Source organism: Bos mutus, chromosome 9, assembly GCF_027580195.1.
Source record: "Bos mutus isolate GX-2022 chromosome 9, NWIPB_WYAK_1.1, whole genome shotgun sequence".
NCBI classification, from domain to species: domain Eukaryota; kingdom Metazoa; phylum Chordata; class Mammalia; order Artiodactyla; family Bovidae; genus Bos; species Bos mutus.
In genome coordinates, this window is record NC_091625.1 from 24,124,221 (window position 1) to 24,412,578 (window position 288,358).

Sequence of the window (288,358 nt, forward strand, 5' to 3'; positions counted from 1 at the left end):
GCATCCACCAGTACACTAATTTAGTACCTTCACTAAGTTATTAATTTTGTTGCTCACATCTTTAAAAAATGTTTTAAAATTAACTATCAGTAGTAGTAGTGTTAAGTCGCTCAGTATTGTCTGACTCTGTGATCTTTTGGACTGTAGCCTGCCAGGCTCCTCTGTCCATGCAATTCTCCAGCAAGAATACTGGAGTGGGTTGCCATGCCCTTTTCCAGGGAATCTTCCTGACTCAGGAACTGAATCCAGGAGTCCTGCATTGAAGACAGATTCTTTATTGTCCGAGCTACCAGTGAAGCCCTAACCATCAGTAACTATGCGTAACTGTCAGTTTCTTGGAGACAGGTATGAAAATACTTGTTTCCATTGTGCAGATACCTTGTCACACTTCAATTTTCCTTTCTGCCTGTGAATTCCAGCCCCTACGGATATATCTGGTTGAATACTCCATGAGCTGAAACCTAGCTTCACCTTTGTTCTCTACTATTGCTTTGTGTCTATGTTTATGGCTCCTGGAGTTTTCCTGTCTTCTTTTCAAGCTGAAAGTTGTACTAAGCCATTGAAAAAATATTTCATTCAGAATTTTCTTTATTGTCAGAGGGAAACCATCTATATTAGCTAGGTTTGCTGTGTTTGTTCCTGCTTTACATCTGCTTTCCAATTCTGCCTTGAATTTCAACTAAGATAAATATTCCAACGTTTGTGTTTATTAATTCCTCTCACTGTGTCTCCCTTATTTTCACTTACTGCATTCTTTTTTCTAATTTCTTGGATTGGACTCCTTGTTTTCTTGTCATTATTTTGTACTAATTTTGTAAAAGCACTCAAGAATTTTGTAAAAGCACTCAAAAAAAACTACAATTTCCTAAAATTTTATTTGAGCTTTTTCACATAATCCCAATTGACATCCTATGCTATAGTTAGACAAATGTTGTACTGTGTAATTTAACCAAAGAGGGTATTCTGGCTGGACTTTAAAAGAATATCCATTTCTATAAAATTCAAACCTTGATATACTTGCATTTGCAATGAAAAAATACTTTCTATATAATAAAAGCCTAACGTGTAACTGATTTCTCTTCAAGATCAGCACCAGTCTTTTCAGAGATTGTATTTGTTTGTTTGCTTGGCCTTACTAAAGTGATACAGAGACCAAAGAAATTTTAGGAGCACTGTCTCACATAGTATCAGATACTTTACAGATAATGGTATCAAAAACATAAGTTTTCAAATGAGAGGGTCAGAGTAAGGGAAACCACCTGACTTCTGCTATTTTGGAGGAAAGAATTTGGAGGATGAATAGATAGCTGTCGTTTAAAAGCTGCTTTTGAGGCTTAAGGCATAGAGCAGAGTCACAGAATACTGGTCTGCGTTATTAGCCTAAGGAAAAAAAAAAAAAAGAATTTTGATTTCTCCATGAAGAATGTTTTAAGGAGAGGCATATGCCTTGAATATCATTTTCTTAGTTTTCATTTGTAGCATTGGTTTTTGTTCCTCTGCATTATAAACCTATCTTTCAGTTTTGAACAGGATACTATGGTGAAGATAGTGGTAGAGAGCAATCTATTTGGCGCTGTTGAACAAGAGGTCTGAGTTTATTTTAATCTAGAGATATATGATGACAAGAATGCTGCAAGGCAAAATTGAGAAAAAATAGGAAACACTGCCAAGAAATATCACATACATCTATTTAAAAAAAAAAAACCTTTTGGGGAGTATAGTTGATTTACAATGTTGTTAGTTTCAGATGTACAGCAGATTTAACCTGCTGTACATATACATATATCCACTCTTTCTTAGCTTCTTTTCCCACGTAGGCTCTTGCACAGTGTTGAGAAGAGCTCCTTGTGCTATTCAGCAGGCCATTATTAGTTACCTATCCTACATATAGTAGTGTGTATATATCAATCCCAGTGTTCTAAATTATCCTTACTTCCTGTTACTCCTGGTAACCATAAGTTTATTTTCTATATCTGTAATTCTGTGTCTGTTTTGCATTTGTAGACTTTTTTTCTTAAAGATACCATGTGTAAGTGATATCATATGATATTTGTCTTTCTCTGTCTGACTTCCTTCACTCGGTAAGACGATCTATTATTTTGTTCTTTCTTATGGCTGAGGAAATTTTCTATTGTATATACATACCACATCTTCTGTATCTATTCCTCCATGTTGATGGACATAGAGGAGTGGATAAATGTTGATGGACATTTAGGTTGCTTCTATGTCTTGGTTATTGCAAATAATGTTGCAAATTGAGATGCATGTATCTTTTCAAATTATGGGTTTCTTTGGATATATGCCAAGGAGTGGGATTGGTGGATCATATGGTAGCTCTATCTTTAGTTTTTAAAGGAACCTCCATACTTTTCTCCCTAGTGATTGTACCAGTTTACATTCCTACCAACAGTGTAGGAGGGTTCCCTTTTCTTCAAACCCTCTCCAGCACTATTGTCTGTAGATTTTTTTGATGATGGCCATTCTGACGTGTGAGGTGATACATCACTGTAGTTTTGATTTGCATTTCTCCAATGATTAGTGATGTTGAGCATCTTTTCATGTGTTTTTTGGCCATCTGTATGTCTTCTTTGGAGAAATGTTTATTTAGCTCTTCCTCCAATTTTTTGATTGATTTTTTTTTTTTTTTTTTTTTGGATATTGAGCTGTATGAGCTGTTTGCATGTTTTGGAGCTTAATCCCTTGTCAGTTGCCTCATTTATAAATGAAATATCACATAAATCTTGATGAAAATCAAGTTTCCAGAGTTTCAAAGTAAATCTTTAAGATTTGTACTTCATACATCTATAAATTCTCAGACTTTAAAAGGGAAAATTAGCTTTTATTTATATTTAAAAAACTTTGTGAGCACATAATTTTTTTAAAATACAATTTAAAATTTTTAACTAGAACTTTCTCTTCCAGTCACAATGAACGAATAGAGAGCAGATTGCCTTCAAGACCAGAAACCCACCCCTTGCCTTAAACAACTAGAAAAAGTGACACATGAGAAATACATGGTTTTGGACACTGGACAGCAAATAGCACAGGACTATGACTCCTGAGAGAAGGGAAATAAACAGTGCAAGACTTACGTTTTTACCAGTTTATTCTCACAGATAGTTTTCATGCTGCAATATAGTTCGAGGAAACTGAATTACCAAGGCCTTACTAAATTGAAGAGAAAAAAAAAATAAGAGTTTGGGAGCCTGAATTGACTAGAATTTGCTGCTAAAATTTCTGAAGAGATAAAAAGCTGCACAAAAAGAGTTCCAGAGATTTTTCAGAGGGATCTCTTGAGTTTTTAGCTGAAAAGCAACCTACACATAAATAAGAAAAACTATCAGAGGATCATAGAAAGAACTGTCATGAAGAAGTAAGCAGAATAATTCCTAGAGATCACTCACAGTTTGGAATTGTTCATGTTCTTACCACCAAATGTGTGAATACCATACAATACAAAGTTCATCAGATGACATCTTCCGAAGAGCATCACGTTAGTGGGACTACTTTAGTTCTAGACTGAAGGGTACTTTGGACATTGTTCTGATGACCTCCTATTTAGCCTGTTGATGAAGGAAGATGACTTCACCTTAAATAGTATTAAGTGGCCAAACACATGACACTCAACAATGGACAGAGGAGACTGGCCGAGGTTTACTGTCCACATACTCTCCCAGCTTGGGAGTGGACACGTGTGCATGCCAAGTTGCTTCAGTTGTGTCTGACTCTTTGCAATGCTATGGATGTGTAGCCCACCAGGCTCCTCTGTCCATGGGTTTCTCTAGACAAGAATACTGGAATGGATTCCTCTCCTCCAGGGGATCTTCCCAACCCAGGGACTGAACCCAAGTCTCTGTATACCATATAGGAATACATGGAAGGGGGGAGCATGTGGGGGCAAAGTAATCCCAAAGGGCCAGGGGAAGCAGTTTCCAGGCTGTGGAGAGGGAGGAAGTTGTTAAATTGAAAGACGTCAATCACCAAAGCTCACTCAAGCAGGAACAGATAATTTGAATGCTCCTACATCTGTTAAAGAGATAACAATTATATAACTTATATAATTATATAACAATTATATAACTTCCCACAAAGATAGTAAAGCTACCACTAAAGTGATACCAAAACCAAGCAAAGTTGTGCAAAGAAACAAAAGAAAACAAATAAGAAAACTATGGATCAACATGCCTCATAAGCATCTATAAAAAACTCCGAACAAAAGTTTAGCAAATTGAGCCCCTAAATATATTGAATGGATAATATATCATAATGAAATGGGTTTTAGCCTAGGAATAGAAAGCTTGTTTTACAGAAAATAAAACAATGCATTCACTGAATTACAAGTTAAAAAAGAAAAATCATATCGAAAACATCTCAACAAATGGAAAGAATGCTTGACAAAATTACATCTATTCCTCGTAAAAATACTAGCAAAGAAATAATAGAAGCATACTCCCACAACCTGAAAAAGGAAATCTGTAAAAACAAAAGCAAAAACAAAAACCTACAGCTGATGTAATACTTAATGGTAAAAGAAAGAACAAATGTTTTTCCTCTAAGGGCAGGAACAAGACATAAATGTTGGCTCTTCCTAAATTCATCATTGGGAGGAAGGGCTACATCATGACAGAGTTGCATATCTGAAGTGAAATTTCCCTTGTTTATATCTGTAAGAATACATGCAAGTGCCTAACTGTTTATTTCTCAGTGATAGAATGAATAGGGAGGTCACGAATAGGGAGGTCACGAATAGGGATGTCACGAATAGGGAGGTCACATATAGGAGGATTCCTTCCCAGAAGCCAAAAGAATACAACCTTTCCATGCTTTTTAAGAATTTTTGGTTAACCTGACAATTTTTAACAAATGATGATTTTATTTTCAGTCCCAAATTCTACCTCACATTGATTCAATTTGAATTCAATTCAATCCAAATTCTACATAGTATTAGCCCAAAGTTTTTTTGGTTTGCTTAAGAGGAGATTTTTTTTTTAGGGAGGTTACGCTGAAAAAAAAAAAAAAAAAAAAAAAAAACAACAAAACACTGGTCTGGAAACAAAAGTTCTGATTGTGATCTTGGTTCTGCCATTTAGGCAATTACCTCATCCCTTCTTAGCCTCCATTTCTCATCCAATAAATAAGTAAAAGACTAGACTCAAAAGATTCTCTAACTCTCTTCCAGCATAGAGTTTTTCTTTTCTTTTTTTTTTAAAAAGAAGTATTTAGCAGTGTCTTTCATACTTAAACAAGCAACGAAATCACCCAGTGAATTTGTTAAAACATAGATTCCTGATTTCTGCATTGAGAATTTCTGATTCAGTGGATCTGTGGTAAAGCCAGATACTTTGCATTTTTCACAAATTCTGAGGTCAAGATGCTATTGTGGTCTTCAGACTATACTTGGAGTAACACTGGTCTAAACTCTAGAAATTATAGTTGCAATTCTGTTTCAAGACACTAGATGATAAATTTTTGGATTAAAACTAGTCAGAAATACTCCAGTAAGGACAGTGTTTTGAAGAGTTCATCATAAAAATATTTCTGTTGCTATAGAAAGCCAATATTTATTGTTTTATATTATCATCTGGTTCTGGTTGGTTAATGAAGTACATGCCTAGCTTATGTGTATGCTTTAGCAAATTTAATCCCTTTTATTGAATAACTTTTATGTACAAAGATTCTTGACTTGTATTTTGGGCTGTATTTTGAGCATAGGTTAATGTCTTTAATCTTTCATGAACTCATTAGTAAGTGAGGGAGGCAGGCAGAAAACAAACAACTTTATATAAAGCATCAAATAAAAATGTTAAAATAAGTTCTTTAAAAAACACAACATATCCCCTTTAAAAACAGAGGAGGATGAAGAAGAGATTAATTCTAACTGAAGTGTACAGAGAACAGCTAACAAATAATATGTTACAACCTGGTGACCAGATCCCGGTCATAGAGGAAGTAGAAAATTCTAGTGTAAGGGAACCTATAAAATAGATATGGGGAGGCCTGTTTTATTTTTTAATATTTGCTTGACTTTATCGGGTCCTAGTTGCGGCACATGGGGTCTGTGTTAGGGCACACAGCATCTTTCATTGCAGAGCAGGGGCTCAGTAGTTGCTCTGTCGCACGTTCCCCAACCAGGCATTGAACCTTCATCTCCTGCATTGCAAGGCAGATTTTTAACCACTAGCCCACCAAAGAAGTCCCTATAGGGACCTATTTTAAATTCTCTTCCATATTAGAAGACTCACTTTTTGGAGTCTTTCTTTTGTAGTGCTACACACATTTTTCAAGAGTATTCCTTTTAAATATACTGGGGATGATTCAGAAATAATCCATCAAGCAGTCATTATGATTTTAAAAAGTCATTTTTAAATCTATTGCTTCTCATTAACAGTAATATCTTCTACATTTTCATGTTAATGAAGAATGGATAATCAAATAGATAATCAGTGAAATCATACACTAGTCAAATCAAATTTGCAATAGAATGAACAATATTTCTAAAAATAAATTTTGGTAAAAAACTTCAATGTAATGTGTTTTCTGATTTAAGGAGAGTACATAATCATATGAGTTATACGTATAAACTATCTGCATGATATTCATGTAATTATATGAGTTGAACTATAAAATAAGTAAAATATTAGAAATTAAAGTTCCAGAGGCGAAGAGGTTTAACTGGATCCAAGGGCTACACCTGTAGGTTTTATTCTTTTATTCTAGTTCCCTACTTGCATTGTGATATTGAGCTGTTATGGTATTCATAATGATTGGTACAATATGTTGAATGACTATTATGTGCTATCCACATAACATGCATTTTCTTGAATAATCCCAACAATCTTAGAAAATAAATATTACTAACTTCACATTAAATACAAAATTAGAAAGTTACCTTTCAAATGGCATGGTAGATTTATACTTGACTCCAGGGTGAGTACTTTGCCCATACCACTTACTTTGTTTTGAATTATTCTATTTTCACCTTGGAAGTAGAAAATCCTGCTGATTTAATTACTAATTGGCCAGTACTATCAGCTTCCCTGGTGGCTCAGTGGTAAAGACTCCACCTGCCAATGCAGGAGACACAAGAGATGCAGGTTTGATCCCTGAGTCATTAAGATCCCCTGAGCAAAAAATGACAACCTACTCCAGAACTATTGCCTGGAAAATTCCATCGACAGAGGAGCCTGGCAGGTTACAACTACAGTTCATGGGGTTGCAAAAAGTTGGACATGACTGAACAACAATGCTGTTATCAGGCATGTATCCACTTTGTGTGTGACTTAAAAAAAAATATATTATCTTTATTTGTTTGGCTGCACCAGGTCTTAGTTGAGGCATGCAGGATCTAGTCCTCAAGCCAGGGCCCGAACTCCAGCCCCTGCACTGGGGGCAAGGAGTCTCAGCCCCAACCACTGGACCAACCACCAAGAAGTCCTTGTCTGTGTCTTCCGATTAACAAATCAAGTAGGGACAGGGGGAATAAGGGGGTGGAGGAATCGGTGGATGTGGAGTACATCCCTCTCCTTGGATACATCAGGACCAAATCAAGCAGAAGAGTTATCCTGATGGTGCTATATGTGGGTGGGTGCATGCATGCTAAGTCTCTTCAGTCGTGTCTGACTCTCTGCGACGCTATGGACTGTAGCCAGCCAGGTTCCTCTGTCCATGGGGTTCTCCAAGCAAGAATACTGGGGTGGGTAGCCATGCCCTTCTCCAGGGGATCTTCCTGACTCAGGGACCGAATCTGGGTCTCCTGCATTGCAGGCAAATTCTTTACTGTCTGAGCCACCAGGGAAGCCCCAATGGTTCCTTTCAAATCACATCAACAAAGCCAGTCCTGCCTAGATAAAGGTTTCTTTGCCTGAATTCCAGTTCCCAGTCTCCTTTAGTGGCCCATCATCCCATTCTTCCTGAGTTCTGCTTGTTTATGTGTATGTATGCTCTTTCCTGTTTCTGTTTGTGTATTGATCTGTCTTTATAAAATGTACTTTATAAAGTACATGCCTCTTTCATATGTGTGGATCTCTCTTTGTGATTGTGTTACCGTATGAATTTTTTAATATCAATTTCCCGTTGCCTCTCTGGGATGTGTTTGTGCTTCTCTCTGTTCATACCTTCTTGCCCAATCCTTTATCTTTATGTACGGGTCAGTTTTTACATGTTTAATTCACTTTCTCTTTTTTTCCTTTTCTGTCTCTGCCACTTTCTACTTACTTCTCTCACTGTCTCCCAGGGCAGGTAGTACAGCAGAGTGGGTTAGAGCACACGCATTGGTCAGATTGCCTGGGACCAGACCTCAGCTCTGCCACAGACTGTGAGATGACTTTGGACAAATATCTTCACATCTCAGAGTTGCAGTTTTCCCATTTGAAGTATGCTGATGATAATAGAGCCCAATAAACACACAGACACAGACAAACTTCGAGATGGTCTGTCAAAAACTGTTTAGGACTCCAAGTTCACCCACAGAACCATCCTTCCTGGAATGCCATCTTGTCAGAGGTGTCACTCCAAAAGAAAGCTTGTAATCCCTCCACAATTAAGCCTAGATGGAGAATCTTTTTAACATATTCAGTCTTTCTGCCTTGGAAGAGAGAAAAATGTTTATCAGTTTCTCTTCTATTCGAGATAACATATAGTCTTAGGCCAAGTTTCTGAGAAGCACGGGAGCCCGCAGGTTCATGATTCGTAAAGGAAGTGCTCAGAGACCACAGGAAGGGAGCCATGTTAGCAGGACAGGGAAGCGAAAGAAACCAGGGAGGAGCCTCAGCCTGATTTGAGGGAATGTCACATTCTCCAGAATGTGAATTTCACCTCACCATTTGTCCTGACTGGAGAGGGAAAGAACTGGGCTTTCATATTTCTATGTCAGTAGTTATAAGAGCTGGGACCATGGCAGGTACATAAGCTCTCAGGTGCCTTTGCTTCTTTGCTCCAAGTCTACAGGCAAACAGCTTCAGGTGGCCTTAGGCAGTTTTCTGAGGAGACTCAGGGACAGGCTAGAAATGGGCAGAGGGCCATTCAGAGAAGGTAATGGGGCCCCAAGGAGCTCTAGGCAGAACACTGAGAACATCCCCAGCCCTACACATATCAAAATGCAGGATGAATTGACAACATTTTAGGAATAAAATTTGAATAGGTTCAAATTTACTTTAAAATTTTAGTCCTTCATAAGCATTGGTGCTTTAACACAGGTGGTATTTTCCACATCTGGTGTTCTTCTTCTTGAGTCATGACAACACTTACCTAGATTAGACACTAGTTCCATTTTTTTTTTTTTAAGAATAGTAACTATAGTCTGTCTGAAACTTAATTCAGACTCACTTTTCTTATAATTATACTTACAAGTTGGCACAAGTGATAATGATGTAGAAAGAGAAGAGATTTTCCAAGGTTAACACATATCACAGGCTCATTAACATTTTCAGGTGAAGAAGTCTTCTAAATGAGGGTGTGGTGGTGGTTTATTCACTAAGTTGTGTCCGACTCTTGTGACTCCATGGACTGTAGCCTGCCAGGCTCCTCTGTCCATGGAATTCTCCAGGTAAGAATACTGGAGTGGGTTGTCATTTCCTTCTCCAGGGGATCATCCCGACCCAGGGATCAAACCCAGGTCTCCCACATTGCAGGAAGATTGTTTACCCACTGAGCTACGAGGGAAGCCCAAATGAGGGGGCAAGAGGTAACTTCTAATGACTGTGCTGGGCTCTCTGACAGGAGCCAGGCCACCACAAAACAATGGAAGTTAAGGCAGATGCCATCTCTTACTGATTCTTTGATTTCAAATGTACCAAATGGATCATTCAGTTCACTCCTAGGCCCTGCAAAGCCTTTCCCCACCTCATTCCAAAGGCCCAGAAAAGGCCAAGCAATGAGGCAGTAAAGTTTATACTTGGCAGCCTCAGTCTCTCTTTTCTGAGCCTTTTTTTTTTTTTTCCTTAGCTGGGGCTCCTGAGAATTTATCCTCAACCAATACAGAAGCAAACTGAGTTTTAACTATGTTTAACCTCTTTGGTGTTGTGTGCGAAGCTGTTAAATAGACACATCTTCAACTGCTATGGTCTGTGTTGACATAGGGCATATCATATATGATACTCATGTTTTAATCAACATCTAAGTTTTTATCAACCCATTTGGAGATAACCCATCTTACCAATGTCTACAGAACATTTCTCTCTGAGAACTTTCTTTTTTTCTTCCTTTCTTTCTTTCTGTTTTCTTCCCTCCCTCCTTCTCTCCCTTCTTTCCTATCCATCCACTATCCATCCATCCATCCATCTATCCATCCAGGGAAGAAACAGATAGGAGAAAAGAGAGAGAGAGAGAGGGAGGGAGGGAAGGAGAGGGGAAAGGAGAGAGAGAAGGTGCATTTCAAGGTTAAGAAGTAAAGCAGGCTGAAAGCATTTTATAGAACAAATTAGAGGAATCAACTCTCCATAGGAATCAACTGGTAGTGGAATCTAAGCATGTAGATAGAAAAAATGAAGATACTCTGAAAATAGTAACGAGGGCTTTCAAATAAGAAATACACAAATCCCAATGTAGGTGGCCTGATAAAACTATCACAGCCATAGAAGAGAATATAAGATAATTACAGATTGAAGCAGTATATGTACTATGTATTCTCATCTACACTGACTAAAATGCTCTCATAAGCTCCCCAGTAAAAAAGAACTAAACATGTAGTTTAGAAGTATATCAGTCATGTCTGACTCTTGTGACCCCATGTGCTGTAGCCCACCAGGCTCCACTGTGCAGGGGATTTCCCAGGCAAGGATACTGCAGTGGGTAGCCATTTCCTTCTCCAGGGTCTCATCCTGACCCAGGGATGGAACCTGCATCTCATATGTCTCCTGCGTTGTAAATGATCTCCTACATTGCAGGCAGATGCTTTACTGCTGAGCCACCAAGCACAGCTGTAGAAAAGTATATGAGTGTGTGAGTGTGCATATATACATATGTGTGAACTGCAACTGACTTTTATAGAAAGAGACATGGTTAGCCAAGATAGAACACTTTAGTTCTACTCTTAACAGGTGAAAGTGAAAGTGACTCAGTCGTGTACAACTCTTTGTGACCCCATGGACTGTAGCCTGCCAGGCTCCTCTGTCCATGGAATTCTCCAGCCAGAATACTGGCATGGGTAGCCGTTTCCTTCTTCAGGGGATCTTCCCAACCCAGGTCTCCCACATTGCAGGTGGATTCTTTACTATCTGAATCACCAGGGAAGCCCAAGAATACTAGAGTGGATAGCTTATCCCTTCTCCAGTGGATCTTCCCTACCCAGGAATCGAACCAGAGTCTCCTGCATTGCAGGCGGATTCTTTCCAAGCTGAGTACCCTACCCATAAAACAAAAACAAAAACCCCCAAGCCATGCACAGAAAAAACAAACAGAGGAACACTTTCATTATCTGGTGTTGGTTCCAAAGTCCCATGGGGATCTTCAGTGGCTGGGCTAGCCTAGACCATACACTAATTCTTTTGACTTGGCCGATTGGTCATAAGTGGCGTAGGACCGAGTCCAGAGGAAGACTTTCTTGTTTTCTTTGCTTCTAGTTTAAGGTTTAAATCTGAATTCTGAATATCAGTACTCAAGGAAAGCACATCATCTAGCAACAAACAGGAAGAAAGCACAAAAATCAAGAAAGTATTTGGCTCAAGGCATAGGGCAAAGCTGGTTGGATTCCCTCCTTCTCCATTTTTTTTTGGGTTGTCTGGAAGATGAACTCAGTGAAGATCCCTTGGCTTTTCTTATGCAGCTGGGTGGAAGAATTATCCAGGGCTATGCAACATAGATCAGACGAAAGCCCCGTTCAGTTATATGAGGCCAGAAATATGAAGTGTCTGAAAATAGTTTGCTTTCTATAAAACTAAGCAAAATGAACCTGTTCTCTTAATCAAGAATACTCTTTGTTATCACAAGAGAATGACTCTTTGTGACCCCAGGAACTATACAGTCCAAGGAATTCTCCAAGCCAGAATACTAGAGTGGGTAGCGTTTCCCGTCTCCAGGAGATCTTCCCAACCCAGGGATCGAACCCAGGTCTCCCACATTGCAGGCAGATTCTGTACCAGCTGAGCCACAAGGGAAGCCCAAAGGGGTCTTACTCTTCAAATTATTCCTGAAGAAATATTAAAATTCTAAAATATGTACAGAACAGTCTATACTCTTTCAGCCTCTCACTCTGCTGTTAAAACCAATGCATAGGACTTTCAACACTGTAGTATATCAGCTCCAAGTCTAGCAAGTTTTGTTGAGTTTATTTGCTCAGCTGTTTTCTTGCTTCTTCATGTACAGCTCCCATTTACTCCTGTTTTCATTTGTTTGGTTCACTTGGGGGCTGACAGTGATTGGTCCATTGATGGTAATATTTCCCAGAATGGGCAAATCAGTCTCTTTCTAGGAATTTAATCTCTTTCTATCTTCTGTCTGGTCAGAAACTATAGGATGTAAGTAAATAGTCAGGAAGCATTCTACATATTGACCAGAACGAGAAATCCAGGAAAATAAAGCTAATTCCCACCCCTCAAAACAGAGATGAGAAGTAGAGAGAAAGTCTTGAGAATATTACCATATACAGAAGAGTCCTTCAGTATTGATTTATTCTTGAGGATAGTTCAACACCCATTCTTCCAAAGTCTTGATTGTTTTCTAAGTTCTGAACATTAGACAAATATCCTTCCAATAAAATTTCCCCTTTCGCTTAAGCTAGTTCAAGGTGGGTTTCTGTCACTTATATGTGATAGAATCTTGACTAATACATCAAGACTTTCAATTGTTCTATTTTTTCTAACATAAAAGTGGCTGAATTTCCTTGGTGGTCCAGTGGTTAAGAATCCACCTGCCAATGCAGAGGACATGGGTTTGATCCCTGGTCCGGGAAAATTCCACATGCTTCAGGGCTGCTAAGCCCATGCACCATAAGTACTGAAGCTGGCATGCCCTAAAGTCTGAATGAAAAGCCCATGCATGCACCGCAGTTAGAGGAAGCCTGCATGCAGTAACTGACCCAGTGCAGTTCCCCCCAAATTGCCATATGAGTCCTCACTGGCTTCAACCTTTAGATTCTGTACTGAGAATGCTAGTTGACGGTGCTGGCCCAGGTAGAGCACCCCTATTGTCTAGACCAAGTTAGCCTGAGTGACCAAAACAAAACTGGCCAAAAGGGGAGGACTTTGCCTCCCAAAGTCCAATAGTCCTTTGGACTATTCCACCCAAACTCATGCCTTGGCTTAGACCTCATGGCAGAGACTGCTAGTTGCCACTCCACTTTTCATTCCCAGTTTCTTCCTTGTGATGAAAACTGTGGATTTTAGATGGAAACATGATTGCCTGAGGAAGAAAAAAGCTCTACTTTCTAATCTTCCCGGCAGGTAGGTATGGCATGCGATTGAAATGAATGATATGTAAGCAGAAGGTTTTTTTTTTTTTTTTTGCTTTTGTTTTTACAGTTTCTCAAATACCTTCTTTACTGATCAGCTGGTATGTGTTCTTTGCCCCCTTTCTTCTTCAAGCCTCCCTCTTTTCAACTGGCTTTTCTCTCTTACCAGTTCCCAGGGAACTTGACTGGTTCCCTTGCACAGACAAGTTCCCTTGCACCATGAGGTGGAAGGCATGAGCTGAAGTTGATGAAACCTGGGTCTATGATATCATGAAGCTCCGTATCACCCCTGGCATACATATCTTCAGGCATTTTTTTTAAACATGAGAGAGAAATAAACTTATTTTTTGTTTAAGTCAATATTATTTTGTTATATGCAGCCAAGCTAGTCCTAAATGATGAGCCATTCCAGTTGGAGAAAATTCTAATTAAGATCACATGCAAAAATATCCAGAAATTAAAGAAGAGACTTGAGTGACTAGACTGGAGCAGACACCTAGGACTGTGGCACAAGCTCAGGGCTCTGAGGCTTGAATTAGACTTGAATTAGAAAAAAAAAATCAGTTATTTTGCATTGTGAGTAGAGTTTAAGGTAGGCTTATTAGAGACGCTTGAGTCCTCCCAAAGGCAATGCATTTATGTTTATATGTGGCAAAAAGTCCCAAATTCACATTTCATGAATAAGTCGAATCAATCTCAACAAACAATAATCTCTTCATAATGTTCAGTGTTATTTTCAGAAATGCCATCTGAGTAATAACACCATTCTACTAAAAGCCCGTTAATGACTGAAATCTCTTAGCATGATTAGCAAAGATTGTACCTATTTGTTTGGGGTTTTTGTTTGTTTTATTCTCTCAGGACTAAGTATAAGCTCAGTGAAGGCGGAGCTATGCCTATGTTATTATGTCACCAATGCCTAGCATTGTGCCTCGTATATAGTAAATAGTCAACAAATATTTGCTAAATGAATGACAGATAAATGAAGAAAGCAAAAATTCATGAATATGAGAAATCCTTTAGGTAACAGTATTCTATCATTATGCAGAGTGAACCAGTCAAGATCTAGTGTGCTAAAAGATTAAACCAAGTTGTACTTTTTATAAAACTTTGCTCTAATTGTTTATATGTGAGGAGTGGGTGTAATGATATGCTGCATAAATAGGCAGGATTCTAGACTAATACCCAAGGATCCATGACCTTGTATGGCCCCTACCCTTTGAGTGTGGGTAAAACTGTGAATATGGTGGGGTATCTCTCTTATGACTAGGTTACTAACTAGTTGACTGACCAATCTCAAGATGGAGATTATCTTTGTGAAATGAAAATATCGCCTACCATATCAATAAATAAGAATTATCACAGCCATCAGTGATTTCTGGCCTCCAAATGTAAATGAGGGCTCCCCAAACTGTGATCCAGCAGATGCTGCCACCCCCACGGTGATCGCTGAGGAGCCAGGGAAATGCAAGAAGCAGCCACCTGCCACTCCTCAAGGTGCAAAGGGAAACAGGATTTGGCCCCAGAGAGCTGAGGTGCCTGGCGCTTCCCAGGTGGTGCTAGTGGTAAAGAACCTGCCTGCCAATGCAGGAGACAGAAGAGAAGCGGGTTCCTTTCCTGGGTCCAGAAGATCCTCTTGATGAAGAAATGGCAACCCTTTCAGTATTCTTGCTTGGAAAACCCGTGGATAGAGGAGCCTGGCAGGCTACAATCCATAAGGTCCCACAGAGTTGGACACGACTAAAGCAACTTAGCACAGCACAGCACACAGCTGAGATACATATGGAAGGAAGGAATTCAGTGAACCCAGAGGCTTGCAACTTCTCATACGTAGAATGCTAAATTGTTTAACTTGATATCTGAGTTTTCTTACCTCAAAATAATTTTTGATGTTCAGACTCTGCTCCCTTTGTTGCAAACTTGTATATAGACTGATTCCCCCTCCTGCCTCCTTGGAGCAGTTTTCTCGGGGCTACTGAGATGCTATCTCCTTGCCTCAGGGTCCTTAACATTCCCACCAAATAAAATAACTCTCTACTTTCAGGTTGTGACTATATTTTTTAGTTGACATCCTCAGTGAGCTTGACCTAATCGAGTGAGCTCTTAAAAGATATAAGAAACATCAGAAGATATGCTAGAAGAAAGCAAACTTTGGTATTGTGGACTTATTATGGGAGACACATGACAAGGAACTTTGAATGGCTTTTGATCACCAGTCAATAGCTAGAAAGAAAATGGGTACCTCAGTCCTACAACTGCAAGGAACTGAGTTCTCCCATAAATGACTAAGTGTGGAAGAGAAGCCTGAGCTCCAAAGGAGAACAGCATCAAGACCAGCACCTTGATTGCAGTTTTATGAGACCCTGAGCAGTGGATCCAGTTAAGCTATGCCCAGACAATTCATCCTGGGGAATTTCAAATAATACATTTGTGTCATTTTAAGCCTCTAGGTATATGACAATATTGTATATAGTAATAGAGAACTACGACAAACACTTTTACATATATTACTTCATTCTCAGGGAAATGAACAGATTTATGTTTTTACTTTAGTGTTTACAGATAATGAAACTGACTTCAGAGAGGTTAAACAACTGGTCAGTGTTTGCCAACCTAGTAAGTGTATGGAAGGATGGGGAGAGTTTAATAGAAAGATCATATTAGAGGTGGAAATACCCCCATCATGTATGCATATATGCAAATGATGGAGTAGACTGAGAACTGAGGCTGCAAACACCTCCATAAAGTAGTATAATTGCTTCTATGCAGATGACAGTGTTGATTGAATATCTTTATTCTAATTATAGCATAGTAAACTAAGCCAAATCTTTTCAACTTTGATTGGGAAGACTGATGCTGAAACTCTAATACTTTGATTACCTGATACAAAGAGCCAACTCATTGAAAAAGACCCTGATGCTGGGAAAGATTGAGGGCAGGAGGAGAAGGGGATGACAGAGGATGAGATGGTTGGATGGCATCACTGATTCAGTGGATATGAGTTTGAGCAAACTCCAAGAACTAATGAAGGACAGGGAAGCCTGGCGTGCTGCAGTCCGTGGGGTCGCAAACTAGTACAGCTCTGTCAGTGCTTTTTAGGTTACTTATTTGTACTCCTGCCTTCTTACTCCTATTTTCATTTTTCTATTTTTTACTCAGTATGTTTGTTTTGAAATCTGCCTTAAATTCTATATGGCATGAAGTATAATAGGAAGAAGGAGGAGAGGAAGAAAGAAGGTAAGAAGGAAGGGAAAGAGATAGAGAAGAAGAGGTAGAAAGAGGAAGTGGAAGAAAGTAAAGATGAAAGGGAGGAGAAAACTAAGAAAAACAGGAAGAAAAGAAAGGCAAAAACTACAGAATGATGCCTTATAACTCATACGACTCAGATTAAATGACTTGCCTGAATTCAGTTTACAAGCTATAATGTGTAGTTCCCAAGTCTTCTGGCTTTAAAATGTATGCTTTCTTGTTTTTTTTTCAGGCTGACATAAATATTTGATTATCCTTATCCTGGGACTTCCTATTTTTAAAAGAGCGTGTGTCCTTTGCTTGAGCAAATAAGGCAAATACCTATTTCACCTACTCTCAATGAAAAGAATTATCAGTCCGTCTCTGTTACCAGTTAGGTTTTGTAGTAGATTTGGGTCTTTTGTGTCACTAATAGAAACAGGCTGATGAAAATAAGACGTGATGAATTTGGATGAGTTTCATCCACACACGCTTCAAAATCACATTTTAACTTAAGGGTAAAACCGATGTCTTGAAAATTTAACAGATTGAAGAGAAACCAAGAAAAAAAAAATGCAATTTTAGAAAGGAGAAAAGAATAGCAAAGTAAATAGAAGGTAATAGAAGAGAGGAAGAGAGGATGAAGAGGGAAAACGTTATAAAACAGAGCTAAAGAAAAATCAGTTTTTCAAAATAAATCTTAAAATCCACTCTGGTATTTATATTGTATTTTTTCCAAGTCTTAAATGGTTCCTGTTTGTGACTCATTTATTATGGGTGCAGTTTGGATTGTAGTGTGCTTTAGACCATATGGAATATCAGAGTATATAGAACACGCTGATCCACGCAACTTGTCATTATCTCACTGTACAATTTGAGATGGGATTGCTTTGTTGGGATTATTTTTTTGTTCAGGGAAGAAGGTATGTTTTCAAAGCTTTTGTATACAGTAACAATTACTGTTCATTGAGAAGAAAGATTAAACTTGAAAAGAAAGAATAAATGCTAAGACCCTACCTGCAGTATTTCCTATCAGAGTTAGCAACCACTCCATTTTTCTACATACTGAGACCAAAACATATTGGGGTCATTCGAACTGCTCTGTTTCTTTCACATCCCACTTATAACCTATGACCAAATCTCTTAGCTCTGTTTTCAAAACACTATCACCAGCTCCACAGCTATCACCCTATTCTAAGACACTGCTGTTTATCAGCTGCTTCCCTTGCTTTTTGCCCAAATCTATTCTCAACCTAGAAGTTAGAGTGATTCCATTGAAATATTGGTCAGATCAAGGCACTTCTCTCCTCAATCCCTCCAGTGGCTCCCCATTCATCCCAGAGTAAAATCTCAAACTCACCAAGGATCACTTCCCTGAAATCTTCTCTGAAACCTATTTAAAATCACCAACTGCCATCATAACCCCTCTGGAATGAAGTTTCACAGGTACAGGTGTGCATGTCCACTTTATTCACTGATCTACCCAGAGTACCTAGAATAATGCCAAACACACTGTATGTATGTGCTAACCATTTGTTGAAGAAATAAAATGAATGCTCATTGACTTGAACCTCTGAGGAATACTGCATAAATAGGTACTGTTAGTAGCTCAGTCGGATCTGACTCCTTGCGACCCCATAGACTATAGTCCACCAGGCTTCTCTGTCCATGGGATTCTCCAGGCAAGAATACTGGGGTGGGTTGCCATTTCCTGCCTTTTAGCTAAGATCAAGTGTATTAACAGTTAACTAACCTGTTATTAACCTTGGTTGATTTAAGTTTTTCTACTCATATTTGAGTATTATTTTATTACCCCAATAAAGAAGCTATCATAGGACCAACATGAGACAGAATATGGCCAATTGAAGAAATGCAGTTAGTAAATTACCATTGGATTGTAGCAGGTACTAAGAAAAAAATCTACAAGAAGTGAGGCTGGAGAAACAAACCAGATGATGAATTCTCTCATGCTCTGATAAAAAGATTGGGTTTTATCCAAAAAAAGTATAGTATAGGCACTGCCCAGGTTAGATGATCTGGGGCTCATCAAGGAAAAAATATGCCCAGGAGAGACAGCGACACAGAACAAGCTTCATTGGGCCCTGCGTGGACAGAGTTGCATAACAGGGAAGTCTCTCTAGACTGTACAGAGGCAAAGGGACCCGTAAGTACTTACATATGAAAGTAAGAAAGAATGAATAGCAACATCAACCACATACTGGCTCTTGCCAAGGGCATTTGCCATCTGCCTTGTGAAGACTGAATCCTGTGCTGACCTTTGACACGCCCTGAAGGGAGTTCAGTGTGGAGAGTGGGGCACTTTGTGCTCCAAAGAAACCGGTGGGACAGGTCTTTAGACAGTTGGATATTCTCAGGAACTGATTTCATGATCCCAATCCTTGCAACTCCTGTATCTAGAAAAGCACTTAATCCCTTCCTGGTGACATCAGCTCTTCATGACTAGCAGAAAATCTTTTGTAAGAGAAGTGCTTGATTGCATTGAACTCCCTCTTCACCAAAAATCATATATATTGACCTCCCGCCACTGTCTTTTTGGTGCAGTTTCTCTGAGCTCTCTGAGGTGCTGTCTCCCAGGCTGCAGTCCTCACTGTGCCCCAAATCCAACTTAACTTGTACTCTCACGTTGTGTATCTTTTTCAGATGACAGCAATATTTATTTTAATATGGCTCCAGTGACTTTTGGCAGGCACAATGAGGAACATCTTGCAGAAAACCACACAGAAGGCCAAGTGTTTGATATGATCATGGAATAATAATAATAACAAAGTTATAGATTTAAGGAATATTAAGGGAAAAAATTGAGAGGATTTAATCATCAGATAAATGTGAAGGTTGAATGCAGTTTCTGACTTAAGAAAATGGATGGGCAGCTTGCCAAAATAGGAAAAAAAGAAATGTGAGGAAATTTAAAGGAGGGAGCAAGAAAGTGAGTTCAATCTGGGACATAATAAATTTGAGGTGCTATAGGACATCCAAGTCAAGGCATTTGGTTTGCTTGCCTGTTTGTTTGTTTTTCTTAAAAAACACATTAGCTACATGGATCTGGATGGAATCAGGGTTGGAGATTTAGATGTTGGAGTAGCAGTGTTAAATGGTAGTAAAAATCCTGTAAATAAATGAGATTTTCTCTAAGGGAGTGTCAAGTACAAATTGGCACTTGCCGATAGCATTGTCAACTACTGAACAACAAAGGCATTTGCCATCTGCCTCTACTGAGATTCCTGGTGGACTTCCCTGGTGTCTCAGATGGTAAAGTGTCTGCCTACAATGTGGGAGATCCGGGTTCAATCCCTGGGTCGGGAAGATCCCCTTGAGAAGGAAATGGCAACCCACTCCAGTATTCTTGCCTGGAAAATCCCATGGATGGAAGAGCCTGGTAGGCTATAGTCCTTGGGGTCGCAAAGAGTCGGACACGACTGAGCGACTTTCTTTCTTTTCTTTTCTACTGAGACTGAACCCAGAGCTGCTATAGCTGTTGACCTTCAACAACCCCTGAGCGAGTTCAGGGTGGAGTGATGCACTCTGTGCTCCAGGGAATCTGGTGGGACAGGTCTTTAGTTAGTTGGATGTTTTTAGGAACAAATTTTATGATCTCAATCCTTGCACCTCCTCATATCTAGAGAAGCAGTAAATCCCTTTATGATAACATCAGCTCCTCATGACTAGCAAAAAATCTTTTGTAAAATGAGTGCTTATTGGTATTGAATTCCTCCTTTACCGAAACCTTATATGTTGACCTGCTCCCACTGAGGCTTTGGAGCAATCTCTCAGAGCTGTCTGAGGTGTTGCCTCCTGGGCTTCAATTCTCATTTTTCCTCAAAAAAAACTTAACTCACAACTCTCAAGTTGTGCATTTTTTTTTAGTCAACAGGAGATAAAGGAGGAAAATCAAGAGTCAGTGATGTCGTAACAATCATATGAGGAAAGAATTTGGAGGAGAAAGATGCTAAATAGCATCAAGAGTAGTATAGAAGTCCTATAAATTAAGGATTGAAACGTCTTTTGTTTTTAGCAAGGTATTTGTAAGACTTCCTTTAGTGAAAATGAATAAGCATCTATATAGTGATTTAGACAGTCCTAGGAAGTGGGAACGGAGAAGGCGATGGCACACCACTCCAGTACTCTTGCCTGGAAAATCCCATGGATGGAGGAGCCTGGTGGGCTGCCGTCTATGGGGTCACACAGAATCGGACACGACTGAAGTGACTTAGCAGCAGCAGGAAGTGGGAAAGTATATATATCACTCTTTGGAGAAACTTGGTTCTAAGAGAAAAAGTGAAAGTCACTCAGTCATGTCCAACTCTTTGAGACCCCATGGACTATACAGTCTGTGGAATTCTCCAGGCCAGAATATTGGAGTGGATAGCCTTTCTTTTCTCCAGGGGATCTTCCCAACCCAGGGATTGAACCCAGGTCTCCTGCATTGCAGGTGGATTCTTTACCAGTTGAGCCACAAAAAGTAAAGTGATCATTGCTGCTGCTGCTGCTGCTGCTAAGTTGCTTCAGTCATGATCACTAGAAGGAGATAAAGAGATAGGACATGTTGGAAGAAAAAGAGAAGTCAAAAGTACAGAAGAAAGGAAGAACACTTGATTTAAGTAAGGTTCCCAAAGAAATGGAAAGATGTGATTCAAAGAACAGATGGAAGGATTTGAAAGGCAGAAGGGCAACCACTTAGCTAAAATATAAAGAAAAAGGTAAGGGTTGGGTTAACTATATTTACCTATATTTACATTTGGTTGTGTTGTGGGTAGACACAGGGAGTGGAGAATGGTCTTACGTGGTTGTCTCTATTTTTCTCTCTAAAGGAGGGTTCATTTACTTAGAGTGATGGGAAAGATCAGAGCGGTGAAGGTTTGAAAATAGTGTTGTGGAGAATGAGAGAGGAAGTGGACTAGAGGTAGAGATTTTACTGTGTAGTGTTAATAGCTAGACTGATATGAGAGACCATGAATTTGTAATGGCATCAATCCATGTGGTTGTGGCATTTGTTTTTAGCAGTGCTCAGCAGCCAGAGACAAGAAAAGAGTGACTGGTTGATCCTGGGCTAGAGTTTAGCTAATTAGGTGCAGAAGAAGGATAAGGGGCAAAGGCACCAATCGTTTTCGCAAGAGAGCTTTTAAGTAATAAATTATGAAGTTTAGATATGTTAGGTAGTTAAAATAGGAAAAAGGAGTTCAGAATGATGGTAGCTAGAAGACAAAGAAGGGGAAAGCCCATGAAAATAGAACAAAGGAAGGTCGGAAGAGTGGAGTGAGGACCTCAGGTAAAACAAACAGCCCTGATGGCTAGCCCAACTTACATAGGGCAGGATCAGGGAGGGGACAAAAAACATATAAAAAGAGGAGCCAAAAGTGAGCCAGGGGCCTCTCTTTTCTCCATCTTTTGGGTCGGCCCACTCTCATTCCTCAAGGGTGTACTATCCTTTTTCCTAATAAAACTGGGCTGTAACATCGATTCATCTGTTGCTTCAAATTTTTCCTGCAGTGAGACAGAACCAAGGAAATTACAAACTCCCCCTGACAGATAGATTGAAGTTGATAATGATTATTTAATGCCTACACTTAGCAAGGAGTAATGTTATGCATTTTACATAATTTATTGCTAATCTTCCCATCAAATACATGATATAGGTATTACTACTCTCATTTACAAATGAGGAAAATAAAGCTCAGTTGAATAATTTAATGAAACCAGGAGGATTAAAGATTAAGATAACTTAATGGGCCAAGGATTAGAGTTCTTATTGAGATCTAAGAATAGTTTTTGTGGACCAACAAGCTGAGGGAGCAGAAACTATAGATCACCATAGAGTGTAAAGAATTCTAGATGGCATATGGTCCAGGATGTCCATACAGAGCTATATAGACAGTGGGTTTGGAGTGTTAGGTATACTGTCTATACAGAATTGGCAGTCATCCAAGATGCAGTAGAAATGGGGGCAAAAATCTAACATTGTAATTGATAAACTCAAGCCTTTGGTAAGCATGTGGAGAGTAAGTTGGAATCAGAAAATGGCAACTTCTTGTGTGAAGCATAATTATGCTCAAGGTCCTGAGTTTTAAGAAGTTATGTTGCAGGGAGGAAGCCAGTTCTGACTCCATGTTGGAAACTGTTTCTTTGACTTACTTTTTCTTGCTTTTGTATCAGTTCAGTCGCTCAGTCGTGTCTGTTTCTTTAGGACCCCATGGACTGCAGTACGCTAGGTTTCCCTGTCTATCACCAACTCCCAGAGCTTGCTCAAACTCATGTCCATCGAGTTGGTGATGCTATCACCGACTTTTGTATAGTCATATTTACTATGATTATGCTTTTGTATAATCGTACATAATAGCCTGCCTCAGAGGACCCAGGCCATCTGCTTGACTGTAAAGTGTCTTTGTTCAACTCACAGAAGCATAATTTGTCCCTACCCACCTGTGAATAGAAGAGATTAATACACCCCTTCCAGAGGCTGGCCATTCCCTTGGAGATGTTTTGCAAGACTGAAGACTTTTAGTACTTTACCTCCCCACTGCCTCTCCCTCTCTTTTCTGCCTTTTGAATTTAGTTCCTCATTGCTTTTCCTCTGAATCTATAAAAGAACCTGGCATCCAGACCCCCTATAAGATGGTTATTTTGAGGTGGTAGCCTACCACCCTCTCGGTCAGCTGCTTTCTGAATAAAGTCCTTTTCCTTGCCCTTACACGTTGTCTTTCAGATTCACTGGCCTGTCATGCAGTGAGCAGGGTGAGCTTGGACTGATAACAGTTAAAGCTTAAAAACAGGAACAAGAGGGACTTCCCAGGCAGTCCAGTGGTTAAGACTTTGCCTCCCAATGGAGAGGGTACAGATTTGATCCCTTATGAGAAAATCCCACCTGTGTTCTGGGGTTCACTGGCTTCCCATTTCCCCATTGAGGTTAGGAGTGAACTTGAGCAGGCAGTGGCTTGAGAGCACAAGTGATCTGTCACTTTTCAAGATTCCTAACTAACTGATAATGGGACTTAACCACAGGTCTCTGAAGACATCCTAGCCCAGGTATGCAGACACTAAGGTTAGCTAATTCCCAGGACCTGCCCTTTAGGTAAAAATAGCAGCAGCCCCGAGGGTGGCTGGTCCACAGCACCGTCCTTCATTAGCTCCCTTCTGTACCATATCAGATTCTTAATCCCTTTGAAGCTTGTGGTCAACTAAAACCTCTATGAGTTGACTTTTTTCCATGCCAGTGGCTATTAATTCCCTTGCCTCTTTGTAGTTTGCTTTACTTTAATGTAGGTCTAGGCTTTCTTTTCGTCTCGATTTTATCTTTTTGGTCCCAGCCTGTCATTCCAGTTTGACTGTTTTACAGTGTTTATTTTCTTATCCAAATCATCATTTATATCTCTCAGCATTCTCTCTCTCTTTTAGATTTAGAGAAGCATGCTTTCTTTAGCTTCATCCAAGCTACTGAGATGAAATAACAGTAAAGGGTGAAGGACATAGACTTCAGTGCTCTGTCGTAGAACCTGCAGGCTGACACAAAATTTTATCAATATTCCTTCCATGAAGCTGCTCAGCTAGATAGAGATCCATCTCATTGTAGCCACTTCTGTAAATGTATGGGCTTCCCAGGTGGCACAGTGGTAGAGAATTCACCTACCAATGCCAGAGACCGAAGATACCCAGGTTCGGTCCCTGGGTTGGGGAGATCCCCTGAAGTAGAAAATGGCTACCCACCCCAGTATTCTTGCTTGCAAAATTCCATGGACAGAGGGGCCTGGAGGGCCACAGTCCAAGGGGTCACAAAAGGTTGGACTTGACTGAGCACAGCACACAGCACAGCTGTAAATTTATTCATGAAAATATTCAGAGAAACTCTGTTGAAATTCAAGATATAGTGTATGAAATTTCCCCAATTTATTACTTTAAAGACTCTAAAAGACAAAGCAAACAGCAAACAAACAAAAAGCAAAAACCCTCCTAAATCATGAAACAGCACAGGAAAGGGAAAGAGTGTTTTGTAAGGCAGAGCCTGAGGTCTGAGAGCTGTGGTGACTCCATGGTGGCCTGTACAGTCTCTCCTGAGTGTGATGTCTGGTCTTCTTGCTTCTGTGTCAGTAGCTTAATATTAGTTTTAGAATTCATTTAGATATAAATGCATGACTTCAGTGTAGTCTTCAGATTCTACATTTGTTCCTTGTGGCAGAAAATATGTTTTGAAAATAACATGTTTAAAAATGAGTGGTTTTGAAGATGTGATAAAACATAATTGATGTTGTTTTTCAAAAGAATATACAACATTTAAGAAAAAAATTTAAATCAGACTTGAAAGCAAGTTTTTCTCTTTTTTTATTTAGGAGGAACTGTGAGGATACGTGATTTTTACTGGCTATCTGAGTTTCTATCTGGCAGAAAACTAGAATTCTATATTTATCATTGGATCTATACAATAAACATTACATTATGTTTCTGTTTTTAGACATCAAATAAGTTAATGGAGACAATTTAGCCTGATTTTTTGCTGAATATACTGAACACAAGATGCTTCCTATCAGCAAATAAACACATTAATAAAACATCTAATTTTTAATTGTATAGATGAAACTGTGCCAATATGTGAAAGAGTTACAAACTGCAACAAAATAAAACTGGTTTCATTAAACAGGGCTGTATACATTGTACTGCTGCTGACTATATCTGAAAATAGGAAAACAGTTGTGAAACCAAAAATTTATGCTTCATAAAAAGTATACTTACTAAATATTTCCTTGTAAAGATTTCCTCCTAGGTACTGATAAGTTGACTTGAACAGTTTATTTTTTCTTGCCAACCGCTTGTATTCATGATTCAAACACTGACTTATGATTAAAGAGGAGATAAGTCAAACTTAAAGTGATGTTAATAACATACTTTATATTTTTATACTTTACTATTAAACTTCATATTTTGCAGTCTTTAATATCTTTAAAAGGACTCACATCTAGGTTTGATTTTACTTGTAATTCATTTATAAAATAACATACAAAAAAGTAGAAGTTAATATAGTATATGCAAGTTTTGGGTAAAATGTTGAGTAGACAATATTGCCTAAAAGTTGAGAAGCTTGACCTAAGTGTTAAGGAGGGCAGTAATACAGATTGATTTTTGGATAGCAAAATCAGTTAAGATGAAATAGTATTACCAAATGCATTCTTTTAAGGGAAAAGAGACAAAGGAAAAAAAAAAAAAAAAAAAAAACACCTTGCTTAGAATTATGAAGTGATATGGGAATTTGAGAGAGAGTTGGAAGAAGTGTTGGGAGAAGAATGTTAAATTGGAAATGCTGTTTACATTCCCATTTGTCTACCGTGTTTATTACAACATTTAAAATTGCACTTTTATTACGGGTTAGTTAATAATTCTACTTTTTGTCTGTTAAGCCAGGAAATGCCTTTTTCTCCTTTGCTTTAGCAGGTGAACATGCTCTGCTGCTGCTGCTGCTAAATCGCTTCAGTCGTGTCCAACTCCGTGCGACCCCATAGACGACAGCCCACCAGGCTCCCCCATCCCTGGGATTCTCCAGGCAAGAACACTGGAGTGGGTTGCCATTTCTTTCTCCAATGCATGAAAGTGAAAAGTGAAAGTGAAGTCACTCAGTCGTGTCTGACTCTTCGCGACCCCATGGACTGCAGCCTACCAGGCTCCTCCGCCCAAGGGATTTTCCAGGCGAGAGTACTGGAGTGGGTTGCCATTGCCTTCTCCAGAACATGCTCTAGTCTAATTTCTTTCTTGGAAAGCGGGTCCAAGGAAAGGATGACTTGACTTTGTGTGGGTCCTGGTCTGAGTTCCCTTTCTCATCTACTAGAGGAGAGCTTTTCTACTGCTTTGCCTCTGTCCCTTTTCCATCTGCAATTCCCTACCTCCCGTTCTGTTCTCAACACACTGAGATCTGGGGCTTTCCTGGTGGTCCTGTGGTTAAGACTCCTGGCTTCTACTATAGGGGCAAGGGTTCTATCCTTGGTTGAGGAGCTAAGCTCCCCCATACCATGCCCTGTGGCAAAAAAAAAAAAAAATTAAAATTAAAAAAACACACTGAGGTTTGACTTCTGTTTGTATAATTTTGAGGAAACAAGTTCTGGCAAGTCATGGCAACACAGGGTCTTTAGATTAATTGATTTTGTTGTAGTTTTTGATAGCATCACACCTTTTGATTTCCACCTGTAACTGTTCTGTGCTGTCACTTTTTTTGTTCTTTATTTACCTCTCAGTCTGACTTTGTTTTTCTCTGTGCATGCATGCTAAGTCCCTTCAGTCTTGTCCAACTCTTTGTGACCCTATGGACCACAGCCTGTTAGGCTCCTCTGTCCATGGGATTCTCCAGGCAAGAATACTGGAGTGGGTTGCCATTTCCTCCTCTAGGGGATCTCTTAAATATTGCTAAGTGTGTTCAATCTTGTTCCTTTACTTTTAGTGTATTCTGCTCAGATCCACTCACCTCTGCCCTCTGGTTTATTAATTAGATGATTACTTCTAATTTGATGTTTCATTTTACACACTCTGAAAGGGACTGACTTGTATCTCAGACTCCCTTGAGTTCATCCCCATTGAATGCTTCACACATTTCAACATCAACAAGGCAAGCAGGCAATCTACTTGTGCCTATTGTCAGTTCTCTGTGTAGTGATACCACTAACCTCAGACACACCAAGAGACACATGGATTCACCTCACTTGCCAGCTTCCTCTTGTGGCTCCTACTTTCAAATTATGTCTCATACCTATTCTCTCCTCTCCTTCACCTTCTCTGTGCATTCATTCAGGCTCTGGGTATTTTTTAGTTCAGTAATACAATTTTATTGCAAGTTATCAGTCACTCAGTAATATGTGACTATGTGACTTCAAGGACCATAGTCCACCAGGCTCCTCTGTCCATGGAATTTTCTAGGCAAGAATACTGGAGTGGCTTGCCATTTCTACTCCAGGGGATCTTCCTGACTCAGAGATTGAACTGCTCATCTGAGGTTTCTTTTGTTCCTTCTTTTTAAAAATTCTGTCCTTTCTTTGTCACCAAACTCATCTTTGTAAGCCAAATAGAATGATTCCGTTGCCTTTCTCAAAACCTTTCCCAGACTCGTCACTTTTCAAGATAAAGTTCCAAGTCTTTCACATAGCATATAAGGCCATTTGTCATCTGTTCCCTGCCCACACACCCACCAAATCTCTTGCCAGAGAACACAACAGCTACTTGGAGTTCGCAAACAGCATATATATGCTCTTTTATGCCAGAGTCTTCTCATGGCCTATGACTCTATAACTTCCTTCCTATCTTGTTTCACTGTCAAAGAACTACAGTGAAACGTGAACCTGAAGTCGCTCAGTCATGTCCAACTCTTTGCGTCCCCGTGGACTGTAGCCTACCAGGCTCCTCTGTCCATGGGATTTTCCAGGCAATAGTACTGGAGTGGATTGCCATTTCCTTCTCCAAGGGATCTTCCCAACCCAGGGATCGAACCTGGGTCTCCCCTTATTCATAGAGGGTGCATCTCAAGACCTCCAGTGGTTGCCTGAAACCGCTGCTGCTGCTGCTGCCAAGTCATTTCATTCGTGTCCGACTCTGTGCTACCGCATAGATGGTAGCCTGCCAGGCTCCCCCGTCCCTGGGATTCTCCAGGCAAGAACACTGGAGTGGGTTGCCATTTCCTTCTCCAATGCATGAAAGTGAAAAGTGAAAATGAAGTCGCTCAGTCGTGTCCGACTCTTCCAGACCCCATGGATTGCAGCCTACCAGGTTCCTCCATCCATGGGATTTTCCAGGCAAGAGTACGCCTGTAACCATAGATAGTATCAAATCCTATATATACTATGTTTTTTTTTTCCTACACATACATATCTATGATAAAATTTAATTTATACATTAGGCACAGTAAGAGATTAACCATGATAACTTATAATAAAATCAAATAATTATAACAATATACTGTAATAAAAATTAAATGCATATGATCTTTGTCTCTCTCTCTGAATGTTTTATTGTACAAACTTAATGCCTTTTAAAATCTTATCTAAGTACTAATCACTCACTGTGCCTGTAACTTTTGCAGTTTGAGGTGTGACAGCAAAAGTAGCATGAATTTCTTTTTCTTCTTCACAATTTCACGGATAGAAAACTTGTTCTTACCATAGAATTTAGCAACCTCAGCACACAATTTTTTTTTTCTTTCCTTATTGAAAACTTTCACTTTTTCACTTAAAGGAAGCATCTTTCAGCTTCTCTTTGGCCTATCTGAATGGCCAGCATCACTACTCTTGTGTTGTGGGGCTGTTATTAAGTAAAATGAGGGTGACTTGAATACAAGCACAAATATCATGATATCACTTACGTGTGGAATCTTAAAAAAGAAAATGAGACAAATGAACTTACATACAAAACAGAAGTAGACCTCAGACACAGAAAACAAACATGGTTGCCAAAGAGGAAAGTGGGGGAGGGATTAATTGTTTGGGATGAATATATACATACCACTATATATGAAACAGATGACCAACAAGTACCTACTGTATAGCAGAGCGAAACATATCCGGTATTTAGTAATAATCCATAAGGGAAAAGAATCTAAAAAAGAATATATATATATGTATAACTGAGTCACTTTCTTGTACATCTGAAAATACATTGTAAATCAACTATCCTTCAATAAAAAATTAAAGTTAAAAAAGAATATTTATAAACACATTGCTGAATTCTACAAAGCAAAACAAAAAATCTTATTGCTAAAAAATGCTAACCATCACCTGACAAAGCAACGTGGTCACAAATCTTGCCTGTCAAAACCACATTATCTGTGAAATGCCATGAAGTAAAGTGCAAGAAAATATGCTTGTATATAAGAACTTACATTTCAGAGTGATTTGGAAATTCTAAGTGTTTTAAACAAAGCATATAAAAGATCTGATGATGACAGGAACAACTTACAGAGTACCCACCATGTGCCTGGCAAGTCATACACTTTTTTTAAATTTTATTTTAATTAATTTATTCTGCAATCCATATACTATGTTTCCTTTAATCCTGACAACAATTCTGCATAGTCTGGAATAATATACTCATTTTATACAAGAAGATACTGAGAATCAAAGAACTTCAATTATTTTTCCAAGATTGCACAGTCTGCCAAAAAGGGATTTAATTGAAGCTCTTTGAGTCTCCAAAGACTGTGCCCTTTCCACAAAACTTCACTCCATCAGGTAACCTCAGGCTTATTTCCCAGTGTCCTCCAATGATTCCATCGAACTAGTCATCTTGGCTTTTTCTTCTGTAGCACATTTGGATTTTGTGTTTCATGATGCTGCCAAATGGGGGTCTACTGACTGGGAGAGAAACAGGAATCTGGAGTCACTGAGCTGGTCAGTCAAGGGAACTGGAGGAAGAGAGGTGGAAAAATGGCGAACACCGTGGCGCACCGCCCCACCCCTGCAGCCATGTTTGTATGTCCTCTTCCTTTCTGTTGAGCTACGGGATATTTGTTTTTGCTTAAATATGCTTGCCTTTGTGACATTCAAAATCTTGTAGAATGGAAAGCAAATGCTCTTTTTGGAACTTGCAATATGAATGCATCTTTATTTTGTTTGCTGTATTTTTGTTTGTTGAAAGAGAGGGAATGGTTAATCATCAAAACTGAGTAAGAGTCTCTTAAATGTATTACAACTTGTAGCCTCGGTACATTTGACCTACTGTCCACATTTAACAGTTTCTGATAGAAGAGACTGGAATGTAAAATATCCTTCACGCAGCCTGGCTAAAACTGGCATTTTGGTTAATCAGAAAAAGAAAGAAAGAAAAAAAAAGCAATGAAATGTCTGATGACTTATTTCCCAGTGTTCTCCAGCAATTCCATGTAACTATCCATCTTGGCTGTTTCTTCTGAAGTACATTTGGATTGTTTCATGATGCAGCCAAATGGTATCTTTTTTTAAAATAGGAAAACTGAGTTCCCCATTTTGCTGGTATAGTTTCAGCCACATGTGAAAAATGGAATAAATATGTGTCATCAGGAGCAGACTGTTAGCAGATGAGATGATGCCTCAAACCGTATCTCAGCAACATCCTTTGCCAAACTCTACTCCCTAAGGAAAGAGAAGCAAATCTACTTTTGAAAAACACTTACATGAGATTAAACATCCTTATTTGAGAAATATTTATCATCCTATTAGTATGAACAGGTTTGTTTCATTATTTAAAAGAAAAATCAAGATTTGTGAACTAGGAAGAAAAAATAATTGAGGGTATATAAGCTTGGAATAATTGAACTGATTATTGTTATTTACTATAAAATGGGCATGATAATTTTTTGATATAAAATTTTACTTACAAATTACATATTTCTAGTGCTTTTCTTTCTTTGGCATTGGATGTACCATGCTTACTATATCACCTACAAAATTTTATGAGAGCATTACACAAAATAAGCAAGGTGACTCTGGGGCAAGCATGCACACAGCAATCCTTAAATTCACTAGGAGAGACTCAAGCATTCTTTGTAATGATTTTGCATAGGAAGAGTGTCTGACTAGTTACTGTCTCTATAAATATTAACCGAATTGAATCACTACCCACAAGTTGGATGCAGATGAGAAGCAGATGGAACATGGTCTTTTTGCTTGTCATTGCAAGGAGAAATAATTTAATGTAATAACACGTTAGGATGAAAATGTTGCATTTTCCTAGTATAGTACATTGCAGATTTTAGTTGCCTAAGGCAAAAGGGGATACTTTTCTTGTCTAACAGTACCAATAATAATTAGAGCTAAATACCAACCATTTTCATATCTAAATGAAATGGCTTAATAAGTGAACACTGTTTCAAATAGTAGAAAACAAGAGAGTTAAAATGTCAGTAAGATTAGCTCAAAGACACAATTACAGACAGTATTCCCTTATCTGAGGTTTTAAAGTAAAATCAGTACATCTTTGGTTTGTGTTTGGTTAATAATGGAAAACTTGTCCTAAATTTTAAAAATGAGGTACATACTTTAGTAATAGAACTAAGGAAAGTTAGCACTCTCTCTCACCCCATTCCCTCCAAAGCTTTTCCTCCAGATGTTATTTGGTATTTATTTTGCAGTGTTTATTATGACAGTTCAAGCCGTTTATGTTTTAAAGATACATTGGTCAGTTTATTTATAGAGAGACAGCTTCTTGAAGTCAAGACAATCGACGTGGGTGTGGGTTAAAGCTACCCAGTGCTAGAAAGAATGGAGACGGCTGGTTTCCTCCAGTATGTTCTGTCATTTCTTTCATTATGGGGGTTCTGGAGTTTTCTTTTCTTTTTTAGTCCCATAGGTTCTACGTGATTTACCCTGGGAGGAAAAGCTGAGTTCCTGGAGCTGTTATCCTGCACAGGAAATGAGAGAAACACAAGGCAGAAGGGGTGACTGGGCCTTCATACATTTGCTTACAATCTGGCTCCAGTCCAGGGTGAAACTGGAAGAGCTGGAGATTTTCCCAAGGCACCCAGGTTGGAGTGCAGTTCGTCTGTTTGGACAGCATTGCTGGTGCTTCTCGAACCAGGCTCAGGACTGGGGGGTGGGCAGTAGGTGGTTATCAGTGTGCAGCAGGGCTGGATCAAGGTTGTGGAGGTTTCCTGTGCTGAACTATGCTGTAATCCTTTCCCTTTATGTGTTGCAAAATAAAACGATATTAAATTGCAAAACGGGGTGAGAAAGTTCAACTAAGTTCTCAGTTTTCTCATTGTGATTACTTCACTGACACTTTGATAATATTGAATGACATTAAAAAATTTTTTTTTGAAATGTAAAATAGCAATTTTTTCCCCAAAGATTGCTTTTCCTTACATTTGCTTTCCTGAGTTCCTTAGACTTTCCACCGGGAAGTCTAGATAGGAAATACATCTACTGACTGAGTTTGTGGGAGTGCAAGCTGAGCGCAGTGCCAAGTGGAAGCTGGGAGCGTGGCACCCAGTGAAGTCTGGGGAAGCGCTGAGGACAGTTATGGATTAGGGCTGGTGTGGTGTCTATAGAACCATAATGCAGCACTTTGTAGTAAGACTGAAGCTTTGTCTTGCAAATTAGAATGTATAGGGAATTTCACTTTTAATTATTTTCCTCTACTTTAGCAATATGTGTCTTTCCAAGCTTTAACAAACAACTTAGCAATGAATTTGTTATCTCAATTCACTTTTAACTTAATATGTGAGTGTTGTAAGTGTTTCAAGTGACACAGGGAAAAGCAAGACAATATGCTACTTTTCTTTGAGGGGCTAAAATAATCTTACACAGGGTTACCTCTCTACTTGAAATGCTACTCAAAGGTATATTTTATTTTTTTAAACCCTTTGAAGCACTGCTTAAATAGTATTTAGTTACATTAGTTAGTTCAGTAGTGATTTTTATAGATGAAGAATTTTCCTTCAGAACTTAAATCACTCTGATTCTTTGCAAAGTTAGACTTCTGTATTTTCAAATTTTCTTGTTTTTTTGGTATCAAAACTTATAAAGTTATATAACTACAAAGGCAATAATGTTTTCTTATCATTTTACAGGCTGGAAAACATTAATATTTACAACAGACACCAGGGATGGTAGAGCAATTATTGTAAAATAATATAAAGCTTTAACTTCTTTCTATCTGGAGATGATAAATTTTAAGAGAATATATAACTTATACACATGGAAATACTAAATCTAATTGGGTAGCCCTATTTGTCCCTCAAAGCACTGTTGCTGTTAGCTTTATAATAGGGATGGCAGAATCTATCTTTTGATTATTTATTCATTTAAATGATGACTCATAAGTGGATGGTGCTATGGCCTGAGTGTGTCCCCTTCCAAATTCATATCTTGAAATCCTAATGCCTGTTGTAATGGTATTAGGAGATAGGGTTATTACGTCATGTGGATGTAGCCCTCATGATTGGAATTAGTGCCCTTGTAAAAGAGGCTCCAGAGAGAGCCTTAGCCTGTTTTACCACAAGAGATCCCAACAAGAAGGTGCCATCTATTAACCAGAGAGTGGGTGCTCAAAGGTGAGGTGAAAGTCACTCAGTCATGTCCGGCTCTTTGCGACCCCATGGACTATACATACAGTCCCTGGAATTCTCCAGGCCAGAATACTGGAATGGGTAGCTGTTCCCTTCTCCAAGTGATCTTCCCAATCCAGGGATTGAACACAGGTCTTCTGCATTGTGGTAGATTCTTTACTAGCTGAGCCACCAGGGAAGCCTAAGAATACTGGAGTGGGTAGCCTGTCCCTTCTCCAGTGGATCTTTCTGACCCAGGAATCTAACTGGGGTTTCCTGCATTGCAGGCAGATTCTTCACCAGCTGAGCTACTAGGGAAGCCTTAAGTGGGCCCTAACTAGGTACCAAATCTTCTGGTGCCTTCATCTTGAGTTTTTAAACTCCAGAACTGTAATTTATAAGCTACCAGACTTAGTGAACTCTGGGAGTTGGTGATGGACAGGGAGGCCTGGCGTGCTGCGATTCATGGGGTCGCAAAGAGTCGGACACGACTGAGCAACTGAACTGAGACTTGGTTATTTTGTTATGGCAGTCCAAATGGACTAAGACAGATAGGAAATACACCTACTGATTAGTTTTATAGAACTATCCCACAGGTGACTATATCAAACCTGAAACAACTGATGCTTTTCTACAGTCATTTCTTTTTAAACCTACTAATTTTTAATTATTCTGTTAATTTAATTGCTTATAAATTATCTAATTGGCTGGTTGTTTTGAGGGGTGGAAAGGGTTGAGGCAATAAAATTGATATTGGCCCTGAATTTCATATTGCTTCAGCCTGGAACAATGGCTATGACCAATCTATTTTGATGATGTGGAAAGGATAATTTTCATAATAAATTTGAAAAATCTGGAGACATGGAATAGCACATTCTAATGATCTCTTCCTTTCTATTAATAGTAGCATTTTGGATTTGATTGGATCATATGGATTCCAATTAAGCTGTATTCTCTTGACCCTTTTCTTTCACATGTTGCATATTAAGCTATGCTTTAAATATTCCACAGTCAACAAGTGGAAATATTGGTTTACCACAATAATTTATTTCCCCCCTCCCACCCTAAAAACGTCAACATTTAAATGAGACTAGGATGGCAATCAAGAAAGTTAGGATTCATTTGCATGAAAATGATTCACTTTTCTAAACTGATTCTGCTTGTCTATGTCTTTTCTGGAATCATAAATTATTCTCACTGCTGGTTTGGATAAAACTATAATCTATTTTCCTGTAGTGTATGGTGTGTTCTTGTTATGAGTCATAACCATTTTTTTTCTATGGGAAAAAGATGAGTAGGGGCAAACTTCGTGATAAATAGGATCTGCTTCTAAACAGTTATCACATAAAGACAATCCCTAGGATGTTAAATACCAAGTGTTTTTATTTTTGTTTTTTTCTAGTTTTTATTTTTATTTTTGTACTGTGTCTTTTTGACTCATGGCAAGCAGGATCTTCCCCAACTGGGAATCCAATCCGAGCCCCTTGCAGTGGAAGCACGAAGTCATAACCCCACTGGGCTGCCAGGGAAGTCCTAGTTTCTTTTTGTTTTGATTTTATTAAACTACTGCTTTAAGAAGTACAAAATAATGTCTTTCCTTAGTTTTACATTGAGTAGAGGAACTTATTAAACTATTTCTTCTCCAACTTATTCCAAGATTAATTTTTAAATCATTAGGTCATTTTTTTTTTTTTTCCTTCTCAAACTAGCCAACCAAAAAAAAAAAAACCAACAATCAAGCAAAGTATAGGACCAAAGCAAGGGGAGAGGCCACAGTCCAGGATGACTGACATTGCCATCAGGAAGAGCCCAGTGCCCCATGCCCTAAGGCTAGGAATGTGGCTTTTTTTTTTTTTTTTGGATATCATTCTTGGGGAGAAGCAGGGCTTCCCTGATAGCTCAGTTGGTAAAGAATCTACCTGCAATGCAAGAGACCCCGGTTTGACTCCTAGGTCGGGAAGATCTGCTGGGGAAGGGATATTCTGGCCTGGAGAATTCCATGGACTGTATAGTCCATGGGATCGCAAAGAGTCAGACACGACTGAGTGACTTTAACTAGGGGAGAAGCAATGAGATAGTACATAGCTGTCCGTGAGTAAAGCTAAGGGCCCCCATTCTTCTGGAATTGTAAGTTTTCTTCTATTTTCTTTTTTTCAAACCTTGAGACTGTCATGGTTGACTGAGCTGTTAAAGAACTTTCTGCCTCTTGGGAGGTTGGAACTCGGCAAGAGTGTGGATGATCCAGGGACAGAGAGCACACAGGGTAGCATCAATGCACTCAAAGACGTCTCCCATATAAAATTAAGATTCAGTGGGGACTTATGTTACTGTTCGAAGGACTTGAGTTTGAGTGAACTCCGGGAGTTGGTGATGGACAGGGAGGCCTGGCGTGCTGTGATTCATGGGGTCGCAAAGAGTCGGACACGACTGAGCGACTGAACTGAACTGAACTATGTTACTGTGTTTAGACACCACAAATTTTACAAAATGGAGTGGTGTCCCCTTCCCCATTTTTGATGTAGCTCCAATGACAGCAGCTATAAAAATAGAGTGAAAGTTGCTCAGTAGTGTCTGACTCTGCGACCCCATGGACCGCAGCCCACCAGGCTTCTCTTTTCATTGGATATTTCTGGGCAAGGATACTGGAGTGGTTTGCCATTTCCTTCTTCAGGGGATCTTCCTGACCCAGGGATCCAACCGGGGTCTCCTGCATGGCAGGCATTTTTTACCGACTGAGCTACCAGGGAAGTCCCAACAGAAAAACAAGCCAGAAGGAAAGACTGCGTGCTGCATTCTCAAATATGGGGTCTGTCAACTCAGGAATGAGTGCTTTTATTAATCCCTCCTTGGGAGGGATATGGATAATTTCCTCTAAAAATAGTCTCCAGTGTCTCAACAGTGTAAGGAATGGAGAAAGGCAATCTGTTGCTTTAGCTAGTGACTGGCTAGCAACAATAGTAGCTTGTAATAGTAGCTTGTAATTTACTATGCTTTGTAATTTCAAAGCACTTATTTTATTATAAAAGTAGGCGTCTCTGCAAACATTTTAATGGGTTGTTAAGTGGGTTGAAAAACTCTATCTCTTGCTTAAAATCTACTTGTGATATGGAAATTTGATAGGGATAACTAAAATAGTAACTGATGTTAATGGTACAAAAACTTTTCCAATAAGGATTTGCTAATTTTCTATTTTAAAAGTAAAACTTAGTCTTTAGTAGGTTATTCAATATTTTTGATTGTCTCAACATCATTTTGAACAATTTTTTTCATTGCACAGACTGTAGATATACAAGTGTAAGGTATTTTTCAAACTATTTATGGTCATGAAATTCGGTCTTCTGAAATTATCATGCTGCCAGTTTCCCAGCTAATAAAATATTCTTACTGGTTGAGTTTCTCTTACAGGTGTATTTTCACGACTATGGGGAATTCCCTGGTGGTCCAGTGTCTAAGACTCTGTGCTGTCAGTGCAGAGGACCTGGGTTTGATCCCTGGGCAGGTGACCAGATCCTACATGCAGCAGACTTGGTGCAGCCAAATAAATAAATAATGACTATGAATAAAGCTATGGTTACTCTTTTTACCTCCGTCTTTACTTCCCTCCATTTATTTCTTCTTTCTTTTCTTCATTTCTTAAAACCTGCTTATGTGATGGATATGCTGCTCTTTGAATTACTGGAGAGACAGGATGGGCAAGAAAAGATGTGTGACAACTGAAACACTGATATTGAATGTCAGAAGTAGCTAGGAGAAAGTGAGGAATTATCTGAAGGAAGTTGTTTTGGCAGTTCCAGTAGTGAAAAAGATCTGCTGATGCTTCTTCCCGTGTCATTTTAACCCTTGACAAGGACTCAAGGAAAAGATAATAGAATTGGCCAATATCCTGCTTACACTGAAAGAGAACCGAATTGAGAGTCATTACACAGTAATAAAGAGAAGGAGATGGCACCCCACTCCAGTACTCTTGCCAGGAAAATCCCATGGGCAGAGGAGCCTGGTGGGCTGCAGTCCATGGGGTTGCTAAGAGTCGGACATGACTGAACGACTTCACTTTCACTTTTCACATTCAGGCATTGGAGAAGGAAATGGCAACCCCTCCAGTGTTCTTGCCTGGAGAATCCCAGGGATGGCGGAGCCTGGTGGGCTGCCATCTATGGGGTTGCACAGAGTCGGACACGATTGAGGCGACATAGCAGCACACAGTAATAAAGAACAGCTATAGCAATCCAGGACTTTCCCAAGGAGCCATACTTGCCATTCCTTTTGTATATGAATGCTGGTCTTTTTCTGAGGGCACATAATTCTCATTTTTCCATTTCCCTCTGAGCACACTTGAATCCTCCCAACAAATCTCCTACTAGCCAGCCCAAGACTCTTTGGAGCCCCCATCCTACCCCTGCCCCCAACACACATTCATACAAATAGTCACATTTGTATTTGTATAGATTCAGAGTTGAGTCTTATCCTGGGCTAAGGCTTCTGTGATTTGACTTTTCTGCTTCTTCTTTATGAGCTACTAGTTCAGATCACAAGAAAATATTCCTATAATACATTTATGAACTTCTTTGGAACTAAGAATAGACATGATTTTTTTTTTGTTTTTTGGTCACATTATACAGAATGTACAACCTCCCTGATTAGGGATCGAACACATGCCCTCAGCGGTGGAAACATGGAGTCTTAACCACTGTCAACCAGGGAATTCCAAAGAGTTATGAGGTAGGGGAAGGAGCAAGGGCAGAGCTGAAGTGACTTCCAGGCTTATTGATTACTGCTTCTGTGACTTTGGGTGCTTCTCTGCGCTCTAGTTTCCTCATTTTAACAAAAAATATATCAATAACCTGCTCACTGTGCTTTGGAGATAATTACATAATATAATTTAGTCAAAGGATAACTGGTTAGCATGAAGGAGGTACAGACAATTTTGGGGTTTTGTTTCTTTTTCTAATAAATCCAGAAGAATATAATAAAAATGATAACACATCTACTAAGTTAGAGGCTTGGGAACAACCTGGAGTGGTTGGGAACTAGGTTGGTAACAACTTAGTTGGGGAGGGAGGTGAGAAGGATGTTCAAGTGGGACGGGACATGGGGAAACCTATGGCTGATTCATGTTGATGTTTGGTAGAAATCAACACAATACTGTTAAGCAATTATGCTTCAATTAAAAATAAATAGGTTAAAAAAGCAGGTGAAATGTTATTGTTTGCAACAGAAAAAGTCTCAGTTGATCCAACCACCATCTTTAGGTAATCTTATTCTTTAGTGGAGGATGAATTTATATTGGCTTCCAGACTAACTCTGTGTTACAAGAAGTAACATATCAGCTTTAGAAAGAGGCCTTGTCTCCCACTAATTTGCCCAGAAATAGTTGCAGTTGGACTGAGATAGAGTCTAGTCAGTTCCTCAGTGTCTTTATGCTCATTTATTTAAAAAAATACATACTTTTAAGAATATGTGATTTTTTAATTTTAACAAGATCCAAGACAAAACCTGTGTTTACATTTTGGTTACTAATAGTCATTTCATTTCCACTGAATCGCACAGATATACTTATTCCTTGAAATTATTACATCAAGGAATTACTTATTCCTTGAAATTAATGTAATAATTTCAAGGAATTACTTATTCCTGGAAGTTAATGTAACAATTTCAAGGAATTACTTATTCCTTGAAATCAAGGAATAAGAAGTTAATGTAATAATTTCAAGGACTAAGCACACTTATATGGATAATATCACATATTAATCAAGACAAAAATTGATTTATATGTGTGGCTTGTGGGATTAGTTCTTTTTCTTGATATTTATTATGTATAGAATAATTATTATATTGAGTGGTGAAACTTCTAATTCTCATCTAAGAGCCTGTACATTTCCATTTTTTGGAAAAGCAAAGTTGGGGAACCCAGAAGGACACTGTCGCTAGTGAGGGGTTATTAGGGACATCACCTTGAACTATCACAAAGGATGCAGGCTTCCCTGCCAATGGGCATCTCCAGATCACCTCTTTCATGCTGCACACAAGAAATGAGGACTCAGAGCAGTTAAGTAGTTTGCCAGTTGTTAAGTAGTGCCAGCTATCTATGACTGGATAGAAAAAAGACCTCCTTTCTCTTATAAAGTAGAATTTGGAGACCAGAACAGGCGTGTGGATCAAACACAGATTTACATTGCTCCATTCCCTTGATTTTCTTTGTATCTAGACTTTACCAGCCATCTGCCACCATTAATAGTTAACCAGATCTTAGAGACAGAATCATAGCAGAAAGTTAATGCCTTCAGTGACTAAGACAAGAATTTTATCAGAAGTCAAACAGGAGATTTTCCCAAAGTTGAGTAGGCTGCTAGTTTGAAGATGATAATGATTTCACGTGCTTAAAGATCTAATTACAGGTGGATTAAGAACTGCAGTTAAAGTTGATGTTTTCTTTGTCTTCACTTATATTTCACCCAGTACGTGACTATAATGCTGGTTTTCATTTCTTTTTCCTTTGTAATAATTCTACTTGTAATTAGGAGCTGCATCAGGGATTTAGATTATCTGCCATTGTCTGGGGGACCACAGAGTATAAAAGTCTGGAGTCAAAACACCTGGGAAGACATGATAATCATTGACCACAGTTGTTATGTCCTGGTTTATTTAACCTTTTTTCAGCATTGTATATGCAGGTGTAGACCTTCTCAGTCACTGCTTGTTGGAAGGATGAAGACAATGATAAACATAGAAAGTGCACAAAAATTATTTGGCCACATAGGCTTGACTAGGTAAGATTGAGGACAAAGACAGTGATAGAAACCACCTCTAAGGTCTAGAAGATGGGACTATATTTCCACCTAACACAACTCTGTAAGGCAAATGTTTGTTTCTCCTTGGTGACATAAATTTGTAGTTGAAGATTGGATTATTTTTATACATAACATATTTCACATGGACAAGAAAAGAAAATACAGAGTAAGAAGCAGGAACACATCACTCAGAAATGTTATATCTTGGAAGAGGAAAAGAGAATTAAGGCAAACAGCCCACATGAAGAGTACAGTTTGTGGAGAAAGAATGACCAGAAATTGGCAGCTAGAAACCAGACTCATTGCCAGCTCTTCAGAAAGCCATGCTCTTTAGAGGGCTGGGAAGATGGGTGAACGGGTAGCTGTGTGTCCTTCCATTGCAACAGGAAGGTTATGGTGGGTCATGAGGTTCTGTGGCCCCTGTCTCCTCTTGCCGCAGATTGGCTGTGGCCTCTCTGAAATACTGGTGAAGCCTCCAGATAGGGTGATTCAGTTCCCCGAAGAGATCCAGAGACTGAAAAAACATGCAGAAGAAAAGGCCAAATGTTCAAGATGCCGGAGGAACCGATATACAAGAAAAGATACAAATTTCGAAGCAGAGAAGGGGGAGTAATGAAATCATTTAGGGAGGCCCCTGTAGCTATAACTAGAATTTTTTAATCACAATAAGGAAAATGGGATAAATATCTTCTAATACGTTATAAGTAAATTTCCATCAGCTCAGATAAGGCTGGACTCCAAAAGCAAACACTGAGAAATGTAATATGTTCTGAATTCCATCCACAATCCACTTTCCTATTTCAGGAATATCTAAGAGTAACAACTTTTAAATAAAACAAACAATAAAATGAACAAAACTTTAAAAACTATCAACAAATATATTTATTGTGGTGGCTTTCCCCCCTATTAGATACACTTTGTTAGAAAGTAGTATCCCTTTTAGTTTCATGTGGACAATTAAGCAGGTAATAAGATTGTTTTTCCCCCTCCCAGTTGAGAGAGAAAGAAAACACACGACTTTGCAAACATGTTATATTTTCCTTGCTCTAGTTTTTGTTTTCTATGAAATCAGAATTTACTTCTAATAAGTATGATTTTGTTTTTGGAAGTAAGTTACAGGTACACGTTTACAGACATATAACCCAAGGGGTAGCAGAGGCTGAACCACACAGTGCGGACATAGACTGGAGACCTGTTCCAGGTAATCGCAACCCTTCCCAGTTTTGTAAAGAACAAAAATCATCTCCAGCTCTATGGTTTCTTCCACATTTTGCCTTCCTCCAATCCCATACAGTATATTAATTCTGAAAATATGTGCACTCTCATGCTTCTTGCAGAAGGACAAATGAGGGCAAGAGAACTAAGCTTCAAACAATTGTTTCCGTGGTGATAATTCCTATGATTCCAAACGCCAGGCCCTAATATCTGAGCACTCCCTAGATTTCCTGGACAAAACAACACTGTCCTTTGAAAGGTGTTTCTCTCCTCTGATCTCTGGTTTCTTCTGAAGGGACACAGCATCTTTGAGTTCGCAGAACTATCATTTGCTTCTTTAAACAATAGCTTGAAAACATGATTTTAGAGGGAGAAGATGTTGCTTCTCCAGCTGTCATCATTATGTTGTTACAGCTTCTAGCCTATTGATGATTATGTACAAAATTTCTTGTCTCTTAAAAATGCACAGAAGCACGTAAGATAACCATTCAAAAGCATCCCTTCTTTGGACTTTTGGCTCTTTGTTGTTAACTATGCTTGTATGAAGAATATAGCAACTATCTGGAATGTTGTTTAGACTGAGCAGTAACTGACATGTTGTCCATTTGTGGTCCTAATGGCTAGAGCACCTGTCCTGGGCATCTGGTGGAGATAGCAGCATCACGAGTTTACGACAATCTCATGGGACCTTCTAGTGCACAGTGCTGACGGATACCGATTTCTGTTGTTTATCTTGGACCTTTCGTTTCTTCTGCTGCTGTTTGTTTTCTCGTTGCTCTGGAGTTTCCCTGCTGGGCTCCAGACCTTTGTTATCAGGTATTGCATCTTTACTTTCTTCTTTATTAGGTTTTTTTCTTTTTCTCTCCCTTCCTTTTCTTCCTGAAATGAAAGGAGACACCTTTTAAAAAGCATTCAGTCCTGTTCAGTTTCATTTTTCAAAGTTTTTAAAGGCAAGTTGAATTTCTCTTAGGTTGCATACCATGCCCATAGATATGAAATTATCTACTATTTAAATCATTCATTCAATTAGTTTTATGAAGGCTGTTGTGCTATATTTTAAGCAATGCAAACATGAAACACATGCAACATATGATGAAGTAATTAATATTTGATAGTTCTGAATTCCAGAAGGTTCTATTGCTGTAAATTTGGTATGAGTATAATTTTACATGATAGCTATTGATGGATAATTAATATAAATTTTCGAATAGATTTCTGGTGGCTCAGATGTGAAAGAATCTGCACGCAATGCAGAAGACCCAGGTTCGATCCCTAGGTAAGGAAGATCCCCTGGAGAAGGGAATGACAACCCATTCCAGTATTCTTGCCTGGAGAATTCCATGCATAGAAGAGCATGGCGGGGTTGCAAAGAGTCAGACAAGACTAAGAAATTAATACTTTCTTTCAAGAAACTTACTAATGTGTATATGTTATCTGGCTCCTACAAAAGGTTCTATTTTGTTTTCAAAATTTTCCAAGTAGCAGTTACCTATTTGCATTCTGTCCCAAAGAAAGGCAATGTCAAAGAAGGTTAAAACTACTGCACAGTTGCACTCATCTCACACGCTAGCAAAGTAATGCTCAAAATTCTCCAAGCCACGCTTCAACAGTACGTGAACCATGAACTTCCAGATGTTCAAGCTGGATTTAGAAAGGGCAGAGATCAAATTGCCAGCATCCGTTGGATCATTGAAAAAGCAAGAAAGTTCCAGGAAAAACATCTACTTTTGCTTTATTGACTATGCCAAAGCCTTTGACTGTGTGGATCACAACAAACCATGGAAAATTCTTCAAGAGATGGGAACACCAGACCACCTGACCTGCCTCCTGAGAAATCTGTATGCAGGTCAAGAAGCAACAGTTAAAACCAGACATGGAACAACAGACTGGTTCCAAATCAGGAAAGGAGTGCGTCAAAGCTGTATATTGTCATCCTGTTTATTTATATGTAGAGTATATCATGAGAAATGCTGGGCTGGATGAAGCACAAGCTGGAGTCAAGATTGCTGGGAGAAATATCAATAACCTCAGATATGCAGATGACACCACCCTTATGGGCAGAAACTGAAGGACTAAAGAGCCTCTTGGTGAAAGTTAAAGAGGAGAGTGAAAAAGATGGCTTAAAACTCAAAATTCAAAAAACTAAGATGATGACATCTAGTCCCATCACTTCATGGCAGATAGATGGGGAAACAATGGAAACAGAGAGAGACTTTATTTTTGGGGGCTCCAAAATGACTGCAGATGATGAGTGCAGCCACGAAATTAAAAGACACTTGCTCCTTGGAAGAAAAGTTATGACCAACCTAGGCAGCATATTAAAAAGCAGAGACATTACTTTGCTGACAAAGGTCCATCTAGTCAAAGCTATGGTTTTTCTAGTAGTCATGTATGGTTGTGAGAGTTGGACTATAAAGAAAGCTGAGCACTAAAGAATTGATGCTTTTGAACTGTGGTGTTGGACAAGACTCTTGAGAGTTCCTTGGACTGCAAGGAGATCCAACCAGTCCATTAAAAGGAAATCAGTCCTGAATATTCACTGGAAGGACTGATGCTGAAGCTGAAGCTCCAATACTTTGGCCACCTGATGGGAAGAAGTGACTCATTGGAAAAGATCCTGACGCTGGGAGAGATTGAAGGCGGGAGGAGAAGGGGATGACAGAGGGTGAGATGGTTGGATGGCATCACCGACTCGATGGACATGAGTTTGAGCAAGCTCTGTGAGTTGGTGAACAGGGAAGCCTGGTGTGCTGCAGTGCATAGGGTGGCAAAGAGTCGGACACGACTGAGTGACTGAACTGAACTGAACTGATACATCTGCATGCCATCTACTAGAAGAGAATTAATCTGCATAACAAATATGCAAATAAGGTTGAGGATAATTATATTTTAATACAAATATTTATATGTTGAAGATAATTTTTATTGAAAATTCTCTATATGCAGGGGTACCTGTGACTATGACTTATCAATAACCCTATGGTATTAGCCACGAGGGCAGGAACTTTATCTCTCTCAACCAAATGAGAAGTTGTTTATTGAAATATACTGGATTCCATGAGAATCTTGACCTTGAACAGGGTTTGAAGCACAGATTTATTCAGATATGCAGTGTGAAACATTTTAAAAAGTGGAATCAATACAACTTTAAAGGTCTTGATGTAGGAAGCATAGTGAGAGAAGACTGGGACCAGGACGAAGAAATGAATTTCATTCTATTGGCCTTGGGTAACTGTTGGCAGTTTTAGGAGAGAGTAATTTGATCAATGGGCTTCCTAGGTGGTGCCAGTGGTAAAGAACCCACCTGCCAATGCAGGAGACGTAAGAGAAGCAGGTTTGATCCCTGGGTCAGAAAGATCCCCTGAGGATGGCCTGGCAACCCACTCCAGTATTCTTGCCTGGAGAATCCCATGGACAGAGAAGCCTGTCAGGCTACAGTCCACAGGGTCACAAAGAGTCAGACACGACTGAAATGACTTAGCACACAATTTGATCAAAGTAGCGAGTCTGGCACCAAATTAGATGAATTGTTTTAAAATTTCAAATTAGTATATCAGCTATATTTTATTATTATGTTAACATTTTACACATACAACCTACATTGTAAAGTAATTTTGAGGGCATGGTTTAGCAATCTCCATTAACACACATATCCCAGTGAGAAATTACTGATTCAAATCAATACAGTAAGTGAAAACTAAGAACCAAGTATACCTGGGTGTGGAAGAAATTCTGATTGGGTGTATCCCCACATACTGAGTCATGTAGAATCTGAAATTAGTTTCAGTCTACAAAAAGTCATTTTGAACAAAAGTATTTTCGAGAAATTATTTGCATGGGAGAACCAAAATATTTTCACGTCCTGAAATAGCCTGCAAATATTGAATTCAGTGGTTTGGCTTTCCTTTTCTTGAGCTCTGGTTATGGAATTCTAGGAACCAACATTATTAATACTGCATATGTATGCTCAGCCAACACTGTCTCCTTCGATTTTATGCCACAACTAGCTTTGTCTGAGACTATATTTATAAAGTCTTCCAGTTACGTTGTGAAAACTTACCTTGTTGGGCTCAACATAAAAATCTCCAAATTTTGGACTTTAAAAGAAGAGTAAACAAAAATAAGAATTCAGACCACGTAAATCAAATATCAGGCAAATTATTTGGGATATGTAGAGAACAAAAAATATTAGAGTTGAGTATTACATCTAGGGCTGACTAGTCGTATACAGATTCATGAATTCCACTACTCTTTTCACTTAAAAGACTATTGCTGGATTGATAAGATTTCTATAGAAGAAATTCAGGGTGTTTTTTTCTTATTTTTCATGCTGCTTTACACATTTTCAGTGCTGATATGAACTTAGTAACTAAGAGAAAACTGAAAAGCTAATTTATTGTCTTGCATGTGTACTATAATTTAATTTTCATAAATCTGTACAAACTGAAAGAGAGAGATGCTGGTTTTTGTGGTATGTGGTTGATTTTCCAAAGAACATGGCTGAAAAGGTTAGATTACATAATATTTCCATTTGAAGAGCGTTTTGGAGGTGTTTAAGTTCATCTCTAAAAATATTGTCAGTGAAAATCATTCCAAAGTTCCATAAAAACTACTGACCCTAAACAAAATGTTATTTTTATGGAAATCATCCAAAAGTTCAGTGTTTGACATTGTTCTCTTGATGATGGTCCAACATTTTACAGCTGTGATCCCAACCATAAAAAATATATTGTTTCTTTCTTGGTCATGGATTGATTTATATGCTTGCTAGCTACATGTGACAACATATTCAACTTACAGTGCATTTCTGCTTATTAGCAAACTGATATGATTCTTTCTTAATACAGGCAGAAACATTCTTGGAAGTAGCTTGAAACTCAGTATTAGAGTTTTATTATCCAAGGAATAACTATTTAGTCTGGGCGGTGAGTGAAAGGGGAGGCTCTACTAAAGGAACAGGAAACTAGCACGTTGTACGTTGCTGTTGCCTAACAGGGGGCTATTGCACAATAGAAAAATGAGATTATTATTTTTTACAGGCCATGTGTTAGTGGTTGGAAATGCTAACTATCCTTTTTCATAAGTAATATATTTTCCTCTTGTCCAAGAAATAAAAATGCAGAAGAGTGTCTCTAGTCCATTAAAAATCACATGCAATTTGGGAACCTCTGTCGTTTTCATTAAAGGGAATTTCTTTTTCTATTCTGCTGACTTTTCATTGATGTGGGCAGGAGTTATTTTATACATTTTTTGGTGATTTTGCAAACTATGCATTCCAGTTATCACAGTCTTACATATACACTTGTGCTTTGTCACTCACTGATTATGTGTGTGCATGCACACACGAGCACCGGAATTGGGTTGTAGAGTGCTCCAATGATTAAAAGAATGTTCATCATGCTTCTATGTCCCAGCTATGAGGGCAGTGTTTGGATAAAAACCATCAAAAAGAAATTAGTCCTTGCATAGAAGTGTAACGTTTAAGAACATTAAATATTACATTACTCAGAAAAACATGGTGTTCAAATTCTAGACGCAACCAGCTAGTTGTGTGACTTTTGACAAGTTGGTATCTCTTGGGATTAATTGTCTGATATTTAAAATGGGGATAATCATTACCACTTGCTAAACTTTTTAAGGATGCTGGTAAAGCACTTAGCATAGTCCATGGTACATATTAATCATGGGAGAGATGAAGGCTAATGTTATTAACTCATTACACAAACAGGAATTAAGCCTCTATCCCTGCTAAGGAATGTGTTAAAACCTGGAGATACAAGTGAGATATGGAGACAGATACAATAAATAAAGTCGCACACTAATGCAAAAATAGTAGCATGCACGAGATCTATTGGTTGCAGAGCAAGGAAAGCATTGAACTCTGCCAATGGAGATCAAAAAAGACTCCCTGGATGGGGTGATGTTTAAGCTGAGCTTTAAAGAATTAATGAGAGTCTGCCAGGCTGATGAGGGAAAAAGGGCACAGCAGGCAGTGAACAATATGTCAATGGCATGAAGGCATGCAAGGCCATGGTGAATCTGGGGAACTGAAGTAGACTTCCTTGGTTTGATCAGAGTCTATATATAGTATATTACCCAGAGAAGCTGGAATGACAGACAGGACTTGATTGCCATTTTGGGAATTTGTTCTGAGGACCAGTGGTACTGAAAACTGGAAAAGGGCAAGTGTCAGAATCTGAGAGCAAAGCAGAAATCTCTAGTTTAGAAAAGGCTATTTTCTATTTCAGAAACACTTCTAAAAGTAATAAGAACCCATAAAGTGAGTATGGTGATGACTGGTATTTATTTTTGAGCCTTGACTTTTAAAAGAGCAGCTAAAATTTAGCCTAAATCTCTGTGAAGATCATATAGCCACATATTATTCAATATTTGTTGCAAATCATAATTGAGTAGGCGATTGACATTTTTGAGATTCTGAAGTTATTTTCTATGAATACAATACTGGAGTGGGTTTCCAAGCCCTCCTCCAGGAGATCTACCCAACCCAGGGATCAAACCCCAAGTCTCCCTCATTGCAGGCAGATTCTTTTTTTTTTTTTTTTTAAGTATTTATTATTGGTGTATTTAGTTTAATTATCAGGTTGGCCACAAAGTTCATTCGGCTTTTTCTGTACGATGTCGTAGAAAAACCCAAATGAACTTTTTGGCCAACCCAATAATTGCATGTAATTTTTATTTTATTAAAAAAATTTTTTTTTTTACTTTACAATATTCTATTGGCTTTGCCGTACATCAACATGACTCTACCACAGGTGTACATGTGTTCCCAATCCTGAACCCCCCTCCTACCTCCCTCCCCGTACCATCCCTCTGGGTCATCCCAGTGCACCAGCCCCAAGCATCCTGTATCCTGCATCGAACCTGGACTGGCGATTCATTTCTTATATGATATTATACATGTTTCAATGCCATTCTCCCAAATCATCCCACCCTCTCCCTCTCCCACAGAGTCCAAAAGACTGTTCTATACATTTGTGTCTCTTTTGCTGTCTCGCATACAGGGTTATAGTTACCATCTTTCTAAATTCCATATATATGCATTAGTATACTGTATTGGTGTTTTTCTTTCTGCCTTACTTCACTCTGTATAATCGGCTCCAGTTTCATCCACCTCATTAGAACTGATTCAAATGTATTCTTTTTAATGGCTGAGTAATACTCCATTGTGTATATGTACCACAGCTTTCTTATCCATTCATCTGCTGATGGACATGCAGGCAGATTCTTTACCATCTGAGACTCCAGGGAAGCCCATGAATAAAATACCATATTGTCACTTATGTAAAGATCTCCTAGGGCCGTCTGCAAACTGGGTTTCCAAGCACAGATGACTTTGAAAAATAGATTCCTAGTGCCACTCCTGGAGATTATGAGTCAGCAGTTTTACGATGTGCCCAGGAGTTAACAACATGTTCATTCCCAGTTTATTCTTCTGTGCAGCTACATTTAAGAACCATAACTAGAGATCAATAGAAGTCCAATTGTCTCAAACATGTGCTTTCAAAAAGTTTATTTCATATCACAGCACTGATCATTTAATTTCTTATACTTTCCCATGGATATCTGGTATATATTTTTTTTACTTACTGTACTATTAATTTTTAAGTCAAGTTTTCTAATTAGGTACATTTGGAACAGGCACCTATATACAAAATAAAAAATTACTTGCAGATTGTCTTTTTAAAATATGTTCAAACAGAAGTATGAACTGAAAAACAAATATATTAAAAAAGAACAAAATAAATGCTCTTGAATAATATTTCCTAAATTGTGTATTACATATTTTAAGTTCCAAGTAAAAATAAAAACCACAAAAAATGCTCAATTATCTTTTTAAATGTAATAGGGTTATGAATAAAAGAATCATTCTCGTTAGAATCACAAATAGAATTTGTTTATTGAGAATTACTCAAATTAGGAATATCAGTTCACAATTTTCAGGGTATTTAGATATATCTGTGTATAGATCTTTATAAAAGCGGCTTCTTGGTGAATTTCTTGCAAGGCACCACTAAGGGGAGCTATTGAGCTTTAAGTAGCTCAACTTCCAAGACTAAGTTTTCTCAGAACGCTAAAAGTGTATCACACACTCTATGAACTGAGGACTAAATATCACAGAATCTACGATCAAGCCAGTTAAATGAGTATCACATCAAAAGTACAAAATTCATTGCTAGGTAGTTCTCTTTATTGGGTACGGCAGGAAATTCATTTGAGAAGCCAAGACTTAATACTTTCAAAAGAGCACAAATGACGTGAAAAAGGAGTTAATCTGATGATTTTTGGATCTAGAATTGGACCTGAATTTTATGTTTAGAGGATGAAAATTCCAATTTTTTTCCTTTTTTGTGAAGACATCACTGAAGAAATTTCGCAAAGGAGGGCAAATTGCTACAGTATGACTTCAGCAAATATGATCTATTGTGTAAATACATATTTAAAGGTCTTTGAATTATGGGCTATATAAACACAGGACAGCTTGACCTAGTGGTGTAGAACAGAGCTGAAAGTCAGCAAGGCTAAATTCCTTCTCAGCTATATTTTTACCAAGTAGAATTGACTTGAGAAATGCATTAAAACCTTTTGGGTTTTTGTTGTTTAACAGAACAGAAATACTTATTTCCTTTCTATTATTTTAACCTAGGAATTTATTTCAAATACAGTGCAAATATGGTATAATGGATACTTAAAATAGGCAGACAACGTCTCCAAATGGAAATTTAAGCTACCTGTTTTATCTACTCTGTATAGTTGATCCTTGAACAACACAGGTTTGAACTGCGCAGATTGACTTATACATGGATATTTTTCAACAATAATACTACAGTACTACAGCTTCTGGTTGGTTAAATCCCCAGATGTAGGGGAACCACAGATATGGAGGGTGACTATAAATTATACATGGATTAACCCTCTGAAGTTGTATAAGGGTCAACCATTGTTTAATACATGAATTAGTTCAACTGTATTTCCGTTTAACTTCCAAGATGCTTCTGAGTAATTATTTGCAGGAAAATAATTTGATGTATCATTACATGCTCTGCTAAATGCTGTAATTTGAGAAATTATCTTGAGCCCACTTTTGCAAAGATATTAAGACTAAAACAGCATTTTGGCTACCAATTGAAAAGGGTTAATATAAGAAGTGTTCATCCATTGTTAATGGAAGAAAATGAAGAGAAACTAAAGAGACTCTTGATGAGAGTGAAAGAGGAGAGTGAAAAAAATGGCTTGGAACTCAACATTAAAAAAACTAAGATGATGGCATCCATCATTTTGTGGTAAATAGAAGGGAAAAAGTGGAAGCAGTGACATATTTTTTTCCTGGGCTCCAAAAGTCACTGCAGACAGTGACTGCAGTCATGAAATTGAAAGACATTTGCTCCTTGGAAGGGAATCTAAGCCGAACCTAGATAGCATCTTAAAAAGCAGAGACATCACTTTGCCAACAAAGGTCTGTCTGCCAAAGCTATGGTTTTTGCAGTAGTCATGTACAGATGTGAGACTTGGACCATAAAGCTGAGTGCCAAAAACTGATGCTTTTGAACTGTGGTGCTAAAGAAGATTTGAGAGTCCTTTGGACTGCAAGGAGATCAAACCAGTCTATCCTAAAGGAGGTCAGTCCTGAAAATTCATTGGAAGGACTGATGATGAAGCTGAAGTTCCAATCCTTTGGCTACCTGATGTGAAGAGCTGACTCACTGGAAAAGATCCTGATGCTGGGAAAGATTGAAGGCAAAAGGAGAAGGGGGTGGCAGAGGATGAGATAGACAGCATCAGTAACTCAATGGACATGAATTTGAGCAAACTCTGAGATAGAGGAGGGCAGAAGAGCCTGGTGTACTGCAGTTCATGGGTTCAGAAAGAGTTAGACATGACTTACAGACTAAACAACAATAACAAATCTATTTATGCCCCATTCTTTTGGGGATTCTGAAATAAGTCTGTCCTGACTATAATGTACTCAGTATAAATTTTCAGAGGTTAAAGAAGATAAATCCAAGCTTCCTACCATGGCACCCAGGGCGCTTATCCTTGGTGACCTGGCCCCTGCTTAAGTAGTCATCAACTTTGAAGTCCTCATCCTGCTCTTCCTAGTCACCCCTGCACATCACTCACCATAACCCACAATGGTTACAAATCCCACTGATGCCTTTCCCTAGAATGCATTCTCTAGTGTCCCTGGATCTAACTCAGACTTATGTGCTTACGTGTCACACCTTCAGAAAAATCTTCCCTATTCTTGTAATCTTTTCCTCTGCTGGATTAATTATGTCTCTCCTCTCTTTGCTCCTTAAACTCCCAATTAGTAATCCTGTTTTAATAATCAAGATGAAGATGACTTATGCTGTCTATTTTTAGAAATACAATCTGCCACTCTTTCTACTTTTTGCCTATCTATTTGCCATGAAGTGATGGGACAGGTGCCATGATCTTAGTTTTTTGAATGCTGAGTTTTAAGCCACCTTTTTCACTCTCCTTTTTCACCTTCATCAAGGGGCTCTTTAGTTCCTCTTCACTTCCTGCATTAGAGTGGTATCATCTACATGTCTGAGGTTGTTGATATTTCTCCTGGCAATCTTGGTTCCAGCTTGTGATTCATCCAGTCAGCATTTCACATAATACACTCTGCATATAAGTTAAATAAGCAGAGTGACGATATACAGCCTTGATGTACTCCTTTCCCAATTTTGAACCAGTCTGTTGTTCCATCCCTGGTTTTAACTGTTGCTTCTTGACCTGCATATAGGTTTCACAGGAGGTAGGTAAGGTGGTTTGGTATTCCCATGTCTTGAAGAATTTTCCACTGTTTGTTGTGATCAACACAGTCAAAGATTTTAGCGTAGTCAATGAAACAGATGTTTTTCTGCAAATCCCTTGCTTTTTCTAAAAGACCCTGATCCTGGGAAAGACTGAGGGCAGGAGGAGAAGGGGGCAACAGAGGATGAGATGGTTGGATGGCATCAGTGACTCAATGGACATGAAAACTGCAAACTCTGGGAGATAGTGAAGGACAGGGAAGCCTGGCATTCTGCAGTCCATAGTGTCTCAAAGAGTTGAACACCACTTAATGACTAAACAAAAACAATAACAATTTTTAGAAATAGTAAGAGTAAGGATAGATGACTAAAATTTAATGAACACGTCCAAGTGCCAGCCATACTTCTAAGAGTAAGTACTGTGTCTATAAGTTCTGTTATCACCTCCATGGAGAGATGAGGAAAACACCTTTTCAGATGAGGAAAACTACTGCGCTTCTCTGCCTTCACATTCTATTTTGACAGAGCACAATGTGACATGACATCCTTGTATTTTTGTTTTATTTACACTGAAACTGATGAGGACAAAAAAACAAAAAAGAAAATACAGTGTCCAGGTGTGAACTAACACAAGAAGACATAGAGGTTTTGCAAAGATGAGAACATACCTCCTTTGACCTCTTGAAATTCCAGTTTCCTGATCACCCAGCTGCTCTTCAGAACCTAAGAGTACTTTGCAGTAGATATTTCGTGTCAGCACCGTTCATTTACACCATGAGTTACGGGCTTCTGTTTGATTGCTACAAGTAATTTTCATTATTTCCACACCTCTGCAATGGCACCCCACTCCAGTACTCTTGCCTGGAAAATCCCATGGACAGAGGAGCCTGGAAGGCTGCAGTCCATGGGGTCTCTAAGAGTCAGACACGACTGAGCGACTTCACTTTCACTTTTCACTTTCATGCATTGGAGAAGGCAATGGCAACCTACTCCAGTGTTCTTGTCTGGAGAATCCCAGAGACGGGGGAGCCTGGTGGGCTGCCGTCTATGGGGTCGCACAGAGTCGGACACGACTGAAGCGACTTAGCAGCAGCAGCAGCAGCAGCAGAATCATATAGAGGTGACGTATTGTATACATGTAATTTGGAAATCATTTATATATTTCATCATTCATAGGTAACTTATAAACTTCATTTGACCTTTAAAACTACTACTATTATACTTTTAACATTCTAATAGAATTTATCAGAGATTTTTATAGTTAGCTAACATTTAATATCAAATAAAGGGGAAGAAAAACTGTATGAATTCAAATTTCAAAATCCCACTGAGGTTTGAAGGCAGTTCTATTATCAATAACTTCATTTTATGGCAGACATCATAAACAGTAATATTAACAACTTTTTAGAATCTATGTTTTCATAATATCTTAGCATAATGAACTTGCTTTTGCCAAAGCAAATATGTTTCTTACTGATTGTTGTCAACAGGTCTTTATGGATTTTTTTCTCTCCTTCAGTTGTTTAAGTAGTTTCATTACTCACTGAAGATTTGGATCTGAAATTTTGAATTCTGGCTCCATGTCCCAACTGAACTTTTCATAAGCCTTTCTCCCAAGGTAACTCCAGTCTATCACAGTGCTTCTGTTGCCCAGAACACTACCCTGTAGACTTTTTCCACTCAAAAGGGGCATTAACTTAGAGTCCAAAAGGGACAGTTAAAGATGTTGAATAATGCGTACTACGATGCCTTCTTGTTATAAGTCATCAGTATTAAACCCCAGTGTTCATTGAAGCACTGTTTATAATGGCCAGGACATGGAAGCAACCTAGATGTCCATCAGCAGATGAATGGATAAGAAAGCTGTGGTACATATACACAATGGAGTATTACTCAGCCATTAAAAAGAATACATTTGAAGCAGTTCTAATGAGGTGGATGAAACTGGAGCCAGTTATACAGAGTGAAATAAGGCAGAAAGAAAAACACCAATACAGTATACTAACACATATATATGGAATTTAGAAAGATGGTAGTGATAACCCTGTATGTGAGACAGCAAAAGAGACACAGATGTATAGAACAGTCTTTTGGACTCTGTGGGAGAGAGGAGGGAGATGATTTGGGAGAATGGCATTGAAACATGTATAATATCATATAAGAAATGAATCGCCAGTCCAGGTTCAATGCAGGATACAGGATGCTTGGGGCTGGTGCACTGGGATGACCCAGAGGGATGGTATGGGGAGGGAAGTGGGAGGGGGATTCAGGATTGGGAACACATGTACACCCGTGGCAGATTCATGTTGATATATGGCAAAACCAATACAATATTGTAAAGTAATTAGCCTCTAATTAAAATAAATAAATTTAAATTAAAAAAATAAAAATAGTTAAAAAGTACAAGGAGAAAAAAGAACCTTTAAATGTGTTACTATTTGCAATATGCACAATTTACCCATTATAAAAGTAAAGTGTTTCCTGTATTTTATTTTACAATATTTAAAAAATATAACAGGGCATTACAATTTATATTATATAGCTATTTTAAATTTAATATTCTTTTATGTGGGCTGATTTCTTTTGAATCAACTACTTTTGTTTGGAAGTTCATTTGAAATTAGTAATTTCAGTGTACTTTTTTTTTTTTTAGTGCAAAATTTCTTAACTTGACTTTGAAATTCTACCCAGCACATCATGTTAGATTACAAAATTCTTGGAAACTAATTCATGTACAATTTATGTGTCGAAAGTTTCTTGATCTAAGCATGTTTGCATAGTGTGTTTAGAACTAAATCTTGGGTCTTATACAATTTTATCTATTGGATAAGCACATAAACATTCTGATTTTCATTTGCTGCCAAAGAATGTGTTGGTAAATTTCAGCTTTAAATCAATTAAATTTGGTTCATTACTTCTACCATGAAATTCACGACTAGTTTGTAAAATTACTATTATGGCTCTCCTTAGAAAAAATTGACTCTGGATATGATTTTTGGATTGTTTAACATACTGTTTGTGAATTTATGAGGATATGTGTATATTGCTTATCTTCAGAAATTTAGATAGTGATGTCACTCCAGTACTCTTGCCTGGAAAATCCCATGGACGGAGGAGCCTGGTAGGCTGCAGTCCATGGGGTCGCTAAGAGTCAGACACGACTGAGCGACTTCACTTTCACTTTTCACTTTCATGCATTGGAGAAGGCAATGGCAACCCACTCCAGTGTTCTTGCCTGGAGAATCCCAGGGACGGGGGAGCCTGGTGAGCTGCCGTCTATGGGGTTGCACAGAGTTGGACACGACTGAAGCGACTTAGCAGCAGCAGCAGTGGCTAGTATCACTATTTCAAAAACTGTTGAAGCTTGCCTTGTAGCATTGTCAAGCGTCCTCTCTGAAATTTTCAGTTGAGATCCGTCTTCTCAAAGTATTAATGACTATATCAGGGATGAAGTGATGTGTTTCTCTTGGTTGCAGCGCTCATTCTCTACGTTGCTTCCTTCCTCAGGGCCCACCCTCAACTCATGGTGGCTGCTAAACAGGCTACCACCTCATATAGCAAGGTAGAGAATATATGTGAGTCTATGGAATGTTTTCATCAGTTTTTTTTCATATCATCCTTAAAAAAATCAATTGCAGCCATTTAAATATGAAAAAAATGCCCAGTAGAATAGCCTCTTAGAAAACTCCTACCATATGCATATTGCCAAACTTAAAGTATGTAAGATAGTATTACAGATAGGATTTCTTGCAAAATTATTTTAGAGCAGAACACATAGTTATCATTCAGACCATATTTTGAGTGATTCCTTTAAGAAATATAAACAATTAATTCTTTAATATTTCATTATACTTAATTAAATTTTTTTCACTTTTGTGATAAATTAGTTTTCCTAATTTGTGTCCATTGAAATTTTAAATGTAACAATTTTAATGTTACTAGTCAACAATAAGTTGAAAATATGCTCAAAGTGTAGAGCGCTTTGAAAATCTGAGCCTTAAAAATGTTTTTTCCTAGTGAATATTCATTTTCTTGCTTTAAATCTTTCTGAGTTGACAATCATGTTACCCCAGTCCCCATAAAACATGTTAAAATAACAATTAAAAATGCTTCAATATGTTGACTTACCCAATTCATTTACCTTAGAAGATCAGAAACCTCAGTTATATCAACATTTGATTCTGAAAATTAACACTTGATATTTTAAACTGTTTTACATCCTTGCATATTCCTCTCGAGAGAGAACAGAGCGATAGTGCATTTTTGTGTAGAGCTTAGGATAACACTGGTATTTGAATTTTCTTCTTTTTCTCCAGCTAGGTGTGTAGGCTCACAGTTCAGTTTTTCATACTTGAAATACAGGTTCTGAAATCTTTTTATGGTAAATATCCACCAAATGCTTTTTTTTAAAGAGAATCTCTAAGCCAAGAGCACTGTCTTCATCTTTGATGAAATATAACTTTCCAATTAACAGGAAAGTCCTCCATTTCAAAAGGCTGAACAGAATGCTACTTGAAAATTCATTCCAGCTGGTTAAATTAAAGAACTGAAATAAATCCAAAGAAAGAATATTCTCTTGGCATTTATCGTTTGATTTTCATTTGGATAAATTTCCATTTGCTCCAAGAACTTGTCTCGTCTCAGAATTTTGTTCTTCGGAGACAAAAAAAGAAGTGTTGATAGGCGTGTTTGACTATGCTGTACTTCCTCCCTTACCCGGATTATCTACACGGTCGTATTGACAGTTGGAGATGGCCTCATACTTGGTGACACATTTGCAGTGATTGATTATACAAGATGTTGATATTATTCTAGTCTCTTTCATCATTTTATGTACCAGCTGACTGTGCTGTCTAATTCTCATTCTACCACATCCCACTCTTTCCTTCCTTTGAAGCTTTTTACTGCTCTATGGGGGAAAAAATGTAACTCTAATCTGGAATTACATCACAGGGGGAAAAACAACTACCAAGTGTCTCATTTAGCATGTGCTACTCCACATTTTTAGTAAAGATGTCACACTCTTTTGTAGTCATAATTTACTGTTTTCAGAAATTTATTGATTACTTACGTAAGGCTAATTTTTTAATGTACCTTCACTACATCCTCAAATATTTTCACTTTTCTTTTTTGTTATAGACTTGATGCTAAACTCTTGACTTCTTAACTAGCTTGGAAAACATAGAAAATCCCATGTAGCCTTTACTATATTAATATGTGTAAGAAATAAATTTTCTTCATTCATGCAAATAAGATCATATGGGGCATATTTCACCTTTAGTAGATAATGCAAGCTGTTTTAGTTCTTCTCCTCTCACTGTTGGTGCAAAGATCTGTTTTTGATTAGAGATACTTTTCACATTCATTTTCATAACCAACAAGATAGCACCTTGTAATTATTTCATCAACAGTGGTTACATATACTTGAATGGAATACACACAATTTAATTTCTTTAAGTTTTTAGCAGTTGAGTGTTTACTCATCTAGAAATATCAGTCTGATAATTAAGCAAGATTTGAGACCTGAGTTTGGTCAGTGCATTGGGAAGATCCCCTGGAGAAGGAAATGGCAACCCACTCCAGTATTCTTGCCTAGAGAATCTCATGGACAGGGGAGCCTGATGGGCTACAGTCTGGGGGGTTGCAAAGAGTTGGACATGACTGGACGACTAACACTCACTCACTCACAGTAATATTTTACCATATCTCACTTTACAGTTTTTCGTTGTGCTTCCTTTTTCACTGTACATGTTAGGGTGGGGAAAGAGTCAGGAGGGTAGACACATGTGCAACAAATGTGTGTGTGTGTTTGTGTATATATATAAATATATATGCACATATTTATTTATAGGTCCTCTCCCACCACAGATGGAAAAGTTCTATTTTTCTGGTGGATTTAAAAATACCAATTCAAGACAGAAAGCCTGTTTTCCAATTTAATTTTCAGTAAGCCTAAAAGGGGATTTAGCCAATTAAAAGAGTCCTTCAGAAACTCAAACCTTTAAAATTAAGAGACTCTGCTAGATTATACGTGACTTTTTTTCTTATCAAACATTTTCCATATGTTAAATTAAACTTAAGTTAACTTGTACCCTTTCTTTTTTTCTTTTCAAACTTTCAAAATGTTTTAGGAAAAATAGAATATGGTGCCCTAATATGCATCTGATTAATGCAGGAAAATTTAAAGAATTATATTCATTCTTCAAATACTCTTTTACACGTGGACTTTCTCTCCTAACGTTAACATTATCATGGGAAGCCCAATTTCTCTCTTCTTTCTTCAGGACTAACTAGTTCATTTCCTTCCATTGTTTTGATCGGGTTTCTAAGTGTACATTATATGTATTATATATATATATATATAATCTAATGAATTCTGACCTATATATTTCTAGGCCCTTTTGTAATACAACATGATGATATTGAATTATATTTCTATTTTTTGTAAAAGTAGTTATATTTTGTGTATATATATATATAATTATATTTCTATTTTTTTTGTAGTAGTAATAACTGAAAATATGATGGACTTACCTTGTAGAAACTCAACCTTAATTCTGCTTCCCTATAAAAATATTTGGAAAGGAAATGCAAGTCACAGAATGGGTTATTTCGGGTGGGGTGGGGTGGGTAATGTTGGGGTTTCCAGTAGTGGGTTCCTGATTCATTTGCATAATTCTATGCACAGAGAACCTGGAGCCATAGGGAGGCCTCCATGCCTGGGTACACAGGTAAGCGCTGCTACCATTGCTCTGAAGAATGTGCTAGTTTCGCCTTGCTCTGTGTCACAAGCCTCCGGTACACAGCAGTGACTCAATACATATTTGTTGAAAAACTAAGAGAAAATATGAATGACGCTCTTTTTTTCTTGATTTAATGCCTGTCATTCTATTGAAGGAGAGATGGGGAAGGGCAGGCACGCACAGAGATACTTTTGGTGTTATTCTCACACACGCAAGCATGCTGTGAGTGAGTGAGTGAAGTCACTCAGTCGTGTCCGACTCTGTGACCCCATGGACTGTAAGCCTGCCAGGTTCCTCGGTCCATGGGATTTTCCAGGCAAGAATACTGGAGTGGGTTGCCATTTCCTTCTCCAAAGCATGCTGTGATTACCCAATATTTTGAACAACTTGTCTTAATGAATGACATTTTGGAGTCCTCTGCCAGTTAGGGGCTTCCCTGGTAGCTTAGTCAGTAAAGAATCCGCTTGCAGTACAGGAGACTTGGGTTTGATCCCTGGGTTGGGAAGATCCCCTGGAGAAGCAAATGGCAAATCACCCTAGATTCTTGCCTGGAAAATTCCACGGACAGAGGAGCCTGGCAGGCTGCGGTTCATGAGGTCCCAAAGAGTCAGGCATGACTGAGTGACTAACGCAGTCACTTTTCTGCCAGCTAGCCACTTCCATTTCAGTATTGGTTTCAAGTGAGTACAACCCACTCCAGAGAGCTACATCATGGTTTCAAGGAACTAATTTTGATTTGTCAGGCTCTAGAAGATCATCTTTGGGACCAAACCAATGATTAATAACTGCAGTATCCACAAGGCTGCTTCAGAAGAGACCTTAGAAGTCCAGGATACACAGAGAGATTACAGAGGATCCGACTGTCTTCTACTGTGAGGAGGAACTTGAATTCCAGAACAGTTTTAGGGATTTGAAAGCTCTAAGGTTTCACTGAAACTCAGAATGTGGACCAACTCTCAGCCCCAAACTGGGAAACAGGGCCTAACAAAAATTTTTTTGAGGCTGGAGAATAAGAGGGGTTAGGGAGAGAGACAGAGAGGGGAAACAGAGGAGGAAGGGAAGGGAACTGACTGTGAAAAGTTGAAAGATGGCAAAATAAGTTTTTCTTCAAATTATCTTCTATAGCAGGCATAAATGAAGTGCTATTTGGTGGAGCTGGGAATGTAGTCTTCTTCTAAAATAATGAAAAATGACCCTGGCTTATCTTGGCCCAGTCTTGGGCCCAATCTTTTGAACTGGTACTACACAGTCTCAGAAGCTTGATTTCCTCTTGAGTTTTGAATGACTGTGGCTCTCGTTGTAATCCACCAAATTCTGCATTCAGTAGAATTCCACTATAATGAGGGGCCATTTGATAATATGATGATACTGTCAGTTGAAGAGGGTGTAGCAAGGGCAGCAAATGGGACGTGCAATGCAATTAACCAGAGAAAGTCCTGGAAAGCCTTAAGTCAAATGACCTGAAAATGAAAGAAACTGTGACAGTTTCTGAAGGAATGAATGCCCTCTTACTCAATCTCCATGAAAATGAATATTTATTGTTTAATTGAGTATTTAAGAATCAAATAAGAAGGTCCTGGAAATAAAAATGCTGAATGAAATAGCAAAAAATGTTTTAAAGGAATAAACAGTTTTTAATATCTCATGTTTTGGGTTTTTATTTTCTGAGAAAAATACAGAATCTTCTTGTATCCCTGAAGACCACTTGAAAGTAGAAAGGGGAATATGTGACTAATGATTGATATAAAACTTTGCCTTATCTCCAGGGGATTTTTAGGAAAAAGGGTAGTAGTCAGGAGGTGATTGAAAATGCTGAGGAATATGGACTTCCCTGGTGGTCCGGTGATAAGGAGTTTGCCTGCTGATGCAGGGGACACGGGTTCAATCCTTGCTCTGGGAAGTTTCCATGTGCTGCGGGGCAACTAAGCCCATGCATCGCAACAGCTGAAGCCTGAGTGCCTAAAGCCTGTGTGCCACAACAAGAGAAGCCACTGCAGTGAGAAATCTGAGCCCTGCAGCTAGGGAGTAGCCCCTGCTCACTGCAGCTAGAGAGAGCCTGCATACAGCAAAGACCCAGCGCAGCCAAAATATTATTAATAATAAATATTAATAATGATATTAATAAGTATTAATGATGTTAATAAAATATTAAAAATAATTTTTAAAATGCTGAGGAGTACAAATATTTAAGGAAGGCAGGAGTAAGACTGGCAGATTTGTCTCTGCTGGGCTAGGGCCTAGAGGGACAGGAAGGAGAATCCTTCCTTTTCATCACACCCTGGCCATCCTTTTGCTGTTGTTTAGTCACTAAGGTGTGTCTGACTCTTTTGTGACCCCATGGACTGTAGCCCACCAGGTTCCTTAGTCCATGGGATTCTCCAGGCAAGAATACTGAGTTGGTTGCTGTTTCCTTCTCCAGGGGATCTTCCCAGTCCAGGGACTGAATCCGTGTCTTCTGCATGGGCAGGCTGACTCTTTACCGCTGAGCCACCAGGGAAGCCCTAGGCGTTCTTAATCAAGTACATTTTGGGATCCTGCAGACTCCATTGGCCCTTTTAGCTCCAGAAGCCTTGAGGAGTGAAGCACAAAAGGCTGTCTTGTGGGCAGCCTTCCCTGAGTATGAACAGGTCTGGGTGTGAGTGATGATTCTGTCCTAATAGAAAACAATACCAGTGATTTCTAAAAATCAGCAAATATTTCAGAGCTCACCAAATGCTCTAATAGATGATTTTCCCTATTGCTTACAACACATAACAACTACTTGTGTTCTTTAGGTATGCTAATATATTTAACATTTTTGATTCACACATGGATTAATCACATATTTTACTGTACTAGTTGTTAAATGTTTTGAAAATCACTCCTTGCCTATAGACATCCTTCAAGACACATTTCAAAGGCTGCTTTGTCCATGAAGTCTTCTCTAGTTATTCTCCAGAAGGTGAGTAGGGATGCAGTGAAGTCTAGCTTGTATGACCTTGGACTTTGAAGTTAGACAGATCCTAGTCTGATTCCCTGCCAAACCATTTAGTCATTGTCTATCCTTCGGGGATGTTACTTAAACTCTCAAGACCTCATTTAAAAATATGTATGAGCTTAAAAATATGTGTGGTATTAAATTAAATGTCAAACATGTGAAATGGGTATCAGAAAATGTGCATTTTACATTTGGCTATGTTCCTTAGCAGCTATGTGACCTTAAGTGAAGCACTTTCTGCAATTTAGTTGCCTCATTTATAAACATGAACAGATAATTCCTCTTCTTCTCACTAGTTGGGGTAGGTGTGAGGAACAAATACTTAGAAAATTGAAAAAATTATAATTATATATGTTATTTATAAAGTTATAACTCCTAAAATATGATGATGATGGTGGTGGTGCTCTCTATGAAAATACAAAAGAGTGGAGTAAACCAAGTCATCTTTGAAAATAGAAAAGCTCTAATATGACTAACATAAAACTTCAGGGGCACTGAATTTTTTAAGACTTTTGGTGGAAGTCCTTAACCCACTCAAGTCCATGGTGTTCAGTCGTTCAGTTGTGTCTGACTCTGCAACCCCACGCACGGCAGTACATCAGGCTTCCCTGTCCTTCACTATCTCCTGGAGTTTGCTCAAATTCATGTCCATTGGGTCGGTGATGCCATCCAACCACCTCATTCTCTGTCACCCCCTTCTCCTGCCTTCAATCTTTCTGAGCATCAGGGTCTTTTCCAATGAGTCAGCTCTTTGCATCAGATAGCCACAGTATTGGAGTTTCAGCTTCAGCATCAGTCCTTCCAATGAATATTCAGGACTGATTTCCTTAGGATTGACTGGTTGGATCTCCTTGCTGTCCAGGGAACTCTCAAGAGTCTTCTCCATCATCACAGTTCGAAAGCATCAATTCTTTGGTACTCATCTTTATGGTCCAGTTCTCACATCTGTGCATGACTACTGGAAAAACCATAGCTTTGATTATATCGACCTTGTCAGCAAAGTGATGTCTCTGCTTTTTAATACGCTGTCTAGGACTATGACTCAAGTCCATGTGCTTTAGTAAAATTTAAAATAAAATCTTACTTCTTATATGTCTCTCAAACTTGTTACAGTCTCTTCATTCTCATTTAGTTCAAGCCTATTACCATCTCTAGAGTATAATTTTGTACAACTAGGGACATTGCATTTTTTTTTTTTTTTGCTTCCAGATGTTTCCTACCTTGCTGTCAGGTTACCTTCTTATTGCACAGAGGGCTGCTCTGCTCTTCCTGTTGATCTCTTGTTTTTTTAATCTCCCTGGTTCCTGTACTTCCAAAGTTGGGAGTGTGTGGCTTAGAAGGTCCTTCAGAATCTGACTCCAGTCTGTTTTATAGAGTGTCATTTCTTTCCCCAATTTGATTTAGCTAAAACCACATGTGTCATGATTATCTGATCACATCATATTCTTTCTTGCTTTTCTGCCTTAGATGCTGGTCCTTAATAGAAAGCTTCTTTAGCTAGAAAAATTCTACTTGTTCTTCAAGAGCCAATTATACTTGATCTCCTCTGTTTCCAGAACACCCAACCCATCTGTCTATTTTACCACTATTTGTTTACAACCAACTCTCACACGAAATTGTAAACTCTCAAGTGAGTCTCATACAGATTTAGGTATCCTCCTTGCCATTTTCGCTTCTTGCGTCTAGGGTGGTTTCTGGAATACAGCAGTTACTCAACTCATAAAGTCAAATGAAAAGATGAATAGACAGAGTGTTCAATGCCAGAATCATGCAAAGCTGAGCAAGCAGTAATACCACAAAACTTAATCAATGGAAGGGTTTGACAATTCTATTCATGAAAACAGATTTTCTTATAGGACATCAGGTTTATTTTTTAGACTTACTTTGCCTTTGTCACAATGATATTGCTTTGTCAGTTTCTTTACATTCTTTTTAGTAAAGGAATCTTTGTTTTTGGTGATGGTGTGATCCTGTAAATAAAACTGTTCTATATGAGGAATGGCATCATCACGTCACTCCAGCTGGAAGCAAGGCTTAATTATGGTACCGTTACATCCAGTTTTCAATTTTCTAGGCTTCAGTTTGTCCTCTAATTAATATGCACAACACATGCATGATGAGTTAGAGATGATGGATTTAGTCATATTTTCTACAGTCTGTTTATGAGAAGGATTAATTTCTTTTTAAATCAATGAGGATAGTCAGAGGGGATACATAGAGTAATGAAAGAACCGGGCAGACAGCTGAATCTGTCAACAATTTCTTATGGAGGAAATCATCACTGTGAGTCTTTACTTCATAAAAAGGAGCAATGCCAGTTAATGTTTGGTCCTTGGCTTGGTAATCATTTATCCAGGGCCCCTTCAGAGAACATTATGTAAATTGGGGGGGGGGCTTCAAATTTACAAGTAGTGTGGCTTGTTTTGCTGGAACAGCTCAGTGGCAGGCAGAATAAGAGCTTCCCAAAGCTGTCCATGTCCTAATGCTAGAGCCTATGAATATGCTGCTTTACAAGGTAGATGGAATTAAGGTTGCTATTCAGGTGACTTTGAGATGGATAGAATATCTGGGCTTATCTAGGTAAGCGTAGTCTAATCTCACAAGTCTTTGTGTATGCACGTTGGGTCGCTTCAGTCGTGTCCGACTCTTCATGACCCCGAGGATTGTAGCCTGCCAGTCTTCACTGTCCATGGGATTCTCCAGGCAAGAATACTAGAGTGGGTTACCATGCGCTTCTCCAGGGGATCTTCCCAACCCAGGGATTGAACCTGGATCTCCTGCTTTGCAGGTGGATCCTTTACTGCTGAGCCACTGGGGAAGGCCTCATGAGTCCTTAAAAGAACTTAAAAGGCAGAGGCAGAAGAGAGAGTCAGAGATATGGTATGGTTAAAGACTCAACCTGCCATTTGTGGCTTTGTAGATGGAGTAAGAGGCCATGAGTCAAGAAATGTGGGCAATCTATACAAGCTGGGAAAGGCAAGAAAATGAATTCTCCCTTAGCACTTCTAGAAAGAGATACTGCCCCTTGGACACCCTGATTTTAAACTGATTAGGCATGTATTGGTCTTCTGACATAAGAGAATTATAAGATGATAAATTTGTGTTGTTTAAGACACTAAATTTTGGCAGTGATAGAAAACTATTATGAGCCCAAACTTTGTAACGGTTTTCTTATATTTAAGCTCATAAATATATGCCAAAATGGTTTTGAAGGCCATTGTTTTGCTATTTAAATGCTCTAGGAAACTTGAATGGATCGTCTTGGTTTTGAATAACATCTCGCTTGTCTACACAGACTTTTAGAACATGAGCACCATAGTTTCTTTCTGGCAACCTTTTTCCTGGACATTTGGAGAAACTGAATTCACCGATGATCAAGTGAAAAATAGTAGATCAAAAGCAGCCAAATGTCAGAAATACTAATTTCTTAAAAAGTTCATAACCTCTAATATTTATCTAGCTCTTGTGAGAACCAAAAATTTGCTTCTCCTGAAAATTATCTGATTAATTTTAAGACAAAGTTGTGAAACAAGATGGGTCCTTTCCATCTTATTTTTACATGTATGGTGAATACATTTTCTGCATCAATTTGTGAACAAGGATTCCTATTAAGCAGAAATTCATCTGGAGTATATCATCTGCAAGATCAGCTTGAAGAGAAACGAAAGAATGTAAAAACAGGGAGATTCTTTAAGAATGAAATTATGCCTTCCTCCAAGTGCCCTCACCAGTGTGGTTATAGAGCTTCAGGGAATTTATTCCAATGTTTTCTGAACTCACAGTGTTCGTTGCTTTACTTCTTCCTATCAGAACCTCCTGAGGTCAGAAAGTTTTGCCCTTTTCAGAGACTTTTTTCAGCCAAATGAAGGCTTCTGAGCTAACCAGAAATCAAAATGGGATGCTGCATTATGTCAGAACTGCATGTTTAGTCTGCTTTCTTAGAAATAATCAAGAAAAGTTAGATGTGAAAAGTCACAGATGTTCCTTTCCCAGCAATATTTTCATACTTTTGAAGCATACTATGAAAAAATCTAGTTACAATCTAGAACAATATCTATTTTGTATATCCACATATTTTATTGATTTATATAAGTTAACTAAAGATAAATATCTTTTGGAAATGTCTAAGATTATATAATAATATGATTCTATCATATTTAATATGTAATACAAGGCAATAAATGTTGTTTCATGTTGATGTTGACCCTTAACCCAGCATGTCTTTCTTTGAAAATTCATAGGAAAGAGATATTCTACTATTTATTCTGACTTCTGTGAAGTGTTAGTCACTCAGTCATGTCCGACTCTTTGTGACCCCATGGACTCTAGCCCACCAGGCTCGTCTGTCTATGAAGTTTTCTCGGCAAGAATACTGGAGTGGGTAGTCATTCTCTTCTCCAGGGGATCTTCCTGATCCAGGGATTGAACCTGGGTCTCCTGTATTGTAGACAGATTCTTTACTGTTTGAGCCACTAGGGAAGCCTATTCTGACTTACAGTTGAGCATATTTATAGCATGGAGAATATTTTTAATTTATTAGACTTCCAATCATTTTAGGAAAATCTTTGAAGAGGTACCTAAAAACTAAGTTGCCCAAAATTTAATCATGTTACTTGTCTTTTGTTTTTATTATTATGTGAGAAAACAGGGCTCAATTTTAAGCTGCCTTAAGATATATATTCTGAGTTTAGTAACTAAGCATGTGTATATATCTTAGAGAATCTCAAGGAGTTTTTGTAACATTTAAAGTTGTTGTTCAACCCAAATTCTACAAAAGTCACTACTTGTCGACTTAATGTATAAACTACCGTTTAAAAATATATACAGTGAAATAAAATTAGTTAACATTTCAATATTTGAATTAAAGATAACTATAGACTCTTTCACAGAATGTAAAGTCCTAGAGAAACAGTTAGGTAAATACCTATTAATATTCTATGAATGCCAGATTCATTAAACACTTCATTCTATTTCAGAAATGAGTCAAAGGACTGTAACCCACAGTGTGAGACTAATACTAGTGAAATAAAACTTATTCTATTCAGTCATTGAAAAAAACTCAGCAAACCCCAAGAAACAAAAACAAAACTTTAAGACCACTATTTGGCTGTCTCTCCCTCCTTTCCCTGGACAGCCATTAAATAATTGACTTTTGAGGAAAAACAAACACATTTGTAAAAAGTTTGGCTTCCTGTGAGTCCTTTCTCCCTTTGTCTTTCATCTGTCTTACTCGTTATTAGAAAAAAGAGAGAGAAAGTAGATGCAAATCTTCTTAATTTACATTTTAAAAACTTCTTTTCAGTTCCTGTTTAACCAATTTAGTTGTTCACCCAACTCTGATTATTCATCTTTATAGTTCCTGACTTACTCCTCACACCTTATCAGAAATTCTAATTAATATAGAGTTCAGTACTTGTGATCAGAACTTATTACTGGCGTGGAATATTTGGTGCCAACCATAAACTAATTTCAGATTATGTCTGTATCCACGTCCTCTTTTTGACAGGGGACTATCTTCTGCTCGGAGCAAATATACAGGTCCTGCCTGCTGGATGGCCAGCTGGGTTTAAGAAGGAGGCAGGACCTCATGGTTGATAGATACCAGATGAATGTGCCTCTTCTGTACAGCTGAGATATGGAATTGTTGTTGGTGACCATTTGGTACAATCTGGTAGCTTGAAAGGCTGGGAATTCACATTCGTGATAATTTAAGCAGATTTTAGTCTCACTGGCTTATTCCCAAGAATTGGGTAACATGTTATAGCTTTTGATGATTTGTTGGTTATTTGTTATTCTTCTAAATTCCCAAAGAATGAGCAAAATATCCAGTGGGAACACTGACGTGAGCAGCAGACTTAACAGTCAACTTTTGTGAGCCATCAGCCGTGGCATATCACAATAAAAACCCCCAAGGCAGGCCAATTTTTGGGTCAGAACTCTCTCCAGTTAGAGCAAGGCTCTACCATTAAGAAAAGAACAAGTTCAAAAGAAGTCTTGGTTTAAAATGTAAGGTTTGAGAATCTTAGTAGGGTGGAGGGGGGTGGAAGCAGGTAGTGTTTATTAGAAGTAAAAATTTGCTGTCATGGAGAATCATAGGGATTATCAAGAGTATTGTAATTCAGCAACAAGGAATTCATATCTTGTAACGAGTGCCACCTGAGTTAAATGAAGATAAACTTGAACACTTTTTTGCGTGCTGCATTCCATGGGGTCGCAAAGAGTCAGACAATACTGAGCTACAGAACTGAACTGAAACTTTGACTTTTATTTGAAATTAAATAAATATATAAACCCTAGAGTAGAATATTTCTTCTTTTATAACGTATCTTGAGGTTTTTCACTGTCCAAACCCTGGATTATTATAAATTCATCCTAAATTACTTTCTGGTGATTCCTAAGATAAAGTGCTCCCCCCACCACCCCACTTCCTAGATATTAAAACACATTATGTTCTTTTAAAGGCTTATTCCCTCCATGTGTTTGGCCATATTAAGAATAGTCATGAAAAATAGCTGATCTAAAATAAAACAAGTGGGACTTTAGGACTCAAAGAAGCTGATAGTTAGGAGTGAGCATTTAGGTCTATTCACACACAGAAAAAGGAAATAACAAGTTCCCTGACACTGGAGCGTCAATTTCTTTTGTTACAGGCTTGCACTTCAGCTTCTTTTTCTGCTTAGTCATTGCTTTAACTCCCACTCTGAGATTAATTGCATGACCCTTGGAGATGAATGGTCTTCTACTTAATCTTAGCCAATGCAATCTGGACAACCTCAGGGTTGGTGAGGCTCCTCTTGGGTGGTTTTTCATTTGTTTTAAGAACATTAAAGTATCTCATAAATCTATATTTATTATATTGGTGAGTAATCTATTATAATTAAATATGAAATGCTGAAGACAATGTTAAGGTAACATTGGGGTCACAAACACTCTTTTTATGGTGGTTTCATGGCTGCAAAAATACTCTGGAGTTTGCCTTTGTCTTTATGTCTGCATCTGTTTAACATTACGAAGCATCCAACAGCATATCATTTTCAAATGGGCACTTTGTGTTTTAAAATAATAGTGATCTTTTTGATTATAAATACACACTGCTTAACACAAAAAATTTAAGATGAATCTTGGAGGGAATACGGCTAATAATACCCTCATTCAAAATGAAGTGTCTTCACTCACCAGTATTAGAAAATTTGGTAAGCCAGTCTTAATAATACCATATTTACGAATATTCGGGGTTTAATACTAGATCTGTTCCTATTAGTTTTCAGATTGAGACCAGTATGGAGATAAAAGAAATTAAGTAATAAAAAAAAAATTCAGCTTAAGTATGTGAATTTGGAATCTATGTTCAGAACAAACTATGATAAATATGCTGAAATTGACCTTTGCAATATCATCAGGGAGAAAGAGGATTTGTTATGCAAATTAATACTGAAACAAATGGTTGTTTTAGAAGTGTTTAAATTATCAAAAAATATAAACTTTTCCAGTCTTTTATATCATTTACAAAAAAAAAAAAATTTCATCTTACAAGGAAGTATTATTTGATAACTGAACCAGCTCTCCTAACCAATTTTCCACTTGACTACAATAGGTCAATCATATGCATTTGAGGAAAGTGTCACAACTGCATTATCGTTCAAACATGTTCTGTAATTCACACCAGGAAAGCTATTTCTTTGGATTTTCTGAGTTTTCAGTATTTAGCAGATGCAACCTCTGCCCCACCCTCCACTAACCCCAACAAAACTAAATACCGTGCTTTGGGACTTTCTCTTCAGTAAAAGGACTCAATTTTCTAAGTCAGACAGATGAACAAACCAAAACAAATGGGCATACCCAAAGATAAGAGACACTGTCAATTATAAGGGTAAAACCATGAATCAACAAATAAGTCATACTAGGAAAATAAATGCTAGAGAAAAAATGAATTATAGAACATAATGAGAGTGAGGCCATTTCGGTAACCTGGGAAAATTATTACTTTTCGTATTTAAATGTGCTACAAAATCTATTCACTAAAGAGTTTTAAAATTGAATAAAGTTTCATGCAATTGTACCTAAAGTCAGGGATACAAACAAGTTACTCATAATGATTCCCCGGCTAGTTTAATGCGTTAAGATAAAGTTGCCCTGAGCAAGCTTCTTTGTAAATCTAAACACTATTTCTATCAGACATTCTTCCAAATTGGTCTAGGAAAATTTTACTGAGTACTTCAAATGGAACTTTATTGTATGGCTGATAATATATACAAATAGATCATACAATGGACTTGGTTTAAAAAAAATGTAGTTGGTGACTACGTTTCCAGTTCTCTTGACTCCACATGTATTATTTTAATAACTTTTTAGCACATGCATACTTAACTTTTGAGGAGAATGAAGTAAGACTGCTGCTGCTGCTGCTAAGTCGCTTCAGTCGTGTCCGACTCTGTGCGACCCCATAGATGGCAGCCTACCAGGCTCCCCTGTCCTTGGGATTCTCCAGGCAAGAACACTGGAGTGGGTTGCCATTTCCTTCTCCAATGCATGAAAGTGAAAAGTGAAAGTGAAGTCGCTCAGTCTAGTTACATTCTAATGGTGCCAGAGAATATGGGTGTGTGTGTGTGTGTGTGTGTGTGTGTGTGCTAAGTTGCATCCAACTCTTTGTGACCCTATGGACTGTAGCCTGCCAGACTCCTCAGTCCATGGGATTCTCCAGGCAAGAGTACTGGAGTGGGTTGCCATTTCCTTCTCCAGGGCATCTTCTCCACTCAGGGATCAAACTTGCATCTCCTGCATTGACGGGCAGGCTCTTTACCACTAGCATTACCTGGGAAGCCCTATGGTGGGAGTGAGGTCAACTTGTAAAGCCATGGTCTTCATGTTCCCACAGGACAGTAGCAACAAAATAAAATCCAGCAAAGAAGCAATTTCATAATGTATCTATTACCCTGCTTTTTTAACATCCCATGTTTCTTTTGCTCTCTTCACACCTCTTGTTCTTTTCCTGATGGGAGCATATCCACCATTCAAAAATGATATTAAATGAAGTATTTGTAAAAACACATGTGCGAGGCCAAAATGGCAAGCACCAATTTATTCTTATTTCCATGAGGCCATCCTTGAATTTGAAGATGTCTAATTATGTTTCATGTGCTCTAGAAGGCTTAATAGATCACTAGTAGGTTTTACCACATCTTAATTCTGAAAATCTGTATATAATTGAAAGGAAACATATCCATGTGTTTCTGACTAACTTGCCATTAGGCTTATTTTGTGAGCTCAATTTCATGTCTAAAAAATATTTAAAAGCCTCTTTAAATTGTTAAGCTTTTGCCAAGAGCAAGGTATCACAAACATGCACACCATTAGAAGTGGGCTGGTCTTTGACAGCCCAAACTAAAGTCTGTAAATAGATACCTAATAAAACTACTAGAGGAATTATATGCTCCCATCTTTTTGCAAACAAACAGCTTCCTGCTCTCTCTTTCCCTACCTGGAGGAACATGCTATATATATATATTTATAATGTTAGAAATAAACTCTTCTTCTGTGACAGTCAGTTTCAAAGTTAAGCTACTATATTCTAGGAGGAATTTTACACCATTGCCCTACCCTCAATCTCACGTGCCTTCAGCAGATGTCTAGAGCAATTGAGAGCAGCATGTGATTTTTCCATACAGTCGTGAGTTCCCAAGAACAAACCAAAAGTCATGCCGCATCTGCTTTATTCCTACATGCACATTGTGTTCTCTCTTGGAACTCTATCCTCTTACAGCTTGCTTCAGGCTTGGAAGCCTCCTGGGCTGGGAACTTTGCTCCACGTCTGGTGTATTCACTGATTCACACGACACTTAGGAGACATATATATTTTGTAAACCGAGTTGCAAATCTGAACCTCTGAAATACATTTTTGTTTTTGTGAATTTCATTTTGTCTTGTTATTTTATAGTACTTGGATGAGGTATTATTTTTAATAACCTTTTAAAAACCCCAATGAGGATCTTTATTAGGTTCCATGTTTAAACATAACCCCATGAAAACTGCATGTAAGGCACTTAGAGCCTGAAGGTCACAGACTATTGACAGACAGTGTCTTTGTTTAGACAGTGTGATGCTGCGAACATAACCATTTACTCCATTTGAATACGATGTTAGCAATTTGTGAAAAACGTTTGACTTTAAAACAGCAGTGTGATTTGAGGCAAAAGGCCAATTTGCTCATTAAGTTCAAGTTTGTTCTTTGAACAACAGAATGGTTGTAAAACAGGAAAGATTTAGCAGATTTCGTGGTAGAAATAGAAGGTTCTCAATTTTACCAGCAATAAAATGACAATAAGAAATAATAGCTAATGCCAACCACATGTCTGGTGTGTATAATTTTCAAAGGTCGGAAAAATATAAATAAATGGTCATCTTGAACATGTGGCAAAAATGTTGAAAGACATAGCATAGAAAGAAGATTGGATTAACAGACAAAATATCCACATTCTAGTCCTGAATCATCTATTTATTAGCTAACACTCTTAAGGTTGTTATAAACTTTTTTCAGCCTCAGTTACTTGAAATCTCACTGATCTTGGAGTCAGGTCTGAGTTTGAGTTCTATGTCTATAGCTTACTATGCGTGATTTATAGTCACCTACTCACATGCATCTGGTCCCATCACTTCATGGGAAATAGATGGGGAAACAGTGGAAACAGTGTCAGACTTTATTTTTTGGGGCTCCAAAATCACTGCAGATGGTGACTGCAGCCATGACATTAAAAGACACTTACTCCTTGGAAGGAAAGTTATGACCAACCTAGATAGCATATTCAAAAGCAGAGACATTACTTTGCCAACAAAGGTCCGTCTAGTCAAGGCTATGGTTTTTCCAGTAGTCATGTATGGATATGAGAGTTGGACTGTGAAGAAAGCTGAGCACTGAAGAATTGATGCTTTTGAACTGTGGTGTTGGAGAAGACTCTTGAAAGTCCCTTGGCCTGCAAGGAGATTCAACCAGTCCATTCTAAAGGAGATCAGTCCTGGGTGTTCTTTGGCAGGACTGATGCTAAACCTGAAACTCCAATACTTTGCTACCTCATGCGAAGTGTTGACTCATTGGAAAAGACTCTGATGCTAGGAGGGATTGGGGGCAGGAGGAGAAGGGGAAGACAGAGGATGAGATGGCTGGATGGCATCACTGACTCGATGGACGTGAGTCTGAGTGAACTCCGGGAGTTGGTGATGGACAGGGAGGCCTGGCGTGCTGCGATTCATGGGGTTGCAAAGAGTTGGACATGACTGAGCGACTGAACTGAATTGACTCACTTGCACCCAGGTGGCTCAGTGGGTAAAGAATCTGCCTGCAATGCAGGAGGTTCAGGAGACTCAGTTTCAGTCCCTGGATTGGGAAGATCCCCTGGAGAAGGAAATGCAACCCACTCCACTATTCTTGCCTGAAAAATCCCATGGACAGAGGAGCCTGGTGGGCTACAGTTCAAAGGGTCAGAAAGAGTCAGACACGACTGAGCGACTAAGCACTCAAATGCAAAGTCTCAATTTCCTCATTTTTAAAATGGAGTTGATAGTAGAAATGCAGAGATACCTGAAATAGTTAAAAGAACTACATGAGATAATTATGCAAACTGCCAAGATTTAGACAAATCATATTGTTAGATCACAACCCCATCAGAAAGAATATATGTCAATGGATATGGTTATTGGGTTTGAGTAAAGGATATACAGCAAGGATATACAACCTAACCAAATTATTTTCTAGCTTTCTTGCCTGGAGAATCCATGGACAGAGGAATAGTCCTTAGGATCTCAAAGAGTTGGACACGACTGAAGTGATTTAGCATGCATGCAGGCAAGGATACAACCCAAGCAAATTATTTTCTTTGGCTTTTTGAAAATGGTAATTTGTGGCCCACTATAATTACCCTGCCGCTAAGTACTTCAGTCATGTCCAACTCTGTGTGACCCCATAGACGGCAGCCCACCGGGCTCCCCTGTCCCTTGGATTCTCCAGGCAAGAACACTGGAGTGGGTTGCCATTGCCTTCTTCAATGCGTGAAAGTGAAGTCACTCAGTCGTGTCCTACTCTTAGTGACCCCATGGACTGCAGGCTAACAGGCTCCTCCATCCATGGGATTTTCCAAGCAAGAGTACTGGAGTGGGGTGCCATTGCCTTCTCCGATGCCTTACTCTGGAAAACCATTATTACTTCTTCATTAATAACTAGAAGTCTCATCTCCATTTTAATCATTTTATCAAGTTCCGAGGCATAATGAAACTAGGAAACTGAACTACCCCACCCTTTAGTGTCCAGCAGTGAGAAAATTCTTCCAGTTGTTGTGCAATTTAGTGGGGCTCCATGGAATATTAAGATTTAAACCAACTCAGAATTTGAATTTTTTAAATAAAAAATCGACTATAAAAGCTAAATATGTTAAACAATCTGGTTTTAGACTGTAATATCAATAATTAAGGATTTACTAATGATTCATAAGCCTCCTTTCCAGAGAAATGTAGGTTTGTGAAAAGGCCTTTTAGTTTAAAGGAACAGAGTTTCATGGCAAATCCAATATCTAATATCATGAATTAAAGACAGTTTTATGTTTCCTATGGAACTTTGGGTTTTTGCAGTTAGAAGATTCTGGATCATGTGTTGGTAGTTTTACTCTTTTCAATATTCCAAATACATATATTCAAGTCCTTTGGGTCTTAAACTAACTTATTTTTTTAAATTTAGTATTGCACACACATTTTTAGTTAAGCAATAAACATCTGTCATCTGCCATTTATTAATATTAATTATAAATGGTCAGTGGCTCATGGGATCCAAGTACAGCAGCTGAGATTTTTCTACATCTGACCTCCTTAGAGTTTATATAAAAAGTGTTCAGAGTAGTTCTCCTAAGCTCCTAGCCAATTTAAAGCTGGTTTGTAACCTAGTGCTTTCAATTCTGCATCTAGCAATTAAAAAAAGGAGAATAAACGACAAAAATCCTGAAAAAAAGCATTGTGCTAGGGGATTAGGTGGAACAAATAACAAGAATATGTCCCGGGACATATAACAAGGGACAAATAACTGGTCATAGGAAACACCCTCTTCCAGCAACACAAGAGAAGACTACACATGGACATCATCAGATGGTCAATACCGAAATCAGACTGATTATATTCTTTGCAGCCGAAGATGGAGAAGCTCTATACAGTCAGCAAAAACAAGACCAGGAGCTGACTGTGGCTCAGATCATGAACTCCTTATTGCCAAATTCAGACTTAAATTGAAGAAAGTAGGCAAAACAACTAGACCATCCAGGTGTGACCTAAATCAATCCCTTATGATTGTTCAGGGAACTGGCAAATAGATTCAAGGGATTAGATCTGATAGACAGAGTGCCTGAAGAACTATGGACAGAGGTTTGTGACATTGTACAGAAGGCAGGGATAATGACCATCCCCGAGAAACAGAAATGCAAAAAGGCAAAATGGTTGTCTGAGGAGGCCTTACAAATAGCTGTGAAAAGAAGAGAAGTGAAAAGCAGAGGAGAAAAGGAAAAATATACCCATTTGAATGCAGAGTTCCAAAGAATAGCTAGGAGAGATAAGAAAGCCTTCCTCAGTGATCAATGCAAAGAAATAGAGGAAAACAATAGAATGGGAAAGACTAGAAATCTCTTCAAGAAAATTAGAGATACCAAGGGAACATTTCATGCAAAGATGGGCACAATAAAGGACAGAAATGGTATGGACCTAACAGAAGAGAAGCTATTAAGAAGAGATGGCAAGAATACACAGAAGAACTGTACAAAAAAGGTCTTCATGACCCAGATAACCACGACGGTGTGATCACTCACCTAGAGCCAGACATCCTGAAATGTGGTCAAGTGGGCCTTAGGAAGCATAACTACGAACAAAGCTAGTGGAGGTGATGGAATTCCAGTTGAGCTATTTCAAATCCTAAAAGATGATGCTGTGAAAGTCTTGCACTCAATATGCCAGGAAATCTGGAAAACTCGGCAGTGGCCACAGGACTTGAAAAGGTCAGTTTTCATTCCAATCCCAAAGAAAGGCAATGCCAAAGAGTGTTCAAACTGCTGCACAATTGCACTCATCTCACATGCTAGCAAAGTAATGCTCAAAATTCTCCAAGCCAAACTTCAACAGTACATGAACTGTGAATTTTCAGATGTTCAAGCTGGATTTAGAAAAAGCATAGGAACCAGAGATCAAATTGCCAACATCCGCTGGATCATCGAAAAAGCAAGAGAGTTCCAGAAAAACATCTACCTCTGCTTTATTGACTATGCCAAAGCCTTTGACTGTGTGGATCACAACAAACAGGAAAATTCTTCAAGAGATGGGAATACAAGACCAGCTGACCTGCCTCCTGAGAAATATGAATGCAGGTCAAGAAGCAACAGTTAGAACTGTACATGGAACAACAAACAGACTGGCTCCAAATCAGAAAAGGAGTACGTCAAGGCTGTATATTGTTGCTCTGCTTATTTAACTTATATGCAGTGTACATCATGCGAAATGCTAGGCTGGAAGAAGCACAAGCTGGGACCAAGATTGTCCGGAGAAATATCAATAACCTCAGATATGCAGATGACACCACCCTTATGGCAGAAAGTGAACAAGAACTAAAGAGCTTCTTGATGAAAGTGAAAGAGGAGAGTGAAAAAGTTGGTTTAAAACTCTACATTCATAAAACTAAGATTATGGCATCTGGTCCCATCATTTGATAGCAAATAGATAGGGAAACAGTAGAAACAGTGAGAGACTTTCTTTTTGGGCTCCAAAATCACTGCAGATGGTGGCTGCAGCCATGAAATTAAAAGAAACTTGCTCCTTAGAAGAAAATCTATGACCAACCTAGACAGCCCATTAAAAACCAGAGACATTACTTTGTCAACAAAGGTCTGTCTAGTCAAAGCTATGATTTTTCCAGTAGTCATGTATGGATCTAAGAGTTGGACTATAAAGAAAGCTGAGTGCTGAAGAATTGATGCTTTTGCACTGTGGTGTTGGAAAAGACTCTTAAGAGTCCCTTGACTGAAGGAGATCTAACCAGTCCATCCTAAAGGCAATCAGTCCTGAATATTCATTGGAAGGACTGAGGCTGAAGCTGAAGCTCCAATACTTTGGCCACCTGATGGGAAGAACTGACTCATTTGAAAAGACCCTGATGCTGGGAAAGATTGAAGGTGGGAGGAGAAGGGGGTGACAGAGGATGAGATGGTTGGATGGCATCATTGACTTGATGGACATGTGTTTGAGTAAGCTCCAGGAGTTGGTGATGGACAGGGAGCCCTGATGTGCTGCAGTCCATGTGGTCGCAAAGAGTCGGACAAGACTGAGCGACTGCACTGATCACCTCTTTAACCTCTGGTAGAAAATAAATGCATCAGTTCATTAACACTATAGAGATTTTTGTTGTAGTACTAAGAGCAAAGAAGAGGAAAACATTTTGCTATCTAGGTGTACTATTATGGTATATTGGTAGTATGCCATTCTGGTATCTATACATGCCATATCATGTATACACTTACTGACATTAAAAATAATCCTTTTGTGAAAATTCACCAAAGACAATAAAGAAACAGCAAATCCAGAGTTGAACTGAGATGTTTTGGTTGTCAAACTAGTTCAGCACTCTTTACTTAAGTCGGTTGACACTGCGTGTATTAAACTACTTTGACAACTGTGAACGCAAGAAGAAATGATGATTCTATGAGCAGATAATCCTTTGAAAATGGAGGAAACTCTCACAAATGGAAGGAAAGGGTGATAAGGCAGGACACAAAGCAAGTGGAGGGACACCAAGGGCATGAAAGATGGGAGGAAGCCAAAGGTCCTAGGGAGAGGAATTAAATAGGAAAACTCCCTTTTCCTACACATTTCAAAGAAAAATTAGAAAAACTGGACAAGTGTGCATCCACCACCAGTTTGTCCAAGAAATACTTTACTCAAGTGCATCTTAACTATTGAAACAAACCAATCTGAAACAAAACAAAATTCGTTTATGAGCTTAGAGTTGGTTGGAAACCAGAGGAGCATAATATCAGAGATTAACAGTTTGTACTTATTACTTTGAGGAATATTTCACTATTTCATATGTCTACAGTCCATAAAAAAATAATTAGCTATCTAATTAGCATTCTCCTATAAATTAGGATAATACTTTTTGTTCACAGGTTGTAATTAATTAGATATATATACATTTCTATGACTCATTTTCAGAATTATCAATTACTCATGTTTTCCAAGTGTGAATTCAGTATACTGATATTTTCTTGCCCAAAATGTGATATTATTTAAAAGAAAAAATTCAGTGAGGTATTTCCTGGTGGTCCAGTTGTTAAGTAGCTGCCTGCCAAGGCAGGGGACATGGGTTCAATCCCTGGTCTGGGAAGATTCCACTTGTTGCTGGGCAACTAAGTCTGTACACCACAATTACTGAGCCTGAACTTTAGAGCCCATGAACTGCAGCTACTGAAGCCCGTGCACTGAGAGCCTGTGCTCTTTAACAAGAAAAGCCACTGCAATGAAAAGCCCACGCATCAAAACTAGGGAGTAACCCCTAGCCTCTGAAACTAGAGAAAGCCTGCCTGCAGCAATGAAGACCCAGGGTAGCCAAAAATAAATAAAAAATTAATTACTTTTAAAAAAGCAATGAAAAATGAGTGCCACCATGTTTCCAGACATTAGTTGTCACATAAGACAAGAGTAAAAGGGATATCTCATTTAAAAATGTACATTTTGCATTGAGATAGAAAACATAATTGGACTCTGTTCACAAACCATTTCCTAAATTTGATCTCTTGCAAAAATTACAAAAGTTGGCTTTTCCAGCAGAAACAACAAATAAACAAAACAAGCTTTTACAAAACATATTTTTCAATTATGGCAGCTTGGGCTCACAAAGGATAGAGTTATGACCGGGTGGTGTATACACAGTATAAACACAACAGTTCAGTAATTAGGTTTGAGTTAATCTTAAAGTTCCAGTGGCCTGGTGCATAATCAAGCAAAAGGTCATTACCCATACTGGTGGTAAATTTCACACAGAACACTCAGCTGCTAGAAATGGAAATGGACATGTCTTTACTTTAGCCTGCACAAATCAATCCCAGAAACCATTCATATGAATAGTGGATTCTATTTCTATTCATTTGAGAGACCATTTACTTATAAAGAAAGGTTTATAGCAAACCAGAAAAATCAAAAAAAAAAATCAGTTAAAATATTTGCATTATGCTGGACACGCTTGTCCAGTCTAAAATAGATGAAGTAAAACTTTGATTACACTTTTTTACTTAAACATTTTTTTTTCCATAAATAATATTGGATAGGGATTACCCTATAGAAGAGTACAAACTTTTTAATTTTGGGCTTCCCTGGTTGCTCAGATGGTTAAGAATTTGCTTGCAGTGTAAGAGATCTGGGTTCGATCCCTGGGTCAGGAAGATCCCTTGGAGAAGGGAATGGCTACCCACTCCAGTATTCTTGCCTGGAGAATTCCATGGGCAGAGGAGCCTGGAGGGCTACAACACGCTGAGCGACTAATATTTTTGTTTCTTCAGCCTAGCACTCTTATTTCTACATGGAACTGCCACTCAAATGGCCCATGTGTCCCTTGGCTTCAACAGTGGGCGGTGACTGAGGCAGACCAATCACAGCACTCCATTTCCTCTGCCACAGTGATGGGTTCAAGGGTAGACACATGAGTCAAGCAGGGTCAATTTGCATCTCCCATGTGATTGGATGAATGGATGCTGAAAGAGAGAGCTTACTATCCTTTTGGACTGAGAGCAACCTGGATGTAGACTTAGGGCTTCTCCAGCCAAGCTTTCCCTGTGAGTAGAGACAGACTCCCTGTAGCAGGGGAGAACAATGCCAATAAACAAACACAAACAGAGGCAGGATGAATTGAAATGCCAAGAAGGAGGAAAGAAGATGTATCCAATGATACCGTTTGAGCACTTAGAGCAAGCTGTGTTTTCAGCCAATAGGTTCCTTTTTGCTTAAAATTTGAAATCTGTCATTTTTAAACATCCTAGTGAGTACACAGAGGGTAACAGTGAGCTTGGTGAAAAAGGACTATCACTGAAGGATAAATACTCTGACATACACTGTTTTACTCTTAATAATGACAACATTTGCAAATAATTTTTTAAAGAAACTTAAAAACAGTAAGAAAAGTGATAGAAAACATTTCCGATTTAGGACATGAAGAATGAGGTGCTTTAAGCCAAAGGAAAAACGAATCGAATAGAAAATAAAATGGAAAGTGAAGTACATGTGAAGGAGAGCAGAAACCTAGTAGAATAATGGGTTCTGAAGAATTTATACTCATTTTGCACATGTTACCGATAATAGCCCACAGGTGCCAGCCACTGCGCTAGAATTTTATGCTTGGGTTTGTCCATTAGTACAAAAGTACACCATAATCTATGTGGGGTCTGCTTTGATAGTAATGTACGAGAATGAAACCATTCAAGTGATCTTTCCATTTCATGATGCTAAAAATGATAGGGTTTTAACGTAAACAAGTTTGAGAATGTTTCTGTTTCAGTGAGGTCAGGGAATTTCATTGTAACCTGGTTGTATTGGCTTGGCATTGTAACCTTGGTTGTATTGGCCTCTTGGGAGGCGGGTGGATAGAGGTAACTAGTCTTTTCTGTCAGGCCGTTAACAATCTACAAAGTTAGTCTGTAACACTTCTATGAAGTTACCGGAGTAGATAAAAAAAGAGAACAAGATAATAATCTATGGAAAGAATAATTCTTTTGTGCCTTCAAATGTGAGGTGATTTCTTTGCCAAAGAGGTTTCAGCAACACCAGCAGTTTCAAGGAGTGACTGTGTTTGGGAGGTGGGAAGGAGGACAGGAGCATGAAAGGAGGAAGTGTCTTTTTTGCCGGAGAAATGTTTACTTTGTAATTAGCAAAGGACAAGAAGGCCCTTTTGGAAACTATACTTGGGGGTCCAGAATTTAAATTTATGCTGATGCTCCCTGAGGCTCTCTCTAGGGAACCCTCCTCATTGGCAGGGATCTCAGCTGGCTGGAACAGGCTGCACACGAAGCCAAGGTCTCAGGGTCATTTCTCCGAAGAGCCCGTTAACGCAGCTCTGTTCCACAACTACAAGCTGTACCTTTAACCCTACTCAGTCATCTCACAAGCACACATTAGCACATGGACATGGTGGTCAGAGAGAAAAAGATTTGCCTGCAGACCAAATAGAAAAGCAGGCAGAGATCGTTTGTTCTTGCCAGCATAAACAAATGTTTTTATAAATGCAAACGAATGAAACTGCAGCTACTGACAGAACAAATCCCGATGAAAACTGTCCACACAAGTGGATGCTACACGCGAGCTGAGCATTGATGGTCTTTGCTCTGTGGCCCAATATAAACCATGATGGGCTCCCCCAGTGGTTCAGTGGTAAAGAACCCCCTACCTTCCTGTGGAGGAAATGTTAAGAGACATGGGTTCGATCCCTGGGTGGGAAGATCCCCTGGAGGAGGAAATGGCAACCTACTCCAGTATTCTTGCCTGGGGAATCCCATGGGCAGAGGAGCCTGGCGGGCTACAGTCCATGGGGTCGCAAAGAGTAGGACACGACTGAAGTGATTTAGCACACACACATAAACACACTTAATAGAATAAGAGATTCACGATAGCCGAGACTTCTGTCTTTCCTATCCACTGCTATTGGGTTGGCCAAAACGTTCATTCGGGTTTTTCTTAAGAGTGTGTGGAAAAACCTGAATGAACTTTTTGGCCAACCCCATAAGTGCTGAAAGTGCCAAGCATAAGCTGGTGCTTTAATAGATATGTGTTGAGTGTATGAGGTTTCTTGACTGGCCTTTTAAAAAATTATTATTAATATTCCTACTCTTCCCTTTACAAACTAGAAAGTATAATAGAAATAATCTATACACTATCTCCTGTATCAACTGTTGAGTGTGTTTTTACAAAGGAAGAGACATTACCTTAGACAGGAAGACAATGCTGAATAAAAGAGCAGTCACACTCATCTAACTACAAACAAGAGAACGACCTCTGTGGTAGATGGAAAAAAACGGTTACAGTTCTCTACTCATCCCTGTATACAGATACCAAATCGCAAAGTAACTCTGGGGACTTCTCCCTGTAAGAGGGGATATCTATTTCTTTAACTCTTGAATCAGGACTGGCCTTGTAACTTGCATAGACTAACAAAACATGGTGGAAATAAAATTGTGCCAGTTCTCAGCACATACTCAACAGGACTGCTTCTCTTCCTCTTAGAACATTATAGAATTCCTGGCCACCTTGAGGATGATAGAAATAGCAGTTTCCTCTGTGCTCAACCAGTCTACCACATTAGGGAACCAGCCAGAATTGCACAGTGGATCCCAGCCCACACTGTCCATCCACATTTATTGTTTTAAGCCTGTATGTTTGGGGGTTATTTCTTATGGAGCAAAAATGAACTGAAACAGTTTCATCCCAACACACAAGATGTAAACAATGGCACGATCACTGCCTGGTTAGAGGCTGAAGAAGGCTTTGTATACTACAGCTACTACTCGAGTCAACATCCTGACCAATGTGCACTATGTCACACATACCAATGGGTTGAAAGCATTAGATATTTATAAAAATCACAAAAAAAGAAATCTCAGAAAATATAGGCATTTGCAAAAATAATTTATTATAAAGAGTTAGTATCAAAACGATTTTAGAATAGAGATGCTGCAGTGTATGTTCCAACACACTGGTGAAGCCTAAAAATGATTCTTCTACCAGCAGAGACTGCACAGATAATAGTGATACTTAAGTATTTCACACTGTGAATCATGTCCATTGTGAATTTTGACCACTATGAATAGCCCTCAAATCTCAGAGAACCTACAAAAATGGAATGGTACAAACTTGGTATTAATTTTAATGAGATAACAACTTGGCTAAATTATAAAAAATAGTATAGTACCTGGGATTGCAAAACATGAAATGAAAGGCATCTTACCTTCTGCAGAACTTCTGCATTAACAGAAGTCTAAGAATATACAATGCAATTGTATTCAACTTTTTCATTAACAGAGATTAAGAATATACAATGCAATTGTGTTCAAAGCAAGAAACCTAATAACTGTCATTTCACTTTTTTTCAAAATCTGTCTAGGTGCTGGATGTGACCCTTCAGTTCCATTATTACAGAGGGGAGTAAACTGTACATATATAAACGAGCTTAGCATTGTCTTCACCCCACAAACCTGGGCAACAGATAATGCCTGCAAAGATCCTGCCATTGTAATGTCAACGTCAGAGGAATCAATGAGAGAAACTGGGGCCTATCACAGAGGCAAACTCTTTTAACCATATGGATAATACATTTGGACACATGGCTGTGGAATTGGCAAGTTGATTTGATGCTTCAAAGATTAGGCTGGAATTGGCAGGAAAGAAACAAAGTGGAGTAACCGTTGCGTAACATAGTGAAGGAAAAAATACATAATAAATAAATCAGTGCATAGGCCATGTGTGAACGTGACTGAGATGGATTGGAAGATGAGCCACGTTTTTATGGGGTCTTTAGGGATCAGTAACAGTAGCATACTTGTATTAATATTAAAAGCCCCAAATTTGTATTTGGTGATAGCATATACAAACTGTAATCTTTTGGTCAGTAACAATGGTACTCTAAGTCTAGTTTGAGTATTTATAGAATTTAGAGATAAAATTTTGAAGTATTAGGTTAAACTCTAGTGAAAGTGAAAGTCGCACAGTCATGTCTGACTCTTTGCAATCCCATGGACTGCAGCCTGTCTGGTTCCTCTGTCCATGGAATTCTCCAGGCAAGAGTACTGGAGTGCGTTGCCATTTCCTTCTCCAGGGGATTTTCCCCACTGGGAATTGAACCCAGGTCTCCTGCATTGCAGGCAGATTCTTTACCAACTGAGCCACTAGGGAAGCCCATGAAATTGTTAATATTTGACTACTGACAAGCAAAGTAAGAGCTAGTCCCTGGTGGCTTAGACGGTAAAGAATGCAGGAGACCCGGGTTTGATCCCTGGGTCTGGAAGATCCCCTGGAAAAGGGAATGGCAACCCACTCCAGTATTCTTGCCTGAAGAAGCCCAGGGACAGAGAAGCCTGGTAGGCTGTAGTTCATGGGGTTGCAAAGAGTCAGACATGACTAACACACACACATTTATGTGCAAGAAAATGGCAGTTTCATGTGGTTTAACCGAATAGACAGGAAAGCATTACAAAACAAAGATGACTACAGTCACATAATTAGTCTTGGTGAAGAGAGAGCTATGGGGCTTTACTGGTGGTCCAGTGGTTGGGAATCCTTCTGCCAGTGCAGAGGACACGAGTTTGATCCTTGGGTTGGGAGGATCCCACATACCGTGGGGCACCTGAGCTCGTGCACCACAGTGACTGAGCTGGAGCTCTAGAGCCCACGTGCTACAACCACTGAAGCCTGTGCTCCTAGAGCCTGTTCTCCGCAAGAAGGGAAGCCATCATAACAGGAAGCCAGTGCACTGCAACTAGATGGCAGCCCCCACTCGCCGCAACTAGAGAAAGCCGTGTATAGCAACAAAGACCCAGTGCAGCCAAAAAAATGAGCTAAACATTTACTAAACAAATGACAGCCCTCTCCACTGGGGACATTAGATGAAAAGCTGGGTTTAGCCTTTAAGAGAAAGGCCACACATTTATATGAAGGACCATATCTCAGAGTGAAAGGCATTATATATTTGCAATAGATTACTTTTCTTAGAGGCTTTAAACATAGCTAAATATTTTTGTATGGTACTGGAATATTTTAAATTCAAAGTGAAAGTCGCTCAGTTGTGTTGGACTCTGGACTTGTAGCCCACCAGGCTCCTCTGTCCATGGAATTCTCCAGGCAAGAATACTGGAGTGGGTTGCCATTCCCTTTTCCAGAGGCTCTTCGAAATCCAGGGATTGAACCTGGCTCTTCTGCATTGCAGGCAGATTCTTTATTGTCTGAGCCACCAGGGAAATTGGGTGGCAAAAACTTCCCCTCTGTTCCACCAAATTGTTCTTGTCACCAAAGGTTTGCACCATGCACAGGTTTCCATTGGTGGCAATGAAACCTTGCCTTGGTTGAATGAAACCTTACATTGGTTCTTCACAGAATCTCAACAAAAAACCATTTAGGTAAGGGGCTGACTAGACCCTAAAGAAGGATCACAAAGAGAAACTGTTGAGTTTACACCAGGGTTTCTCCTCTTTGGCATAGTTCAGTTCAGTTCAGTTCAGTTCAGTTGCTCAGTCGTGTCCAACTTGTGACCTCATGAACCGCAGCACACCAGGCCTCCCTGCCCATCATCAACTCCCGGAGTCCACCCAAACCCATGTCCATTGAGTCGGTGATGCCATCCAACCATCTTATCCTCTGTCATCCCCTTCTCCTCCTGCCCTCAATCTTTCCCAGCATCAGGCTCTTTTCACATGAGTCAGCTCTTTGCATCAGGTGGCCAAAGTATTAGAGTTTCAGCTTCAACATCAGTCCTTCCAATGAACACCCAGGACTGATCTCCTTTAGGATGGACTAAACTGGCAGATAATTTTTGATGTGGGGGGCTGTCTTGTGCATTGTAAACTATTTAGCAGCCTTGCCCCACTAGATGCCTCTAACTGTGACAAGAAGATGTATACGCTGGGGAGCAGACTCACGACTGGCTGTAAACCAGTCTTTAATGCCATCCTTATCTCAGCTCTCTATTTTGTGGAATTTTCTCTGACATGTCAAAGGGCCAGTGTACTGACTGTGTGCAGGGAAAGAGCAGAGAGCGCCCTCCCTCCAATGCTTAAACAGGATGAGTGTCTGCAGGCCAGCTGGTCTTCCTCCATGAGGTGAAGGTGGTGAGAGGACATCACCGAAATTCTCTAAGCCAGTTGGCATCCTACAATTTTGAGCTAATGAAGCCTTCTATTTGGATTTTGAAAACGGTTCCAAAAATTTTGGCTAAATGTCTTGTTTTGAATTTGAATGAATTTTTAATATGAATCCTTCCTGTAGAAAACTCAACTCTTCATCACTGGGGTGGTTGTTACAAATATTTTAAGAAGTAAACCAGAGGACAGGGGCACAAACCTGGGAACAAAGTAGATTCACTTTTTATTTCCTTCCTTTTTAAAAAACTAAATTTGCTGTAATTTTAAATATAGTGCTCATGATAAATATAATGCATGTGTATAATACTGATATTTAAAAACATGATTAATAATTTGTAAGTTAACTTACAACACTTTTCTTCTATGTAAAACCTAGTAGAATTTTACAACTGGACTTAATTTTGGGAAGGCACATAAGGTGACCTACAGTACGTTCAAATAATGCAATAATTCCCATGCTTGTTTCTTCCCTGGAAATGTCTGGATATTTTCATTTGTTTATATTTTAATGGATTCCTTTTTTCCTCCTCTGCCAAGAAGGATGCTATTTCTTTCTTTACACCAAGAAAGTAGACCCTGTCCCCATTTTTTCCATGACTCTGTTCTCTCTCCTTTCTATCCCAAGATCGTGTACTACATGTAATTAATTAGGATCTTGTTCATGCAATTCACCAAAGGACAAAATTTCTTTCATTCTTTGTAAATTTGTTCAAAACCCAGTATCTATCGGAAATTCTCTTCAGTTAATTAAAGGAATCTACATATGAATGGTTTTGTGAGGACTTCCCTGGTGGCTCAGACAGTAAAGCGTCTGTCTATGATGCGGGAGACCCAGGTTCGATCCCTGGGTTGGGAAGATCCCTTGGAGAAGGAAATGGCAATCCACTCCAGTACTATTGCCTGGAAAATCCCATGGACAGAGGAGCCTGGTAGGCTACAATCCATGGGGTCGCAAAGAGTCGAACACGACTGAGTGACTTCGTTCACGTTCACATATGAATGGGAAACATTTTGGTGATCTTCCCTTCTTTGCATCTACCTTCCACTCCAAACAAAAAAATCACTCTTTTGCATCAAATGCAAAGATATATATACTTCCCTGCTCTGTTTCACTTCCCCTTATCTAAGACGGTTAACCCAATATATCAAAAGAGTTAAAAAGTATAATTTGGAAACCATTAAAAGTGCATTTTCTCCTTGCTTATTTCTATTTCAAATACATTGTTTTAAGGCATATGTGATACTAGTATATGTTATGTTAGCCCTCATAATCTCTTAAAATACATGTTACTTACCTGTGACATTTCAGATATATATAATTCAATTGAGATATACTCAACTAGAAACTACTGCAATAGTAATAACTTCTTATAAAAGTTTATAATTGATGGAGAAGTTAAGAGTGATTAAAATGCTGCATGTCAGGTAAAAGGGAATAATCCTAAACGTGCAAGCAAGTAGTGTATCAGAGAAAAGTTTAGATTTGGGGCTACAGAAAACACATTCATCGTCTTGGATTAATTTATGATAATTATTCTAAGCATGAGAAGAATATCAGTAAGAAAAATGTGTAAATGTGTAAGATTTTGCAACCAACTTTTCATATATATATATGTGAAAATTTCATGTGTATAAATATCCATTTTACAACAAGAGTAATCCACTCTGTTACTAAAATCTAGTTCTTATTATTCAGCTTCTTCTTTGTGTACATTTTGAAAAGTCATTTCTGGATCTTATCATTCTTCCCTGGAGACCTTGCCTTTGGCAATTACAACACAGCAGAAAAAATCCTGAACACATGCTCCATACCTTTTCCAAATAAGAATTATCTACCTCTGTCTATTGTTAACCTCTTAGGCAGGGATGATAGATATAAATTTAAATTCAAGATTTTCAGGCTAAATTTTGTTTTATAAAGCCTTATCTTTTAGCTTACTCATATGGAAATGCTCAGCCATGAACCTAGAAGATGTTATTTTGTAAATCGACAAGGATTTAGGTGCAACTCAAGTAACAGCTCTTCTAGTGGTAGGATAAATCGTATCTTCATCACTTTATTGTGTTTATATTTATCATTTTATTGTATAGCTCTGAGATATACAATATAAATGAGAAGGCTCTGGGTAGTAGTATGATTTTGACGTGATTTTTGCTAGAGTGGCAAGTTCAGAAGTCATAATTACTTTTCTATTTGGTTTCTTCATATTCAAATAGATATTTATTTGACATTTGAGTTATTATTAGGAGAAGTTAAGAAAATCAATAGATTAGAGAAGTTAAGGAAAGAAGAGAAAAGTGGTTTCCTTCCTATCTTAACTTTCTAGATAGGCTACTTGAGAAAATACTTTTGACAGACGTATAAACACATGTATACCTGTGGTGGATTCATTTTGATATTTGGCAAAACTAATACAATTATGTAAAGTTTAAAAATAAAATAAAATTAAAAAAAAAGGAGTGAAAATTAAATAAAAATGGAACTGAATCTTGAATTTAATTATACATGTAATCCACACTTCCTACTCGGTAGTTTATTGATTATCAAATTTGGAAAAGAATAAAGCACCTAAAATTTTCTAGTTGTATAAAGTTCTCATTGTAAACATAAAATGTCATTGTATCCTACTTAGAAGGGAAAAAAAAGACCAGAAAGAAACTTTAAGTCAAGCTTATGTTACAGGTTATTATTTTAAACTTCTTATGGCATTTATTTTACTTGCTGCTAGTCTAAAACCTAACATTTTTCAATGTTTAAGTCAGTGCTAGCAAAATATATTAGAAGACTACTTTCTCAAATAAAAGAAATAAAATGTAATTAGTATCATAATTTATCTATTGGATGAGATTTTCTTCACTTATATTTTAAAAGCAAAGTACACTAAATACTGATTAGTAATGTAGAATCTTTGTGGAAAAAATAATATGAACAAAGACCACCTGTGAATCATTAAATTTCAAGAAAATTTAGTAAACATAAGTAAATGTAAGGCTATGGGAGCTTACCAGCAAGTAAGAGTGATGAAATATTTGATTTCCAAATCCAACTTTTAAAATCTAAGATGTTTTAAATTAATTGGTAACAAATGTCAGAAAGACCTTTTTCACTAGCCAACTTTCATTCCTTAAGCCTAATTTTTAATCAAAACCTCCTATAAATTTACAAAAGTTTGAAATTTCCTTTAAAATAATCCACATACTCAAGAAGTTTGTCACATTAACTACTTGATTACTAATGGCAACGGCAGGCTGTACCCATCCTGATGATGATCAACTTGGTCTTTTGGTACAGTGAAGACAGTGCAAAGGATGGGTGACCCAAGTTCTTTCTTGTATGAGCAAAGTTAAAGTTTCACAGCACTCTCTTCTGTGTTTCCATTGAGTGTTTTCACACACCAAGTCTCCCTTCATATGTGATACTATGATTATCTGCTTAAACTTATCTCAACCCTCCACTGGACTCTGAGTGTAACTTCAGAATAGAGATGGTACCCTATTTAGTTGAGAATCCCAAGTGCTTAGCTCTATGTGTGGTTATAAAGTAAAAATTCAATAAAATGATGAATGAATGAAATAAGCAAAGGAAGTTCAACTATAGAGTCAGCCAAGCTATAGCTTGGCTGCATTAATTTTTTCAATTAATTAATTGAAAGGATCATTTATAGACTCAGATTACTACTAATAGGTACATAGCATATTTGTAGGCAGTGGTACTGGGGATAAGCAAGAAAGATGGAAAAATTATATTTTAAAAGTCAACAGCTGCAAATCTAGATAGATGTTTAATCACCAGAAACCATCATATTAAATGATACATGAGTTTTCTTTAGCCCTAACAAGACTTCAGAACAAGCCCTTACACAGAGTTATTTAATATTGATTTGGTAGGTTCTATAATCTGATATATAAAGTTAGTGTAATATGAAAAAATCTGGGGATAAATTGTCATTAATGCTTGTATTATGCTAATAAAATATACAACTTTTAAAACATGTTTTGCTATAAAAGCTTAACACCTAATTGCACTACTTTGATTTGTAGGAAATGAAAAAAGGAGTAAGTTGGTGGCTGGTATTCACCATTCTCATATGTGTACCAAATGCTGTTAGACTTTGCATTTCTGAGGCTTCCCATGAGTTTGCCAGGTACTAGGAAGATGCGTGATAGGAAAGATAATGGCCCCAAAGGAAGATATAGACATAGATGCATTATAATGCAGCTCCTTCTCCAGGATTCATTTAGCACACTTGTGTGAAAAGTTCTGATACCAAGCTCCATTTTTAAGAATCACCATCTCAAGATTCTGTACTTTACAGCCAACATATTCTTTGGTACACATTTTAGATTTTTTTAGACATGAGTGATCATACTAAATGTTTCCTAAGAAATAGTGAAATTTGCATCAAATCATGTGGATCCAACTGAGCACATATTGTTGGTATGACTGTACCTCGTTCTCCCTTTGGACATTTCTTCCTTTGCACTGTACACTTCCTTGCCTCACTGGTGGGGGGACACAGGTTACCCTTTGCTGATGGATGCTGTATTATTTCTCGGACCCGTGTTTCAGTTCCTCTTTTGAAGCCGCATGTTTTTCCTTTCTTTGTGCATGGACTCCAAGGGCTCCATTCACTGGCCTCACAGTGCACTGAAACAGAACACCAGAAACAGCCTCAGTTCACTCACACACAGTTTCACAATTGTTAAATAAACAAAAAGACTTGCTTCCATCAGTACTTGCCCAAATTCTGAGCAGAAATCCTGCAGGACGAAACTGGGCAAGATGACTTAAGAAATAGGGAAAGGCAGGAATAGAATGTTTTCCCCTTTTTAATCCTTATATTATCAGGTAAACTCACTCTTGCATTGGGCTTACTTTTCACTGTAGATTTTAACTCAGGCATTAATGTAATTACTCATGAGTAACCAATGCTTTATAATTTCTAGAGCACTGCTATAATTTATGTATTTGTTTATGGCTATGCTGGGAAGAATTGATGCTTTTGAACTGTGGTGTTGGAGAAGACTCTTGAAATTCCCTTGGACTGCAAGGAGATCCAACCAGTCCATTCTGAAGGAGATCAGCCCTGGGATTTCTTTGGAAGGAATGATGCTAAAGCTGAAACTCCAGTACTTTGGCTACCTCACGTGAAGAGTTGACTCATTGGAAAAGACTCTGATGCTGGGAGGGATTGGGGGCAGGAGGAGAAGGGGACGACAGAGGATGAGATGGCTGGATGGCATCACTGACAAGAAGGATGTGAGTCTGGGTGAACTCTGGGAGTTGGTGATGGACAGGGAGGCCTGGCGTGCTGCGATTCATGGGGTCGCAAAGAGTCGGACACAACTGAGCGACTGAACTGAACTGAACTGATGCTGGGTCTTCGTTGATGCTTGGGGGCTTTCTCTTTTGTCTCGGCAAGCTGGAGCTACTGTAGTTGTGGAGCATGGGCTCTAAGGGCACACAGGCTTCAGTAGTTGTGGCATGAGGACTCAGTAATTGCAGCTCCCGGCTCTAGGATACAGGCTCAATAGTTGTGACACGTGGGTTTAGTTGTTCCATGGTACGTGGGATCTTCCTGGATCAGGGATCAAACCTGCATCTCCTGCATTGGCAGGAAGATTCTTTACCACTGAGCAACCAGGGAAGCCCTGCTACAACTATTGATTGATCCTGACCAGATGATTACTGCAGCCAAGAAATTAAAAGATGCTTGCTCCTTGAAAGAAAAGCCATGATCAACCTAGAAAGCATATTAAAAAGCAGGGACATTACTTTGCCAACAAAGGTCTGTCTAGTCAAAGCTATGGTTTTTTTTAGTAGTCATGTATGGATGTGAGAGTTGGACTATAAAGAAAGCTGAGCACCAAAGAATTGATGTTTTTGAACTGTGGTGTTGGAGAAAACTCTTGAGAGTCCCTTGGACTGCAAGGAGATCAAACCAGTCAATCCTAAAGGAAATCAACCCTGAATATTCATTGGAAGGACTGATGCTGAAGCTGAAACTCCAATACTTTGGCCACCTGATGAGAAGAACTGACCTCTTGGAAAAGACCCTGATGCTGGGAAAGATTGAAGGCAGGAGGAGAAGGGGATGACAGAGGATTAGATGGTTGGATGGCATCACCGACTTGATGAACATGAGTTAGAGCAAGCTCCTGGAGTTGGTGATGGACAGGGAAGCCTGGCGTGCTGCAGTCCATAGGGTTGCAGAGTCAGACACGACTGAGCAACTGAACTGAACTGACTGACCATAGCTTGCTAGGTTAGTCATTCTCAAGAATTGATTCTCAAAGTTCATTGTGCAACAGGATCACCTTCAGTGAGGGCTTGCTAAAACAATGTTGGACCTGTCCCAACCCTGAGTTTCTGATTCAGTTGTCTTGTGTGGGGCCTGAGAATTTGCATTTTTATGATACAGGTGATACAGATTTGCAGGTACTGAGAACACACTTTGAGAACTTCTGTACGAGACAATGGTTAAGCAAAAGATGAATCCAGGTCTTTGGCCTACAACTCACTGCCTTTGCTACAGTGCTACAATACTGTAATATTGCCAATTATTAATTAGTATAGATCAGGCATAGCAGTGTCTATTTTAAGTGAATTCCAGGTCAATTTCAGCTGATAAACTGCTTCTAGAATTCACTTGACTGGCTTGTTTCTCGGATGAATTGATATCCTTTTTCTAAAGCTTCTTTGGTAGAATTTTTTCCCTTTTTCTGTATGTTTCAATCTTTTCAGTCTTGGCTTTCCAAGGTCTTTCCTATAACAGATTTTTGCACTTATAAAAATATGTACCTGCAAGGTGATATTCTTATATTTATGTTCATAAAACTTCCTGACTTACAACAACTGAAATGACTTGCAACAGTAACCCTTTCAGATGATAGAAGACTCTCTTTCTACAAAAACAAGTTCCCAGTAACCTTTTTTGCTAGCTTCTGATGTAAAGAATCCTTATTTCAGAGCAGAATACTATTTTTCGTACAATCTCAAGAAAGATAACTTAAATGTTTTAGACATTTAAAACCATTCATAATACATTTTTTTTCACATGCTTTTTTCAGTTACTTTCAGATATCTGAGTGCAACACAGAGTTGAGTGGAAATGGATGTGAGTTTAAGTTTCTATGAACTTAAATGAACTTTATTGAGCCACTTTCAAAACAGTCTTCATGCTCAGCTATACTGTTATAATATTGGCTAAAGAATAGAGCAACCAAATCACCTAATGATGTCATAATCTCTTGCCAGTTAAGGTCATATCTCTGATCCCAATATTAGTCATTAAAACATAGGGGAGCTTTAGTACGCACCAATAAAAATACCTTCAAGAAAGTAAATGGAAAAAATAAATCCAGTTTGTGAGCTGTAACTTTGTCCAGTATTCATTTAATGCCAGAACTATGAGTACTAAATTAGAAAAAAAATTATATGATGTGGAAATGACCCAAACTTTAGTGCTTTTTTATAAGAGCAAAGATGCTCTAGGAAAAAGCATATCCAGACTTCAGAGAAACAGATTTTAAAAATTACAACATAGGTAGCTTCAGTCAGATGATGAATGGTTCTACAAATGAAATTTTACTGACAGCCTTATATTATTCCATTGAAGAAGGAGGAGGAAAAATATTCAAAACTAATGAGTTCAGACAATAAAGGGCTCTAATACAATAAGATAGTTAAAAAATATTGAGAGAATAAGAAATGAGCCTTTAATGTTTGTGTGCAAAAAGATTTTTGGAAAAAATGGCAACTTTGTTGAACATGTAAAGACAACAAAAAGGGTGATTTAAGTAATACTCAGATCATTAAATGAACAGTGTAGGTCTGGGGCACTATTTGGTTAAGAGGTAATTAAGGAAAAAAGCAGGACTGCTCAACTCTGCCTTTCTTCTATATTCTGCATTAAGAATAATCTTAACATTGGAAACGTTTAACTGTTCACTAATGAAACAAGTGTCTCAAAAACGTAATGAGCTCCTTGTCTCCGGAAGTGGTCATGGTGTGGTTGATCATCAGCCTGGAATGCTGTAAAAGGGATTCTTGAAATGGAGAAAAGTTCAACTCGAATGTTTCACTAGTAGTGGTCTTACAACATTATTCACTTCTCATTCTTGTTGTCTGACTGCATAGCTCCAGAAGGAATGTAGCAAGGCCATTTACTTCACTACTCACTGTTTGAAGCTAGGTACTTTCCTTCTATGACTACTTGAACACCAGCTCTCTAAGAAGAGCAATGACAATGGCAGAATGACAGTGCAGAAAAGAGGCAAATATTTGGAGCACAAAGTGTAAGTAATAGGTCTACTAAAAGATTGGGTACATCTGACATTTTTGCTTAATTCGACCTGCAAACCATGAGAAGTGGATATGTTATGACGTAAGTCTTTCCCCCTAGCTCTGTATGAGGGTAGTGTTTTCTCAGTTTATGACAGGCTCTCTCAATTGAAAATCTGGGTAAGATACAAGTCATACGGTCTAGATTTTAGCAAAGGGAGAGACATAGCCTTCAACCTCTGTCCTAGAGAGCTAGAGTCGAGGTACTAATTATAGCACTGACAGTAACTCACATTGTGTCCTTGGGATCACTGTTTCAGCTCACTGGGTTCTAGTCTTCAGATTTGTTAAAGGAACAGCTTTAACAGTTCTTTGTGATCATCAAGCAGGTTATCATTTTTCATGAAATTCTGAGGTAAACTCACGGGCATGGCCAACACACTGCTTGTAGGCCAGATACCATGCAATGGGAGGCATCCCTTAGAGAGCAAGCAACAAAAGCCAGCTGAGAACTAAAGCAGTTGATTTGCCTATTCCTATGTCAGAGGTCAATTCCAGCAGTCCCCAACCTTTTTGGCACCAGGGATCTATTTCACGAAAGACAATTTTCCCATGGACCAGGGGTTAGGGGATGGTTTTGGGATGATTCAAGGGCATTACATTTTTTTTTTTTTGCACTTTATTCCTATTACTATTACATCAGCGCCACCTCAGATCATCAGGCATTAGATCCCAGAAATTGGGGACCCCTGATTTACACCCATCTATTCAAGGAGCCAGATTCACTAAATGGCTTTTAGATTGCTAACCCCTATTCTAAAATATATACATTTCTTAAATTTAATTGTGTTACCAATCTTTATGTAAATTACTTTGCATAAATTACCAGGAAGCTTTAACAGCTAATCCCACAGTTTCAGATGTTAAATGCTCTCTCTGATAGGAAAGCATTAACACATTTAAGATGAATGGCCTCTGAAGGACTGATGCTATACCTTCTACAACTGATAAGTCTAAACATTCACCCCTTTCCTAGGTAGAGCAACACCACTAACTTTCTACAACTCATTCTGAACTTCTGTCCTTGAATATTCCACAGAACTGTTTCCTATTTTCTCCACAGTTTGGAAGTTATTACCTCTAATCATCAGCCCTCAGGACCTACAGAGAGATGAATGTGAAGTGCTTTCTCATGTACCTTTTACTCTATTTCTAAGTTATTTTTCTGTTTTTATTGCCTAGAGGGAAAAAAATAAAGACTCAACCAAATTGAGCCATGAACTGTTTCAGGAAAGTTGTTTCCCAGATGCTTCTGAAATTATCTTTAAAATTTCATCTATTTGTTTCATTCTTATACAAACTTTGTTTAGAAATAAAAGTCTCATATGGATCTGAAATGGTTAAAGCGCCACTTTAGAGCTATTACTCCAGTATTTTCGATTCTAATGGATCTGTCTGTGGGGACCCCAGGGGTGTCCTGGAGACGATCTTGTACTGAATCAAGGGGACATTTGTGTGCATATGCCAGCATCACTGCAGCATCAAAGGTTCTTGCAGCCCTTGCCCAGGGGATTTTGAGATTTAGTATGCTGTTTCCCCATTTGGTTGAGCATCTGCTCCCCAACTGTTCATCAAACTCGTAGCTGTAGTAGCTGCCCACCATTTAAAAGAGGGAAAATATAGCCTGACAGTGATCCGTTATTTAGACAAACAACTTGTCTGAGGAACCTCCCCTCCAGGAAACTCAGCCTGCAATTAATCAGACCCTGGGACTGTGTCCGTCTGTCAGTTTGAGTAAGTCCAAAATCCTCTTCTTGTCTCTGAATACCTGTGCAAGCAGAGAATTTCAGCAAAGTAGTGTGAGAGAAAAAAGTGTGATTTTTAAAAATATGATTTATCATATCCAGTTCTTTAAATCTTTGATCCATTTACTGAGTATTAATGGGCTGGATCCAGAGAATATGTTTCCTCCTTTTGGAAAATAACTTTGGTCACTGGTTGACATTAGACCTAGATGGAAACTCTTGAGCTAAGGTGGAAATGTAGTTCAAGATTAAATTTGTAACACACACACACACATATATATGGAAGTATGTGTGTGTATACCTATAAATTGCTATAAGTAAAACTTCATTAAATAATGATACAAAATAAGTCTATATCACAATAGTTGAAAGAGTTATTGACAGTTCCTAAGAAATAATGGGGCGCCCACAAGGTGTTAAATTTACTGTAATACATGCTGAGTAAGGCCCATTAAGATGTTATCTTTGTAAAGGAGGGAGTGAGCCTCTAAGAGGAACCCCTCAGGTTCTTGCGAGGCAGGACTCTGAGCGGAGACTGATGTTATCAGCTCTGATGTTTCTCAAATCTCCTAAGTCCTCACCAATACTGACGCACTCCATGGTGTGGTTATTGGCTTCCAACCCTTCTGGGCAATTGTCAAGGCACTTTCCAAGGTGTAAGTAAAATCCACTTTTACACTTTGTGCAGAAATTTTTGTTGAAACAGGTATCACAGTCAGCTTTGCATTCTGAAAACAAAAAAAAAGAAAAGAGAAATAGACTTCCATTACTGTGAGTTAACTATTGTTTGTGGGTCCAGTTCTGTATGCTTACAACACTGGCACCTGCAACTTGTGTGTTAAACACACAGCCTCAAACTATTTTGCCAAACAGAATTCAAGAGTCCTCCATAATCATTTAGTTGATGCACATCAGTCATTGATTTCAAAATTGTTGTTCTTCTGGCCTTGTGAAAAAATTTTGACAAGAATGTTTATAAGACTGCACGTCCACTTCTACTAAATGATAGTAAAAATGTTTTATTAGAACTTTCATGAAATGTGCTACGATATTGCCTTCGCGCTGCTCTTGAGATTTCTTCGTTCATTCACCAAATATTTGATTGCCCACTGTGTGCCAAGCACCATTCTAGATATACGTTGACAGCAGCAAACAAAAGAGAGATAAGGTCTGTTCTTCATGATGCTTATATTCTAAGACGGGAGATGTGATCAACAATGATAGTTGACCCTTACATGGTGATTACCATGGGTCACACACTGCTACAAGTATTTTACAATATTAAGTCATTTAAACCTTACAACAACCCAGCGAGGAAGCCCCTATTATCTCTTATTTTACAGATAAGGGAACTATAGCTCAAAAAGATTGTGTCATTAACTCAAGACCATGGAACACAGTGGTCTTTGAAACTAGGCAGTCTGTTTCAGACTTATTCCAGAGTGACAAGTGATGTAGAAAAAAATTAAGACAAACCTAAAAGGTAGGAAAAAGATATGAAAAATGACAGGTAAGGGGAAAGTGAAGTGAAGTGAAGTCGCTCAGTCGTGCCCAACTCTTTGTGACCCCATGGATAGTAGCCTGCACCAAGCTCCTCCGTCCATGGGATTTTCAAGGCAAGAGTACTGGAGTGGGTTGCCATTTCCTTCTCCAGGGAATCTTCCCCACCCAGGGATCGAACCCAGGTTTCTCACATTGTAGACAGATGCTTTACCATCTGAGCCACCAGGTAAGGGGAAGAGGTTGATTGTTTTGGATAAGATAGCCATGGAATGCCTCTCTCAGAAGATGACATCTGAGCAGCATCTTAAATGAAGGGAGAGAGCCAGCCAACAAGTGAAGGTGTGGGCAAAGAGCTTTCCAAACTACCAGGCAGGGAGTGTAGAACAGTGATTTCAAAAGCCTTGAGGTGAGGGGATCCTGTAAGCAGGCCGGTGGAGTTTGTGCAAAGTGATCGAGGGGCAGTCACAGGAGGGAATTTGGAGAGAAAAGCAGGGCCACATGCGGTGTATGCTGGAGAAGTGCTGTGTGCTAATTCGTGTTTTGAAAAGTTCCTCAGTCTACAGTGTGGAGAGAAGACTTTCAGGGTCTACATGAGAGGTGATCTGAGAGTTTCCAACATTTAATTCCAACTGATAAGTCAATATTTCAGTTGTTGTAATGGAATCCTTGAAGCAAGAAGAGCTGAATTACTTCTTTCAGTCATTAAATACTTGGATTCCGTGATAGCAGTGGGAACCCAGATGGCATTGGTGCTTGCCATATTCTTATACAGGTTCAATGAATAATCACCACATTCTCAGTTTTGTTTTTTACAATGAAACAAAACAAAACAAAACAAAAAACACCTCTCAAAACTGGAATATTTTTCAGAGTGGTGAGAATTTTCCTGCCCTGAGGGCTAAGTTCAAGTATGGTTTAGTCTAACTGTCAGGTAAAGACTATCATTTACTTAACATTGAATATTAAAAAAATTCTAGAGGCCATTTCATATCTGGAAAGTACCCCCAGTCAGTTCAGTTCAGTCACTCAGTCCTGTCTGACTCTTTGCAACCCTGTGGACTGCAGCACGCCAGGCTTCCCTGTCCATCACCAACTCCCAGAGGTTGCTCAAACTCATGTCCATCGAGTCACTGATGCCATCCCCCAAGGATGAGATAAAAACATAATTTTGTTTAGGCACTTACTTGTACACTTATTTATATCTGGATATCGGGTTCCATAATATCCACTTGGACATGAAGAGAGACACACTCCAATCTGCTTCATGCCAATTCTTTCCAGAACAAAAAATAGTTTGGGCTTACATGACAAACATCCATTGTAATCTGAACATGTTGCACAGCCTCCTTGGCAGCCTTGACTGACGTTAGGATGCACTGGGGGGACAAATGTAGAAAGACAAAAATAACAGTTAAATCATAAATATAGAAGTTCAGTGACGTTCTCTGGGCAGGATACACATGTTCTTTTATTAGCTTGCAATTTGGTGGTAATGGGTGACTGAGTTCAGAATTTTTCCCTCTCTTTTCTGTGATCTGGTGTTTCCCTTGAATAGATACATACATTATTTTTTAGTTTCAAAGTTTTAAAAATGTGAGCATTTGAAAAATAAGAATATACTGCCTCAAAATATTTATAGATAAAATAAATTGAATGGAAGTATCCTTACTGAACTAGTGTCCCAGTAGATTGGAGATGAGAATTGTGTGCTCTTTCCTTGAAATCAGTACATATTAGTTTTGCTTTTCATGTATGTGGTGGATGTATCTAATGTCTTCAAATAAGGATGACAACATAGACTGGGACTTAATTGGAGAAGGAACATTACTTTCTAGGATATCTTTTTCAAACTCTGGTGTATTAGAAAACACAATTTTACTCTTTGATTCAAACCAAATTGACTCTGAAGCTCTGTAGCTATTTAGCACCTCACTCCTTGCCAATGCTTTCCTGAATCATTTCTGCTCACATGATATTTGCCAGTTGAAATTTATATAATGGTGAAAATGTGATTTACCTTACCAGTAGTTCCACATGGATCATATGAAGTATTTATAATATTAAATAATATTTATTATAAGTTGTGTTCAATATTTGATCTGTTAGGAGAGAAGTCATAGTTTTTGTGCCCTCATCTTTCATTTACGTAAGTGAAATCTACATTTGGTGAGGACATGACCAGTCCATCCTAAGGGTTGCTACTACACATGTTCCTGAGAATTCCAAGATTTCTGAGAATCACCAACATACGTGGTGAGACTATTCATTAGCAAGTCTGAACAAATATAAGCAAACATTTGGAAGATTCATGTTTACTTGAGATCTTCATAACTTTAAACATTTTTTAAATGACTATTAACTAGTTATAGACACTGTCTGTGAGCAGAGGGAATTTGCTGACTGAGGGGCATCTTTCATGTAGCTAGTGTTTGGGATGATTTTTTCTACTAATGTATTCTCTATTCAAATACAATATTAACATCTTTATTGTCCCTTTAGGAGTGCAGAAGGGAATCATCCTGACCCTAAGAGAAGTAGGGCTGATGCACAAGAGTGCAAAGGCATCCTTGTGTCTCTCTCTCTTCTGTTGGTGGTGGGAGGGACCTCCAATTATTAAGTCTGTCTTCACAGTGATGTTTGATTACTGCAAAGTCCTTTACTGCAAAAACAAGTCCCATCAGGCTTAGTTAGAAGGAGTACACATAAACCCAATCAGCCTTACCACGGAGGCGCACGGGTTAGCTGCTGAGAGGTCATTCAGTTGACCAGCATCCTCTGCCTGGAGGAAACCATCCCTGAATCAGCCACAGGAACCACAAGCAGCTCATTCTCATTCCAAGACATTTTGTAAATAAACTGAGGAAATGTGTGGGGGAAGGGAAGTCTGCTTTTCCTGTACATGCTCCTCCATGGGGTGGGGCGGACATATAAAGTGGCACAGGAGGTTTAGACATTACAGGACCTGGGGGACTTGTAAGCGAATACTGCCTTCCAAGGAACAGAGTCATTTTTCATGCCAGTAACTCCAGTATTGGAGACTTACAGAAAATGTGTACATATTTTAATCAGGGAAAGACCCTAAAAAAGAAAGGGGGTGAAAACTCCATGCATTTGGAATCAAACTGATCCATTTCAAAAAGTGATAGTTGTAGGTCAAAACCTGTAAAACTTTTCGTAAAAATCATCCATGGGAAAATAGACCTCAGTTTGAAAGAAAGTCATTCTGAGCTCAGGGAAGCAAGAGACTGAATTTAAATGAAGATGGACTGGATTGGTCCACATCAATGTGTCTCTGTCTCTGAGACACAGTTGCTCGAAGGAACAGAAGTGTAAGTTTAAGCCCCTTGAAACTTTTGTCAATTATAAGGTTAAATATATTAGTTAAAAAAATAAACATGATTTACATGTTCTGAGCCTCAAAAATGGATATACCTTGAAATAAATTTTATTTAAAAATTTGGGTTTGAATGTCTGGTAACTTCTGCAAGAGAGACCTCTGTATGCATCCCAGGATTAACAATTTTGCCCCAAATGATGAAATGTGCTAAAGTGATCTCTCTCAACCTCCTCTTTAAAACCTTTACTGATGAAATGTAGCACACTCAACTCACACATGGTACTACAATTACTCTTTTTTTCCCCATATTTTGCTTTTTGAGACAAAAGCTTTTAACAAAATAGCATTCTTTCCCCCAATTTTCTTCCTTCCACTATCACACTGTGTTAATTACTTTGGTGTACCATTTAGGATATTTTCTAATTATGAGGTTTAATACCTACAACTTTGATCTGTTTTTTCAAGGTTCTGACAACATAATTTTGAAAAATTAAAGATGTAATTGTTCTAACTGGCAAAGAAAATACCTATTTGTTTTTAATCAGAGAATTTTGAACATGGGCAGCTACAAATAATGGCAAACTTTATTTATTCAGGAGGGGTTAAGTATTATGCTGTGGGAAGTAAGAAAAAAATCGAGACTACAAAATTTAGATTCTATGATTCTAGATTCTTTTATAGTTAAGAATCATGACATTTTGCTTTCTTGAACCTTGTATAAGGATCACTCAAGTTATGCAGTTGGTATTACACAACTAGATACAAATTTCCCAAACTTCATCTTAAGGGAAGAGTTTTTACTTTTTATATGGAAACCACAGAAAACTTTGGTCTGGATTGACTGTAACAACCCTTCCAGCCTTAAAGTCTTATAATACTAAGAGAGAAAATAGAACTCTACTTGTTGTGCTGTTCATTTCCCCCCACTCTAGTAATACCTTCATTTTCTATTTCTGAATCATTCCTTTTCAAACAATGTTTTGTATTATTATTTTATACGAGCACTGGAGGGATTGGTGGTGGTGACGTTTCATAGAACATCTCACGTTTGAACTTAATCTTAGAAAATGTATCAAAGTTAGCAGTATGTAAGAGGCCATGGTGGGGCCGGAGGTGGGAACACCATGTTAATTCCCATCAAGGAGACTGGCACAAGTTCCACGCAACTGATGCTGAACTAGTAGTGAATGGAAGTAGAAGGCATATCAAGACAATTTTGAAGCACAGGATAGATCTAGATTACAAAACCCCTTGTGGGCTCTCCCAAGGAAATTATTCTGTAGACTTGGAGGACTTATACCTGGTGAGTGATATAACCACATCTGTATTATTATAGAGGGGAAATTTCCTTGACAGCATGCAGGCATGGACACTAGAAGACTAAAGCAATGATCAAGGTAAAAAGACAGATGAAAGCTTCAAATACAGCAGAAGTAGTGTAATGTGGTGAGGGAGGGATTCATATTCCAAGGATACTTGGGAGGCGGCATCAATCAAATATGTTGACCAAGAGAATGTGGACTGAGTACGTAAAATAACTTGTGTTTTGCATTTTGGCCAGTAAATAGAATGGAAAGGGACTGCTAAATAAAAGCCTGAAGTTGGAGGGAAGGGCAAGGTACATAGAATAAGAAGGTCTACAAATATAAACATGGTTGGGGTCCTTGATTTTGCAGATTTTGTGAAATATCCAAAAAGCGATGCATAGTAGATGGAGCTTAATGTTGCAATGGTTCCTAGAGATGAATGTGGGAGTCATTTAATTAGAGAAGACATTTTGAAAGGGGGAGATGGCCAAAGAGGCCAAAAGAAGGAATAGTAGTCCAAATAAGGAAGAGAAAAAGATGTATAATCAGTTAATTTTAGTAATAGGGATTCCCTGGTGGCTCAGTGGAAAAGAATCTGCCTGTCAATACAGGAGATGTGGGTTCAATCCCTGGGTCAGGAAGATCCCCTGGAGGAAGAAATGGAAACCCACTCCATTATTCTTGCCTGGGAAATCCCATGGACAGATGAGCCTGGTGGGCTACAGTCCATGGGATTGCAAAGAGTTGGACACAACTTAGCTACTAAACAACAATTTCAGTAATACTTTGTATTTCTATATCACTTTTGCTTTCAAAGCATGCATCTCAGAAGGCTAAATTAGCCATGGAGGGACCCCCTAGCTGGTCCAGTGGTTAAGAATCTGCCTTCCAAAGCAAGGGACTTGAGTTTGATCACTGGTAGAGGAACTAAGATCCCACACTGCAACTACTGAGCCCATACACCACAACCAGAGAAGCCTGGACACTGCAACAAAGACTCAGTGCAATCAGTAAATAAACAAATAATATAAGCATGGACATTACTGTCAGTAAGGACAGAAGTTATCACAATTACTTCTTTTGGAACCCCAGACTAGGACTCAATGAAACGCTACTTGACAAATAGTGAGTTTAGATCCAAGAGTAGAACTTAGACCTTTGATACTTGAAACCAATCTATTTAGGACTTCCCAGGTGGCACAGTGCTGAAGAATCCACTTGCTAATGCAGGAGACAAGAGACGTGGGTTCGATCCCTAGGTTGGGAAGATCCCCTGGAGATGTGAAATGGTAACCCACTCTAGTATTTTTGCCTGGGAAATCCCATGCACAGAGGAGCCTGTGGGCTACAATCCATGTGGTTGCAAAAGAGTTGGACATGACTTAGAGACTAAACAACAGCAAACCAACCTATTTACATATAAGTAAACTTTAGATGTGTAATGTGGATAAATATAAAGTGAAAAACGGGCAGAATTCATGGAAACTCTAAATTGGGACCTTCTGGTTATGATGCACCAAATACATGGAGAAATTTGTATGACTTTTCCTAAAACTGGGAAAAAGAAAGTATCTTTTCTTAACTTGTATATGAAAGTTAAGTATGAAGAATATATCTTAATGCATAATAGACCAATTTTCAGTGTCTGAACTGTCGACACTATCTGTGTAAGTGACTTCAATTTCTCTAGCTATTAAACAAACCTTCCTACTGTTTCTCTGTTTGATAAACTTACGATGCATAACCGATGCAACCATTCCTAAATGCTCTTGTCATGAGAGCCAATTCAACTTTTTAAATAAAATATCTAGAACTTGGAGTTTTAAATGGTACTGTGCATTTGAAAAATACACAATCTTTATATTAGTGTTTATGATATACAAAACCAACTACAGCATTGGAATCTAAGTTTGTTTCTTTAACCATTTAAGTGTAAGTCAACGATTTTCCCAACTTTGTGTGTTCATGCTAAGTAGCGTTAGTTGTGCCCAACTTTTCGTGACCCTATGGACTGTAGCCCACCAGCCTCCTCTGTCCACGGGCTTCTCCAGGCAAGAATACTGGAATGAGTTGCCATGCCTTCCTCCAGGGGATCTTCCCAACCCAGGGATTCAAACCTGTGTCTCCTGCAACTCCTGCATTGCAGGTGGATTATTTACTGCTGAGCCACCATGGAAACCGTTGCCTTACTTTAATTCCCTTCTAAAGCCCAAATGCAATACTAATCTGACTGTTATGCAGAAGGAATCTACTGTAATTGTTATGCAGAAGGAATCCATTATTGTTGTTGCTCATGTTCAGTTACTCAGTCCTGTCTGACTTTGCAAGTCCATGGACTGCAGCATGCCAGGTTTTCCTGTCCTTCACCATCTCCCAGAGCTTGCTCAAACTCATGTTCATTGAGTTGGTCATGTCATCCAATCATCTGGTCCTCTGTCATCCCCTTCTCCTCCTCCCTTCAATCTTTTGCAGCATCAGGGTCTTTTCCAATGAGTAGGCTTTTTGTATAAGGTGGCCAAAGTATTAGAGCTTCAGCATTAGTCCTTCCAATGAATATTCAGAGTTGATTTCCTTTAGGATGGACTAGTTGGATCTCCTTTCAGTCCAAGGGACTCTCAAGAGTCTTCTCCAACACCACAGTTCAAAAGCATCAATTCTTCAGTGCTCAGCCTTCTTTATGGTCCAACTCTCACATCCATACATGATTACTGGAAAAACCATACCTTTGACTAGACAGACTGTTGCTGGTAAAGTAATGTCTCTGTTTTTTAATATGCTGTCAAGGTTTGTCATAGCTTTTCCTCCAAGGAGCAAGCATCTGAATTTCATGGTTGCAGTCACCATCCATAGTGATTTTGGAGCCCAAGAAAATAGTCTTTCACTGTTTTCATTTTTTGCCCTCTATATGCCATGGCACTGCAGATGATGACTACAGCCATGAAATTAAAAGATGTTTACTCCTTGGAGGAAAAGTTATGACCAACCTAGACAGCATATTGAAAAGCAGAGACATTACTTTGTCAACAAAGGTCCATCTAGTCAAGGCTATGGTTTTTCCAGTAGTCATGTGTGGATGTGAGAGTTGGACTATAAAGAAAGCTGAGCACCGAACAATTGATGTTTTTGAACTGTGGTGTTGGAGAAGACTCTTGGGAGTCCCTTGGACTACAAGGAGATCCAACCAGTCCATCCTAAAGGAAATCAGTCCTGAATATTCATTGGAAGGACTGATGTTGAAGTTGAAACTCCAAAACTTTGGCCACCTGATGAGAAGAGCTGACTCATTTGAAAACACCCTGATGCTGGGAATGATTGAAGGTGGGAAGAGAAGGGGACAACAGAGGATGAGATGGTTGGATGGCATCACCGACTCAATGGACATGAGTTTGCGTAAACTCCGGGAGTTGGTGATGGACAGGGAGGCCTGGTGTGCTGCAGTCCATGTGGTCGCAAAGAGTCAGACCTGACTGAGCTACTGAACTGAACTAAACTGATATGCCATGAAATAATGGAACCAGAGGCCATGATCTTCATTTTTTGAATGCTGAGTTTTAAGCCAGCTTTTTCCCTCTCCTTTTTTAACTTCATCAAAAGGCTCTCTAGTTCCTCTTAACTTTCTGCCATAAGGGTGGTGTCTTCTGCATATCTGAGGCTATTGATATTTCTCCCAGCAATCTTGATTCCAGCTTGTGAGTCATCCAGCCCGGCATTTCATATGATGTACTCTGCATATAAGTTAAATAAGCAGAGTGACAATATACAGCCTTGACACACACCTTTCCCAATTTTGAACCAGTCTGTTTTCCATGTTTGGTTCTAACTGTTTTTTCTTGATCTGCATACAGGTTTCTCACGTGGTAGGTAAGTTGGTGTGGTATTTACATCTCTTTAAGAATTTTCTATAGTTTGTTGTGATCCACATAGTCAAATACTTTGGCATAGTCAATGAAGCCAATATTTTTCTGGAATTCTCTTGCTTTTTTATGATCCAACAGATGTTGGCAATTTGATCTCTGGTTTCTCTGCCATTTCTAAATCCAGCTTGTACATCTGGAAGTTCTCAGTTCACATGCTGCTGAAGCTTGGAGAGGGTTGCCTTGCCCTTCTCCGGGGGATCTTCCCAACCCAGGGATTGAACCCACGTGTCCTGCATTGCAGGCAGATTCTTTACCATCTGAGCCACTAAGGAAGCCCAATAATTGATTTTAAATGAACTGCAGCTATGAACATATAGTAAAGAAATCAGATTTTATATCACATACATTTTGAGGATGCTTCATTAATTATGAAATAAATCATTCAAAATAATATAATAAAAGCTTCCCTAGGGGACTTCCCTGGTGGTCTGCTGCTTCAGACTTGGCATTCCCAATGCAGTGGGCATGGGTTTGATCCCCAGTTGGGAAACTAGGATCTGGCATGCTACAGGCTCAGTCTCTCTCTCTCTCTCACACACACACACACACAAAGTTCTCTAGGTGCCATTTACTTGAGTTATCAATTCACTTAGAGAAAATGTAGACTTGTTTCCTGCCTAAGTAAGAACAGCACATTTCTATCATATCTTGAGACTTGATTGTTATAGAATCATTTTTAAGTTTAATGCAATGTTTTGGTCATAGAAAAAGATGTTCTGTGGTTCCTCTGGAATGTCTGGCAATATTCACTTTAAGAAAAATCTAATACTAAAAATTTGAATAACTTGGCAGTCTCTTTCAAATTTTATTGATTCAACCCCAGAAAATATTGAGAGTCAATGTTTCTTATTTATTCCTAAGTTAAATCTTTTAGGGCAGAAGTGACTATAGCTAAGATCTCTAGAACCATTTGGGTAACTTGGGACTATTAGGTGTAACATCAAAATATCAAAAGTTGCTTGAATAAATATGATTACTTATTGTACATATAGTAACAATACTGGTATACATAAACATTTGTATATATACAATGTATACAATTGTATACATACAATATTTGCATACATACTTGTATACATTCTTGAATAATGATATCTGGATGAACAGAGGTCTAGCATAGTCATCCATTATTATTTTTGACTAATAATTTGTTGAAAGAGTGACATGTTTATATATACACACATATACTCTATTGTTGAAATACTGTGTATCATCTGATGATTTTAATGTTTTTGTATACCAATGTTTTAATCATTAAATGAATTAAAATTTGCCTATGCTATGTAAATATACAAATGTACACGTTTTTGTGTTAAACACATGACACTCACACATCCTATTTGGTCTGTTATTAAATCAATATTACAGACATTAACCGACATGAAGCAGTTAAAACAATCGAGTCTGCCACATCTTTTATCCCAGTGAATCAACTTCTGATACTCTGAAAGTCTGTGCCCAGACCAATGGGTTCACAAAATTCCTAGCAATCTCAGAGAGGAATGTATTCACCAGCTGCTGAATATAGCCCAGTTAGGACTCCACCATTATTATGTGGGAAACATACTGTTTTTAATGGAAACTATTTCTTTGAAAACTTGGAAGATCTTTCTCTTTCTCTTACTGAATAATAATTTCCTGAAGGGAGTCTAATATTTATATTCTATAAATACTTTAAAATAAAACCACAGCAATAAAACAGACCTAACATTAAGTAGCAATTAGCTAGACTTTCCACTAAAATCAAGCCAGCTCAAAATATTAAGAACATGGCTAGCAAGTGATGGCAGACATAGATTTCCTGAAATCTAAGATATGATGAATATTTGGAACTAGATGCCAAGTTGGTGGCCAATGACTGAGCTTTGTCTATCCACAGGCTATAGAATCAGAACTAGAAATAAAAGATGAAAGTGGGTTGCATCGTGTGTATATATGTATATATAGTATTACATGTAATACATATATACTACATAAAATATTACATATAATATTACATGTTATATATACATTATATACACGTATGTGTTATTATATATATATATACATATATATGCTATTATATACACATGTATATAGTGGAGATCAGTGTTAAGGGTTTTAACAAAATTTTCAGATAACTTGTATGTGCCCCGCACTACACATGGTGCAGAAAACATAGGAGCGAATAAGACAGCTGGTTCCCAATCTCATGATGTTAATCAGTTAATAAGCAAGTCAACAAAGAAATTAAATGGTCAAAGATTGTGATGAGTGTTGTGAAGGAAGTAAACAGGTGGATAAAGCAGAAAATGACTCTGGGAATCTACTTTAAATACGGTGGTCAGGAAAGGCCCCTTTAAGAAGTTTACCCTTTAGTTGAGACTGGGAGGATGAGAAGGACTCAGCCAGGAAAACCTGAGGGCCAGCACTCCAGGTGGAGCCTCAGTCAGTACAAAGGCTGTGGGAAAGAACAGGGCACAAGGAATAGTCAAGGGGAACCAATGAGGCTGCAGTGCTGTGACTGGTATGAGACAAGGTTAGGAAAGGAGGTTAAAGTTAAAGCCAGATCCTACAGACCCTTAATGACCAAAGTAAATAGCTGGGATTGTCTACCAAGACCCTTTAGACTCTGCATTGCTAAGCAGACATCAGAAGGAAAGGAAAGAACACATTTTTGCCTGACTTAGTCATCCACTTTAATTTTTTGCTAATTTTATAGGTTATAGAACAGAACCAACATCTTGGATTCCACAAACACAGGTTTTCTTATTAAGTTTTATATTAAAGGATAATGTTCTAACTAGACATAACTTAGGAATTTACATTCAGATTCCAATCTCGTGTACATTGTTCTACCTGTACTTTGCTCTTGGGAAGATGTTATTTCATTTTTGTTTCTCCCATCTCTCTCTAGCAGTAACTTTAGTTTTCTTTGGGGTTTTAAATTTTCATTCTACTGTACTGGAGTGTGTGTCGAGGGGAGGGGAGGGGGCCTTGGTAGTGGTGAGGAGAAACAAAAATGTTATGAAATATATAAGATGTCATAAGAACAAACTCTAAAAAAGTAAAGCATTCTGCAATCTTGCATATAATCTTTTTTTTTGTATTTTTCTGAATTCTTGCCATTAGTGACACATACTGACACAGTCTAATTTAGAACAACAACATTATTGTTTTCACTTATGATCTAACCTTCCTTTTAGAATCCCACTATTATGTTCTTTTTTCTCCCATTAAATGAATTAAATAACCTAAGGACTAATTCCAAAGTTGATTCTTCAAATGCAGTGAAAACCATATTAGTTTTCATGTGACCTACCAATAGCTGTAGTTGATGCTGAAACTGCAACAAAAAGCATTTGTAGAATCAAAATAGTGGAATTTTTTCCCCTTAACTACAAGCAGAAAATCTATCATAAAGTTAATGCACTCTGCTATGGGTGTAATACATAAGGTACTGAATCAACATCTCCAGCTGTTGGTAAGAGCGGGAGAGCTTCCCCTTCTCCAAGTGGCTATGTTCCCAAGTGGAGGTGAATAGAGGACAAGAAGGCCTGGATGGGGGTAACGGAGACCCAGATTCTGTAGAGAGCCAGGACCTGTTGATGAGTTAGTGGGTGGTAATAGCAGCGTTTTTCATGAGACAGATCCAACAGTGTTCATCCAACAGTGGGAATCATTATGTGCTCTGGTCTGGCTGAGCCATTCCTTTTTTTTTTTTTAGGAGAGAATTAATTAGAAATCAACATAAACAGAAAATGTGATAGTTTAATGGTAATGAATCTGCATGGGTGTGATTCCATAACTACTAAGTTTGCATTCTTGAATGAAACAAACTTCAGTTTGTGTTAAAAACAAACTCCACTTTGTTATATTAGGAATAAACTTGGATCTTCTCACCACATAGCATGCTCAAGTAGCATATCTCATGCTGAAGTCTTAGCATAAGCAAACAGCAGGCGAGGGACTTGTGGTATTTTAACAGGCACAAGAAGATGTGCAAATAGTGGGTATACCATTAAATAAATCCAGCTTTATGTGTGACATCTGAAATCCTGAGCAGAAAAAAAAAAAAAAGTGGATTTTTTTCCTCTAGGTTCACAAAATTGCTGACAAAACAGAAGGTGCAGACACACACCTTTGTGAGTAGGATGTGTGTTTGAACTTATGTGCACCACTCACCGGGGCACTGTCTCAGTCAGAAATGTGGCTTCTGCACTTCCTAGAGGAGCACAGGGACTGGGAGGAGGAGAGCTGGTTTGGGACTTTAACAGAGTTCTGACATTTACTAGCTGGAAAACCAGAATGTACCTCTTCAACTAGCTGTTCATTTAAACGATTGAGTTTTCTAAACATCCAGACATGGGGCGAGTTGGTGAACATTCAAAGATGAATAAAACCAATAATCTGTGTCAAAGAGTTCACAGTCTGATTATTTATTTAGATAGACAACAGATGTGTAACCTCTCTGAACTTCAGCTTCCTTACCTGCAACCTGAGAATATCTACCTGATAGACATGGTGGGGGTGGGAGGAGGGAATTAAGTGAGAGCATTTGGAAGCACCTAGCACTGTTACAGGTGTGTGTGCATACGTGCTAAGTTGCTTCAGTCATGTCCGACCCTGTGCAACCCTATGGACTGTAGCCCACCAGGCTCCTCTGTCCATGGGTTTCTCCAGGCAAGAAAACTGGAGTGACTTGCCATTCCCTCCTCCGGGGTATCTTCCCAACCCAGTGGTGGAATCCACGTCTCTTATGTCTCCTACATTGGCAGACAGTTTCTTTACCACGAGTGCCACCTGGGAAGCCCACTCTTATAGGCACTTGTTACAGATCAATAAGTGTTAAGACATTTTGTTTTACCTGAGAAGTACCAACCACATTCTTGTATCATGTCCACTCTTATTCAAGGCAGCTGGGAGCTTTTGGTCAATAATAACTCTTCAAAAGCCTCCAAGCAAGGAGACAGGAGATTTGGGGAACCTTTAAGAGCCAAGGATTCACTAACAGTCATAGAGAGGGGCTACTTTTTCAGGACTGCAGACACAGCTTTTAATGAATATCCAAGATGGTCTTTCACAACATTCTGAGCAAGAAGTCCTCTGGGACTCTAGCAACCCATTGAAGACAAGAACCTGCTTAAACAGATGGAAAGAGGTCAGGCATGCCATGAAAGTGGTACCAGAATGATAACAGAGAACCTGAAGGTTCTAGAGTATGTCCAGACTAATGTCTAGACTAAACTTTGCTATGTGTGAAAACGACCTGGAGTACTTGTTAATAATGCAGGTACATAGGTTTCACTCCAAAACTCTGTGATTTGGGGAATGAAGAGGTGGGCTTAGGTAGCTCCATTTACAACAAGCACTCTAGGTGAATGTGACGCAGATGATACTAATATCATACTCTCAGTATCATATCATGGCCATCCTCCCAACTAGGTACTTATTCAGTGATTACTGGAAATTCTCTGCTAGGCACTGAGAGACAAAGCATGGTCCCTGGCTCAAGAATTCTATAATGCCACAGTAAAATAGTCTGTTTACATTCTGAGGGCTATAAATATATAGTTTAGAAATGAAGTACAGCAGACATTAAAAGGTAGGCGCAATTACTGATGGTTGAGGTATTTCAAGATTGCAGAGAGCAATTAGGAATAGTTATGGGACTTGAGGGAAGAGAATAACTTAGACAAATGGAAAGGGAAGGAATGTTATGAACAGGAATGTTCATAACAGGAATATAAAAAGAATATTTGGAACAATGGTAAATATAAAGCTGTGAATTTTAAGGGATCTTAGAGCTCTTCCTTCTCTCTTAAATTTCAAATGAGAACACTGACATCCATAAAGTTAACCAGCTTCCAGCTGATAGAATCATAAACCTTTGGAACTTTAGAGGGATTTAGTTCAAACAGCTCTCCCAGAAAAGTCTATTTAATCATGTTTAGTAAAACAAATCTTATGATATCTGGGGCAAACAATATAATTATTTTATAGCACCCTATCATATTGAACATATTAAAATGTCTCCCCACAGTGAATGTAAATCTGTCTTTCACAAAGTTCATGTGCTTAGTTGCTCAGTAGTGCCCAGCTCTTTGTGACTCCATGGACTATAGCCCACCAGGCTCCTCTGTCCATAGGATTTTCCCAGCAAGAATACTGGAGTGGGTTGTCATTCTCTTCTCCAGGAGGGTCTTCCTGAATCAGGGATTGAAGCTGGGTCTCCTGCATTGCAGGCAGATTCTTTACCGTCTGAGCCACCAGGGAAGCCCTCATTTGACAATACTTCTCAAGTAATCCAACATATCAAATGAACTTAATTAGTTAAATATCTTTCTTTGGGGTGTTTTAGGGGCCCTTTGAAGCATACTACTATGTTGGAGCAAAAGTAATTATGGTTTTGGACCCTGAATTTTAAATCATTATAACTAGGCTCAAACACATTTTTATTAATCCAATAGGAACCATTACAATCAACACATTTTGGCCAATGAGAAATAAGTTTGTTTATTCCTATAGCATAAAAATCCATGCTTTGGGATTCGATGAACTCTTGGAAAGCATTTTCTGAGTCCTTTTGGTTGTAGAAGCATTTTCCCTGCAAAAAGTTGTCCAGATGCTTGAAGTGGTAGTCAGTTGGCAAGAGGTCAGGTGAATATGGTGGAGGAGGTAAAACTTCGTAGCCCAATTCATTCAACTTTTGAAACACTAGTTGTGTGACATGCAGTCAGCCGTTGTAGAGAATTGGGCCCTTTCTGTTGACCAATGGCAAACTCAGGTATTGCAGTTTTCAGTGCATCTCACTGATTTGCTGAGCATACTTCTCAGATGTAATGGTATCACTGGGATTCAGAAAGCTGTAGTGGATCAGAGAAGCAGCAGACTAACTAACAGAGACCATGAACTTTTTTGGTGCAAGTTTGGCTTTAAGAAGTGCTTTAGACCTTCTTCTCAGTCCAACCACTGAATTGGTCATCAACAGTTGTCGTATAAAATTCACTTTTTGTCACATGTCACAATCCAATTGAGAAATGGTTCATTGTTGTGTAGAATAAGAGAAGATGACACCTCAAAACAACTATTGTTTTGATTTGTGGTCAGCTCATGAGGCACCCCAGAGAAGGCAATGGCACCCCACTCCAGTACTCTTGCCTGGAAAATTCCATGGATGGAGGAGCCTGGAAGGCTGCAGTTCATGGGGTTGCTGAGGGTTGGACACGACTGAGCGACTTCACTTTCACTTTTCACTTTCATGCATTGGAGAAGGAAATGGCAACCCACTCCAGTGTTCTTGCCTGGAGAATCCCAGGGTCGGGGGAGCCTGGTGGGCTGCCGTCTATGGGGTCTCACAGAGTCGGACACGACTGAAGCGACTTAGCAGCAGCAGCAGCAGCATGAGGCACCCACTTATTGAGCTTTTTCACCTTTCCAATTTGCTTCAAATGCTAAAGAACTGTAGAATGGTTGACGTTGAGTTCTTTGGCAATTTCTGGTGTAGTTTTAAGAGGATCAGCTTCAATGATCCTCTCAATTGGTCTTTATCAACTTTCAATGGCCGGCCACTGCACTCCTCATCTTCAAGGCTCTAATCTCCTTTGCAAAACTTCTTGACACACCTCTGTATTGTATGTTCAGTAGCAGCTTTTGGGCTAAATGAATTGCTGATGTTGCAAGTTGTCTCTGCTGCTTTATGAATCCATTTTGAACTCAAATAAGAAATCTGCTTGAATTTCTTTGTCTAACATCATTTCCATAGTCCAAAATACTTATAAAATAAATAGCAAGTAATAATTCATTAGCAAAAAACATAAAGCAAGAAATGCACATTAAAATGATGCAGAACATAACCACATTTTAAGAACGTATTCCAATATCAAATGGCAAAGTTCAACAATACAAAACCAAAATTACTTTTGCACCAACCTAATATCATAGACCACACTCAGTATGCTTTCTGTTTTCCTTAAGACAGTTTGTCAGACAATACCTGGTGCCTAGGATGGAAAGATAGTTAAGACCTAGGAGTTTCCAGTATGGTGAGAGATTACAAACTAGGTTAAGCCAGTGTGGTGAATTCTGTGTACAAACCAGGCAGAAAGCAGACACCTAGTTGGCAGACCTTACATTTGAGCTGGATTTTGAGAAATAAGAGAAACTGGGGGAGGGTGGGGGTTGAATTTAATCATAAATGTAATCTGGACGAACTGTTTATGGGCAAATCTAAGACCATGCTCTAATTTGGTTTTAAGGGAATCCTCTCTGATGGTGAAGAAGAGATGCACTGGAGAAGGGAGACTAAAGTTGAGGGCGTCAGTAGGACGTTCTGGTCTGTACCTGGTACTGCTTTCTGCTCAATTACTACAGCATGAATAAGAAAGCACAGATCTTAAAGTTATTTCCAATGAAGACAGGCAGGACTGACAGCATTTGACAATCAGTTTTCAATGGGCAAATGAAGGAGTAACACATGTTAAGTTGGGGGTTTCTAACTTGGGAGACCAGGCATAAAACAACGTGGTAACTGAGATAAGGGCATTCAGATACCAAGTCAGAAGGACAGGTAGTGAGGGAGGGAGAAAAGTAAGTTAAAATGATTGTTTTTGAGGTCCTGGGGCTTGGACTTGTTTTATTTCTCTTTGTGTATCCCAAAGCCATAGCACAGGACAAGGCATATTAACAGGTTCACAAGATTCCATAAGGAATAATACCCTAACCCCCTTCATTTTATTAAAAAGAAAATTCAAACCCCAAAAAGCAAAAGCTGAGGTTTATGGAGTTTGATGCCTTGACAAGGATCTCCTAGGATTAGTGGCACTCTTCAGGGTTTGTGTTTTTCTTTTTTGGTTTGACTGGAATGTAAAATTTGTGGAGAGAAATAGAGGGGAGAGAAAGTTAAGACTAAACATAGGAAGCAGGCCAAGGAGTTGACCATGACGATAACAAGGATACGTCATGGTTTTGAAAGGTGATGGGACTTTAGGAAAAGTTGTTCTTGGGCTATACGAGTTCAGAACACAAAGCTGGGAATCACAGTGCTTGTGATCCCGCAGTTTAATCACTACACCTGAGCATGTGAGAACTTAGGAATGGAATCTAAGAGTTCTCCAAAACCAAAGAGAGCTAAAATGCTGACACTAAGTGTAATTTCTTACAGGATCGATATCCCATTACATTTTCCAGGGTTTGAGATCATTCCCTGATGTTCATTTCCCTGTGATTAGTCATTGTGGAGACAGGTCTTGGAAAGTTAGTCATTAATATTGCCCAGAGTAGGAGCACAGACACTTGACTGTTATACCTCTGATATTCTATCTTCCTCACTGGATCAAAGAAATGTTCCTGTGGTCCATGACAAGTGGTCACTCTCCATTGAGACTGTAGAGCCAAAATCTTTAGTAACAAAAAGAGATCCAAATTGGTTCATTTTCCATCATGCCCCCAGTAAGCAAGTTACTTTGGATACTGTATCATCAGAAAGCTCTCAGTCAATTTTAATCAGGAAGCTAATTTCAAGGTCCTAATTCATGACCTTATATATAACAAAAGTAAATGATTATAGACAATGAAACAACAAAATGGAAAAGCATTTTATCTTTAATAATTTTATAAATTAATATATTACTATGAATCTTTATTTTTAGTTTCTTTTAGCTTATAAGGACTATTGAGGGAGTCATGGGTTTAGAATTTTATTCTTAGATTTAAAAGCATTTTTGTTCATTCTTTAAAATGGTCCCCCTTTTGGGGTACCCTTTTCCCTCAGAATTTCCACACACCCCACCTTCCAGGATGAGCTCACGCTTGGGTATTACAATGGGAAAGGGCCTTAAAGAACCACCAATTCACCTTATCGACCAGTAAGAACAATCTCATCCATAACAAAGATTTCCCCTAATTTATATGCCTTTGTTGTCAGACTCTTAGAAAATTTTATTAATAGTAGTAATTTCACAGGAAGATAAAAGAGGATTCTGCCAATGCAGGAAAGGCTATAAACTTGTAGTAAAACAAAAGACATATTCCCCTGTAAGAAACCTGAGGCTGAGGTTTGCCACCTACAACCTTTATGATGTTTACACAGATCACTTAACATCTTTGAGAGTTATCTGTAAAGTGAGGACGGTAAAACCTGCTCTGCTCATTTCATAGGGTATTGAAAAAAATCAAGACAAATATGAAAAAGTGCTTATAAGTTATACAAAATTATTAGGTTGGCCAAAAGTTCATCTTGGTTTTTCCATAAGATGCAAGATGTTCCATAACCTTATGGAAAAACTTGAATGAAATTTTTGGCCAAGCTAATATATTGATATGTTGTTGTTAAAAATGGGCATGATGGTACTCTACCATCTCAGGGCCAGATTTGAACTTACCATTCCCAGGAATAGAATAAGAATACATTTGATGAGAAAACTGACAAGTTTATTTTATGGGAATATGTATAATTGAGTTTTTGTGTGTGTGTGTGTCCTCTTGTGAGTCTTGTTATACTAGGGACTTTTTAAGGTTTAGATCTTGGAGTAAGAAAATGAAGAGATTGTGAAATAAATAGCCAGTGAACAGATAATTTTCTTTGAAATGACCATTAATTAAACAAATAGGAAATCAGACTGCTGGAAGATCCACAGAGTACTTCTCTGGAATATCAGTCCTTGGAACCATCTGCTGTGCGGTGTTTGGTGTTACAGAATGGCCACAGGAGTTGTTTCTACTCTTGGCTCCACTGCAAAGTGAGTTTGGTCAAGTAATTCACTTCTCTGGCCTTTCTTTTTCCTCTTAAGTTACATAAGGGAATTATACCACAGACATAATTTCCCCCAATCTTCCTAGCTATTAAAACACGTTGTACACCTAATCCACATGGCTCTTTCTCTAGTATTCTCAATTTCGGTAAATGGTACCACCCATGGGCTAGAGCCAGAGAGCCAAGCGCCCTCCCCATTCTCATCTCCAATCCCTTTGCTATGAACAGAGCTCACATCTTCCCATCTCCTGCCACCACTCTGACTCCTGTTGAGCAGTGACAGTGGACTTTTCAGAAGAGTGGCTGTGATCGTATCAGGCCCCTGCTGTAACAAGTTTAGAGGCTTCTGTTCTGCTTCCCAAGTAACCGTTTCTGCCAGTTAGCCGAGTGTACTCTTTCAACCTCACTTGTCCAAGAAGGCGTTAGTAGTTCTGTCTCAGCAGCAGAAAGAGAATTTCCCTCACTTAAACCTCTTCTGGCCTTCTTGGTTAATGGACTTAATGAAAAGCAGAGTGTAATGGAGAAAACAGTGCTTCCGGTTAGAAGATCTGGGTACACACTCAGTTCTACCCTTGCTGACTATGTCATTTAGACCTGTTTCCTAATTAGTTTAAGCCTCAGTTTCTTCATTTCTAAAATAGTTAACTATATATTGATATTGTACAAGACTGAGGTGAAGGTTACATGAGATAACACATATAAAACGCCTGAGGGTCACCTCTCTTTACTCAAAATCCTTCACAAGTTAGTAATAACACACAGAAAAGAAGTGGGTCATGTGATTTTCGGGAATCTGAATTCTGGCAACTGACAGACTTACAGCTATCAATTGATGTTAGGGAAGATCACGAACAGACTTACATAGAAATCCAAATAACTTGTTGACATGCACTTGCCACACTGGTGCTTTATGTATTAATAGATCTGATTGTATGTTCCATGTCGTGGTCAAAGGTTACCATAAAAGGTTTGGAAAATGCCTCTGAGACATGAGCAAAAATGCACTATGTTTAAACATACAATATTTTAATGTTTGTTTGATAAAAGTAATTCCAGTTAAGGAACTCATGTGAAAGTTCAACTATAGAAATTGTTCAGTGCCAAAAAAAGAAATTCACTCAGCTAAACCACGCTGCTCCATTACAAGCCTTACCTAACAATGCCAACCACTTTTATGGTTTGCATGGCAAACTTCCTATGATTGTCACAAAGGTCATGCTACATGATGACTCCTATTCATCGGTCATAAATTTTCAAACAAGAAAATACCAGGAGACTCAATAAATTCCAGTGTTTTCTGTTGATCTGTCTTCGACTTTCCTGTGTTTTCCTTACAGTATGTCTACTATCCTTATTTTCCAGAGAAAAACCTGGATATTCATTCGGCTTATTTGTAAACACTTTGATTTCCAGTTGTATTTATGCAAGCCTTACAAAAGAAAAGTTATACAGCTTAGAGTGCTTAACAGTTCTCATTTACTGTAAACCAAATATTGTTTAATTCTGGTTTCATGTTTCTTTTTTCCTTAACCACCGTGATGTGCTACGAAGGCAGGTTTCACGTGTGGTTTGCTCACTTTTGTAACCTCATCACGTACTAAATGTTCGATAGATAACTGTTGAATGAACAAATGAATAAATTTATGCTGTTTTAATAAGGGCTAAGTTTAATTTTAACTTTTCCCCCATTAGAACTTCTTTTCCATTTGTTAGTTTTTAAAAATATGATCTAAAAAACCCCATGAAAGTACAAAGAGAAACTTCTGCTGCATTCAAGCCCTAACTCCATATTCTTGAAGTTTTGATGAATAGTTGTTAAGTTTAGAGAATGCTACAAGGAGGAAAGGGAAAGTTCTTTGATCTTACTGTCGCAGGGACTTCAAGATCAGTGTCCTGCTTTCAAATAAAAGAAAGATTAAAAATCAGATTTTATAATGGCTGCAACTGAATCACAGACTAAATGATTTGTCTAAATTATACAGCATAACGTTAATCAGAAATCAATTCACCCACCCTCTAGTGTGGCATTTCTCTAACCATAGTCCAAACTCACAAAGATCAAGATTCTAAAAAGCCAAGGAAAAAGATATTTTCCTTCAATGAAGTTTATCAAGTTTCCATTTCATCTTCCTTAAATCTCTTTTTATTTTCTTTGCTAAATCATCAACAAATACAGGATTCAAGTGGGATCCAGCTGGAGACTCAGCATCAAATGGTTGTCATAATAAGTTAGACTCAAAACAAGGAGGAGTAAAATCTCATTGTAGATATTTTAATAATATTCTTTTTAGAGCATTGTTTTTCTAAAATGAGTTTCAGCAGAAAAAAAATCCTATGGAAAGTGAAGAAAAATCCTACTCCTATAAAAGAAGAAAAAATTACATATACTAATAAGAAATCTTAGATTGTGACTTATCAATATAGAAACTGAATTAAAATTCTTGGCTTTTTATATTTTAATGTAGGCCTTAAATCATCAAGGGAAGGTGGAAACAATAATTGGTATAAAGGATGAATACCTTTTCTAATCAAGTATCACAGTAATCATGAGTATAGCGGGATTGACTTAAAATTCAGTCAGTGAAGCCTCCAGTGCTTTCAATTACTTAGCTGGGCAATCCCCTAGTATAGAAAACACTTGAACATGCTACGCAAATAGGACAGCACAGAAGTGGACTAGTGCTCTTCCACCCACTGAGGCTAGGGTACCACCCTGTTTCAACAAGTGATATTTGATATAAGCATTAGAGACTAGCCATTATCCTTTTTAGTAGTTCTTGAGTAATACAGAAATGAGAACTTACACCAGATAGGATCTCAGATGTATGACTTCATTTTTTGGGGAATATGGAGAAATAGCTAAGAACTGTATTTGACTGGCAGGGTTGATCAAAAAATCTTAATTGCCCCTCACTTTTTATTAAATCATTAAAAACACCAGTAGCCAAGTTTTACTATTGTCAATTTAATCGAAGTCATTTCCCCTACATTCTGTATACATTAAAACATGTCATCTCTCTGGTGATAACTTAAAATAATATTTTGCAGCTCAGGTTACATAGAGTTCAATCGAACTCTTGTCTTTTTTTTTTTTCCCCTTCACCTTTTTCTCTAGTGTCCCATATCGGAATCTGTGCATCAGATAGCATAAGGCTTGTTGTTGCAAACATTAATAAGATCTATCACTTGGGAACACTTACTTACACTTTGTTTCATCTCTAATGGAAAGGATTTCTCTAAATATTTACACCAGAACAGTTGTCAGAATGAATCCTGCAAAATTGCTGGCATACTCCCAGGAGCAGGGAGCTGGTGTTAGGGGGAGGGGAGATTCCTGGTCCTTGGTTGTCTAATCTTAAGCAGTCCTAGATTTTCAGGAAGCTTCTTGCTGGAATATGAGGGGTTTGTATTAACAAAAAGGTACTTCAGTGTGTAGACCAATTCAAGTGAAGTATCTGAACAGCCACTTTCATTTATTGCTCTTGTAAAAATGGCTCTCCATTGGCTTTAGGTTTAAAGTAAAAGGGATGGTTTAGGTTTCAGAGACCCAGCAACAAAACTGTACATGAGGAAAGAATCTTGTACAGGAAGTGTGAACAAACATTGAAATCATTTTATGCAATGGCCCTCAAGGTGCTTTAATATATAGAAATGTCTTGTTCCCTCCATGAATTGCTAAGTGAGAGAGTCAGCATGCAAGAGTTAGACAGGAGAGAAGTGAAACCTGCCAAGATAAATGCCAAGATAAATGTTAACAGTGTTTTATAAATTAACTCCGCTGTCTGTGTGTTTGTTTTTTCTTTGGGAGAGCCTAAAATTAAGGCTATTCGACTCATCTTAGTAATGGTTTAGAATTTAAGGGGTGGATTGAGGAAGTAAGTTTGGGCTAGAAAGGGCAGAGAAAATATCCTGCACTGGAAAATCTCGGAAATTTTCACTTGAAATATGTTCTTATCTGATGAATGAGGGTATTTCTGCCCCCAAAGTCTATGAATGAAGTAGTTTGGTTAAAAAACGATTCCACAAAGCTTGCTGGGTTTGTAAGCACTCCATTATAGTATGGGCAGTTTATTAAATTCAAAGGCAAACAGTTGACAATGAATTCGAGAACGTCAATGAGATGTCCACGTGGGTACTGAAAACAGTAGAAGTAGCCTGAAACGGTCTAGAGCTACTCTTGCTGGAAATCTCCCTTATTCTATTAGAAATTAAATGTTGAATGGGCACATAATGCTCACAAGTCTGCAAACACATACGAATTAGGGCTGGCTCCTGGAGGCTCCATGCTGGGTAGAATGGCACATGCCATTGATTATACTGGGGCCAAGAATGCATCGACATGATCCTGCAAGTCTAGCTGGCTTCCAAGGGAATCCCACTGATCTATGTTAAAAGCTTGGATTTACATCAAGCTCTGGACAGAACTGGAATGCTGGATGGATGTCTTAGAAATATGCTACAGGAGACACTGCCTATTTTTAATTACATTAGTCTTTGTGGAGGGGGCTACAAGTTAACATCTTAATATTGACATCAAATGAGTGTGTGAACTTAGACCAGAGGGGCTTAAGGACACTACCTTTGGGCTTTACTTCTTGTTACCTAATAGTAATGAGTGTCCTTTTAAACTTAGATCAACAAATTGGTCACACATTGGGAAATAAGACTGAAATCTGTAACAGACAAATCTTCAGGGACTCAATGAAAAGTCAAACTATTAGTTGCTCAGTTGTGTCTGACTCTTTGCAACTCCATGGACTGTAGCCCACCAGGCTCCTCTGTCCACGGGGCTCTCCAGGCAAGAATACTGGAGTAGGTGGCCATTCCCTTCTCCGGGGGGTCTTCTCGACCCAGGGATTGAACCCAAGTCTCCCACATTGCAGGCAGATTCTTTACTGTCGGAACCACCAGGGAAGTGGCTCAATGTGTGGTCCTTTAGCTTGTGGCCAGGCAACATTCAGGTTCAGGTTCAGTTCAGTCACTCAGTTGTGTCCAACTCTTTGCATGGACTGCAGCATACCAGGCCTCCCTGTCCATCACCAACTCTCAGAGTTTACTCAAACTCATGTCCATTGAGTCAGTGATGCCATCCAACCATCTCATCCTCAATCCTTCCCAGCATCAGGGTCTTTTTCAATGAGTCAGCTCTTCGCATGAGGTGGCCAAAGTATTGGAGTTTCAACTTCAACATCAGTCCTTCCAATGAACACTCAGGACTGATCTCCTTTAGGATGGACTGGTTGGATCTCCTTGCAGTCCAAGGGACTCTCAAGAGTCTCTCAAGACTCTCAAGAGTCAGGCAACATTAGTCTATATCTTTTGTATTTCATGGCAGAAACTACATGTCATCAAAAGGTATGATACAAGTAAGCACATTTTGCTGCTAAATTTCCAAAAGTTAAGATTCTTCCATTCTTAAATCAGCTCATGGCCAAATTTAAGACCAAAGAAAATCAAATACATGATTTCACTAAACTGCTATCATATTGATAGCAGATCATGCTAACTCTGGCAAAGGGCATGAGGTCAGAGTTTACTTGCCCAGTGCTACCTGGAGAATGCCAGTTTCTGCAGAAGGCTGGCAAGAATAAGAATGTGACTTCCTGCCTTTCTGTGGGTTTAAAAAAAGCAATATCACCCATCCATATGTTTAAACAAAGAGAGACTCAGGTCACAGGAGTCTAAGGTTTAAGATCATAGGAGTACTGAAATATACTGACATCATTCTGAATCATAAAAGAATGTCAGACTTAGACCACATTTAGGACACTGATCAGTGGGGACTCTGTGTCTTTGTTCAACTAAAGATCCAACACTCGAGGTGACAGAGTAACCTTTCTGGGTATTTGAGGCAATGCCAATAGTTTCAAAGGTGAACTTTCACTGAGATTATTAAGGATAGATACATATGTGCTACTTGAATGTTTTCCTATAGAGAGGTTTAACAATCTTCTCCCATGCTAAGTTGCTTCAGGCACGCCTGACTCTTTGTGACCCTGTGGACTCTAGCCCTCCAGGCTCCTTTGTTCATGGGATTCTCCAGGCAGGAGTACTGGAGTGGGTTTCCATGCCCTCCTCCAGGGGATCTTCCAGACCCAGGGATCAAACCAACTTCTCTTACATCTTCTGCATTGTCAGGAGGGTTCTTTACCACTAGAGCTTCTACTTTCTAACATACTGAGAGCTTAAAATTAGAGCACCACTTAGCTCTTAATAATTTTGACTGAGCTACTGACAGCGACACACCTCAAAATGGTATTGTTTTCAGTAAAAGAATCCCTAAGTTTGCTCTTGGTCTTTTCCTAGGAGGTTTTAGACCTCCTATCCTGTGTAATGTACTTCTATTTTCTTATTTCCAAATATTACTTCAGTAATATTATATCTAAAATGACCTTAGGATGTTTACAAAGATCCTTTCCCTTCCCTCCCCATCCTAATCGGACACCTCTTATACAAAGACTCAGGCTGCATTCCTTGAGTTCTTTTTATCTACTCAGGAAGGGAGGAGGAGAGCTTGCAGTGGTGACAGCTGGAGCTCTGTATGTGTGGTTTGCCCTCGTGCAGGCAGACAAGGTGGTTTATAAGATGACCGTGATTTGCCCTGGGCACGTATACTGGCGGCATGTTTCCATCTCGTGCATGCGTAGGGTGAATAACCTATTGAGGAAAAAAATTGGTGGAAAAGCATTGTTTTCTGGTGGGTTTCCTGCTGCCTGTAACTCATGATTGCTCCCAATCCCCAGGGACAAGTAACTAGGTCTGACCACGGAGCAATGGCTCAAGCGTGCTGTGATGACCCTCTGCCCCCAAAGCCTGGCTTTCCTCAGTCTAATTGCTTTTGGCAATTGTGGTTATTGGGATTTGGCCTAGTGACTCCCTGGAACCCAAATTCTCCCAAGGAGCCCCCTTAACAAGCAGAATTAAGTCTGACAGGAAGCCCAAATTTCCACTTCACTTTTACATGGAGTTTTCCCTGGTTTATGGCAAGGTCTGAACATCGTTCGTGGGCTAGAAAAGAATAATAAACAAGATTTAATGAAGATAACCACTTGAAGAAGAGCACATTAGGGGGGAAGTAAGAACAGCAAGTTCAAGAATAAACAACTTACTGCAAAACGTCACCCATTAAGATGCAGTTAAAACTATGCGGTTTATAGTAGTTTCATTGATCACCAGTAGTCAATCTAGAGTTAGTCAGGAATTGTAGAAATCATAAAAGAAAAAGATGTTTATTTCTTATTAGAGGCTATTTCCTAACCATTTCGCTTTTCCTGAAAACAAAGAGGACTCTAGGGCACAATCATCTTGTAATACATGAAAACAGTTGTTTATGATTCTGTAGCTCTGAAAAAAACATCTTTGGTGCGGCTGATACCTCATCTTCCATCCTATTTATTGCCTCCCTCAGCCCTGCTGTAGTTCAGCAGCAAGCACCCTGACTCCTGAATCCACTTCTCTTGGCAGCAAGGTTCCCGTCAGGGAAACCAACAGCAGTGTCTGTTACACTCCCCACATATCCTACTGCGTGCACTTTGCTATCTCTCCTCCGACTCTGAACAAGACGATTCTAAATCACATGATCTTGGCTGCACCAGTCAGTGCCACAAGTTTAAACAGGACTCACCTGATTAACAATCTGGGGCTATCAGATAAACACATGCTTTACATTTTAAAACTACTATCTGTTCAGTGACACAGATCTCATCTCTTATCATAATCCCCACAAGTCTACTTTGTTTGTCTAGCTCTCATGTAACTGGCATTGTTTTCAAATTGTTCAGTTGTCAGTGTTATCTTCAGATGAAGGTTTCAATAGAACTTCTCAGTTTTGACTGCATCTTAGCATCACCAGGATTGCTTTTGAAAGTGCAGATGTCCAGGTCCCCATCCCCAGAGATGGTTGTATCTGGTCTAGGGTGGAGCCTGACTATTTTTTAAAGATCCCCAGGTGATTCTAATTTGAAGTTAGGGTTGAAAAGCACTGTACCAAGGCCCATAAAGCAAGAATTCAGGGTGGAGGTTACTGTTAATGCTCATGGTAAAAGGAATATAAATAAGAGATTTTATGAAGCACCATAAAGATAACTCTTCTGGATAACAAACACGAGCCAGTGAAATATCTATTGTGGTTATAAATTACATAGAAGGATTTTGATATTTAACTGCAAAATTACAGACTTTGCCCACATTCTCATGCCTTAGTCAGTCTTCTCTTGAATTACACACCATAGATGGGAAGAATAATCTTCAAGTACTTCATATAAACTGTGCTATTCTATTGCTTCTAAGCAACTTTCTATGTTTAAAAACTATCAGTAGGACAGGTTTAAGAAAGGAGAGGAAAAACAACCAAGAAAGGAAAGAGATGTGGGAAAGAGTATTAGAATACCAGAAGCAACCTCGGGAGTAAAAGTCTGAAGAAGGCTTGTGGTTTGTTAAATGAGGAGGAAGAGATACTAAGCAATGAGAGTAAGGGAAAGAGAAAAATAGGGTAGGGTTTGAGAGCCCCTGTCCCATCCCCCGCCATGATTGCTTCAAGTACTCCAACCCCAACAGTTGAAGTGACATGAAAAAATCAAGGAAGGCCATGAGTTTTGAAGTCAGTCCTGGGCTGGAATCCCAGGTACCACATCTTACTCAAGTGACCTCAGGCAACTGATATGAGACTACTGGCACCTGTCTTACAGGTTAAGTGTGAGCACTCAGTGAGATAATATTTGCAAAAACATCAAGGACAGAGTCTGGCACCCACGGGTGATTAAAACACAGCACCTATTTAAATCATCATCATCACATTACTCACTTTAATAAATGAATACAAATGCACATTCAGATAGAATGCATGTGAATATAACAGTGGTTCTGAGAACTATAAAACTACAGCTGCCACGAGGTATCTATACACACTTTGTCATAACATTTCACCTCTTTCCTATCATCTAAATGTGACTGACTCTGCCTCTTCTTACAGGACAGCCTTTGACGAGATGACCGTGTTCACATATGTGAGGTCCCATTGTATGAGGGTACATAACAGTGGGAAAATAGCTGCTCCTTTTCTTATAATCAAGCATATGTTAAGAAAATGGTGTTCTAAAATAAGCATTTCACAAATTATGTGATTTTATATTGTGTGGTGGTGGCTTGTATTATGTGGTTATAAAATGGGGGCTGCTTTACCACTTACTCTCAGGAATGTGCTTTGTATTGGGGTATAATTATAAATGTGCTTACCAGCTAGTTTTCAAAGGGCAATTTTTGGGAGTGAATATGGTGCACTGAATTATTGTGTATTCATTTTAGAAGGAAGTTTTAAGGTAACTAAATCTCAATCTCATGCCCCTGTCAGTTGCTCAGAAGAAGGAGAACAGGCATGCTAGAAAATATACCCTGCTTCCTGATACAGAAGACCCAACTTGACTAGGAGAAGCAAGCAAAGGCATGGGATCTGGTTGTTATTGAGTAGTAGTGCTAGTCACTCAGTCATGTCCGACTCTGCGACCCCATGGACTGTAGCCAACCAAGCTCCTCTGTCCTTGGGATTCTCCAGGCAAGAACACTGGAGTGGGTTGCCATCCCCTTCTCTAGGGGATCTTCCCAATCCAAGGATCGAATCCAGGTCTCCTGCATTGCAGGCAGATTCTTTACCCTCTGAGCTACCAGAGAAGCCCTACCTGGTTGTAACTGAGGCTAGACAATTACTTGGTGGGCATGTTGCAGAAGTAGTTCATGTTCTATATAGATGGACTGAATTCCTTCGTTTCAATACATTCTGAGAATTTGTGTTATTTTATTTTATTTTTAAACTCTTTATTGGGATATAATCGATTAACACTGCTGTGATAGTTTCATGTGAACAATGAAGGAATTCAGCCTTACATATACATGTATCCATTTTCCCCCAGACTCCCCTCCCATCTAGGCTGCCAGGTAACATTGAGCAGAATTCCATGTGCTATACAGTAGGTCCTTGTTGGTTATCCATCTTAAATATAGCAGTGTGTACATTACCATCCCAAAGTCCCTAACTATCCTTCCCTCCATTCTTGCCCACTGGAGAATTTCTTATTTTAAGAGAGGGTACTTTGAAAAATCTGCTTGAAAGTAGAATGCTATGAGTAGATGCTAGATCCAAGTGGAATGATATTAAAAAATCACTTTTATACTTTAAGGAAACATCTTTCCTTACTATAAACTTTTTTAGGTCTCCTAAGATCTGTGGCAAACTAATACAGTTCCACAGTTGATGAGACTTTCAAGTATGATTTTCAGTTGGAAGTCTTGGCAATGTAAAATTAAAGCTCCTGATACCAATGACTGCTCTCTTATGTGCACAAAAAGGGTTATAAAAATGAGAAACCACAGTTGAGAATGATATACTAGGCTCCTTAAAACAGGTGAAGTGAAGTGAAGTGAAAGTGGCTCAGTAGTGTCCGACTCTTTGCAACCCCATGGACTATACAGTCCATGGAATTCTCCAGGCCAGAATGCTGAAGTGGGTAGTGTTCCCTTATCCAGGGGAATCTTCCCAACCCATGAATTGAACCCAGGTCTCCCACATTGCAGGCAGATTCTTTACCAGCTGAGCCACGAGGGAAGCCCAGATGAAGTGCCTTGCTTTTCACCAGACCTGAGTCCTTATACTCCAAAGTGTGGTGACAAATATGGCTCTCTTCCTCTTTTCCTTCATATGCACTCTCCTGCTCAGTTACTATCATAACACAGGGTCTTATAACTTAAACCTGGGCCACTGCAATTGCCACTTCCACCCCCAGCACAGGCCACTTCTAAAAGCCTGACATGTAAGGGAGTTCTGAAGCATCTCTCTGGTTGGGATTCCAAACCAGTTCCCTGTGACTCTTACATCTAAGGACACAATGAACTTGCTGAAGATGGAGTGTGTGGACTGATGCTACGGCTATGGTCTTCTGGCACTAGAAATTGTGATGGGGGCGGGGGGTGTGTGGGATATCATAATTAATTCAGTCTCTATGTTGATAAGTTACTTATTAATCTTTATATGATGAATTTACATTTTACTTACAATAAATGGATACTTCTTATATTCATTTATATTCTTCATCTACTAAACTGAGTTAAATAAGATAGCTAAGTTTAGAAGAAATAACTCCCCACTTCTGCTCATGCTTCATGCTCTTATACCAAAAGATTAAAGGTTGAAGAGACTATAAGCATCATTTAGCTCTAAAATTTTAACCAACCACCTCACTTCACAGATGAGGAACTGAAGCTTTGTGTGGTATAAGGGCTTGTCTGGGTTATTCAGATATTACAAGCAGCACTGGACCTAGCACCCAGGACTTCTACTTCTCAGTCTACTTTTCCCAAAACACACTTGGAATTCTCCCTCAGTGATGTCTTAGGTCTCAGGCACTACCATGGATTTATGTATGTTTGCTGTTATCCACCAAATTACTAAGGTCAGAGGGAAGCCTAATAAAGTAGTAATCTGAAGACTGGGTTGGATGCTTGCATAAGGCATAAAGCATAAAGATAGTTAAAGCTTATTAAATATGTATTTAATTGGGCAATCATATCCTTTAGTACCATTAAATTTTCTTTAAAAACTTTCAGAAGAATTTTAGTGACAGCAGATGGTAACTAGCTCCTTCGCCAAGATTACAAATAAGGCAGAAACATTCTCATCAGATAAGAGGCACCTGCAAACATGTCTTTTTTAAAATGAATTTTTTAAATTATTCAAACTTTTTACGGTTTGAATAATTGTGAATAGTGAGGAAGTGGGAAGAGAAGTTAGGTAAAAAGAATTCAGGTCTTTTGCTTAAAAGTTTCATGTTGCTGAGATACCCTCGGAGCAGAAAAGTGGGATTTCTTAATACTCAATGGCATCTTCAGCACCCCACAATCCTTGAGAATGGAACATTCCATTCTTTTCAGCAGTGTTGGATAACTACTTTAATCAGAATACTAGTAGTAATCCTGAATGGGAAACATCTGATGGACAGAACTAAATAAATAGAAAAAATGGACAGCCATCTTTTACAGATATGTATTTTATACTTTATATGTTTATATGCTATATGTTTGCTAAGATATAGTTACAAAGCGTTTCAAACTTACTAGGTTGGCCAACATATGGTAAATTTAAGATAATCCAATCATTTTAAATCTTACGAAAAAATTCACAATCAAGAAAGCAACCCACATCTTTCCTCAAAATCAAAAGCAAGGCAAAAAAAATCTATATAATTTATGATGCAACATTTTTACAAATGATCATTCTCAAAAGAATGCCAGTGTACAATGTGCTGTTCAGAGAAGAAAAAGTCCTAACTAAGTAAAACATATAATTTCAACACACTGTCTTACATGATCCTTACCATGCTCTCAAAACTGAATGATGTTTTCCTAATGGTAACCAAAGTTGATTCTTACATTTCATGAAACACAATACCCACTCTGATGGCATTTCAAGAATTCACTACTTGGAAAAAAATATTTTGGGGGCTGGGGAGAGTGAATAGTGAGGAAGTGGGAAGAGAGGTTAGGACAATGTCCAAAATGAAACATTTGCATAGAGATAAAGCAGGGGGAAGATGATTTAGAAAACTGTTGTATGTGGAATAGTTTTATTTTTTGATAGTTTATTCTTGTAATTGCAGAGGGATCATGTTGTCTTAACTCTACGTAGGGATCTGACAGCATACAGTGTTCTATCAATAATACATAGAATTTAAAAGAACGATTGCATTTTTTAAAAAAAAGATTAACCATTTAACTAGAAATATTTGAAATAGTAGCAATCTGGAGATCTCTGTTCTAATTAAAATAGCCTCAAGTGATCAGATGACTAATAAACTTGTTTTGCAGTAGTGTGGCGAGAGTTTCTCCATAATTTGAAAATCAAAATTAACTACATGCTGTAATTCCCCATTCATCACTTTCTGGGGACCTAATTTGTAAAATATTAAATTCCAGGAAATATTTAATGGAGAAACGATTGAACGAAACTTATTTACTTACTTACAAGCTAAAAGGCCGTTCATATTTCATGCTTAAAAAATGCTGAATTAATGACATTGATCAATTTTATGCCTACTATACTGTCAATGACTTTACATAGAATAACTTGGGACTAAAAAGACAAAACTATCATTCTTAATGCTCTTAGTAAAATCATTCTACTGAAGTGATAAAGGGTTAAAATAGTATGACAAAGAGATATTTTAAGAAACAATTTTGATAGTGTAATAATGATTAAATTAGAATTCACAAAAATAGATCTTTGCTTATATTTAGATGTTGCCATCACTGCTTACTTAAGAGCCTGAATTTGGGGCTTTGATTCATGAAGATATCATATGATATGTTGCAGAATATGTTTTCTCTAGCAAATTTTACTCGTATCTCCATCCATTAAACAGTGTTTCTCTCAAAAACAAGGTAGACTGCGACAAAGTAGACAAGTGGAAAAAATGCACTGTAGTCAGTATCCAAACCAGACACACTTTCATTAAAGTTAATATTACAAAATGTATAGCAGAATGAACGATTTTTCTGTCTTACAGTTAACCTGTTTTCCCAGGTAGTTATATAATCATCAAGAGTGTATCATAATTTCAGAGAATGGCTCAACAACCAAGATATCATGAGCAGCGGCCACTGTATTCATCATTTTTCAGTTTGTCACCATGAAAATAATTTCTCTTGTGTTCTTACTCCTTTATTTCAAACATCTTTATGAAATATTTTAAAAAATTTTATAGATTGTACAATGGGAGCTTGGTAATTATGATGCATACAATGGCTTGTCAAAACCTGGATCTGTCTGTAACCCAAGCAATTAAACATGAATTAATAGATGGCATCAAATAAAAAGGATACCGTAATGGCATCTGATGTTTCTCACAATAGCATTCTGGCATAATATGAACCCACAATGTCTTCCTAATAACCAAATAGTATATTATACTTAGCAAACTATCAGGTATTTAACTCTTTGACACCAATCATTAATATATAATACATTAGAAAGAACAATTCAAAAACGTCCAGTCAACCATAAGAGCTTATTCTCCAAACACAGGATAAATGATGGTTTGGAGACAATCAGATTTATTATCTAATACTCCTGACATCTACTCACAGACATGGATTAGCATATAGCATAAATAGCAGGAGACAAGTTCCATCCAGTATTTTACAGCTTTGTATATATTACTTAGCCTCTGTTTCTTGGGTTCTTTCCCTGTAAAATGGGTATATTAATACTGGCCTCTATACCTCAAGTGGCTATACAGGGTCCCTAGCAAATAACTCAAGTTAAAGTGTGGTGCAATTGTAAGATACTGTGGTTATTATGGCAAACACAACCTTTACTTTTATTAGCAGATAATCTAGAATTCAGAAGCTAACTCTATCAAGTAGCAAAGGCTGAGTGGGAAATGATTTTAAAACTGGATTAAGGATTCTTTATGTAACATCCTCTGAAAACATTTCTGGTTGAGGACTGTTGAATGAGGATTGCATTCCATGTTTATCTTAAGTAAATTCAACTTAGTCAACTCTAGGAGCTGTATATGAATCCAAGTAGATAATACAGTTATTGGGTATTTTTTCATCCATAACGCCATGGTGGTGGTGGTTCAGTTGCTAAGTTGTGTCTGACTCTTGTCACGTTATGGACTGTAGCCCACCGGACTCCTCTGTCTATGGGATTTTCCAGGCAAGAATACTGGAGTGGGGTTGCCATTTCCTTCTTCAGGGGACCTTCCTGACCCCTGCTGGAACCCACACCTCCTACATTGCAGGTAGATCCTTATCCATAACCCAATAAGTATTTTTTAAAGTATCAAACTCCTGTTTAAAATGCTGTTTCTTTTATAAAAGGAAACAAGAAACTAGTTTGCAACAAAGTAGAGATAAATGGTATACCAGTTGCCTGAGGGAAACCAGGATTACTGATATAGCTTTATCTCCTTTATCTCAGGATTAGTCATGGCTCCTTATACTTGATAATATTTAACACTGCAAATGAATTTTTTTTTGCAAGAAACTTTTCCACCAAAACATTTTCCACCAAAACCGCTTTAAAATTTTTGAAAAATATTTCTTGCACCTCAATTTTCTATCATTAGTTAAGATTTTAAAGTTTAGGATAGTGAAGCTATTTAACTCTAAGGACAAAATGGATACCCTTAAATACTTTAATTGTCTCTTGAAGAATAAAGAAGAAAGACTTTCTTTCTAGAATACCTCTACTACCTTATTTTTCATTTAAACAACTTTTTCGCATTCCCTATTTGAGAAAACTCTTCCCCTCAGAGATTTCCCAAACAATGAGTATGTGAACATGCAATCTGACCTAGAATTTCTGGATTTTTGAACAAATCTCTCTCTTTACCCTCTTACCCCTTCCCCATTCTCAAAATAAACGAACAAGCCCCATGCTACACCTGCCAAGAGAATCTGTCTCCTCAGAGAACGCAAGGGGTCGCCCCTCTCCCATAATTGCACCAGCAAACCCCAGTAGCAAAGGCAAGACTCAAGCGTGAAGGAGCAAGGAGCATCCCCTGCTAGGGGAATTCTCTCCCGCCTCACACCCACATTACATTCGGAATTTCAACACAGTTTCACCCACTCCGTCTCTCATCCCCGCTGCACAACAAGAGGGCGCCTTTGACTTGGCCTTGAGACGATGAAGGCAGATCAAAAAGCAGCTCGTCTTTAGACTCTGTAAATCCTCTCCAGTCCAAGCCCAGAGGTGCATCATCCCCCTCTGCTCCCAGAAGACTTGCGGCAGCACCACTGGGCAGCTTCCTGCACCGCTGTCCTCACCAGGGAAGTGAGAACCAATGGGTGGTCAGCTTTCTTGCCGGTGTCTTTCATCGCAAACAGCCCTCCCCCAACCCCCACCCCGGAATCGGAGACAACTCTAACAGACATGCAAGACCCTGTCCTTCCCCTGCAATTGTGGGGCTCCTGGCCCTGGGATCCTCGGTAGCGTGAAAGAGGGTGTGAGCCACGGGCGCCGGGTTGGGTACTGGCTGGAATATGGGATGGGAAGGCAGGAGGCTCCGCTTGTGCCTAGCATCTCTCTTTCTCGCCATCGACCTGCAGGAGACACTCAGTGCCCTAGAGCCAGACTTTGCAAAAAGGTGACCTGGGGACTGCCAGGAACCAGGGCAAGCCTCGAGTCCCAAGCCATTTGTTTTGTGAGGCAGCCGCATGAGGCAGCCACAAGGCTCGAGTGGAAGGGTAGGTGGAAGAGTTTTGAAGACTACAACCATTCAGAGGCCAAGAAAAATAAATTGGATGCCCTGACATGTTTAGATTAGGCCCTCCTGCCCCTTGCTACGCGATCCTAGAGGCAGTGAGGCTGGGCAGGAGCCCCTGGCGCTTTGGTTCAGCTATGTTTTTTAAAGACAATTTTCAGGTGAATCAGACCTTGTCTGCTTTAGGCAAGCGGCACAAAGGGGGCTTTCAGGGGACCCTCACGTCCAGGGACAGGGCACAAATAGCGGCGGAGAAGCGATTACTAAATCTCCATCTCACACAAGCCCATGCTGTGTCTTCTGCGCTGTTACCCACGCTTACCCCGAGGGGCTTCGCGGGCCAGCGCTGGGAGCTGGCTCTGCGCGCCGGAGCAGGCGCCGGCAAGCGTCATTGACTCCCGGGCGGCGGCGGACTGAGTTGGTCAAGGCAATAGCATCGTTCTCTGCGCCCCGGGAAGCTTTTTCCCTCCGGGTCCCCGCCAGCGCTCCCTACACTGGAGCCCGGGTCGCTCCGGCTCTATCTGCGAAGAAGGGACTCCCCACTTCTGCACAGAAGCCAGAGCGCCCAGCGCGCCAGCCTTCCCGGCAGCAAGGAGAGGTGCCTTTCTCGGGTTTGTCTCCTCATCTATGGAAGACTCCACCTTGAAACAGACCAAGCCGCGATGGGGGTGCCCTTCGGGATACCCGTTTCATCCCAGCTACGGCACAGTCCTAGGAAGGCTACACCAGCCAACCTTCCGAGTAACTGGAGTCAGGATAAGGGGAAGCGAGGAGGCGAGCCAGAGTCTTTAGGGGGACCCCACCCTCGGTATGTGTCTGCCCCCAGGGGACCCACTTGAAAGGGCCTGAGACGGTAAAAGCCCTCCTGGGTGACAGGCAAGATTGTCACTGGAAACCTGGCACCCTTGGCTCCCAGCGGCTGGCTCTGCATCTCTCGCGATCCCCGGAGGGGTACGCCGAGCGGCTCCGCCAGCGCGTAGGCAAGCGAACCCAGAGCGCCCGGCGCGCCCTACCGTTCCACTCGCGCGTGGCTGAGGGTAGCGGCCGCGCAGGCGCTGGCTCTCGGTTTCCCGAGGGGCGGCAGAGCTCTTCGCGACCCCTTTGCCGAGGGAGGACCCCGCGAGGTCTCCCCACGCGAGGTGGCGACGCAAGGTGAGCGGGTGCCGCGGCCGCGCCTCCCCCGGCGGGCACTCAGTGGGTCAGGGGCATCCCGCTAGCCGGGCGTCCGCGACGCCTGGGGGCTGGAGGCTCCTGTCCCAGTCTTGGGGGGAAAGCACACATCCTCTGAGCTGGTCTTAAAGAAGGAGCAAACTTTTCCGCTAACCTGCGGTTATGGGGGCGCGGGAGGCACAGGAGCGCCGGGTCCGCCGGACTATGGCACCCAGGAAGATGCGGGGCAAGAGAGGAGCGGCCGAAAAGAAGGCGTGAAACACAGGAGCCTCAACTGTTACCTCCTCTCCAGGCGTGGGGTGTTGGGTGGGAGGACTGCCGCCGCTGTGAGCCGACTCAAGTTAAGGAAAAGCGACCCGACAGGTGAACGCGGCGGGAGGGAGCAAATGCGTAAAAAAGCCTGCACTTACTTCTTCGCTGGCGCCTTCCCCGGGAGGCGTTTTGGCTGCCGATGTATTCCATAAAGTTCAAAATGATAAAAAACCAAGAAATCAGTCGCAAGTGCATAGTAACCCAATAATGTTTCCCTTCCTTTGCTCCTTTTTTTTTCTTTTGATTGTTAATTAAGATTGACTGTTTCAGAAATACACGTAGGTGTTAGGCGTATGGAGAGAGCAAGCGCTAACCCCAGCTGCGGACAACTTCTCCACTCAGATCCGACAGGCGAGCCGGGATGGCAAACGCAGCGGGGTCGGGTGGTCAGGGAAACCAACTATTGTACTTTCAAACTGTCCGAGCCCTGAGCTGCGGGGGCTCCCGTGCGGTGGCTGTCAATGCCGCGAGTGAGGGTTCCAGAAGCAGCGAGCGGCCTCGCCAGGGTGGCCGCAGGTAGCATGGTGCGCCGCGGCTGCGCGGGATCCGGGCGGGCGGTGGCGACGGTGGCGGCCCCTGGGGCTTTAGAGGTGGCGGAGGCAGCGGCGGGGGTCCCGGGAGCGGAGGGGAGCGGGCGCCGTGGGCACCGCGGCCATGGCCAAGGGGCGGCGGAGAGACCCCGAGCTGCTTCTGCCGTTCGCAAGCAGGAGCGGCTCCACTGGTGGAGGGAGGGAAGAAGGGAGGCCGCGAGGGAGGGACAGGGCGAGGGAGGGGGAGGGGGACGGCCGCGGGGGGCGGGGGGAGCTTGGGGGCGGGGAAGGAAACTGCTGGAGCAACAACCCCGAGCGACCTCAATAACTTTCAATTTCAAGAGTGAAAGAGGGAGCTGGAAAAGTACAGGCGTCGCGATTTGGCAGAGGGACGGGAAGAGGCGCCTAAGGGGTCTCGGGTCTGCGGCGGAGCATCTCTGGACGCGGCGAAGAAGGCGGGAGAACGCGAGCCCGGGGCGGGGGGAGCCGAGGAGGCACTGCGAGCGCAGTGGAACCCCTCCGAAGGGCGGCTCTCGCCGGGAGAGGTGGGCGCGCTCCGGCTGCGAGTGTGGAGGTGGAAGGTCCCGCGGCCGCGAGACCACCCCGTCCCTCGCCCCCGTTCCCCGCCCCGCCCCCCGGGGCCGACTCCCGAGTTGGGCGGGTCTCCGCCGCCAGAGGCCGGGCGCGCTCCGCTCCTCCCGGGGGCCGAGCGTCCCGGCTCCCTAGCGCCTCGGCTCCCGGAGCCCGCGCGCAACCCCGGCCCCACGGCAGCTCGCTCCTCGCCCTCCGGGGCAGATCGCTGGAGGGTTTCTGGCTACGGACTCCTTCCCCGTCTTCTCGAGCCCCTCCTCTGTTGCTTCTCTCCTTTCCTTTCTTTCTTTTCAATAAAAGTCGCTGCAGTTGGTCCGGCGCAGGGCGGGTGGTCCGGAGGAATTTCGGTGGACACTGGCGGTCAGCCGGACCGCTCGTTACCTGCCCGACGCGGGTCGGACTCAGAGGTGTGTGCCCTCACACAGTTTGGAAGTTCAACTGTGCTGCGACTTTCTCCTAAAGGGAGTCTCTGCCGGGGCTCTGGAAGATTCCTCCTCCCCTCGGGCAGTTCCCTCCACAGTCAGCTCGCCCTCGCTCTGAGCCGTTCTCTCTCTCTCTCTCAATCTTCTCGAGAAGATCTCGTGTGCAATTTGATTTCTCATCTGGGGGATTGGGAATGATCTTGGGAAAGCTTTTTCCCGGTTTGGGCTGGGGGAGGAGGAGAAGGTCCGCTATCCCTGTTCCCAGTGCAAGTAGGGGGTCCTTGGCAGTGGAAAATAAGGTTCGTTGTTCTCCCGAACCTTCGCCCCCCTCCTACGCCCCACCTCCGTCCGAGGTGGGAAAGTTGAGGGCTGGCCCTTCAGAGCAGGGTACACCCAGGCTGTTATTACTCAGTGGTAGCTTCCCATCTCTTTTCTCCAGTACCACAAGTCGGAAGAGCTTCCAGTACTTACTGAAGAAACTGAAAGTCACAAGCCCCCAAAGTGATTTTAATGTAAATTTGTCCTCTGTGCTGTATTACTCGGAGTGTCTGTCTCCAGGGTTCTGCTCTATGGCCTTACAACTTTACACAGCCCCAGGCTTCTTAGAGGTGGCTTTGAAAAAGTCCCTGATTCATAGACAGCTTGCTAATGCGTATGCTCAAAAATTCAGGTTTAGAAAATAGCTAAAGCCTTGCAGAAAAACAGTAAGATCTGTCTTTTCCCTTCTTTTATCCATTTGTAATCTTTCTTACTGGTTTGCCTTAATTTATATGTTGATGAATGAGAGGAGGAAAAAAAAAAGTGATTGCTTCTATTCATCACATTTTACAAGCTTGCAATGCTTCATTCAAATTGTTTGTGTCTATGAAGATGTAGCTGTTATTCATCCCCAAAGTGAGGAGATGAAATGGCCTGGAAGCAATAGGAAGGAAACATGAAATAAACTCTGCTGTGAAGGTGCTAAAAATTAGAATCTGAGAGACTTGCCTTTCCTTGTGAATTCCTTAATTAAATATCATCTATTACTTTGCATACCTGTATGGGGATTTTGAAGGTAGAAATAGTTTTCTTTAGCTTCTTTATTCTGCAGAAAACAACCCATCAAGATTATCCTTTGGGGCTTATTTTAAAGATTGGCATTTGCAACATTTCTCTTTCTGTGGTGGAGCTGTATTTTCTATACATCACACACACACACTCCCTTCCTTAATCTGTTGCATAATGTCCTGTTCCAAATGACTGAGTCTGTTACTTTGAACCAGAAAAGTTGCAGATAACAGGACAATTCCAATACTGATTGTCCAAGGAAGAAGCTACTCTAGTTTTCTGTGCCCCTCTGGGCCAGCCTTGCTTTCCTTCTTAATGCCTCAGATCCTGAATATCTGCACCATAAAACGTGGGGATTTAAAGGCTGTGGGAGGCTCCCTTTGAAAAGGACTCCAGAGAGGGCTTTTCTAATCTTAGATACTTGAGCCGGATGGGGTGAGGTTGCAAAAAGGGGATGTAAAAAAGCAATTTGGCGAACAAGTTCAGGGAAATAAACACAAAGAAAGACATTTACTTTTCACTGTGTGTTGTGCAGACATACGTTCATTTGGATGAGGGCAGGAATGGCCCTGTCAGTAAATAAACAAACAGTGAGAAACTACGGTTCCTGAGCCATCCCAGAAAGGATGCAGTGGGCAGGAAAAGCTTGTCAAGGAGCTGCTCTGAGGAAACATAAGGAAAACATTAAATAAATGGCTAGTGTATTCTTTCTCTCTTGACACTATGTGTTAGAATAACTTTTTCCTGATCCATGTTATCATACTATTAAACGCGTATTTTCTTTCCTGGCTGAGTCTTACGTCCCCTGCACTGTCCTTGCAGCTTATGGAAAGCTTGCCATGGCCTATTTTGTGCAACATAGTCCTTTTTTTTTTTTTTTTTTAAATCAAGGAAACGATGCTCACAAAAGCATGTGGCTGCTGATGGATTCTAGGGCCCAAGCCTAAAACAAGTTAAAAGCCATAGGCTTAGCCTAGAAGTCAATTTTTGCTTGCTGTCTGTTTTTCTCCAGAAAACATTAAAGTTCCAGGGAGTTTAGATAACCAGGAGTTTGAGTCAGACCGTGAGGACAGAAGAGTTTTGGACAAAGATAGAGGGTTAAACACATCCAGACTAGTTACTGCAATTTCTCATCTCTCCTTTCTTTACTTCCCCCACCAGGCAGTGACAACAGTAACACTTTATTTTTGTCCCTTGCAGCAGTGGCACTTTAAGGAAAGAAAATGATTGTCATATTGTTGAATCCATACTGCAAATATGTGAAGGGGGTGGGAGCGGCGGTGGTGGTGGAGGCGTGCTGCAGAAAGAGAGAGCAAGCCCAAGAGTTTGGAATGGGACATCACTGGTAGTGATGAGAGATGTTTGGCAAAGTTTGGGCTGACATCAGTCATTATACCACAAAGCTAACATGCAGACCCTGAAAACGCTCAGCTCTCCAGTTACTCAGATCTGGAGGCATCTGAGTGAGTTAAGTCAAGCAGGGTACTGCGGGTGGGGTCTGTGTAACTGATGCAGCTGGAAGTCACTCCTGAAACAGAGAGCAGACAGCAGTATTTAAAAGCTATTGAAATGAGTAGATGAAGGAAATGACTATTTTTAGAGAGAGTAACAGAGGAGACAGAATTATTATAGCATTTTAAAAAATGATTAAATCGTTATATAGCATTAAGAACATGAGAAAATCAAGACCCATGATGCATTACTTTCTGTCAATGAGAAAGAATGTTCTTCCTCCCAGATGAAGTTATGGGACACTTAGAAAGTTGTGGTGAGCACCATCTGGTGTAAGGGCTTCCCAGGTGGCACAGTGGTAAAGAACCTGCCTGCCAATGCAGGAGATATGAGAGATTCCAGTTCGACCCCTGGGTCAGAAAGATCCCCTGGAGTAGGAAATGGCAATGCTCCTCCAGTATTCTTGCCTGGAAAATTCCATGGACAGTGGAGGCTGGTGGGCTACAGTCCCCTGGGGCCACAAAGACTCAGACACAATTGAGCGCACACTCACTGTCTGGTGTGCCTGTTTTTAAAAACCTTTCACAAGTCAGTTGATTACTGAGCTCATTTAAATAGTGAATGTCTGGTAGTACTTAATATAAATTATTTACTACCTCAGAAAATTTTGTTTGACTACAGAGTATTAATAGAAAGAGGCTGTGTGTTGTGATAAGAAGGGCAAGAAATCTAGGGATCAAGGTGAGTCCTTGTTCTGAATTTGTGATTGTGTTTCAGGTTTCTTTATCTGAAAAATGAGGGAATCCAATCATCTGCAGAGTCCCTTTTAGCTCTGAAAATAATGGCAATATATCCAGAAAAGAAAGACATGCTTGTAATTGCAAATGTCAACGCTATTTCTAGTTATGTGACATCACAGCTTTCACTCACAGAATTATGTTTAACTGAATAGGTCCAGATTTAGAAATCTGCCTGTAAATGTGTTGATTTTCTGGAAATGCCTAAGCTCTTACAAGAATCCTAGATGACTGGCCTGGCAAGTCAGATCCAGGACTAGTTTCATCTGTCTAGATGTCTCTAGACTTGGGGACAAAGAGGAACAAATTTTAATCCTGGATTCTGGGCACATGCCCAGAGAGATTAGGGAAAAGGACTTCTGTGCCTCATGGAGATACTACTCAATCTCTTTTTGTTTTTAGGAATTGTAAGTGGGGAAGGCACATGGATTTCACTGAGTGTGTGGCCTTTCCTTTTATTCTGTGTTATTCCTTTCTTTTTCCTACTCCTGTCTTTGGATGAGGACTGATATCCATGTCTCGTTTGTCCCAGGAAATGCTCCAGGAAGTTAACGGTGAAGCTTGAGTGGCAGTGGTCACAGATTTAGGTGGAAGGATTACCGTCAATGACATTCAAATCCTATAAGATGTCGTGGGCAAGGCTACATGATAATTTAAATGAACAACTTTTTTTGCATGTGTTAACATGTTAACAACTGCTCTTGAATGTGTTATCTCAAAACAGCCTCAAAGCACATGATTTCATAGATGAGACAACATAAAGTCAGAAAGATAAAATTGTTTGCCTAAACGTATATAGACACTCTTTGGTTATGTCACCCTCAAGAGCTATGTTCTCTGCTCTCCCTGACCCCCAAGTTGTTGATTTCTATGGACTAGCCACCAGAACTTTCTTCCTCTGGTTCCTGATTCAGTTCGGTCAATGGGACCACCAGGAGGAGATCAGAATATGGGAGGAAAGAGTGATTCTGCTCCTTCTCAGCTTCAGCATCATTCTAGAAGTGGCTGTATCCATGGGGGTGGCCACAGCTCTGTCAAGCAGCCCCATTTCTATGGCTCTAGTTCTTAACCAGGTTTCAATAACACCATTGACTCTCCCTGCTTATTTACCTAGGAGTTAAAATGGCTAGTTCCTGGGTGCCTTAACATCTCCTGTTGTTTCCCTTTACTTTGTGCTATCATAAATAGTCCTTTTTGTAAAAGTATGTTCCAAAAATTCTTGTGGGGTTCCAGACTTCCCTGGTGGTCCGGTGGTTGAGACTCTGTGCTCCCAATGCAGGGGGCCCAGGCTCGATCCCTGGTCAGGGAACTAGATCCCACATACTGCAACTAAGAGTTCACCTGATGTGATTAAATGTTCCTGCATGCCATGACTAAGACCCGATGCAGCCAAATAAATAATCCTTTTAAAAAAAGAAACAAACAAACAAAAAAAACACACCACCTATTCAAAAAGTCTTGTAAGGTCCCTCCCCAAGTGACACATAAGTGTCAGAGCTGAGACTGGAAACTAGGTCATCTGACTTAGTCAGTGCTTTTTCTACCATGTCATCAGCCCTATCCAGAGGAATGTACTCTGACTAACACTGAGATGGGTAAAGGGGCAGATAATAGGGGAAGTTGCAGGGTTCCAAGCCAGGAAGGCTTCTGATGTAAACAAGCAGGCATACAACAGATTCTGGAGCAAAGTTGTGGGTTAAACCAGAGTGAATAACTAGAATCAGAATGGCAATGAGCAAAGTGAAATTCATGTACAAAATTATACTGGGCATCAGAAATAAGGTGATTACACAGGAAAGGTAAATCAGGTACTCATTTGTTCCGCAAGTGTATGTTGATGGTGCCTCCTGTGAAGGACACCAGGCTGGACAAGGAGACAGAGGTTCATGCATGGTCTTTAAGACAAGAATGTGGAAGTGATGGCTGTGTAGGTTGTATTGGCATTCTGGTTAGAAACAATATGATGGTTTATGACAGAAATAAAATGGCATGGAGAGATACATTAGGGCATGTTCAAAAGCTTTAAGGAAATATCTCATCTGAGCAACTCTATTAAAAAGCAAAACAATAGAACAAAAACAATCTCTCTCCATCTATATATTTACCTGTTGCTTCTCATTTACATTGATTGTTACCCAATACATTTAGGTAGCTGGTTTTGGTCAACTGGTCACCCTTATTTCAGCATTCACTGAACATATGGTAAGCACCATGCTTGGCTCTAGAGATACAAAAACTCTGAAGACTAGGACCTTGCCCTCAAGTAGAGAACGCTCATTGAAGGAGTGTGTGTGCTAAGTCGCTTCAGTTGTGTCTGACTCTTTGCGACCCCAGGGACTGTAGCCTGCCAGGCTCCTCTGCCCATGGGATTTCCCAGGCAAGAGTACTGGAGTGGGTTGCCATTCCTTTCTCCAGGGGATCTTCCTGACCCAGGGATCAAACTTGAGCCACTGTCTCCTGCAGTTCCCTGCTTTGCAGGCAGATTCTTTTCTACTGAGCCACCGGGAAGCCCCTTAGTGAGGGAGAGAGCCACATACACCATGAAAGCTTCCAGGAGATAAATGCTGTGTGATAAGGCTGGTGCCGTGTTGTGGGAAGAGGAAAGAGGAACAATGCTTTGGGGGAAGGTGGGGTGTGATAAGCTCTGTGTCTAAGATGGGCAACATTTAAAGGACTAATAGTGAATCTTAATGCAGATAAGGAAGGATTCCTTCCCTTGCTTAGACTGGCCCTAACTCAGAGTGGAGGGATAAGCTCTCCTTCTATTTTGCTGTGTGAAGGTCGGTGGTCAAGGTTGGCTGCCTGCTTGCTAGGGAGGAGGCCATACCCCTGGAGTGGTATCAGGCCTCCTCTTCCAGCAATTCAATGTGGCTCAGTATTGACTATGTGGGAGTGTTGTTAATGGCTGATACCTATGCAGGGGTCTTTGTGGGTTAATGATTTGACCGGTTTATTATAGCTGCACTGTGGGTGGATTCCACTCATGTGAGAAAAATGACAGTTCGTTTCTCCAGTTTCTTATAAGTATTTTGAATATATTTCTAATAACCAACAACAACAAAAAATGAAAGTCAGTCTTGCTTGGTGTCTGGCTGCTCTCATTCTCCTGCCCCACCCCCACGTTCCACCATTCCATACACATTCAAGTATTTCTTTGCAACATGTTCTCTCAGACAGTGTTTCGGTCACCCAACCTTGCCCAAACGTCCCCTGCTGAGTCTCATCCACTGGTTGATCTAACCCTCCCCCGCTTTAGAAGCGCCCTACTCTGAAACCAAAGTCTAATTCACACATTAGTGATAAAGGATTGACTTAGCTCTGTCACTGTCTCCTTCTTCTCTTCCCTCACAGAAGCCTTTCTTTCTAGAAACATATTTTGATTTCACATTGGTCTGGGGGGTATGCCCCAGATATAGGGATTTTAAAGCCTGTATAAGGAATAGAAAAGTTTCTGGTTTGCTGGTGGTTCTGGCATGTGGATGCTAGCCTGCTTTTGACTTTTTCCCATTTGGCAGGTGGGGGAGCTGGTGGAGGGCAGGGAAGCCTGGCATGGTGCAGTCCATGGGGTTGCAAAGAGTTGGACACGACCTAGCCACTGAACAAGAGCAACAGAGTTCCAGGACACTTGTAGGACAAAGTTCTGGACTTAAGTCTAAAAGTAGAGAGCTGTTGTCATTTGGAACTCATGGAGGAAAAACTTGTTGGGGCATTGTAGTCTTGGGAGAAGTCATAAGAGCTTCTCTATATGGAGGTAACTCGAGCCTGTTATTTCCCTTCCTTTCTTTCTTGTCTCATGGGCTAAGATAAGTGTGACTTAAGATTTGTGAATACAGCATAGAGAGCTCTTCATTAAAAAGAACTACTGTTTAAATGCCTTCTTCCTGAGAGCCTTTCTTTTGCCTACCAACACTGACAAATGGACTTTTCATTTTCGTGCACCGGAACATAAGGAATTTAATAAGGTGAAGCCACAATCTTTACTCCCTCAGTATTCATTGATTCTCTGACTTAAGAATGGCACAGTGATTTTGCCTGACTTTACGGTGAATTTTCATCATCTGTGGTCATAAGAATTAATATTTTTAGTAGCATCATAATATATGTAAAATATGGTGTCTTTCATGTTTTTGTTAAAGACATGTGGTATAGTAGTTAGAAATTTGATGCCAGCTCAGCTTCTAATAGATAAGTAATAACCTGAGGATGTCTCCCTCAAGTAATTATATTAGTATATACAGCTTGCTTTACCTTTGCCTTTATATGCGCTCATGACTATATATTTTTTTCACCTGTTTAATCCCATTGCTGAAATTGTTCACAACATTATGTATACTACTTGAAATCATCATAATTAAAAATTAAGTTTAAATGCACATACCCCCAAGAAAGTTAAGAACAGGTGAACTATTTTAATTAGGTTGTTTTTTCTTAACAGATCTCTGACATGTGGCAAGGGAAGATCAGCGTGTGCAGGGCATTATGAAATGTGAGTGTGTGGGAGACGTGTCTAATAAGGATGCTCAGTGACTATGGGAGGTTGAAAAATAAGGACAGAAACAGAAGCTGCAAGAAAAAGCAGCAGAGGGGAGATGTGACTGTTTCAAGGATGAACTTAGTTTTCTGGAGGTGAGCAAATGAAGCATTAATGAAAATTTAAGTTAGACACCTTCTTGCAATTCCCTTACCATAGGAGAAGATTGTGTCAAAGATTAAACAATCAGAGATCAGATCAGTCGCTCAGTTGTGTCCGACTCTCTGCGACCCCATGAATCGCAGCACGCCAGGCCTCCCTGTCCATCACCAACTCCCGGAGTTCACTCAGACTCACGTCCATCGAGTCAGAGATGCCATCCAGCCATCTCATCCTCTGTCCTCCCCTTCTCCTCCTGACCCCAATCCCTCCCAGCATCAGAGTCTTTTCCAATGAGTCAACTCTTTGCATGAGGTGGCCAAAGTACTGGAGTTTCAGCTTTAGCATCATTCCTTCCAAAGAAATCCCAGGGCTGATCTCCTTCAGAATGGAGTGGTTGGATCTCCTTGCAGTCCAAGGGACTCTCAAGAGTCTTCTCCAACACCACAGTTCAAAAGCATCAATTCTTCAGTGCTCAGCCTTCTTCACAGTCCAACTGTCACATCCATACATGACCACTGGAAAAACCATAGCCTTGACCAGACGGACCTTTGTTGGCAAAGTAACAAAGTTGTCTCTGTTTTTGAATATGCTATCTAGGTTGGTCATAACTTTCCTTCCAAGGAGTAAGCATCTTTTAATTTCATAACTGCAGTCACCATCTGTAGTGATTTTGGAGCCCAGAAAAATAAAGTCTGACACTGTTTCCACTGTTTCCCCATCTATTTCCCATGAAGTGGTGGGACCGGATGCCATGATCTTCGTTTTCTGAATGTTGAGCTTTAAGCCAACTTTTTCACTCTCCACTTTCACTTTCATCAAGAGGCTTTTGAGTTCCTCTTCACTTTCTGCCATAAGGGTGGTGTCATCTGCACATCTGAGGTTATTGATATTTCTCCCGGCAATCTTGATTCCAGCTTGTGTTTCTTCCAGTCCAGCATTTCTCATGATGTACTCTGCATATAAGTTAAATAAACAGGGTGACAATATACAGCCTTGACGAACTCCTTTTCTTATTTGGAACCAGTCTGTTGTTCCATGTCCAGTTCTAACTGTTGCTTCCTGACCTACATATAGGTTTCTCAAGAGGCAGATCAGGTGTTCTGGTATTCCCATCTCTTTCAGAATTGTCCACAGTTTATTGTGATCCACACAGTCAAAGGCTTTGGCATAGTCAATAAAGCAGAAATAGATGTTTTTTTGGAACTCTCTTGCTTTTTCTATGATCCAGCAGATGTTGGCAATTTGATCTCTGATTCCTCTGCCTTTTCTAAAACCAGCTTGAACATCAGGAAGTTCACGGTTCACAGATTGCTGAAGCCTGGCTTGGAGAATTTTGAGCATTACTTTACTAGCGTGTGAGATGAGTGCACTTGTGTGGTAGCTTGAGCATTCTTTGGCATTGCCTTTCTTTGGGATTGGAATGAAAACTGACCTTTTCCAGTCCTGTGGCCACTGCTGAGTTTTCCAAATTTGCTGGCATATTGAGTGCAACACTTTCACAGCATCATCTTTCAGGATTTGAAATAGTTCAACTGGAACTCCATCACCTCCACTAGCTTTGTTCGTAGTGATGCTTTCTAAGGCCCACTTGACTTCACATTCCAGGATGTCTGGCTCTAGGTCAGTGATCACACCATCGTGATTATCTGGTTCGTGAAGATCTTTTTTGTAAAGTTTTTCTGTGTATTCTTGCCATCTATTCTTAATATCTTCTGCTTCTGTTAGGTCCATACCATTTCTGTCCTTTATTGAGCTCATCTTTGCATGAAATGTTCCTTTGGTATCTCTGATTTTCTTGAAGATATCCCTAGTCTTTCCCATTCGGTTGTTTTCCTCTATTTCTTTGCACTGATCACTGAAGAAGGCTTTCTTATCTCTTCTTGCTATTCTTTGGAACTCTGCATTCAGATGCTTATATCTTTCCTTTTCTCCTTTGCTTTTCGCTTCTCTTCTTTTCACAGCTATTTGTAAGGCCTCCCCAGACAGCCATTTTGCTTTTTTGCATTTCTTTTCTATGGGAATGGTCTTGATCCCTGTCTCCTGTACAATGTCACGAACCTCATTCCATAGTTCATCAGGCACTCTATCTATCAGATCTAGTCCCTTAAATCTATTTCTCACTTCCACTGTATAATCAATCATAAGGGATTTGATTTAGGTCATACCTGAATGGTCTAGTGGTTTTCCCTACTTTCTTCAATTTAAGTCTGAATTTGGCAATAAGGAGTTCATGGTCTGAGCCACAGTCAGCTCCTGGTCTTGTTTTTGCTGACTGTATAGAGCTTCTCCATCTTTGGCTGCAAAGAATATAATCAATCTGATTTCGGTGTTGACCATGACCGTGACATCATGACACGGTGATGTCCGTGTATAGAGTCTTCTCTTGTGTTGTTGGAAGAGGGTGTTTGTTATGACCAGTGCATTTTCTTGGCAAAACTCTATTAGTCTTTGCCCTGCTTCATTCCGTATTCCAAGACCAAATTTGCCTGTTACTCCCGGTGTTTCTTGACTTCCTACTTTTGCATTCCAGTCCCCTATAATGAAAAGGACATCTTTTTTGGGTGTTAGTTCTAAAAGGTCTTGTAGGTCTTCACAATGGATTGTCCTAAAAATAATTTTGACAAAATGAAGCCTTCATCAGACTAGGTCCCTGGGGGACTATGGTGGCCAGCCCTCTTACTCTCTACCTATTGATGGCTGTGTTGGACATGCAGCAGGAAAGAGAAACAAAACTTTGTAGTTAGTGGGCTACTAAGATTTCCCTAAAGTCAGATTTTTATTCCTTCAGTCAACATAGGTCCTAGCATATGTGAATGAAAATAAGTGTGCAGAAGGAGAATAAATTAGAGAATTAAAATAGGCAATTTCCATAAAAATAATAATAATGGATCATTTACAAGGTAAGATTCAATAGTTTCTTACTGATAATGGGCAAAATTAACTGAAAGATTGTATAGCTGATTCCCTGAAGTAGGATATGTTTGCTATATACACGTTTTAGAGAATTTGAAGGGAGTGGTAGTTACTCTAATTTTTCATATTGGCAAATATTTCACTCTGATGCTCCAACTCCCGCCCTCTGAAGTGCACTCATTCACTGTGATTGTGGCACTTTGGAACACCAAGCCCTAAGGGGCTTCAGGATTATTGTGTATGCAGGGCAGCATGCTATGACTGCCTTTAGAGCTGGAATACAATAGGGAAACCTGTTGGCACCAGAACCTGAGGCAGAATGCTTAAGGAATCCCTGAGACTGCACTGCTGTTAAACACCTTGGCGGGAGGGATTTCCAGTCTTCTTTGCAAGCTTAAAAAAGTACAGAACAAATTTTATTTCACTCTAATGCAGCTTATGGGCTTCCCAGCTGGTGCTAGTGATAAAGAATCCACCTCCTAGTGTAGGAGACAAAAGAGAGGTAAATTAGATCCCTGGGTGGGATGATCCCCTGGAGGAGGAATTCAACCCACTCAAGAATTCTTGCCTTGAAAATCCCATGGATAGGGGAGCCTGGAGGGCTGCGGTCCATGGGGTCGCAAAGAGTCGGATACGACTGAGCGACTAACACTAATGCCACTTATGCCAGCATAAGGTTTCTGTCCTGAATTGCAATTTCAAAAACAAACCAAAAACTGCCCAGAAGCTGGTAAAACTTCCAGTTCTTAATGTAAGTTTCAGTTTAATTTGACTTGCAAAATTCATGGAGTTCTAGAACTGGAAGTGCTCCTAGAGATCACCTAGTGTATATTATTTAGTTTTATAGATGAGGAAACTGAGACCTGAAAGATTAGATGACCTGCCCAAAATCACACTGGCAAAGCTGAGACTAAAGCCCAATCCCTCTCATTTTTAGGATATTTTTGACCACACCAAGATTCTGCATGTAGTTTCATTTAGCATTCAGTGTTCATCACTATTTTAGAAATTTGTATTTTTTTGTTTCACATCAATAGGGTCAGAACAGCGCATTCATTAACTAGTTCATTTTTTTGTGTACTCCCATTTATCCAACACTCCTTTACTACCTTCTTTGGAAATTGTATTGATCCTCATTACCACTTTCAAAGGAAGAACTCTTCATACAGAAAATAGTACGAATTTACCAATTTCCTTGGGTTTAACACTTTAATTCTGATTCTTTGAATAATTCCTCACAGACTTTCATTTACTTGTTTTTGCAAAATCTAGGGTCAGATGAATTCCGAATATAATAGAAGGGAGATCTAATATTTCTGTTTTTATTTTCCTGAGGCCCATATTTGTTTTTATAATATAGGATTCCAATATGAATTTGCTATACAAGTGGCCCTGTTTTTTCAGTTGCACTTAAGGAAAAAAAAAAGTATAACTTCCACAGTTAAATAAGGCCATGTATTTATTCCATGTATTACCCTATACTTGTACTGATGAAATTGTCATTTATTTTCAAATTAGTTCATGTATAAAAAAGTCACTTGGATTCTGCTTTCCCACTGCTGATTAGTGAGAATACTGTGTCTGCCATGTGAGCAATAAACATGAATTTATTACTCTTGTGAAAATTATACCAAAGAAATGATGGACATAGGTCCACAGGAACTCATAATTTAGTTATGAAGAAGACATAAAGAAATATAAGAACCATGAAAATCTTATGCTCTTGATATATTCTTATCCCTAGAAAAAGGTTACTCTTTGGACTACAGAGAAATGAGAAACACTAGGTCAGTCAGTCAACGTGTCAGTGTTTGAAGATTTGGGTGTTAAGCCAGATTTTGAAGCAAACCTGATGAAGATATAGGGAGAGGGTAGTTCAGGTGCTGACGTTCTCACTGTTCAAAGGAAACACTTGGGCTTGAATTTTTCTCTCTCTCCTTTAAGACTAACTGAATGTCCCAGTCTGTGCACCCGCTCCTTCAGAATGCTCAGGTTCCCTTTCAGCAGCAATTCCTGAGAGCTCAGTTCCACTAACCATGTAAAGCGCTCTGGCATGTTGTCACATTCGTTCACCTAATTGTTTTTCCATGGAGGCAGGTTATTCTCAATCTTCCCCTCCATGCTATTAGTCTTACCCACCACTGGAATCTAAAATATATAAGTGATGTGTGTAGGGGAGAGGGAGAAGGGAAGGAGAGGCGGTGACTAAGCCCTAGCTCTAGCTCTCACTCTGTTCCCAAAGATGTCAATTTAATAGGCCTTTCTGCTCATACGTGGTCCACAGAGCAGCACCCCAGAGTCCACCTTATTAGAAATGCCAAATCTCAGGCCCCACCTGAGATCTGCTGAAGCAGTCTACTGAATCAGTTCAACCATTTTCCTAGGTGATTTGCATGCACATTCAGGGTTAAGAAGCTGCTTCCCAATATAGTCATTTAAGGGAGCTTTTCAAGGTACTTCCCTGGTAGCTCAGATAGTAAAGAATCAGCCTGCAATCCAGGAAACCTGAGTTCTATCCCTGCATTGGGAAGATCTCCTGGAGGAGGGAATGTCAACACACTCAAGTATTCTTGCCAGAAGAATCCATGGTCAGAGGAGCCTAGCAAGCTACAGTCTCTGGGGTCACCAAGAGTCAGAAATGACTGAGCAACTAACACACTTTCAAAGTACTAATTAGTGAGCTCTATTTCAACATAGTTAAATCAGAATCTCTGGTGACTAGGCATCTGTATGATTGAAACATTTCCCGGGAGGTTCTAGTCAGTGCTTCTTTCAGTTGCTAAGTCATGTCCAGCTCTTTGTGACCCCATGGACTGCAGTACACCAGGCACTTCTGTCACTATCTCTCGAACTTTGCTCAAATTCATGTCCATTGAGTCGGTGATGCTATCTAACCATCTCATCCACTGCTCCCCTGTTCTTTTGCCTTCAATCTTGCCCAGTGTCAGGGTCTTTTCCAATGAGTCGGCTCATCACAGCAGGTGGCCGAAGTATTGAAGCTTCAGCATCAGTCTTTCCAGTGAATATTCAAAGTTGATTTCCTTTAGGATTGACTGGTTTGATCTCCTTGCAGTCCAAGGAATCCTCAAGAGTCCTCTCCAGCACCACAATTCAAAAGCACAATTCAGTTCTTCTGCACTCAGCCTTCTTTATGGTCAACTCTCACATCTGTACATGACTACTGGAAAAACCACAGCCTTGACTATAAAGAACTTTGTCAGCAAAGTAATGTCTCTGCTTTTTAATATGCTGTCTAGGTTTGTCTAGCTTTTCTTCCAAGGAGCAAGAGTCTTTTAATTTCATGGCTGCAGTCACATCCACAGTTATTTTGGAGCCCAAGAAAATAAGATCTGTCACTGCTTCCACTTTTTCTCCTTCTATTTGCCATGGAGTGATGGGACCGGCTGCCATGATCTTAGTTTTTTGAATGTTTAGTTGTAAGCCAGCTTTTTCACCCTCCTCTTTCACTGTCATCAAGAGGTTCTTCAGTTCCTCTTCACTTTCTGCCATTAGAGTGATATCATCTGCATATCTGAGGCTGTTGATATTTCTCTTGGCAATCTTGATTCCAGCTTGTGCTTCATCCAGCCCAACATTTCGCATGATGTATTCTGCATAGAAGTTAAACAAGCTGGGTAACAATATACAGCTTTGTTGTACTCCTTTCCCAATTTGGAACCAGTTAGTTGTTCCACGTCCAGTTCTAACTGTTGCTTCTTGACTCATATACAGTTAGAACCAGATATGGAACAACTGACTGGAGACAGGTAAGGTGATCTGGTATTCCTATCTCTTTAAGAATTTTCTGAAGTTTTTTTGTGATCCACACAGTCAAAGACTTTTATGTAGTCAATAAAGCACAAGTAGGTTTTTTCTGGAATTCCCTTGCTTTCTCCAGGATCCAACAAATGTTGGCAATTTGATCTCTGGTTCCTCTGCCTTTTCGAAACCTAGCTGCTACATCTGTAAGTTCTTGTTTCATGTACTGCTGAAGCTTAGCTTGAAGGATTTTGAGCGTAATCTTGCTAGCATGTGAAATGAGTGCAGTTGTGTGGTAGTTCAAGCATTCTTTGGCATTGCCCTTCTTCTAGTCAGTGCCCCTACATCCTTTTACCAGATGACAAGACAGACCCACAAAGCAGGGAGGTAAACATGGGAAAGAGAGAATATAGGATAAGATATGTGTTTCAAAGTATCTTATAGGGTCTAAGCAGAGGTATACAAAAAAAATCTTCATGACCCAGATAATCATGATGGTGTGATCACTCATCTAGAGCCAGACATCCTGGAATGTGAAGTCAAGTGGGCCTTAGGAAGCATCACTACGAACAAAGCTAGTGGAGGTGATGGAGTTCCAGTTGAACTATTTCAAATCCTAAAAGATGATGCTGTGAAAGTGCTGCATTCAATATGCCAGCAAATTTGGAAAACTCAGCGGTGACCACAGGACTAGAAAAGGTCAATTTTCATTCCAATCCCAAAGAAAGGCAATGCCAAAGAATGTTCAAACTACCACACAATTGCACTCATCTCACATGCTAGCAAAGTAATGCTCAAAATTCTCTGAGCCAGGCTTCAGCAGTACGTGAACCATGAACTTCCAGATGTTCAAGCTGGATTTAGAAAAGGCAGAGGAGCCAGAGATCAAATTGCCAACATCTGTTGAATCATAGAAAAAGCAAAAGAGTTCCAGAAATACATCTACTTTTGCTGTGGCTCAGACGGTAAAGCATCTGCCTGCAGTGCGGGAGACCTGGGTTCGATCCCTGGGTTGGGAAGATCCCCTGGAGAAGAAAATGGCAACCTACTCCAGTACTCTTGCCTGGAAAATTCCATGGACTGAGGAGCCTGGTGGGCTACAGTCCATGGGGTCGCAAAGAGTCGGACACGACTGAGCGACTTCACTTTCTTTCACATTTGCTTTATTGACTATGCCAAAGCCTTTAACTGTGTGGATCACAATAAACTGTGGAAAATTCTTCAAGAGTTGGGAATACCAGACCACTTGACCTGCCTCCTGAGAAATCTGTATGCATGTCAAGAAGCAACAGTTAGTACTGTACATGGGACAACAGACTGGTTCCAAATTGGGGAAGTCAGTCAAGGCTATATACTGTCACCTTGCTTATTTAACTTATATGCAAAGTACGTCATGTGACATGTTGGGCTGGATGAAGGACAAGCTGGAATCAAGATTGCCGGGAGAAATATCAATAACCTCAGATATGCAGGTGACCCCACCCTTATGGCAGAAAGTGAACAAGAACTAAAGAGCCTTTTGATGAAAGTGAAAGAGGAGAGTGAAAAAGCTGTCTTAAAACTCAACATTCAGAAAACTAAGATCATGACATCCAGTCCCATCACTTTATGGCAAATAGATGGGGAAACAATGGAAACAGTGAGAGGCTTTATTTTCTTGGGCTCCAAAATCACTGCAGATGGTGACTACAGCCATGAAATTAAAAGACGTGTGCTCCTTGGAAGAAAAGCTATGACCAACCTAAACAGCCTATTATAAACCAGAGATATTACTTTGCCAACAAATGTCCATCTAGTCAAAGCTATGGTTTTTCCAGTAGTCATGTATGGATGTGAGAGTTGGACTATAAAGAAAGCTGAGCACTGAAGAACTGATGCTTTTGAACTGTGATGTTGGAGAAGACCATTGAGAGTCTCTTGGACTGCAAAGAGATCCAACCAGTCCATCCTAAAGGAGATCAGTCCTGAATATTCATTGGAAGGACTGATGCTGAAGCTGAAATTTCAATACTTTGGCCATCTGATGCGAAGAGCTGACTCATTGGAAAAGACCCTGATGCTGGGAAAGATTGAAGGCAGGAGGAGAAGGGGACAACAGAGGATGAGATCGTTGGATGGCATCACCTACTCAATGGACATGAGTTTGCGTAAACTCCGGGAGTTAGTGATGGACCGGAAAACCTGGCGTTCTGCAGTCCATGGGGTCACAAAGAGTCGGACAGGACTGAGCGACTGAACTGAGCTGAACTGAACTGAAGCAGAGGTGGAGGTGGGTGGGGCTCAAATCAGTTTGCATCCCCTTATCTTAATCAAGAGTCATTGGTGCACCTAGGTCAGTGAATGATTTTCAACAATTCTGAATCTCTTTGTTTGGGAAAGGGGTGGTGCTGAAGGTAACATTTCAGAGAAGATAACCAGAGTATTTAGGGGAAGACAGAGAGCAAATCAGAATGGATAATATGATTGAGAGTCTTCAGATTCAATAGGAAAGGAATGAGTAGGCGTTCTTCAGTACTGTGGAAAGCTATTCTGTGGATTTCTTTTACTATTTTGTCCCCAAGTTGAGGAATACTGATTTCAAAAATGTGTAGTCTTTTTATTGCTGGCACAAAGGGCAACAACACTTTTCTAATAGTGGTGTGGATATGATCCTTGCATTCGTTCAATACATCAACCATCTTGACGTACAGCACCAAATTGATATCTAAGATGAATCCTTCATAAAATTGTTAGTTGTCATTCAAGACCTTGCACTCATTTATGGAACTATTTAGGTTTTATTTGTTTTATTTTTGTAGTAGAAAAATACTGTGTATTTTAAATACCTACATAGAGAAATGTGCAGAGTACTCTGCTAGGTGCTGCAGATGAAAAGAATATTAAAGGATACCACTCCTGCCTCTGAAGGGCTTAAAATTTATTGGAAATAGGGGGAGTGGGATGGTCAGAACTTGTATGCCCCAAAACATAAACAACTGTGAAGCAGAGCACACATTGAAAGCCAAATGGGAGATTCAGACAAGTGCTAATGGACAGGGAAGAGAACCCACTGGGGGTTCTCTTACGTTTGTGGATATTATGCTTTGGGCTTCTCCCTCTAAAAGATGTGTGAACTCAGAGACTTATTCTATTTCATCACTTTTTCTCACTTAGAGCTTTAATAATTATTTAACTTTTCTTAAAAACAGCTGAATGCAAAGGTTTCTTAGGTGTGTCCCTGGCGCTAAGTTTTAAGGTACTTCAGAGACACAATGAGTTATCTTGCTAAGCTTGAATATCTAGGGAAGTTACAAGACCTTAAGATAATTAGCCTTTGTAATATGCTTCCAAACTGGACATTTTGCAGATAACTATTGTCCTGCCTTCTCCTCCTAGCAAGGGGTTGTGATTTCCCAACAAAGGCAGAGGAGTTGCAAAACAGCAGGACTTTGCTACAATTAGTAATTAATGAGGTGCTAAAAAGTGCCAGAGCAGAGGCTCCCAGATGCGGTATGTGACTCAAAGGGATAAGAAGCACCCAGAATTTCAAACAAAAGTGTCACTTAAATAAACAGAAAGTCAAGTGAGTCCAGTCTGTGGGATGGGAAATGGTCTATTGACATCAGGAGTGATCACACAACTGTGTCATACAATATAATAAAGATTAGTCACTGCATTTTGCAACTTACCAAAAAAAACTTTTTCCCCCTCTAAATCCTGCAGAAAGTGAGCAGTTATCTGCTTTGCAGTATTCAATGAAGTCAAAATGAACTCTTAATGTACTGTAGTGTTCAAATAAATAACCAGTTCGTACAGGTTCCCACCAGCATGACTTTCCTCTGCCTCTTTAATGTATATTAATCAATCAAGTTAATTATTAATATTAGTTGACAGGCCAAAGTACTTTACTAACTAGTACTTTACTAACTAGTAGCCAGAGACCAAAGGCCTAAGAAGAGATTTCTTTACTGATAGGAGCTTTGTTGAGAGAGAAGAACTTAAGGGTTGCTTTGAATCATGAGAGTTGCCTAAAGTGGAATATGTTTTCCTGCAGAGTAGAATTTCTAAGTAAATTCGGATGAATATTAAGGCATTTTCCAATTAAGATTTTATGGTTTCTTCAGGAATTCCCTGGCAGTCCAGTGCTTGGGACTCCATGCTTTCACTACCTGCTGCTGCTAAGTCGCTTCAGTCGTGTCCGACTCTGTGTGACCCCAGAGACGGCAGCTGACCAGGCTCCCCCGTCCCTGGAGTTCTCCAGGCAAGAACACTGGAGTGGGTTGCCATTTCCTTCTCCAATGCATGAAAGTGAAAAGTGAAAATGAAAATGAAGTTGCTCAGTCGTGTCCGACTCCTAACGACACCATGGACTGCAGCCCACCAGGCTCCTCCGTTCATGGGATTTTCCAGGCAAGAGTACCGGAGTGGGTTGCCACTGCCTTCTCCATTTCACTACCAGGGCCTGGGTTTGGGCCTGGGTTTGATCCCTGGTCTGGGAACTAAGATCTGGCAAGCTGCACACATGCTCCCTGCACGCGTGCTGCCCCCCCACCCCCTCAAATGCACTATTTAAATTTTGGGTTGGTAGATAATAAAATAAAATTAAAATAGGATTTACCAACCTAGAATAGCAGAAGTTCACTAAACAGGTCACTAAAATATCCATCTATATCCATAATAGGCTTCCTTGATGGCTCAGTTTTAAAGAATCAGTCTGGCAATGCAGGAGACTGGGTTCAATCCCTGAATCAGGAAGATCCCCTGGAAAAGGCAATGGCAACCACTCCAGTATTCTTGCCTGGAGAATCCCATGGACAGAGGAGCCTGGTGAGCTATAGTCCATATGGTCACAAAGAGTCAGACAGGACTGAAGAGACTAAGCACACACACACACATATATAGATGCACTTTATGTAGGTATCCTGCTATAAAGAACAAAAATGGTTAGATGTAATTTGATTATCCTACCATAAGAATCGGAGAAGGCAATGGCACCCCACTCCAGTACTCTTGCCTGGAAAATCCCATGGATGGAGGGGCCTGGTAGGCTGCAGTCCATGGGATCTCGAAGAGTCAGACATGACTGAGCGACTTCCCTTTCACTTTTCACTTTCATGCATTGGAGAAGGATATAGCAACCCACTCCAGTGTTCTTGCCTGGAGAATCCCAGGGACTGGGGAGCCTGGTGGGCTTCCGTCAATGGGGTCGCACAGAGTCGGACATGACTGAAGCAACTTAGCAGCAGCAGCATAAGTATTATTCCTTTGAGGGGTTTCACAGTTATGTCGATTGTTATCAATGTATGATACTTAATGTTTCAATGACCTTGAGAAAATTTCTCTGTTTAATAAGCCTACTTGAGTTTGAAAATGCAGAACAGGTGAAAGAAATTTCTTAAAGGTATCCAAATGTTAAGATATTAGGAGAATTAAGCAAGTCCCTGATTTCTGTTTTTGCAGCATGGAACTAATACATATATATCTTGCCATAATAAAATGCATAACATTTTCACATTTACAAGTAACTCTATGTTCATTATACATGTGAAAAAGCTGAATATATTTGAATTTGGTTAGTGAACTTTAATTTGTAGAAATAAAGGCTTCATGGTAGGTTTATTTGATAGCATTTATTAAATGCTAGCGCATTGGAAAAAAACACTAGCTGCCTCACACTAAAGCTATTATTGGGAATTTGGAATTTTAATACTATAAATCACAAAGCCAGTATTTAATGACTTGACTTTAGAGATCTCTTGTCCTGGCAGGTTAGAGATATAAATCAATAGTTTACTCAGCAGAAACATTTTAGCTCTATCCATTAAGAATAACAGAATTGTTATGGCTTTTCTTCTTTAAGAAACTTCGTAGATTTTGTGGGGGAAGGGGAATACTGTATCAATAGCTTTTCCTGTTTTAAAATATGAACTGAAAAATAATTCACTGGATCAAGTCTTTTCCTCCAACATACTCTAGAGGGAGTCAAATCTAAGAAAGTTATACTTCCTGCATTTCAACTGCTATTGGTTCTTTTTAGAAATTCCTTTTTTTGGTGACATTGTTGTTTGGTCCTCTTAGTTAATAAAGGTTCAGTCCAGGAGGTGATGAGAACCTGGAGCTAATGAGGCCAAAGTGGGGACTGACTCCCTATACGAACCAGGTAGCATCTTACAGAGAAAATATCCTGTCCGTCGTTACAGACTGCATGGGTCAGCCTGTGAACCAATGCATGTTTTGGCATGTATGGGGAGGTAAAGAGTGGAGTGAGAAAGTGTTTATGAATCAGGGAAATTCTTCCTTCCAGATAAAAATATAAGCTCCACTATGAGTCTTAACATTGCCTTTAATTAGCTGTATGAAGTTGGAGATGCCATTATCCTCTTGGAAAGTCAGTTTTCCAATTCTGCTAAAATAGAGCATTGAGTTAGAAAGATCCAGATCTAAATTTTATGATATTATTTCAACAGAAGATAGTTTACCATTTGTATAAAAGCCTGCCTTGAAAATCTGAGAAGGAGCCAGGAACTTCTAGATAAATTGTGAATGTCCAGTGTTTTGTTCTTAAAATACTTGGACCATCACTGAACATACATAACTGGACTACATGTTCTTCTCCTAAACACTTATTGGGCTCTTTTCTCCTTTTATTTTTTTTTTTCATCTGGAATTCCTCCAGCTGCTCTCTGCAACTATAGAAATCCTATGTGTTCTTCAAGGCCCTACTCAGTTGATGTGTGCTCCATGAAAAACACCTTGTACCTTCCAACATAATGGGAATGATTTCTGCTTCCTCTGAACTTTCTTGGCATTTTGCTTTCATTTTTCTTCTGGCATTATCATTTTTTATCTTGCCTCATAATTGTTTTTTGGATGTGGCTTACCTCTTTGTGCTCAGTTGTGTCCGACTCTTTGTGGTCACGTGGACTGTAGCCCACCAGGATCCTCTGTCCATGGGATTTTCCAGGCAAGAATAATGGGGTGAGGTGCCATTTCCTAGTCCATGGGATCTTCCCTACCCAGGGATCTTCAGCACATCTTAAAGCTCCTTAAGTGTAGATCTGATTCAGTTCAGTTCAGTCGCTCAGTCATGTCTGACTCTTTGCGACCCCATGAATCGCAGCATGCCAGGCCTCCCTGTCCATCACCAACTCCCGGAGTTCACTCAGACTCACGTCCATCGAGTCAGTGATGCCATCCAGCCATCTCATCCTCTGTCATCCCCTTCTCCTCCTGCCCCCAATCCCTCCCAGCATCAGAGTCTTTTCCAATGACTCAACTCTTCACGTGAGGTGGCCAAAGTACTGGAGTTTCAGCTTCAGCATCATTCCCTCCAAAGAAATCCCAGGGCTGATCTTCAGAATGGACTGGTTGGATCTCCTTGCAGTCCAAGGGACTCTCAAGAGTCTTCTCCAACACCACAGTTCAAAAGCATCAATTCTTCGGTGCTCAGCCTTCTTCACAGTCCAACTCTCACATCCATACATGACCACTGGAAAAACCGTAGCCTTGACTAGACGGACCTTTGTTGGCAAAGTAATGTCTCTGCTTTTGAGTATGCTATCTAGGTTGGTCATAACTTTTCTGATTATGTTCTTCATTTTAAGTAGCATGACTTGCTCATAGGAAATGCTCAAATATTTATTCAAACATGAATAAAAAGAATGCTACTTAATAAAAAAAAACACACCTAGTTTTAGAAACTTATAAGGAGACGTGGAGTCCATTTTAGTATCACTAATTGCAATTCTTCACGCTTCCTCCTTGAATGCTGAGACAGCTCCTATATTTTTTGAGGAAATAGTTTTAGGAAATTCTCTCTTTAGGGATCAAGGGAGGAAAAATTATTTTGAATATCTTTTTTCTAGTGTACTTTACATATTTATTTCTAAGAAATTATAGTTTCGATTTTATTCTCTGGCAGCTATAAGTTGGTATTACTCAAAGCAGATTTTGTATGAATGCTTTTAAGATCTGCAAAACATTTTCATGTAGTTCATTCTTGTAAATGTAGCCCTTGGGGATGAGGAGTAGCCAGCATTTTTCTCATCAGATACCAATTTATTTCCATATCATAACAGGATCACATCTCCAAGTAGAACTGGATGTGAAATTAGAAATTCTTATATTTAGTACAAAATGCGTATAGACTTTTGCTTCACAGTTTCTTAATCATTGCAACTTTGATTTCTATTATTATGCCTCCTTCTCTTCTTCCTGTTTTGATTTCCACATTTTGTTTCTTCCTTACAGCCCACAGCTATGACAAGACATTTATATACTAGGTTTTCAATACATGTTTTATTTGTTTTTATTCTTACTGGTCATTTTCCTCTACTAGGGAGTGGAATTTTATCCAGGGAAACGAGTCATGCGTGTAGAATTTGTCTTTTTTTTTTTCGGTAACTTGCAAAATTACTTGCCCTCTCAGTGGTCTTTTTCATCACAAACTTTTCATCCTGTATATTAAAGAGGATAAATGCCATTTGCAAAGATGAGCTCTGGTAGGAGTTCATGGCATTCTGTATTTGAGTTCTGTCCCTTGGATTGATGTTTTGTTCAACTGATTTTTTTTTTTTTTGGCATTCCAGAAGGCTGAGCAGTATGGAGTGTGCAATGTCTAACATAGATTGCAGAGGCTTTGTGATAACTTATATTCCAGGTTAATTTCTAGGTCTTCCTTGTAGAAGGAAGATGTTTTCATTTAAAAATCAAACTATTGATATGGCAGAAAACAAAACATATTTTTACCCTTTACATCAAAACTCTGAACAGAATTTCATAATAGAGATAGTATCATCTATGATTTTAGAGGCTTAGTTTCTGTGTCTTCTTTGATGATTCCTTTTGCAGTTTAAGGTGTGCCTTTAAATGATAGAGGAATCTTTTGAGTATTAAAGCCATTGTGACTCTACTAAGGAACAGCTGGTTCTCTGCCCTCATAAGGTGGTTGGTATCATTCTCTTCTCTTGGTTTCAGAGCTGACTTGGATTTCAGGCTGGCACTTCATGCTGTTGATAACGATATAAGTTGCTGGTAAAGTATAACGTATGTATGGCCAATATTGATAAAGTGAACATAAATTTTATGATGTTGTCATAGCATTGAACTGCTCTCAATATTTCAGGATTTTAGATTTGTGTCATCATCTCCCTTCTTTCTTTTGCTCCTTCTTCATTTCTTTTTAATGGCTGAAAAGTATAGATTAACTGACAAACTGATGTGTTCGTGTGTCCTGGACCCAAGCCTTTTTTGAAACTCTTAAAATGAATGACTGATAAAGCTAGTGCTTGAATATCTTGGAAGAAAGACACTAATATCATAAAAATGTTCAGAATCTAGAACTAAACACATCATGGCTAATGTGTTTATCTGTAAAGATATATAAAGAGGCAGTGCCAAGATCATTCCTTGGGAAAAAATGTGTCAGAAGAGTAGTCTTCATAGTAACCTATGCATTACTTAGAGTCATAAGTCTTGGCTTTTGTCCTGCATATATGGTTTTTTATCCTTCATATTTTATGTTTTGGGGTGCAGCTTATATCAAGGATAGCATGATGACACAGAAAAAACTATCTTTTAACTGCAAAATTTCCTGAGGGTAAATGGTAAGGACTTGGACAACATATGTAAATTTCTGCAGTGCAGCAATTATCTCAAACATTTAGATATGGCTTTGGGAAACCCACTAAAAGTCTTTGAAGTAGGGAAGAAAAAAAGATTAAGTTTCATTTACAATAATGCAGAAAAATATGTAAAATATTTATAGGGAAAAAAAGTTATGTTGGAGCAGAGGCACAGAAATAAGGAACTTATCTTAATCATGATGAACTCTCTTAAAAATCTTATCTGAATTATTACTGGTAGATTTCTCTTGTTGCCTTTATACTTCTGTTCAGCTTTATGCCAAGACTTTTAAAAATGCAAAACATATAGGGAAGTCAAGCTCTCAAACGATCTTCTCCATAAGCCTGAGGATTCGCACTCTTCCTGTGCTTTGTCTCTCCTCACCCCATCAAAACATCTCCATGCCACTGTGGTTTCCATGATTTGTAAAATGATGATTTTTTTCATATTAGAAAACAAGGCAATGTAACCATGTTTCTACTACTATAGACAAGATACATTCCATTAAAAATAAGTAAAGCATTTAGATTCAAACTTCCGAATTAGTTCTGGCCATTAGATTTTATGCGTAGACATCTGTATTCATCTACTCATTTGGGGACTAACTTTTTCTATTGACAGTTGGAGATGTTTTACATTGAATAAAATAAATATCTTTTCATCCATGTGTTCTGAGAGGTCTCAGAACTGATGAGGAATGTTTTTCCAATAAATATTTGGGTATTGATTTGTTTGCTTTAATACTGTGTATTTTTGCCTTTTAATAGGGAGGTTGACCATTTAGCATAATTTAAATCTTTCTTTTTTAGTATTCTGTTTGATATTTCCTGACTTTCGTGCTCCCTTGGAGTCTCCTTTTACTAATGATGAGTTATATTTTGGTTTTGACTTGTCTAGGAATTTGGAAAGTAAGCATCCCATTTTAAATTTTACTCCTGCTTAACTAGTAGAATTAAAATACTTTCAAAAATGCTTTAGTTTATTAGTGTGTCTTATATTGAAGGTAAACATATATTAATAACTCATTTGTTTAGGTTACTTATTTTTATTTCTGTAATTAGTATATTTACATCATTGATGTATCTGTGGTCGAATTAAACATTCCTGCATCTTCTCACATTCACCTGATGCCATGTACTTCCGGGGTCTTGGCTGTTTGCTCAGTGGAGATCTTTGACCATTACACTATAGTGTTGCCTTGTTCCCAAATATCACTTGTTGTCGCAGATTCCCCTGGCAAGATGGCAGATTTTACTGCACCTGATGGAGGAGAACTACAGCAGCAGGTAAAGCAGGCTCAACCCGGCTAAATGCACAACAACTTTTCCTCTTCCCACTGGTTCTGCTTTCCGCTGAGCATTGGGCATGAGACATGCCTTTCCCAAAGACTCTTCAGATGTGATGACTAATACAAGCCAGCAGGACAGAGGAGTTAACTTGTGAAGGGATAGTTGACCAGTGAGGAAGAGGAGATGAGAGAGAGCTGATTCTCTAGTTCACCCCCATCTCATCCCCAACTACTGCAGCGTGCGAACGGACGTTCCATGTGGCCTGCCAGGACACGGCCCCAGCCACGCTTTCCTGTGAAGCTGTGCCAGTCTCATGTTGTTTCTGCTTCCTTGCTTCCTTGTCTCCTCTGCTGGTTTCTCTCATTCATTCTTGGAGCCACTGATTGCATTCTTTTCCCAAGTGAAGCTATTAAGACTTAATCTTTAACTTAGCCTCTGTTTAGAGGAAATCCTGGTTTTGACAGATATATATTTGTTTTAAATTAAGCCCTATATTGAAATATAAAAATGTAGGAATTAAAAAAATAATTCCTGTTTTTTTTTCATTTTCTAGATTTTTAAAAAAGTTGGGCTATTTATTCTATTATTGAGTTGTAAGGGTTCTTTCTTTTTTTAACATTTAGTTAAAAAATTTTTTTGTGTGTACTTATTTACTTGTTTTTGTCTGTCCTGAGTCTTTGTTGCTGTGAAGGCTTTTGTCTAGTCATGATGAGCAGGGGCCACTCTCTGGTCTTGGTGTGGGGCTTCTCCCTGTGGTGCTCTCTCCTCTAGTGGAGCATGAGCTCTCGGGCACGTGGGCTTCAGCAGTTGCTACGTGTGGGCTCAGTAGCAGCCGTTCACGGGCTCTAGAGCACAGGCTCAGTAGTCATGGTGCTGGGGCTGAGTTACTCAGAGGCATGTGGGTTCTTCCCACGTCAGGGATCGACTTGGTGTCTCCTGCATTGGCAGGTGGATTTTTTACCACTGAGCCATCAAGGAAGGCCCACTTTTCCAGATTTTTAGTAAACATTTTCATATACTTAGGACAGATGGTAATACATACATATATATATATATATATTTATATTTTTTTTCTCTCTGTGGAGTTTTGTAAGAAATGAAATAATCTTGGATACATTTTCCTGAGATTTGGTCTTTTCATAAAGCCATGATTTTTGGACATTGTTGTATGCCAGTACATCGTGTTCTATATCATTCCTTTAAACACAGTATTCCACAGTATGGATGAACCTAAAGGTCTAAGCCATTCCCTTTTAACTTATGTTTACATGCTTCCAATTTTTTCACTGTTACACATAATGTTGCAATAAATATTTTGCAGGTGCTTCTACGTGCTATGTGTCCATGTTCACATATTTCTCTGGGATACAGAAGTTCTGAGTGAGATTGCTGGAGATGAATGTCATGCACATTGTAAATTTTACTTGTTACTCCCAAATCCCACATCTTCCATCATCTGCACATATTTTTACTGTGATCAACTTCAACAATTTTCAAACTCAACAATGCTGGATAATATAAATCTTTATGCCAAGCCCATATGTGAAAAAAATTTCATTGTTCTTTTAATTTATATTTGCCTAATTAAAGAAGACAAATAGCTTCCCATGTTTTCCCAGCCACTAAAATGGCTTCTTCTAAAAGTGCCTGCTTTTATTCTTTCCTCATGATAGCTTTTGGGCCCACGTGTGTTATGAAGTGTTATGGAATATTTAACTCTTCAGCCTTTCCTGCTACTGAGGTACTTATTTTTCATAAATACTGACTTTTATGTAAGATGATTAGCAAATAACTATTTTTTCATGTAGTTTCTCATTAGGTTTTATTATCAAATATTTCAGTTTGATTCTGTTAGCAGAAGGAGAGTCTGAAGACCCTTCCTCCTGCTGGCATTGGTTCTTGTTTAGGACACAAAGAAGAATCTACAGTCTTAGCCCTTGCAAGTAAGTTCATTAACAATAAGGAAAGAAAGAATAGGTTGCAAAGAGTTGGACAGGACCAAGTGACTGAGCAGACACAGAGAAAGAACAAAGAGAACACTGCAAGAGAGAGGTAGACCACGCCAAGGGAGTCAAATGGCGCTGGAGGGCTGGGGTACAGAGTTGTTAAGGCAAGGTTATTTGCATAATCCAGGGGCTTGTTGATTGACAGCCTTGATTGACCACTGCAGGTTATACAACAAGATGCTCTACTCTGGATGTCCTTCCCATAATTCAGTCTGTTATAATTAGATGCATGTACTCATGGAATAATTATAAGCAGTTAATGCGGTCCCATCACTTCATGGGAAATAGATGGGGAAACAGTCCAAACAGTGTCAGACTTTATTTTTCTGGGCTCCAAAATCACTGCAGATGGTGACTGCAGCCATGAAATTAAAAGACGCTTACTCCTTGGAAGGAAAGTTATGACCAACCTAGATAGCATATTCAAAAGCAGACATTACTTTGCCAACAAAGGTTCGTCTAGTCAAGGCTATGGTTTTTCCTGTGGTCATGTATGAATGTGAGAGTTGGACTGTGAAGAAGGCTGAGCGCGGAAGAATTGATGCTTTTGAACTGTGGTGTTGGAGAAGACTCTTGAGAGTCCCTTGGACTGCAAGGAGATCCAACCAGTCCATTCTGAAGGAGATCAGCCCTGGGATTTCTTTGGAAGGAATGATGCTAAAACTGAAACTCCAGTACTTTGGCCACCTCATGCGAAGATTTGACTCATTGGAAAAGACCTTGATGCTGGGAGGGATTAGGGGCAGGAGGAGGAGGGGACGACAGAGGATGAGATGGCTGGATGGCATCATTGACTCGATGGACATGAGTCTGAGTGAACTCCGGGAGTTTGTGATGGACAGGGAGGCCCGGCGTGTTGCGATTCATGGGGTCTCAAAGAGTCAGACATGACTGAGCGACTGAACTGAACTGAACTGAATGAGTCCAATGGCCACCAAAGGTTATTTTGGTACAGAATAGTGTGAGGTTTGCGCATGTGCTAGAGTGGGGAAAGTCCTGCCAGTGAAGATGTTGGGGCTGGTTTTTATGCCTTCTCTGACTATTTTTGGAGTGCTGGCAAGGGCATGTTAAGGGTGGGGCTTGCAAATTGCTTGGTGGGATTAGGTAGCTCTTGGACAGTTAGCTGAAGGGGCCAACTCTTGTTGCTCTCAGCTAACTTCCTGCTTGTCCTTAACAGAGTTCAGCACTTAGAATCTTTCTAAATAATACGATTACTTACGAAGTTTTGATTTTTAGCTTTCAGAAATCTTTTTAAACTTCAACATTTATTATTATTTTATGACACAAGCAATTATAAACTACAAATATGGAAATTCACAAGGATAAAAAACACTTTCATATATGTTAATATTTTGTTATATAACTTTTAAAATATTTTCAGTGAATATGTCTATAATGATACATATATTTTAAAATGACATATAATACCTGTTATTTTATAATTTACTTTTGCCACAATTGTATGATGTTCTTAAACATGTCAATATATTTTTTTATAAGTGTTACAAGGAAGGTAACACTTCTGAACCTTTGAATGTCTTCAGTTGCCTTCACAGATGAATACTAACTTGTCTGAATATTAAATTATTGAGACAAGAAGTTTTCCCTTAGATCTTTTTGCCAGTTATTGTTACAGAAAAAAAATTTATATCAGCTATTCCTTTTCTTTGTAGTCATCATGTAAATTTCTTGTCTAGGTTTATCTGTATGGGTAATAAGTCCACATATAACTTTTCAAATCCTTTATCAGTTAAATTCTCTTTTTTATGTGACTTTTTTCCCCTGGATATTATGGCATACCCACTAATAAACAGCAGACTTTGATGTCAAATGGCCTCAGTTGTAAGGCTTTCCCTATTTGCTTTGTGATCTTGGGCTAGTCATTGTTTCTCTCAATTGCTAAGTGTATAAATATGGAATGGGTTGTTGAGAGAACTGAGAAAGCGGAATGCATGTAAAGTGCTTTGAAAGTTTCTCTGCATGTTTTAGATATTTGTTACTTTGTCTACACACCACCATGTAGTCTTCTTTTTTTTCAAAGTATTTTGGAAGACTGCTTCAGGTATGTATATGACATCACTGATTTGACTTCTCACAGTGCTAATATCATAATTTATGTCTTCCAATGTGAATTTAAATTCTGTTATTACATTTTAGCTTAAGAAAGTGATCTCTTCTTACCTATTTCCTTGTTTTTCATATTCTGCTGGTTTTCCATCTCTCCCTTATGGGTTTCTCCTCCGTTTCATAAATGTTCTAAGTCCTTGAGTCTTAAAGAAAGTACCAAACATGTACATCTTAAATTATTTTTTCAAAGTTCTCTTTCTTTCACTGGGCCTTAAACTTGATGTAACTTCTCCCAGGTTGCCATTGCTTTTTATTTTTCTCCAGAAGTCCAGTTTGCTTTCTTTATTTTTGTTTTATTTTTCTATTTATTTACTCTTGGTATTTGCTAACACACTGGCTGTCTACATTGCCCTTGGGCTTTAGAGTCGATTTACTTTAGTGATGGCTAAGTCTACTTCTCAGACTTCTGGCCTTAATGGCTGGTTAGTACAGGGAATTCTTTCTCAATTTTCACTAACTGCAACTGTTTATCTAGTGTCACTATAAAAAATTTGATCTGTCTTTATATTACACTGCCTGCTATATGTCGTTTTGAACACATGAGGACATTAAAAACTACAATCTTCAGTATACACAAATCTTGTCTGTTCAGTTCAGTTCAGTTCAATCGCTCAGTGGTGTCCAACTCTTTGCGACCCCATGAACCACAGCATGCCAGACCTCCCTGTCCATTACTAACTGCCAGAGTCTACCCAAACCCATGTCCACTGAGTTGGTGATGCCATCCAACCATCTCATCCTCTGTTGTCCCCTTTCCCTCCTGCCCTCAATCTTTCCCAGCATCAGGGTCTTTTCAGATGAGTCAGCTCTTTGCATCAGGTGGCCAAAATATTGGAGTTTCAGCTTCAACATCAGTCCTTTCAATGAACACCCAGGACTGATCTTCTTTAGGATGGACTGGTTGGATCTCCTTGCAGTCCAAGGGACTGTCAAGAGTCTTCTCCAACACCACAGTTGAAAAGCATCAATTCTTCAGCGCTCAGCTTTCTTCACAGTCCAACTCTCACATCCATACATGACTACTGGAAAAACCATAGCCTTGACTAGATGGACCTTTGTTGACAAAGTAATGCTCTGCTTTTGAATATGCTCTTGTCTGTACCTATGTCTAAAATGTAAGAATATCTTATTTGTAAGAATTATCTTTTCTAGAAATAAGTATGCCATTACTACTGTGTTTACATTCTATCCCTACCCAGCTTTTCTAGAGTTTGTGGGATTAGACCAAGATGTAGAAAGGGAGGTCTCTGGTGGTTTGGGAAGTGGAAGTGGGAAGAAGCCCCTTGCCTGCTTCAAAAACCTGCACCTACCACTGGGATGGGCTTCCCAGGTGGGGCTAGTGGTAAAGAACCTCCATTCCAGGAGACATAAGAGATGCAGTTTTGATCCCTGGGTCAGAAAGATCCCATGGAGGAGGGCATGGCAACCCACTTCAGTAGTCTTGCCTGGAGAATGGCATGGACAGAGGAGCCTGGTGGTCTACAGTCCAGGGGGTTGCAAAGAGTCGACAGGATGGAAGCAACTTAGCACACACCACCAGGGATATTTAGGTCTTCCTTCTGGATCAGTTCAGTTCAGTTCAGTCACTCAGTCGTGTCCGACTCTTTGCGACCCCATGAATCGCAGCATGCCAGGCCTCCCTGTCCATCACAAACTCCCGGAGTTCACTCAGACTCATGTCCACTGAGTCAGTGATACCATCCAGTCATCTAATCCTCTGTCGTCCCCTTCTCCTCCTGCCCCCAATCCCTCCCAGCATCAGAGTCTTTTCCAATGAGTCCACCTTTGCATGAGGTGGCCAAAGTACTGGAGTTTCAGCTTTAGCATCATTCCTTCCAAAGAAATACTAGGGCTGATCTCCTTCAGAATGGACTGGTTAGATCTCCTTGCAGTCCAAGGGACTCTCAAGAGTCTTCTCCAACACCACAGTTCAAAAGCATCAATTCTTCAGCACTCAGTTTTCTTCACAGTCCAACTCGTACACTTCAAATCCAGTGGATTGTGATGAATTGAATTCCTGTCTAAAGACCCACTAGATGATTTGACACATGGTAGGTACTCAATATAAGAAATCTGTATGAGAAAGCATGAGAAATCTGTATGCAGGTCAAGAACCAATAGTTAGAACTGGACATGGAACAACAGAGTGGTTCCAAATCGGGAAAGGAGTGCGTCAAGGCTGTATTTTGTCTCCCTGCTTATTTAACTTATATGACGAGTACATCATGCGAAATGCCAGGATGGATGAAGCACAAGCTGGAATCAAGATTGCGGGAGAAATATCAATAACCTCAGACATGCAGATGATACCACCTTTATGGCAGAAAGTGAAGAGGAACTGAAGAGCTTGATGAAAATGAAAGAGGAGAGTGAAAAAGTTGGCTTAAAGCTCAACATTCAGAAAACTAAGATCATGGCATCCAATCCCATTACTTCATGGCAAATAGATTGGGAAACAATGGAAACAGTGAAAGACTTTATTTTTTGGGCTCCAAAATCACTGCAGATGGTGACGCAACCATGAAATTAAAAGACACTTGCTCCTTGGAAGAAAAGCTATGACCAACCTAGACAGCATATTAAAAAGCAGAGACATTACTTTGGTGACAAAGGTCTGTCTAGTCAAAGCTATAGTTTTTCCAGTAGTCGTGTATGGATGTGAGAGTTGGACTATAAAGAAAGCTGAGTGCAGAAGAATTGATGCTTTTGAACTGTGGTGTTGGAGAAGACTCTTGAGAGTCCCTTGGACTGCAAGGAGATCCAACCAATTAATCCTAAAGAAAATCAGTCCAGAATATTCATTGGAAGGATGCTGAAGCTTCAATACTTTGGCCACCTGATGTGAAGAAGTGACTCATTTGAAAAAATCCTGATGCTGGGAAAGGCAGGAGGAAAAGGGAACAACAGAGGATGAAATGGTCGGATGGCATCACTGACTTGATGGACATGAGTTTGAGCAAGCTCCGGGAGTTGGTGATGGACAGGGATGCCTGGCATGCTGCAGTCCATCCGGTTGCAAAGAGTCAGACACAACTGAGAGACTGAACTGAACTGAACTGAGGTACTCAACAAATAAGTATTCTTTTCTCTCCTTGTGGTGGGCAGTGCCATAGTGCCATCAGCTTTCCTTTTAAGATTCTTCCCCAGTGCTTCCTAAAGTCTGGAGTTAGTTCACTGTCAGTCTTAATTCCCAGTGTATTCAACTTTTCATTTCTTTTAGGTGGTGAATGGTGAGATTTATCAGACTTCTAGCCGTTTCATACTGAATTACCTATGTGTGTTTTAGAAACATTGCTCTGGTATCACCATGGCAGGAGCATTGATAGGAAGTGAGGTTGAGGAAGAAAGACGAGTTAGTAGAATACATTCACAGTTTTAACCCCAAATGGCAAAACTGGAACATTCATAAGAGGATTACAGAGAAGAGGGCTGTGCATTGCAGGTGGATTCTTAACCACTGAGCCACTGGGGAAGCCTTTGTTAAATTTCTACTGTACAGCAAAATGGATCAGCTATATGTATATATCCCCTCTTTTTTGAATTTCCTTCCCATTTAAGTCACCACAGAGCATTGAGTAGGGTTCCCTAAAGTATACAGTAGGTTGTCATTAGTTACCTATTTTGTACATAGTATCAATAGTGCAGATTTTTGTGTTTAGATTTTATTTGCTTATTCTCTCCTCCTCTAGGGCTGCTGCTCCAGATATTAAGTACAGACCATATATGACTGAACATAAGGTGGCTTTCAGAGAAGGTAATGGCACCCCACTCCAGTACTCTTGCCTGGAAAATCCCATGGACGGAGGAGTCTGGTAGGCTGTGGTCCATGAGGTCGCTAAGAGTCGGACACGACTGAGCGACCTCACTTTCACTTTTCACTTTCGTGCATTGGAGAAGGAAATGGCAATCCACTCAGTGTTCTTGCCTGGAGAATCCCAGGGATGGGGGAGCCTGGTGGGCTTCTGTCTATGGGGTCGCACAGAGTCGAACACGACTGAAGCGACTTAGCAGCAAGGTGGCTTTACTCTCTGATGCAGAGGGTGTTAGGATAGAAGGACATTGGAGAAAATGATTATTCAATTTTTGTCCTTGTTTCCTAATAGATCTCATATAGACTTCTTAGTTGCAGTTTCTGTAGAGCCTCTGTGTGCATGGTGAGTCTCACAGTTGTGTCCAACTCTCCGTGACCCTATGGACAGCAGCCCACCAGGCTCCTCTGTCCATGTTATTCTCCAGGCCAGAATGGGTTGCCGTTTCTTCCTCCAGGGGATCTTTCTGACCCAGGGATTGAACCTGCATTTCCTGCATTGGCAAGCGGACTTTTTAGCACCAAGCCACCTGGGAAGCCCATAGATGTCAATGTAGTAATTGTCTTGTGTGCAAAAGCAGAGGTGGCTGCTAAAAGGCTAAACCCAAACAGTAAGTTTATCAGATGACTATGTGATGCTGATTGATGGCTATAGGATGGGTCTTCAATGCCTGTATTATCTCTGTTCTGACCATGCTATCTGAAACTTTCCTTGGATTACTTTCTTTGGACTTACTTAACAAAAAAAAGCAAACTTCATGATGGCAGTGAATTCACAATAAGATAAGAATGACCCAGCTGCTCCTTTACACAGGTAAAAAGAGTGACCAAGGGCTGGATTCATGACTGGAGACTGGGGATTGTAGTGGTTATAGAAAAACCACAAGTCATTATTGTTACTATATTTTAATTCAAGCTAGTTTTTGTATTTCTACTACCTTACTATTTAATAGAAATGCATGACAAGAATGAGCCTAGCCACTTGTGATTTTGCGTCACTTCCAACTTTATAAAAGTATAGTAACAATTTTATATACATGTAAATACATGTAATATAAAGCATTTTATTCTGATAGGTGAAATCACTTAATAAATGTGGCAAGTTAAACCAACTCACAACCTAAATATTTTTGTTGGCAAGGCAGTATGTGTTTGTTTCTATGATGGTCTGTTTCCAAAGATAACTGTCTACTTTAAGTTCCTTAAGGGCAAAGATTTTGTTTTATTCATCATTGGGTACTCTGTGCTGAGTGAAATGCTTTAAATATAGTAGGTCATCAATGACTTTTATTGCATAAATAGCAGAAAGTGAAAAATGAGAAACCAAAAGGGAAATGACAATTTAGAACTTATATTCTAGGGGAAAACTTCCATTGATAGAAATAAGAGGCCTGCTTACTCAGGGTCCTAGCATGCATTCCTGAAAAAACCAAAGCCATGAATTCCATTGTGTAGTGTTTGAAATAAACAGTTCCTCTTTTTTTTTTATGACACTAAATTCGAGGAAACACAGAAATCTGGTCTTGGATAATTTGGTGTGGCTAGAAAGATGACTTGATTCATAACACAAAGTAGTTGGGATGAGTGTGATATTTCCCATTGTCTGTAAAACCTCTCAGTCCTTCTGTCCCCTCATCAACAGCCTTTTTAGCCATAATGCCTTTAAGTAGGAGGACTTTTTAGACCACAGACTTCCAGACTCAATTTTTGTATATCCTGATGAAAATTCTCAAATTTCTCTGCTGAATGTAAACATCTGTGTGATGTGTTTAAACTGAAACTTACTGAGTGTTGGCAAGCTTTGCTGAAGTGAATAGGGTGGTACATTTGTATGGATGGAATTGTTTGGGACAAGGAAGTGATAAAACAATCTAAGCTTGGGATGCACTCGCATGTTTGCCTCAGGACACAACCTGTCCCGTTACCTCCATTCCTTCTATCTCCTCCCCTCCTGGACTCCTTTTGAATTTACTGACCTCTTTGACCAAAATTCATTGTAATTCCTTACATTTTGTTTCTTCCTTTCTATTTATATAGTACGATCCTTCATTCTCTCTGGTTGCACTGTATCTTTCTCCAACTATATTCCAGGATGACTGACCCAATCTAGCCATAATGCCAAAAACATATAAAAAATGAGTTAAAAAATTCCAAGGGACCTTTGTAAAGAGTACCATGTTAAAAGAAAAAAGAAAAGAGTGCCACGTAGATATAGTTCATTTTTCCTCCAGTTTTTAAGGAAAGGCTTACAGGACTGACCTGGACCAATAATGTTGTAGATGTGATAACTGGAAAACAACAGGTTGGTATAATTATAAATGATTACCATTTGAGCCTTGCAAATGTACTGAATATATTAAAGACATAAATAAAGATTCAGTGCAAATTGGAGTAGAGATCAATAATAACTGAGGTGAAACTCAAGGGGGAAAAGTCATAGAATTTGGGCTCTTCTTTCCATGGAGAAGAATTCTTTAAGCAAGGATACTGGAGTAGGTTGCCATTCTCTTCTCCAGGGAATCTTCCCAACCCAGGGATTGAACCCAGGTCTCCTGCATGCAGGCAGATTCTTTACCATCTGAGCCACCAGGGAAGCCCCTTTTTAAATCTAAGTTTTATCAATTAATAGGAAATCTTGTTTAGTACATTAGATAGAATGTACTCAATGTTTCTTTAGGTATAAATGGGTTTCTTTTCCGTAGTTATGCATAGGCCTCTTGAAGTAAAGTTATATAAAGCCAGTATTTTTGGTGTATAAAATATAATAGATAACTATCACATAAAGTACATACAGTGGTTAGTTTAAGCTTTCAAACTCTTCAGAGCTTATGGTAAAGAATCACTTTTCACCTGGAGGCAGTTAACAGAGATAATTCTTTTATAAGCAAATTATTTTAAATTAATCTTTATTCTGTTTGAGATTTTGTACTCCTTGCAAATTAAGCTAACCTGCTATACTTTCATAGATGCTGGCAGATGACACAGGATTCCTGCTTCTGAGACAAAGGACCTTATTATCAATAATACCAAAGCCAGAGTATCAAGCATTTTCTTGTGCTGTTTCCCCACACACCATTCTTATTGGACAGTACAAAAGATTAGGTAATACCTGTCCATGCAGTGAGTTGTATTAAAGGAGAAAGGTCCTAAGATTAGGAAACCCGAATCTTTTATAATGGACAGTAACCATTCCTGCTCTTTAGTCTGAAAAGGGACACACTTTTTATTCTACGGGACAATGGACAGACCTGCCCTTTGCTCTGGTGTGTAACCTGTCTTTATTTTCCAAAGGCTCTTTGTTATACAAATATCCTTGAAAAGATAGTCTGTAAGAACAATAGAAACTGCCTCTGCTCCCAAGATGTGGAAGAATGGAAGAGGCTCGTGGAGAACTCTGTCCTCAAACAAAATTTGACAAAAATGTGCTTATCCTCTAGGTATCTTGCACTTAAACTATTGAGTGATCTGAAAGGCCTATTACATTTAGTTTCCTAGGGCAAATGGCACTAAGGTGGCTGTGGAGGGTCCAGAATGTTTGAAGAGAGTTTGACACTTTTGTCTTCTCTACTGGGTAGCTGTGGGGGCTTGGGGGAGGTGGAAGTATATATATGTATATATCCAACATAATGCTCTTTTAAGCTGACTAATCTATTTACCATCCCCTGTACCACTATCCCTCCCAAAAAAGGTCCTGGCAGCCTTGCTTCATTTGTTTGTGGACAAGATAGCATTTATCATAAACATTTCACTCTATGGCAGCATTCACTCTGATTTCTGACTTGCTCATGATCTCTTTAGGTCCTGAGTTTTGCCTTATTTCTTGTCTGTGTCTTTACATTTGTTTCTTGGATCTTCTGTTTAATAAAATTCTTCCAATAGTGCCTGATAATCCTTGTGATAAAACTAGTGCTTACTCCTTGTTTTATATCTGCTGTCCAGTACTCTGCAAAACAGATCTCTTCTAGCCAGGCCTCCAAGATTCTATCTCATTCCTGAGAACTGGTCCACAGGCTTGAAGTCCATACCCACTTTTCACCAGCTTTTATGAAAAGAAGCCAGACTCTGCCCGAAACATGAACACTCTTTGTAAGATCCCTACCAGATGGTCATCAAGCTTTTACTTCGTGTGTATATTCTGGGTTGACAGTGGGGTTGAAAGAATCAAATAGTAATGTATAACTGGGAGGTATATCTTGAAAACCATTTCAATAAAGATCCAGACCTTGGATTTAAAACCTATTTAAGTATGGATCAGATATATATACTGTAAAAAACATCAAGAACACATTATTTTCATAAGACAGGTAAAATTGTCCAATCCTGAGTGCTTCAGATATGATCTGGGACCTATGAAATATGGTATGAGACAGAGTTTTTTCAGAATGAGATAGATATTTTGTAAGGAAAGACCACAAATATTTAAATATGTTTGACTTCAGAAATAATGAACATTAACTTCGTTGCCCCATAAAAAAGTTTGTGATCTTTAAGCAAGGGGAAAACATAGAGTGAGGACTGACATGAAGATCAATGTTAATAACAATTAAAGACCTTGTCAATCCACACACACTGTTTTCTGTCTACCATTATGGTCTTGATCTTCTGTTCAACTTGAATTTTCCTTATTTTAATTCTTCAATGTTAATATTTCCATATTATTATATATATTTTAAAGTTACAAGTTAAAACAAGATATGAACAAATACATAAAATCTTAACTGCTTTTGTATCTGCTTATTTAATTTACCTAGACAGATATATTTTAGAATAAAATGTGGCCTTAGCTATATGTGCTGTAGCCTATAAATTCTAGTCTCCTACTGGAGTGGGAGGAGAGTGTATTTTACTTAGAAATACTACCTCAGTGTTCGGCTACATAGAAATTTCTATGGATTGTTTGGAACTCAGAAATTTGTAGAATTATAGAATGTACTAATGCCTTAGAAATTAGAAAGAAACTTTTTTTTTTTTTCCTGAATGAAAGAGAAAACTGAGCTCCTGAGGGTTAAAGATAGCTTGATACAATTAAGCTTAACACAGTCATACAATTAATAACAAAACCAGGACCTCAATTCAAGCCTCCCTACATTAAATTCAGCATTTTCCCCATGATAACCTGCTGTGATTATTTTAGCTTCATATTGAAAAATGAATTAGAATCAAAGAATAAAAAATGAAAATCAATGCCAGTTAACAAAAGACAAGATAATACCCTCAGGGAGTGTGGAGGTATTGCAAACTGAACTGCTTGGGAAAAACTGAACACATACCCAGGATGTAGAGACAGGTCACCAGGCTAAAAAGTGAATCAGAGATCCTAAAAATGCAAGGTATTTGGTGACCAATAGCATTTGAAGTAATAAAAATCAGATAAAGATAATCAAACTTCATATCGCAGCACATAAGTTGATTGCTCCAGGGATCCAGCATCTCCTTCTTCATCGCCTTCCCTCTCCCTTATGAAGTAATTTCTTGGCCCTTAGAACTGTTTTCGCGATTTATAAAGTTTTGCTGCCAGAGTCCCATCCCATTTGGCAGAAGGAAGGGAACAAAGCCCCCAACAACTCCACTAATTTCTACAAAGGACTTGACTCCCACTGTCTCTTTATTTCTTGGCTTTGGGCAGTGACAGAGTGCAGAATCAGATGTTGCACGGGAAGTCTTGATAACAACTTAGAAAGATGGCCATTGCTTGCTTGCTCTGTTAAGTTTCTTTTCTTTTCATTGGAAAGGTTACTATGTATGTGTCCAGGCTTTAGAGAAAGATTCATAAGTTTATCTTCACAGGTATCTAGTTCTGTCTGGAAGGAGTACAGCTACAAACCCCTCAGAAAACCATACTAATATTTCTGTCTGTTTAGGACTAACTTATTTTGTAGGATGCTAGTATCTTTCAGTTACTCTAAGAACATGCTTGGCAACTCTATACTTGAGACCTGGTCTGAAAACAGAAATCCCATTTTGTGTGCATGCTAAATTGCTTCAGTCATGTTCAACTCTTTGAGACCCCATGGACTGTAGCTTGCCAGGCTCCTCTGTCCATGGGATTCTCCAGGCAAGAATACTGGAGTGGGTTGCCATTTCCTTCTCCAGGGAGTCTTCCCAACACAGGGATCACACCCATGTCTCCTGTGGCTCCTGCATTGCCGGCAGATTCTGTACCGCTGAGCCACTGGGGAAGCCTCTCGTTTTGATGGTCTGGCAAATCATTGTCTATGTATGAAATCAAGCTAAAGGGAGAGTACTTTCTAATTGAAGGGCATATATGCACTTGTGGTCAGAATTTCAGGGTTTCAGTGAAGGCTCAGCTGCTTACCAACTGGATCACCTAGAACAAGTCACTTTTAAAAAAAAATTTATTTATTTTAATTGGAGGCTAATTACTTTACAATATTGTAGTGGGTTTTGCCATACATTGACATGAATCAGCTATGGGTGTACATGTGTCCCCCATCCTGAACACCCTCTACCTCCCTCCCCATCCCATCTCTCAGGGTCATCCCAGTGCACCAGCTTTGAGTGCCCTGTTTCATGCATCGAACTTGGACTGGTGATCTATTTCACATATGGTAATATACAAGTCACTTAGCTTCACTATCCTCACTTGTAAAATGGAATAATGAGACTCAAATGGGAAGATATGAGTTGAAAACTTTTCTAAAAACTATATATCTCTATGCAAAGATTCTACCATCTGAAGAATGTGGGACAATTAGAGAAGAGTTGTGCCACAGACAGCCAGACTGATGAAAAATGTCAACTTCATGTTGTCACTCAGTGATTATGCATTTCATTGTCTCAGCTCTCTAATATTGCTATTTGCATTTGTGATGAAGCTTTATTTGTTATTGCTTTTTATCAGGACATTCATCCTAATTGGCCATGGTCAGGGCAGGATTGGGGAAAGTACATATATAGTAATGTTTACTGAAACAGAATTGCCAGTTTTGAGAGAGGTATCCAAGAAGAAGGCATTTTTAAAGCAGTTTTATGCAATGTTATTAACTTAGAATTCTGTGGAGTAGCTTGAAACTCAAGTGAAAGAATACTGAGATAGGACTCATGAGACCTAGGTTCAAGCTTTGCCTCTGACTAGCCCTGAATAACAAGGCTGCTGCTGCGGATACTAACAGTGTTGTGATAATGAAGGTGATAGTAGGAGTAACAAAAACTTTTAATTGAGCAGTCATCCTAGGTCAGGCACTATGGCTTTATATATGTTAAATTATGTAATCATCTCAACTACTCACTCTATCAGGTAGATACTAAAATTATCCTCATTTTATAGATAATCATCTGAGAATCAGACCAAGACTGAGTCTGAGAAACCATTGCTATTAGGAGCCAAGATTTAGTCTTGGCTGTGTCATTCCGAAGTTCGTGTGTTTACTGAATACTCTATTGCTTTTATGTTTCTGGGCCTTGGTTATTCCACCTATAAAATGAAATGATTAAGGTAGAATCTCAACTTTATTCAAACTCCACATTTCTATAGATGTTTTAGAAATTTTGCTGCAGAATGCAGAACTCTTAAAGCACACTTTGAGTATTCTATACCAATGGAGTAAATAGAAGAGAAAATACCACCTGAATTTCCCAACATATATTCGTTACCATCTGGATCATTTTTCATTTAATGTCTAACCTGCTAGTACTTTTCAAAGAACAGGCAAAGATTCAGATAGGGAATTTTTACAAATTAAATATGACATATATCCTAAATAGGGCTTCCCTGGTGGATTGGGTGGTAAAGAATCTGTCTGCAATGCAGAAGATCCGGGTTCGATCCCTGAGTCAGGAAGATCCCCTGGAGAAGGGAATGGCAATCCACTCCAATATTCTTGCCTGGAGAATTCCATGGATAGAGGAACCTGGCAGGCTACAGTCTATGGGGTTGCAGAGTCAGAAATGACTGAGCGACTAACACTTTCTTTCACTTTCATATACTAAATAAAGGATACATTTTTAAATGAAAGAAACGCAAGTTAAGGAAGATCGGGGACTCAGGCATGTGTGCTGTCTCTTTAGTCCTGTCTGACTCTTTGGCACCCTATGGACTGTAGCCTGTCAAGCTGCTCTGTCCATGAAATTCTCCAGGCAAGAATACTGGAGTGAGTTGCTGTGTCCTCTTCCAGGGGATCTTCCTGAAGCAGGGATCAAACCCATATCTCTTATGTTTCCTGCATTGGAGGCGAGTTCTTTATCACGAGAGCCACGTGGGAAGCCCTCACGCCCTCAAAGTATCAGTCAAAGGACTCATTTTAAAACCTTGCTTTGCCAGCAAGGAAAAAATTAAGTGAGTTGTTCAGTGAAGTGGTTACACGATGGAGATGCAGAGAATGTTAGAATTGGAAGGGGTCTTAGAGAATATCTAGCCCAGTAATTTCATCTTATGGATAAAGAGAAAGTGGGATAGAGAGAGTGATAACAAGCTTTGGAGTCAGATTTAATCACATTTAAATCCCTATGCTTGCTACTTACTTGATATTTGGTTTTTGGAAAACTGACTTCTGTGAGGCTATTCTGTGAATGAGAATAGCACTCTCTGGCTCACTGAAAGTGAAAGTGAAGGTCGCTCAGTTGTGTCCGACTATTTGCGACCCCATGGACTGTATAGTCCTGGAATTCTCCAGGCCAGAATACTGGAGTGGGTAGCCTTTCCCTTCTCCAGGGTATCTTCCCAACCCAGGGATTGAACCCGGGTCTTCCACACTGCAGGCAGATTCTTTACCAGTTGAGCCACAAGGGAAGCCCAAGAATATGGAAAACAGAATGATTCTGGCTATCTAATAAGCATTCTATAAAAATTAGTTCCCGTCCTACTTAACTGCTTGATCCTCTATAAAAGAGTTCGGAGTTCCACCTCACCAAGTTCCTCAGGTCTTCTGACCTCCACAATCATCAATGCTCCCCCAGCTTATTGGAGATTTGTCCCACTCTGCTAAAGAGGGTGGCAATGCCTGTTTTTTTTCCTTCCTCAAATGTCCTCTCATACTTTGAGGTACCATTATGAAAAAATAAAAATTACTTAGTAGGAAAGAGAGAAAGGAATAGGAAGTGTTTATATCTTAAACAAAATGAAAAAATTGGTCTCATCTTGCAGTCCCTCTTGGGAACTTCTTTCTTTAATTTCCTGTTTTCACTTTGTCTACAAATATGCTCAATAGCATTACAATTTGTTGTCCTAATACCACTAAAGGTTTTATTAATTATTAATATTTTAATAATATTAATAATTTAAACTTGCTAAAATAACTAAAATAGTTGTAACCTTTACTTGCTGTCTCTTGTTTCTTGTTAGTTCTTAAGCATTCTCATTTTTACCAACTCCCTTATACATATGAATATCCTATGCTCTTCTCCCTCATACATATGAATCAAAATTCTTAGCATTTCCATTATCAATTCTATACTCATGATTTCCATGTTCCTATTATACTCAAATTTTGCATTCATTTCTAACAGTATATCAGTGTGATTAAAACAAACTGTCATTTTGGCAGTCCCCTGCCTCTCTACTTCTCCACTGCCTTAAACGTTTGAAGTGATTTTATTTTTCTATATTCCATTTGTATTCATGACCCAACAACAGTATGGAATCTTGGGTATCCTATTGGAATATCACACTTTTACAACATGTCAGCTACTCTGCCAAGTTGATTCTGTCATTACACAGCTCTTCTTTTCCATTATCAGAGACAATATTCTAGCACAGATCACAAAGAAATCATTTCTAAAATGCGGCAGTTTTTCACTATTTGATATGTTTTCCCTCTTCTGAGCCATCTGCATAGCTTTGTCAGAAAATAATTCGGGTTGGACTTGCCCCCTTTCCCCTCCACTTCAAGGGCTTAGAGTACTTTAACACTGCTTACTAAACCAACTCCAGACAGCTTTTCAAGATTGCAAACAAAATCATTTGACCCTAATTCTGTCTATCTGACTTGACTTTACATTACTTCCAAAAAGTCTTCACTTAAACCAAGTTGAGTTTCTTACTGTCAATTTTTGTCTTCCAAACATTTGGCTCCCAGGGAATTTGGGTCTTTCAGTTACATCATTTTCCCAACTAAAAGAATCCAAAGCATATTCATGGCTTTTTGCATCTTTAAAAGCACTTCTGCAGGTATTATTAATCCTTCCAATAATCATGAGAGGTAGATATTATTTTCCCCACTTCTAACATGAGAAACCTGAGTTTTAGAAAGGCTAAGTGGCTTTTAAGAATCACATGACTCTCAATGAACTCAAAGTCTTGTGACTGCAAATATGGTGTTTATTACTTCAGAACATTTTTTATAATACTTTCTGATGCCTCATTATCTTTTCATTTAATGTTCAAACCTAGCTAAATTTGCTCTCTTCCTTCCAAGTTTTTTATGGCTACAAAAGCCTACCAAGAACTCATCCCATGTTAGATAACTGCACAATAGATGTTTAATAAAATATTCATTGCTTATCTCTTCTCTGTTAGACCATGAATCCAAAGGGCTGGAGGGTCATCTTTTTTTTTTTTGTCTTCTGAGTGTCTGCTGCAATCATTTAATGCTCAAATTATTTTTGTTGAATGAATGACTTCTGTTCTATCTTTGTAGGTCAGAGTTTCCTATGTCTATCACATATGAAACAAAGTTTTATTTTTGTCTTTATTATCATTATTAATTGCTATTTAAATAAAAATATATCGGCAGTATTTGAAACAGCTTTCATTTTCCCTGCGGCAATTCAGGGGTAGAATTAGCACAAGAACTTAGATCAGTTGAGTCAACAATGTCCAGTGTTTTTGCTTCTTGCCAACCACTTTTAATTTTAATATGAGAAATACAACTTGACATTTCAACCTCACTTCAGTTCTCGGTTATTAAATCTTTTCTGAGAACAAGGTGTGGTGCTCAGTTTTCTCTGAAAATAGAGGAGATGTGGATTAGCTAAGTAAAAGTTAGTGTTATTCCACTGTGATTAGTTCCACGAATGAAAAACAGAAATTCCAATTGGCTGTCTTACGTAACTGTACATAATCTTCCTTAGCTGTCATGTTACTTTTACATTGTTAAATTATCTCTGCTTGGCTTGGACTTGTTCATATGACACAATTATACATGACAAGCCAAGAAAAGACAATATAAAATACACACTAACATTTCCTAGTCTTTTTGTATTCAGCAAATCTCCAGAAAAACACTAGGTTGGAAATCTTTTCTCGTATACCAAATTCGCATTTTAAAGAATATTTGTTTATTTTTGGCTGCACTGGATCTTGGTTGCTGTGCTCGGCTTTCTCTAGTAGCAGAGAGTGGGGGCTACTCTCTAGTTGAGGCGCATGGGCGTCTCTTTGTGGAGCACAGGCTCTAGGGTGCTCGGGTTTCAGGCGTGGTGGCGTGTGGGCTCAGAAGTTGCAGCTCGCTGGCTCTAGAGCACAGGTTCGGTAGTTGTGGTGCAGGGGCTTAGTTGCTCCATGGCATGTGGGATCTTCCCAGACCAGGAATCAAACCTGTACCCCTTCATTGGTAGGCAGATTCTGAACCGCCAGGGACATCCAGCGTTTTAAATATTATCTAAATCTATTTTAAATGAAGCAGAACCACATTACATTTTTCATTTCTGAAGTATTTACTTGTAATTATCACTGACCTGCAAATTTAATTATTCTGCCTCAATTATATTTCCTAGATGTTTATTTAAAGCACAGATTACAAACACTCAGATTTTTTTAAGTATGTTACATATAATTGGGCTTCTCTCATAGCTCAGTTGGTAAAGAATCCTCCTGCAATGCAGGAGACCCCAGTTCGATTCCTGGGTCTGGAAGATCTGCTGGAGGAGGGAAAGGCTACCCACTCCAGTAGTCTGGCCTGGAGAATCCTCAATTATATTTCCTAAATGTTTATTCAATGCACAGAATACAAACATTCATATTTTTTAAAAATATGTTATATATAATTACTTTGGATGGGTACAGAGATTATATCTACTGGTAGGAAATGGAACCAGCTATCAGTCATGTCTCCTACAGGAGATGTTTCCAAAATTGTCTCAGCCCCAGATTGTAAGTTATTTGAACAGTGGTTTCACTTGCTAAAATTTTAATTAGTATGTCTGGGGCTTAGACATTTACATTTTGGTAGACATTTACATATTCTGAAGATGATTCTTATAACTGATCAAGTTTTGAATTATAATTTTAGAGAATTGCCAATACTTTCACTCCGGTTTATTGTTTTTCTTGCAAGACTTCTGCAGATTGTTTGCCCCTTGCATGGGTCTGTCTTGCTTATTGTGCATGGGAAAACATGACCTACAAAAACAGAACAATTAATTTATTCAGCAAAAATTGTTTTACTATAAAATCAGTGTTGTAGGCAACCAGAATCTGAAAAAGATGCTATTCTAGCCTTTTCCTGACTTTATCTTCTTTATGGAAACCAGCAGCTTATTAAGATAAAAAATGTTTAAGTTATTAACTATCATGAAGTAACTGTAATTCTCCAATTGAATAAGGGTTCTTGAACATATACTTAGGGAAATGTTTGAATTAGGTGTATTAAGTAATGCCACCATGGGTAAGAACTAATTCCTGCTATCTAAGGGCTTGCAAGAGTGTGTGCTAAATTGCTTCAGTTGTATTTGACTCTTTGTGACTCTATGGACTGTAGCCCACCGGGCTCCTCTGTCCATGGGGTTCTCCAGGCAAGAATACTGGAGTGGATTGCCATGCCCTCCTTCAGGGAATCTTCCTGAACCCAGGGATCAAATCCACATCTCTTATGTCTCCTGCATTGACAAGCAGCTTCTTTATCACTAGTGCTGCCCGGGAAGCCCCATCTAAGGGCTTACTATAAAGCAAACATCGGTATAAGACATAGGGAGATAAGGTAAGAATACAAAAGAGTATAATTAAAAACTAACTTTAATAAAAATGACACAAGATTTTAAGAAAAGAGAATTCACAACCAAATGATTAAGAAAAGCTGCATGAGGAAAATGTCATTAAGGGTAGGCAATGAATGATGAGCAGAAAATTTCTAGATAGAAAAAGAAAAGGATAGTGCTCCACTGCAGACACAAAGAGCTTAAGAAATTATTCCTCGACTGGAAAACATGGGGCATATTTGGGAAATATTACATAGTTTAGCTTGGTTTACGGCTGTGGTAGAAGAACAGCATAGGATGAGTGGGATGTCAATGAACCAAGTCATCACGTGTTAGATAGGCATTGAAATTCCCAGAATATTAATGCAGAGCTGGTGGTAAAGAGAAAGATGAAGGAGAGGAAGCAATCTGGATGATGACACAAGGAAGGTGTATCACATATCAGAGTCTGATCGCATGTACTTGGAAGTAGCTGGAAGCTTTTTTGGAAGTGGCAATAAAAGGCAGAGGGAATATCTACCTCATTCCTGTGGGTGGAAGAAAATGCAAGGAATGTGGAGGAATATGCAGGGTAGACTGAATCTGATGATAAAGAGGACTGGAATAGAAGAGGTTGAGAATTGGGTTCACTGATGATGACAAACCATGAATTCCGGGGGGCACAGTGCTAGAGTGGAGAGTGTTGACAAGATGTGGAAGCTTGAGTTAGACTTAAAGGATATAAAGATCCAAATTGGGAGATAAGGCTAGTTGATGTAGAAGGAGGCTGGTCTGCCAGTGGTGACTGAGTTAAACCAGAATGCAGGACATTGTGACTTTCAACCTGGTCATGTCATAGGGGATATAGATAATCAATTATATTATCTATTTAATGTTCACAATAATCTTATTAGCTCCATATTTTCAGTATAAATATACAGATGAAGAAAGTTAAAAACAAGGTAATAACTGGTATAAGGCCTTGTAGAAGAAGAGAAGTCTTTTTTGAAAGTACAGTCTTATTTGAAAGTGGATTTTCTGATTCAGAAGCTTTTCCTTGCCTCTTTCTTCCCCTTCTCCCCTTCTCTCTTTCTTCAAATCATGATCCTTCCAAAGGAGATCAAGAAAGTACCATGATGAAGGAAAAGAATAGAAATGAGATGATGCAGTCTTTTAAAAAACAAGGGAGTTTGTTTCAGGAAGAAGTTGATCAACAGATTAAAATGTTTCAGCCAAATCAAGAATAATAAAGACAGACACAAATGAAGACAAAGGAAAAATGCCCCCCCCCACCCCTTTTTTCTTTTTTCCAGATAAGATGGCACCATTCAAGAGTGTTGAGCAAAAAATATTATTCTGACTGCTGTTTTGAGAAAGTACTGTAGGGAAGCAAGTGTAAAAAGAGAAACCCTTTGGGAAGATTTTGCAATAATCAAAGAGAGATAATTTTGATTTAGGGCAGCTGTAGGGGTGAGGGTAGTGATAATTGTTCGGATTCTGGATCTACTTAGAAGGTATAGCCAACAAGATTTTCAGAAAGATTGAGTGTGGGATATAAGAAAAGAGGAGGGTTAAGAAAGAAAGGTTTTGTCTTGAGCAATTGGGAGGATGGAGTTGTTATCAACATAGATAATGAAGACTGTTGGAGAAGCAGAGTTTGAGGAGGAATATCAGGGGTTCATTTCAGATATATATGTTCAGGAAGTTATTTGTACATCTAAGTAGAAATTACAAGTAGGCAGTTGAATATATATCTATGGATGAGTAATTCAGAGAAGAGGTATGGACAGAAATATAAATATGTGAGCTGGCTGTATAAATAGTAAAAGATGAAGAAAAGAAAGTGAAGTTGCTCAGTCATGTCTAACTCTTTGCCACCCCATGGACTGTAGCCTACCAGGCTCCTCAGTCCATGGAATTTTTCAGGCAAGAGTACTGGAGTGGGTTGCCATTTCCTCCTCCACGGGATCTTCCCAACCCAGGGATTGAACCAGGGTCTCCCACACTGCAGGCAGATGCTTTACTGTCTGAGCCACCAGGGAAGCCCCAAAAGATGAGCATTATTTCCCCCTTTTTTTGATGCTCTTCCCAAAGAACAATACTTCCTAATAAAAGTATTGGAGTGGGGTGCCATTGCCTTCTCCAATATAAAGATGTAGCCTTTATCAAATCTTCTTTATTAAGAACTGATTTTAGACTGAGTGAGATCAGTGGCAAGATAGGAACTAGTTTCTCTCCCCAGTTTTGCAGTAATGTGATATTTTCAACAAAAAGTAGTTTGAACGTTCCTTTGAAAGACAGAGTATACATTCTAAATGAAGAAGAAGCAGGCACTTGGTGATTAAGATAGTTTAATGGTGGCACTTGAAAATTTCTCAACAGTAAGCAGAAGCCCAAAGATTTTTAGTCATTGGTTTACTGATTCATTCATGTATTTACAAAAAAAATAAAGCACCTTCTTTGTGGAGTGAAACTTATAGAATTTGATGAATGATTTATGTAAAACGTGAGGTACAAGAAAGATTCTTGTGAGACTCTTTGAGGTGTTCAGCTTGGGTCAATGGTTGTGCCATTAACCAAGACAGAAATAGCTGAGAGGAGAAACAACTGAATTTGCATGGAAATTAGAGAGTTCATTTATATACATCTTAAAATCAAGGAAGTTACATATGCCAATGTTTGTTTATTGGGCAACTTTTGGAGTGTGTTCACAGCTCAGAGAGAAATCAGGATATGAGGGGTTCCATGCCAGAATCCCTTGAACAATTTCCTCCTAGCTCTTTGTTGGACTAGATTTTCTTATCCTTTAGATCTCAACTTAATTGTGACTACCTCATGACCTTTCTCCTCCTTTGTTATGCTCTTACTTTTTGTCCTTTTTCTTTTTTTCCCCTCTTGGTATTATGTATGGTTCTTTGATTACATTTTGTAGTATTTGCATATTAAATAAATGTCTTCAGTACTTGATGTTAAGTTGCAAGATGGCAATGACTATTTTGTTCCAACTAAATAATACAACTTTCTGGGATATATAAGCAATCAACAAATACATGCACAATAAATGAATAAGATATATACTGGGGAGTTCTTGGCGTACTGATGACAATTGAAGCCTGAGATAATATTGAACTTTCTAAGGATGGCAAAGAAGAGGACCAATAAAATACTCTGGGGAAGTTCTAACATTAGAGTCAGAAAAGAGTAGTCATTATAGATTTTTGAGACCAGAAAGATAGCAGTGCCCTGAAACCAAATGAAGAAAGTATTTAAAGAACAGCACCTCTTGTTGTCATTCAAAGGAAAGCAAAAGTCACACTCCAATTCTTGCTCTTTATTTTGTAAAAAACAAAACAAAAAATTGAAAAGTCCCACAAATCAAACAAAATTCATCTCTTATAATTCATTATTTTTGTCTTCTTCTCTATGATCAATTTTATTTATGAACTGAAGATATTGGGTATATTTTCTTGTATATTTCTAACTTTGCATTTGGGATTATCATTTATTTTAGTTCAAAATATTAATAGCTGTTTTAAAAAAATATTTTATTTATTCATTTGGCTGCACTTGGTCTTAGTTACAGCATGTGGGATCTTTAGTTGTAGCATATGGGATCCAGTTCCCTGACCAGGTGTCGAACCTGGGGCCCCTGCGTTGGGAGTGCAAAGCCTTAGTCCCTGGACCACCAGGGAAGTCCCAGTAGCTGTTTTAATTTTCAAAAACCATTATCCCAAAACTCCAATATCCATTATTGTTGAACTATAGACAATATATATTCATGCAGCTTTGTATATGTGCTTGTGTGTATAAATATGTATGAAAGAGAGTGTATGTGTGTGTTTCATGTGTGTTCTTTTAGGTTAAGGGAGTATCTGAGTCAAGAATATTTCTTAAGTTCTATGTAGGTCTACATTAGAGAGCTCTGAAAATACGAAGTACATAGGGCCTAAATGTACTGATTAGAAGACCTGAATGTCACCAGGAATGACCCATGGAGTGAATAATTTGTTTCCTTAGGAACATATGGAATCCACTGACTTCAGGAAATATTTTCAGAGTGCACACATATTTCTTCAAGACATTAACATCCCAGGGGAGGAGGAGAAATAAAAACATGACAAGGAGTAATTTAAAATGGCAGGTACTGCAGTTTTCTTTTCCTGAGCTGGAAACCTGATATTTGATACGAATGTAGATGATTTTCTTATGATTGCTATAAAAAGTTGATACTGTTCTTTCCAAAATTCTCTAAAATTTATTTTTTCCTCCTTCTTTGTGGAATTTTGTTGTTTTTGAAAAGCTTAGATTGTGGGTTCAAAGAAATCAAAACATTGCACATTATTTCTTATAATGTAACCACAAGAAAATGCAAATGCTGAGACTCTGATTCACAAAAGAATATTACCTATTAGTTACGGTATGGTTCAGTGGGAAAATAGAGTCCAAAATTAAATTATGTTTCACTAGACTGTAACACAATCAAACCTTGATTTTTGTGCATCAGTTACATTATTTCCCTTTTTAATTTTAAGTTTTCAACATTTTTATAAGATTATAGCACCTCGGGAGACTTAAATGCTGGACTTTGACATAGACAGCCTAGGCTCCAAGTCTCATTTTGCCACTAGTAAGATATGTGACTGGGAAAATTCCTTAAATGTTCAGAGTTTCACCTTCCCCACCTATAAAACAGGGTGGTAGTGTTCACTTCAGAGATGACACTGAGGATTCAATCACATAATTAAAGTGAATAAGTATGTTTTTTTCTTTCTACTTCTGAATGCCTAGTCTTTGATGGATGTTGCAAGGGTGAGAATGGCTAGGTACATTGTCTACAAATCCTTGAGAACATAATCATTTACAAAAATCTAAGCTTGAAAAGACAACATTTTGTAGAAAGTAGTTTTCAGATTTCTTTTATGCACTTGATTTTTCTCTTTTGAAATTAAATTTTTATAATATGGAAAGATGGTTGGACAGTTTAAAAACCATAGACTTCATTGGAGGACACAGATTTTAGGACAATGGCTTTTTAAATGATAACCTACAGTAAGAAATATCTTATTTTGCCATCTATTACTTTCATTCATATATATATATATATATATATATATAGTATGTATTATATATATATGAAATAAAATTTTTATAAAATTATCCATATATTTGCCATATTTGCAGCTGTTTAATCTTTTCTACTCTTGTCTAATCTATTTCATTATTTTAAAAAATTGTCTTTAAAATCCAGTAATTTGATTTTAAGGTCCACTAGTGGAGGGCCATTTCGTGGCTTGAAAATCATTTTTTACTTCAGATACGTAGCATCTCTGTAACAGAGGCTTTTGTCTGACTGTATTCCCACAAACAGTATCTATATAAGTTTAAATAAAATTCATGAAATTTTGGTCAATCACCCTATTAGCTTTGGTTTCCCTGGTGGCTCAGACGGTAAAAGTGTCTGCCTGCAATGTGGGAGACCCAGGTTTGATCCCTGGGTTGGGAAGTTCCCGGGAGAAGGAAATGGCAACCCACCCCAGTACTCTTGCCTGGAAAATCCCATGGGCAAAGGAGCCTGGAAGGCTACAGTTCATGGGGTGGCAAAGAGTCAGACACGACTAAGCGACTTCACTTTCTTTCTTTCTATTAGCTTTCCTGTCCACAGTCTAAAAGATAACATTATAAAAGGTCAGTTTTCATTCCAATCCCAAAGAAAGGCAATGCCAAAGAATGCTCAAACTACCACACAATTGCACTCATCTCACACGCTACTAAAGTAATGCTCAAAATTCTCTAAGCCAGGCTTCAGCAGTACGTGAACCGTGAACTTCCAGATGTTCAAGCTGGTTTTAGAAAAGGCAGAGCCACCAGAGATCAAATTGCCTACATCCGCTGGATCATCGAAAAAGCAAGAGAGTTCCAGAAAAAAACATCTATTTCTGCTTTATTGACTATGCCAAAGCCTTTGACTGTGTGGATCACAATAAACTGTGGAAAATTCTTCAAGAGATGGGAATACCAGACCACCTGACCTGCCTCTTGAGAAATTTGTATGCAAGTCAGGAAGCAACAGTTAGAACTGGACATGGAACAACAGACTGATTCCAAACAGGAAAAGGAGTACGTCAAGGCTGTATATTGTCACCCTGTTTATTTAACTTATATGCAGAGTACATCATGAGAAACGCTGGGCTGGAAGAAACACAAGCTGGAATCAAGATTGCTGGGAGAAATACCAATATCCTCAGATATGCAGATGACACCACCCCTATGGCAGAAAGTGAAGAGGAACTAAGAAGCCTCTTGATGAAAGTGAAAATGGAGAGGGAAAAAGTTGGCTTAAAGCTCAACATTCAGAAAACAAAGATCATGGCATCTGGTCCCATCAGTTCGTGGGAAATAGATGGAGAAACAGTGGAAACAGTATCAGACTTTATTTTTTTGGGCTCCAAAATCACTGCAGATGGTGATTGCAGCCGCAAAATTAAAAGACGCTTACTCCTTGGAAGAAAAGTTATGGCCAACCTAGATAGCATATTGAAAAGCAGAGACATTACTTTGCCAACAAAGGTCCGTCTACTCAAGGCTATGGTTTTTCCAGTGGTCCTGTGTGGATGTGAGAGTTGGACTGTGAAGAAAGCTGAGCGCCAAAGAATTGATGCTTTTGAACTGTGGTGTTGGAGAAGACTCTTGAGAATCCCTTGGACTGCAAGGAGATCCGATCAGTCCATCCTAAAGGAGATCAGTCCTGGGTGTTCATTGGAAGGACTGATGCTGAAGCTGAAACTCCAGTACTTTGGCCACCTGATGCAAAGAGCTGGCTCACTGGAAAAGACTCTGATGCTGGGAGGGATTGGGGGCAGCAGGAGAAGGGGACAACAGAGGATGAGATGGCTGGATGGCATCACTGACTCGATGGACATGAGTTTGAGTGAACTCCGGGAGTTGGTGATGGACAGGGAGGCCTGGCGTGCTGTGATTCATGGGGTCGCAAAGAGTCTGACACGACTGAGCGACTGAACTGAATCAACTATCCAGATACAGCAAAACTTAAGTCACCTGCCTTCTGATGCTAGTGCTAATTCCAGGCCAATATTGATGGTTGAGTTGTTGTCTAAAGGTGAACAAGGGCACCAGACAGGGCTGGCTTCATGTGCATATGACCTGTGCAGGTCACACGAGCCTCTGCCCTCAGAAATACCCTTTGTTTGGATTAATATCCTCGTGTGCACCTTCAGTTCTTACTCTTTTTATCGGAGAACTTGCGTTTGTAAGTGGAGTTTGATGGGACAGTAGAGCGTTCACATGAGCAGAGAAGCTGTGAGCAGTAAGTGTGGGCACTGTTCCTCACCATCCCATTTGCTTAAAGCCTACCTGATGTCCCATCCATGCATTCCATTGGATTCAGTGTGTTGGAGTTCATTCAGAAAGACTTAGAGCAGATACAAGACAAGTATGCAATGAAAGTTGTTGTTACAGAAGGGAAAGGAAAGGTAGGGTAACCCATATTTCCTTTTCTTCTCTGTCCTTCCTTGCTCATGGGTAAGCCACAAATAGAGAGCATGGAAGAGTATGCATATCAAAAACTGAAATAAAATAGATGAGTCAGTTTTATGCAGAATATCCTTTGTGCTGACAACATCAAAATACATATGCATGTACAAGTTACAAAACTGAAATTGTGTAATTTCAGTGATTCTGTGAGTTAGTTTTTTTTAGATTTGCCTTTAAAACTGACACTGCACAATATAAAATTGTGGTAATATTTAGGACAACAATTTAATTTAAATTGTTTATTTACTTAGAATGACATTAAATAGGAAATAAAAACACCATGACAATTTAAGAGACTTCAGAAGAAAGGAAAAAGCTTTCCATTTTAGTGATTTTATGGAATTTTCCCCCCACTTTATGAAGAAAAGACTTCACATTTACATTTTGTGCTGAGCCCTCTAGTTATGTCTTTGGCCCAGGCAACATAATGTATTTATATATATACATGTATACATATCAGAGTCGATTAAGGAAGCCAGCAGGTAGTTTAAACAATTATGTGCATTCATGTCTTCGTTTGTTCCTCTGTTCAAACCTTCACTCATTTATTGTGCTCCTGTTAAGCTGTCCTAGAAACTGGAGATTCACACCTATGGACGTGACAGATTACATCACTGCTCTTGTGCATCTTAATATGATGAGAAGACGATCATTAAAAATTATTTGCATTGGTAATTATTTCATGACAAATATAGTAATGGATAAGAAGAAAAAATTCAAAATGCTACAAAGGAATATAATATACTTTTTCCAAACAGCTAATGTTAATTCTAAGAAAACTTTAAACTTCTACTTTTATTTAGTAATAGTTTTTTACATCCCTCATAGATGCCTGGCAGTGTATGAGGCTATAGGGATATAATGAACATTGGTCCTAAGGAGCTCCCCATTCGTTACAAGTGTTATTTGTTGGTTGTTCCTATGTAATAATGGGTAATATTTTTATGACAGAAATAGATTCAAGGTGGAGCAAAGATGAAGTAATTACTCTTTTAGGTGTTGGATGGTGAGGGGGATGGGGATTAAATGTCCTCAAGGAAGCCTTCTACAAAAAGAAACATGGAAATAACTACTTTTGTTGAGAAATCAATATTTTAAATAGTAGCACTTTAAATCAAGTGAAGACTTAGGGAACTTTCCTATGACATGTTGCATTTCTCTGGGCTCTAATGAGAATGGCTCCGCTGGATGTTTATATCCCTTCCTATTGAAACAGAGTTTTTACTAGCTTCTGTTCTGGAACACTGTCTGAATCCCAAGTAACTTTTTAGTCAGCTGTTTAGAAGAAATATTTTAAGTTAGTCAGTTAATACTATCACACTCACAAAAGTAATGGCAGTGTGCTTCGTCTTGGTAGTTCTATTTGTTTGATTTTTGCTCTTTATTGCTCCCTTAACTTTCAAAATGTTCTAAAATATTTCTCTTGCATTTAGTTTTATGTCTTAAAATTTAATCTCCAGGATTAACTATTTGTGTCTGTTTTTTTTTTAAGTATTAACTTTTATATAGCATAGTAAAGAACACTCACCTACCTAAATTTTTCAGAACATTCAGCAGATTAAAATTTCTTTATATTATATTGTAAGAAGTAATCTACAACATTCGAGGTAATGAAATATTTTCTCTCTTGATTATAATGAAAACATCTCTAGTTGTTCTGAGACAAATGGAACTTCATTTTGAGGGACTCTGTATTAATTAATGGAATCTCTAACTGCTCTTTAATTTTTGTCTTGCATATAGCATGTTGGTTTTGTATTTCACTCCTTAGTTTCACTGTCATACAATTCGTGACTTCTTTTCTTATATTCCCTTTGCCAGCTTCCTTAAATTCTCACATGGTCCAATGTTGACCTGGATACAGCTTAACTTTCCTTCTATAGTTTGTTTTCTAAAAATGAATACTGTGTTGAGATTACTGCTTTATATTATCCTATTCTTACATCTGTGTTGATTTATAATTGTCTGGTTCCATTACATGTTTTTGTGTTATTTCCCTCCTTGTGAGTGAGACTCAGCCTACTTTTAACACTTGCACAGTTTGACCATTAGAAAAAAATTGCTTTGAATGAACACATGTGTCATGAGTGTATGAACTTGAATATTTATAAAGCAGGTATAAATTTAATGGAAAAATTTTTCCCAAGAGTAATGAGAGATCTCCAGGTAAATCAACTCATTTCCTTTTGTAATTTTAGGAAAGAAAAACATTTTTAATAAATCTTCAAATTTTAGGCAGTGAATTAATAAGACCTGATAGAATCTGGAGAACCCAGAACCAGCACCTCAGAAACACCTGCCCCAACACACACACACACACACACACACACACACACTAGATATTAACAGAACAGTCATTTAAGTGTCAGTTTCCTTCTTACATTTCTACAGTATGGATCTTGGATGCAAAATTCTGACACTTAAAAATATCTAACATCACAGAAATCTTATGACTAAAACCTATTTCTGATAGCCATCATGTATAACACAAGGATTCTGTTAGTTCTAGCATTGAGGATTTCTTTCCTTTCATAATTTCAGCGATTCATCTAGGATCAAATAATAAATAAATATAAATCACAAAATAAAAAATTTCAGACTCTATATTATATTAAAAAGTAAGAGTCATAAGCCAAGAAGACTGCACTGTAAGCAGGCAAGTCTTATCTACTGCGATCTGAGCAGACCTCTGACTGATTTCTCTGTGTCTACTCTGGGGTCACTTGCCAGTGCATTCTGAGTAAACCAGAGGAAAATGTGGGAACCATGACAGACCAAAATCAGAAGGAAATGGGACTGGCTTCTATCCTTTCATCTTTTAACCTGATTTGTAGAAGAATGTCCAGTTTGAGAATGGAACCAACTGAATGAGACCTTATATCTGTACAGCTGCTGTTATCAAAAGAGATTGCACCTTCATCCAAATATTTGGGAACAAGTTATCTTACCTGAGTGAGGGTAACAAACCAGGAAATTCCCACCATCTGACCTGTTACTGAGAAATATAATATCACCACGAGTGATGTTTCCACTGTTCAACATACTGTGAACAGCCCACTGAACAAAAGACTGTCATCACCAGGTAATATATTTAGGATATATTCGATGGAATCTGAGTAAAATGTATCTGATTATGCTGTTCTGATTATTTTAAATTTCAAAGCATAGTTGTTTCACCGAGGAAAAGAAAAAAACAACTAAGATCAAATTACTCAATAACTTAGATAACAGGAGGACATGCCAAGCAGAATAATTCAACTTGGGTATCATATTCTTTCTTCTTATATCCAGTTCCTAACTTAGAAATGAATCGAGTACCATAAATTCATTTGGCCTACATTATCCTATGATACCAATATTCATGGTAGTGGTTAGGTTTCCAGGATTGGTACAAATGCCCACTTTATAAAATAAAACATATGCTTGAAGTATAAACATTTACAGAAAATGTTTTCAGTTTGTCACAACAAAATTATTTAGGAAATGTTTAAAAATATTTCTTCATAGATTGAAGCTTGAAGAAAAGTGTATTTCAGTCAGATGAGAAGCTAGAAAATGGCAAGTTTGTGCAGGTTTTTAGGTGGATTTATGGACATTTTCAAGGTCTTTAGAGATTAATAGCATTCATATGATTTAAGCCTAATTTTATGTTAAAACTTTTTTTTCTAAGGAAGTTTGTTTTGTTATTTTTTGGCTATACCTCATGGTATGTGGGATCTTAGTTCCCCAACCAGGGATCAAACCTGTACCCCTTGCAGTAGAAGAACAGAGTCTTAATTACTGGACCATTAGGGAAGTCTGCTTTAAAATTTTTAACTTTTCTCTTTCTTTGGTTCCCATAATGTTCCACAGACCCACATCTGTGTTATTCCTCATGACAATACCACAGAAGAAAAGAGTAGGAGAAAGAGATGATGATTTTTTTTTTCCTCTGAAGAAACAGAGTGTGCAATGAGAGATACATAAAAATGGAAAAGTGATCAAAATGAAATTAACAAACAAGGAAAGTTATCCAAGATGCAATTATCTCTATTGTCATAGAAATGAAAATACAGGAACTTCACTTCAGACACACATCTTTTCAGCAAAGAAGTGGATTTTGGGAAGGAGATGTTTGTCTTTGGCTCAGTGGAGAAGAATCTGCCTGCAGTGCAGGAGACACAGTTTCTATTCTTGGGTCAGGAAGATTCCCTAGAGAAGGAAATGGCAACCCACTCTAGTATTCCTGCCTGGAAAATTCCATGGACAGAGGAACCTAGCAGGCTATAGTCCATGGGGTCTCAAAGAGTCAGACATGACTGAGCATGGGCCTGTTTTTCACCATCCCCATGAAGAGTCAAGCGTTGGACTTACAAAGGGATGGGGCCAGGGCAAGACAGAAGCAGATACCTTCTGTCTTCTTTGTGCAGACAAAGAAGAAAATGGAAACCAGGACCTGAACTGGAGAAAAACTGCACTGAGTATAATGAGTATAATCAAGGGCGGTTTCAATTCCAGCCAGGAAGATGAACTAGCTCAATAAAAAAGCCATACTCAATATTGAGCTGTAATTAAGTGCCAGGCACTGTGTTCATTTCTTCAAATGAGTTATTGTAGTTATTTGACAAAGAACCTCAGTGTGGATAGAACCATCATGAAGACCCATATAGTAATATTAGTATCCCGATTTTATAGATAAGACAACTATTACATAGGGAGATTAAATAGCTTGTCTAAGATCATTCAGAGGGTAAATGGGAGATATAAGACTTGAACCTGGGAAGTCTGGTATTGGGTCCCTCACTGTCGTATGCAGACATCTTAAAGGAGGATTAAATGATCTAAATCCAGGACAAGAGGGTCAAAGAGCAAGGCTATCCAGAGCCTAGGCTGGATTCTGCTGGGGTTTACTTGCTGTTTCTGCTGTCATTGATAACCTCTATTTCCAAGTCTGTGGACCTCCGAAATCTCTTAAAAGGTGCCAGGTAGCTTATATCAAACCATATAGTTCCCCATCCTAGCCACTAGGTGGTGGTTAGTACTGTCAACTTAAAATGAGTATTTGCTAATATGAATAAGGTGAAAAAGGACAAAAGACTTGAGGTTTCAGTGGTTAGAGTTGCACTGAGGTGGTAAGTTACTAGTGGTGAGATGGTGAATTATTTTAAAAAAAGAAAAAAATAATGTGAAAGGGACAGATTCTCTCATTTGCTAAGAGTTTAACTTATTGTATATCAGACACTGAGGTAGAAGATACTGGGAACACAATGATAAGCAGCATAAAGGAGCATGTGGGATATAAATATCTAATTAGGGTTATCTATCAATGGAGTAATTGGATGGATAGAGTTATATACCAGATATGAAATTGAAGAGACATACCCCCAAATGAAGTATGTGCATTTGTGTGTGTCTGTGTGCATATGTGCACACTCAAGGAAAGCTTACAAAAAGTTTAGGTATGAAAATACCAAGATGCAAAGACTTCGCCAAGTAGGCTATAGGATGCAGTATCATGTACAGAACAAATTAGTGCTATGTCAAAGATACTTGTATTATCAAAGTAATAATTATGGTTTTTTTATTTTGGATGACAGTGACTTAAATTTTAATCAGTTGTGTCTGACTACTCCCTGACTATTGAACTATATGTGTCTGAAGATCTTGTCTACCAAACTTTACTTAAATAGTTCCTCACTGTATATAAATCAAACTTTTAGAAATTCTGGTCAGATAACATAGCTAGCATGCATGCTAAGTCACTTCAGTTGTGTCTGACTCTTTGCTACCCCATGGGCCACGTCCACCAGGTTCCTCTTTTCATGGGATTCTCCAGACAAGAATACTAGAGCGGGTTGTCATGCCCTCCACCAGAGGATCTTCCCAAGAATGCTGGAGTGGGTTGCCACGTCCTCCTCCAGAGGATCTTCCTGACCCAGGGATTGAAGATGCGTCTCTTGCATCTCCTGCATTGGCAGGTGGGATCTTTATCACTGGTGCCACCTGGAAGGCCTTACTAGCATTACTAGACCCATTTAATAATAAATGTGTGTGTGATGTGCTCAGTTGTTTCCGACCATTGGAGATCCTATGGACTATAGATTGCCAGGCTCCTCTGTCCGTGGGATTTTCCAGGCAAGAATACTGGGGAGGGTTGCCATTTTCTTCTCCAGAGGTTCTTCCCAACCAGGAATCAAACCTGAGCCTCCTGCATGTCCTGCCTTGGCAGATGGATTCTTTTACCACTGAGCCATTTGGAAAGCCCTTAATAATAAACAGAATGCAGAAAATTGTATGAATATGAAATGAATTCATCTTTTTTTGTGATATATATCAAAGACATATATTAATATGGAAAAAATTTAGAATTTCAAGTTTGAATAAGCTTGATTTTTTTGTGCTTATCACTTTTGTGCTTTAGATAATCTACATTTGGGAAGCTGAGATCAGATATAATTTTTACTATTAGAATACCAGTTAGTGTTAAGATTGTTGTAACATTTGTGTCTCAAGAAAACACCAAGGTTGATATTAACACCCATGTTGGCCAAAGTCAAAGCCTCTGAGTTGTTTCAAGGTACAGTATCACCAGAATGAACCCATGCCTATCACAGGCCCACAGGAGTAATTAGCCTTTTCTAAACTTAGCCTTTTTTTTCTTTTTTTTTTTTTTTAAACTTAGCCTTTTCTAAAGCTTGGTTGCCTAAATTATGATGTCCATGGTATCTGGAAAAATCAGCTGCGAAAATGGCAGTAAGGTATTTATACTGCAGATGTAGACATAGGCTTTCTTGCTAGACCCTCCAAAAGAATGACACTAAAACCTATTTTCTAAAGTAGATCATCTAATATCACATAAAATCATTTAGAGCAAGGAAAATATAAATATTCTTAATTATTCATTTAAACTATCTATACTGAAAAATGAGGAAATTTAAATTCTCACTCTACCTGTATCAATGTGTGTGTCTGCAAACTTCCTGACAAAGCTTGAGTGTGTATCTTTTACTAGAAAGCACACTATAGCAAAATCAGGGCCTCATCAATTAATACTATAATCATGACCACACAGAATCATCAGTCAGTTCAGTTCAGTCCAGTCACTCAATCGTGTCCGACTCTTTGAGACCCCACGGACTGCAGCACGCCAGGCCTCCCTGTCCATCACCAACTCCTGGAGTTTACTCAAACTCATGTCCATTGAGTCGGTGATGCCCTCCAAGCATCTCATCCTGTCATCCTCTTCTCCTCCTGCCTCCAATTTTTCCCAGCATCAGGGTCTTTTCAAATGAATCAGTTCTTCGCATCAGGTGGCCAAAGTATTGGCATTTCAGCTTCAGCATCAGTCCTTCCAATGAATATTCAGGACTGATTTCCTTTAGGATGGACTGGTTGGATCTCCTTGCTATCCAAGGGACTCTCAAGAGTATTCTCCAACACCCAGTTCAAAAGCATCAATTCTTCAGCACCCAGCTTTCTTTATAGTCCAACATGACTATGTCCATACATGACTACTGGAAAAACCATAGCTTTGACTAGATGGACCTTTGTTGGCAAAGTAATGTTTCTGCTTTTTAATATGCTGTCTAGGTTGGTTATAACTTTCTTTCCAAGGAGCAAGTGTCTTTTAATTTCATGGCTGCAGTCACCATCTGCACTGATTTTGGAGCCCCCCAAAATAAAGTCTGCCACTGTTTCCCTTGTTTCCCCATCTATTTGCCATGAAGTGATGGGACCAGATGCCATGATCTTGGTTTTCTGAATGTTGAGCTTTAATCCAACTTTTTCACTCTCCTCTTTCACCTTTATCAAGAGGCTCTTTAGTTCTTCTTCACTTTCTGCCATAAGGGTAGTGTCATCTGCATATCTGAGGTTATTGATATTTCTCCCAGCAATCTTGATTCCAGTTTGTGCTTCATCCAGCCCAGTGTTTCTCATGATGTACTCTGCATATAAGTTCAATAAACAGGGTAACAATATACAGCCTTGGTGTACTACTTTTCCTATTTGGAACAAGCTGGTGGACCATATCCACTTCTAACTGTTGCTTCCTTACCTGCATACAGATTTCTCAAGTGCCTACTTAAATATGAAAATTAACCTATCATTCAGAGAGTTATTCAGAATTTCTTTAAATATTAGACTTTACTTGGTTCTGCAATTTGAAGGTTTTTGGAGGATGTGTTATTTGAACTATTATCTGCAATCTAGATAGAAAAGAGTTTTGGCATAAAATGATGAGTGTAAATGATTTCCAGGAAGAGAGAACACAGAATCAAAGTCGCCAAACTGTGAAAACTTAAAGTTCTCAAAAGATGCAGTGTCTTCCAATTTGGCTAGAATGTTGAGTTACTAACTGAAAAAACTTGGAAATTGGGATAGGAAATTTTGTTTAGTAGCAGATTCTGAGGGGCCTTAGATGTAGAATTCATCATTTTGGTCTTTCTTCTGCAGGTAATATGGACTTGTTGAAAAAGAAAATCTGAGTAGAACAATAATAACCTAAAGAGAAGCAATTCCAGTCTGTCATCTGTTCATGAAAAAAAAATTGTCTGTTGCTACTGAAGAGAACAGATAAGGTATCAACATTCTACAAAGACTTCATTGGTTCCCCAAATACATAACAACAAAGGCAAACAAATTCCAAAGTAAACTTAGAAATATAGATTAATGAAAACATTTACATTATTTGGCTACTAGTTATAGATTTAAAACTACCTAAATCACACAATATACACTTCAGTTGTTTATCATATTTGCTATATTGAGTGGGTGTGTATATGTGGAATTTAAGTATATTGTTGAATTAATTTTATCTTTTACTTATTTGTCTATCAAAGATAACTGCTGTGTGGGATTTTTCATTAAATGTTTGTTTAACATTTTCAACATATAATTATTTGACTATTAAGACCACATCAGAACAACTAAATTACTCCTGAAGCAGCTTATGTCCTCTGATCATTCCTTTTGAAAAACTCTTATATTCAGCATCAAAAACATTTACCCATTTCAGAGAAACCAAAGTTCAATACACATGAATCTATACCATGTTGATGGTATTTTACATATCATATTTGATACTGCTTTAGTTATTTTGCCTATTTCACAAACTTAATTTGAATTTCATCAGTACTGCTTTTGTTCTAATTAAATAACAGTGCTTTAAAGCTTAAGAAAAATGACACTTAAAATAGAACCATCCTTTATCTTCACTGGTCCCTTTCATAGCCTTCCTACCTACCAGTGTGACCTTGCCAAGTGTCAAATACATGGAAATACTTAATGGAATTTTTAAAAAAGTTATGAGAATGTCTCTAAATGCTCTGAGGAAATGATACACAGAAAGGAGATCCTAATCTAAATTTATACCACTGAATTTTGAAGACTCTAAAAAGAATACACTAGTTTGAAGACAGGCCTGAGGTTTTGATTTATTTGTGCTAATGTAAGGCACAACATTAACAAACAAAAGAGGAAAAGAAATATGATCATGTCAGGAGAGACATAAAAAGTATTTGAAAAGTTCAACATCCATTCCTGATAATACACTTGAAAATTTGGAATTGAACAGTTTCAGTTTGATAAAGATTATCTATGAAAAACTTACAGCTAATGTTATGCTTAATGGTGAAATACTGATTCTTTATTACTGAATAATAAAGAAAAGAGTAGAAATCTATTGAAAATAGGAAAATGACAGAGAAAAGTCAATAAAACAGAAAGCTGACTCTGAAGAAAAGCAGCATAATTGATAAACCTCTAGAGAGACTAACAAGGATTGAAAGAGAGAAAATGAAAATAATATCAAGAATGACATGGGTATTATTTACTATAGATCCTGAAGCCATTAAAATCATAATGAGGGAATACACTCATAAATTCAAGAATTTAGGGGAAAAAGACTAATTTATTAAATAGATCAGTAGCAAGAATGTGTCATAAACCAAGTATTATGCATAATAAAATTCTGTATAACTGAATGCTTTTTAAAAAGGTTTATGGTTTTGTATTGTACAAAATATTATGTATTTAAGGAAAAAGCTAAATTTAATGTAGGGTACTTATTCAGGCTATGTTTATACATCATCTTATATGTATATAAAAACATTATATAAAATATTTTTAAAATCCTAAATTATTTCTTTCTTTATGATAACTATTTGAAAGCATTATCTAGTTTACTCCCCTTTCATCCCAGTAAGTCTTCGATGAACTTTGCTTTGCCTTCATCCACACTGAAATTGTTTCTGTCATAATGACCCGCATGCATACAGAGGGTCAGGCTCATTCTTTTGTTCTGAGTGACATGGAAATTGTTTAGAAGATTTGGTCCAATGTGTTAAATAATCTGAGTGTTTTGGAAAACAAAACAAAAAAAACTAATTTGCTGTACCAGTATCTAGGCAGATAAGCAAAGAAAGGGATTCAAGCTGTAATGAATGATTAGGACAAATGGTGCTGATATGTGACATAATATAAAGCCAAAAATTTGTTATTGGCTTGCAATGTGAAGATCGTCTGAGATATGTTGAGCAATGAACGTCCAAGAGAAAATAAAAGAGAAACTTAGTCCTATTTTTAAAATTTTCTAGTTAAGAAAATATTCCTTTGTATTGAAGCCATTTTAAATTGGGTTTCTATCTTGTTATAGCAAAAGGGGCTCAATCAATTTTTTATTGGAGTATAATCGCTTTACTCTGTTGTGTTAGTTTCTACTGTACAGCAAAGTGAATCAGCTGTACATATGCAAATATCCCCTTCTTCTTGGGCCTCCCTCCCACTTCCCCCTCATCCCATCCATCTAGGTCATCACAGAGCACCGAGATGAGCTTCCTGTGCTTTAGAGCATGTTCCCACTAGCTGTCTATTTTACACATGGTAGTGTATATATTCAATCCTAATCTCCTAATTCATCCCCCCTCCCTTCCCCCACACGCATGTCCGTATGTCTGTTTTCTACTTCTGGGTCTCTATTCCTGCCCTGGAAATAGGCTCATCTGTACCAAACAAAGCAAGATATTAAGCTAATTACCCATTTAACAGTGACAGTGAGGCTGTGCTCATAGAAAAAATATCCTTACAGGACTACAGTGTAGACAATACTCTGCTCACAGAGACAATTTGCTTTTTCATCAAAATTCCTTGTCCTGATTATTAATGCCATTATAAGAGCTATGCAGTTGGATGTTTGAATGATTTATCTCCAATATAGAGCTTGTTAATGCTGCAGTGTAAACCTCTCAGACCTGTCACCATCTTTGTTTAGAACAGTAATATCATGTGGTTTAGCTTCTGCTCTTGTGTGTAGTAAGCTAATCACTGATTGAAAATGTGCATAACTTTGTTTTATGCTATTTTATATTTCACGGCAATATCCCTGTTAACATCTGTCAAAGTTGCTATGGAAACTGAAGCATAACATACCATATTATACATAGAGATTTAACATTTTGCTTTATATCCTTTCTGGTGGAAATTTTGTGCATATGTTCAGTTTTATATTACTCTGTATTCAATGTCTTAATTTTCTTTTAATAAAAGCAGAAGTCATTTGATATGCTAATACACTGTCAAATGTAGGGAATTTCTTTCAACCCTTAAAACTATTTTGACTTTATGGTTTTATCAAATAGAGTATATGGGAAAAGGCAATTAAAGCAAATTATGCTTTAGAACACACTTTCCCATATCTAGAAATTAGAAAGCAAAGTCTAAATATTGGAAACTAATAATTACTTAGAAAATATTTGAATTATTAAAAAGATTATGTCATCCAAAAAGAGATTGTGATGTTGTTTAAGAGACAAAATGATCTTTAACCTTCAGGGTTTTATTGAAAATACTTTATGGTAATATAGGAATCAGGGTAAAAACCTATGATATTTCACTTTTGCAAATTAAATTTTATTGGAGTATAGGTGTTTTAATATGTTGTGTTAGTTTCCACTAAATAGCAAAGTGAATCAGTTATACCTATATATATGTCCAGTCTTTTTAGATTTCCTTCCCATTTATGTCACCACAGAATATTGAATACAGTTCCCAGTGCTATACAGTAAGTTCTTATTAGTTACTTATTTTCTATATTATTATTGGTTTTTAGTCTCTAAGTCATGTCTGACTCTATTGCAACCCCATGGACTGTAGCCTGCCAAGCTCCTCTGTCCATAGGATTTCCTAGGCAAGAATACTGAAGTGGGGTGCCATTTCCTTCTCCAGGGTATCTTCTCGACCCCAGGGATCAGACCCATGTGTCTTGCTTTGGCAAGTGGATTCTCTACCACTGAGCCACTAGGAAAGTTCATTTTATATACAGTAGTATATATTAATATATGTCAATCCCAGTCTCTCGATTCACTTTAAAATAAAACAAGCAAGTGGAACAAAGGAAACAAATTAGACTTACAAAACAATCATTTAAAATTATTTAACTGATTATAGTGAGTTGTTTCTCTCAAGAGTTGAGTTGAGTTGTTAGTGGATTACTGTTAATATTGCACTTAGCAGCATAGTTTAAAACTATGGTCTTTCAGGTCATTTCAACCAGTTTTAAGTCTTTGTGGAGGACTGGAACCTGAAGATGGGGAGATGGTCTGAATTGTATTACCCATCTGGTGTGTCACAGAGCATTCCACATTGACCGTTGTTAATTGTACCACTGAGCAGTGTATTTATAATCAATAACATTACAATTTCACTTCAAAAATAATAAAACAATTGTTTAAATGCTAACTCCAAATTTAAAAAAAATCTATAATATTGTAGCTAAATTCTATTTTTAAATGCTTGATTCCTTTGTTTATTTTTCCTGAGTTGTTTCATATCTATTTTTGTTAAGGACTCAATTCCTGTTCTTCAGGTCAGAGACTTGTCTTCTACACATTCATTTGATACACAATAGGCCATGCTTTTGACACTGTATTAAAAATCTCCCTGTAACCATCTTGGGGTAGGCAGAATCTAAGGCGGCCCCCTAATTTTCTCCTGTTGGTGCACACAAGCTGCACGACCTGGAGAATGGAGAAGACCTATGAATATGATGGGTTATTATTCCCTTGATTAGGTTGTGCTGTGTGGAGGGACATTTTCCTGCTGGCTTTAAAGAAGTTGCAGTATTGTGACAGGGCCACGTGGCTAGGATCTGAGGTTTGTCTCTAAAATCTGAGATCAGTCCCTGGGGACCCCGGTCCTACAGCTGCAAGAGACATAGTTCTGCCAACAACCTGAATGAGCTTGGATGAAGACTCTGAGCCCCAGATGGGAACACAGCCTAGGCCAAAATCTTGGTTACATCCGTGTTAGACCCCAGCAGAGACCCCAGCTGCATTGTGCCTGGACTTCTGACCTACAGATACTGTGAGACAGTAAGTAGATGTTGTCTTAAGTCTCTAAGATTGTGGTAATTTGTTTGCAGCAATAGAAAACTAACACAATCTGAGTTCCTTTTCTGTATTCTTTTCATTCCTTTTCAGCCATAGATTAACTAGTAGCAAGAGTGCCCTACATGATTAATCTCAAAATGGGCAATTAAGACAATAATTGTAATGGAAACTTGACTAATCAAGTGCTGCTTATCAGAGCCACTTCTACATTTATATGTATGTGTTTTCTAAATTCAGATATAATGTTTTTAAAATTCCTTGTTGTTCTGTTGCTAAGTTGTGTCCAACTGTGCTACCCCATGGACTGCAGCATGCCAGGCTTCCTTGTCACTCCCGGAGTTTGTGAAAACTCATATCTGTTGAGTTGGTGGTGCTATCTAACCATTTAATCCTCTGACAACCCCTTCTGCTTTTGCCTTCAACCTTTCCCAGCATCAAGGTCTTGTCCAATGAGTCAGTTCTCCGCATCAAATGGCTAAAGGATTGGAGCTTCAGCATCAGCCTTTCCAATACATATTCAGGGTTGATTTCCTCTAGGATTGACTGATTTGATCTTTTTGCAGTCTGAGGGACTCTCAAGAATCTTCTCCAGCATCACAATTCAAAAGCATTAGTTCTTCAGCTCTCAGCCTTCTTTATGGTCCAACTCTCACATCCATACGTGGCTACTGAAAAACCATAGCTTTGACTGTATGAACCCTTGTTAGCAAAGTGATGTCTCTAGTTTTTAATACTCTGTCTAGGTTTGTAATAGCTTTCTTTCCAAGAAGCAAGCGTCTTTTAATTTCATGGCTGCAGTCACCATCTGCAGTGATTTTGGAGCCCAAGAAAATAAAATCTCTCACCGCTCTCACTTTTACCCCTTCTATTTGCCATAAAGTAATGGAACCAGATGCCATCATCTTAGTTTTCTGAATGTTGAATTTCAAGCCAGCTTTTTCACTCTCCTCTTTCACCCACATCAAGAGGCTCTTTAGTTCCTCTTCACTTTATGCTATTGAGAGTGGTATCATCTGCATATTTGAGGTTGTTGATATTTCTCCTGGCAATCTTAGTTTCAGCTTGTGATTCATCCAACTTGGCATATTTCTCATGATGAACTCTGCATACAAGTTAGATAAGCAGAGTGACAATATACAGCCTTGATGTACTCTTTTCCCAATTTGGAACTGGTCTGTTGTTCCATGTCCAGTTCTAACTGTTGCTTCTTGACCCACATACAGGTTTCTCAGGAGATAGATAAAGTGGTCTGGTATTCCCATCTCTTTAAGAATTTTCCACAGTTTGTTGTGATCCACACAGTCAAAGGCTTTGGCTTAGTCAATGAAGCAGAAGTAGATGTTTTTCTGGAATTCCCTTGCTTTCTCTATGATCTAGCAAATGTTGGCAATTTGATTTCTGATTCCTCTGCCTTTTCTAAATCCAAGATTTACATCTGGAAGTTCTTGGTTCACATACTGCTGAAACCTATCTTGAACGATTTTGAGCATAACCTTACTAGCATGTGAAATGAGCACAATATGTCTTTAATTGTTGCTTAAATATTTTCATAAAGTTAGTTTTATGAAATTGCATTGATATAAAAGTCGTTTATGTGGAAGTTTACCTGTTGTGGGCCATGATTATTTTTCCTTACTAAATGTGACCAGCACTTTGTGTCTTAAGGCAGAGTTAGATTTTATGTCATGGCAAAAGGCAGAAGTTATATGTTGGTATTATTACTTTGACAATTTACTTAAACCAAGCTGTCTTAGATTAGATTGATATTATCAAGGTTGAATAATAGTTGAACTGGTTGTAAGTTGGACCCATTTGAAGTTCCTGCTTTTTACTTTATTCACACATTATCATCTCACCTCAGTCAACTAATTCTTCATTGTAAATAGACTGCTATATGTATAAAATCAAAGTCATGTATAGAGGTTAAAAATTAAAAATGAACAAATTTATATCAAACAAATGCAATAAAAATGATGCTCCAAATCTAAATATTGGTATCAGATGCTGCTGCTGCTGCTAAGTAGCTTCAGTTGTGTCCAACTCTGTGAGACCCCATAGAAGGCAGCCCACCAGGCTTCCCCGTTCCTGGGATTCTCCAGGCAAGAACACTGGAGTGGGTTGCCATTTCCTTCTCCAATGCATGAAATTGAAAAGTGAAAGTGAAGTTGCTCAGTCGAATCTGACTCTTAGCAACCCCATGGATTGCAGCCTACCAGGCTCCTCTGTCCATGGGATTTTCCAGGCAAGAGTACTGGAGTGGGGTGCCATTGCCTTCTCCAGAGGTATCAGATGAGAAAGAGTTTAAAGAAAAAGAAAAGCATTAAAGTGAACAAAGTGGTTATTTTTTAGTAGGTGAAAGATACAAAAATACAATGAAATTCTAACAAAATGAAACTTTACAAAGCAAGTAGAATATAAAAATCCATGAAAGAAAATACATTATAAATCAAGGAGAAAAAAAAAACCCCCACAACTATTGAAGAAGACTTCTATACAGTACAATACAATTCAATACAATACAATACTCTCTAATTATTTAAAAACAGATAGGTTAAGTTAGTCAGACAAAGGAAGACGAATATCATATGATATCACTTACATGTGAAACTAAAAAAAGAGAACAGATAAATTTATCTACAAAACAGAAATACAATTATGGATGTAGAAAACAAACAGAGGAGGAAGGATAAATTGGGACACTGGGATTGAAATATACAGACTATTATGCACCATCCTGCTCGGTGTCTGGTACCTGATCGTCAATGCCGTGGTACTGCTGATTCTATTGAACACCCTGGCTGATCCATATCATTACCACTTTTCAAGATCTGAACTCAGGGGTGACTTTGAGTTCATGAATGATGCCAACATGTGCATTGCCATCGTGATTTCTTTTCTCATGATCCTTATCTGTGCCATGGCTACATATGGAGCATACAAGCAACACGCAGCCTGGATCATCCCATTCTTCTGCTACCGAATCTTTGATTTTGCCCTGAACACCTTGGTTGTGGTCACCATACTTGTTTATCCAAATTCCATCCAGGAATACACACGACAGCTGCCTCCTGATATTCCGTACAAAGATGATATCATGTCAGTGAATCCTACCTGTTTGGTCCTCGTTATTCTTCTATATATCAGCATTATCTTGGCTTTTAAGGGTTACTTGATCAGCTGTGTTTGGAACTGCTATCGATATACCACTGGCAGGAACTCCTCTGATGTCCTAGTTTATGTTACCAGCAACGACACTACGTCTTGATTCCAGCTTATGCTTCATCCCCCTGGGCATTTCATATGAGGTACTCTGCATATCGGAGAAGGCAATGGCATCCCACTCCACTACTCTTGCCTGGAAAATCCCACGGACAGAGGAGCCTGGTAGGGTGCAGTCCATGGAGTCGCTAAGAGTTGGATACGACTGAGTGACTTCACTTTCACTTTTCACTTTCATGCATTGGAGAAGGAAATGGCAACCCACTCCAGTGTTCTTGCCTGGAGAATCCCAGGGATGGGGGAGCCTGGTGGGCTGCCGTCTCTGGGGTCGCACAGAGTCGGACACGACTGAAGCGACTTAGCAGCAGCATATATAGAATTATTTACTTTAAAAATTATTATTTAATTTTATTTATCTATTCATTTTTTTTTGATGATGTAGCATGCAGGATCTTAGTTCTCGGACCATGGATCAAACCCGTGCCTCCTGCAATGGAAGCCCAGTGTCCTAAGCACTGGACAGCCAGGGAATTCCCAAGTCTAGCTATTTAAAGCAAAAGACATTTGACTCAGATAATTTAGTTCACACAAAATGGCTGGAAAGAGAAGGGAACTGGGCTATGATTCCCAGAATCGCACTGCTCAATGGGCCTGCAGGGTTGCCGCTACCTTTGCTGTGATCAGAGAAGTGGGTAATTACGCAAACTCCACCTGGACTGTCAAGTTCAAGAGCACAACCCTGGAGCTGTGATCCAGCATCAGGAGACTGCTGCTCGTGCCTCCATTGCAAGTGCTTGTAAGCTTAGTGACCTGGCACCGAGGCAATACCATCTTTGTCCTTACTTGCCAGTGCAAGAGACAAAATAAGAAGTCCCCTGCTTCACCTGCACCTTCCCAATCTTGAGGTTTGGATCAAGGATCTTACATTTTCAGTGTGATCTATTTCACATCTACATTTGAAATTGCCAGTTAACCTTGGAAATATGGATTTTAGCTTTCCAGACTTCGTAGTTCTAAAAAACTCTTCAGAAAACAGAGAGAATGGCTCCTTTGTGCCAGATTGATCATGTCTACCATGTCTGTGAGACTAAAACAAAACTTTAAAAATAATGAGTGTGTATTTGAGTCAAAATATATTTATTTTAATGCTAATAAATGGAATTATGCAAATCAGTCTCAGACCATGAATTAATAAAAATGGTAATCTATAAAATGGATGTAAGCCAAAGAATTGATGCCTTTAAATTGTAGTGTTGGAGAAGACTCTCGAGAGTCCCTTGGACTGCAAGGAGATCAAACCAGTCAACTCTAAAGGAAAGCAACCCTGAATGTTCATTGGAAGGACTGATGTTGAAGCTGAAGCTCCAATCTTTTGGCCACCTGATGCAAAAAGCGGGCTCATTGGACAAGACCCTGATGCTGAGAAAGAATGAAGGCAGGAGGAGAAGGGGGCAGCAGAGGATAAGATGGTTAGATAGCATTACTAACTCCATGGATATGAATGTGAGCAAATTCTGGGAGATAGTGAAGGACAGGAAAGCCTGGCATGCTGCTGTTCATGGGATTGCAAAGAGTTGAACATGACTTAGGGACTGAACAACAACAAAGCAAATAAAAAGAGCCTCAAAGATTGGAATTAGAAATTGTCCTATGAAATTTTGGGATCAAGTATGAAATTGAATCTATAGGACCCTTATAAAATAATGATGATGAAAGGTCACATAGTAGCATTTTCAGAATGAGATGAAAGATATAGAGAGTCAAATATATAGCATTAAATGGTTCCATTCTCAAAAGATCTGAATTCCTGGTCTTCTCTTTGACATCAGCTACTCAAAATAACTTTACCTTCAAATTAAAATAAGAAATGAGATAGTTTTTATATACCAAGTTTTCAGTTTTTGAAACTGTAATTTTCAGAGTCATCAAGGGCAGAGTGACAATGATATATTGCATACTCATAAAAATTATAAATTCATACAAAAACTTTGAAGGGTAATTTGGCAATGTGTATCAAAAGCCTTTAAAATGAATAAGCTTTGATTCAGTGTTACCATTTTGGAAACATTATCCCAGGAAGATAGAAATATACACAAAGAGCTAGGATAGGTTAGCTAGTAAAGCACTATTTAGCAAAACTGTTCAATATTAGTGAAAGGTTAGATAAAATATGGTATGGTATTAGTTCAGTGCTCTGTAACTTGAAAATAGTGTTTTGGAAAATATATTTAATAACCTGGAAAATATTCATTATATATTATATAGATGTTAATTTATTATATATGTAGAGAATAGTTTACAAAATAACATGGAAAAATGATATATATATATATATATATATATACACACACACATATATATATATAATCTAAAATAATACTGGAAAGCTAATGGAAGTGTATTAACAGTTTTGTAACTGTGGTTGATAATATCAGTCAAGATAGGTTGCATTATAGTTTGGAAACAAGAAAAACTGAAATCCCAGTGGTTTAATATACAACAGTTTATTTATTTGCTCTCTCTTAAGGTCTGCTGAGGGTACAGGCAGCTTTCCAGGGCAGCTGTCTTCCATGTGGGAGCATAGAACCATCCCCCCCCCGGGTTGGGAGCACAGACTAACTTGATCATGTGTCACTTCCTTAACAATTCTTTCCACAATTGTTGTGGTAGTGGAAGAGGGCATCTGCTCAGTCTTACAGGTACTTTTCTCCCTTGAATTTATATTTCACCCATAAGCAAGTATAAATGATGAAAAGCCTAAGTACCTCAAACTAGAATTCAAAACTTTACTTACCCCGAATGGCTGAGTATCTCAAGTCATTCTTCTGCTGCTGCTGCTGAGTCACTTCAGTCGTGTCCGACTCTGTGCGACCCCAGAGACGGCAGCCCACCAGGCTCCCCCGTCCCTGGGATTCTCCAGGCAAGAACACTGGAGTGGGTTGCCATTTCCTTCTCCAATGCAGGAAAGTAAAAAGTGAAAGTGAAGTCGCTCAGTCGTGCCCAACTCTTAGCGACCCCATGGACTGCAGCCCATCAGGCTCCTCCGTCCATGGGATTTTCCAGGCAAGAGTACTGGAGTGGGGTGCCATTGCCTTCTCCAAGTCATTCTAGTGCCTGAAAATTAGTTCCCAATGCATTTCCTTCCATGACAATAATGTGCTGACTTGTCTGACTGCATCATTTATTCTACCAGAGTCTCAATCACACTAGCTAAAATGAGGAAGAAATAGTTACATCAAAGCCTTGATGAAAATCCTAGAATATTTCATCAATAAATAACAGTGAACCGAGATGTAAAGCTTATATTTGTCTCTTAGACTTCTTTGAACGCAGTCTGCTTTCTCCTTTAGATAATGCTCATAAATGTTAAATGCAATGGACTCGGGTGATTTTATAGATGGAAATCATGTTGTTTATTCCAAGCAACCTGCCTTTATTTTCCCCAATGCCATTATTTTGTTTTTTGTTGTTCTCTTAAGTTTTGCCAGGGATTTTTATGGGCTCTAACTTTTAAGCAATTTGTAGTGCTCGCCATCAGTAGTGGGGCAGGGTAATATTTTAGTCATGTTTCTCATCTAGTGTATAACCTTGTTTTAGCCCTTCTGAGTTCTGGTATGAAATAAAATTGATTTTTTTCCTCAAAGAAGGAAATTTACTTTTATGTAAGTGAACTTCAAGGATGGAATCATGCCCTTTTGTTAGAACTGTATTAATAGCCACTGGGTACTATAGTTAGCAGACCACTGTAGTCGGTATATAAACATAATAAATCATAGAAAATAGGCTGACATTTGAGCAAAACCTCAAATTACTGAATCTGCAAGAGATTTAGATTTCTTCCATTAGGGTTATTCTATCTCCAAGGTGAGAATGATGTGGTGCAGCAAGGATTTTAAAATGTGTTATACAACTCTAAACTACTCATGTATTGATGAGTGACTTATTTGGAAGAGGTGAGATGGGATAAATGATGGGAAAAGAAAGACATATTCTTTAAAAGGAAAATTATCTATAATATTAAATATATAAGTTATATATGATTCCTTGATTTCTTCTGCATGTGGTTATAATCAAATCCAACTTTTCCTATTTCACATACAAAGTGAAGCTAAGAATTGGGCTAGGAGGGAATTGCAATTGGCTTTGACAGGTTGGAGTAATTTTCAGCATGGCTTTGAGATAGTGGGTTTGCTTGGCTAATACATATTTTTCAGTATTGTCAATTGAGACAGGAACCCCAAACATTAGAAAAGTGTTTGAATACGGAGTATTTTGTGCCAGGAAGGCACATTGACTTTGGTGTACAATGTTAAGATCATGAATTTTGCTAAATACAATTGCAAACACATGTTCAATTGTAAAGCAGGGAATGAAAAGCAAATTAAAAAATAAACAATACAAATGTGTTTCACTAAGAAGCAGTGAATAACACCAAGGGTGTTTTAAAAAATTATAACATTGTGCAACTACTATAACTACTTTTTGCATTGCTAATATATTAATGAGCCATACTGTTCATGCTATTTCATTCTACTTTTTAAATAATTGACTTAAGGATATTAAATTATGAAAGCTTGTATTTTCCAGATTCAGTCTTTTTTATTACTGAAGGCATTTTAAATAAAAAAAGGAACTTTGAGGATGACTGAAATTTTAATTTAATTATTAAAATAGTCTGTTCTGAAAATTTAACTTGGTTGGATCAGAATAGTATGGATTTTGAATGAACACTGGTTTAAACTAGTTTGGACTGGGCAAAACCAGTTCAAACCAGCTCAGTTCAGTCGCTCAGTCATGTCCGACTCTTTGCAACCCTATGAACCGCAGCACACCAGGCTTCCCTGTCCATCACCAATTCCTGGAGTTCACCCAAATTCATGTCCATTGAGTCAGTGATGCCATCCAACCATCTCATCCTCTGTTGTCCCCTTCTCCTCCTGCCTTCAATCTTTCTCAGCATTAGGGTCTTTTCAAATGAGTCAGCTCTTCGCATCAGGTGGCCAAAGTATTGGAGTTTCAGCTTCAACATCAGTCCTTCCAATGAACATCCACAAAACAGCTCAGACCTATTCAAATCAGTTCAGACTGGTTCAAATTGGTTTAGACTGGTTCAAACTGGCTCAGACTGGCTCAAACTAGCTCAGACCAGTTCAAACAGGTTCAGACCAGTTTAAACTGGTTCAGGCCAATTTAGACTGGTTCAAACTGGCTTGGACTAGCTCGGACCAGTTCAAACTGGTTTGGCCTAGTTCAAACAGATTCAGGCCAGTTTAAACCGTTTTTGAGGAGTTGGTTCAATCTGTTTCAGACTGGTCCCAACTGGCTCAGGTCGGTTTAACTGTATCAGATCAGTTTTTATCAGAATAGACTGGTTTAGATTGGAATAGACCATGCTGGTTTAGACCAGTAGACCAGTTTAGAGTAGAGTAGATCAGAATAGACTGAAATAGACTGGAATAAACCAGAATAGACCAGGAATAATAGACTGATATAGACCAGTATTTTCAGATTATTTTCTGCCATTACTGCAAAAGTATACCCTCAAAGTTATTCCTGTGACAACTGGTGGTTAAACTCCAAATCTGAGGAGGTGTCATTTTCCTTTTTCTCAAACTTATAAGCCAAAAGAAGGATTCAGTTTATTTATTCTTTCATTCACTTAATGTATGTCTTTCTCTAAGAGGTATATACTTGTCTATTTTTCTCTTACATTTGTCTTGGTAATGGAGCCTGTCTTAAATCCCAAGATTCTGTAGGATAAGGACCATGCCTATTTAATTTGCTTTTAACACATCTAAACCAATGCAATAAAAATATATGAATTAACACATGAATCTTGATGATGATTATAATAATTTGTTGTTTCTCTTTTGCTAATCCATTCTTGCTGACAGCAAAGTTTTGTGTATTTTTGCATACATTTTCATATTTCACAAAAATGTGAAGACATAATGCATAAAATTTGACTTCAATATTCCTTTAATTTTTATCCCAATTCTCTAGCTTTTTTCTATTTATCTGCTGGAATCACAGATGAGGTCAAATCTTTAAATTCATTGCAAATTTCTCTTTGGATGTACAACACAAGTCTGTTGACTATAACATGTCAGTCACTATTAATATAAGGTGAACATTAAAGAAATGGGAAAGGAATAGTTAAAAGAAAAATGCTACAGAACAATGCATGGTATTTCTCTCCCACATTCTAATGTAATCCATCATGACCCAGACTTTAAAAATCTGCTGGGTTCCCAGAGAATTATGAGCATTCTTTCCTTCTCTGAGATTTTCTATGTCCTATATATTTAAGAAACTTCATACTGTCTTTTTTCTTTTTTTTAACCTCAGGATCTACTATACATGCAAAAGTAACTTACAGAGAGTCACATTTCAATATAAATATGTAACTATAATAATAATAAGTATATCACTAATATTAAGTCACTAACATTGTCTTCTCATTGGAAATCATATCATTACAGTTATTAATATCTGTAGGCTCTCTTACATTGCTTCACATGCTATACCTAAAAAGACTTGGATTTTCAAAAGCAGATTTCATGTTACATACATCAGCTATATGCTCATATCCCCACCTTGTATAGTTCAGCAAACAATGGATTCTAATAATAAAAATGTTTAAGTACATCTTAAATATAGTTGCTATTATGAGTTAGTATGGGAAATAGATGGGGAAACAGTGGAAACAGTGTCAGACTGTATTTTTTTGGGCTCCAAAATCACTCACATGGTGACTGCAGCCATGAAATTAAAAGACGCTTACTCCCTGGAAGGAAACTTATGTCCAACCTAGATAGCATATTCAAAAGCAGAGACATTACTTTGCCAACAAAGGTCCATCTAGTCAAGGCTATGGTTTTTCCAGTGGTCATGTGTGGATGTGAGAGTTGGACTGTGAAGAAGGCTGAGTGCCAAAGAATTGATGCTTTTGAACTGTGGTGTTGGAGAAGACTCTTGAGAGTCCTTGGACTGCAAGGAGATCCAACCAGTCCGTTCTGAAGGAGATCAGCCCTGGGATTTCTTTGGAAGGAATGATGCTAAAGCTGACACTCCAGTACTTTGGCTACCTCATGCGAAGAGTTGAATCACTGGAAAAGACTTTGATGCTGGGAGGGATTGGGGGCAGGAGGAGAAGGGGATGACAGAGGATGAGATGGCTGGATGGCATCACTGACTCGATGGACGTGAGTCTGAGTGAACTCCGGGAGTTGGTGATGGACAGGGAGGCCTGGCGTGCTGCTATTCATGGGGTTGCAAAGAGTCGGACATGACTAAGCGACTGAACTGACTGACTGAACTGATGGTATTCTTATGCATTAGCTTATGGAGTTAACCACAAGTCTCAAACAAAAGTTAAATTATAAATTCCTAAAGAGAAAACCCTTTAGGTAATGGATCTTTATTTATTTGCCTGTTTTATACATCAATATGGCTCTCAGTGAATTTACTCTCTTGTCTTCTCCTATCTTCATGCCTTTTTGTCTATTCTCCCACTATTGAAATTTGGTAGCAGCTCACTTTGGGTAGATCTGAGGCTAATACTCTAGCTTTTGTGAAACAAAGGAGAGAAATTTGTTGAAAGACTATAAGTGGCTGAAATATTTTTAACAACATCCAAAATTTCAATCCTAAAAGAGCACTACCTTCAGTCAGATCTCACTTAGTTGTTGTTTATACAATATTACAAAATTATATGTGCAACATATATTGGAAGTATACATGCTCTAAAAACAAAATTGAATCCTGTCAGCTTTTTAGCAAAAGAAGAGACTAAAATGAATCTACATAAAACAGACAAAACTTGAACAGCAGTGTGTGTTTTATTTAATTTGTATATGTAAAATAACCTGCACCTTTCAGTGGTTCCCAAGGTAACACTGGTACATCATAGTTAAATAATTGGAATTTGCAATAATTGCTTTGAGTCTTCTAGAATAAGTTAAATAATTTTAATTTCTGTTTCTTTAATAACATTTTGGAAAAAAAAAAAAAAAAACTTTTTCAGGCAAATGTTATCTTCTTTGAGGTCAAAAAATTCATGAAATTTGACACAAAAAACTTTCAAACAAATACAAGTGATTCCATAACAACTGAAGAAATCTGTGTCCCACAATAAGAAAAAGTTTACTGAAAGATGGTCTATTAACCCAATAGAATATTATTGAGTCATTTAAACTATAATAATGAGAACTATATCAAAATACGGAATGTCAACAGTGTTAAGTAAAGAAGTGATCATAGAATTACACAGACATCTGATTGATCACTGCTATTTAAAAGAAGCATATTTGTCAATAAAGATTGGAATGAAATAAAATAAATGCAAACACAGAACATAGAGGCCATGAGGCCATGTTCACAACCTTGGAAACAGGTTTCCTGAGTTTGGGTTCCAGATTGTTGCTTTTTAGTTTCCCTACTTTGAGCAAATTATGAAACTAAACCCAAGTGTCTTAGTTTATTCATCTGATAAACAAGGATATATTATCTTCTCTGTATGCTGTTATAAGGATTGAACTTATAGAGTATATGTGAAAAACACTAAGAATAATGCCTGGAACATAATATTACTATATGTGTTGATAAAACTTTTAAAAATAATTATATTATATTGATGAAATTAGAGGGGCTTCCCAGGTGGTGCAGAAGAAGTGAGTTTGATCCCTGGGTCAGAAAGATCCTTTGGAGAAGGAAATGGTGACTCTCTCCAGTATTCTTGCCTGGGAAATCCCATGGGCAAAGGAGCCTGGTGGGCTAGATGAGATTAAAGGGGAATTTTGTGTTAGGTAAATTTTGAATTAGGTAAAGTGAGTTAGGTAATTTTGAATTAGGTAAAGTGAATTAAAATAAAAGATTGCATCATGTGAATTAATATCACTTAAAAAGTCAAGAAATTCCATAAATGGTTTAGAGAAAATAATGATTAAAGTGAAGTATTTTTGGATTTTGAAAGAAATACACTTAGCTACCTGGAAAATTCAACTAATAGTTAATTTACTAAAACACCTAGATTAGTCCAGACATTACTCTCTAGTTATTTGTCTTTTGTTTTACAAATTGCCACCATATTGTTCTCTACATTTATCCTTGGTTATGTCATGTGTGTTTGGTTTTTGCAGTTATACATTTAGTTTGTATTCACTAATATTATTCAATTTTCTCTTCACATAAATAATGACAAGTAACTAAATCCTATTGGGCTTTGACATTTTCTTTCCACAGAAAGGTTTTTAAAAGTAAAAACTCAACTTCCCTTCTAAGTGTCCACACTCTACTTTGTGACTCATTTTGCTGTGATTTTCATGTAGTTTCTTCAGGTCCCCGATCTTTTCCTTTTGAGCCTCTTAGAAGGAACTTTCTGGGATCCAGAAATGCTTATGGGTCAGGTGTAAAATTCATTTATGGATACTGTAGTTCATGGAGACTGGAAACTCAGCTGCTACCATTGGCAGTTGTTAGGAAATTTCAGGTTAACAATGGTCTTAACTATACACAACAAAACCTCCATAACTAAATTCAATTATCTCCACAAGTGTACCATGATTTTGGACTTTGCTAGTCCTTCATACTTTCAGTCTACCTCAAGTAATGGTGTTGGCAACAGACATGGATGAATCCAGAACAAGGACACTTATTTCGTGGCGTGGGGAAGCCCTTTATTTGGTTATTTTCTATTAGGATCGCTGTCTCCTTCCAGTGTGGCTGTGAAGAAAAGGCTTATGGTTGTTCTTGGAAGGGAACAGCACCACTCTTAGGAAGCTTGAGTTAGGTTGAGTAGAATAGCCCTTCCTTTGCTTGTCTTACCTTGAGTTAAATTTCCCATGTTAACAGATAGAGATATGACCTTGGCAGTAGTAGAAAGGCACAGAGAAAGCTGGAGTCCTGGTTTTAGGCCTATGTAATGGTCACAGGACTGGAAAAGGTCAGTTTTCATTCCAGTCCCAAAGAAGGGTAATGCCAAAGAGTGTTCAAACTACTGTACAATTGCACTCATTTCACATGCTAGCAAAGTTATGCTCAAAATCTTTCAAACTAGGCTTCCGCAGTTCATTAACTGAGAAATTCCAGATGTACAAACTGGATTTAGAAAAGTCAGAAGAACCAGAGATCTGACTGCCAACATTCACTGGATCATAGAAAAAGTGAGGGGATTAGAGAAAAGCATCTACTTCTTTGTTGACTACGTTAAAGCCTTTGACTGTGTGGATCACAACAAACTGTGGAAAATTCTTAAACAGATGGGAATACAAGACCACTTTACTCTCATCCTGAGAAACCTGTATGCAGGTCAAGGAGAAATATTTAGAACTGGACATGGAACAACTTGAGTACAACAAGTGACAGATTTTATTTTCTCAGGCTCTAAAAGCACTACGGATGGTGACTGTAAACATGACACTTGAGAAAATTAAGACACTTGCTCCTTGGAAGGAAAACTATGACAAATCTAGACAGCGTATTAAAAGGCAGAGACATTTTGCCAACAGAGTCCAGATAGTCAAAGCTATAGTTTAGCAGAGCATTACTTTGCCAACAAAGGTTCGTCTAGTCAAGGCTATGGTTTTTCCTGTGGTCATGTATGGATGTGAGAGTTGGACTGTGAAGAAGGCTGAGCACCAAAGAGTTGATGCTTTTGAACTGTGGTGTTGGAGAAGACTCTTGAGAGTCCCTTGGACTGCAAGGAGATCTAACCAGTCCATTCTGAAGGAGATCAGCCCTGGGATTTCTTTGGAAGGAATGATGCTAAAGCTGAAACTCCAGTACTTTGGCTACCTCATACGAAGAGTTGACTCATTGGAAAAGACCCTGATGCTGGGAAAGATTGAAGGTGGGAGGAGAAGGGGGCAACAGAGGATGAGATGATTAGATGGCATCACTAACTCAATGGATATGAATGTGAGCAAACTGAGATAGTGGAGGACAGAGGAGCCTGGTGTGCTGCAGTCCATGGGGTCACAAAGAGTCAGACATGACTTAGCAGTTCAGTTCAGTTCAGTTGCTCAGTCATGTCTGACTCTTTGCAACCCCATGAATCACAGCATGCCAGGCCTCCCTGTCCATTGCCAACTCCTGGAGTTTACTCAAACTCATGTCCATCGAGTCGGTGATGCCATCCAGCCATCTCATCCTTTGTTGTCCCCTTCTCCTCCTGCCCCCAATCCCTCCCAGCATCAGGGTCTTTTCCAATGAGTCAACTCTTTGCATGAGGTGGCCAAAGTATTGGAGTTTCAGCTTCAGCATCAGTCTTTCCAATGAACCCCAGGACTTATCTCCTTTAGGATGGATTGGTTGGATCTCCTTGCAGTCCAAGGGACTCTCAAGAGTCTTTTCCAATACCACAGCTCAAAAGCATCAATTCTTCAGCACTCAGCTTTCTTCACAGTCCAACTCTTACATCCATACATGACCACTGGAAAAACCATAGCCTGGACTAGATGGACCTTTGTTGGCAAAGTAATGTCTCTGCTTTTCAATATGCTATCCAGGTTGGTCATAACTTTCCTTCCAAGGAGTAAGCATCTTTTAATTTCATGGATGCAATCACCATCTGTAGTGATTTTGGAGCCCAAAAATGGAAAACCACTTTAGTATTCTTGCCTTGAGAACCCCATGAACAGTATGAAAAGGCAAAATGATAGGATATTGAAAGAGGAACTCCCCAGCTCAGTAAGTGCCCAATATGCTACTGGAGATCAGTGGAGAAATAACTCCAGAAAGAATGAAGGGATGGAGCCAAAACAAAAACAATACCATACATCAACATGATGTATGTTTATGTATGGCAAAACCAATACAATATTGTAAAGTAATTAGCTTCCAATTAAAATAAATAAATTTATATTAAAAATAAATTAAAAAAAAATACCCAGTTGTGATAGAAGCACATGTGATAGGTGATAGAAACAAGGTTCAATGCTATAAAGAGCAATATTGCATAAGAACCTGGAATGTTAGGTCCATGAGTCAAGGCAAATTGGAAGTGGTCAAACAGGAGATGGCAGGAGTGAATGTTGACATTCCAGGAATCAGCGAACTAAAATGGACTGGAATGGGTGAATTTAACTCAGATGACCATTATATCTACTACTGTGGGCAGGAATCCCTTAGAAGAAATGGAGTAGCCATCATGGTCAACAAAAGAGTCTGGAATGCAGTACTCAGATGCAATCTCAAAAACGACAAAATGATCTCTGTTCATTTCCAAGGCAAACCATTCAATATCACAGTAATCCAAGTCTATGCCCCAACCAGTAATGCTGAAGAAGCTGAAGTTGAACGGTTCTATGAAGTCCTACAAGGCCTTTTAGAGCTAACACCCAAAAAGATGTCCTTTTCATTATAGGGGACTGGAATGCAAAAGTAGGAAGTCAAGAAACACCTGGAGTGACAGGCAAATTTAGCCTTGGAATACAGAATGAAGCAGGGCAAAGGCTTATAGAGTTCTTCCAAGAGAACACACTGGTTATAGCAAACACCCTCTTCCAACAACACAAGAGAAGACTCTACACATGGACATAGCCAGATGGTCAACACCGAAATCAGACTGATTATATTCTTTGCAGCCAAAGATGGAGAAGATAGATGACTGACTCTATATGGTCAGCAAAAACAAGACTGGGAGCTGACTGTGGCTCAGATCATGAACTCCTTATTGCCAAATTCAGACTTAAATTGAAGAAAATAGGGAAAACCACTAGACCATTCAGTTCAGTTCAGTTCAGTTCAGTATGACCTAAATCAAATCCCTTATGACTTAGCAACTGATCAGCAATTGACATGTAGCTCTATGTAGTTCAGCCTAACTCACAAGCTAAGTTAGATTCCATGTGGATATTTGAGCCAAAGGGAGCAGCTGATAATGAGTCACTCCTTTAACTGGTGTCCTTATATTTATATGTTTTGACACTAGCAGTGTGCCAAACCTGAAGCCAAACTGAAGCTCCAGGACAAGCAAAGAGGGCTCTTTCACAGAAAGACTACGGGTAGTGACTCAGTCGCTATCTGCACAGGGCCCTAGTTGTGGCATCCTGCCAAGAACCATCTTTCTGATTATCATAGTCTTGTGGGCTTTAACAGTGCAAGTTTACCTGGCTGCAAGAGCTAGGCAATGAAGGGGGTTGGATTATAGCTGCAAAAATTGGGGTGAAAACCAGATGTGAAAACCAGGGCACCAGCTGCATATAAAGCTCCTTTTTAGTAGACACTGGTGGGCTGGGCATGGCAGAGGGAGAATATGAAGATAGCACCTATGCTCTGTGATCCCTGGAAAGGACTGCTGTTAGCTCCTAATTAAGGACTGCTTAATTAGAAACCTGACCTTCAGACTTCAGCCCTGATGATTACCTAATAGGTCTCTTTCACAGAAAGACTGAGATCCTGGGCCTGTTGCCTCTTGTGCCCTGGGGGTGGTATTTGTTTAAGAATTCTTTCTTCATGGTTTACAGTCTCGTGAGAACAACAAGTGTAGGTCCTGCTGGTCACCAGAGCCACAAAAATCAGGGTGCCAGATAGAAATATGAAGTCCTTTGTGGGACCCCAATTATTATGGTCCCATGGGACCAAAAACACAAGCTTCCCTGGCCCCTAGAGTCAGGCAGCCAGGAAATGTCCCCTGGGTAGCAGCTGCAGAGATCAAGGCACCAGACACATAAAAAAATTCCCCTTCTCAAAGATACTGGTACTCTAAAGCATGACAAAGGGAAGAGAAAAGATAGTATCTTGCAGTCTTTGTCCCTGGAGAATGTTCCAGGAAGCTTCTTGAATATGTTAAACTAGATGCCTGCCCATCAGGGAAATGCTTATTATAAGCAAATTATTCTTCTGTACTCTAAGTATGGGAGAAATTTGCTGTGTCTGAGCTGGATTCAGAAGTGGGTAAGTCTGAGCTTGGGTCCTTTAAGAGCTGTCTCTCAGTTTGCTGCAATTTTATGGATCTCAGGACACAGCCTTGTTAATTTTTATAGTTGGATGTTTTGGGGTCTTTTCTCTTTGGTACAAATTCTAAAAGTTGAAGTGCCTGATGTGGAGTTTAAGCTATTTGCTCCTTAGGGAGAAGCTCTGGCTTTTGAGTTTTCTCCTGGGTGTAGGCATGGGGTTTATGGTGAGACTGTGTTCCAGCCTCTTCTACACACTTCAGTGTGGTTTTGTTCTTGTTTTCCCAATGTGAAGTCATCACTCAGCCAGCCTTTAGGTTTCCTTTAAGAAGAAATTGTTCCATATGTAGCTGTAGACTCAGTGTATCCACGGGAGAAGGTCATTTCAGGATATTTCCATGTCACTATCTTGAACTGGAAGCAAATAGGAGTCACAGAGCTGAAGAATATAATAGCTAAGAGAAAAATGCACTAGAGGGGTTCACAGTAGAAAAAAATAAAGCATAGGAAAGGAACTAGTCAACTTGAAGAAAAGGCAGTGTAATTCATTCAATCAGAGCAGCCAAAAGAGAAAAGAATGAAAAAAAGTGAAAATAGCTTAAGGGCTTATGGACATCAAGCTAAATAATGTTCACATTATTGGGGCCCAAAAGAATAAGAGAGAAAGGGGCAGAAATCTTGTTTGAAGAAATAATGGCTTAAACCTTTATCAACCTGGATAAGGAAATAGACATCCGGATCTGTTAAACCCAGACAATTCCAAATAAGATGACTCCAAAGAGACCATCAAGACACATTATACTTAAAATATCAAAGTTAAAGACAAGAACAGAATATTAAAAGCAGCAAGAGAAAAGCAACTTGTTATGTACAAAGGAACCCCCATACCACTATTAACAAATTTTTTCAGCAGAAACATTGCAGGCCAAAAGAGAGTAGCACGAAGGAAAAAGAAAAACTTCCAACCAAGAATGCACTACCCAGTAAAGTTAACATTCAGAATCGAAGGAGAGATAAAGAGGTTTCCAGGCAAGCAAAAACTAAAGGAGATCATTACCACTAAAGCAGCCTTATGAGAAATGATAAAGGGACTTCCTTAGGTTGAAAAGAAAGGGCACTAATTAGTAACAAGAAAACAAAGAAAGAGTAAATCTCACTGAGAAGGTAAATGTAAAGGTAAATTTAGTGGTTAATCACTCATAAAGCTAGTAAAAATTTAAAAGACAAAAGTAGTAATAAAAACTATGATTACATTAATTATTTAAGGAATACAAAAGATAAAAAGATGTAAAATGTGCCATCAAAAATGTAAAATATTAGGGGAGGACAGTAAAAATGTTGAACTTTAAATTAAAATGGGATTAAACTTACATTGTTATCAACTTAAACTATTATAGATACAAGTTGTTATATGTAACTCTTATCATAACCACAAAGCAAAATCTTATAGTAAATACACAAAAAATAGAGAAAGGAGTATAAGCATATCACTAAAGAAAGTCTTTAAATCACAAAGGAGAAGAGCAAGAGAAGAAAGGAACAGAAAAGAACTACAAAAAACAACCATATAAAATGAACAAAATAGCAGTAAGTATTAACCTATCATTGCTTTAAATACAAATTAACTAAATTCACTGATTCAAAGACATTACAGTGGTAGGATGGACCAGTCAATATGTTACCCACAAAGAACTTTCCATGTAAAGACAGACACAGACTGAAAGTAAAGGGATAGGAAAAGATATTCCATGAAAATGGAAACCAAAAGAAAACTGAAGTAACTATACATAGATCAGACAAAATAGACTTTCAAACAAAGGCTGTAATAAGAGACACAGATAGGCATTACATAACAATGAAGAGGTCAATAATAAGAGGATATAATGTTTGTAAATCTTTATGCATCCAACACAGGAGTACCTCAGTGTATAAAGGAAATATACAAAGACCTAAAAGCATGTGCTCTCTTGTCACTTTTATTCAACATAGTTTTGGAAGTCCTAGCCAGAGCAATTCGGCAGGAGAAAGAAATTAACAGCATCCAAGTTGGAAAGGACGGAGAAGGCAACGGCACCCCACTCCAGTACTTTTGCCTAGAAAATCCCATGGATGGAGGAACCTGGTGGGCTGCAGTCCATGGGGTCATGAAGAGTCAGACATGACTGAGCGACTTCACTTTCACTTTTCACTTTCATGCATTGGAGAAGGAAATGGCAACCCACTCCAGTGTTCTTGCCTGGAGAATCCCAGGGACGGGGAAGCCTGGTGGGCTGCCGTCTCTGGGGTCGCACAGAGTCAGACATGACTGAAGCGACTTAGCAGCAGCAGCAAGTTGGAAAGGAAGGAATAGAACTGTCTCTATTTGCAGATAACATGATACTCATATAGAAAAATCTTAAGGATTTCATTAAGAAACTTAGAAATAATAAACAAATTCAGTAAAGTTGAAGGATGCAGAATCAATATACAAAAATCTGTTGCATTTCTGTATACTAATAATGAACTACCAGAAAGAGAAAGGAAGTGATCGTGTTTACAATTGCATCAAGGAAGAAAACATCTAGGAAAAAATTTAACTGAGAAAATAAAAGTCCTATACATGGAAACCATGACATTAATGAACAAAACTGAAGACGACACAAATAATTGGAAAGATAGCACATGCTCATGGATTGGAAGAATCAATATTGTTAAGATGTCCATACTACTCAAAGCAATCTATAGATTCAGTGCAATCCCTATCAAAATTCCAATGGCATTTTTCCCCAAAATAGGACAAATAACCCCCAAGTTTGTGTGGAGCTACAAAAGATCCTGAACAGCCAATATAATCTTGAGAAAGAGGACCAAAACTGGAGGTTATCATGTTCCCTGACTTCAAACTACATTACAAAGCTATAGTAATCAAAAGAGTATGCTATTGGCACAAAAGCAGACACAGATCAACGGAACAGAATAGAGAGCCCAGAAATAAACACATGCATATATATTCAATTAATTTATAGCAAAGCAGTCAAGCATATGTAATGGGGAAAGGACAGTGTTTTCAATAAATGTATTGGGGAAACAATAGCTAGATGCAAAAAAAAAAAAAAAGAAAATCTACTGCTATTTTACACCACATACAAAAATAACTCAAAATGGATGTAAGACTTGAAACCATAGAACTCCTAGAAGAAAACATAATTGGTAAGCTTCTTGACATAGATCTTGGTGGTGATTTTTTTGAAGCTGACACCAAAAGTAAAAGAAACAAAAGCAAAAATAAATAAATTTAGCAGCATTATACCAAAAAGCTTCTGCATAACAAAGGAAAGTATTAACAAAACGAAAAGGTAACCTTTGTATGAGAGAAAATGTTTGTAAGTCATCTGATAAGGAGCTAATAAACAAAATATATAAAGAACTCCTGCAACCCAATGGAAAACAAGCCGATTAAAGGATGGGCTGAGGATCTGAAGAGACATTTTTTCATAGAAGACATACAGATAGCCAACGGTTACATGAAAAGATATTCAGTATCATTAATCATTAGAGAAATGCAAATCAAAATCACAATAAAGCTTCACCTCATATCTTTTAGAATGGCTATGAAGAAGGAAAGAGATAACAGCTGTTAGCTAGGATGTAGTGAAAAGGAAAACCCTGTGCACTATTGGTGGGAATATAAATTGGTTCAACCATTATGGAAAATGGTATGGAGGCTCTTCAAAAAACTAGAACTAGAACTACCATAATATTTAGCAATTCCACTCTGGATATTTATCTAAAGAAATGAATACACCAATTCAAAAAGATATATGCACACCCGTATTCATTGCAGCATTATCTATAATAGCCAAGATATAGAAATAGTTCAAGTGTGATTGACGAATGAATAAAGACATTGTGATACACACACACACATGCATATTACTATATATGTCATTCAGCCATAAAAAAATGAAATCTTGTCATTTGTGACAACATGTATGGAGCTTGGGGGCATTATACTAAGTGAAGTAAGTCAGAGAATGATAAATACTGTGTAATCTATCTTATATGTGAAATCTTAAAAAAAAAAAAAAAAGGCAAAAAAACAAGTTCAGATATACAGAGAATAAATTGACGACTGCCAGAGATGAAGGGTTGAATGTAAGAGAAATAAGTGAAGGGGGTCAAAAGGTAGAAGAAAAAGAGGCAAATACTGTAGATATCTGTTAAGCGTTAATTCAGCTGCATCGTCTGTATATGTTTTATGATAAGTGCTAGAAAGATTATCTCATCTACTCTGTACTACATTGAGTGTAACAAGATATATATAGATAATTTATAAACTTCTAATTGTCACGTTGCCTTGAGAAAGGGAAAAAATTAAAACATTTTTATCTCTGACATGAATCCTATTATTCTTTGATTAAGAAATTTTTTTCTAAATATTTCTTCAATAAGTTTATGTTTTTCAGTTGCTCCTTTCTCTGTTATTGAAATTTCCTGCATCAAGAAAGCATAGCACTGTCATTTTCAGTATCTTCAACATTAAGCACCATGGCAATGGACAATGTACTAATTTAGAAATAGAGATTTTCAGGAATGTAGTAATTCAGCTTTATGGAAAACAGGCAAATGACTCAATAAAACCATCTGGTTACTAAAAACAAAAACAAAAAACCTGTATGCCACACTTATGGGTCCCTGCTGTGTGAGTGGCCTAGCATGGTATGGGGCCTGCTTAAACTCACCACTAACAGCTGGTTACCATTCAGTTGCTAGTGTGGGTACCCGGTTATTTTCAGTTTGGCTTGGCACTGGCAGTGGCTAACATCTGCTAAGTGATGGCTCAATTTGTAGGCCCAGGTTTTTAGGGTTTAAACGCCCCTGAATTCACTGTAAGGCATAATCCAGGTCTGTGTGGGCGCTTCTTCAAAGTTGACCTGAAAGCTTTCAAGAAGTTTGAAAGCATCATGATTTCCTGGCCTGGACCTTCCTTATGGGATAGTTGCTGTCCATGGAGATGTCTTAGGACTTGGCTGCTCCTTTCTCTAAGTAGCAACAGGAGGGTATTGTTAATAGCTTGGGGACAATGAGATAACTGCTTTCAAGAGTTTCTGGATTTTTTTGCCACACGAGGCTGTCTTTGGTGAGAGTTATGTTGACACACATATGTGTGCGTCCAGGGCTGTGGAGCACAGACATCTGCTGTGCGTGTACCTTATGGATCTACTACGAATCAGCTAGACATTGGCAGTTGGCTTTTGGAATTTGTTATATCTGCTGCCAGGTCACAAGGTTGTGTTGGTCAGTTCAGGAGTTAAAAGGCCCAAATGGTAGTGAAAGTAAAGAAAATATCTACTCAGGTTGAGGAACTAACTGACCAATCTCAAGAAATTATAGCTTCTTTTTTGTTCATATTTATTTTTTCCCTATTTACAGTTCCTAGAAGTCAGAAAATGCTTTGATCCCACTGTCCCCTTTTTCAAAAAATCTTTTAAGACAAAGACGTTATTTATTTTTGCAACCTAATGGCCTTTAATATCATTTTTATGTATGTTTGAGTATATTTTAGAGCTGGAAGAGTAAATGAAATGCAGTATTTACATTTTGCTAATTTTCTTCTCTTGTCAGAAAGCTGCTATTTTGCAGAAAGAGAAATATGTTAAAAATGTAAGTATTTTAACTATAAAAATCAATTGTCATAAATTGTATATATAGCAAATCACATGGGAAGTCTTTATTTCCTAATTTAAAAAATCTGCCTCAAAGAAATATTTCAGCACACAGAGGCGCATGGGCCACTTGGCCGACGGCCTAATTGAAACCAAGGGCCCAGGAGAAGAGCTGAACTCCGCATCTGCTGTCCAGAACCGGCTGCGCTACACTTTGAACCAGTGCTGATGGCTTTGTACACAAAGATCAAAATGAGTTTGTTTTATTCAGCTGGGTTGTGGAGGTGCACATATTTTGGCTTCTGGATGCAATAAAGCATTGAGCTCTCAGATAAACAAACTATAAATCTAATCAAGCCTGGGCACAGTGATAAGTGGATTGCTTGAGAGAGGGAGAGACAGACACAGAGAGGCAGAGAAAGAAAGACTCACGAGATAAAATGGCCCGATTCCATTTTATGCAGCGGAGTACTGAATGTGAATCTTGGCGCATTGCCAGTTTTAGCAACTATTTCTTCTTCTTCCTTTTCCTCTTCCTTCTTCTCCACCTCCTCTCATCTGCCTTCTTGTCATGCTGCAGTGAGACTGAAGATATATGCTCCCTTAAAGAATTGTCCAGGGAGCGACATCAAACTCCTGGAATGGAAGCAGGTGAATTAATATAAAATGTTTCTTCTTAAAGTTGTGTTTGAGGACTTTGAAATATTTCCCTCTCTTTCTCAGAGCAGTTTAGGCAAATAATGTATAGGCAGTGTATTCCTGTGCCGTTTGTAGCCATTAGTAGTGTTATCATGTAACCTGTATTTGTCCCCAGTTATGTGCCTGGAAGTAACACAAAAGAACAATGAATGTTCCATCTTAAACGTGTTTAGATGTAAGCACTCCAAAGCATAGTTGAATGTTTGAGCCATGACGAAAAAATGGAAAGGTGTCATTGATTTATTCATATGCTTTGGATGCGCTGACCCACCACACAACTTCAAATATTGTTGGAATCAATCCATCTCCTTACTTTACTAAGTAGCTGCCAGATAAATCTCCAGATATAATAAAATATGTGTCCATTAGGAATGACTGAATTCCACAACTAGATTCCACCTGAAATCTGAATGATGAAGTTTTTATTTAAAGTGAATACATAAGTTGACAGGTTTAAAAACTGCCCAAGAAATAAATAGCAGTGATTTAGAAATTTCCTCCAGTAATACAGGAATCCTGGCTGTGAAGTAAATAATGAAATTCTATAATTTAAATCACTAATCAGATATTTAAAGCATGGTTAGCTGCTTTAAAATTTTTTTATTGAGGTATAATTCACTTACCACAAAAATTTATACTTGTAAAGTATATAACTTAAGTAGTTTTTAATATATTCATAAAACATGCAACCATCATTTCTATCTAATCCCAGAACATTTCATCACCTCAAAAAGAAATTCTGTACCCCTTAGCAGCCTTTTGTGGGATTTATTGATAGAAATTTCAGAGAACTGGTACCTTCTTTCTAACTTCCAATTTGAATAAAGTTTCATTTGTACTTCTGAAAAATCAACTTTGATATTTTTTCATCTCCAATTTCCATGCTATTAAGATTCTTTTCTGTAGATAACCAAAATATTTTAAGTATGTAGTAAAATATAGCAGAGTTTAGAGAGTTCAGCACTGAACTGTACAGCTTATTGTATGAACTACTAAAGTTCCTTAAGACTCAAAATTTTAGTCTTGTGGTGTATGAGCCTATCAGTCTAAAGAATTGAGCTGGGTGCTGCATTGTCCAGAGTGTTATGCCAGGAGTCTTGTTTCTTGTTTAAAACATATATAGAAAGGTCAATAATAGTTATTATCATACTACTAATAATTAGGAAGGATAGGAAGAATAAAATAAACATGAAGAAAAACATACTAATATAATTTATTTATCATCCTCCTATGCTAGGAGTTTGTTCAGTATACTTTTAACAATGCATTTATTCTCAGTATAACTTATGAATGTAAGTAATATAATATAGTATTAAGTGCAACTTGGTGCTAAGCAGCAGAAATCAATCCTGTTTATCTGCAGAAAACAGGGTATTTATTGGGAGTGTCTAGAGTCTCCAGACTTAGGATTATTGACTAGAAGACTGGACTGCAGAAACAGTGGTAGTCGTGCTGCTACAATCTGATGACATGCTATTGCTGTTACTGCTGCTGTAACGAATATGACCACCTGCTATTCTGATACCATTGTGTTAATTGCTTAAGATTCAACAACCTTGAAAAGAGCATCTGATGCACTGAACTTACATTAGGTGCCCACGGTGTGGAGAAGCAAGGGAGGAACAAGTCTGTTTGGCTTAGGTGATGGTTAATTTTATGTGTCAACTTGGCCAGGCCACGGTGCCCAGATATTTGGACAAATATTATTCTGTATGTTTTTATGAAGGCTTTTTTTTTTCTTTTTGGGTAAGATGAACATTTGCATCAGTGAACTTTTGAGTAATCACAGATTACCCTCCATAGTCTTATGCAATTAACTGAAGACCTTTCTAGAACAAAGACTGATCTCCTCCCAGTAAAAATGAATTCTGCCAGCAGACAGCCTTTGGACTTGAACTGAACTTTTTCCTGTGTCTCCAGGCTACCAGCTTACTCCATTAGATTTTGGATGCATCAAACCACATGATAATGAGAGCCAATTCCTTAAAATAATTTCCCTCTCTCTCTCTCTCACACACATCCTGTTGGTTCTACTTCTCTGGAGTAGAACTAGTACAGCTTATTTTGAAGGAGGTGGATAAAACCTCCATAGATTTCTACAAAAAGTAATTACTCAAATAAATTTGAATTACCAATAAGAAGGGAAGTGCTCAATAATGAACAGCCAAAAAGCAAGAAATGTCCATGATACATAATATAGTAAGATGGTGTCTAAGTTCTCAGGGACAGGAACTCAAGAGATATGGAGTCAATCTGGAAAGAAATCATGAGAGAATGTTTTCTAAAGGAAGCAAGAGACATGAATTGGAGGAGGAGAAGAAGGAAGGTATTCTAAGTCAGGGGAATAAAAATGAGCACATGATCTCCCACTGAGGTGGTAATACAATGGTTTATGGAGGAAGTGATACTGTGCCAGACCTTTGCATAGCCTGCAAGCCTCTGAAAAGCCAACTACCTTGTCAGAACTGCATCTACCCAGAAACCACCATGCTCTAAGAAGTCAAATCCACGTGGAGAGGCTCTGAGAGAAGGAGAGAGAAACAACACACACACAAGGAGCACACTGGTGCAAAATGTCAGTGAAGAAACCTTTGAGGACTGTACATTCTCCAGCTACCCTAGCTATCAAACTGATATCGTGACTATCAAAATGGAACATCAAGTTGAGTCCTTCTCAGGCACCTTATCCCCAAATCACAAGTTAAACAAAGTGGTTGTTGGATGCCATTATGTAGTTTTGGCATAGGTAGATAATGCAGTGGTGGAGTCCTGTCACAGATACCACTTGGCATGGTACTCTAAAAGTTTGGAGATGTAGAACCAAATCAGGTGAACAAATGAGGTTCCTGAGGGTGAAGTTTAGAGAAGACAAAAGGCAAGGACTGAGGTTGAGCAATACCAGTATTAATCGTCAATGGAAAAATACTCCAGGTGTTAGTGAAGGAAACAGCATGATTGGAGAGAGCAGAATTAAATTAGCAAACGCTGCTACTGAAGAGCAAGATATTGACGGGACAATGAGGAACAGCCAGAGAACATGGGCTCGATGAAGACAACTCATTTTATTAAGGCCATTACTGATCTTGTATACAGCAGTTTTACTAGAGTGAATAATGAAACTGAAATGGATAAGGAATGAAATTTGGTTTTGGAAAATGTTTAATAGTATTATGCTACTCAAGATTATTAACAACTGTAAGAAAGCCCTTTAGAAAGGGAAATAAATAAAAGCCTAATGTGTGTTTATTAGTATAAACATATTTCATAAATGATAACATTTGTAAATAGTGGATACACATATGTCTATAAATTTATTTTAGAAATTTATAGAACTTACACAGAAAATACACAAGAAGAATAAGGCTACCTTCAAGATAAAAAAATTTGAAATTTGAACTTGTGGTCCAAATTAATGGCCACTGTTTTGTTTCAAGTTGACAACCTATTTATTTGAATACCATTTTGATTTTGCACAATATCGAGATTCTCCATGGTACTCCCTTCACTTGTGCAATATTACAGAAGTGGACATGCAGAGGCCTGGCACTTAAAAGACCAGTACTAAGTTAAAACTTCCTCATGAATTTCACCTTTGTAAGAAAGTTAAATATATATAGAGATGGCAAAGCAGGCTATATTTCCAAAATCTGCATAAAAGCAATTTAACCTAGAAGTCACGGTGAGTGCCACAGATTCTCATGTATTAAAATATGATATATATTGTTTTATGCATTTTCTACTCTTCAAATTAGCCAAAAATATTTAGAAATTATATTCTATCAAACATTTGTGTGACTCTTGAAGCTTCTCCATAGACTTCTATGGAAAACTACTGGTTTAAATTAAACAAAGGGGATTCTTCAATGCAGTCTGCTTTTAACAGAACTGCTTTGGACAAAAAGCAATTTCATTTGAATATAAAAATTATATTCTCCATGCTCTAGTCTGTGCTTATTTTATCTTTAATTAGTTGTGGTTTTACCAAATTTCAAATAAATGTGTTTTTTATTTTTTTTTCATAAAACTTCTCATGAAAGTTGTATAATTTCTTTTTGTATTATCTGCTTTCTAGAACATTCCCCCCTCTCTTGGAAAGAAGGCTTTTTATGGCCAGCTGTATGGCTCACTAAATTCTGTTCAATACCATGCAAGGACAATGGGATAGTCTTTCAGTTTGCTTATATTATTAGCTATTATGTCAGTATTAAAGATATCAAAAGGCATTTTAGCCTCATAGATGAAGCAGACAGTCACTAAATAAGTACTGTGACACCTGTTAGCCTCAATCAAGACTTTAGGTATCATTAGCAAAGAAGCATGTTGGGGCTGGAGGGGAGGCTTGGTCATCTCTACTTCAAGGTTAGAATTGCCCTAACTCCGCTAATAGCTGTGTAATATGGACACCTCTGTTTTGGATACAAGAGGAAGGGAACTGTTCCGATGCTACAGTTTGTGAAATGTAACACCATTGTTTGATTCTGATATTAAGTGCAGTTGTTCACACCTAACCATGTATTTTTCATCTTGCATTGTTATCTCAAGATATTTATTCTCTAATGGGACTCTGAATAGCTTTGTGTAGGAGGTCTTGTCTTTCCTATTTAGCTGTAAGCCTTTCAAAGACAATGGGCAATATCTCATAATGTTAGTTGCCAGTGTGTACAGGATAGTTTCAGGCACAGACTAGGAATGCAGCAGAGGTTGCTCCTGCTGCTAAGTCGCTTCAGTCGTGTCCGACTCTGTGCGACCCCATAGACGGCAGCCCACCAGGCTCCCCTGTCCCTGGGATTCTCCAGGCAAGAACACTGGAGTGGGTTGCCAGTTCTTTCTCCAAAGCATGAAAGTGAAAAGTGAAAGTGAAGTCGCTCAGTTGTGTCTGACTCTTAGCGACCCCATGGACTGCAGCTGACCAGGCTCCTCCATCCATGGGATTTTCCAGGCAAGAGTACTGGAGTAGGTTGCCATTGCCTTCTCCGCCCAAAAAAGATATCCTTTTCATTATAGGGGGACTAGAATGCAAAAGTAGGAAGTAAGTCAAGAAACACCTGGAGTAACAGGAAAATTTGGCCTTGGAGTATGGAATGAAGCAGGGCAAAGGCTAATTTTATCTTTAAGTTTTGCCAAGAGAATGCATTGGTCATAGCAAACACTCTCTTCCAACAACACAAGAGAAGACTCTACACATGGACATCACCAGATGGTCAACACTGAAATCAGATTGATTATATTCTTTGCAGCCAAAGATGGAGAAGCTCTATACAGTCAGCTAAAACAAGACTGGGAGCTGACTGTGGCTCAGATCACAAACTCCTTATTGCCAAATTCAGACTGAAATTGAAGAAAGTAGGGAAAACCACTAGACCATTCAGGTATGACCTAAATCAAATCCCTTATGATTATACAGTGGAAGTGAGAAATAGATTTAAGGGACTAGATCTGATAGACAAAGTGCCTGATTAACTATGGATGGAAGTTCGTGACATTGTACAGGAGACAGGGATCAAGACCATTCCCATGGAAAAGAAATGCAAAAAAGCAAAATGGCTGTCTGAGGAGGCCTTACAAATAGCTGTGAAAAGAAGAGAAGCGAAAAGCAAAGGAGAAAAGGAAAGATATTCCCATTTGAATGCAGAGTTCCAAAGAATAGCAAGAAGAGATAAGAAAGACTTCCTCAGTGATCAATGCAAAGAAATAGAGGAAAACAACAGAATGGGAAAGACTAGAGATCTCTTCAAGAAAATTAGAGATACAAGGGAACACTTTATGCAAAGATGGGCTCAATAAAGGACAGAAATGGTATGGACCTAACAGAAGCAGAAGATATTAAGAAGAGATGGCAAGAATACACAGAAGAACTGTACAAAAAGATCTTCATGACCCAGATAATCACGATGGTGTGATCACTGACCTAGAGCCAGACATCCTGGAATGTGAAGTCAAGTGGGCCTTAGAAAGCATCACTACAAACAAAGCTAGTGGAGGTGATGGAATTCCAGTGGAGCTATTTCAAATCCTGAAAGGTGATGCTGTGAAAGTGCTGCACTCAATATGCCAGCAAATTTGGAAAACTCAGCAGTGGCCACAAGACTGGAAAAGGTCAGTTTTCATTCCAATCCCAAAGAAAGGCAATGCCAAAGAATGCTCAGACTACCACACAATTACACTCATCTCACATGCTAGTAAAGTAATCCTCAAAATTCTCCAAGCCAGGCTTCAGAAATATGTGAACCGTGAACTTCCAGATGTTCAAGCTGGTTTTAGAAAAGGCAGAGCCACCAGAGATCAAATTGCCAACATCTGCTCGATCATGGAAAAAACAAGAGAGTTCCAGAAAAACATCCATTTCTGCTTTATTGACTATGCCAAAGCCTTTGACTGTGTGGATCACAATAAACTGTGGAAAATTCTGAAAGAGATGGAAATACCAGACCACCTGACCTGCCTCTTGAGAAACCTATATGCAGGTCAGGAAGCAACAGTTAGAACTGGACATGGAACAACAGACTGGTTCCAAATAAGAAAAAGAGTACGTCAAAGCTGTATATTGTCACTCTGCTTATTTAAGTTATATGCAGACTCCATCATGAGAAACGCTGGGCTGGAGGAAGCACAAGCTGGAATCAACATTGCCAGGAGAAATATCAATAACCTCAGATAGGCAGATGACACCACCCTTATGGCAGAAAGTGAAGAGGAACTAAAAAGCTTCTTGATGAAAGTGAAAGAAGAGAGTGAAAAAGTTGGCTTAAAGCTCAACATTCAGAAAACAAAGATCATGGCATCTGGTCCCATCACTTCATGGGAAATAGATGGGGAAACAATGGAAATAGTGTCAGACTTTATTTTTGGGGGCTCCAAAATAACTGCAAATGGTGATTGTGGTCATGAAATTAAAAAAAAAAACATACTCCTTGGAAGGAAAATTATGACCAACCTAGATATCATATTAAAATCAGAGACATTACTTTGCCAACAAAGTTCCGTCTAGTCAAGGCTATGGTTTTTCCAGTGGTCACGTATGGATGTGAGAGTTGGACTGTGAAGAAAGCTGAGCACCGAAGAATTGATGCTTTTGAACTGTGGTGTTGGAGAACACTCTTGAGAGTCCCTTTTACTGCAAGGAGATCCAATCAGTCCATCCTAAAAGAGGTGAGTTTTGGGTGTTCATTGGAAGGACTGATGCTAAAGCGGAAACTCCAATACTTTGGCTACCTCATGCGAAGAGTTAACTCATTGGAAAAGACCTTGATTCTGGGAGGGATTGGGGGCAGGAGGAGAAGGGGACAACAGAGGATGAGATGGCTGGATGGCATCACCGGCTCGATGGACATGAGTTTAAGTGAACTCCGGGAGTTGCTGATGGACAGGGCGGCCTGGCGTTCTGCGATTCATGGGGTTGCAAAGAGTTGGACACGACTGAGCGACTGAACTGAATAGACTGAACTGAGCTAATTAATATTTTTCAGCTCCCATGCCATTCCTGTAGCTATGCTACGTAGTATGTGCACAATGTAATATGGCACATGTTCTACCTCCTTAAAAACTGAAAACAATGAAAATGGTGTATAAACACACACAAACACACTCATGGAAGTGAAAGTGAAAGTGTTAGTTTCTCAGTCGTGTCTGATTCTTTGTGGCCCCATGAATTGTAGCTCATCAGGCTCCTCTGTCTATGTAATTTCCCAGGCAAGAATATTGGTGTGGGTTGCCATTTCCTTCTCCAGGGATCTTCCTGACCCAGGATTGAACCCAGGTTTCCCTCATTGCAGGCACATTCTTTACCATCTGAATCACCAGGGAACATAGACACAGACACACATATATATAAAGTATGAGTATATGTACATACATACATGTATACTTATATATAGATATATGCTATGATTCACCTTTCTCTCTCTGTCATTGGATCAAAACAATGAGCTTTAGAACTTTATATGCATGTATAAGCTTTATACACATGTATAGCTTTAAACACATGTATAAGACACTAGTGAAAGAAATCAAAGACAACATAAACAGATGGAGATTATATTCCATGTTCCTGAGTAGGAAGAATCAATATTGTGAAAATGACTATTTTACCCAATGCAATCTACATGTTCAATGTGATTGCTATCAAATTACCAATGGCATTTTTCACAAAACTAGAACAAAAAATTTCACCATTCATATGGAAACACAAAAGACCCCGAATAGCCAAAACAGTGTTGAGAAAGAAGAATGGAGCTGGAGGAATCAACCTTCTTGTCTTCAGATTATACTACAAAGAAAGCTACAGTCATCAAGACAGTGTGGTATTGGCAAAAAACAGAAATATAGACCAATGGAACAAGATAGAAAGCCCAGAAATAAACCCACGCACCTATGGGTACCTTATTTTTGACAAAGGAGGCAAGAATATACAATTGGACAAAGACAGCCTCTTCGATAAATGATGCTGGGAAAACTGGACAGCTACATGTAAAAGAATGAAATTAAATCACTTCCTAACACCATACACAAAGATAAACTCAAAATGGATTAAAGACCTAAATGTAAGACCAGAAACTATGAAACTCTTAGAGGAAGACATAGAGCACTCGATGACATAAATCAAAGCAAGATCCTCTATGACCCACCTCCTAGACTAATGGAAATAAAAACAAAAGTAAACAAGTGGGACCTGATTAAATGTGAAAGCTTTTGTACAGCAAAGGAAACTATATGCAAGGTGAAAAGACAACCACTCAGAATGGGAGATAATAATAGCAAATGAAACAACTGACAAAGGATTAATTTCCAAAATATACAAGCAGCTCATACAACTCAATACCACAAAAAGAAACAACCCAATCAAAAAGTGGGAAAAAGATCTAAACAGACATTTCTCCAAAGAAGGCATACAGATGGCTAAGAAACACATGAAAAAATGCTCAGCATCGCTTATTATTAGAGAAAAGCAAATCAAAACTACAATGAGATAGCACTTCACACCAGTCAGAATGGCCATCATCAAGAAGTCTACAAACAATAAATGCTGGTCAGGGTGTAGAGAAAAGGGAATGCTCTTGCACTGTTGGTGGGTATGTAAATTAATACAGCCACTTTGGAAGATGGTATGGAGAGTTCTTAAAAAACTAGGGATAATAGCACCATATGACCCAGCAATCCCACGAGGAAACCAAAATTGAAAGAGACACATGTATCCCATTTTTCATTGAAGCACTATTTACAATAGATAGAACATGGAAGGAACCTAGATGTCCATCGACAGATGAATGGATAAAGAAGTTGTGGTACATATGCAAAATGGAATATTACTCAGCCATGAAAAAGGAAGACATTTGAGTCATTTCTGATGAGGTGGATGAACCTAGAACCTATCACATACAGGGAAGTGAGTTTGAAAGAGAAAGATAAATATTGTATTTTAACACCTATATGCTATCTATTTTACATATTCTATACAGAATAGACTTATGGACATGGGGAGAGAGGAGGAGAGGGTGAGATGTATGGAAAGAGTAACTTGAAACTTACATTGCCATATGTAAAATAGATAGCCAGTGCGAATTTGCTGTAGGTCTCAAGAAACTCAAACAGGGGCTCTGTATCAACCTAGAGAGGTGGGATGGGGAGGGAGACGAGTGGGAGGTTCAAAAGGGAGAAGATATATGTATACTACTACTAAGTCGCTTCAGTCGTGTCTGACTCTGTGTGACCCCATAGACTGCAGCCCTCCAGGCTCCCCCGTTCCTGGGATTCTCCAGGCAAGAACACTGGAGTGGGCTGCCATTTCCTTCTCCAATGCATGAAAGTGAAAAGTGAAAGTGAAATCGTTCAGTCGCGTCCGACCCTCAGTGACCCCATGGACTGCAGCCTACCAGGCTTCTCCATCCATGGGATTTTCCAGGCAAGAGTACTGGAGTGGGGTGCCATTGCCTTCTCCAAGATATATGTATACCTATGGCTATGGCTGATTCATGTTGAGGTTTGACAGAAAACAGCAAAATTCTGTACAACAATTATCATTCAATAAAAAAATAAAAAAAAAACAATGAGCTTTAGAACTTCAAACTTGTAATATTATCAATTTTATTGTAGATACTCCAGTAATTTTTTTGCTAATTTACCAAAGAATATTCCTTATTAATAATGTTAAATAGCATGGGGAATTTCTTTTTATTAAGGAAATTGTAAATTATTTCTGTTATTATTACTATTTTTAGGATAGGAATAATAACTAGGAAGACATTTGTGGAAACTCTTTTTGTCTTAGTTCTTAATTACATTCTCTGGGTTGAAGCCTGATGAAGTTTTGTGTTTTCCAAGAAAACGAGTAAGGAAATGTTTCATATTGGAGATTTTTTTCTTCAGTGTGCTTTATACCTGCATGATCTTGAATCCCTTGGACTTACCTCTCCCTTAGGTCTCTACATCAGAAGTATCTCTTCCTAGCGTGAGTTCTGGCCTAAGATTTCCCGTTAATCAGCACAGAACAACAATCAGTAAATAAGACTGGATGGAAAATAAGAGAATTAAAATCTGGAAGAAACATGGTAAAATAAACTTGGAGGGCATGGTGAACCTTGTTTCACCATTCCCTGTTTTCCTAGAACCTCTCAGCTTCTTGCATGAAACAGAGGGTCTGCCAGAGTTTAAGCTCTGAACTCCTATTAAATGGTTCAGAATGAACCTGATTAAAGAATTTTTAATAGGGCTCTCAAGCTCTCAAAATTAGTGAAACAATTTGAGAAGAAGGGCAATTTATCTTTGTGTAAAAAATTGAATATACTGTGTGGTCAAATGGATAGAAAAATGCCTTACTTTTGGCAACTGCTAGTTCCCAGGCAGGACTGAGGAATACCCTGGCTGTCTTCTGAGTATTCAGAGGGTGCTATAGGTATTAACTATGGCAGAGTGTGGAATGGATTACTGTGAATTCTAGTTGCTGGCATCTGAATTATTGTGACTGATTCTTCTTTGATCTAGAACCCTGAAATAAATCTGGAATCTGAAGGATATGCTAGTTTTTAGATAAAGAAACCCACTCCAGTACTCCTGCCTGGAAAATCCCATGGACAGAGGAGCCTGGTAGGCTGCAGTCCATGGGGTCGCTGAGGGTCGGACAAGACTGAGCGACTTCACTTTCACTTTTCACTTTCATGCATTGGAGAAGGAAATGGCAGCCCACTCCAGTGTTCTTGCCTGGAGAACCCCAGGGACGGGGGAGCCTGGTGGGCTGCCGTCTATGGGGTCGTACAGAGTCGGACACGACTGAAGTGACTTAGCAGCAGCAGATAAAGAAAAAAGGGAAAGGAGATAATTATCATATCTATTTTCACCAGTGAATGTTGACTTACTGAAGAGTATTGATTTTTAATGGAATTTTTTACTTATAGTGAAATATATCAGAATTAGCTGCAATTTAGATATATAAGTTGTATGGATTTTTGAAGAATTTAAATTTTGTGATGCCAAAACGACAGCATTTTTATAACTGATATAAATAAAAGAGTCTAATAAGAGATACTGAATAAGGAGATAACAATGAGAGAAATTTAAACAGAGAATCAAAAATAACAAGGGATGTCAATTTAATAAACTAATTATAGCCTTTCCTCAAAGTCATAAAAAACAGAATATATAATTTTTGATTTGGAATACATTGTCCTATAACATCTCAGTGAAAATTGATTCAATACTGTAGCATCTATTTTTTTTTTGTGGACATTACTGGTTGATCTTTTTATTCTGGGTGTTTGCAATAGTATATAGTCTTTGTAATTCAAAAATGGGAAATATAATAGATTGGCTTATTATTCCACGTGAATAATTTTTTTTCCACGTGAATAATTATTCATGGAATATTATTCCACCTTAACTATTCCACATGAAACTGAACTTGCAAGGAAATAAGTACAAATTACAAAAATATCCCTTACTATAAAAGGAAGATAAAGATTAAATTTACAAACCAAAAAACATTTCCTTGTTTTGGAGTTGGCTTTCTCTGGTCAAAATATTTTTCATACTTAGAAATGCTGACTACTTTTTTTTTTTTTTAAAGGATTTTATGCTTTAAACTGCAAGTCAATAAATTCTCACACAGGGAAAGAATCTTTGTATGGAAATTGAAGAGAAGTTGGTGATTATGCCATCATTAATAGTGATATATATTTAGACATGAGAAAACATCATTTATGTTTTCAAAATTTAATACCCAAGTAAAACTTACCAAGTGAGATTACTTTCACACCCTCTCTAAAATATCTGTTGTAAGGAAAATCTCCATCTAAGTCAAAGACCAACAAAACTTGAACATGTCTGTGTCCTAGAAAACACAGTTTGGCAAAGAAAATTTTTTGTTTCTGAAATAATTTAATCATTGCCTGTTCTTTCTTATGCCCTTTATTTTCTTCCTTTTATTCTGAGTAAGAAGCTGTTGAGTTTCTCCTTCAGGACAACATAGCAGAAATGGTCAGCATAATTTTTCTCCTTGCCTCTGCTTTTAACCTGTTTCTATAGTAACTACTAAGTATGTCACTGATGGTTGATATTAAAGGACTTATCAAATTTCAGAATTCTACATTTGGTTCACAAAGATCAGTTAAAACATTGAATAATACATAGAACTCACAGAGAGGTTTAGGCTCATCTGTTCTGATCATCAAAGAGGGTGTGTCCATCCTATTCTCTCTTCTGTTTTGATCCACTGTTGTCAGGGAATTGATTCTGGTCCCAGTCCTGCAAAGACTGATGGGACAATTTTCTTCTTTGTATCAAAACCTGCCTTGCCACTTTCCACTCTTAATAAGCTTTACCTACATGGTGAATATCTAAACAAACTGGAAAATTCTTAAAGAGATGGGAATACCAGACCACTTGACCTGCCTCCTGAGAAATCTGTATGCAGGTCAAGAAGCAACAGTAAGAACTGGACATGGAACAACAGGCTGGTTCCAAATCGGGAAAGGAGTATGTCAAGGCTGTATACTGTCACTCTGCTTATTTAACTTATATGAAGAGTACATCATGAGAAATGCTGGGCTGGATGACGCACACCCTGAAATCAAGATTCCCAGGAGAAATGTCAATAACCTCAGATATGCAGATGACATCACCCTATGGCAGAAAGTGAAGAACTAAAGAGCCTCTTGATGAAAGTGAAAGTGGAGAGTGAAAAAAGTTGGCTTAAAACTCAACGTTCAGAAAACTAAGATCATAGCATCTTGTCCCATCACTTCATGGCAAATAGATGGGGAAAAAATGGAAACAGTGAGAGACTATTTTTTGGGGGCTCCAAAATCACTGGAGATGTTGACTGCAGCCATGAAATTAAAAGACAGTTGCTCCTTGGAAGAAAACCTATGGCCAACCTAGATAGCATATTAAAAAGCAGAGACATTACTTTGCTGACAAAGGTCCATCTAGTCAAAGCTATGGTTTTTCCAGTAGTCATGTATGAATGTGAAAGTTGGACTACAAAGAAAGCTGAGTTCCGAAGAATTGATGCTTTTGAACTGTGGTGTTGGAGAAGACTCTTGAAAGTCCCTTGGACTGCAAGGAGATCCAACCAGTCCATCCTAAAGGAGATCAGTCCTGAATATTCATGGAAAGAACTGATGCTGAAGCTGAAACTCCAGTCTTTGGCCACCTGATGCAAAGAGCTGACTCACTGGAAAAGACCCTGATGCTGGGAAAGATTGAAGGCAAGAGGAGAAGGGGATGACAGAGGATGAGATTGTTGGATGTCATCACAGACTCAATGGACATGAGTTTGAGCAAGCTCTGGGAATTGATGATGGAAGGGAAGACTGGTATGCTGCAGTCCATAAGGTCTCAAAGAGTCGGACACGACTGAGCAACTGAACTGACTGAAATAGTGAATAAATTGCATGGGCTCTTGGGGATAGGTGAGTGAGATAGCTCTCCCCACCCAACTGAAGGAGCAGGCTTAAGTAGCAGTTGATTCTCCCTGAACTGTGTAGCTTTTGCTTGTTCAGTGATGCCCTTCCTTAAGAGATAAAGGGAAGAAAGAGAAGGGATATGAAATGCCTGGTTTAGGACAAGTGATTTTAGATAATATTTTTTTTCTGGCCTGTGTTATTAAGAAAAAAGGAAGTATTGCTTAATCACTAGAGAAGGTACTTTGTTACATTTACAACTTATGTACTTTTTCCTCCAATTTTTGGTTGTTTGATCAAATTAGTTTGTTGGATTTGCCTTTTAAGATCACTAAGATTTGCTTGTTTTCCATAAAATATTATTTTTTCCAGCTTTACTGAAGTATGATTGGTGAAAATTTTATATATTTAAAGTATACAATGTAGTGTGTTTTTAACTGAAGTAGAGTTGAAACAATGTGAACTTTGTGTGTGTCTGTCTTTTTAAAAAAATTATTTATTTTCTATTGAAGAATAACTGCTTTACAGAATTTTGTTGTTTTCTGTCAAACCTTAACATGAATCAACTATAGGTATACATATGTCTCCTCCCTTTTGAGTCTTCCACCCATCTCCCTCCCCATCCCATCCCTCTAGGTTGATACAGAGCCCCTGTTTGAATTTCCTGAGACAAACAGCAAGTTCCTGTTGGCTATCTATTTTACGTATGGCAATGTAAGTTTCCATGTTACTCTTTCCATACATCTCACCCTCTCCTCCCCTCTCCCCATGTCCATAAGTCTATTCTCTATGTCTGTTACTCCATTGTTGCCCAGTAAATAAAGTTTTCATTACTATTTTTCTAATTCTGTATGTATGCATTAAATTATGGTATTTGTCTTTCTCTTTCTGACTCACTTCACTCTATATATTAGGTTCTAGGTTTATCCACTTCATTAGAACTGACTCAAATGTCTTCCTTTTTCATGGCTGAGTAATATTCCATTGTGCATATGTACCACAACTTCTTTATCCATTCATCTGTCGATGGACATCTAGGTTCCTTCCATGTTATAGCTATTGTAAATAGTGCTTCAATGTGTGCACAAATGTGTGACACACTTCATGTGTCTCTTTCAATTTTGGTTTCCTCAGGGCATATGCCTAGGAGTGGGATTGCTGGGTCATATGGTGCTTTTATTCCTAGTTTTTAAAGGAATCTCCATACCGTCTTCCAAAGTGGCTGTATTAATTTACATTCCCATCAACAGTGCAAGAGCATTCCCTTTTCTCTACACCCTGACCAGCATTTATTGTTTGTAAACTTCTTGATGATGGCCATTCTGACCGGTGTGAGGTGCTATCTCATTGTAGTTTTGATTTGCTTTTCTCTAATAATAAGTGATGCTGAGCATTTTTTCATGTGTTTCTTAGCCATCTGTATGCCTTCTTTGGAGAAATGTCTGTTTAGATCTTTTTCCCACTTTTTGATTGGGTTGTTTCTTTTTGTGGTATTGAGTTGTATGAGCTGCTTGTATATTTTGGAAATTAATCCTTTGTCAGTTGTTTCATTTGCTATTATTATCTCCCATTCTGAGTGGTTGTCTTTTCACCTTGCGTATAGTTTCCTTTGCTGTACAAAAGCTTTTACATTTAATCAGGTCCCACTTGTTTACTTTTGTTTTTATTTCCATTAGTCTAGGAGGTGGGTCATAGAGGATCTTGCTTTGATTTATGTCATCGAGTGCTCTATGTCTTCCTCTAAGAGTTTTATAGTTTCTGGTCTTACATTTAGGTCTTTAACCCATTTTGAGTTTATCTTTGTGTATGGTGTTAGGAAGTGATTTAATTTCATTCTTTTACATGTAGCTGTCCAGTTTTCTCAGCATCATTTATCAAAGAGGCTGTCTTTGTCCAATTGTATATTCTTGCCTCCTTTGTCAAAAATAAGGTACCCATAGGTGCATGGGTTTATTTCTGGGCTTTCTATCTTGTTCCATTAGTCTATATTTCTGTTTTTGTGCCAGTATCATACTGTCTTGATGACTGTAGCTTTCTTTGTAGTATAATCTGAAGACAAGAAGGTTGATTCCTCCAGCTCCATTCTTCTTTCTCAACACTGTTTTGGCTATTCGGGGTCTTTTGTGTTTCCATATGAATTGTGAAATTTTTTTGTTCTAGTTTTGTGGAAAATGCCATTGGTAATTTGATAGCGATCACATTGAATCTGTAGATTGTGTTTGGTAGTATAGTCATTTTCACAAAATTGATTCTTCCTACTCAGGAACATGGAATATCTCACCATATGTTTATGTCATCTTTGATTTCTTTCTTTAGTGTCTTGTAATTTTCTGTGTACAGTTCTTTTGTCTCCTTAGGTAAGTTTATTCCTAGATATTTAATTCTTTTTGTTGCAATGGTGAATGGGTTTGTTTCCTTAATTTCTCTTTCTGATTTTTCATTGTTAGTATATAGAAATGCAAGTGATTTCTGATTTTCTAATTTCTGTGATTTTGTATCCTGCAACTTTGCTAAATTCACTGACTAGCTCTAGTAATTTTCTGATACTATCTTTAGGATTTTAATTGTACAGTATCACATCATCTGCAAACAGAGAGAGCTGTACTTCTTCTTTTCTGATCTGGATTCCTTTTATTCTTTTTCTTCTCTGATTGCTGTAGCTATGACTTCCAGAACTATGTTGGATAATAGTGACCATAGTAGACACCCTTGTCTTGTTCTGCATCTTATGGGGAATGCTTTCAGTTTTCACCATTGAGAATAATGTTTGCTGTAGGCTTATCATATACGGTAAGCCTTTACTATGTTGAGGTAGATTCCTTCTATCTCCATTTTTTGAAGAATTTTAATCATGAATGGTTACTGAATTTTGTCAAAGGCTTTTTCTGCATCTATTGAGATGATCATTTGGTTTTTATCTTTCAATTTGTAAATATGGTGTACCACATTGATTGATTTCTGTATATTGAAGATTCCTTGCATCCCTGAAATAAACCCAACTTGATCATGGTGTATGAGCTTTTTGATGTGTTGCTGAATTCTTTTTGCTAAAATTTTATTGAGGAGTTTTGCATCTATGTTCATCAGTGATATTGGCCTGTAGTTTTCTTTTTTCATGTTTTCTTTGTCTGGTTTTGGTATCAGGGTGATGGTGGCCTCATAGGATGAGTTTGGAAGTGTTCTTTCCTCTGCAATTTTAAAAAGAGTTTTAGAAAGATAGGCATTAGCTTTTCTGTAAATATTTGATAGAATTCTCCTGTGAAGCCATCTGGTCCTGGGATTTTGTGTTTTGGGGTTTTTTTTTTTTTTTAATCACAGCTTCAATTTCAGTGCTTGTAATTGGGTTGTTCAAAATTTCTATTTCTTCCTGGTTCAGTCTTGGAAGATTGAACTTTTCCAAGAATCTGTCCATTTCTTCCAGGTTATCTATTTTATTGCCATATAGTTGTTCATAATAGTCTCTGATAATCTTTTGTATTTCTGCATTGTCTGTTGAAACCTCTTCTTTTTCATTTCTGATTTTGTTGATTTGATTCTTTTTTTCTTGATGAGTCTGACTAAAGGTTGGTTAATTTTATTTATCTTCTCAAATAACTGGCTTTTAGTTTTATTAATCTTTACTATTGTTTCTTTCATTTCTTTTTCATTTATTTCTGCTTGGATCTTTATGATTTCTTTCCTTCTACTAATGTTGGGTTTTTTTTCTTCTTCTTTTCCCAGTTGTTTTAGGTGTAAAGTTAGGTTGTGTATTCGATGTTTTTCTTGTTTCTTGAGGTAGGATTGTGTTGCTATAAACTTTCCTCTTAGGACTGCTTTTGCTTTTTGCTCAAATCCCATAGGTTTTGAGTTGTGTTTTCATTGTCATTTGTTTCTAGAAATTTTTTTTATTTTCCTTTTGATTTCTTCAGTAACCTGTTGGTTATTTAGAAATGTGTTGTTTAATCTCCATGTGTTTGTGTTTCTTATGGTTTTTCTCTTGTAATTGATATCTAGTCTCATAGTATTGTGGTCGGAGAAGACTCTTGATATGATTTCAATTTTCTTAAATTTACTGAGGTTTGATTTGTGACCCAAGATGTGGCCTATACTGGAGAATGTTCCATGCAGTTGAGAATATGGTGTATTTTTCTGCATTTGGATGGAATGTCCTGAAGATATCAATGAGATCCATCTCATCTAATGTAACATTTAATACTTGTGTTTCCTTATTAATTTTCTGTTTTGATGATCTGTCCCGTGGTGTGAGTGGGGTGTTAAAATCTCCTACTATTATTGTGTTATCATCAATGTTTCCTTTTATGTCTTAGTGTTTGTCTTATGTATTAAGGTGCTCCTATGTTGGGTGCATAGATATTTACAATTGCTGTCTTTCTCTTGGATTGATCCCTTGATCATTATGTAGTATCCTTCCTTATCTCTTATAATCTTCTTTATTTTAAGGTCTATTTTTTCTGATATGGGGATTGTTACTTCAACTTTCTTTTGCTTCTCATTTGCATGGAATATATTTTTCCATCCTCTCACTTTCAGTCTATATGTGTCTTGAGGTCTGAAGTGGGTTTCTAATAGACAGCATATATATGGGTCTTGTTTTTGTATCCATTCAGCCAGTCTGTGTCTTTTGGTTGGAGCATTTAATCCATTTAAAGTAATTATTGATATATATGTTCCTATTGCCCTTTTCTTAATTGTTTGGGGTTGATTTTGTAGATCTTTTTTCTTCTGTTGTATTTCTTGACTATATAAGTCCCTTTAACATTTGTGGTAAACCTGGTTTGGTGGTACTGAATTCTCTTAACTTTTGGTTATCTGAAAAGTGTTTTATTTCTCCATCAGTTTTGAATGAGATCCTTGCCAGCTACACTGATCTTGCTTGTAGATTTTTCCCTTTCAGTACTTTAAATATATCCTGCCATTCCCTTCTGGCCTATAGAGTTTCTGCTGAAAGATCAGCTGTTAAGCATATGGTGTTTCCCTTGTATATTACTTTTTGCTTCTCCCTTGCTGGTTTTAATATTCTTTCTTTGTATTTAGTCTGTGTTAATTTGATTAGCATGTGTCTTGGTGTGTTTTTCCTTGGGTTTATCCTGCATGGGACTCTTCGTGCCTCTTGGACTTGATTGACAATTTACTTTTCCATGTTGGGGAAATTTTCAACTATAATCTCTTCAAAAATTTTCTCATACCCTTTCTTTTTCTCTTCTTCTTCCAGGACCCCTATAATTTGAATGTTGGTGCTTTTGATACGGCCCCAGAGGTCCCTGAGATTGTCCTCAGCTCTTTTCATTCTTTTTATTTTATTCTGCTCTTCAGAAGTTATTTCCAACATTTTATCTTCTAGCTCACTTATTTGTTCTTCTGCTTCAGATATTCTGCTATTGATTCCTTCTGGAGTATTTTTAATTTCAGTAATTGTGTTGTTTGTCTCTGTGTGTTTATTATTTAATCTTATAGGTCTTTGTTAATTGATTCTTGCATTTTCTCCATTTTGTTTTTCAAGGTTTTTGATCATCTTTGCTATTATTATTCTGAATTCTTTTTCAGGTAGTTTGCCTATTTCCTCTTCTTTTATTTGGACTTCTGTGTTTCTAGTTTGTTCCTTCATTTGTGCAGTATTTCTCTGCCTTTTAAATTATTTTTTTTTTAAGTTATTGTGTTTGAGGGCTCCTTTTCTCAGGCTTCAAGGGAAGTTCAATTCTTTCCTTGAAGAAGGTTGAATTCTTTCTTCCTTGTGATTTCTGCCCTCATAAGGTTGGTCCAGTGGTTTGTGTGAGCTTGTATAGGGTAAGAATTGTGCTGAGTTTTTGTTTGTTTGTTTGTTTTTCCTCTGATGGGCAAGGCTGAGTGAGGTGGTAATCCTGTCTGCTGATGATTGGGTTTATGTTTTTGTTTTGTTTGCTGTTTAGATGAAGCATCCTGCACAGGATGCTGCTGGTGGTTGGGTGATGCCAGGTCTTGTATTCAAGTGGTTTCCTTTGTGTGAGTTCTCACTATTTGATACTCCCTAGGATTTGTTCTCTGGTAGTCTACCATCTTGGAGTCTGTGCTCCCACTCCAAAGGCTCAGGGTTTGATTTCTGGTCAGGAATGAAATTTCCACAAGTGGTTTGTTATGGCCGTAAGTGAGATTAAACCAAATATCCAAAAATAAGAAATCAAAGAAGAACCCCAGACAAATGGCAGTTACAAAATTAGGCAAACAGTAATTAAAATAATTGAATATATACCCATGAGCAAAGTGAAAACAGTCCAGCACAAGTAAAGTACAGTAGATTGACCTGGTGAACAAAAGAAATCAAAAATTATATTTACCAGTTGAGAACAAAACTAATTTAAGCATAAACTGGAAAACAAAACTAAAGCAAGGTGCCAAGTGGGGAATAAAGCAAGGAAAACAAAACTAACAAGTATGTTGAGAGAAAAGGAAAGAAAGACAAGAAAGAATAGATATGCAAAGTTAAATAGAGGTAGATGAAGAAGATTTATATACATTAAAGATTAACTTTCCTACTGGAAAGACAAACAAAAGAATAAATGTAGAAAAATGTAATAGGTTTAAAAAATTATAAATTAAAATTATAAAAAAGAGAAAAGAAAAGGAAGAAGAAAAGAATGAAAAAAAGGGAAAAAAAGGAAAACTCCTTTAGGAGTTTTTCACAGAACTGCAAAAACCCAATGTAGAGACAGAGGTTTATGACAACAATAGAAAATGTGACTGAGGAAAAGAAAAAGCTCAAAGCTTAACTGGATTTCTTAGTGCCAATAAAATTGACATCTACAACAGAGGGGGAAGAAAAGGAAAAAAAAGAAAAGAAAAAAAATCCAAAAGAATCTACAGAACAAGTCAAAAAATAAGAATAATAAACGTTTTTCTCAAGTCACTGCTGTCACAGCCCTTTCCCTCACTGGGAGTCACAGTCCACCTTCCCTCCCTAGGATGCCCTCTAACACTGTGCTGATCTCTGGACCTCCTCTGGGGGCAGCTCAGATTCTAATCTGGTCCTACTCCTCTGTATTCTTGCCTCCAATGTCCACAGTTATCAGAACTAATGTGTTTTCTTTTGTGGGAACTCTCAATGGCCTTTTATATACAAAACTAATTAAAGCACAAACTGGAAAACAAAACTAAAGCAAGGTGTCAATTGGGGAATAAAGCAATGAAAATAAAATTAACAAATATGTTGAGAGGAAAGGAAAGAAAGAAAGAATAGATATGCAAAGTTAAATAGAGGTAGATAAAGAAGATTTATGCACATTAAAGATTAACTGCAAGGGGAAAAGAACAGTAGGAAAAGCAAACAAAGGAACAGAGGCACAGAGTCTGCGTAGTTGAGCGTGTGGATTTCATCTGCAGCTTGTACATCTGGTGGGAAGGTTTTGGGTCTTCTTCCTTAGCCACACTGCCCCTGGGTTTCAATTGTGGTTTTATTTCTACCTCTACATGTTGGTTGCCCACTGGGGTTTAACTCCTGAGGCTGCCCTTGAGGCTTGGCTTTTCCCCAGTGAAGACCAGGTGTGGAGGTGGTGCAGCTGCTTGGGTTGCAGGGGTTCTGGCAGCACCAGGTCCTCAGGGGCATTGGTGGCTAGGGCAGAAGGAGATATAGTGTTCTGGAAGGGTATGGCAACCAGTATTGGCCAACACGCTCCAGTATTCTTGCCTGGAGAACCCCCCTCCCTGACAGAGAAGCCTGGCAGACCACAGTCTACAGAGTCGCAAAGAACCAGACACGACTGAAGTGACCCTGCATGCATAGATGCAAGACTTTTTTTGCTTGTGGAAGTTCCCCAGTGAGAGTTGAGCTTGAAGGTGGCACAGCTGTTTGGCTTGTGGGGACCCTGGCGGCACCAAGTGCACAGGGACATGGACTGCTTCCGCTGCAGGGATTACAGCTATCAGAGTCTTTTTTCAGGCCTCTTGTAGCTGGTGATCAGAAGGCCTCTTTGGCCAGTCTTTCTCCATAACTCTGCCCTTTCAGGAACTTACAGGCGCCCTTGCTTGGGGTCTTTCTCTGTTTTTCCGAGTGGCAGGCACATAGAGGGGGACCCCCTGGCTGGGATCCTACTCTGTAGATTGGCACATCAGGCATCTAAAGGGGCACACTGAGTAGGGTCCTACTCTGTAGTTCAGCTCTTCAGGCATTTGATGGGCCAGCCTCTCTATTGTTCAGCTGCCCGTGCTGGTGTGTGGGGAGAGAGAGGCCACGGTGATGGCTCCACCCCCAACGCGTGACTCAGCAGTATTGCCTTGCTTCCACGGCTGCCTGGCTTTCCTCCACTGGCATTTCCCACGACAATCTCACCCCTCACATCCCCTCAATCCATCTCTCCGCAGTCAGCAGCAGCCCTCACCCTGGGATTGCTCCACAATCCCTAAACTCCAGCTCCCAGCCGCTGCACCTTCTAGGAGACCAGTGTTCCTGTCCTGGGTATGTATGGCTGCGGCAAGGACTGTCTGATTCTCATTCCATGTAGGCTGTGACAGATCAGCTCTTTCACTCTCAGCCTTAAATGTTTCTCCTCTGGCTCAGAAAATTGCCTCGCTCTGGGGATTTGACCCCTGCTTCAGTTCCCCCACCTGCTGAGGGCAGGTCCAGTCTTACTAACACTCCTGTTTTTCCCCCTAGTTCCTTCATCCTACTGAGTTTTGCGTGGTTCTGTATATTCTTTTCCACTGGCCAGGTACTCCTGTCTGCTCTCAGCTGGTGTTCTGCAGGCACTTCTGTGTCTGAAGGTGTATTCCTGATGTATCTGTGGAGAGAGATGTACTCTCCATCCACCTACTCCTCTGCCATCTTGTTCTTCCAATGTCATGCAATTTTTCAAGGAAGATATTCTTCTGTATCATGAATTCTTCAACAAAAACTCTATTTGTGGTAATTCATTATGATTGAGGTGTGTTTCTGAGGTGGGCAGAGTCGAAGTGAGGGCAGAGGCGGCTCCATGGGAAGCCACCATATTTGGGCAAAGAGCTAGAGCCCACAGTGTACAAGGTCACTTCTCTCAATCTCCTTAATAAGACTCTCATCCTTATGGGAAATGTGCTGCTTTTAAGATATTGGCAAATCTTAGAATCATTTTGAAAACTTAACTTCTCTAAGCCTCACTAAAAAAAAATCCATGAATGGGGATAGTAAAACTATCTGTCTCATAAGATCTTTGGGTGTATTAATGCAAGTAACCTCCTTAGCACAGTACCTTATATGAGGCACTCGGTGTCTGTTAATTTTTCTATTATTATCAATTTGTTAAAAATTAAAGTTGCCTCAGTAGACAAGTGAAATCAGCAGTCCTGGATGACTTTCTTGTAGTTTAATAAAACGATTAGGTCAAATCAGTCCAAAGACACCAGTTATTATAAAACCACATAAAAGATCAGAATGTTCCTAAAAAGGGAGAAAATTTAGGCTAATACAATAATGCTTCCCAGGTGGTACTAGTGGTAAAGAATCCACCTGCCCACGCAGGAGATGAAAGAGAGGTGGGTTCCACCCCTGGGTTGGGAATATCCCTTGGAGGAGGAAATGGCAGCTTCCTCTAGTATTCTTTTCTGGGAATCTCATGGACAGAGGAACCTGGCAGGCTATAGTCCATAGGGTTGCAAAGAGTCAGATATGAATGAAGTGACTTAGCACTCACATGTATATAATGTAATATAATATAATATAAATTCACACATATATATGAATGATATTGAAAATTATAGAGACTAAAAGGCAAAGATTTATACTAAAGTCAATTTCACAGACCCCTTGAAAAGAAAGAGATTTCATATTTATAAAGAATAAATCCTCTCACATTACTCTAATCCAGGTTACTGAAACACTAAAAACTTATAGATTCACAGCAGAGTTAAAAACAGAGATCTAGATCATGATTCTAGAAAAATCTAAAAAAAAATTTTTCAGCTTAATGGATTCCAGATTCTTTATGCTTTTACTCTAGGCCAGGTATACCTAACATCTTTAACATTTTTATTGCATTTAATATTCACAATCTCTCTATATTAGTAGGTATTATTAGCTCCACTCTGTGGATAAGAAAACTAACCAAGTGAAAATAATACACTTTTGTTACTGTAGATTTTGTCTTTTCTGCTTTGATAAGTCCATTTTGAATCTATATAGTAAAGCTTTCTAGATTTCCATCAAAATAAAATAAAATTTAAAAGTACTACTTAAATTCTTTGGCTCTCTTTAGCTATATATTATTTCTCACCATTTTCATTATAAAGACAGTTCAGTTCAGTTCAGTTCAGTCGCTCAGTCATGTCCGACTCTTTGCGACCCCATGAATCGCAGCATGCCAGGCCTCCCTGTCCATCACCAACTCCTGGAGTTCACCCAGACCCACGTCCATTGAGTCAGTGATGCCATCCAGCCGTCTCATCCTCTGTCGTCCCCTTTTCCTCCTGCCCCCAATCCCCCCCAGCATCAGGATCTTTTCCCATGAGTCAGCTCTTTGCATCAGGTGTCCAAAATATTGGAGTCTCAGCTTCAACATCAGTCCTTCCAATGAACACCCAGGACTGACCTCCTTTAGGATGGACTGGTTGGATCTCCTAGCAGTCCAAGGGACTCTCAAGAGTCTTCTCCAACACCACAGTTCAAAAGCATCAATTCTTCAGCGCTCAGCCTTCTTCACAGTCCAACTCTCACATCCATACATGACCACAGGAAAAACCATAGCCTTGACTAGACGGACCTTTGTTGGCAAAGTAATGGCTCTGCTTTTTAATATGCTGTCTAGGAGCGCCAAAGAATTGATGCTTTTGAACTGTGGTGTTGGAGAAGACTCTTGAGAGCCCCTTGGACTGCAAGGAGATCCAACCAGTCCATTCTGAAGGAGATCAGCCCTGGGATTTCTTTGGAGGGAATGATGCTGAAGCTGAAACTCCAGTACTTTGGCCACCTCACGTGAAGAGTTGACTCATTGGAAAAGACTCTGATGCTGGGAGGGATTGGGGGCAGGAGGAGAAGGGGACGACAGAGGATGAGACGGCTGGATGGCATCACTGACTCAATGGACGTGGGTCTGGGTGAACTCCAGGAGTTGGTGATGGACAGGGAGGCCTGGCATGCTGCGATTCATGGGGTCGCAAAGAGTCGGACACGACTGAGCAACAACTGAACTGAACTGAGGTTGGTCATAACTTTCCTTCCAACGAGTAAGCATCTTTTAATGTCATGGCTGCAATCACCATCTGCAGTGATTTTGGAGCCCCAAAAATAAAGTCTGGCACTGTTTCCACTGTTTCCCCCTCTATTTCCCATGAAGTGATGGGACCAGATGCCATGATCTTCATTTTCTGAATGTTGAGCTTTAAGCCAGCTTTTCCACTCTCCTCTTTCACTTTCATCAAGAGGCTTTTTAGTTCCTCTTTACTTTCTGCCATAAGGGTTGTGTCATCTGCCTATCTGAGGTTATTGATATTTCTCCCGGCAATCTTGATTCCAGCTTGTGCTTCCTCCAGCCCAGCGTTTCTCATGATGGAGTCTGCATATAAGTTAAATAAGCAGGGTGACAATATACAGCCTTGACGTACTCCTTTTCCTATTTGGAACCAGTCTGTTGTTCCATGTCCAGTTCTAACTGTTGCTTCCTGACCTGCATATAGGTTTCTCAAGAGGCAGATCAGGTGGTCTGGTATTTCCATCTCTTTCAGAATTTTCCACAGTTTATTGTGATCCACACAGCCAAAGGCGTTGGCATAGTCAATAAAGCAGAAATAGATGTTTTTCTGGAACTCTCTTGCTTTTTCAATGATCCAGCAGATGTTGGCAATTTGATCTCTGGTGGCTCTGCCTTTTCTAAAACCAGCTTGCACATCTGGAAGTTCACGGTTCATGTATTGCTGAAGCCTGGCTTGGAGAATTTTGAGGATTACTTTACTAGCATGTGAAATGAGTGCAATTATGTGGTAGTTTGAGCATTCTTTGGCATTGAGATTGGAATGAAAACTGACCTTTTCCAGTCTTGTGGCCACTGCTGAGTTTTCCAAACTTGCTGGCATATTGAGTGCAGCACTTTCACAGCATCATCTTTCAGGATTTGAAATAGCTCAACTGGAATTCCATCACCTCCACTGGCTTTGTTTGTAGTGATGCTTTCTAAGGCCAACTTGACTTCACATTCCAGGATGTCTGGCTCTAGGTGAGTGATCACATCTTCGTGATTATCTGGGTCATGAAGATCTTTTTTGTACAGTAAGAGTGGATTTTGTCTAGACAAAAAATCAGAGGAGATACTAGATTTTATGTGAAATTTCAAAATTTCAAAGTAGATAATCAAAGATGTGTTACTTGTTTTTTGAACAGCTCATATATTAAGAATATAAAATTATCCAGGGTTAGAAATAAAGGAGAATGTTTTTTGAGACAGATATTTGAAGAGAACTTTTTGTGTGTTGTGAGCCTATCTCATCCTTTCCCTCTGCCCAGAGGAATGAGGGTCCAACTTCATTGTAATTAATTCATTAATTTTGGGGGGAGTATAGTTGCCTTATAATCTTGTTTATGATTTAGGTCATAACTGAATGGTCTAGTGGTTTTCTCCACTTTCTTCAATTTCAGTCTGAATTTGGCAATAAGGAGTTCATGATCTGAGCCACAGTCAGCTCCCTGTCTTGTTTTTGCTGACTGTATAGAGCTTCTCCATCTTTGGCTGTAAAGAATATAATCAATCTGATTTCGGTGTTGACCATCTGGTGATGTCCATGTGTACAGTCTTCTCTTGTGTTGCTGGAAGAGGATGTTTGCTATGACCAGTGCGTTCTCTTGGAAGAACTCTATTAGCCTTTGCCCTGAGTTAAATTCACCCATTCCAGTCCTTACAAATAGCTGTGAAAATAAGGGAAGTGAAAAGCAAAGAGGAAAAGGAAATATATACCCATTTGAATGCAGAGTTCCAAAGAGTAGCAAGGAGAGATAAGAAAGCCTTCCTCAGTGATCAATGCAAAGAAGTAGAGGAAAACAATAGAATGGGAAAGACTAGAGATCTCTTCAAAAATATTAGAGATACCAAGGGAACATTTCATGCAAAGATGGGTTCAATAAAGGACAGAAATGGTAGGGACCTAACAGAGGCAGAAGATATTAAGAAGAGGTGGCAAGAATACACAGAAGAACTATGTATCTCTTAATTCATTCCACCCCCTCTCCCCGCCTTGGTGTCCATACGTTTGTTCTCTATGTCGGTGTCTCTATTTCTGTTTTGCAAAAATGTTCATCTATACCACTTTTCTAGACTCCACTTATATGTGCTAATATATAACCTTTGTTTTTCTCTTTCTGACTGACTTCACTCAGTATGACAGTTTCTAGGTTCATCCACATCTCTTCAAAGCAACTTCTTAACTTTACATCTTTTAAAAGGGGCTTAAGGGGACTACTGAAGGAATCTGGTATATATGTATATAGATATGCATATATACAGGTTTGTGTACATATATGTGGGCTCCTCAGGTGGCACAGTGGTAAATAATCTGCCTACCAAAGCAGGAGAGGCAAGAGCCCAGGGTTCCATCCCTGGGTTGGGAAGGTCTCCTGATGTAGACATTGGCATCCCACTCCAGTGTTCTTGCCTGGAAAATTCCATGGACAGAGGAGCCTGGCAGGCTACAGTCCATGGGTTCTTGAAGACCTGGAAATGACTGATCAACTGAGTACATATGTGTATATATATATGAATGATTCATAATATGCATGCATATATAATATAAAAGTGTATTTGTAAGTGTATATTAGTGTATTTTCTAAAGTTGGGGGAAATTGTGAGCTTGTGATGGATTCACACCTGAGAAAGTGTGACCTGATAGTGGTGTTGTCCAGCAGAAAGAGGCTGTGAGTTGTGTTATTGGAGACAGGTAGTGGGGGATTTGCAATAAGCAGCCAAAAAGGAAGCACTGCCTGGATCAAGGGAGTTGTCAGAAGGTCCACCCAGGGTCTTTCCAAGATGCCCAGGGAAAGAGTCAATGTTAACTGAATATAGAGCCATACAGGGTGTAGCAGTACCAGTCAAGACCTGCTCCTAAGACTTTAGGGAAAAAAAAAAAAACTGCTGTTAAGTGGAAAAAAGAGAAGACAACCACTTCTATCTTGGCCTGGTTCCCTGAAGAAAGTCCTGTTGAAAGCTTACATTCTGAGACTGTATAGCAAAATGTCATGTCAATATGGCAAGGTCAAGGGGAAAAGGAAATGAGTCAGGCAGGGAAAAAGCAAGTGCCTTTAGCAGGTGGCACATCACTGAGCATGCTATAGCTTCACCAGGACTCAGAGCTAATTGCTTGTTCCTAGGGCACCTCTTGGGCTTCCCAGTGGCTCAGCAGTAAAGAATCTGCCTGCAGTGCAGGAGACACAGGAGATGCTGATTTGATCCCTGGGTCAAGAAAATCCCCTGGAAGAGGACATGGCAACCACTCCAGTATTCTTGCCTGGAAAATCCCATGGACAGAGGAGCCTAGCGAGTTACAGTCCATAGGGTCACAAAGAGTCGGACACGACACTGAAGTGACTGAGCATGCACGAGCAGGTCACTTCTTCCACACAGGTTTTGTGGAGCCACCATTCCTTAGAATATTCTCTCAGTGGAAGTAATGGGGAGACATTGATCTGCTGGTTTTGTTTTCTTATCTCTTGTCCCTTGTCATTTCAAGTTCAACTTCTGAGGCATTAACTTCCTTACTTTTGACCCTTGACCCAGTCTGTGTTTTCAGGCCCCTCTAGAAAGCTGCTAGGAAAGCCAGACCTTGTGCTTTGCAGTGCGTGGCTTCTCCATGAACCTGGGCATGGGAGGACAGTCAGCATCTCAACAGGTCCAGTTAGGTGAGATTAAGTGCCGAATGGCGGAACTACCCCATGGCTTATATGAAGAAGCTGAGAAAGCTCACACGGTATCAGGAGATGAGGCAAGAGTAAAGGTCTCAAAGGCTGCCCTTGGAATGCAGTTGGGGAAAGAGTAGGTGAGGTGTTTTTCTGAAATGCCTCTCTTCCCGGAGAAAAGAGAACAAATATTTATTTTTGAACAAGCCTTGAAAATGCATTTATTATGTTGCCTGGACAGTTTTAATTAATGAAATGAGGCTGAAATTGTGACTTGAAATACCTATGAGAATTTTTACTAACTGAAAGCAGAGTCATGGATTCTGCCTAATTTTTATCCAGGGGCAGAGAAGGATTGGGCTTTCCTGGTGGTTCAGTAGTAAAGAATCCACTTGTGATGCAGGAGATGTGGATTTGATCCCTGGGCCAGGAAGATCCCTTGGTGTAGGAAGTGGCCACCAACTCCAGTATTCTTGCCTGGAGAATCCTATGGAGAGAAGAAGCCTGGTGGGCTACAGTGCATGGGGTCGCAAAGACTTAGTGACTGAGCACCAGCACCAGCATGGAAGGATTATCCTCAATGAAGATGTTTAAAGAGATAATGAAATTAATTTCATGAATGTATCTTATGATTTCTGCACTTTCAAGTCACTAATTACACTCTGAGCTCTTAAAATGCACTTTATTCCACCATTTCTACTTCTTCACTTCCCATTAGTTCCTCACACACCACCATTAGTCTTTACCACTAATGTGACAACTGTGCAAACTTATAAGACTCTCATAAGTCTCCATATCACTTTTTTCTCTGCAGTGTTTGTACTCACCACTATTTATTTTTAATACTTTCCTGCCTCAGATTCTATGACACCAAACTTCTTGGTTTTCTTTCCACTTCCTGAATCAGTCCTTGGAATCTTTGATACCCATTCCTTCTTCTATACCTAGCTTCTAAAAAAAAAAAAAAAAAATTAATGACTTTTGGGGTTTACTCCTCAGTCCATGCTTTCTTGACTCTATATCTTTCCCCAGGATAAGTTTTCTTTTCTCTGCCAACTCTCAGCAATTATGAACTCAAATCCCAGAGAACTCCTTACCTACAGGACATCTTTATTTCAAATTCAACATGTCCCAAAGCTGAACTCTTCATCTTTTGCTTCCAAACTGGCTACTCCTTCTGGCATTTACTATCTTGATTTATTGTACCATTATTCACCACACCCCACCCTCTGCCGAGTCAGTAACCTGGGAATGATCCCAGACTCCTCATGGACCTTCATTTCCACATCAAAGCAGTCACCAAACCCTGGAGATAAAACCTTTGGAGGAGCTCATGAATCTATCTGCTCCATGTCATCCTCACTGCTACTGCCATAGATTAGGTCTTCACTGGGTCTGAACTGGGTGTTACCTTAGCCTCTGACAGCTTCTGACTAACATTTCTATTGCTTTAAATTTCAGATACCTTAGCCTCTGACAGCTTCTGACTAACATTTCTATTACTTTAAATTTCAGATCCACTTTAAATATCACAAGAATCATCTCTATCGTTTTTTTCTATATAATAAAATAAGAAAAACTCTTCCAACTCTGAGTCTGTAAAGAAATGACAAATTTTGTATTAACAGCGGTACAGTCAAAGCTCTCCTGATCGGACTGCTGTTGATCTACTAGTTTTGGAATAAGAGTAATATGATAAACACACAGCATGTCCTTTACCATCAAGCCAGTCCCAAGTTCTCATCCTGGCTCTGCCACTCACTGTCTGTCTGACTGTGGGCAAAGTAATGAGCCTTCTGAACTTTGGGTGTTTCATGGGTAGAATATTGGTCAGTGTATATAACCATGAAGTGAAGTGAAGTGAAGTCGCTCAGTCATGTCCGACTCTTTGTGACCCCACGGACTGTACCCTATCAGGCTCCTCCATCCATGGGATTTTCTAGGCAAGAATACTGGAGTGGGTTGCCATTTCCTTCTCCAGGGATCTTCCCCACCCAGGGATTGAACCTGGGTCTCCCGCATTGTAGGCAGACGCTTTTACTGGCTGAGCCACCAGGGAAGCCATGTATATAACCATGGTGAAGATTAAATGGAACCATGTATGTGATGCATTCAGCACCTAAACAATACTCAACACATTTCCTTTCCTCCTTCACTCACTGCATTCCCTTCACCTTATGTGTCAGCATGCTGGTATGCATGAAATACCTCCAATCTGTTTTTTGGTCCCATCCATTTTTGTCATATAATATTCTCTCTAAGTGTAACTTTCTCTTTCCTGCTGGAGAGTTGCTTCTCATTCCAGAAGATGAAACTGCAGGGCACTTCTGCAAAGCACCCCCTGACACCCAAGGCTAAGGTAAACACTCTATTCTCTTTTTAAAACCTCTTTCAATATCTTGTCCAATTGCCAAAGCAGCTGTTATGTCACTGCGCCATAAGAATGAGGCACCTGGGCTTGGAGGATACACAGTCAGTCACATAATGTTCTTAAAAGCTGACATGATACCAATACAAATAAAGAAAAATGCATAAAAGGACCTCTGAAATGATCTTCTCATTACTGTGCAATCATGCACTGACCAACCTTGTGTCTGATTGTCTTCACTGTTAAAAACGAGTATGGCAAATTTGTATGGGATGGACTGAAAATTATGATGCTTTATAAAACAAGACCTATGAGGAAAGGCTAATTGTACTATTAGTCAATCTAAAGAGGAAGTAGAGAAGGCAGTGGCACCCCACTCCAGTACTCTTGTGTGGAAAATCCCATGGACAGAGGAGCCTGGTAGGCTGCAGTCCATGGGGTCGCTAAGAGTCGGATAGGACTGAGCGGCTTCACTTTCACTTTTCACTTTCATGCATTGGAGAAGGAAATGGCAAGCCACTTCAGTGTTCTTGCCTGGAGAATCCCAGGGACAGAGGAGCCTGGTAGGAGGCCATCTATGGGGTTGCACAGAGTCGGACACGACTGAAGCAACTTAGCAGCAGCAGCAAAGAGTAAGTAGAAATCACTCCATAACAATTCTCAGTTGCAATGTGATTTAACATAGAGGACACAACTGGGCATTTTGTGGAGCCAGTGAGCACCAGATGAGTGGGGATAGTGTAAATTTCCATAGGAAATGTAGATACAATAATAAAAACATTTCTTGAGGGTAAAAGATACTAAATAATGAAATGTTTCATCCAAGTGGCTGTGACAATTCCTCAATACTGTCTTTCCAAATTTGTTTAACAACGATTTTTCTTGAATGCCGGAAAATGGACCACTTGGCTCATCAAGGTCCTCTCCACCCACAGGATCCCAAGAATGCCATCCAGTAATGAAGACTTAACTCTCGTGCAAATGTAAGCACAATAAATTCTTCTTAAAGCTATTAAACCCTTTTTATTGTAAGCAGTACTTGCAGCAGGGGAGACTAAGGTTCACAGATGGATAGCATAAACCCATATAATTATGCTACATATCTGCAAATAATTAATTTGGCTTTGTGCATGTAATTTGTGTGTCATTGCCCAAACATCCTCTTACAAAAATACAATTCAAAATGTGCTGAACGGGGCAACAAGCTTTTTAGTCTTCAGAGTGACATATTTCCAGAATAAGTTACAGCAGACATGAGAGTAGACAGTTGGCCTGTCTTCCATGGGGCCTAAAAGTAGTTACTAGGTGATTGAGGAGTGATTGTAAAGGCAGAAGGGGTTCCAGACAGAGAATTTTCATGTCATGAGCCAGTAGTGTGTGGGAAGCTGGCACCCAGTCAGATGGAGACTAAACCAGGCTTTACTACTGCTCTTTACTTCCAGTGAACTGGAGACATGCATCTCCTAATGTGTTTTCTCTTTCCTTTCCTTCCTACTCATGATGATGACTCAGGATGGCGACTGACCAACTTTTCACTTCCATGCGTTCTGATCTGCCTCCCTAGCATTCCCTGCACACTTGATCTAATACAGTTTTGTCCTAGAGCAGTGGCTTAGTACAAATCTGCCTATGGCAGCACGTGATCTGCTCCTAACATTCTTGGACTAGGATCAAAATGATGTAACCCTGCAGGGAAAGTCCAGGACTCATTTTTGCATCTATATAGTAGCTGCTTGCTGACTGCAGAACATTGCAAGCCATGCACTCAGTGGTTCTTAACTAGGGGCAGTATCACCCCTAGTGGGGTTTGTATTTGTGTGGGGGGCCTTGTGGCACCATTGATATTTGGTGTGTGGCAGCCAGAGATGCAAATGTCTGGTAATATTTGAGATAATCAGCATCACAAAGATTTGTTTCACCCCTCAAAGCCAAACCTGAAAAGCAGGTTAGATTTAGAACTGCCCCAGTGTTTGCTTCAATAGCCAGGAAGCAGTGTAAAGGCACTTTGCCTTTTTGCCCAAAGAGATTGTATGTGAAAGAAAATATGACTCTTTATTATTTGCCTGAGACATCAGGCCCTCATTATAAAAGGGGACAATTAATCTTATTGAGGAACTTAAGATCTTAATAGGAAATCTAGACCCAGAATCTGTTAAGGGCTTTGAGCATTTCTTACAATTCCAGTCCAACGAGGGGAGAGAGAATGCATTTGAGAGGTAAGTACAATTTAGTGGTACTTAGCCATGAGATTGTACTTCCCTAGTGGCTCAGACAGTAAGGCGTCTGCCTACAATACGGGAGACCTAGGTTCGATCCCTGGTTTGGGAAGATCCCCTGGAGAAGGAAATGGCAACCCACTCCAGTACTCTTGCTTGGAAAAATCCTATGGATGGAGGAGCCTGGTAGGCTACAGTCCATGGGGTTGCAAAGAGCTGGACATGACTGAGTAGTTTCACTTTCACTTTCTTTCAGCCATGAAATTAGAAGACGATTACTTCTTGGCTGGAAAGCTATGACAAACCTAGACAGTGTCTTAAAAAGCAAAGACATCACTTTGCTGACAAAGGTCCATAAAGTTAAGGCAATGGTCTTTCCAGTAGTCATGTATGGCTGAGAGAGCTGGACCATAAAAAAGGCAGAGCACTGAAGAATTGATGCTTTCAAACTGTGGTGCTGGAGAAGACTCTTGAGAGTCCCTTGGACAGTAAAGGGATCAAACCAATTAATCCTAAAGGAAGTCAACATTGGAAGGACCACTGCTGAAACTGAATACTTTGGCCACCTGGCAGAGTCGACTTTGGAAAAGATCCTGATGCTGGGAGAAACTGAAGGCAGAAGAAGAGGGTGACAAAGGGTGAAATGGTTGGATGGCATCATTAATTCAATGGATATGAACTTGGGCAAACTCCTAGAGATGATGAGGGAGGGAAGCCTGGCATGCTGCAGTCTGTGGGGTTGTGAAGAGTCAGACACAACTTGGTGACTGAATACCACCACCAACAACAACCATTTAGTGGAAATCCCCCGTATCATAAAAGATTTAGAAAGCCCTATCTTTGAATTCCTCTTCAGCACTTATTGTCTGTATAACCTTAGCCAATGTGCTTACTACTGAACCTAGAGTTTCGTATCTGTAGAAGGAGTGTTACTGTATCACATAGGTTGTTGAAAAATTAGTTTAATGCATAAGTCTTACCGCAATATCTTGCTGTGTGAAAAATGGTAGCTAAATAATAATAATACATGATTATTAATGCTAGTAATAGTGTAATTATTCAGAGTTAAGAAAAAAGGAACTAAATTGTCTGTGTTCAATTGATATTCTATTTAATGTCTTTTATAAAACAGACATTATAAAAGGGGAAAATAATACTTGTCTTGATGAGATGGTAAACAAGTAATGCTCTTTGGTAATAAATGTACAAAATATGTATAGGGGAGGAAATGTGGTAAAGAGGAAATTATTTTGGTTCCTAGTACTATTTTTTTCTCTGTATGAATTATATGGCTCCCTCCCATGCCAGGCCTGGTTGCCTTTAACTTTAAAAGCTGAGGACCTCTTCAGGGGCTAAAGATTCAATTATTCAATACTATCCATTAAAACCCCCCACTGTGAGTTTTGTTGCTGTGAGCTTTCATTTAGAACTATTGTGTAATTAGCAGCATCTTGGTATAATTCAGTTTTGGAGGGTGAGAACATTGAAACCATGGGCCTTGCTCTATTCATCCATTATGTACATCTGTGTACAAGAAAGACTATACTATGTTGAAGAACAAATATTCTTAGGAAAAAAAAATACAGTGCTCAACAGGCTGACTTTTTGAGTTCACAGAAGACAAATAATTGTCCTAAGTCATTTCCTCCTATCAATTCCAGATGCAGGCCAAGACTTACCAGACTTTCCAGTAGTTGCTTTGTTGCTTGTGTCTCCAGTGAACCTATAAGAAGATCTATTGTTCTCTTAAAACAATACTCTTTTGCTTATTCTCCCCTCCCTGGCTGAAATTTTCAGGTACCATGATTGTTGGAGTGGTGGAAGGGTGCTGTCCTAGTTCCATTAAATAGTAATATGATTTTAAGTTCTCTAACAGAACCTTAGCAAATGAAGATCTAATTTAGAGTTAAACATAAAGGGATTTGCAAGAACTTCTTTGAGTAAAATAGGAGAAGGTGTAAGAAAGGGCAGTTTTCAAGTTACGTGCATATCTGAGACTCTTCTCACTGAGGCCCTGGACTTAAGAGTTTGCCCCCTTTCTATGGCTGCCTCATTCATAGTTTGTGTTCTTGACTCATAGGAAGAGAATATAAGTTCTTTCTCCAAAAATATCAAGTGTAGGGGCCCAGTTGGTTTAATAAACAATTTATAAAGCATCAAATGCTGAAAAATTGGAAAAAATCTTTGGGGGAATATTGGTTAAGCAACTATTCCAAAAGAATAGCCTAGGAAAACATAAAATTCAGTTATATATATATGTAATTAGTATTTTAAAGTGATTTTGGATAACATTAACTTTATTATTATAATGTATTATAATTTAATATTTAGATTTAATGAATAATTAATTGAGCATGATTTTCATTTTACATAAAGGGAAAGAATTATCAGTTAATGAATTTGGGTGATTAGAACATAAAACTTTATTGTCTACCTGAACACGATTCCTATGGAGGTAGAGACAATATTCTCAATACAGTCTACATCTGTCCCCAGGTTATATTTGCATTCTGAAACACTGGAGCAGGTGGAGCTCAGATATTGTGAAGGAGGGTTCATCAGCCTGGTTCTTAGTGCTTGTCTATTTACGCAACCCTGAACCCACTGTCCCATTTGGCCCTTGGAGCTTACAGACATCTCTGAACTATCTTCGCTTCTGTCGGCAGGGTGCCTTCAGATTCTGGCACAACTGAGATTTGACTCATTAAAGTGCTAGAACTCTAAACCAGTTCATTTTAAGTAACTGTGGTCATTATGATATGATGCCACTTTTGACATTAAAGGTGACTAAAGAAATTGTGACTGCAAGCAAGAATGAAAGGGCCTGGTAATATTAGGTGCCAAGTGTAAGATTCCACCTAAGAAAACTCAGAACCATTTGGGAAGAATTTTTTGAACTCTAGATCAGGCAGACGGAGAAGGCAATGGCACCCCACTCCAGTACTCTTGCCTGGAAAATCCCATGGACGGAGGGGCCTGGTAGGCTGCAGTCCATGGGGTCGCTAGGAGTTGGATATGACTGAGCGACTTCACTTTCACTTTTCACTTTCATGCATTGGAGAAGGAAATGGCAACCCACTCCAGTGTTCTTGCCTGGAGAATCCCAGGGACGGGGAGCCTGGTGGGCTGCCGTCTATGGGGTCGCACAGAGTCGGACACGACTGAAGCGACTTAGCAGCAGCAGCAGCAGATCAGGCAGAAGGAGAACCAGATCAAACTGACGATTACTGTTGTTATTATCACTTATCTCACTAACCTCTTCGTGTAGTCTGTGAAATATGAGTTTCACTCATCTTTCTAAATCCCATGGACAGAGGAACCTGGCAGGCAACAGGCCATAGGGTTGCAGAGTCGGACAAGACTGAAGTGACTTAGCATGCACACACATCTTTCTAAAAATTCATAAGGTAGTAAAAAAGATACATCTATAATCAATAAGGGGAGATTTTCATCAAACTTTCAGATATTAACTCAATTCCTTTTTAAAAAAGTAACTCATGTAATTCCAAGATCCAGCTCTTCAGAAATTCATAAAGATGTAAAGTGCTTCAAATGAGATGGAGAATGTTTGGAACATGAGCAGGGAAATTATCACTTGATAGGTGGCAAGCACTGTGAGAACAAATTTGCCTTTTTTCATTCCCTTCCTGGTTATTTTTCCCGTCACATAAAGGGAAAATGAAACACCAGGAAAAGTCAGGTTATCGTCATCTACACTGGTTCCTGTCACTGGTTAAATAGCATACACTTCTTAAGAAAAGCCAATGCCTGACCCACCATTCCTGGTGCATACGTTTTGAGCTGTTTCCCATGCATGCCGCAATGCAGGAGGAGTTCGTTGGTCACTGTGGGGCCTGCTCCTCGAAGCAGGAGTTTTCAATCTTCATTGTTCTGGTTGCAGAACCCTTTGTTTAAACGCCTAAGATGTAAACCAGATGAAAACAGAGCTGCTCTGTTTGAAGAAGGCGCTTGAGGGGGCTCATCCCATTGCTCTCTCACTTCTCCGAGGGCTCTGAAGCCCTTTGCTCTATATCAATTTGGACTTTCTTATTAAAATAAAATTCCAGAACACTGGGTTTTCCCTGGAAGGGGAATCTCCAAATGAAGAAGCACAGCTTATTGAGTTTCTCTGTCTCTGCTTCCTTCAGTTTCACATTCAATTTAGTCCCATTCCAGCTTCATGTGTGTGTGTTCAGTCATGTCTGACTCTTTCACAACCCTATGGACCCTAGCCCGCCAGGCTCCTCTGTCAATGGGATTATCCTGGTAAGAATACTGGAGTGGGTTGCCATTTCCTTCTCCAGGGGCTCTTCCCCATCCAGAGATCAAACCTACGTCTCGGGGAAGCCCTCCCACCTTGATGATGTACTCCTGTTAAGCCACTGGCCCTGGGCTTCTCTTCACAGACATAAGGCAGGGATTTTCTGCTACTGAGCACCAAGGAGCTACACTTACAGACTGTGAGTGCAAGAAGGATAGAGACTGGGTCTGTTTTGTTAAGGGTTGCATTGTGGGGACATATGCTGTGCCTGGCGTATATTGGGCATTCAATCAATATTTGTGGACTGAATAATAGGGTATAAGAATAGCCAAATGGGGAAAGCATAGATAGTTCAGGAGATATAAAAAGAGTGCAATCAAAGAAGTAAATAGTTTCTAGAGTTGTGTTGGCAGTCCTGCCACTGGGCTCATGAACTTGACTCATCTCATTCTCCAGTTTGAGTCAGATGGCCCCCAAGGGCCCTCACAACTTTGCCTGGGCTCTTATGACTTACTTCTTAGATGGTTTCCCTTAGTACCATCTTAAAACTACTCTGGGGGATGGCTTAAATACTCTTCTCTATGGTGACCTAATATGCCCATGATTGAGGCAAAGGTACTCTGATGTTTTTCCTCAGTTACTGGAAGACTGTGCTTTGGTTTCTGAGTTTTTCTTTTTTTTTAAATTTGCATGTTTGTTTTGTCTAAGTAGTACTAGAAATGACTTCATCTATCTGATTAGCCCTTTCCCCATACATAGTGGATGAGCTTGGCTCTTACACCTGAGTATATAAACATATTTAAATACAATTCATTATAATAAGAATGGTATTTACAGAGTGCTTGCGTGTTCAATCATTCAGTCATGCCCAACTCTTTGCAATATCATGGACTATAGCCCACCAGGCTCCTTTGTCCATGGAATTTTCCAGGCAAGAATACTGGAGTGGGTTGCCATTTCCTCCTCCATTTATAGAGTAATAGTAGCAAAATGATCCCCTGATATTTATATAAAGCACCCGGAATGGGGGGATCATTGGAGGGTGGGGTAAGCTGAATAATGCCCCCCAAAGATATCAGTTCCTGGTCTCTGAAACTTGTAAGTGTTGCCTTATAAAGGGAAAGAAAAGGTCTATGTACAATAGATGTGATTCAGTTGAGAATTTTGAGTTAGGGAGATTATCCTGAATAATCAGGATGGACCCTAAATGTAATATCTTATGAGAGAGAGGCAGAGTGGGGTTTGATGCAGATAATAAAGAAGAAGATATATACATGGGAGATATACACACAGAAGAAGAAACATACACAGCACCACCAGAAACTGGGAGAAGCCAGGGACCAATTCTCCCCCAGAGCCTTCAGAGGGAAGGCAGAGCTGATGAGCCTTTGATCTTCGCCCAGTGACACTGATGTTGGTGCTCTGGCTCCTAGAACTGTGACAGAATCCATTTTCATTGGTCGAAACCACCAAGTCTGTCATAGTTTGCTACAGTAGCCACAGGAAACAAAAAGGGAAATGTACCCTTTTAAGATTTGGTATTTTATGTTCTTAAAACTGCTCATTGCCAAGTATTTCTGGGTTTGTATGTATACACACTATCAGGATTACAAGCTATTTCCTGTGGTTGAAATCTGCAAGGGTTTTATAAATATTAAGGGATGAGAGGAATTTTTTTATATAATTTTTAAAATTTCTTTTTGGCTGTGCTGGGTCTTCATTGTTGCTCGGGCTCTTCTCTAGTTGGTGACTGGGGGGCTACATTCTGGTTGCGGTGCACAGGCTTCTCCTGGTAATGGTTTCTCCTGTGCGCCATGGGCTCTAGGTGCTTGGACTTCAGTAGTGGCAGCACATGGGCTCCGTAGTTGCGACTCCTGGGCTCTAGAGTGCAAGCTCAATAGTTGTGGCTCATGGGCTTAGTTGCTCTGCTGCATGCGGGATCTTCCTGGATCAGGGATTGAACCCGTGTCTCCTGCATTGGCAGGCAGATTCTTTACCACTAAGCCACCAGGGAAACCAGAGAGAAACTTTTGAAAGGCCAAATCACCATAAAGAACAACTCTAGCCTGTAAAAGTTGAGAGATGAAAGGATGAGATTGAGTTTGAGCGGATCACTCTGAGAGCAAACAATGCAACTGAGGGCAAATAATTGGGATTATTCAGGGAACAGACTTCTTAGTGTGGTTAGGCAATTAGGTGCGACTGGGGTGATGGGGAAGTGGACTAGGGAACTTACCTGTTAAGTGAAATATGATAATTATAAATTAATGCGAATGTTGGTGTTAACTTCCTATGCAAGCCATCCAGTCTTTGCATGCAATACGCTGTGCTTGCCCTCACATAGGTAAATAATTGGTAAATACCCATGAGAACCAGGACCCCGTGTAGGAGGCACTTGTTAATAGAAAAGACTCCCCTGGATGGAGAGCCCCTGTGTTGGTGAACCTTGAAGCATCACCTTGGAGACCTCACTTCAACTCAGGCCTGCCTTCTTCCTCTGAAGGAAGTACAAGAAATTTCTGCTACTTGCTAAATGTATCCAGTTAGTTTATGAGCACCAGCAGAGAACCCCTCCCCACCAAATACATCCTTTTACTTGCCCACAGGCCTTTGTAATCTCTTTAACTTGAGCTATTCCAGTGGTATGTTTGTGGATACCTCTACATTCTCATGAGTTTTTTGCATGACTCAGAACATTCTTTCCAAGAGGCCAGGCTGAAGTACCTGGCCTTAGCCTTAAAGCAAAACAAAGACATTGGACTTTCTTTAGAATCCTGTTCTAGCCAGGATTCCTGTATAAAGTATAGATGTGAGAGCTCCTCTAGAAGTTCCAGGTAGTAGAAAGTACGTAATAGTTATCTTGACATTTTAAAGCCATCTGTGCATAAGCTTTAAATTCTCATTATGGCATATGAAAAGTAGACTGTTCATAGATAGGCACTTATGATTTCTAATTACTCCATAGTTCTGGAATTCTGAGAAAAGTTTTTGAGATGGAAACTCATTGTGTGATAGACTTCCTGAAGTCTTTACATTTGCATATAATTTCTATAGGGCCTCTCTGCATTTGTGGTAAGATATGACCCTCCAACTTGCCATGTAACTTGCTAATTTTATCTCTCAGTTGTTCATAAGTTTTTATACTTCTATATCCCATAAAAATAATTGTGTCATCATTGCTGTGGTACTGATGAATAAGGCTTAGTCTTACTATGATCCTGCAAGATGTATGGTTTCCTTTAGCTTTTTGAAGTTCATAAAATTAGTTTCCAGCAATGTTTTAATATTTCTCTAAAGAAACAGCAAAGACATAAAACTCATGTTTGTTTGATTCTGTTCTGTGTTAGAAGCTTTCAAAGTTGAGCATCTCCGGAACTCCAGAATTCCCCACTCTAGAAGATGAATGGCTAATTGGATCTTAGTATGTAAGAAAACACTAGCAAAGTTTGCAGTCCGTACCAAATATTTCTTTTCATGATTCTAAAAGCAGTCAAAACATAGATGTGCTTCTAACACAACAGTGAAGAATGTGCATTAAATTAACAAACAGTCTTTCATTTGTTAGTAATTTTGTTATATGCTGCTTGGAAGAGATTAGTTAAAGCTATAATTCTGGAAAGGATGGTCAGACAGAGACAGCGTAGCACCCTAGTAAAACAGACTAATTTGTAAAGTTCCGTCATTCATTCATTAATGAGATACTTTTCTTAGTGGGTTTACCTCTATTATATGGTACCTTTTTGCAGAAGAACGCAGTGAAACAGTGTGTCTATCTCGAACAAAGACAATACTTAATAACATGTATTAAGCTCTATGTGTCAGGCAGAAGATATTAACACGAAAATACCTTTTCCTCACAATAATATCTGAGATAAAAGTTTTCTGGTTTTACGAGTGAGATATCTCAAGCCTAAGACTACATGGTTTAATAAATTGTGGGGCTGGGATTAAAACTAGGTGCTTTTCTCTAGAGCCTGGCCTATGCTATAACACTCAGATAGAGTATTTCTTGTCACAATTTATATTTTAAGTCCAGTGAAAAGCATTGAATTAATTAAACTTCATTTTAAGAGAGAGATGTCATTTTAGATGGACTCAGTCACCAAAACTTTTGTAGAGGACAGCCTATAGATTGGATAAGTTTGGGTTTGAGTATGAAGGAGGGTAAAGGAGATATTTGTTCGTTAAAGGTACAAGAGGTGAGAAAAAATGAAAATGGTCAAGTAGGTCAGAATGTGTGTATATATATACATGTGAAGAGAAGTCACTCAGTTGTGTCTGACTCTCTGCAACCCCATGGACTGTAGCCTACCAGGCTCCTCTGTCCATGGGATTTTCCAGGCAATAGTACTAGAGTGGACTGCCATTTCCTTCTCCAGGGGATCTTCCCGACCCAGGGATCGAACCCGGGTCTCCTGCATTGTAGACAGACGCTTTACCATCTGAGCCACCAGGGAATATATATATATTTAAAGAAGTTATGGGAAACCAGGTCCCTCCCCACATCTGACATTTTATTATTAAAATTTCAAATGCACAGAATTTAAAAGAATTATACAGTGAACATTCATATACTGCTACCTAAATTATACACTCAACATTTGAGTATATTTGCTTTATCACATATCTGTCCATCTATATATCCATCTATCTGTAAGTCAATCCATCTTACTTATTAATTTATTTCAAAGTAAGTTGCAAACATCTGTATACTTCCCCACCAAGCACTTCATCATGTATATGAGTAAGTGGGTTCAATATTTGTTTAAAGTTATTTTTTAAAGTAAAATGTATAAACAGAAAAATATGTCTAAGTGTACTGTTGAAAAATTTGACTACTCCATGTACATTTTTAAAACAAACCTCTTATCAAGATACAAAATATTACCATCATTTCAAAGCATTATCTTGTTTCTGTTGTTGGTTAGTTTTTGTAACCGCTGCCCCACTAGTCTGATATTACTTGACCATAGATTTGTTTTGCCTTTTTTTTTCCACTTAGCATACTGTTTTTGAGATTCATTCATTTTATTGTATCCGTTGCTCATTCATTTTTACAACTGAGTAATATTTTCTTGTATGAATATACTATAGTTTATCCTTTTGTCTACTGATGAACACCTGGACTGTTTTGAGTTTGGGGCTATTATGAATAAAAGGTGCTATTACTATTCCTACATACAGTTTTCTTTCCTTAGAAAAATATCTGAGTGGAATTGCTGTGTCATAAGGTAGATGCATATTTAGTTTTGTGAGAAATTGCCATATCTCTTCTCAGTTTCCATTAAAAATGTGTGAGAGTTCTGCTTGCTCCATATTCTTGCATATTTAGTGCAGCATGCCGAAGCTAAGTGGTAAAAACTGAGTCCTGATTAGGTTGTGAAGGAACCAGGCTTTGTGGCTAGAGGCTCCGTCTTCAGTAGCCGGGAGTCACCTAGGGGTCTGATAATAGCAGAAAGCCTAGGGAAGATAGTGCTTGGTAAGATAAGCTGGCAGCTGGGTACAGGATAGTTTTGAAAAGTAAGGAATTATAGATAGAAGCTAAGAAAGTTGCAAGAATTTAGGCATGATCTAATGATGACTTCGATTAAAACCTAGTCAGTGGATGTAGAAAATTTTAAAAATGAAAAACTCTGTGAAGAATTAATTTAGAGTATTTGTTGCTAATAGAGTGGTACGTGAAGAGACAAAAAAAAAAGCTGAAGTGGGTGTAGGGAAAATGGTATTGCCATTAATAATTATAAGCAAAGGGAGAATTGGTTTTGTGCTTATCTGCTTATTGGTTGTATGTACTCATGGACCAGTAATGTAGCCATCTTGTCTGTGAGGTTGAAGGAATGACATTGGAATTATTGACTATGATCTCCACTGTCTACACACATTTGCTTAGAAGAAAACAAATTCCCGTCAGTTATTATAGAAGCCAGGAAACAAGACTTTACCTCCAAAGGACTATCATATATGATTTTCTTAATTTTCCCTATTAAATTTTACACATTGTCTCTTCTGTCTGAAATGCCTTTCCCTGACTGCTCTACTTGTAACTTAAAAGACATTGTTGAAATATTGCCTTATCTGTGGAGTCTCCCCTGACTCCAGTGCCATTTCACACTCCCCTCTATCACAGAATTTCCTGTTCCATCCTGGAATTATATGCATTTTATGCTTCTGTTCTTGCTCCCTTGCCCATGTTAGAAACTTTGATGCAGAAAAATGTTTGTTGAATGAAGGAGGTGCTTCAACTTCTACTCTCTAAACTTCAAAATATCTGTTTCTTCAGTTACTCACTCCTCTTTTCTTCATTTTTCCTTTCCTTCAAAATGAGCCTTTTCTCCCTACTACTCTCTGTCTCTCTGGAGAAGGAAACGGCAACCCACTCCAGTATTCTTGCCTGGGAAATCCCATGGACAGAGGAGCCTGGTGGTCTACAGTCTATGAGGTCGCAAGAATCAGACACAAACTAGCGACTAAACGACCACCACCACCGTGATTCTCTGTCTACCTAGCCTATGTGCTTTGATTGTATACCCTCTATCTATCCTTTCTTTTGCATCTTTAATATTGAAAAATTCTATACTAGTATGCATGTTGAAATATTCTGCATCCTAAAAACAAGCTTTTCTTTTTTGCTACCCTTTTGAGTTATTCTCCTAGGTCTCTGCTTCCTTTTCCAATTAAACTTCTAGAAAGAGTTGTTTCCACTGCGTTTTCTAGTTCTTTTCCACACATTAAAAACCATTCTTTTGTCTATTGCTCCAACTGCTTTGTAAAAATAATTTTCTCAGAAGTCACATATAACCAATTGGTTGACAGATCCAATGATTTTGACTCTTCCTCAGATTCCTCAACACCTCTGAGTATTTGATAGTGTTGAAAATGTCATGTCATTGGAATTCTTTCCTTTGTAGCCTTCCTTAACATTCTGTCATCCTTCACATCTACTATGTGACAGATACAGAGCTAGATGCATCTCAAATGTTATGATACTGACCAAAGTAGAACCTCCATTCTCTTCCTGAAAAATAGAACGTTGTCCAAAGTCTTTAGTTTAATTCAAATGTTCTAACAGTTGTTTTTACAAAATTTTTATCAATCCTTTCCCTCAACTGTTCTTACAATCCCTCTAAGTCCATCTTAGAGGGATGGACATCACAGTATCCACTGTAACCTATACCCACTGAATATTTTCCTACTAATAATGGGAATAGTAGTGAGTCTAGGGCTATGCCATGCTCATGTAATATAAAGACTGTATGCGTATTATATAATATAATTATAAGAACAAACTTGTGATATACAACTATCCCTACTTTAGTAATAAAGACATGGAAGCTCACATAGGTTAAGTAGTAAAGGTTACTGGTGTATAATGAACTCAGGAGACACAGATGAATTGATTTGCACATTTGCTTAATTGTTCTGCTAAGAATGTTACCTCTGTCTTTACCCATTCTCTTTTGTTTTCTACCAGAATGTCCTTATCCTCTGGAGAAGGAAATAGCACCCCACTCCAGTACTCTTGCCTGGAAAATCCCACGGACGGAGGAGCGTGGTAGGCTACAGTCCATGGGGTCGCAAAGAGTCGGACACAACTGAGCAACTTCGGTTTGTGTTGAGAATGTTACCTCTGTCTTTACCCATTCTCTCTCTCTCTTTTTTTAATATCAGAATGTCCTTATCCTATACAAGGATATTGTATTATCTAAATCTTAATAATCTGTCACTGTCTATTCGGAATATCATCTCTTCTGAGTAGTTTTATTTTCCCTGCCTTTTCTGACTGGAAACAATTTTTTCACTCTGAGCTCTGATAGCATTTTAAAACACTATTAACAGGATTTATTTTTTAGAGTAGTTTCAGATTTACAAAAAAATTAAGCAGAAAAGACAGAGGTCACGTGTACTCCCTCCTTCCTGACATATCAGATCAGATCAGTCGCTCAGTCGTGTCCGACTCTTTGCCACCCCATGAATCGCAGCACGCCAGGCCTCCCTGTCCAACACCAACTCCCGGAGTTCACTCAGACTCACGTCCATCGAGTTAGTGATGCCATCCAGCCATCTCATCCTCTGTCATCCCCTTCTCTTCCTGCCCCAAATCCCTCCCAGCATCAGAGTCTTTTCCAATGAGTCAACTCTTCGCATGAAGTGGCCAAAGTACTGGAGTTTCCACTTTAGCATCATTTCTTCCAAAGAAATCTGAGGGCTGATCTCCTTCAGAATGGGCTGGTTGGATCTCCTTGCAGTCCAAGGGACTCTCAAGAGTCTTCTCCAACACCACAGTTCAAAAGCATCAATTCTTCGGTGCTCAGCCTTCTTCACAGTCCAACTCTCACATCCATACATTCCTGACATAGTCTTCCATAATATTAACATCTTGCATTAGAGTAGTAAATTTTTTAGAACTGATGAAATAATATTAATACATTATAATTAACTAAATGCATAGTTTACCTTATGGTTCATTGTTTGCGTGCTTCTTTGTATGGTTTTTGACAAATGCATAATATTATATATATACCATTACAGGATCAGACAGAATGTTTTCACTGCTCTAAAAATTCTCTATGCTCTCCCATAGTTTTATCTTTTCCAGAATTTCATATATTAATAATTGGAATTATATAGTATTCAGCCTTTTTAGATTGGCTTCTTTCACTTAGTAATGTGCATTTAAGGTTTGTCAATGTCTTTTCATGGCTTAATAATATTACATTGTCTGTATTACCATACTTTATTCATTCACCTACTGAGGAACACCTTATTGCTTCCAAGTTTTGGCAATTGTGAATCAAGTTATTATAAACATCCATTTCCCAGAGTTTGTCCAAGTTCATGTCCATTGAACTGGTGATATCATCCAACCATCTCATGCTCTGTTGCCCTCTTCTGCCTTCAATCTTTCCCAGCATCAAAGTCTTTTCCAATGAGTCAGCTCTTTGTATCAGGTGGCCAGAGGATTGGAGCTTCAGCATCAGTCCTTCCAATGAGTATTCAAGGTTGATTTCCTTTAAGATTGACTGGTTTGATCTCCTTGCAGTCCAAGAGACTCTCAAGAGTCTCCTCCAGCACCACAGTTCGAAGGCATCAATTCTTTGGTGCTCTGCCTTCTTTATGATTCAGCTCTCATATCTATACATGACTATTGGAAAGACGATAGCCATGACTATATGGACCTTTGTCAGCAAAGTGATGTCTTTGCTTTTTAAGACACTGTCTAGATTTGTCATAGCTTTCCTGCCAAGAAGCAGTCATCTTCTAATTTCACGGCTACAGTCACTATCTTCAGTGATTTTAGAGCCCAAGAAGAGAGGAAATCTGGCACTACTTCTATCTTTTCCCCTTCTATTTGCCATGAAGTGATGAGACTGGATGCCATGATATTGGTTTTTTAATACCGAGTTTTAAACTGGCTTTTTCACTCTCCTCCTTCACCTTCCTCAAGAGGTTCTTTAGTTCCTCTTTGCTTTCAGCCATTAGAGTGGTACCATCTGCATAACTGAGGTTGTTGCTATTTCTCCCAGCAATCTTGATTCTAGCTTGTAACTCATCCAGCCTGGCATTCCTCATGATGTGTTTTGTGTATAAGTTAAATAAATAGGTTAACAATAAACAGCCTTGTCATACTCCTTTCTCAATCCTGAACCAGTCAGTTGTTCCATACAAGGCTCTAACTGTTGCTTCTTAACCAGCATGCAGGTTTCTCAGGAGACAGGTAAGATGGTCTGGTATTCCCATCTCTTTAACAGTTTTCCATAGTTTGTTACGATACACACAGTCAAAGGCTTTAGCGTAATCAATGAAACAGAAGTTTTTCTGGAATTCTCTTGCTTTCTCTATGATCCAGCAAATGTTGGCAATTTGATCTCTGGTTCCTCTGCCTATTTTAAACCTAGCTTGGACATCTGGAAGTTCTTGGTTCACAAAATGCTGAAGCCTAGCATGCAGGATTTTGAGCATAACCTTACTAGCATAGGAGATGAGTGCAATTGTCTAGTGGCTTGAACATTCTTTAGTACTGCCCTTTTTGACTATTGGGATGAGGATTGACATTTTCCAGTCCTGTGGTCACTGCTTGGTTTTCCAAATTTTCTGACATGTTGAGTCCAGCACTTTGGTAGTATCATTTTTTAGGATTGAAATAGCTCAGCTAGAATTCCATCACCTCTATGAGCTTTATTGAAAGCAGTTCTTCCTAAGGCCCACTTGACTTCACACTTCAGAATGTGTGGCTCTGGGTAAGTGACCACAGCATTGTGGTTATCTGGGTCATTAAGATCTTTTTGTGTGTATTTCTTTTGTGTATCTTCTTCTGTGTATTTTTTCTCTATCTTTTGTGATCTCTTCTGCTTCTATTAGGTCTTTACCATTTCTGTCCTCTATTGTGACCATCTTTGGATGAAATATTCCTTTGATATTTCTAGTTTTCTTGAAGAGATCTCTAGTCCTTCCCTTTCAGTTGCTTTCCTTTTATTTCTTTGCATTCTTCATTGAAGAAGGCCTTCTTGTCTCTCTTTGTTATTCTCTGAACTCTACATTTAGTTAGGTGTATCTTTTCTTTTCTTCCCTGCTTTTCACTTCTCTTCTTTCTTCAGATATTTGTAAAGTCTCCTCAGGCAACCACCTTGCCTTCTTGCCTTTCTTTTTCTTTGGGATGGTTTTGTTGACTGCCTCCTATACAATATTACAGACCTCTGTCCATAGTTCTCCAGGCACTCTGTTTATTAGATCTAGTCCCTTGAATCTATTCATCACCTCTACTATATATTCATAGGGGATTTGATTTAAGTCATACCTTGCTGACCTAGTGGTTTTCCCCACTCTCTTTAGTTTAAGCCTGAATTTTGCTCTGAGAGCTGATGATCTGAGTCACAATCAGCTCCAGGTCTTGTTTTTGCTGACTGTTTACAGTTTCTCCATCTTTGCCTATAAAGAATGTAATCAATCTGATTTCAGTATTGATCATTTGGTGATGTCCATGTATAAAGTCGTCTCTTGTGTTATTGAAAAATGGTGTTTGCTATGATCAGTGCATTCTCTTGGCAGAATTCTGTTAGCCTTTGCCCTGCTTCATTTTGTACTCTAAGGCCAAACTTGCCTGTTATTCCATGTATCGCTTGACTTCCTACGTTTGCATTCCAGTCCCCTTTGATGTAAAGGATATATTTATTTTTGGTGTTAGCTCTAGAAGGTCTTGTAGGTCTTCATAAAAGCAGTCAACTTCATTTTTTTTTCAGCATTAGTGGTTGGTGCATGGACTTGGATTACTGTGACAGTGAATGGTTTGCCCTGGAAACAAACAGAGATCATTCTGTCATTTTTGAGATTGCACCCAAGTACTGCATTTCAGACTCTTTTGTTGACTCTGAGGGCTATGCCGATAAATTATGGGAGCATGGACTGAGAAAAGTTAAAAGAATTGAACAATATTCTAACAAAATAATTTCATGGGGCATGTAAACACTGTTTCAAGATGCAATAAAAGCATTAGAAAACTCCAGTCTAATACAAAGTGACAACTTGCTAATTAACACCAATATCGGGAACACCATGTTTGCAGGCCAAATTTTATAAATAACAAAAACATTGAATGTACTTTAATCTAGTTTCACAGCTGTACAGTATTTTTAAAATGTAGATGTAAATGAAGTTTTCATCTCTAGAGATTTTCTCTAACTTTATATTTTAATTGAATAACAGAGTTAATTTAATTTATCAAAAGATGATAGAGATACCCCCAGGCATATAGGAAACGATTTCATGAATTTGTATTTTAAAGAGCATGTAACTGAGTATTTATTACTTGCATATTTATTTTTAAAAACTTGTGTGACGGCATTAGTTCAAAATGTAACAAAACAAACATTTGTTTTAAGAAAATTGTTGAATTTGCATTAGCTTTGATGAAAAATAGTGTTTTCAAAATACCTTTGATTAAAAAACTGATGCACATAATTTGTGTAAGAAAACTGTGTTGAAGGTATCTGGGGTTCAACATTCGTGCTTATAAGCTGCTTCCAAACATCATTCTAAAATAATTCATTAGTGTTTAGAACTTCACAGTGAACACATAACACACAGATCCTGCTCTTTAATGACATTTGACAATGTCTTTGAGAAATTGCCTTAACATATTGTATTCTGCCTTTGCCCAGCTATGTCTGGAGCAGGTGCTGCTAATCTAAATTCTTTGGAAGGGAAAACTGTTCTTATTGATTACATATGGCTACAAATGAGATCTGGGAAGCTCTGTCATTCAAAGGGTGCCTGTCTCCACCCTGATCTTTGTCTTGATTACATGGTTCTCTTCTCAGCAGCTTCTCTCCTATGCCAGGCTGGTGTACACAGCACAGATGTTTCTCCTATTGCTGCTACATGGTGATTTTTCAAACAGCTTCATAGACAGATACTTCCAGATGTTTTCCCCCATTTCTCTGCATAGACCTTTTCTCCTTACAAAGAGCAGATCGCACCACCGCTCAGGCTTTTGATCTATTGACTATAGAAAAAACAAACAGCACTCCATTGATGTTGAGTTTTGGGGGGCTTTGGCAATAGCACACACAGTAAGTGTCCTCTTCACTCTTTGAAACCCTCCTGGCAGATGTTTTCATGGGCTTCTCCACCCAACAGCTTTCATTCTCACCCCAGCTCCTCTTTCTGGGGCGAGGGAGGATGGTAGTTTACTTCAGTCTTTGTTTCCCATTTATATTTACTTTAAGGCCCTCTTTTATCTGTGCTTTGAGGTTAATGGCAAAATTTAGCTTGTAGCAAATTAAGACCTAGTCAATGTCTTATATCAGTAATAAGGCAAATAATTTTAGAAAATGTGTATTTACTGTCAAAAGAGAAATTTTAATTTAAATTATTTAATAAATTTGTTTACCCAAATTTAGAGGGAGATTATGAGACCAGATTATTTTAGCACTTAAATATTTGTTTCTCCACTCGTCTACCCTTCTAATATCCACTCATCCATTCATGCCTGATGATTCAGTTCTTGATAATCGGAGACCGGCTGGGCAACAGACATTGTGGATACAGAGATGGAAGGGACAGAATCCTTGAGCTCAGGAACCTCATGACTCAGTTGAGGAAGCCAATATGAGAAATGTTTAATATAAGTTCTTTAATAAGAATCTGTATAGACTTCTGAAAAGATGAAAGGAAAGAGCAATTGGATGGTTAAACTATGAGGAGGTATCAGTTCAGTTCAGTTCAGTTCCTCAGTTGTGTCCATCTCTTTGAGACGCCATGGACTGTAGCACGCCAGGCCTCCCTGTCCATCACCAACTCCTGGAGTTTACTCAAATTCACGTCCATTGAGTCGGTGATGCCATCCAGCCATCTCATCTTCTGTCTTCCCCTTCTCCTCCTGCCTTCAATCTTTCCCAGAATCAGGGTCTTTTCCAAGGAGTCAGTTCTTCACATCATGTGGCGAAAGCATTGGAGTTTCAGCTTCAGTATCAGTCCTTCCAATGAACATTCAGGACTGATTTCCTTTAGGATGGACTGGTTGGATCTCCTTGCAGTTCAAGGGACTCTCAAGAGTCTTCTCCAACACCACAGTTCAAAAGCATCAATTCTTCAGTGCTCAGCTTTCTTTATAGTCCAACTCTCATATCCATACATGACTACTGGAAAAACCATAGCCTTGACTAGACAGACCTTTGTCAGCAAAGTAATGTCTCTGCTTTTTAATATGCTGTCTAGTTTGGTCATAATTTTTCTTCCAAGGAGCAAGTGTCTTTTAATTTCATGGCTGCAGTCACCATCTGCAGTGATTTTGGAGCCTAAAAAGATAAAGTTTGTCACTGTTTCCACATCTATTTGCCATGAAGTGATGGGACCAGATGCCATGATCTTAATTTTCTGAATGTTGAGTTTTAAGCCAACTTTTTCACTCTCCTCTTTCACTTTCATCAAGAGGCTCTTTAGTTCTTCTTTGCTTTCTGCCATACGGGTGGTGTCATCTGCATATCTGAGGTTATTGATATTTCTCCCGGCAATCTTGATTCCAGCTTGTGCTTCATCCAGCCCAGTGTTTCTCATGATGTACTCTGCATATAAGTTCAATATGCAGGGTGACAATATACAGCCTTCTAAATCAAATCCCTGTTTGTGTCTCTGAATGCCCAAGGACTTGGGTAGTCTGTCTATTGTTCTAATGTGCTGTGTCAGAACAAATTAAGTAATGCTGTAATGACAACCACATTCTCTCTGGGTTAAAACACCAAAGGTTTATTTCTTGTTCATGTTTCAAGTCCATTGCAACTTACATTGCCATTGTCCTCAGTCTAGAACCCATGCTGGAAAAGTAGCTCCTGGCTAGAGGACTTCCTATCACAGTGGTAGAGGGAGAAGAGAGTGAGGCTTCAGCCTGGAAGTCACAGAGAACATTATAACCCATTTTCTTATTAGCCAACACAAATCACTGTTGAATTGAAGTAAAGCCTAACTTTAATTTTGCAGGGAAATGTAGTCTTTCACGAATAAGGAAAAAAAATACTGATTAACAGTCATATACTCTAACACATCAGAGAAGGCAATGGCAACCCACTCCAGTACTCTTGCCTGGAAAATCCCATGGACAGAGGAGCCTGGTGGGCTGCCGTCTATGGGGTCACACAGAGTCGGACACGACTGAAGTGACTTAGCAGCAGCAGCAGCACTCTAACACATAGTGTGTACAAGAAATTTTTGTAGAATATCTTGGCGCATCTCTTATAATTTTCACTTACTTGTGTTACTTATAAATTTCACTTATTTGTATATTAAGTAGTCTTGAAGAAAAATACTTAATATATGTTTTATTATTCTACAATATATTAATAATACTTTTTGAATAGTATCATATAGTATATATATGGTCATCTGATGTGAACAGCTGACTCATTGGAAAGTTCCCTGATGCTGGGAAAGATTGAGGGCAGAAGAAGAGGGCATCTGAGGATGAGATGACTGGATGGCACCACCAATGCAATGGACATGAACTTGGGCAAACTTTGGGAGAAGGTGAGGGACAGAGAAGCCTGGCGTGCTGCAGTCCATGGGGTCTCAAAGAGTCAGACATGACTGGGTGACTGAACAACATACAGTACATATAGTATATAGTATTGATGGTACTATATATTTAGATTTTTGTGGTTCACATATTATTATAGTATGCATGCATATGTGCTCAGGTGCTTTAGTCATGTCTAACTCTTTGTGACCCAATGGACTATAGTCTGCCAGACTCTTCTTGTCCATGGGATTCTCCAGGCAAGAATATTGGAGTGGTGGCCGAGCCCTCCTCCAGGGGATTTTCCCAACCCAGGAAGTGAACCCATGTCTCCTGCATCTCCTGCATTGCAGTTGGATTCTTTACCCACTGAGCCACCTGGAAAGCCCCATATACTAGTATAATAATATATAATTATAGTATATATACTATAGTAGCATATAAAACATGTACATGTATAAATATTATATGTATATATATGGTATGTATAAAATAATTCTATATATTTTATTGAAATTTCTGAGGTTGTTTATTGTCAACAACTTAGTCAGGACCTAGCCTTCCTGAATGATAGAGCTACTTTTCTTATTCTCTACTATTCTTATTCTCTTTAAGAATTTGCATAATACTGACATTAATTCTTTTTTGTTTGGTAAGATTTTATCTATATGGGCTCAGAGGTGTCCTTGTGGGAATGTTTTAAATATTCAGATTATTTCAGTAAAATTATAATAAAGATCTAATAACATTACTAAAGATTTCTTTAAGCCTTTTCAGTTTTTCTGTTTCATCTTCTATCAGTTTTGATAGGTTTAGGAATTTATCCATTTCTTCTAAGTTTTCAAAATTGCTGGCCTAAAGTTGTTTATAATGCTTGGAGAATCTGATATTAGGTATTTGCACCATCTCTTTCTAAACAAAAATTAATCTCAATAGAGGTTTATCAGTTTTATTTTTGTTTTCAAATAACCAACTTTTGGCTTTGCTAATTCTTTTGATCAATCTCTTTACTATTTCTTTCTACTAGTTTTACATTTATTTTGCTATTATTTTTTCAATCCCTTGCTACGTTAATTTTCAGTATTTCTTCCTTTAAGGACACATTCGGGGCTTTATATTTCTCCCAAAACACTGCTTTAGATGCATCCCATAAATTATATGGAACTTCTATTGAATGATAACAAAATGAAATCATAACACAACATTCATCCTGATAATGTTGAGTCACTGAACAAGCACCAGTAACTACATCCTTCCCCCAAATTATTTTTTAAAGTTAGAATTGTATAAAGTAAAACTCCTTCTTTTTATAGCTGCCCCTTTGGGGTAGGTCCATGGAGAAGGCAATGGCACCCCACTCCAGTACTCTTGCCTGGAAAATCCCATGGATGGAGGAGCCTGGTAGGCTGCAGTCCATGGGGTCGCTAAGAGTTGGACAAGACTGAGCGACTTCCCTTTCACTTTTCACTTTCATTTATTGGAGAAGGAAATGGCACCCTACTCCAGTATTCTTGCCTGGAGAATCCCAGGGTCGGGGGAGCCTGGTGGGCTTCCATCTATGGGGTTGCATAGAGTCGGACACGACTGAAACGACTTAGCATGGGGTAGGTCCACAGGATTACTTTGTCTCTACATCATATCTTATGTATGAAAGGAAACTAGGAACAGAAGTTTTTGTCAATTTTGTTTTCATTGTGTCTGACAAATACAGTTATGCAAGTGTTTCTCTGTTATTTTAATAAAATAAATTATGTGTAAAACAAACAACAACAGAACCCTCCCCTTTTTAGAAGTATAGTTTTATGATTTTTCCAGATGTGTATAGTTACGTGAGCAACATGCAAAAAATATTCATAATATTTTCATCACCCCTAAGGTTTTCTGAGTCATCTGCATTAGGCTCAATCCCTGTACTGAACAAAATTTTTTTCTGACAATCAGATTCCCTTCACAATCATGCTCCTCTTATGTCACAGTTTGAGTAGAAATCAAGTAGATATAAGTCCTTCTGGTATTTCTTGTGTTGTTGATTTAAAACTGGTAAATTTTCCTATACGTCAATGAATTATTTCACTCAAATGTTTTTGGTAGACTTTTCTATTAAGATGCTGACGTCAAAAGAATTGTGGTCTCTTTGTCAATGTTAAGAATTGCACTAATATTGTCTTTTCCAAATAACAAGAAAAATTCTTTCCAAAAATTAAAATACAGTAAATTCCATTACTGGGTTCCAATCTCCTCCAAGCCAACATCGACTCTCCTAATATTTTAAAGAACACTGGGAAATCATAATGCAGGCTACAGATTTTTATTTACCTTTCAAATAGTTTGGGGGTGGGGGCGGAAAGTACAATAGTTATGGGAAGAGATAAAGCATTTCCATATTAGGTATACCTTTCACTCTAGTCCATTTTTCACCTTCGCCAATTTGATTTAAGGAGAAATAAGGCCCTTTGGGATTTTCATTGTTGTTAAAAGTTGTCAATAGAAGGTTTCATAAGCCACTAGTGCCAGAACTGGTTACAATAAACTGTAATTAAGTTAGTATTGGTAAGCAGCTGTTATTCTTCAGCTACTACTCATCAATAACAGTGCGCTATTAAATTTAACATCCTGCGTTTGAGCCTTTTTATCTTAAGTTAATGAGATTTTAGTCTGAGACATCAGCAGCCCTACAAATGTTTCAGATCAATTTATGCTAGAAACTGTGTTTCCAGAATCATATTTCATTGATCTTCTCAAGAAGCCAGCAAACAAATACAAAACACATCTTTGTGTTTATTGCCATTTACATTTACTTAACAGGAGACATGGATGTTTGATGTCTTTCAATAAGTGGGGCAATCCCACACAAAAGAGAATTGGCTCCCATCCTGCGTGGATTTTGAAAACTCTAGGAGACAAACATATGACTGAAAAACCAATTTGTAAATATCCGAACCTTAATACAGTTATCTAGTATATAACTACAAGAAGTTTGGAACATCTTTACATGCACTGAATTTTTTCAGAGATCAGAAGATATAAATTGGAATAAGATTTTTTAAAATCTATCACATTTAAAATTTATTTGATTTGGAAAATCAAATCACCACTGGCAGTGCCACTTTGGTATTTGAGTTGCCAGTACCACATATTCTGATCAGTTTTTCTCACATTCATTGTAATTCTCGTAGCTACACGTGTATGCACACACATATAGACACACATTTACTTAAAGTTTTTTTTTTGATGACAAAAAGAAAAATACTGAGAACATTCAGTTGAATAGTTGTAATTGAGTTTTATAATTATGCTTACAGTTGAAAAGTTATCAATGTTCTATGGTAACATTCTTTTTAAATAAATGAAGCAAGTAGTGAAACCAAGAAAACCAAATGAACATTTTACAAAGAAGGACAGTGGCAAGTTAACGAAGGTATATTGTATTTACTTTTCCTATTTTCACAAGATGTAATTTGGTCTATTAGCAATTCCTCCTATTTAGCAATTAGGTAGCAATGCTACCTATTTAGCATTTCCTCCTCTTATAAATACACAAGTCTGGTTTGTCAATACTTTTCCTAACTCTAATTTTTAATCTAATATCACCAATAGCATCAACATTTCATTTTCCTTTACTTCTTTTATGGAATGACCTCTGATCTCCCTTGTTCTTTAAATACAAACATATTCATTACAAGTAGGTGAAGCACCTGATGAACTCATTTTGCCTTGTAGTATAGTTATACCTGAGCACTTGCTACATATTGAACCCTACATTTGTTTGCTAAAATTCTTTTAAAAATAAGATTTCATATTATATTTTCCTGAAGATATTTGTTTGAATGTTATAGTATCTCAGAATTACTTTTCAGGGTAAAAAAGAGGATACTATAATACTACACATTTACTTCTTAAAGGGGGCATTGTAGGTTTGAGGACCACTGCCCTAAACTCTGCAGAGAATAGAGACCTCAGTGTACTACTCAGTCTATAAACCAACTAAACTTCCTTTCTCTTTTTCTTTCTCCCTCGTCCATCCCTTACTCTTCTTCCTTCCCTCCTCTCCATTACTTTCTCCTTCCTTTCTTCTTATATTTAATGTGTACTATAATACTGCTGTGTATTAAATTTTGTCACAAGTTACTGAAATGCAACAGAAATGAATACTATTCCTGGCAACAGAGAACCGTAAATGGAAACACTGTGTATATCCTCATAGTTCAAGGACTTAAAATGTCAGAGAGAGAGAGGTGAGTATATGTGTCTAATATTTAATTAATATTGTGTCTAATATTTAATAACTATGGATATAGCTATCCTTAATTTTCCAAAATAGGAACACCGTTCTGTGTCCTGTGGTAAAATCATACACATAGTAGAGGTCCTTACCCTGACCAGAAACTTCAGCAGGCTAGATTGAGGAGCAGCTTTTAAAACTATTCAAAATGCGGTGACTGTGGCATACGTAGCAGTTCATTTATTACTTAAGCAATTGGTCCCTCAATATTCCCAAGTTATCACTTTTGCAGAGAAAAATTGTGAGCATAATCAGAAGGTAACAATACAGAGAGTGGATTGTATTTCTAAGATTGCCTAGGCTTCAAAGATAGATTTGAATGGCGCTGCTATGTGGGTTTCAGAGCAGGGGCTCTAGAGGCAGAGGCTCTAGGGTTGAGCTCCATCACTTACTAGATGTGTGATGTCAACATTAAACTTTTGGTGCCTCAGTTTCCCTACCTATAAAAAGTGAAAGTCACCAGAACAAAACAAAACAAAAAACAATGTCTATTCATGCCTTATGTTTTGCTAATACTCACGTACACACGCACAAATGGTACCCTAGCAGGTATATTCTATCAGTGGACAAAATGCATTGACAACACAAAGGATTTTTTTCCATTTGGCTTAATTGTGTTGTTGCTTGGTCCCTAAGTCATGTCCAACTCTTTGTGACCCCCTGGACTGCAGCACACCAGGCTTCCCTGTCCTTTACTACCTCCCAGAGTCTGTTCAAATTCAAGTCCATTGAGTTGGTTATGCTATCCAACCATCTCATCCTCTGTCATCCCCTTCTCCTCCTGCCTTTAATCTTTCCCAGCACCAGGGTCTTTTCCAATGTGTCAGCTCTTTGAATCAGGTGGCCAAAGTGTTACCTCATTATTATCTGTGATCTTTTTTCTTTAAGAAAATGTATTGTTTCATGCATTTTGTATTCCTGTTTTTCTGTTATTTCCACACATTCTTCTGCTTTTTACCTTCTTATTTCAGGAAGCCATGTACTTCTAAGATGTTTATAAATGTCTTCTAGCCTCAATTTTTAATAATTTAGATATAATTCACATGCAACAAAATTTATTGCTTTTAAGCATATAACTCATTGGCTTTTAGAATATTTGTAAAGTCGTGCAACCATTACCACTATTTAATTCAAGGACATTTCCATTATCCAGAAAGAAATCATGAACACATTAGCAACCAGGCCCTGGAAACCATTAATCTCCTCTCTCATGCTGTGGATTTGCCTATCTTGAACACTTCATATAAATGTAATCATACAGTATATGGCCTTTTGTGCCTGGCCTTTTTCAATTAACATACTGTTTTCAAGGTTCATCCATTTTGTAGCATTTATCACTACTTCATTCCTTTTAATGGGTTAATAATATTTCTCTGGGCTTCCCAGGTGGCACTCGTGGTAAAGAACGAACCGACCAATGCAGGACACATAAGAGACTTAGGTTAGATCCCTAGGTGAGGAACATCCCCTGGAGAAGGAAATGGTAACCCCCTCCAGTATTCTTGCCTGGAGAATCCTGTGGACAGAAGAGCCTAGTGGGCTGTAGTCCATAGGGATGCAAAGAGTGAGACACAACTGAAGTGACTGAGCATGCATGTATGCAATGTTCCATTATATGGATATACCACACTGTGCTTATCCATTATCAGTTATTCACTAGGTGGACATTTGGGTTGTTTCATTTTTTAGCTATTATGAATAATGCTACTATCAATATTTGTGTGCAAGTTTTTATATGAACTTAAGTTTTAAGTTTTCTTAGGTATGTACCTAGAAGAATTGCTGGATCAGAGATGGTTGGAGGGCTCCATTGACTCAATGGACATGAGTTTGAGCAAACACTGGGAGATAGTGAAGGTCAGGGAAACCTGGTGTGAGGCAGTCCACAGGGCCACAAAAAGTTGGAGGCAACTGAGTGACTAAATAACAACAACATGGTAATTCTACATTTAACTTTTTGAATAAATGCTAAATTGTTTTCCACTACAAGCACAACATTTTACATTTTTACTAGCAGTGTATAAGAGTTTCAGTTTCTTCGCATTCTTGTCCAGGTTTCTCTTCCTTCCCTCCTTTCTTCTGTCCTTCCTTCTTTTTAAAAATTGTCATCCTAGTGAGTGTGAAGTGTATCTCATAATTTTGCTTTGCATTTCTCTAATGACTAATGATGTTGACCATTTGTGTGTGTGTGTGTGCTTATTGGTCTTTTGTATATCTTTGGAGAAATATCTATTTAAATCATTTGCCTATTTTTAATTGGGCTATTTGACATTTTGTTGTTGAATTCTGAAGTTCTTTATATATTCTGGCCAATAATTCTTTATCAGATATATGACTAGCAATTACAATCTTCTAATTTGTGGGTTGTATTTTCACTTTCCTTATCATATAGCATCCTTTAACACAAAGAGTTTTTAATTTTGGTGAAGTCTAGCTTATCTATTTTATATTTGGAAAGCTTTATTGATGTCATATCTAAGAATTAATTTCCTAATCCTAGGTTGCAAAAATTTATATCTGTCTTTTTCTAAGAGTTTTATAGTTTTAACTTTTACATTTAGGCCTTTGATTAATTTTGAGTTAATTTTTATATAAGATATGAGTTAAGGGTTGAAATTTATACTTTTGCATGGGGACATGCAGTTGTCACAGTACCATTTGTTGAAAGATGATTCTCCCCCTGCCCCCAAATAATCTTGGTACCCTCATTGAAAATCATTTGGCCATAGACAGCAGGTTTATTTCTGATCTCTCAATTCTATAACATTGACCTATATTGTTCAGCTTTATGCCACTATCACACTTTCTTGATTGCTATAGATTTTTAATAGTTTGAAATTAGGAATTGTGAGTTCTTCAGTTTTGTTCATTTCCAAGATTATTTTGTCTATTCCGGGTACCTTGTATTTCTGTATGAATGTTGCAGAGAAGAAGCCAATTCTGACTCCATGTTGGAAACTGTTTCTTTGACTTGGTTTTCATTAGGTTTGTTATTATAATCATACATAATAGCCTGCCTCAGAGGACTTGTCCTTCTGATTGTAAACTAATACAAAGTACCTTTGTTCAGCTCATAACTGTGCTTAGTAACTCAGTCTTGTCCGACTCTGCAACCCCATGGACTATAGCCCACCAGGCATCTATCTATCCATGGGGATTCTCCAGGCAAGAATACTGGAGTGGGTTGCCACACGCTCTTCCAGGGATCTTCCCAACCCATGGATCAAATCCAGGTCTCCCGCATTGCAGGCAGATTCTTTACTGTCTGAGCCACCAGGGGATCTGACTCTGCTCACCTGTGAATAGAAGAGATTAACACACTCCTTCCAGAGGCTGACCCTTCCAGGAGATGTTTTGCAAGATTAAAGACCTTATTTTACTTTACTTCCTCACTGCCTCTCCCTCTCTATTTTGCCTTTTGACTTTTGTTCTTCATTGCCTCTCTCTCTCTCTGATGCTGTAAAATAATCCCTAGCATCCAGGCCCCAATAAGATGTTACTTTGAGACTTTACCATCTTCTCAGTCAGCCAGCTTTCCAAATAAAGTTGTATTCTTTGCCTCAACACCTTGTCTCTTGGCTTCATTGGCCTGTTCTGCAGTGAGCAGAGCAAGCTTGGACTCAGTAACATGAATTCTAGAAAAGCAGTGAAATTTTGAAAGGGGTCTTTGAATCTGAAGACTGATTTGGAGAGTATCATGGTCTTAACAATATTAAGCTTCCCAATTTAGGAGCACAGAATGTTGTTCCATGTATTTAGATCTTCTTTAATTTCTTTCAGCAACGTTTTAAAGTTTTTCTGTGAATAAATTTAACAAAAGGAATTCAAAACTTTTACACTATTTGTATCTTAATAAACTTTAAAAAAAATCATCAAAGAGTATTGTGTTTTGTCAAACTACCTCTTGAGATGACCATGGTTTTTCTACTTTTATTCTAGTCACATGGCATATTACATTGATTGATTCTCATTATAAGAACCAGCCTTGCATCCCTAGGATAGATCCAGCTTGGTCATGTTGCATAATCCTTTTTAGTTGTTGGTATGTTCAGTAGTTTGCTTGTACTCTTTATTTCTTCAGTTAAGCTTGAGTTGTGGTCCAGTGTCCTTTCACAACTTGAAGTGAAATTAAAAACCCCATATAGTCATTACATATGAATTCATGTACTCAAAGCTCAAATTTAATCATATAAGAAATATTCATAATATATTAATAACTGAAAAGTCCGTTATAAATCAATATACATATCATGATCTTATTTATGCAAAAAGTGGGTGTATTTTATACAAAGAAAAACTAAAAACAAAAAATTTGTATCCCAAATTGTTAACAATGTTTATCTTCCTATAGTGGAATTAATGGTGATTCTGGCTTCCCTGGTGGCTTAGCAGTAAAGAATCCACCTGCAGTGCAGGAGATATAGGAGATGTGGGTTCAGTCCCTAAGTTGGAAGATCTCCTGGAGAAGGAAATGGCTACCCACTCCATTATTCTTGCTTGGTAAATCCCATGGACAGAGGAGCCTGACAGGCTAGAGTCCATGGGATTGCAAAAGAGTCAGACATGCCCTAGCGACTAAACAACTATGACAAAAAGAAAAATTTTAAATGGTGAGTTCTTTTGGATAGCAGCCATTCTGACTGCAATAAATGCTGCAGAGGGTGTGAAGAAAAGGAAACCCTCTCA

The 288,358-nt window shown here is 38.8% G+C and overlaps 1 protein-coding gene, 1 non-coding gene and 1 pseudogene across 2 annotated transcripts; 1 reads left to right on the forward strand and 2 right to left on the reverse strand.

Moving 5' to 3' along the window:
* Window positions 1–41,261: 41,261 nt before the first annotated feature.
* RSPO3 (R-spondin 3) lies at window positions 41,262–135,322 on the reverse strand. Its single transcript, XM_005891941.3, has 5 exons — window positions 134,734–135,322; window positions 98,789–98,980; window positions 96,683–96,829; window positions 90,463–90,660; window positions 41,262–42,490 (listed from the first exon to the last, which is right to left on the reverse strand). Exons 1-5 carry the CDS (start codon window positions 134,828–134,830, stop codon window positions 42,303–42,305), a joined length of 822 nt encoding a protein of 273 aa, XP_005892003.1. The 5' UTR covers window positions 134,831–135,322; the 3' UTR covers window positions 41,262–42,302.
* On the reverse strand, window positions 83,980–84,052 carry TRNAC-GCA (transfer RNA cysteine (anticodon GCA)). Its single transcript has one exon. It is a non-coding gene; the product is annotated as a tRNA-Cys (tRNA).
* Window positions 135,323–136,747: 1,425 nt separating the features above from the next.
* On the forward strand, window positions 136,748–206,641 carry LOC102265685 (lysosomal-associated transmembrane protein 4B pseudogene; annotated as a pseudogene).
* Window positions 206,642–288,358: the final 81,717 nt, after the last annotated feature.

Bases quoted from the DNA above. Each gene is read 5' to 3' on its own strand.
- RSPO3 (XM_005891941.3), bottom strand. From the start codon at position 134,830: ATGCACTTGCGACTGATTTCTTGGTTTTTTATCATTTTGAACTTTATG. The intron at 98,981-134,733 runs GTAAGTGCAGGC...TTGTCCCCCCAG, and splicing joins GGGAAGGCGCCAGCGAAGAA to TGCATCCTAACGTCAGTCAA. The intron at 90,661-96,682 runs GTGAGGACTTAG...GTTCTGTTTCAG, and splicing joins CATGGAGTGCGTCAGTATTG to TGCACTGTGAGGCCAGTGAA.